The sequence below is a fragment of the Geotrypetes seraphini genome, chromosome 3 (assembly GCF_902459505.1).
Source record: "Geotrypetes seraphini chromosome 3, aGeoSer1.1, whole genome shotgun sequence".
Lineage (NCBI taxonomy): Eukaryota > Metazoa > Chordata > Amphibia > Gymnophiona > Dermophiidae > Geotrypetes > Geotrypetes seraphini.
In genome coordinates this window covers 348,418,592-348,649,812 of record NC_047086.1, presented here as the reverse complement: position 1 = coordinate 348,649,812, position 231,221 = coordinate 348,418,592, and the positions used below count along the sequence as shown (strand labels likewise).

Genomic DNA, 231,221 nt, shown 5'->3' with positions numbered 1-231,221 from the left:
CTAGGTAGGTGGGGGGGGGGGGGGGGGGGGATACAAGAGCATCATACAAAGGTCATGCAGAATTCTAAAGCACAGTTCTTCAACCGCCGGTCTGCAGAAAATTTCTGCCGGTCTGCGCAGGGCCGGCGAGATCTACGAATTAAATTTCCTGTTGGGCATTTCTTCCCCTTTCCCTTCCAGGGCCGGCGTTAAGATCAGCTATGGTACTACTACAAACGGCCGGCAAAAAGAAAGACAGAAGCCGCGGGACTTTTGCTCTTGCCTGCATCGCTATAGGCTCTGCCGATCTTGATCCCGCCCCCTTCTGAAGTGACTTCCTGTTTTTGAGGGGCAGGATTGAGACCGGCAGAGCTTGTAGCGAATAGCAATTTAGGCAAGAGGAAAGGTCCCGCGGCTTCTGTCTTTATTCTAGCCGTCTGATTTAGCGGGACCATAATTGAAGGTAGGGTAGGTTTTGCTTTGTTATTGCTGCCAAGTTTAGCAGGACCGGATTCGAAGGCAGGGCTAATAGCAATCGAGGGCTGGAAGAGTGGATCGAGGCCAGCAGCCAAGGGAGGAAATAAGAGATGCTGGATTATGAGGAGAGGAAAAAATGTAATATAGGTATTGTTGGAAGGGGTTGGTAGACCCAGGCGGGGGGATTGGTGTGACAGAAGGAAGATGGTGGATCCCCTTGGGGGGAGAATAGTTATTGGAACTAGGTGGGAATTGGAAGAATAGGGACACAAAGATAGATGCTGGACATAGAGAGATAGACATGGAAAATGCTGAACATGAAGATGCAGTATGAAGACAGAAGTCAGATATTGGACATGGGTAGAGGGAGTAGGGAGACAGAGGGGATATGCTGGACATGGTGAAGGGGGAATAGGGAGACAAGGAGAAGATGCTGAATAAGGAATGGAGGGAGTAGGGTGATGGAAGGTATCTGCTGGATTAAGATGGGGAAAAGAGGGGAGGCACTGGAATGGAAAAAGATGGTGGGTTGGCTGGATGGCTCAGCAACGGGAAGAAAAAAAACACGGGAAGATGCTGGACATGGAGGTTGTAGGGTGAAGGAAAAAAGTAGGCTTGACTGAGTAGGACTTGACGGAGTAGGTGGGAGATGCTGGACACAGGGTGGATACGGAAAGAAGAAAAAGGAGGTTCTGGATATTGGAATAATAGATAGAAGACAGGAAGGGACAGAAGTGGCAGATAGATTGAAGACCTTGGAAAGAAATTTAAGAAAAGACAGAACAAAGCAGAACAAAATGGGCAGATAATAAAGGTAGAAAAAAATAATTTTACTTCTATTTTGTCATTAGAATATATCAGATTTGAACTATATATCCTGCTAGAGACATAACTGGGGACTGCAAAGCCCAGGCAGTGCTTCTTTAGCTTCCAGCACTCCCCTAACACTATTCCTGTCATGTGTGACTGCAGTATTCTGTTAGCATGATATTTCTGTGTAGCATTCTGTAATAATTTGGCTTGTTCAGTTTTCTTGATAGTGGAGGGGATATATGTGAAGGGGAGGGGAGGGGAAACAAGGGTTTTGTTGGTCCCTGCTCTGTATATTTATATTTATAAAATGACAATTGTACAGAATATTGTTTCTTTTTATACTTTAATAAAATATGTTCAATATAAAATCATAACTGAGGCTTGTGCGGATGGGATCAGATGGTTTGCGGGGACCGAACTCGGAGACGAGGCGAAAATGTTTTTTAAAATTTCAGTCTTAGTAGTTTGCCGGTCCACAAAATAATTCTTTTATTTCCGCCGGTCCATAGGTGTAAAAAGGTTGAAGAACACTGTTCTAAAGAGTACACCTTTAAAAATATTACAAGATGGAGTCAGCCCAGAAGGCAACTACTCAATATGTATATTTTGGAAGAAAAGCAGCAGATAGGAGATATGATAGAGACAAATATCTCTATGGAATAAATGCATAGATGGCAGCACTCTTTCACTCTACATCAAAGAAAAATCTGGAACAATGGGGCATAGTATGAAGGTGAAAGGAAATATTCTTTACAGACAGGATAGCAGAAGTGGGGAATGGTCTCCAAGCAAAAGTGGTGTGGTGGAGATGGTGAAGTATCTGAATTCAAGAAAGCATAGGCCACGCACAGATCTCTAAGGGAGAGAAAACGATTGTAAAGCTTAGCTGTTGCTATCACTGTATGTTCCCTTTGCTTTAGAAGCCCAAAAGTATGACCCTGCAATTTTTAAGCATTAAGTCTTAGCTACTATATTCCAGGCCAGTCTTCAAGCTTCAACATGTTATTCATATCCATCCATAGCCATACCATCAAGGGGTCTACCCTTGCAGATTTTGGTATCATTCACAAAGAGGCAAATCTTTCCAGAAAGCTGTTCAGCAATATCTTAAACTCCAACTTGTTTCCCCCACTAGATATAGCTGTTGAAGACTGAAAAATTATTCTGGTATACATTCTGGGCCTGATTCTATAAAGGATGCCTATATTAGGTGCCACTAGGCACCCTAATTGTGGCTGCCTAGTGACAGCCAAGTTCAAGATCTTTGCAAAACCTTTTTTTAAAAATCGGTTTAATCAGTATGGTAACCATGCTAGTTTTCAGCCAATCAAAAAACAAACAAATATTAAACAATTTAAGAGTTTGGCGCCGAACTCTTAGGATGCCTAGTGACACCTAATTGGAGGCACCCTCTCACACCTACCGATGACTACCTGAAAAGTAGGCATGGTTAGGGGTAGAGAATAGGCGTGGTTGAGTTAGGCGACTGATGTAAGTGCCAGTAAATTAGGCCAGTGATGCCCAAGTCTGCTTAGGTGCAGTTAGGTATGATTTTATAAACAGCGCCAACAGTTGAGTGACAACCATGCTGAGCATCACCCATAGTGTAGGCATTACTAGGTGCCATTTATAGAATCAGACTCTTTGTGCTAGAACTTGGGATTTCTAAGAAAAATGGAAATTTCAACGTTTGGGATTTGAACATGGGATGTTTGTTACTATGTTTGAACTGATTTAGGTAGTTTGTCTGATTCATCCATCTCTTTGTTCTTTCACGTTTGCATTATTCATCTAATAAAATGAGTAGTACATTTTTATTGCTGCTTCCCCCTTTTACAGGTATACGTTTTAAATGTCAGTTTAACTCCTCTTTTACATATGCTGCTATTATTGTTTGGAATGATTTACCTAGGCAAATAAGGACAGAAATTAGTTACTGGAGATTTCATAAAATGCTTAAAAAAGTTTTATATGATAGATTGTAAAGTTAGCATTTTTATCCAAAGAATTGTAAGGATATCTTTTTATCCAAAGAACTGTATCTTCCCACAATTATTGCTTCTTTCTGATATAAATCACCTTGAACTAAATGGTATTAGAGTGGTTCAGAAATCTTGTATTAGATTAGATATTTGTCTTTGAAAAAAAGTAAAGTGTGTTTGTATTGATTTTACATTCTTTATTGAAATTAGGCCCCTTTTACAAAGCTGTGGTAGCGATGCTGCCATGGTAAATGCACCAAATCCCACAGGAACTGAATGGGCTTCGGTGCATTTACCATGGCAGCATTGCTTCATGGCTTTGTAAAGGGACCCTTAATACTTAGATTATATGTCCTCTTGAAAAATCCATTTCTATCTAAATATGGTTTCTATTTTGTTTGAAATGTATGTATGAATAGATGAGGTTCCACATTTTTTGCTTTATAAATATAAGTATGACATAATTCAATTATACTGCACTATATATTTGGATTATTTAAGCAAACTGTTACTAATAATTTTAGGCAACAGTTATTCTATGGATTGGTTTATACAAAATGCTTAGAAACTTGGAAATATTCAATGCATTTCAATAATGTTAACAGTGATATCAAGAACAAGTTATTTTATGAAGTTACCAGGATATAAATACAATACTTTACTGAATGAGTGGTAGGATACCTAAAAAGGGGTGGTGACAATCAACACTGTGAGTGAATTTAAACATGCCTGGGACACACTCTGGACAAAAGAAAAAAAAAAAAAAGAAGGGTGACGACGAGTATTTTCTCAATCAATCACTTGAAGCTTAAAAGAGCCAGAGAAGGGAAAACAAAAATTAATGGGCAGATGCAGTGGAGAAAGGACTGCATCAGGCTAGGTTACAATGCTAACAGCAATGGTTTTACTACATTGTGCTTTCATGATGATAACCAAAACAGCTCTGTGTTAATTATACTAAGTAATTGTTGCGGTCTCAACAGTAGTCATAGAATTCAAGAAGGCTGGGGTAACCAGTAGAAAGCAACCAGGCTTTACGAGGGGGTGCTGAACAGTTCTCAGCCCAACCAAGTGGAACCATGAAACTTACAAGTTATTCCACATATTCACCCCTAAGTTGAACATACTTGCCACATTGTGTCTGAAGTTTCTGTAACCCTTCCAAAAAAATACTCTGATGTCTGGTCGCTAAAATACTGCTCTGCTGCTGCAATCACTTCCGAATCACTCAAAAACTGTCGCCCTTTCAAACTCTTTTTAAGGCTGGAAACAGAAAATAGATGGAGCAAGATCTAGCGAGTAGGATGGATAGTCTATGCACTGAACCCCAACTGCGTTAAAACATCCATCATTTTTGCAGCTTCCCTCTCCTTTTTTCTTTCAATGACTCTTCTAATCGTCACAGCATTCTGTATTAGCTGTTTAGCCCCTTGGAAGATAGTCATTACAACACCTTCCTGATCCCAAAATATTGTGGCCATGACCTTTACTGATGACTTTTAGATCTTGAATTTCCTTGGAGAACCTGAGTGTCATCATTGCATGGACTATTGTTTTGTCTCAGAATCATAGTGGTATAACCATGTTTCATCAACAGTACCTAATTGTTCTAAAATGTTGGCACCAGTTTGCTGAAAATGCTGCAAATCAACTTGGAAGTGTCCACTCGACATTTCTCATTAGCATTCAAACATTTGGGCACCCAGCTGCTTGTGGATTATACACCCAACATGTTCCCTGGATATCTGTTGTGTCTCCACAATAGTTTTAGCTGATATTTGCTGATCTCCCAGGCCTTGCTGCAATCTTTGGTCTCGAAATATCCATGCTGAAAGTTTTGCACACCACTTCTTCACTGTGGAGGAGTATGATGGGCATTTGTCACTCAATGTTTGCATCATACATTCATGAATTTCCTTTGGAGTTTTCTTCTACCGGAATAGGAATTTCATGATGGCTCAGAGTTCCACACTTGAAAGTTCCATACTTTTTCATTGACATGGTTCAATCAATGATCTGAAACAATGTCAAAGCATAGCATTACGATTCTGCAAATTGGCACTTTGCAAAATAAAATAACATTTTTCAGCTACAGAGGCAAAATAACGCTCAGAATTTAGGAAGTTGGTTGGGCTGAGAAGAGGTCAGATGTTTTTAAGAACATCCTCACAAATTTTGATGGTTATGTGAATTATGACATGGAAGAATACCTACCCAGGTACTGGATTAGGTACAGGTCTCTTGTAAAAATCAAAGAGAAAGATGGCAATGACTGACACAGCATACCAGTAAAAGTGATGGATGCCAGCCAGCAGTATTAGGGAATTTCAGCATGCTTGAAAGAGGTATGGAGGGCAGTAATAAGAATAGGATGAGAAGCTGACTAAAAAACATAATAGGGATGGGAAATCTGGTATTGGCAAACACATGGAAATATATATGATCATCTATTCAAAGTGGCAGAAATCTAAACAGAAAGAAACTAAATTGAACAAGTAAATCAGTGGTTCCCAAACCTGTCCTGGGGGACCCCCAGCCAGTCAAGTTTTCAAGATATCCCTAATGTATGAGAGAGATTTGCATATAATGGAAGTGACAGGTATGCAAATCTCTTCATGCATATTCATTAGGGATATCTTGAAAACCTGACTGGCTGGGGGTCCCCCAGGACAGGTTTGGGAACCACTGAAGTAAATGAATCAACTGCTCATTATCTATTATGCTACCATATACAAATGTATAGCATTTTTGCCCCATTGCTGCCTCTTGGCTGCCAACTGTCTAGAACAATCAAAAATATTTCCACTGTAGAAGCACAATTATAATCCAATGCTCAAACTGAGTTTTGTGTGGTAAAAATGGTAATAGCTATCTTATTGCTAATATTTGTTTTTTTGTCAGGTACTTGTGACTTGGATTGGCCTCCATGAAAATGGGATACTGGGCTAGATGGACCATTGATTTGACCAAGTAAGACTATTCTTATGTTCAATAAACAGGTTCACAATGATTATCAACATCCAAAATCATATCAGAATGAAATTTAAAATTGCTGCTTACAGCTCTTTATACATTCAGACCTGACTTGATAGTATAATTGCAATTAGAATAACTAAATGCCAGATAGCGAAGAAACAGGACTATTTCACCTAAAAAGGCAAAAAAAGCACCTTTGTTTTATCTGAGGAAATACAGTAGTTAAAAGCTATTATTTTATAACCTCAACCAAGGTCTGCAGCAAAGTGTAAAGCACATATAAAATAAGAAAATATGTACATAGCTGACTACTAACACCTATGTGCAACACAAACAAAAAAATAAAGAATTCAAGTCATAATTTTCACCACTCCCATAATTATCTCACTCGTATCATGGATCATAAAGTCATTCATCACTGTGAAACTTAAAAACTGACACAATAAATCAATGATTAGACAATTTTACAGCATATTATAGCCACAGTGCAACATTCAGATATTTTGAGTCCAGAGATTATAATTTATATAATTTGCCAAAAAAGTTGGCCTTTCATTTTTATCATACTGATTTTTTTTTTTTACATATTTAAAAAGTGTACAAAATTATTCCTCTTTAATAGAGGTGGTTGTCATTTCTTTTATTTGGCACTTGCATTTTTCTGTGCACTTTTCATACTTTGTAGACCACTAGGTTTTCCAGCCAGAGCTTTCTTTAGCTTTAGGTCATCTAATTTTCTCCATAATTCTTCACGTTCTAAGTCTTTCTTTTTTTCTCTGTGGAAAGAAATCAAGTCAGGAATTGTAAAACACTATTAGCATCAAGTCTTTCATGCAAAATTCATTAAGGGGGAATTCATGAAAGGGCGCTAATTGCATTAGTAACCTTTAAAGATGCCCATTATATTCCTATGGGTGTATTTATTGGTGTGTGCTAATTTGTTTAATACCCTTTCATAGATTCCCTCCTAAATCAACTAATAAAGCATACTGCTTGATAACTAATTGGGTAAATACTAGGGCTGCAGATTTAGCGCGTTAATAATGTGAGTAATGTGCTAAATATTTAATGTCACTTAAAAAATTAATCACGATTAGACAGCATATTACCATTGAAAAACAAACAAGCTTGATGCTACCATTAGGCAAACTAGGTAGTCATTGAGAATGACAAACTGTGGGAGAGCGTGTGGAGAGGCAGGAGGAAGCATGCTTCCTGCCAGACCCAGAGGCTGCCTCCCACCAGTCAAACAAAAAGAAGTACAGGTACTTGTCGACTTATGACCTATGCGACTTGCGACGGTTTGACTTTATGACGTGTTTCCCCAGCCCATACTAACTATAGTACTGTACAGTATTTTTTTACCCCTCCCCGCGTACCTTATCCCTGGTGGTCCAGCAGTGTATCCTGCCTGAGTCCCTCCAGCCGATGTCAGCCGTCAGAAGCCAGCAGCGCACCCGGGCTGGCTCGCGCAGGAGCGGAATTTTAGAACTCCCACCCTACCCTGCTCACTGAAACACTGCCGCCAGTTCTCACGGGCAGTGCTGCGAGAACCACAAGTCCCGTGAGAACTGGTGGCAGTGTTTCAGTGAGCGGCGCAGGGTGGGAGTTCTAAAAGCAGGATCCTGCGTGTACCAGCCTGGGTGCAATGCTGGCTTCGGACAGCTGACATTGGCAGGAGGGACTCAGGCAAGATACACTGCTGGACCACCAGAGAAAAGGTACGCGGGGAGGGGTAAAAAGTAGTTAGTACAGTACTGTATTAACATAGGCCGACTTACGACCAAATCAACTTATGACCTATCAGTCGGAACCGATTGCGGTCGTAAGTCGACGACTAACTATATGCCCGGAACCCTGATAATATTCATGTCAGGTTGCTGTCTCTGCCTCCCCAGGTAGAACAACTGGGACCAATGATATGCTAGTGCTGCCTTTCCTTTTAGCTCAGGCCCCTCCAGTGACCCCAACCAGTTTGCTATCACTATGACTAGCAGGGATTCCAAAGCCACGTCAGTACAGGAGATCCAGGAGCATCTGTTTGCAGCCTTCCCAAGGTTCTTGCAACAATACCTGCACATTAAAACCTCATATATAGTACTTCCCATTTGTAATCTCATGAGATCATAAATGGGATATGCCACCCACAAGGTTTCAACATGCAAGCTGTGCTGGTAGGACATTGAGGAAGACAGAGCAGCAGGGAGTGGAGTAACAGGCTCTTGCCACTGTCTGTCAGAAGCCAATGTCATGGGTGAGTGGAATATGTGGGCATCTAAGGAGGGAGTGGAGTAGAGATTCAGTGGAAAGAGAAGAGAGGCTAAGAGGACACATGAACAGATGAAAAGGGAGTGGCAGATGCTGGGGAGAGAGAGAAGAGGCCAAGGACAGATTTCTTGGAAGGAATGACGGCAGATAGAGAAATTAAAAGGGAGACATGGGGCGAATGCTATGGGGATGTTAAGTTAATGATTTTCTTAACTGCCTTTTGTTCAAAATAGAAAGACTGTCAGGAGAGAGACAGGATACAGGGGAAGAGTGTGTGTGTGTGATGCTGTGGAGCAGGAAAAGGAACAGATCTTAGCAAAACAACAGAGGCAGATTGCTGGGTACTGGAAACGTGGATAGGGAGAGCAGTAACTCAGGTCCAGATGCACAACGCTCTAATGTCACAGCAAAAATTACCATGGCAGGAGTGATTTTTCCCCAACAGCTGATGCTCAGCACAAATAGCATGCAAATTGTATGCATGCTATTCGTGCGGAGCAGCACTAGTAAAAGAGAGAGGAACTGTGCTAGTGCCTGCTCAGAAGAGTAATTACTAGACCCAGCTCCTCCCTATCCCTCCTGCCAAATTTTTTTGCTGCTCTCCCTGTCCACTGATCAGCACCAGCAGGACTTCCAAAGCCATGGTAGCTTCGGGGCTTCCCTTGCAGTTCAGCTGTTTGGGGATTCCCCTGCCGGCTCAGTGCTGAGGCCAAAATTATTTTAGAAATGTCACATTCATTGGCTCGTAGCACATAAGTGCATTTTTCCCGTGGTCTGCAGGCATGAATGGTTACTGTAGTCAAACCTTACTGTCAGTTACTGAATTTGCTTCGTAGATACATCACTACTTAATCGAATATTTAATTGACACAGGGCGTATATCTGCGATTTTCCTGTGGTTTGTAGGAACAAACCCTGTTGTAGGTAAGCTTTGCTGACCAACTTGTATTCCTTCTTTTTACCTTATCAATAATCTAATTATGACCTTAATACATTCCAATGTCCGTTTTTATAGCTTCATCTGTAATTTTCTCATAGATGATCAATATCGTTATTAACATTTCAGCTTAGTTGTCTTAAATGTTTCGATTTGTTGGATGGGGACCTTATAGTTCTGGATCTGAGCACCAGCATCCTCAATTCATTTTTGTTTTAAATTTAACCACCACTTCTGTTTTCACTTTTTCTTTTCTAAATATGGATCCTCCTCCACAATTTTTCATAAGAACATAAGCATTGCCTCTGCTGGTCAGTCCAGGTGTCCATCGTGCCCAGCAGTCCGTTCCCGCGGCGGCCCCCAGGTTCGTGACTTGTAAATCCTTACCTAAATTCTTTATTCCCTATTCATTAGTACCTGTATAGTTACCCTCTATCTGTACCCTTCAATCCCCTTCTCCTTCAGGAAGTCATCCAATCCCTTTTTGAAGCCCAATATTGTACTCTGCCCCATCACCTCCACTGGGAGCGCATTCCAGGTGTCCACCACCCTCTGAGTGAAGAAGAACTTCCTAGCATTCATTTTGAATCCGTCTCCCTTCAATTTTTCTGAATGCCCTCTTGTTTTTGTTGGCCCTGTTAGTCTGAAGAATCTGTCCTTCTCCACCTTCTCTATGCCTTTCATGAGTCTCTATCATGTCCCCTCTAAGTCTCCGCTTCTCTAGGGTAAAGAGCCCCAGCTTCTCTAACCTTTCTCCAACCTTAATCATCCTTGTCGCTCTTCTCTGGACCCTCTCGAGTATCGCCATATCCTTCTTAAAGTAGGGCGACCAGTATTGGACACAGTACTCCAGAAGTGGGCGCACCATTGCTCGATACAGTGGTAGAATAACCTCCTTCGTTCTGGTAGTGATACCCTTTTTGATTATGCCCACATTCTGTTTGCTTTCTTTGAGGTCACTGTACATTGCGCCGCCGGCTTCATTGTTTTGTCCACCAAAACCCTCAGGTCTTTTTCTAGGCAGCCTTCCCCCAGTACCCTCCCTCCCATCGTATGGCTGTACATCTTTTTATTTCTTTTTCAGTGATATTTCTTGCATTTTGATATGGCATGCACATTTTTTTTTTAAGTCAAGGTTTATTAGAAGAAAAATTTTACATAGAACATATGATCAAACAAATGTACCAGGCTGCGGGAGCTATACATATCAGATGAAGAACAATAACAGTATAACGAAAAACAAAACAAAAACTGCAGACTATGTACAGGATGCAGGCATTGTTTATTATACCGTCAATGAAACCGCAATGAAAAAGAATCAAACAAATGCCTGTGTGAATCCGACGCTAAAAATGGATGTGCCTTGCAGTCGTGGTTTTTTTCAATACCTTATCCACCATGGATCCCTGATGATGGCATGTTATCCGAAACACGGACCGTGACAGGTCCCTTGGTTGGTAATAAGGTTGTAGTTATACTGCATTTCATTGACGGTATAATAAACAATGCCTGCAATAGTCTGCAGTTTTTGTTTTGTTTTTCGCTTTGCTGCTTGGTTCACTGCAGATTTGGTTGGATATTTTCTTGTTTGTGGTTTTGAACAATAACAGTATAACATCTTGGCCATAGAGCCAATAACAAAACAATAACAGCATGAATCAAAGTAGAGCAACATTCTGAGGGAAGTGGGGATGATAAATAAGTAAAATAAAATGGAAATAAAAGAAAAGAAAAATGGAAAATAAGGAGCAATATATCAAGAAAAGTTATCAGTTAAGTATGACTTTAAACTAAGAGTTCTACTTTTCCTGAAATTGAGAGAATCTATTAATGGATTTGGCTAGATAGGCTTCAGTTCTATATGTGAGGCAAACTAGATTCTACCACTCGGAGTGAGAAACTTTGGAGAGGTCTTTCCATGAGCTGAGGAGAATCTTTAAGGCCAGGGAGAGTAAAAGATCCAAAAGAAAAGCATCGTCAGCGGATAATATGCTCTCCTGGGCAAAGGACTTCAACAACAACATTTGATATACTAAAGAGATATTAACGTGGAATATGGAGCAAATTGTGTCTCAAACAGATTTCCAGGATTGTATTGCGGAGCAAGAAAAGAGTAAGTGTTTCAGGGAGCCTATCTCAGTTTGACAAGTCCAGCAGTTTTGAGAGAAGAAAGGATTGATCTTATGGGATTTAATAGGAGTCCATTGAGCTTTATGTAAGAGGAAGAACATACTCTGGAGAAAAGAGGCTGATCTTGAAGTATGGAAGGTGGATTTAAAGATGCGAGACCAAGCTATGTCTGAGATGGGGATTTCTAAATCATTTTCCCCAGGATTGTTGTAAAGAGGAGATTGGGGTAGGTAGTAAGGATTTAAGGAGTTTATAGAACTGTGAGGCAGTGTGACCAACAGCTAGATATTGTTTGGAAAGAGTAAGGAGAGTGGGAATGAAATTGAAGGCTTTGGGATTGAATCCTGATTTTTTGATGGAGGATCTTAGTTGTAACCAGTGATAAAACTGGGATTCGTCAAGTGAGAATTTTTCCATTAGTTCACTGAAGGTAAACCAAGAACTATCTGAATGACAAAGGGAAACTATATCCCATATGTGCTTCTTATATCAGGTTGGCCAGAGAATGGGAGATGTGTCAATCAGGAATTGGCGATTACTCCATAAGGGACAGTAAGTAGATTGTCATCAGGGGTGTTCTAGTTGCTTATCAAGATCTGAGAGGACCTTATGAGTGGTCAGTATTAATGGGTTGTGAGAGAAGCGTTTGATGTGTAAGGAACCTAAAAGTCTAAGTAAAGGAATGTATATAGGATGTTTCCAATTGCAGCCAGTTGGGCATGTCAGTGGGACTATGGTGCGATAGCCATTCAGCGCTTTGGCATAGTATAAATGCTTTGTGGTAATTATGAATGTTGGGGAAATTTACACCACCCAGATGTTTAGGGGCTTTCAATTTTGGGAGAGATATTTTATTGGGTTTGTTGTTCTAAAGAAAGTTGAGAATTAGTCGTTCTAATTGTTTATAGGTGGAACTTGGGAGAAATAATGGGAACATGTTTAATACATAGGTAATCTTAGGTACCACCATCATTTTCAAAGTGTCAAGTCTGCCCCACCAGGAAAGGTGCAGAGGAGTCCAGGAGGTCAGAATATCTTTGACCTGGGTGAGCAATTTGGCAGTTATCAATTGGGTGGATGATTTGATGTCTTTGTCAAATGGTAAAACAATATATTTTATACCTGAGGAGACCCATGTGAATGGATGGGAAGTGATGGAAAGGGGAGGCAAGATACAGTAAGGGGCATGAGCTCGGACTTAATCCCAATTAATCTTATAACCGGACATCAAGGAGAAAGAGGAAATGAGTTGAACTAGAGAGGTTAAAGAGGCTTTAGGGTCTGTTAGGTACAATAAGACATCGTTGGCATAGGCTGATATTTTGTATTCATTGTTGGCAATAGTAATGCCCTTGATGTTGGGGGATTGTCTGATGGCTGCAAGTAGGGGCTCAAGAGCTAAATTGAATAACAATGGGGACATGGGATAACCCTGTCTTGTTTCACGGTGAACTGTAAAAGGGGCAGATGTTTCAACAATGACTATCAATTTAGCTATGGGATTATTGTAAAGCAAGGAGACCATATGAATAAATGTCTCTAGGAGACCAAAGCGAGACAAGACACAAAAAAGGTATCTCCACTCTATTCGGTCAAATGCCTTCTCAGCATTGAGAGATGCAATCAGTGAAGGGTGAGTATTCGACTGGGCAGAGTGGAGTACATGACATAAGAACCTGGTGTTATCAGCTCCATATCTTCCTTTTAAAAAACCCACTTGATCCCTATGGATTAATACAGACATAATTTTTTCTAGTCTAAATACCAGAACTTTAGCAAATATTTTATACTCCAGATTCAATAGGGATATTGGATGGTAATTTTTCACCAATTGGACATCTCTGTTCGGCTTTGGAAGCACTATGATATTCGCTTCGTGAAAGCGATGAAATCTGTCTGGGTAGGTGATTAGATCTTGATAATAGAAAAGTAGGTGTGGAGTTAGGAGGAATGAGAACGATTTGTAGAATTCTGAGGGAAGATCATCTGGTCCAGGTGCCTTAGCTGGTGGTAAAGAAGAGATGGCCTTGATGATTTCAGTAGGAGATAGAGGCTGTTGTAAGGACTGCCTTTGTGATTCGGAAAGAAAAGAGAGGTCAAGGGATTGTAGAAAGTCCACGATATGAAATTCTGATGTAGAGGATTCAGATGTATATAAGGTTTCATAAAAAGCACAAAAGTCCTCCAAGATATCCTTTGTAGTGGCATGTATTGGTCCAGATGAAGATTTAATATGAGTTATTTGATGTTTGGATTGGCGACCTTTCAGGTATGTAGCTAGAAGATGGCCAGATTTGTTAGAAGATGCATAATAAGTAGCAGAACGGCGAAATATGGAGGCATTAGCAAGGGTGCTAAAGATTTCATTATATTGAAATTTAAGTCATTGTAATTTATGATAAGAAGCATGATCAAACTGATGATACAATTGGGTTTCATATAGGTGAATGTCAGACTCTAGTTGAAATAAGGTTGCCTTCTTTTAAGGCGGAAAGCAGAGTAGCTGATTGATTCACCGCGCAACCATGCCTTGTATGCCTCCCACAACATGGAGAATTCGGAAACTGAGTGGAGATTGGAGGAGAAAAAGGCTTAAGACTCTTTCATAATATGGGAGATAAAGTCCTCATCTTGAAGAAGAAAGTTGTTCATCCTCCAGAATCTGGGTTTGGAATTGTTAGTCCAATTGAGGGAGCAGGATACAGCCGAATGGTCTGAGATGGTAATGTCATGAATCTTGGTGGAGATGAGGAGGTTCACAATGTCTTTAGATCCCAAAATGTAATCAATCCTGGAAAAAGAGTGGTGTGGTGCAGAGTAAAAAGTGAAGTCCTTTGAGGTGGGATGAAAGATTCTCCAAACATCAGATCACCCATATAGCTTCATCAGATTGGAGACAGAGGTTCTGACTCTGAGCTTAGCTGGACAGGATGAAGATCTATCAATGAACAGGTCAAGGGGAAAGTTGAAGTCCCCAGCGAAAATGGTGTTCGAGGTTAGTGAAGAACTGTAAACAGTATGAAAGGCCTGGAAGAAGGAAGGGTCGTCTGCATTTGGGGCATATATGTTGAAAAGTTGCAAGGGTTTCCCTTCAATGGAACCCTCAATATAGGACCAACGACCGTCAGGATCAAATTTATGAGAGGAAAGCTGGAATTTGAGGGATTTTCTCATCAGGGTTATGATTCCATTTTTCTTGCCCAGCGCTGGGGCAGCAAAACAGTGCTGTACCCAGCCTCCAGATAGTTTTTGCGCTTCTTCTGCACTGAGGTGTGATTCTTGAATAAAGCAAATGTCTGCTCCAAGGTGTTTGAAGTAGTGAAGTATCTTCTTCCTCTTAATAGGACTGTTAATACCCTTGAGAGAGACTGGGTTTATATTAACCATATAGGTAGGAGATTATGTGGAGAGCAATATGAGGAGCTCTTGATATGTTGAAATGTGGAGAAAAATCAAAGCACACAAATAACCTCTCAAATTTGAGGAAAGGAGAATAATGAGAGAAATGCTCCATGAGGGAGGAGAAAAGTCAAAGAAAAAAAAGACAAAATGATTCATGACTGTGATATTCAGGAACAGGTAAAAAAAAAAAAAAAAAAAAGGAGACGTCACATGACTGATTGCAAGATGGCTGCTTAGCGTTTTCCTCTACTCCAGCCCGCTTTAAAAAGATCACTGTTTAGCCCTACTAAGCGACTGTTCAGGTCAGTGCTCACCCATATCACGTTCCGGAATGACTTCCAAAACAAATAAATCTGAAAGCTCCTCTCCGGTTGGTGCTTCCTCGACGCATATTGCGTCTAAGAGATCTAAGCACGAACCACCGTTGCCTGTTAAGGCCTGCTTATCCGGCTCCAAGTAGCATGGCGATTCCATTTCTAACGATCTCCAAATCTTGAGAGGCCTGATGCAAGAAAATCTAACTGCCACTGCCGATATTAAATCGGAGATAAGTAACATTATGACAGTTAAAACAGCACAATGCATGTATTGATCTTACCGAAGAACGACTCTCCGCACATGATTCTCAATACCTAGAGATTCAGCATGATCTTCGTAAAATGCCCTTGTTACAGCGTGACTTGGAGGACATCTCCAACAGAATGCAATGTAATAACGTTCGCATAATTGGGCTTCCTGAAAATACGGAGGGGAAAGATACTCTGGCATTTCTCAACAATTTCATCCCTAACATTTTGAAGCTCCAATTTACTCCCCTGCTTGAGATCGAACGAGCACATAGGGTGCCTTCTTGCTCCCCGGCCCCGTCTAAACCTCCAAGACAGATTGTCCTCAAAGTGCTGCGTTATCTACAAACCTTACAGATACTGCATGCTGCTAAGACAAATCCCTCGCTGATGGTGGATGGCAAAAAGATTTTATTCGTTCCGGATCTATCAAAATCTTCAGTGCAGAAACGTAAGGCCTTCCTAGCCATGCGGCCTCAACTCAAAACTATTGGCGCACAATATGGATTATTTTACCCAGCCAGAATGAGAATAACCTACGCAACACCATGAAAAACTTTGACGAACCACTAGAGCTTCAGAAATTCCTGGATGATAATGCGAGTGACATGACCTGAACCACCTGTTTCTTCTATCAACACACCTTTCATCTCGGGGCTACGTTTACTTAACTAACCTCCGGGGCTGGAGTGAGAGTTTGTTGAGCACATCTAGTCAGTATGCGATTCCATCTTTGGATCTTTGTTTTTTTTTTACACAGGCATACACATTTTTTGATTGCAGTTCCAGGTTTGCTTTCATTTTTAGCAGTTCTTATTCATTGATGCATTGAGTCAGTGATTTCTCCCTAGGTTCAAAGACCATAAGCTACTCAGTAGGCTTAAAAAACTTTTTAAATAGTTTCATTCACGATTGTACACATTTTTACATATGGATTTTTTTATATATGAATTTCTTTCACATGTATTCTCTATCACAATTTTAAATTATCATCATTTAGATATTGTTTTATTATCTGTTTTTATTAATGTATTTTTTAGTCATTTAGGGCCTCTTCTATCAAACTGCGCTAGCAGTTTTTAGCGCAGAGAGCCACGCTGAATGGCCAGTGCTGCTCCCGATGCTCATAGGAACTCTATGAGCATTGGGAACAGCGCGGGCCATTCAGTGTGGCTCACTGTGCTACAAACTGCTAGCGCAGTTTGATAGAAGAGGCCCTTAGTCTTACCAATTTATGTGGTTCACATAAATTGTCTTACCTTGTTTATGTGGTTCACATTTTTCTTGAATTATATATTTCTTAGTATACTTTATTTTATGCTGAATTTTTGAGTCATTGTAGTTATTGATCAACAAATTAGAATGTTTATTTTCAAACTACGCATGCTAGGGAGATAAAATTTCTTGATGAAATCAAGGACTGCTTTATGGAGCAGCTGGTTCAAGAATCGACAAGAGGCAAAGCAATTCTAGACCTAGTTCTTAGTGGAGTGCATGAATTGGTGTGGAAGGTAATGGTGCTGAGGCTGCTTGACAACAATAATTCCTGGAATAAGTTCACACAGGAAATCCAATACAACAGCATTTAACTTTAAAAAAGGAGACTATGATAACATGAGAACGGTAAATAAAAAAAAGGAGCAGCTGCGCAGATCTAAAATTTATTATCAGGCATGGATGTTATTCAGAAATACCATCCGAGAAGCTCAGACTAGTTATACTCCATATATTAAAAAAGGAGGGAAATGGCTTGGTTAACGAGAGAGGTGAAAGAAGCTATTAGAACTAAAAGAGAATCCTTCAGAAAGTGGAAGGAGGACCTGACTGAAAATAATTGTAAACAGCACAAAGAATGACAAGTCAAATGCAAGGTGCTAATAAGGAAGTTCTAAATTTTTTATAAACAATTTTATTGTAAACCATTTAGATATGTTTGATAGATGGTATATCAAGAAACTAATAAACTTGAAATTTGACCTTGAAAAGAAGATTGTGCTGGAAACAAAAACATACAGTAAAAACCTTTTTAAGTATATTAAAAGCAAAAAATCAGGAAAAGAATCAGTTGGACCACTAGATGATCGAGGGATAAAAAATGTTCTCAGGAATGTCAAGGCCATAGTGGAGAGACTAAATTATTTTCTTTGGACTTCACCAATTTGATGTGGGGCAGTTACCGGTGCCAGAAATGGTATTCAATTTTGATGAATCACAGAAACTCAAACAAATCTCTGTAACACTGGAAGAAGATGTAAAAGGTCAGTTCGACAAACTGACCCTTAGCGATCTCCTGTACTGGATGGTATACATCCCAGAGTGCTGATAGAATGGAAAAATGAACTTGCAGAGCTAATGTTAGTAATTTCTAATTTTTTATAGAAAATCAAGCATAGTAGCAGAAGACTGCAGGGTTGCCAACGGTGATGGATCCAGTATTTGCCCCTGCCTGCGACCCAGCAACTCACTTTCTCTGGTGTATGAGTGCCTCACCACATTTGCAGGAGGCAGCAGAATGCCTGCGCTGGTCTCTTTTGGCTTCCCTCTGTCACTTCCTGCCAAAGAAAACAGGAAGTGATATCAGCAAGGGTGGGACATGGTGGAGGGAAGCCTGCAGAGACATGTGCAGACAGTGAATGTGCATTCCTGCTGCTGCTGCTCATGAACGTGGTGAAGTAGATAGGGAAGGAGGTGTCGGGCCACAAACTGATCCAGGGAAGGAGAAAGGAAGCAAGGGGGGCCAGGTGGCCACCCCAGAACTGTGTTGAAGGGCCATGTCCACCCGCAGCTATACCACTGATGTGTGCATTTTATAACTCACATGTGTAATTTCACCCTTGCTCTAGCTAAACTACACCCCCAAACACGCCTACACCTAGGTTGCATAAAAATACATGTTTTCTTACCATCGTACATACATATGGTAGTTTTATATGAAGACTTTTATACATGCCCAGAGGCAAATATATGCTAAAAATACTTTATAAAATTATCCCCTAAAAGTTTTGCATTCATTAGAATTTTAAACTTTTGTGTTACTTCCTAAAGCAACTAACTATTCTACAAAAATTTTTAATACCTTCTGTATTCATTAATGTCCTTTTATATTCATTAAAGTTTGTTCTAAATAGGCATTTGAATTTTGCAAGTTTAAGAAGTAAGCCAAGATGTATACTTTTGTTTTACTTTCAAAAGCTCTGGGCTAGCAGCTGTAGTTTTAAAAATAGCTTGAGGTAGGGAAGGGAGTCAATATTTATTTTAATAGAGTATCATTTTACAGATTAACTTTTATAATAGTATGTTAAACAAAGCAAGCAATATTAAACTACATACGAGGGCTGTTCAAAAAGTATCAGACCTTTATTCATAAAAAATACTCGTATTCGGATACAACAATCTTATACTAATCGCCTTCAAAGTAGTCCCCTTGGGCTGTCACACACTTTCAACGGTTCTGCCACTGTCGGAAGCAGTGCTGGAATGCCTCTTTTGAGATTGTTCACAACTGGTCTGTCGCATTCTGCATGATGTCTTCTCTTGACTGAAATCTGGTCCCTTTCAGGGGCATTTTCAGCTTGGGGAAAATCCAGAAGTCACACGGAACCATGTCGAGAGAGTAGAGAGCCTGAAGAATCACAGGTATGTTGTGTTTGGCCAGGAAATTTAGTATCAAATGTGAAGAATGGGCAGGTGCGTTATCATGATGAAGCTGCCAATTGCCCGCTTCCCATAGGTCCGGCCGTTTGCATCTCGCAGCGTTACGAAGACAACGCAGAACCTCTTTGGTAATACCCCTTGGTTATTTGACGATGCTGCATCACCAGGGTCCTCACTTGGTCAATGTGAATCTCATTTCTGGATGTTGAAGGCCTACCAGAACGTGCTTCACTCTCCACTGATGTGCGGTCATCTCTAAAGCGGTTGTACCACACCATTGCTTCATCCCCAAATGCTTGTTGAATCTTGCGGATAGTTTCCACTTGGAAATCGCCAAGCTTCACACAAAATTTAATGCAGTAGCGTTGTTCAACTTTTTCTGTCATTTTGTCAAAAATGAAAATCGGACGGCGCTCACTTATACTTCCTCATTTATCGGTGGTCTGCCGGCAACTGACAGCTTCTGTAAGCGGGAAAAAATTCAAGCATGTGCATTAGGGTTGCCTGCATATGTGCACCAAACCACGCCTCCCTAGCTTTATTTGTTTATGCAAGAAAAACTAAGGTCTGATACTTTTTGAACAGCCCTTGTACAATTACCTGAATCTGTAGCAACTATTGGCTACTACTAAACAGAACATTATTACAATTGCAGCAAACAAGGTCAGAAAGGTCTGTCTGAAGTGTTCCTAATACTGATGTTTTAGTGCAACTTTGAAAATAGGTTTGTAAACCTTTCTATATACCTGTACAATACAGATTAATGTGAAGAAAAGATTAGGTTCTTATTTCGATCTTTCTAGTAGACATACACTATATTCCTGAACATGTGGGTAGTAACCTCTTCTTGCATGAACTCTTGTAGGGAGCTTCATTTGCATTCTTTATTGCTCTTCCTCCCTTACCTCTGGGCTGTATTTCAACCCTTCAGTTAATAACAAAGCAGACAGACAGCCCTAGAGAGGAACAAGAAGAGGGAGAGGTATGGGGACTCTCTCCGAGAAACACGTCTGTTTTGTTCATATCAAACAAGTTCAAACATTTGCAATATATAACAAGGTGAAAACCAAACAAGTCACCAACTTGAGCACAACCTGTGGGAGTGTGGGAGATTTGTATAGATACCCCTGCATACTTCAGCATGGTAGCCACTGCCTCTATTCTTGTCAAGGATGGACCGAAGAAACAAAATGTCTGAACTGTCAGGTCTTATTGAGGCAGGAAGCAGGTGAATTCACAGCTGACCGGGTGGGCTTCAGGAATTGAGTGTACGTCTGCTATCAAGGTAAGAACCTAATATTTCCTTCTAGTACGACAGACGCTCTATTTCTGAATCTGTGGGATGTAACAGAGCAGTCCTTCAAGCTTAGGGTGGGACAGGTGAGCTTGCCGCCAGAATCAAAGATCTAAATGCGGAGTCCTGTTTGGCTGTCATGTCCATTCTGGAAAACTTCGTGAACGTATGCACAGAAGATTAAGTTGTGGCTCTACATCTCTCTTCTTGGGAAACCGCAGAGGATTTTGTCCACAAGGAGGCAATGCTTCTCATGGAATGCACCCTCATAGATATAGATGGATGCTTTCTTCTGCCAATATAGGCAAAGAAATGGCCACATGGATTCACCTTGAAATCATTGCTTTTGATGCTGGCCAACCTTTATAGGCTGTTCCAGCCAGCACAAATATATGATCTATCAATCAAAATTAATTCGTAACTTCTAGATACCACAACAAGAGTCTGCGCACATCCAAGGATTTTAACACCCCATTATATTTTCTCGAATCAGAGGGTGTGAAGGCCAGCAAGAGTACTGCTGGTTGATGCGGAGACTGGAAATAATTTTTGGCAAGAAAGAGGGGACTGTGAACAAGGTCACATCTGAATCCGTAATTCTAAGAAAAGGATCTCTGCAGGACAAAGCCTGAATTTCCGACACTCTCCTGGCGGAGATGACTACTGTACCACCAAAAACACCATTTTGATGGTAAAGTCCATCAAAGAAGCTTGGTCCAGAGGCTCCTCACATGTGCCCAGAGAACCAGATTATGATTCCATGATGGAAAAGGCCATTGCACTGGAGGGTGGAGTCGTAATGCGCCCTTTAGAAATCTGGCTACATCAGGATGTGCAACAAGTGTACTTTTATTGATTCTAGGTCCAAAGTAGGAAAGCCCAGTTATTTGAACTCTCAGGGAGCCAACTGCTAGGCTCTTTTCAGCAAGACCAAATCCAAGCTTGTGTCTTCATTCCTCTGAGCGCACCAAAGTTTAGAAACACTTCCAGGTCTTTGCATACACTGCTACAGTCGACTTTTTCCTACACCTCAGAATGGTGGAGACCACTCCATCCAAGTAGCCTCTGTGTACTAGCGCTGCATGCTCAAGAGCCATGCCACAGAACCAAAGTGTTCTGGATGCTGAAGGGCAATTAGGCCCTGTGTGAGTACACGGGAATGACAGGGAAGTTTGAGACTTTGATTCTCTTGCAGATGGACCAGGTCTGCATACCACAGATGTCTTGGCCAGATCAGCATCATTAGAATCACCCTTCCCTGGTGCACCATGATCCTGCGCAGAAGTCGGTCTATCATAGGCCACGGAGGGAAGGCATAGAGAAGGCCTGCTTTTAACCAGGGTTGAACCTGGGTGCCCAGACCTTTGCTTCTTGGCTCGCACCTGACTGAAAAATTGATCTGCCTTTTTGTTGATAGCTGATACCATCAGGTCGAATATCAGTAACCCCCACTGATTCACTATGCAGATGAAGGCTTTCTGGGACAAGGACCACTGCACAGGATCCAGGGTCTTCCAACTGAGGAAATCCGCTCCTGCCACATGTGCCGCTGAGAGTACCAGAAGATGGGCCTCCGCTCATTGAAACAACCTTTGATATTCCAAGCATTAAGAGGCATTATTGGTGCCCCCTTGGTGATTGACATAGGCCAACATTGCGTTTTCCGAGAAAACTCGTATTACTTTGTTCTATAAGGTGCTTTGTTCTATAAACACCAGGCGGATGGCTCAAAATTCCAAGTAGTTATCAACCACTTCTGGGAAGAGGACCAGCATCCCTGAACTGGAAGTCCCTTGCAATGTGCACCCCAGCCGTAAAGGCTGGCATCCGTTATTAGAGATGTGGAGGGGAACCCCTCTGGTGAGAGAGAGAGAGAGAGAGAGAGAGAGAGGGGGAGGATTCAACCGCCAGACCAGACTGACGGGCTTCCACTGTCCAAGGAAGCTGTTGGTGCAGTGGATCTCTTTGTGAGAACCATCGGGAAAGAAGCACCTCTTAGAGTGGGTGCAAGTGCACCCTTGCCCAAGGGACTATGTCCATGGTCACCACCACTGACCCCAGAACCTATAAGTACTGCCATGCCATCAGAATGGGCTTGCTCTGAAACCCCCGTATCTGATATAGAAGCTTTTCCTTGTGGGTTTCCAGGAGGAATAATTTTATTTACCCCCGTCTCGAACTGGACCCCCAGTTATTCCAGGCTCTGCATCTGTTCTAAGTGGCTCTTCTAGAAGTTGACCACCCAGCCAAGCTTCTGCAGCAACTGGATCACCTGGTGAACCGCTAGTCTGCTCTGATTAGCCAATCGTCCAGTTACGGATGAATTTATATGCCTGTTCTATGTAGATGAGCTGCAACCACTACCATCATCTTGGTGCAGGTCTGTGGCACAGTGGCCAGCCCGAAGGGCAAAGCTGCAAACTGGAAGTGTTGCTCCAACACATGAAACTGCAAATATTTCCTGTGGTCTGGTAAAATAGAAATGTGAAGATAGGCTTCCATCAAATCCAGGGAGGCAAGAAATTTCCCTGGTGCCGCTAATACAATCACCGACCTTACCATCTCCATTCAGAAACATGGTATCTAGAGGGCCACATTCACCACTTTGAGGTCTCGAATCGGTCTCCAGACTTCGGAGCTTCTCTTAGGCACAGTGAAGTATATCAAGTATCTGCTGGAGCCTGAGTCTTCAACTGGTACATGCTCTATGGCTTCCAGAGCTAGCAATCTTTGTACTGTCACTTTAACATGCTAGCCACTGTTAACGATGAACTCTCTTGTCACCCATTAGGTATTCTGTTATTTTATCGTCTCCCAATTCTTTGGAATAAATCTTCTGAACTAATATTTGAGACCATAAGAAATGCCTTTCTAAAGTTCCAAAGACTACTGACTATTGGTGATATTAATCTTCATTTAGATGATAACGCCAATAAGGATGTTATCGAACTCAGTAGTTTTCTTACTTCCCTAGGTTTTCCTCCTCTCAAAACCGCTCGAACTCATGAAAAAGGCCACTCTCTCGATATCATTAATTTTCTTGATCTTACTGATCATAAAACTTTAGTTGAGGATGTTCGGTGGGAACAAGTTCCGTGGTCTGACCACTTTCTGGGTATTTCTTGTCTTCCTGTTTTTATGTCTCATCTTGGGGCTCAATCTTGTGCTCCAAAATTTATTACCTTCCAGAAGAAAATTACGAGTGAACAATTTTGGACCCAATTTCTTAAACAGTTTGCTTTCTCTCTCAGGCCTATTACCTCAGAAGTCAATTGGCACAATTGGTTAAACCTCTCTGAGTCCACTTATTGCGCACTTGCTCCTTTGTTTGTTTATTTCTCACCCATCCTTATCCAGGGCGAGTTACATATTAACATACAAATTAAAACATTTACATTTGTTGTACAAAACACTTCAAGGACACACTATAACAAATTGCATACTTACATATCAAGCAACCAGACTTACATATCAAGCACCAGACTTACATATCAAGCACCAGACTGTTTCCTACTCTCGTAAGACTCCCTGGTACCTTCCTTATCATAGAGAACTGAAACAGAAATGCTGAGCATTGGAGCGTAAATGGAAAAATTCAAGATTTCCTGCCAACAGTCATGGAGGGATAGAATTAGGTTTTATAATGCAACACTAAAAAAAGCTAGGAAAAAATTTTACAGTGATAAAATTATCAGATCCAACAATCAAAGTAGTACTTTGTTTACCATCTGGCGCTCTCTAACTTCTATCAATGACTCGTCAATATGCCCTTCTTCTCCAGTAGCAGATGACATAGCAGAATTTTTTAATGAAAAGGTTGCTACTATAAGAGACTCTTTTCCATCATCAGTTTCTTATAATTCTCTGTGTCGGGTGATACTAATCCAATTGCAATTCCAGTAGATAGAATCTGGACAGCCTTTGAGTATGTATCTGAGGCCCAGGTCTCAAATCTATATCAAATTAAGATCCTGCAAATGTGTTTTGGATTCATTCCTTTCATATTAACTCTGCCCTATCATCTGGTCTATGCAGAGATGGGTCACATTATTTTGACCCCATTACTGAAGAAAGCTGACTTAGGCCTATCATCACCGTCTAGCTATTGACCTATAGCGAATATTCCTCTACTGATTAAAATGTTAGAGTCTATTATATCTGCTCAGCTTTCATCATATTTGGAGAGATTTTCCATTCTCTTATCTTGCCAACATGGATCCGGACCTAATTTCAGTACCAAATCTCTATTGTTCTCATTAATCTCAAAGGTTCAGCAATTGCACTTGTGCAATAAGTTTGCAATTTTGCTACAATTCAATCTACTGGCGGCCTTCAATGCCATTCACCACGATATTCTGATTTATCAACTTTCTGAGATAGGTATTGATTCCATAGTCTTAGACTAGTTTTCAAAATTCCTACGATCTCGCTCATAAGAACATAAGAATTGCCGCTGCTGGGTCAAACCAGTGGTCCATCGTGCCCAGAAGTCCTCTCATGCAGTGGCCCTCTGGTCAAAGACCAGCGCCCTAACTGAGACAAGCCCTACCTGAGTACGTTCCAGTTCAGCAGGAACTTGTCTAACTTTGTCTTGAATCCCTGTTAATATGAATGGCACTATGTCACCCTCTTGGAAGCCACTATGCAGAGTCCTGCAGGGATCACCTTTGTCTCCTATCCTCTAACATCTACATGAATACTTTGAAGCTTTTCCGTTTATCTCCTGTGAAACACTATATACGTATGCAGATGATATATTTCTTCTTCTTGAGATAGACTCGAATCTCACTAACCTTGTCGGGAACATAATAGATTGTATAACGAAACTCCAGTCTTGAGCCCTTACTGTATAAATGAAGCTGAATGAGTCCAAAACAAAATTACTTTGGCTTGGTCCAAAATTAGAGCAGCTACCTTCTTCCATTCTATTGCCTTCAGGATCCTCACTGCAGATTGAATTCTCAAGTAAAGTTTTGGGTGCCATTATGTGGGATCTCTAGCCGGGTGAAGTCTGGGGGTGGGTCATTAGCGTGGGCAGACTTGATGGGCTACAGCCCTTTTCTGCCGTCATATTCTATGTTTCTATGTTTCTATATTATAGATTCAACACTTTCATTCAATGACCATCTTAATTTCCCTATCTTGGAATTCTGCAAGATCTGATATTACCAGATCTACTCAGAAATTCAAATTGTCTTTTCCTACGTCGAAAGATGTTATCTGCATCGGCAAATTAGGGAGGTCTCTACTTTTCAAAATTACTGAGTTTTGGAATAATCTTCCTCTTCAACTGCGCGATCTGGGCTCTTTCTAACTATTCCAAAAACATCTGAAAACTTGACTATTTTCAAAGTCGTAAATTCCGCTTCTCCCCTTACGATTGCAAAATCATACTGTATTTGTTCTCTTTGCTAATTTTTGTAAACCGTACCGAGCTCTATTGTTTATAGAGAAGATGCGGTATGTAAGTCTAAGGTTTAGTTTAGTTTGGCTTCCCTACCGGGAACTCCATAAAAAAGTCTAGGAGGGGATGAAAGAACTCGAGCTTGTACCCCTCCCGTATAATTAGAGAATGACATGGGGCCAAATTTTTCTCCGTCCCCACAGGAACTCTATTTCCCCGTCCACATAAGTTTTGTCGCTGTCCCGGTCCTATTTCGGTAAACTCTGTCTTAACCACAAAAGCCTCAAACACTTATGATTTTAAAGTGTTTGAGGCTTGTACAGATGAGGATGGAGCTTGCAGGAATGGGACAGGGACAGAAAACGAATTTGTGAGGACAGGACGGGAAAATGTGTTCCTGCTGTGTCCCCATGTCATTTTCTATGTATTATTTCCAGCACCCAGCAATCTATGGTGATCTCTGCCCATGCCCCCAAATAGGCTGACAACCTTCCTCCAATGTATGGAGGCTTGGCTGATGTCATGGCATCATAATTGCTTGTTGGGAGCTGTGGCAGAGCGGGATCCTGAAGACTGGGGATGCCTGGTCCCTCCAAATCTTTGTTTAGCATTCTGAAATGATCTTTGGTCTGAATGCTCCCCCAAGAATTGGTGGTAGTACCTGGAGGTTTGAAAATTACTCCGATCAGACCCTCTAGGGCAGAGGTGTCAAAGTCCCTCCTCGAGGGCCGCAATCCAGTCGGGTTTTCAGGATTTCCCCAATGAATATGCATGAGGTCTATTTGCATGCACTGCTTTCATTGTATGCTAATAGATCTCATGCATATTAATTGGGGAAATTCTGAAAATCTGACTGGATTGCGGCCCTCGAGGAAGGACTTTGACACCCCTGCTCTAGGGGCTCAAGGTCTGCTGTCTGGCAAGGATTTTGGCTTAGAGTCCTGCACACTGGCCATAAAATCATCCAGTCTTTTTCCAAAAAGTAACTGTCCCCTGAATGGCAGTTTACTCAGGGTCGTCTTAAAGGAGGAATCCCCCCATCCACTATCTGATCCATAGCTTCCTGCAGGTAAAAATGGAGTAAGCTGACATTTTGCTCACGACTCTGTAAAGATCATAAAGAGCATCAGCCATGGAGATCTTTGTCCACAATAGTGTCCAGATCATGGCACAACTTAAGAGTGACAAGCTCAAGTGACAAAATATGTCACCACGGCTGTTTTCAAACCTGAGGCTGCAGACTCAAAGAGCCTTTTGTGCACAAAATCTAATTTGTGGTCCTGGGCATTCTTCAATACCATGCCACTTTCACTGGGAAGGGAGGTTATGTTTGGTAACTTGCGCCACCATTGAATCCACCTTTGGGGGAACAAGAAGCTGGTTAAATGCAGCATCCATCGGATAGAACTTTGATATAGCTTTAGCCACCTGAAGGAGTCCCCCCAGTATCTCCCAATGATCTGTAAGCATTTTTACAATGTCTTGATGTGATGGAAAGCAAGAAGCCTCTGCCTTGGTGCTGTTTATAAATGAGCACTGCATGGCAAAGGACTGAAAAGCTTCAACTCTTGAAGAGATTATATGACCATCCCTATAAGCACTGAAGGCTTAAACAACCTGCACACATTTGGGTCCTTGCCAAGGTCTGGCGCCTACCCTCCTAGTGATGCAGCAGTATCTCCTGCTATAGAGGGCCCTGACTGGGAGAGCAAAGGTATTAAAATAGAATCATTATCATCAGATTCATCTTCTGATTGAATTTCCTCGACCTGTGCATGGCGCTGTTGCTGGGGAACTGAATTCTTGAAAGGGGGGGGGGAACCCTGGAGTTAGTAGAGCCATGATTCCAGAGAGTTCCATGCAGCCCTTGTTAATCATGTAACCCTCAAACATCATATTAATTTGGGGGGAACCTCAGCCCCTGACATCCAGACAGCCCCTGCGGAGCTGTTTAGCTCCTTTTTTGGGATTTTACAGGTGTATTTCGGCTGCATTTCGCCAGGGACACACTTGTGCTGCTCCCCAGATTAACTTTGGACTTTTTTGTCATTCCTTGGACTGAATTGGTACTAACACCCCCTGAGGAACCAAAGGGGGCTAAGCCAGCGACTCCCGCCCCCTCATGTGCTGTGCGGTATGTGGAACACAGATGCTCCTCAGACTGCCATCCACCACAAATGGGGCATGAATCTGAAGTACCTGGCCCGAGGAGTCCATCCCACCTATGTTTAAGAAAAAAAAAAAGGTGTTTTGAGGCAGATAGAGGCTTTTTAAAATTCAAATCGGGAAATCCAAGATGGAAGCTATGGCAGCAATTTTAGTTCCAATAATGGCCTGAGGGAGCTACATAGAAAAAAAAAATAAATTTTAAGGATCCTTCCAATTTGATTCATCAGGCTGTCAGCCTGTTACTCACTGTGCAATGCTTTGTGCTGGGAACTACAAGAAAGGAAGCTGTAAACAGCATACAGAGAAAAACTCTGCCTCAAAAAGCCTGGAATCTGGACTACTTGTGTCTTCTGATTGCTTCTTGAGCCTAACATACCAGCCAGAGATCTCATCCCCCACTGGAGCAAGCACATGCACACAGGGGGGGTGGGGAGGAACACAGTTGTCCCTTATTCTGGAAAAAAGTTGCCAAGGGACCATGCAGCCTGCACTCAAGCCCACTGTGGACGAACCTGGTGCGAGCTTTGCTCCTTGAGCCCCAAACTGTTAGCGAAGACTATTCAAAAAGGTACGCTGCAAAGCAGACTGCCCCTTGGAAGCAGACCCTCTACCTCAGAGTCTGAACTCTTCTGCAGCCAGAGCTGTCCCACAAAGGGGATCCTCTGAGGCACTAAAAAGCCTCGCAAATGGTTAGCAAAAAAAAAAAAAGACTGAATTTAAAATGAAAAGAAATAAGGCGGGGGCGCAGGAACATAAGATATCACTTTATGCAGATGATATCCTGTTTACGCTTTCTCAGCCGCTGGAGTCTCCGAGGGTGGTGCTGCAGGTACTGGAGAAGTATGGCCGGGTGGCAGGGTTCAAAATTAATGCCACTAAATCTGAGATCCTTAATATTTCTCTTTCTGCTGACTATTGCTGGCTTAAAAGGGGCCTTCCCGTTTCGTTGGGCTGCTAAGTCGATCTAATATCTTGGGGTTCATGTATCTTGGGAACTGGATGAGCTTTTTTGCTTGAATTATTCCCTCCTTGTTGTGGGCTATGTTTGCTGATCTTGATCGATGGGAGGGCTTACGTTTGTCGTGGGTGGGTAGGATTAATGCACTGCGAATGAATGTTCTGCCCCATTTTTTGTATCTGTTTTCCTGTTTGCCTCTCTCAGTCTCTAAACAATTTCTGCTGCAGCTACAACGTCGGGCTTTCACTTACATCTGGAATCATAAACCGCCCAGGGTTAGGAAGGAGCGTATGCATTGGGATAGGCACCATGGAGGCATGGGAGTCCCCAACTTCTTTAATTATTATTATGCTGCCCAATTACAAGTTTTGTTTCATTGGGCTTTTCCATCCCAACGCTGGGTCTCATTAGAGCAAGAGTTACAACCCACTTATCCCCTTGTGGCCTTGCCGAGGCTTCCTTTGGAGGTCATTTGGGATATTATGCAAGAGGCTCCCTATAGCATGGCTTGCACTTTACAGCTTTGGGTGCGATGGGCCTGGTTCCCGCGGCAGTGCTATTTTTATGCTATCCCTATTAGATAAGCACTGGGGGTTTTGCCTGCCAAGGACTCTGGGATATTCCGGCGCTGGGAGAAATATGGGCTCCGAGTACTGGGCCAGCTGATTCTCCAGGGGGAATTGATCCCTTTTGCAGCTTTGCAGGATGTCTATGATCTCCCAGCGGCGGGATGGGGCAGATTCTTCCTTTCTTCAGGTGTTCCGTATGGGCTCTGCTGTGGGACTTATTTCACGATTTTATAAAGCTCTCTTGTATAGCCATCCCCAGGTCAGATCGTTTGAGCATAAATGAGAGGCCCTCTTGGGGGTGTCCTTGGACTTGCAGCAGTGGGAACGCCTTTATAGTGCACCACCCCACTGGTTGAACAGGGGTACAAGATGTTATTTCAGTGGTATTACATTCCTGAGAAGCTGGACCGTTTGTATGCCCAAAGCGATGGCCGCCGTTGGCGAGGATAGGGGGGTTGGGGAATTTTGGGCACATCTGGTGGGATTGCCCTAAAGTGGTACTCTTCTGGGGGATGGTTCAACAGTTAGTATCTGAAGTATTGCACACTCCTGTAACCTTTGCACATGGACATTTTCTTAAATCAACCTGCTCAGGGGTTGGATTGTGATCCAGCTCATTTTGTGGCCTTGGTCACTGCGGCAGCCAGACTTTGTGTGGCCCAGTTTTGGAAACAGCCTGTTCTTCCTGAACAGTTGGATCTTCTCAGAGTGGATGATATCTACCTTATGTCTAAACTGCCTTAAGGACTGATACCTGTGGTTCTTTTTGTCACATTTGGCGTGCATATGGCAACAGGAGAGGCCTAGTATAAGTGCCTAGACTTGGGAATGTATAGTCATTTTTCTTGCTTATGGGTTGCTTGTCTGCTATACTGGGAATGTATATCACTCGGCCGGGGGGAGGGGGGGGTGCTGTTTTGCTGTGGGATGCTTCTTTGTTTTCACTGTTGGCATTCAGCCTGTGTATGACTTTTTGCTTTGTTCAATAAATTTATTAAAAAAAAAAAAGAAACAAGCGAAAAAAACAAGCTCCTACTGTCTTGTTAGTAGGAAGACAACTGAGGAGTTGAAGGACAGCCCAGATGTAAGGGAGGAAGAGCAAAAAAGAATGCAAATGAAGCTCTCTACAAGAGTTCTCATGAGAAGAGGTTGACTACCCATAGGTATGGGAATAGAGTGTCTGTAGAACTAGAAGTATTGTTAGCTCAAGTGATTTGTTTTTCCTCCCAGATCATGCTAGGTTGTCAACCCAGAATCGTCTTTTTGAATGTGCTTCCTTGTTGTTATTACAGCTGAGTAGAAGGTAGAATGCTGCAGCTGTTTCTGACTTGGCACTTTGCCTTTAAAAAGGTACCATATTTTTAGCTTATATTAAAGAACCAGTGAAGCGCTAAAAAAATCTACCCACTGTTCCTTCCATAGCTACAGTCATGTCCTTGTTGGAAATCACATTATCAGATTAGGTTAATACAATGTTTTAATCATTCTTGCTCCAGAGAAAGAAACCAATACACAATTGTGCATTATATTAAAAGAATCATCAGTAAAAAGGGGGGAGGGGGAACCTGCATACCGCTGTCGGTCTGCTTTGTACGAACTTGTAAGCTCATCAAAAAGCTTTCCATTCATTTCCATTAATGTTTTCAGTACATTGTACACAAGTGCAACGATAGTCCTAGAACAAGGGAAAATAATTCTTAATTATGAGATGTTAACATCTAATCAATAAATGTTGGTCTTGCCAACCACAACATACTTCAATCTCACTGCACAGATAAAGTGAAATTGCCTCTCTGTTTGAAGACAGCAGAATAAGTCAGACATACAAGTGGATCATGTCATCCAACAGTGCCAAGATGGAGTAGCTGTTTCAGAGTTCAAGCTTAGCTTAGTTCCTGTGTACTGTTACCCTTGTGCTAGAATCTCAGTTCCAAACAATATAATAAAGTTAAGGAGTGGAAGAAACACATTGGACAATATATTATCAAATAACTCTACTATTATAATACATTCTCCATCTGGTCTGCCTCAGCGGAGGCAACTTCTTATGTTCTTATAAGTACAAGGGGGCACTCGGAGAAATTGAAAGGGGATAGGTTTAAAACAAATGCTAGGAAGTACTGTTTCACCCAGAGGGTGGTGGATACATGGAACGCGCTTCCGGAGGATGTGATAAGCAGGAGCACATTACAGGGCTTCAAAGAAGGTTTGGATAGGTTCCTAGAGGACAAAGGGATTGAGGGGTACAGATAAGAATTGACGTAGGTTATAGGGATAGGAGTAGAGATAGGTTATAGAAATAGTCAAGGACCACTGCTCAGGCAATGGGCTGATGGGCCGCCGAGGGAGCGGACCACTGGGCGAGATGGACCTCTAAGAGTCTGCCTCAGCGGAGGCAACTTATGTTCTTATCAGCCGTGCTCAATTTGAAATCATGGAGGAAAAAGTCTCTGATTCCTGGTGAGCTGAAATTCCGTAATGCTCTACCAATCAACATCACATGCATAAAAAAATCCTCCATTTTTAAGTTTACCCCTACCAAATTGGGCCATCCTAACTGGTTGGTAAATCCCAGTTGCGTACTGTAAAGCTTCTTATTTAAAGATGCATATGACTGTTAATTGACCTATGGGACTTTCCTTGCTCATTTTCCACACCAAAATTGATTTTTCCATTTCCCTTTGTTATTATCCTTAATTGTTCTCTCTTTCTTTCAAATTGTATTTCTCCCCACTATCCTATTGTCTCATGTAAGTAAAGTTATGTCATTAATAGTTTGTTAACTGGACCCCTTTTAAATTTTTTACTGTAAAACGCTTAGAATTTATGATTATCGTTTTATCAAATTTTTAATAAAGTTGAAACTTCTTACCGTAACAGGTGTTATCCAGGGACAGCAGGCAGATATTCTCAGATATGGGTGATGTCAACCACGGAGCACGGATGCGGACAACTTCACAAGCAGACTTGCTTGAAGAATTTTTAGAAAGTTCACGACTGCCACACCGCGCATGCGCGAATGCCTTCCCGCCTGAGGTAGGGCGTGCGTCTCCTCAGTTCAGATAGGTAGCTAAAAAGCCAACCAGGGGAGGTGGGTGGGTTGTGAGAATATCTGCCTGCTGTCTCTGGATAACACTGTTACAGTAAGTAACTGTGCTTTATCCCAGGACAAGCAGGCAGCATATTCTCACATATGGGTGACCTCCAAGCTAACCAGAATGGGATGGTGGGAGTGTTGGCAATTCAGGAAAATAAATATTGTAAAACTGCCTGGCCAAAGTGGCCATCCCGTCTGGAAAAAGAATCCAGACAATAATGAGAGGTGAATGTATGAACCGAGGACCAAGTGGCAGCTTTGCAGGTTTCCTCAATAGGAGCAGATCTAAGGAAAGCCATGGCTCTAACTTTATGGACTGTAACTCGACCCTCTGAGCCTAGCAGAAAGAGATGCCAGCAGCCAACCAGTTGTAGATGGTGCGCTTGGAAACTGGATGTCCCAACTTATTTGGATCGAAGGAAACAAAAAGTTGAAGAGAAGATCTTTGTGCTTAGTCCTTTGTAAGTAGAAAGCCAAAGCACCCTTGCAGTCCAGAGTATGAAGAGCTGTTTCTCCAGGATGAGAATGAGGCTTTGGAAAAAACACTGGAAGAACAATGGATTGATTTAGATGAAATTCTGAAACAACTTTTGGTAAGAATTTAGGATGAGCACGGAGGACTAAATTAAACTAAAGCTTAACTTTATATACCGAGTCATCATTCTAAGAAAGCTTGACTCAGTTTACAGTAATTAAGTAAAAATAAAGAAGAAATTTAGAATGATAAATAAAAACTGGAAGGAGTAATAGCAAAATTTCAAAATAATTAATTTTCAAAGTGTTTGGCGAATAGAGTAGTTTTTAAAGATTTATGGAAAAATTGAAGTGAACTGGAGCTCCTCAAAATAAAGGGGAGATCATTCCAAAGTTAAGAAAATTTAAAGACCAAAGATTGACTGAAGATCTTGACTCCTTTGATTCCTTTTCTAGAAGGGTAAGTTTGAATTGTTGGATGCCTCTTGCAAAGGAAAATCTGTAAACATTCCATAATAAAGGAATGAGGGGAATAAAGATGCCATGTAGAATTTTGAAAGAAATAAAAGCGCATTTAAATTGAATTCTTAGATAAACCGGGAGCCAATGGAGACTCTGGAGCAAAGGGGTCAGTCACTTGGTCAAATTTGATTTTTCCAAAGATCAGTTTCACAGCAGTATTCTGAATTAATTGTAATCTTTGGAGACATATTTTTGTGATGCCGAGATAGATAGCGTTATAGTAATCAAGTCAAGATAGTATAATTGATTGTACCAAGACAGAAAAATGTCGATGATGAAAAAGATGTCTAACGTTCCTCAGCATTCGTAAACTAAAGAAGCATTTTTTGACCAAGGAATTTATTTGGTCCTTAAAGGTGAGAGAGGAATCAAAAAGGACTCCCAATATCTTAGCAGAGAACTCAATCTGCAAAGAAGACCCAGATACCAGAGCTACAATAGGAGGAAGACAGTCCAATCTTGGACTTAACCACAAAAGTTTAGTTTTAGTTGTATTACACTTCATCCAGACAGAAAGGCCCTGATTCTGAAAAGTGCTGTCCCGATTTTAGGCAGCTGTAGGCGTCGGCGATCGTATCCAAAACAGAAGAGGAAGATCTATTCCAAGGAATTGGGGGTCGATAGAAAAGGAGAATACCCAGAGGGTGTGAAGAAAATTCATCTTTAACAGATGCCAGTGTGAAAGGTGGGTCCGCTACTAAAGCTTGTAGCACATTGACTCTGCGAGCAGACATGAGAGGAATAAGGAAGATCACTTTCCAAGTGAGATATTTCAGATGAGCCATAGACATTGGTTCAAATGAAGGCTTCATCAACTGAGCAAGAACATTGAGATCCCAAACCACTGGAGGTGGTTTGACATTGAAAAGTCCTTTCATAAATCTGGAAACCACAGGATGAGCAAATAAAGGTTTCTCCTCTAGTGGCTGATGAAAAGCAGAAATTGCACTAAGATGGACTCAAATGGATGTGGATTTGAGGCCTGAGTGAGATAAATACTGCAGACAATGAGGTAGATTGAGGCTCTTTGTTATGAAGGGCGCACCAAGCAGAAAACCTAGTCCATTTCTGATGGTAACATTGCCTAGTAGTAGGCTTTCTGGAAGCCTCTAAAATGTCTGCTACAGATTGAGAGAACTGGAAATTGGCAGTTACATTGAAAGGTACCAAGCTGTCAGGTGCAGAGACTGCAGGTTGGGATGAAGCAGCGACCCTTGACTCTGTAAGCAGAGACGGAAAAACTGGTAGAAGTAATGGCTCCCTGCTGCTGAGTTGAAGTAGAAGGGAGAACCAAGGTTGTCTGGGCCACTGAGGAGCTATGAGAATCATGGTGGCATGTTCATGATTGACGAGTGTCATGAGAATGAGAGGAAATTCATACAAAAACTGGTTTGTCCATTCCAGAAGAAAAGCATCTGCCTCAAGGCGATGAGGAAAGTATATCCTGGAGTAAAATGGAGGCAGTTTGTTGTTGTGGGGAGATGCAAAGAGATCTATTTGAGGAGTTCCCCACTGAGAAAAAATCTGATGGAGAGGCGACGAATTGAGTGTCCATTCGTGAGGCTGTAGGAGAAGACTCAATTTGTCCGCCAGGAAGTTTTTCTCTACTTGAATGTAGATGGATTTCAAAGTGATGTTAAGATCTTTACTCATTTGGCAAATAAATTTTGTAAAGGACACCGAATCTGAAGAGGTATGACCTCGTTGAGGAGAAGGTGTATGAGAACCCCTCGAGGTACCTTTCACAGCAGAGAACAAAGGTGAAGCCTCTCTAGAGTATTGATACCTGATATCTGAATCCATAGGCAAAGATGAAGATGAACACCTACTTCTGGAATGAGTCGAAGAAGCATAACGTTTTTGTTTTGAAGAATCAGCTGGTGAAGAAAACCTTGTAGGAGAATAACTCGACTGACGAGAATGGTGATGCACCACAACAGATCTCCTCAACAAAGGAGTTGGTGGTCTCAAAGAGTCTCTATGCTTCGAAAAACGAGGCCTGTCTCGAGAAGAAGACCTGGCCTCGATGAATGCCTCGATAAATGATGTGGTGAAGAACTATGCCTTGAATCATGGTCACATGATCGAGTCGAATCCAGCCTCGAAGATAAATGTCGAGAAGTTCTTGTCCTGTGCCTTGAAGAAGGCAAAGCCTTATGTAAAGAGGTAGGACTAAAAGTCGGAGAGCGACGTTGAGACACTGAGGACTCGGCTCCTTGTGTAGAGGTATCTCGAGGCACTCTCAAGGACTCGACTCCTTGTAATACTGCTGAGTGCTCAGGCTGGACTGCAAGAAGCAGGGTCGAGGCAGGAGTCATTTGGCAAGCATGTTACCAAACTCCTGATGCAGAATCCCGATCCAATGTGGTTCGAACCAAGAGTCACTGGCTATCACCATGGCGGAGACTCCCCCCTCCCACGCTCTCTCTGTCTGCCGAATAAAACCCGGGCAAGGCCAAAAGAAAAAAAGAATCGCTGGCACCTAGGAGGAAAGGGGCATATCTGGTTGCAGCAGGAAAGGGCGGGGCGTCTCCCTACCCCCAAGCAACAACAAAAACTCCCAATGCCCACAGCTGTGACCCCCCCCCCCCCAAGTAAACTCCCCTGGAGCAAGGGGGGAGGGAGAGATCACTGTCCGAGGATCTAAGCAAAAGACAAAGAGAGTGAAAAAAAAAGATCCGAGACCTTTCACAAGAAGACCATTGCAGCCACGAATTTGTGCTGGGGAGCAGTTAGCGAACTTGCTTTGGTTTGAGGGAAGGGGGTGTGCTGGGGGGACAGGAAGCGATCTTGCTTTGCATTGGGGGGGAGGGGTGTGCTTGGGAGGGGGCAGGAAGCAATCTTGGTTTGGGGGAGGGGTGTGCTGCGGCAGTGCGCGATCTTGCTTTGGTTTGGGGGAGGGGGTGTGCTGGGGAGGTAGGGAGCAATCTTTGCTTTGGGGGGAGGGATGTGCTTGCATGGGGGCAGGGACCGATCTTGCTTTTATTTGGGGAGGGTTGTGCTGGGGGGCAGGGAGCAATCTTGCTTTGGTTTGGGGGGAGGGGTGCGCTTGAGTTAACCTTGTTGCCAGGAGAGAGCTATGTTGGGGGGAGACACACAGAAAGAAAGAAAGACGGGGAAGGGAGACACACAGAAAGAAAGAAAGACGGGGAAGGGAGACACACAGAAAGAAAGAAAGACGGGGAAGGGAGACGCATAGAAAGAAAGAAAGAAAGATGGGGAAGGGAGACACACAGAAAGAAAGAAAGAAAGAAAGACAGGGAAGGGAGACACACGGAAAGAAAGAAAGATGGGGAAGGGGGACACACGGAAAGAAAGAAAGATGGGGAAGGGGGGACATACAGAAAGAAAGACAGGGAAGGGAGGCATAGAAAGAAAGAAAGACAGGGAAGGAAGACACACAGAAAGACGGAGAAGGGAGACACACAGAAAGAAAGAAAGAAAGACGGGGAAGGGAGACACACAGAAAGAAAGAAAGACAGGGAAGGGAGACACACAGAAAGAAAGAAAGAAAGAAAGACAGGGAAGGGAGACACACAGAAAGAAAGAAAGAAAGACAGGGAAGGGAGACACACAGAAAGAAAGAAAGAAAGACAGGGAAGGGAGACACACAGAAAGAAAGAAAGAAAGACAGGGAAGGAAGACACACAGAAAGACGGGGAAGGGAGACACACAGATAGAAAGAAAGACGGGGAAGGGAGACACACAGAAAGAAAGAAAGACGGGGAAGGGAGACACACAGAAAGAAAGAAAGACGGGGAAGGGAGACACACAGAAAGAAAGAAAGACGGGGAAGGGAGACACACAGAAAGAAAGAAAGACGGGGAAGGGAGACACACAGAAAGAAAGAAAGAAAGACGGGGAAGGGAGACACACAGAAAGAAAGACAGGGAAGGGAGACACAGAAAGAAAGAAAGAAAGAAAGACAGGGAAGGGAGACACAGAAAGAAAGAAAGAAAGACAGGGAAGGGAGACACACAGAAAGTCGGAGAAAGGAGACACACAGAAAGACGGAGAAAGGAGACACACAGAAAGAAAGACGGGGAAGGGAGATACAGAAAGAAAAAAGAAAGATGGGGAAGGGAAACACAGAAAGAAAAAAGAAAGATGGGGAAGGGAAACACAGAAAGAAAGAAAAAAGAAAGATGGGGGAAGGGAGACACAGAAAGAAAGAAAAAAGAAAGATGGGGGAAGGGAGACACAGAAAGAAAGAAAAAAGAAAGATGGGGAAGGGAGACACAGAAAGAAAGAAAAAAGAAAGATGGGGAAGGGAGACACACAGAAAGAAAGACGGGGTAGGGAGACACACAGAAAGAAAGACGGGGAAGGGAGACACACAGAAAGAAAGAAAGACTGGGGCAGGGAGACACAGAAAGAAAGAAAGACGGGGCAGGAAGACACAGAAAGAAAGGAAGACGGGGCAGGAAAACATACAGAAAAAAGATGGGGAAGGGAGACACACAGAAAGAAAGAAAAAGAAAGACGGGGAAGGGAGACACAGAAAGAAAGAAAGAAAAAGAAAGACGGGGAAGGGAGACACACAGAAAGAAAGACGGGGAAGGGAAACACATAGAAAGAAAGAAAGAAGGGAGACACAGAAAGAAAGAAAGATAGATGGGGCAGGGAGTGTGACAAAGAAAGACAGATAGACAGGGGGGGCAGGGAGAGAGATAAAGAGAAAGAAAGAAATACATATCTATTCTAGCACCCGTTAATGTAATTGGCTTAAACACTAGTGTGGAAATAGTTCTCTTGGTTATAGGTTGGCTCAATCTGTTAGGATCAAAAGAGATGAACAGTTGAGGTGAAGTCCTATGTGGCTTAGTTCTTTTTATGTAGTAAGCCATGGCACGTTTACAGTCCAATGTATGAAGAGCTGTTTCCCCAGGATGAAAATGAGGCTTTTGAGGAGCTGAAGACTGGGACTTTTGAGGTCTCTGTTGCTTTTGTCTCTTCTGTGGTAGAAGATTTGTAGAAGACGATGGTGCCGGATACTTTCTCTTGTATGAAAAAGTAGGTTTTGAAGCAGGCTCTTAGTCTTAAACCTGTTTTGAGAAGCTGCTTCTATCCTGCCACCAAAGGAATTCTTTACTGAGACATGGGATGTTTGCTAAGTGGGCTTGAAGATTAATGTCCATGTCAGAAACATGCAGACAAGTGTGCTTCATAGCAACAAACATGGCAGATGCTCTATGAGTTCAAAAGCATCAAATGCTGTTCTTGCCATATATTTTCTTGGTTGAAGTAGACTATATGTGGTCTGCTGAAAATTGTCAAGGTGGTCTGAGGGCATATGTTATTCAAACTCAGCCAACTTCTTTACAAGATGTTTAAGAAAAAAAGAAATATAGACATAATTTAGAACTCTGTTAGCCAACATAGAATTTTGGTAAAGACGGTGACCAAATTTATCCATAGTACGACTCATGTCCTGGTGGTGCAGAAGTGTAAACTTTGGAACTGGAGGATTTTTTAAGGGTCGATTTCACAAGCAACAATTGATGTTGTAGGGGCTTGTCAAATCTGGTGATCTTGCTCAGGGTACATATTCAGTGAGCCATCTGATATAGTATTCTCCATCTTCGAGGTCTCAGCAGAGAATGCGGAAGAAAGACAGTCAAAGAAAAGAGAAGATCCACTTTAAAAGCTCTACACCAATAGTGGATGCCTTCTGGAAAATTGCAGGAGGTGATCCAACTTAGGAGGCTCTACACCCAAATTGGATCCCTCTGCTAGAGTCCTGATCATATAAGATGTAGAGTTGCTTGATGCAGAACAGCCCTGTTCATGGCATTGTTATACTGGACAAGAAGGGGATCCCACCTTACAGGCTCTATACCCATGGTGAATCTCTCAAGCAGTTCTCAGTGGTGCTTTTAATGTGAGCATGCGCAGCGGATAACAATGTGGAAAGGCAATGATCCAGTGCATTAGTATGATTAGTAGCCACAGCTGAAGTCAGGAAACTCTCAAATGAATTATGCTGGAAGCAATAATAACAGATAGAGGGGTCTTCCAGTTCATGTATGTCTAATAATTTAAAAATGTTCTTCTCCCAAATATTTTTAAATACTTTGTACAATGCTTTGTACTTTTGGATAAGCGTTTAATCAAAACTTAAATAAACTATGAAATAAAAAAAATAAATAAATAAACTTAAAAAATACAACTTTAAGTAGAATACAAAGGCAACTTAAAAAGAGCTGTAGGAGGTCCATCGTAATCCAAGGCATCAACTGCTCTGGGCTCAGTATTAGTCTAATATGACAGGTAGAGCTTTTGTACCATCTGCCTGATAAAGGAGGAGGAGATGGATTTGAATGGATTCTATATGATTCTGGAGCAGATAATGGAGGCTCACACTCAGCGTCGGTAGTGTGAAGACAGGTCAGAAGAAACATCCAGTACCTCAGGAGATTCTGGATTGAGAAGTGTCGAGAAGGACTGTTTCAATGATGGTAGCACTGGACCAATGTTGGCAATACTTACTGGTATGAAATCTCGATAGTCATTGATTGTGAATTCTAGTACTTACTCATAATTTAGGGGGCATTTAAAAACATATCTGTTTGTTAAGTACTTGGGTAACTAATTCGGTTTATTCCATTGTACATCTCATCTTTTGCAAACCACATAGAGCTTCACGGTCCTGCGGTATATAAGCTGATTGTTATGTTATTGATGCTTTGATGAAAAAACTAGAGTCGGTACCTTTGGACCTTTAGGTGCTATGTTCAGCATGGGCTGGTACTAAGGGATTTGATGTTAGCATTGGTGCCACATGCAACTTGAAAATGTCACCGATATCCTCCTTAAGAATTCCTTCAGTGGAACTCAGAAGAAGCACACCAGTACCACTGGCTCATCAGTCAGTACTGTCGATGCTGTCGAGGCTAACTCAATGCATCACATAGTCCTTCTGACACTGAACAAAGTGAAGAGATGCACCGGTACCTTATGACTTATAGTCGGTATCACATGTGCAGCAGGATGTCAAAGCGTTGATACCTGAAGAAGTAGCACGCTTCAGAATCGATAGCCTGCATCGAGAAATGACAACATCGTTGAAAGGCAAGCAGTGAGAGACTCAGTGCTGGAAATGCCCATGATACTGGGGAAGATCTCAATGTATAAAGAGGATGCACCGGTACTGGAGGCTGCTAGCAGGTACCGAAGGTGTAGCAGGTGTCGAAGCGTGGTTGCCTCAATAGGCTATGGGCTTCAGAAATGACAGCCTGCATCAAAGAACGATGGTGCCAACTAGAGGCATGCATCAAGAGACTTGATGTTAGATATGCCATGACAATAGTTGATGTCAGTGTCCAACGGTACCGACAGGAATCGATACTACATAAAGGTCCAAGTTGCTGGAAAATCCAACTCTAGGCCTAAGTTTTCATAAAAGAAAAGATTTATATAGAGAAGAAAAACAGTGGATAGTTTGTTGTTTATCTTCTGTTTTGGGTTATTTTTAGCCCTGGACTCAGAACCAGCAGGAAAGGACAATACCGAGGTGAAGTAAAACAAATGCTGAAAAGCCACTGACCCTGTCAGCAAGGGCAAAGGCTTTAAAATAGCCAAAAGGCCCGTTCTCACTGAAACTTAATTTGTTGTAAAGAAAATAAGATGAAAAGAAAGTTAACAGACAAGGAAGTAAAACTTGAAGAAAATGAAGTGGAAAGACAACTCGAGGGAACGAAGTTCAGATACGTCTTCTTCACTCCGCGGAAAATGAAAAGCTGACAGCCTTGCAGGTCAGCATCGGGTGGGAGGGCACTAACACATGTGCGGTGTGGGTGGTCTTGAAGCTTTGATGAAACTTGAAGTGGCAGTACACTTTGACACTGTCCATGCCAGGCTCCGTGGATAACATCACCCATATGTGAGAATATGCTGCCTGCTTGTCTAAGGATAACCTATTTTTAAAACCCTGGTGGTCCAGCGGTGAATTACGACAGGAGAAATCGTCCTACACTCCTGCCCTATGCAAATATGCTATTTTAAATGGATGCCGCAAGTTTTCACAGCAACCTCGCAAAACTGTGGGAACTCACAAGGTTGCTGCGAGAACTTGTAGCAGTTGTTTCAAATAGCAGCTCTGCAGGGGTGCAGGAAGATCGTTCTTGCCCTGGTTCACCACTGGACACCAGGGCATTAAAGATAGGGTTTTGGTTTTTTTAAAACATCTGGGAGGCAGGAGGGAGGTGAGATGTGTCAGAGTCAGGACAGGAGACAGGAGGGATTCCTCCTGGCCCGGCCCACCATGGCTTATGGAAGGCAAAGGGGAGGCCTGTAAGGCATCAGGGGAAGGAGAGAGCGGGGCTGGGTGCAGAGCCTGGCAGGGCAGGACAGGGAGGGAGGGGGACTTGGTACAGAGCCTGGTAGGGCAAGGAGGGAGGCTCGGTGCACAGCCTGGCAGGGCAGGACAAGGAGGGAGGGGGACTTGGTACAGAGCCTGGCAGGACAGGGAGGGAGGGGGACTTGGTATAGAGCCTGGCAGGGGAGGGAGTGAGGGAGGAAAACTGGGGGCAGAGCCTAGCAGGGCAGGGCACTTGAATATAAACCCATGGTTTATATTTGAGTCAACCTTTTTTCCTCCTTTTTGGGGAGAAAAAAAGGTTACCTTGATTTATATTCAGATCAGTTTATATTCAAGTATATATGGTGTTTTATTTAATTAGGTATTTATATACCATCTATCTAGGTTATCTAAGCAGTTTACAATCAGGTACTCAAGCATTTTCCCTATCTGCCCCGATGAGCTCACAATTTATCTAATGTACCTAGGGCAATGGAAGATTGAGTGACTTACCCAGGGTCACAAGCAACAGTGCAAAGTTTGAACCCACAACCTCAAGGTGCTGAGTATGTAGCTCTAACCACTAGGCCACTATGGTGCAATTAACATCAAGGTTTCTTGATCCTGCTTGAATTTCAGGAGAGTTTTCACTTTGAGAGGTGTTGAAAAATAAGCATACAGGTGGTCTTAGCCTACTATGGGATATGAGACAGAGCATTAACCTCTTTAGGAGGTTAGAGATTAAGTAGAAGATATAAGATGACAGATAACACAGGTCTGCAAAAAAATTTTTTTCAAGAGCTGTTTTGGTTATTCCACGTAATCTTTATGTTTTTTGGTGCGCTGAATCAGAAAATGACCTCTATTTTGTCATAGGACATCACGTTTCCTGACAATTTAGGTAACTATGTTAAATAAGGCAATACCTCAAAATAAATGGAAATAGACTTCTAAAATTAAAGTTTTATTACAATTTTTTTCATGAAAATCCTTTTTTGAACTGAAATGAGCTCACCTACACACACTAAACTCAATCCTTCTTCCCTGTGAGGCTCCTCTTGGTGCATTTAAGCTTGTGAGTAGCATCTAGAATGTCTCTCTGAAGCATCCATCATTGTAATGCTCCATTTTCCCTGGTATCTCCTTTCCATCTCTTTAATGTCTTGATGGAATCGTTCACCTTGTTCCTCACTCACAGCTCCCAAATTTTCAGGAAAGTAGTCAAGGTGATTTTACGAATTTCTTCATCAATCCCAATTTTATGTGGAGAGGTGGTGAAAGGACACTCCTGGCAACAATAAATTCCTGCTTTTCAGCCTTGATCCGAGTAACTAAGCGGCATCTTCAAGAGATTCAAGTCTCCTACCAAATCATTCATCTCCTCCCGAGAAAACAATTTTGGTCTTGTATCGTCTTCAAAGTAAGAACTTGATTCATCATCTGGTTCAGTTATGATTTCACCTTCATCGGAGCTAGGTATCTCTTCCAAGATAGCAGGGGACTTGGGTACTGGTATATCTGTGCCATGGGGGATGGGATGAATTGCTGAGTGAAGATTGGGGTATGAAATGAAATGCTTCCATTTGGAATTAAACCCTTTCACATCGCATGAACAAAAGTAACAGTTGTCACTATGGTTCTTTTGCTCTCGCCATACCATAGGAATCCCATAACGGAAAGATTTTTTCTTACCCTTGAATCAGTTTCTGAGGTCCTCAACACACCGTTTGCACACTTTATGAGGCGCCCAAATTTTATCTTGATCTCCAATTTTTAGTCCAAAGTATGAAAAGTATACTTTTTTCACAAAGTCTGTAATATTCTGCTGATGCTTCAACACTGTATATTTACCATAGATGAAACAGAAACAGTCTGGCGAATTAATACATTTTCGCAGAGCCATAATATAACGGTTGAAGAATGACGAGCTAATACGAACTGCGATAAAAAAGTGTGAACAGCCTAGAACCTAGAACCAAGAACCTGATGATGATTTGTGCACAAGTGTGGACTGCAGGAGAGAGCAGCTCTTTGTCTTTATGAGAGTCCTTTATAAGAGTCGTCACAGTGCTGGCCACGCCCCCCTGTACTGACTGGAACTGCTGCGATCTTCCCTGAGTCTCCCTCCCACTGGATTCTTCTGGAAAGATTAACCCCTTCTACCATTAAAAGCACAGACTCAGGGCTGAGGCTTATACATACAACATACTGCTGAGTATCCCAGTAGTCAGACATGTCACTCAGAGCAGCACTTGTATTCACCCCCTTTGCAGGGGGGGAGGGGCAGAGATTGTATACCTGCAAATAACAACAAAGGGCCAGAAAAGAACTAGGGAAATGAAGAAATAGAATTTTTTTCTCCTAAAACTTGCTTAGCTTATATATATATTGCTGACCATCAGATTTACAGTGCTATATTTTTTTTACCTAACTCGGACAACCCCTTTAAGGTTTTTTTTGGCATTTTATATCTTAAATGCACTTATGTGAATTAATTAATAGTAATTTGGACTTTAAATTTAGTTAAAACCCATAATATAAATAAATTGATAAATTTGAAGACAATTTTGCATTTTGTGGCAAATAATGATGTCTAGGAGGTTTTCCAATATTTTATTTGTTTTCAGCACACCAAAATACATAGAAATTAGATGAAAATAATCAAACAGCTTTTTAGTCACAGACCTGTGTAATGGTTTGCTTTTAGTTGGAAGTACAAGTTGATCAGAAAGGCCAAATGAAGCTTTTTCTTTGAGATTGTTTCATCTGTGGCTATCCTGCCTAGAGAATAATTTTAGATAGTATGTTTAGAGACAAGTAACTTGGAAGGGTGTTAGTAATGCGCCTAGCTAAGAGTAATTAGGTGATTATTTTGAGCAAAAATTAATCTCCCTGTTTGGGGGACTTAGCTGGATGAACATGGGGACAAATAATAGAGAATAGGGGTAAACAAAATATTATGAGAGAGCTTTATTCTACTTCCTCTCAGGAAATTCAATTGCATCTTAAGAAGCTTAAAGGAGGTATGCAGATGTAGGATAACTGCCCCTGTTTAGTGATTAAATACTTTGAAGGTGAGAGCTTGCAATTTCTCAGATTATGTTAAATCTACCTTACAGACAGAGGAAGTTCTGAGACTTTGGAAGCAATCAGGGTGGATAAGGCCAGTAGCAAATCAGCCTTTGTTAGTTAGAAGGGTTAGATGAAGTGGTTTATTCTCATATTTCTTGGAATATAATTTTAGATTTGACAAAGATTTCAAATGGGGTACAGTGGTGAAGCAGTGCTAGTGGCAGTTAGGAATTTGATTTTAAAAGATAAAGGGGAGGATTTTGCTATTGATACTACAAAATGTATCCTCAGTCTTTAACCTAGTTACTCATGACTTACTGAAGGTTAAGTGTGCTAAGATCATTTTAGAAGGCATAGTATTGGACTGGAACTCTTTTTCCTACAGGTGTAATATGTAGCCAAGATACAGGGTAAAATTTTATTGAGAAGATTGACAATGGAAATGCCTCAGGGCCCCTCCCCCTCTTTCACTATTGCTTTTTACCAACTTTTTTAAACACCCTGGTGGTATTATTGGGAAGTTTGGTTTAGAAGAGCACATTTATGATGATATCCAACTGATTATTCTATTGGGGAATGGAGAGGGGGCTGAAGTAAAGAGCTCAAGGCTGTATGAAGGTGTCAGATTGGTTCAGCTGGAATGCGATAGTTAACATGGTGAAAACAAAAGTTTGGAGAATGCATAAGGCTAGAGAAGCGGTCATGACTTCAGTCTGATTCTGCCCTCGAACTATTGTAGTGCTCTGTTAATGGGAAGGGGGGTTATCAGAAGGGTGCAGCTTGTCCAAAATACAGCAGCTAGGAGGACAATGGAAAAGCCTTGCAGAGAAAGAATTTCTCCATTGCTGGGGAAACTGTACTACCTGCTAGGATCAAGTTCAAAGTGCTGATGTTGACTTTCAGGATACACAGAAATAAAGCCTGTATATTGAGCAAGGAGGTTAAGAAAGTATAGGTCAAGATGACCCAGAGGTGGGAACACAGATTGAAGGGTGGATACAAGAATATCTAGATGTAAATGTGGAGTGTGGAGCTTCGTTGGAAGCGGTTTGGGAGGGGTTAAAGGCTACCCTTAGGGGCAGGTTAATAGCCCTGTCGTCGGCCCGGCAGCGTAAACGGCGGGAGGATGCGGCGGACCTGTTGATTATAATTGGTAGGTTGGAGAGTTTGCATAAGCGTTCCCCTTGGAATGTGGAATTGCGGGAGCGCTTGTTTCAGGCCCGTAGGGATCTCCGGGCTTTAGACTTGGACAGATTGCACCATAACTTACAGCTCCTCCAACAGAGATATTTTGAGTTTTCTAATAAAGCTAGTCGACTGGTTGCACATCGTCTTAAGGTGCGACAGACGCGCAACCAGATCTTTTCGCTCCGGGCGGCCTCTGGGGAAGTGTTACAGACTGAGGATGCTATCCGTGCACGTTTTGTGGAATATTATTCTCAACTCTATACCCCGGAAGTTTCAGGGCCCTCACAGGACCAGGACGCTTATTTAACTTCAGCAGAGTTGCCCCGGATTGCACAGGCTGATGTGGTGAGGTTGGACCGCCCTCTTACATTGATTGAGGCTCGTAGTGCGCTGCGCTCTATGAAGCTTGGTAAGTCACCTGGGTTGGACGGTTTTACCGTTCAGTACTACAAACGTTTTCAAGATCTGCTGCTGCCCCCTTTGTTGCGTTTTCTTAACTCTTTACAAGGGAATAGTGCCCTCCCCTACTTCATGTGCTTGGCGGGCGTGACAGTGCTGGCTAAGGAGGGGAAGGATCCCCTCCAATGTGCTTCCTACAGGCTGATATCCCTGTTGGGGGTTGATACTAAGATCTTCACGCGAATTTTGGCGGACCGATTGATGAGTTGGATCCCTTGGCTGATCCATCCAGATCAGTCGGGATTTGTGGTAGGCAGACAGGTGGGTGATAATACTCGTAGGGTCTATAACTTGTATGACCGGGCCAGGGGGAGGGGTGAGAGAAACGGTGTTTTTGTCTATCGATGCTGAGAAGGCGTTCGATAGGGTGGCTTGGCCTTTTTTATTTCAGGTCCTGGAGTCTGTGGGTCTGGGTCCACGAATGCGGGACTGGATTCGGGTCCTATATAGTGGACCTCTGAGTTGCATCAAGGTGAATGGTGGTTATTCGGAGACTTTCTCTCTGGCAAGGGGAACACGTCAGGGGTGTCCCCTTTCCCCGCTCCTTTTCGCTTTGACGGTGGAACCCCCTGGCGCAGCGTGTGCGGATGAATCCGGATATTAAAGGGGTCACGGTGCCGGGAGGGGATTTTAAGTTGGCTTTGTTTGCGGATGATATTTTGTTTACGGTGGAAGACCCTGCAACTTCCTTGCCGGCTATATTGCGGGAGTTGGATATCTATGGCGAGGTGTCGGGATTTCGGGTCAATGTTGGTAAATCGGAGCTCCTCAACATTAACTTGCCTGCTGACCGGGTTTCCTATCTCCGCGACCGGTATCCGTTTCGGTGGGTTCAGCGTTCTCTGCGATATCTCGGGGTTTATTTTGGACCGCCGGGAGTGGAGTTATATGACCTCAACTTTCCTCCGCTCTTTCGTCGCATTCGCCAAGATTTGCTTAATTGGAAAGATCTGTATTTCTCTTGGTTGGGCTTGGTGGCCATTGTGAAGATGATGATTCTGCCTCGTTTGTTGTTCTTATTCCAGGTATTGCCTCTTTGGGTGAGTAGAAAAACATTAGAAGGGGTTCAAAGGCATATCTTTAATTTTATTTGGGCTGGTCGACGGCCAAGGGTGAGTAGGAAGGTCTTATGTATGGGGAGAGGGGACGGGGGGTTGGGGGTCCCGGATGTGGTGAAATATTATCAGGCTGCTCAGCTGCGCGCCCTTTTAGAATGGCAGACGCAGACGCCGAAACCGTGGGTGGAAATTGAGCAAGGGTTAAGTGATGGGGTACCTTTGTTACATCGGCCGTGGGTGCCTGGTAGGGCGCGACTCATAGGGGGGGTATCCTCGGTAGTGACTTCTTTGAGGGTCTGGAGTCAGACCAGAGCTTGTTTATTGGGGAGTAGGCGACATTCCTGGTATACTCCGTTGAGACACAACCCTGACTTTCCACCAGGAAGGGATGGGGGAGTGTTTGCAGACTGGGAGTCACGGGGCTTAGTTTGTGTGGGACAGTTGTGGGACCCGGTTCTGGGCGGTGTTAGACCCTTTACGGAACTCAGGGGCAAGTATGGGTTTGGGATAAGGGATTTGTTCCCCTACCTGCAGGTTCTCCATTATATCAGGGCCTCGGGTCTTCTGGGAGACTTGAGGGGTGGTAAGATGCCCTTTGAGCTGCTATTGGGTCCAGTGCTTCGGAAGGGAGCTCTCTCTGCTGTATATAGGTGCCTTAATTGTCGGGGGGCTCCCCTTCCCTACATGAGGGCTTGGGAAGATGATTGTGGTTCAGCTATTCCCTGGGACACTTGGGGTGACATATGGTCGGAGATCTCCTCGGCAGGTATAGCTGCTTTGCTAATCGAGAATGGTTACAAGGTCCTCTTTCGGTGGTACTATATCCCTCAGGTTGTGGCTCGTTGGCAGGGAGGTGCGAGTGACTTATGTTGGAGGGGCTGTGGGGAAGTGGGTACATACTTTCATATGTGGTGGCAGTGTGGGCAGGTGTGTGGATTCTGGACTGAGGTTTTTGTTCGGGTGTCCCGGATCTTAGATGTCCAGATACCGGCTGATTGGCGACACGCCTTGTTGTTTTGGCATCAATTGGATTTGGCTTGGGGTGACTCTTTATTTTGTAAGTTGGCATTCATTGCTGCTAGATTGGCCATTGCCTCTCTATGGAATCAGGCGCTCCCTCCCACGTGGGCCCTGGTGGAGCAACGCTTGCTAAATTGGCAGAACCTTTATCACTTAACGGCTTTGCGTCATGGTAAATTACATGGCTATGCTCATATCTGGCGTAGTTTTCGGGCTTCTGTGGGGGTTTGTGGTAGGGGTGGCTAGGGGCTTTGGGTTTGTTTTGGAGTAGGACTGGATGGGCGATACTTGGGGGGATCCCATAACCATATTCCTTTTCACGTTTTGGTTTCTGTTTGGAATAGATTGTTTCTCAACCTTATTGAGAGATGTTGGTATTGTGCTCTGTCCCTAGGGGGGTGGGTGGGGGGGTATGGGCTGTGATTTGGTGGGTATTTTTGATTGCTCTTATTAGTCTGTGGGACTTGCACATGTTTCTGTTGTTATTTTGGAGCGAGGTATTTTGCTCTATGTATCTTTGTTCCTGCGTTTCCTGTGAAATTGTACTGTTTGGAGTGTATGCCAATAAAAGCTTTTCATTGAAAAAAAAGAAAGTATAGGTCAAACCACCATTTAAGATCTAGTCAAGATTTATTGTTTGGAATTCAAATATGTTAAGGAGGAAATGATCTGAAGCAGAATGCCATCAGTAATGGCTCTTGGTTGGCAGAATGAATTACCCAAACATATGAAGATAGAATTACCGTATTTTCACGCAGATAACGCGCACCCGTGTATAACGCGCACACGGGTATAACGCGCAGAAACCACGGTTTTATGTATAAAAACTTTTGTATACCGCGCTCACGGGTATAACGCGCATGCAGCCCGACTGTCCTTTCGCCCGCCCCGACTCTCCTCTGGCCACCCCGACTCTCCTTTCGCCCTCCCCGACTCTCCGTGCGCTGTCCCGACTCTCCGTTCACCCTTCCTGACTTTCCGTGCACTGCCCCGACTCTCCGTGCGCTGTCCCGACTCTCCGTTCACCCTCCCTGACTTTCCGTGCACTGTCCCCCCTTGAAGGTCTGCCTGTCCCCCTTGAAGGTCTGTCCCCATCCTGAAAGCCTGATGCCCCCCCCTGACGTCCGATACATCCACCCCCCCCCTGGCAGGACCACTCGCACCCCCACCCCGAAGGACCGCCGACTCCCCGACAATATCGGGCCAGAAGGGAGCCCAAACCCTCCTGGCCACGGCGAGCCCCTACCCCCACCCCGCACTACATTACGGGCAGGAGGGATCCCAGGCCCTCCTGCCCTCGACGCAAACCCCCCTCCCTCCAACGACCGCCCCCCCCAAGAACCTCCGACCGCCCCCCCAGCCGACCCGCGACCCCCCTGGCCGACCCCCACGACACCCCCACCCCCCTTCCCCGTACCTTTGGTAGTTGGCCGGACAGACGGGAGCCAAACCCGCCTGTCCGGCAGGCAGCCAACGACGGAATGAGGCCGGATTGGCCCATCCGTCCCAAAGCTCCGCCTACTGGTGGGGCCTAAGGCGCGTGGGCCAATCAGAATAGGCCCTGGAGCCTTAGGTCCCACCTGGGGGCGCGGCCTGAGGCACATGGTCGGGTTGGGCCCATGTGCCTCAGGCCGCGCCCCCAGGTGGGACCTAAGGCTCCAGGGCCTATTCTGATTGGCCCACGCGCCTTAGGCCCCACCAGTAGGCGGAGCTTTGGGACGGATGGGCCAATCCGGCCTCATTCCGTCGTTGGCTGCCTGCCGGACAGGCGGGTTTGGCTCCCGTCTGTCCGGCCAACTACCAAAGGTACGGGGAAGGGGGTGGGGGTGTCGGCCAGGGGGGTCGCGGGTCGGCTGGGGGGGCGGTCGGAGGTTCTTGGGGGGGGCGGTCGTTGGAGGGAGGGGGGTTTGCGTCGAGGGCAGGAGGGCCTGGGATCCCTCCTGCCCGTAATGTAGTGCGGGGTGGGGGTAGGGGGTCGCCGTGGCCAGGAGGGTTTGGGCTCCCTCCTGGCCCGATATTGTCGGGGAGTTGGGGAGTCGGCCGGGCAAGAGGGCTTGGGCTCCCTCTTGCTCCGATCGTGGATGCGGGTGCGGGTGGGAGCGCGTGCGAGCGGTCGTTCGGGGTGTGGGTGCGAGCGGTCCTGCTGGGGGGGGTGAATCGGGCGTCGGGCGGGGTGGGAACTATGTAGAAAAACTTTTGTATACCGCGCTCACACGTATAACGCGCGAGGGGTATGCGCGGTAGGTAAAAACGCGTATAACGCGCGCGTTATATGCGTGAAAATACGGTAGATGTTAAGATACAGTGGTACCTTGGTTTACGAGCATAATTCGTTCCAGAAGCATGCTCATAAACTAAAATACTCGTATATCAAAGCGCGTTTCCCTATAGGGGCTAAGGGAAACTCGCTCGATTCGTTCCCACCCACCCCATCCCCCGAGGCCAGCGGTGTTGCTCTACCCCCCTCAAGAACTGGCATTGCTCCCCCCACTCATGAAGGCTCCCCCCGCGTGATCCGCCATCCCCCCCGTGATTCGGCACCCTCTCCCCGCGATCCGGCACCCTCCGCACGCGTCATACCCCTTCCCTGCTGCGATCCAGCATCAAAAAGGCACCCACCCGATCACATTTCTTACCCTCCATTTGGCACCGGCACCAACGTACAGGACATGCCGGTGCCCAAAGATCTGCCTCCTTCTGCGCTGGGCCTTGAGCACCTGCGCATGCTCAAGGCCTTCGTGTTTCCGTTCTCTCTGAGAATCTCGGAGAGAACGGGAACACGAAGACCTTGAGCATGCGCAGGTGCTCAAGGCCCAGCGCAGGAGGAGGCAGATCTTCGGGCACCAGAACCAGCATGTCCTATGCGTTGGTGCCGGTGCCAAATTGGGGGTAAGAAATGTGATCGGGTGGGTATCTTTTTGATGCCAGATCGCGGCGGGGAGGGGGTGCGACGCGAGCGGAGAGTGCCGGATTGCAGGGGTGGAGGGTGCCGGATCACCGGGGGGGGGGGCGCTCGTAAATCGAGGCACGCTCGGTTTCCGAGGCACCGATTTTGCGAATGTTTTGCTTGTCTTGCAAAACACTCGCAAACCGGTGCACTTGCAAACCGAGGTACCACTGTATTTAAAAACCTGCTTAAGAACTTGGCTAGTCCCAGTTTAGAGAATGGAATTTGAAATAGGCAATGAAATTGATATGGTGGTGGACATTATAGTGAATTTATTCATGGGCTTAGCAAATTTTTATTTTTTTAAATCTTATTATAAACATTATTGTAAACCAATAAGAATTTTTTTTTTTTGCCAATGGTGATGTACATATTTTAAAATAAAGATAAAAGGCATTTTTGTTGTGTAAACCCATCTTTATGTGTTGAAAAATCTTTATAAAATTACCCCCTATGAAAACAAAGTTTTATTCCATTTTAATTATGAAAAACAAAACCAGCAATACAATTAAACATATATTGGAATACTTACGGGTTCCAGTGTTCTTTGGATATTTTATATAAACTACCAAACATAATTGGTAGAATTTTGTCAATGTTTTCCTCAATCAGGCTAAGAATATAATCATTATTCCAGAAGTATAGGGACCTTTCTGCAACCTGAAATATATGTATCAAGTTTTTAGGATCAATTCATACAGTATAAGATGCATAAGCTGCTTTTGAAATTATTTAAAATGTAACTCTACCTGAAAATGAGGACTTGAGACACATTTAGATATTTGCCTAAAAAGGGGTTCTTGAATTTTTTTAAACTGTGTTGGCTCCATTGCATCCATGATTTCTTCAGTTTCACCTAAAAACATTACCTGTGGTAAAAAAAAAGAATTCATACATATGGTAATAAAATGGTAATAAATAGACCTTTCACTATAAGATGAAAAGCAAAAGCAAAATTTAGTTGCAAATAAATCAAATTGTAGTTAGAAACATAGAAACATAGAAATTGACGGCAGAAAAGGGCCATAGCCCATCGAGTCTGCCCATACCAATGACCCACTCCCTGATTCTTACTCTCCTAGAGATCCCACATGAATATCCCATTTTCTCTTGAAATCTAACACGCTGCTGGCCTCAATCACCCGCTGAGGCAGCTCGTTCCAATGATCGACCACCCTTTCGGTGAAGAAGTACTTCCTAGCATCACCCTAGTTGAGACTGAATATGAGGTCCATCATGGGACTGAATATGAGGTCCATCATGAGTAGTGGTAAACTGTGAGGAAGAGAGCCTTTTTTAAAATTTCTATGAGCATCAGAGCAACATCAGAGCATTTAGCACCCCAGGCCAAGGTAGAAACCTCTACCGCGGCTTACTTAATTTTATACCAAAAATATGTTTGTTCTTTTGACATTAACAAATAATCCATTTTATCCTTTCCAACCCAATTGAATATTAGAAAGAAATTACATATTAGATCTTGAGAATGTCTAAGAGTAAAAATAAATGACCAGAAATGTAACAGAATGGAATCAAATGTGGTGTGAGGGGAAGAACCAGTAAAAAGATATAAAGTTCAAAAACTGTACAAGATAGGGGTTCCAGAAAGTAAACGTACTCACCTATAGCAGGTATTCTCGAAGGACAGCAGGATACTTATTCTAATGGATGAGCCCCAATGGAGTCCAAGTGTGGAGACATATCCCAATAGTCTATTTTCTAAAAGCTTTCAGAAGCAGCCTGCCATGCATGTGAGCATCTTCTTGCCTGTCATCATTGAGTGGGACCAAGTCAGTCTTCTCGTATAATAGCTGATAGAATATAAATCCAAAGAAAGGTGGACAAGCCAGTAAGAATAAGCATTCTGCTGTCCTTGGAGAACACCTACTACAGGTGAGTAACTTTGCTTTCTCTGAGAACAAGTAGGATGTGGTATTCTGACAGGTGGGAATCCCTAGTTAACAGGCTGGCCAAAAGGAAAAAAGAAATGGCCTGCAAAGACAAAGTCAGATGAAGAATATAGGAGCTACAATTAAATTTAATATATATATTTTTGTTTTGTGGGATAGTCTGGAACAGAAACAAATTGGCTGGGGGGGTAGAATTAGATTCTAGATTGCAAATAAATTCTGAAGGACAGTCTGACCAAACCAGCTGTCACACTGGGAATCTTTTTCAAAATAGTAGGGAGATGTGAATGTGTGGACAGAAGAACAAGCTGCAACTCTGAAAATCTCTTCTATGCAAGTTGACCTCAAGCAGGCTATCCACGAAGCCATAGATCAGACACTGTGAACCGCGCGACATAATGATCAAGACCCAGCCCAATACAGATATAAATAAAAGAGATGCAATCTGTTAGCCCAACTGAGAGTTTGTGTTTAGTGATGGCAGTCCCATCCTGGGCTTTAGTCCACTCCATATAGAAGGCCAATGCTCTCCTGCAATCCAAAGTGTGCAGTATGCTTTCACCATGATGCGCATGGGGATTAGGAGAGAATGTTGGCAGAACAACCGGTTGGTTAAGATGGAACTTTTATACTACCTTCAGAAGGAACTTGATGTGTGCATAGCACCATTCTGTTATAATGAAATTTTATATAAGATGGATCGGCTATTGAGGGCTATAACTCACTGACCTTGTAGACTGAAAAAACCGCCTCCAAAAATAAGACCTTACAGGTCAGCTATTTCAGATGACATTTATCAAGTGGCTCAAATGGAGCTGCCTTCAGCTGGATCAACATGATAAAATCTTATGACATTGTAGGAGGCTTCACTGAAGGCTTAATAAGGAACAAGCCTCTCATGAAATGAACAACTAAGGGTTGAGCAGAGATGGCCTTACTCTCTACACCAGGGGTGTCCAACCTTTTGGTTTCCCTGGGCCGCATTGGCCCCAAAAAATGTTTCTGGGGCCGCACACCAGCAAGACAGAGGAGGGAGCCGGCAAGACGGTAAACACCCAGGGGCAGCAGAGGAAAACACTGCATTGCCTTCGACCGGGTCCGCACAAAATACTTCATTGGGCCGCATGCGGCCCTTGGGCCACAGGTTGGACACCCCTGCTCTACACAGTGATGGTAAACTTTAATTCCACTAAGGTGAACTCTTACATATATTTTTTTTAAATATTCTTTATTCATTTTTTTATCTAACAACAAGTGCTATTTGTTGCACTTGTTATTAGATAAAAAAATGAATAAAGAATATTAAAACTTATACAATATCACTTGAGTATCTATTCTTAATAATTTCACAATTAAAAATAAAAATAAATCCCTCCCTCCTAACTCTATTCTTACACATTTAATTTTGAGATCAGACTAAGATAAAAGCAGAATGTATTCAAGCAGGTTTTGTTTATGACAGGAAAGGGGAACTAGGGCCTTGCCCTCACATCATCATAAACCTCCTCTGCTTGAAATCATAGGATCTCTTAGTAGAATCTCTCCTGGAGGCAATCGGAATTCAAGGGATATCCTTTGGCAGGTTAATAACAAACATTGCCATACTGGGACAGACTGAAGGCTCATCAATCCAGAATCCTGTTTCTAACAGAGACCAATCCAAGACACAAGTACCTGGCAAGATCCCAAAAGAATAAAAAATATTTTATGCTGGTTATCCCAGAAAAGCAGCTGTGGATTTCCCCTGCTTGTTTTAATGATGAATTATGGACTTTTATTTTAAGAACTGGGCAAATCTTTTTTAAACCCTGCTAAGATAACTGCTTTTACCACGTTCTCTAGCAATGAATTCCAGAGTTTACATATTGAGTGAAGAAATATTTTATCCAGTTTGTTTTAAATTTTCTACTTAATAGATTCATTGTGTGCCCCCCTAGTCCTTGTATTTTTGGAAAGAGTAAACAAGTGATTCAGATCCTGAAGAGATGCTGAAAGAAAATCTGCTAAGGGGAAGAAAAACTCCATTGGAATATCTTACTGATAGCATTCAAACTTGGGAAAAGGTAAAACTTGGGCTTCAGTAGGTTATTTCATTGTCCTTCTCTTTTTCTAGTTCAGTACTCTGCTTTTACAGCAAAGTCAGTTTAGGTAATAGTGTAGCTTTTAGAGTCTCCGTTAGGGTTTTTATATAAAAAGTGTTTTAGTCTAGATTAGTAGCCTAGGTTGCATTTCATAAGATTAGGGCACAGGTAGCAGTTAAGGAAAATCTGGTTTGGTGTTTAACTCCTGCCCATCCTTCCCCAGCTCCCACCCAACCTCCACAGCTCCCACCCATCCCTGACCTGATCTCTGAGTTAGAGTTCCTTGAAACAATAGGTTACAAATATAATTAGCTGGTAATTAGTTCTTAAAAAATAGTCTGAGAAATCCTTGGAGGGTAACCTATCAACTACAACATTGCAAAATAATAATAAAAATGAAACATTACCATAATCTAACATATAACTAGCAATCTTAGGGGAACTTGGAGTACATATTCCAATTCCTGTAGCAACTTAAGAAAGAAATCATCAATATTAAGAAGCAAGTAGCAGTTCAGCAGCAAAATGTCTTTTGTATTGTCACATATTTGATTATCTCTCATTTGGTGAGAGGTCTTATGTGTGAGCTCAGTGCAAAGAGCTCTTAGCACTCAGGGAATAGGTGCAATCTCTTGAGGCTAGAGTAGCAGACTTGTAGGAGCTAAGGGCGACAGAGGTACATAGAGGAGACCTACAGGGACATTGTAGAAAAGTCCCACCTTCAGTCTGGAAGCCTCTGTGCTGCCTCAGAGGAAGGAGGTCTTCTTAAAGGAGAGCATCAGCCTGATGAAGTAGGAGGCAATCCTGTAGACAGGACCTGCCAACCAGGGGATGTAATGTCCTCTTGCATTGAGGACGTGTCTTCTGTCCAGGAGGGAAGGGTTAGGACAACCATTAAAGTTGAAAATTCGATCATTAGGAATATAGATAGGTGGGCGGCTGGTGGACATGAGGATCACTTGGTCACTTGTCTGTCTGGTGCGAAGGTGGTAAAATTCACATGTCACCTAGATAAGATTTTAGACAGTGCTGGGGAAGAACCTGCTGTCTTGGTACATGTGGGTACCAATGACATAGGGAAATGTGGTAGGAGGTTCTGGAAACCAAATTTAGGCTCTTAGGTATGAAGTTAAAATCCAGTACCCAGTGGCGTACTAAGGGGGGGCGGGAGGGGCGGTCCGCCCCGGGTGCCAGCCATGAGGGGGTGTTCCCGGCCTTGCCGTTCATTCCCCCCCCCACCACCCCCGAAGGACCGCTCACCCCACTGACCTTCCTGCACCACCTGTGAAGCAGCCCACAGCAGGATCGCGACTTCAGCGATACCTGAGCTGCTTGGGCGCTGCTTCCAGCACCGCGTTCCCGCCCCTCCTCTGACGTCAGAGGAGGGGCGGGAACGCGGCGCAGGAAGCAGCGCCTAAGCAGCGCAGAGATCGCTGACGTCGGGATCCTGCTGCGGCTGCTTCATAGGTGGTGCAGGAAGGTCAGTGGGGCGAGCGGTCCTTCGGGGGGGGGGGGGGGACTGAACGGCAAGGCCGGGAGCATAGGTAGTGCTGCTTCATAGTGGTGCGGGGAGGCCAGGGGCGAGCGGTCCTTCGGGGTGGGGCGGGCGGGCAGGCAGGCAGGCTTTCAAGGAGGAGGGGGGTGACAGACAGGCAGGAAGGCCTTCAAGGGGGGACAGGCCTTCAAGGGGGGGGGGGGACAGGCAGGCCTTCAAGGGGGGGACAGGCCTTTGGGGGTGTGTGCAGACCTTCAAGGGGGAGGGACAGGCCTTCAAGGGGGGGCAGGCAGGCCTTCAATGGGGGGACAGGTCTACAAGGGGGTGGGACAGGCCTTCAAGGGGGGAACAGGCCTTGGGGGGGTGCAGGCCTTCGGGGGAGGGGTGCAGGCCTTCAAGGGGGGGACAGGTCTTCAAGGGGGGGACAGGCCTACAAGGGGTGGGACAGGCCTTCAAGGGGGGTTCAGGCCTTCGGGGGGGTGCAGACCTTCAAGGGGGTGCCGGCCTTCAAGGGGGGACAGGCCTACAAGGGGGGGGACAGGCCTACAAGGGGGGGAGGACAGGCCTTCAGGGGGGTGCAGACCTTCAAGGGGGGGGACAGGCCTTCAAGGGGGGGACAGGCAGGCAGGCCTTCAAGGGGGGGGACAGGCCTACAAGGGGGGAGGACAGGCCTTCGGGGGGGTGCAGACCTTCAAGGGGGGGGGACAGGCCTTTAAGGGGGGGACAGGCAGGCAGGCCTACAAGGGGGGGGGGACAGGCCTTCAAGGAGGTGGGACAGGCCTTCAAGGGGGGTGCAGGCCTTCAAGGGGGGACAGGCAGACCTTTAAGGGGGGACAGGCCTTTGGGAGGGACCCTGGTTTAGAAGTACACGGAGGGAAGGGAGTGTTCAAAGAGACGTGCATATGCCAAACTTTGGGGGGGAGGAAGAAATAATGGGTCTGAAAATAGAGGAGAGGGAGAGAGATGATGGACCATGGGATTTAGGGAGGGAAGGAACAGAAAGGGAGAGAAATTGGACACAAGGGATGGTGTGGAGGAGGGATAGAGATACTGGATAGGAGGGTAATTGGGAAAAGAAAGGGAGAGATGGTGGAGGAAGGAGAGATGCCGGATGAAAGGGTAGTTAAGAAAAGGTGGATCTGTGGAGGGAGATGAAAAAAAGGAAAGATACCAGACTTCCTGGGGAGGGAAGGGAAATGGAAAGGGAGGACAGAGTTGGCAGATGGATGGTTAGCATGCAGAAAGAAGAAAGAAGGAGACCCCAAGTTATCAGAAGAAAACCAGAGCCTTGGACCAACAAGATTTGAAATATAACCAGACAACAAAAGGTCCAATATCAGCAAACAATAACAAATTGCTTTTAATATTGACAGGAGTTGCCATGCAGCAAATCACACAAAATTGGAAGGATTATACCAAGCTAAATTATACATTCTGGTGGAACTCGGTGTGTCACATTTACAAAATGGAGAAAATATTGGCATTACAACAAGGAAATATAAAAAATTTTAAGAAAATATGGGATCCATTGACAAAATATTCTAAAGATCAGATATCTTAACACATTGATAATAATAATATAGGGTTAGGGAGGGAAATATAGAAATTAATATGAGAAAAAATGAAAAAACAAATAACAAGGGAAAGGGATTCAATATATATGATATGATATTGTACATACAACTATAATTATTATAAACTAAATATTATGCTATTCATTTATTGTAAGAATGAAAATTTTTTAAATAAAAATTAAAAAAAACAAAAAAAAACAAACAAAAGGTAGAAAAATTAATTTTATTTTCTGTTTTGTGATTATAATATGTCAGATTTGAAATGTGTATCCTGCCAGAGCTGGTGTTGGACTGCAAACGTGAGCTAGGATTTAACAGAGAGAGGAAAAGTCCTTTTTGTTTCTTTATTTTATTTACACCACAGCGCCAGTGTGGTTAGGAGAAGCCAAAGGGGGTGAAAAAGCTATAAAACCCACCAGGAGTTTTGAAAAAAATCACCCAACTGGGCAGGAAAATCGAATTGAAAAACCAATTCAATAAGCTGAATCGAATCGAAATTTTTTTTCCTGAATCTGGCAGCATTAGTTTGCGCTACTGTCTTAGACTTTAGGACCTGGGATTGGGGAGAGATGGCATCCTCAGTACTTTATAATGCAAGTGAAACGAGGATTTGGTCAGATTTTTGAAGGGTCTGCAGAAAAAAAATATTGTATAGGCCGGGGACATGAAACAGCAGGAAATGGGAACTTTTCTTCCTTCTATTTTTGTGAATGGAAAGGCTGAGGATGTCAGAGAGTTCAGTTAAAATATGTGCTTTATAAGAAAATATAATAATGTGTTTTATAAAGTTTATAGCATAGCTGGCCTACCCAGTGAGGTGTTTCTAGTGGTGGTGGTGGCAGCGTGTCAATGTGTTGAGAGGAAGAGGCGGTCTGGGAAATTCTGCTGAGCAAACTCCGGGCCCATTTCCACCCCCCAGTTAGTCCACTCCACTCAACTGGTTCACACACTGAGTGGGTCTTTGGGTGTTGTGTTGGGATCTCTTCCAGTGGTTTATCAGTATCTCCTTCTGGTCCAAGGAAGGAAACTTTGTTATCCTCAGCATTGACCTACAGAATATGTTTGTAACAGCGCTGCTTGTGTGGCATTAGGCTATGTAGTGATCGAAAGAAAAAAACAGACCTTTGCACATTTTTGCACTATATGGTGGGTGTATGAGGAGATTCACATTTCCTGCACAGCTAAGTCCATGTGAAGTTACCTTGTGCTGTATTTGATATCTAGCAAGGTCTCTGTTTGAAAGGAAAGATCTAAACTTAAAAATGAAGTGGCCAGAAGTTATGGTAAAAGCAGATAGTGTAGCTGGTTTTAAGAAAGATTTGGACAAATTCCTGGAGGAAAAGTCCATAATCTGTTATTAAGACATGGGGGAAGTGTCTGCTTGCCCTGGATCGGTAGCATGGAATGTTGCTACTCTTTGGGTTTTGACCAGGAATTAGTGTCCTGGATTGGCTACCATGAGAATGGGCTACTGGGCATGATGGACCATTGGTCTGACCCAGTTAGGCTATTCTTATGTTATGTTCTCATCTGTAGGGGCCTTTGTTTTCACTTCTTATTTTAATGTATTTTTTTTCTGGGAACTTATCAGTGTTTTTTATAATGGGAACAAAAATGGAAGAGAATTAATGTGTGTGGGATGAGGGGGTAACTAATTTCTTCAGCTAAATAATTCAATCCACCTCAACCAGACATAGGAGAACTCACGCACCATTCACACACCCTCCAACCAAAAACGTCAAAAGAAAAAAACTGTTCGACAACCTCCTAGCCATTCGAGCTGCAACACTCGACCCCCAACTCTACAACCAATTGACATCGACCACAGACTGCAAAACCTTCAAAAAGAAATAAAAATCCTTCTATTCAAAAAACACATAAAACCGAACTAACACAATCAGAACTGTCCCAAGCATCACCTGCAACTACTCCATATGTACTTCTGATGTCATGACAATTCAGACATAATTTATGTTATGTTATGTTTGGAATATAAGAAAATTCTCACTGCCTGTTTCTATTCTGACCATTTATTCCGTTTCATGGTCATTATAAAAAAATATTTTTTTACATGGGGGGGGGGGGGTGTCAAAAAATGATGGGCCCCGGGTGCCACATACCCTAGGTACGCCACTGCCAGTACCTCCAGGGTATCATTTTCAGAAGTGCTCCCTGTTCCATGCGCAGGTCCCAAAAGACAGGCAGGTTCGGGACAAGGTTTCTTTAAAAGATATCATAATAGGGAAGACACAGCATTCCGATAATGAGATTGCAATATAGGCCACAGTAGACCAGGTTTCCTTAAATACAGAGCAGGCTGATTTTAAAGATTGCAAATTATCTATGCCAACTGTAAAGCAAACTGTAAATTGATATGACAAACACTGTTTGAAATGTCTGTAAGCAAATGCCAGAAGCCTAAGAAACAAGATGGGAGAGTTAGAATATATTGCACTAAATGAAAAGATAGATATAATAGACATCTCTTAAATGTGAAGGAAGGAAGATAACCAATGAGACACTGTCATACAGGTTATATAGTAGTGATAGGTGTAGCGTTATATGTTAAGGAGAGCCTTGAATCGAATGGACTGAAAATACTACAGGAGTAGAAACACACCTTGGAATCTCTGTGGGTAGAAATTCCATGTGTAAGGAGGAAAAAAATAGTGATAGAGGTACTACTGTCCGCCTTGACCAGGATGAACGGACAGATGCTGAAATTTTATCAGAAATTAGGGAGGCTAACAAACTGGGTAACACAGTAATAATGGATTATTTCAACTACCCACACGCTGTACACAGAGGAAATCAGACAAAACACGCACACTATATCAACAAAGCACAGTTACTTACTATAATAGGTGTTATCCAGGGACAGCAGGCAGCTATTCTCACATATGGGTGACATCACCGACGGAGCCTCGATGCGGAAGCCTCGCAAGCAGACTTGCTTGAAAAAACTAGAAGTTTCAAGTCAGCCGCACCGCGCATGCGTGAGTGCCTTCCCGCCCAGCACAGGGCGCGTCTCCTCAGTTCAGATAGCTAGCAGAGAAGCCAACCAGGGGAGGTGGGTGGGTTGTGAGAATAGCTGCCCGCTGTCCATGGATAACACCTGTTATGGTAAGTAACTGTGCTTTATCCCAGGACAAGCAGGCAGCCTATTCTCACATATGGGTGACCTCCAAGCTAACCAGAATGGGATGGTGGGAGCGTTGGCAATTTAGGAGAATAAATTTTGCAATACTCTCTGGCCAAAATGACCATCCCGTCTGGAGAAAACATCCAGACAATAGTGAGAAGTGAAAGTATGAACCGAGGACCAAGTAGCAGCCTTGCATATTTCCTCAATTGGTGTAGATCTGAGGAGAGCTACTGAAGCTGCCATTGCTCTGACTTTATGGGCTGTGACTCTACTCTGTAGTTGTAATCCAGCCTGGGCATAGCAGAAGGAGATACAAGCAGCCATCCAGTTGGAGATGGTACGCTTAGAGAAAGGATGTCCCAACTTGTTTGGATCGAAGGAGACAAAAAGTTGAGGAGCAGTTCTGTGTGGTTTGGTGCGTTTCAAATAGAAGGCAAAGCTGATTCTCCAGGATGAGAATGAGGCTTTGGAAAGAACACTGGAAGAATAATGGATTGATTGAGATGAAATTCTGATACCACTTTAGGGAGGAATTTAGGATGAGTACGGAGAACCACCTTGTCATGATGGAAGACAGTGAAAGGTGGATCAGCAACTAAAGCTTGCAGCTCACTGACTCGTCGAGAAGTGAGGGCAATGAGAAACACACTTTCCAAGTGAGATACTTCAGATGAGCCGTAGACATTGGTTCAAATGGGGGCTTCATCAATTGAGCAAGAACAACATTAAACCACTGGAGGCGGTTTGAGAGGAAGTTTCACATTGAAAAGTCCTTTCATGAATCTGGAAACCACCGGATGAGCAGAGAGGGGTTTCCCTTCAATAGGCTAATGGAAAGCATCAATTGCACTGAGATGGACTTGAATTGATGTAGATTTGAGGCCCGAGGTAGATAAGTGCAAAAGGTAGTCCAAAAAAGAAGATAAGGAGGAATGTTGAGGTTCCTTATCATGAGAAAAACACCACGTAGAAAATCTAGTCCATTTTTTGTGATAGCATTGTCTAGTGGTAGACTTCCTAGAAGCCTCCAAAATGTCTCTTACAGGTTCAGAAAACTGAAGAGGAGTCATGTTGAGAGGCACCAAGCTGTCAGGTGTAGAGACTGCAGGTTGGGATGAAGTAGAGATCCCTGACTCTGTGTAAGCAGAGATGGAAAAACTGGTAGAAGGTATGGCTCCCTGCTGCTGAGTTGAAGTAGAAGGTAGTACCAAGGTTGTCTCGGCCACTGAGGATCAATCAGAATCATAGTGGCATGATCGTTCTTCAACTTGACAAGAGTCTTGAGAATGAGAGGGAATGGAGGGAATGCATACAGGAAGAGATTTGTACATTCCAAAAGAAAAGCATCTGCCTCGAGGCGATGAGGAGAGTATATCCTGGAGCAGAACTGAGGCAGTTTGTGGTTGTGGGGAGCTGCAAAGAGATCTATCTGAGGTGTTCCCCACTGTGAAAAAATGTGTTGAAGAGGTTAAGAATGGAGTGTCCATGCTTGAGGGTGCAAAAGATGACTCAAGTTGTCCGCCAAGCAATTTTTCGCCCCTTGGATGTAGACAGCTTTCAGGAAAGTGTTGTGGCGGATTGCCCAGTCCCAAACCTTCAGAGCTTCTTGACAAAGGGAGGAAGATCCCGTCCCTCCCTGTTTGCTGACAAAGTACATGGCGACTTGGTTGTCCGTCTGACTGAGGACTACCTGGTAATGAAGATGTTGAAAAGCTTTGAGAGCCTTGAAAATTGCTCTGAGTTCCAACAGATTGATGTGACACTGACGATCTGTACTGGTCCAGTGGCCTTGAGTACGGAGACCATCGAGATGAGCGCCCCAAGCGTAAGTTGAGGAATCTGTTGTGAGAACCTTCTGATGGGGGGCGTTTGAAACAGCAAGCCTCTGGAGAGATTGGAAGAGAGCATCCACCAACGGAGAGACAGCTTCAATGAAGGAGTGACTGTTATGTGACGAGAAAGTGGGTCGCAAATCTGCATCTACTGAGATGCAAGGGTCCACTGAGGAATTCTGAGGTGAAGTCTGGCTAAAGGAGTCACGTGTACTGTGGAGGCCATGTGACCCAGTAGTACCATCATGTGTCTCGCTGAGATGGAAGAGCGGGAAGACACTGTATGACAGAGTTGAAGGAGAGCTTCCAGATGTTGTTGCGGAAGGAATGCTCTGAGTTGGATAGTATCCAGAACAGCTCCGATGAATTGTAGAGAGGGCTGAAGTTGGGATTTGGGAAAGTTGATTTCGAATCCCAAACTTTGTAGGAACCACATAGTCCGTTGGGTCGCTACAATAACCCCCTGAGATGTTGAATCTTTGATGAGCCAGTCGTCTAGGTAAGGAAAAACCTGAAGACCATGATTCCTGAGAGCTGCTGCTACCACTACCAGGCACTTGGTGAACACTCTGGGAGAGGAAGCCAGGCCAAAGGGCAGCACTCTGTATTGATAATGCAGATTCCCAACCCGAAATCTGAGATATTGACAGGAGGCCAGATGAATGGGAATATGAGAATAGGCCTCCTTGAAATCCAGAGAGCATAACCAGTCGTTCTAATCTAGAAGGGAATAAAGGGATGCCAGGAACAACATTCAAAATTTTTCTTTGACTAAAAATTTGTTGAGAGCCCTGAGATCCAGAATGAGTCGCAGATCACCCGTATTCTACGGAACAAGGAACTAATTGGAGTAAAACCCCTTATTCTGTTGTTCCAAAGGAACTGGTTCGATGGCATGGAGACAAAGCAAAGCTTGAGCTTCCTGAAGGAGAAGGGCGATCTGGGATGGACTGGAAGGTTACTCTCTTGGAGGAAGCTCTGGTGGAACCTGAGTGAAATGAAGAGAGTATCCCTTCTCTGATGATTCACAGCACCCAGAGGTTGGATGTGATTGTCTCCCATCGGTGGTAATAATGATGGAGACAGGACAGAGACAGAATGGTGGAGGTTATGCTCTGTTTTAAACAGTCAAAAAGGCTGTGTAGCCTTAGGTGCAGCAGAAGGTTGAGATTTCTTTTGCTTCTGATTCTGCTGTTTCTTGGGAGGAGGGCGAGTATAAGCAGCTGTCCTTGGAGCAAAACGCCTCTGGTAAATAGGAGGAGGGTGTGCCGGCTTGGCAGGAGCTGGCTTTGGCTTAGGTCTGACAATAGAAGCAAAGGATTTTTCATGCTCAGACAATTTCTTGGTGGCTGCCTCAATAGATTCATGGAAGAGGTCATTGCCTGCACAAGGCATATTAGCCAAGCGGTCCTGAAGATTAGGATCCATGTCAATGGTACGAAGCCAAGCAAGGCGGCGCTTTGCTATAGAACAGGCAGCCGCTCTGGCAGACAACTCAAAGGCATCGTAAGAAGACTGAAGTAGATATAATCTGAGTTGTGATAGAGAAGCTATGACTTCTTGAAATTCAAAGTGCTTTTGAGTATCTAAATAATTGAGAAATTTAGGAAAAAGAGCAATGAGGAACTCAAAATAAGTTATAAAATGGAAATTGTAATTAAGGACTTTAGAGGACATCATGGCATTTTGATAGATGCGACGACTGAATTTGTCCATAGTTTTCCCTTCCCTTCCAGGAGGAGCGGTAGCATAAACCTTGGAAGGATGGGATCTTTTCAAAGATGACTCCACAAGTAGGGATTGGTGAGATAACTGTGAATTCTCAAATCCTTTGCAATGGAGAGTTTTTTATCTGGAGTCTAATAGGCCTGGAACAGCTGGAATTGCATAAGGAGTTTCCAGGCATCTGGTAAAAGTCTGAGTCAAAAGCTTGTGAAGAGGAAGCTTAAGTGACTCTGCTGGAGGTTGAGGAAGATGCATGATTTCGAGATACTCCTTAGAGTATTTAGAACCAGCATCCAATTGAAGGTCCCAAGTCAATAGCCATTTGACAAAGAAAAGAAGAGAAAGATAGCCTTGCCTCGAGAAGGATTCGAGGTCGTCGAGGCAGCCTGGGTCGAAGATGAAGCTTCTACAGGAAAAAAAGACATCAAAGGAATAGGAAGACTTGGACGAAGCAATCGAAACCGCTGAGTCCTCAAGGTGTGGAAGTGGAGACCTCGATCGAGGAGTCGGCGGTCTAGTAGAAGTAGGGGTAGATCGAGGCTTAGTTGAAGAAGGATGCTCTTTAGAAGAAGAACTATGCCTGGAAGTATGCCTCGAGGAAGGCCTCGATCGTCAGTGAGAATGGTGCTTGGAAGTAGATCTCAAAGATCGAGGAGACTTCGCCCCGGAGATGGAAGCAGTCGATGCCACCAAGGAATGGATAGGGCTGGAAGCTGTGGATCGAAGCTCCAGAGGCTTGATGGAGGAACCTCAATGCACTCCCAAAGACACTGCTCCTTGTATGGAGTGTGAAGATTCCTGCAGAGGCACTTTCAAAGAATCTGCTCCTTGCTTCACATGCTTAGATGTCAGACCAGACACTCGCAGAGACTCTGCTCCCTGCATACAGTGTGTAGACTCAGACTGAGGCATAGGAAGAGACTCAACTTCGCGGGAGTCTGCAGAATGCCCATGTAGGATTAGAGTAGCTAGCTTTGGTCCCATTTTGGTGAAGAACTGAACAAATTGCTGCTCTAACATGGTCTGGAAAGAAGCTGGCAAGGATGGATCCGCTTCTGAAACTGGACCACCTGCTTTGGCTGGAGGTTCTACAGAGGCAGTGGAAATGTGCTTCGACTTGGAAGTCTTACGCACCTTCAGCACCACCGGCGAACTGTCTACTGAGCTATCTGACCTGAGGATACAGGGGAAGATACAGCAGATGTTGTTGAGGAAAGAGCTGCTGCAAACGAAGAAGGTCTGATGAGGCTCGAAGTCGAAGCAGTGGATGCAGGAGGGCCCTCGGTCCAAGGTGAGACCGAGGTCGGCTTCAGCGTCGAGGAAGTGGTCGAATCCATCTCGAAGACCTTCTCCACTAAAAGTAGACGACGTTTAAGAGCTCGAGGTTGAAGAGTAGCACAGCGCTCGCACAACTTCGGGTGATGGTCTGGCCCAAGGCACTTGATGCACCTACTGTGTGGGTCCATGAGAGAAATCGCACGCTGACACTGGCTACACTTCTTGAAGCCTGTTGCTGGCCGGGACATAGGAGGAAAAACAGCTGCTGCAAGATCGAAGCCCCTGGGCTACAGCCGAGTGGCCTGCCCCGGCAGCCGAACGGAAGAAATAATTTTATTTTATTTTTTTAACTAGAAATAAAAGAAATAAAGTAAATACAGCAATTCATGAAGAAAAATAACAAATCGTAGTGAGAGAAGGCGCGAAGTAAGTAAGTTAAACGCAGAGTTAAAAACGGACTTCTCGGCTCCGCGGAAAACTGAGAACTGAGGAGACGCACCCTGTGCTGGGCGGGAAGGCACTCGCGCATGCACAGTGCGGCTGACTTGAAACTTCTAGTTTCTTCAAGCAAATCTGCTTGCGAGGCTTCTGCATCGAGGTTCCGTTGGTGACGTCGCCCATATGTGAGAATAGGCTGCCTGCTTGTCCTGAGATAATATCCAATCTTAACAGAACCAACCACCACTCTGTTGAACCCCATCGGGGAAAGTAAAACAGGAAGGCTCACCTTCAATCATAGGCTGAAAATCTCCACCAAGGGCATAAATGTACAGCATCCTAATTATCTTCAACATTTTATAAAGACAATAGTCTGAAAATCACATTCAACAAAAGCAATGCATTCATAAATAACAGTGCTGAATCTTTCCCAGGATCATATACATATATGGAATGACTATCAAAAAAGTAGTTGGTTCTTAACATCAATATTAAGTTTCTTGAAAGCATAGGGAAACACATCAGAAAGTAAGTACTAAGTCAAAAGCACAAAAATACGCGCAAATAAGTTTCCATTAACCAGTACTTATCCAATCTAATAGCGCTTCTCCTTAGTGCTGTTTCACAAATCACTCCCGACGGGGCTGCTGTTTCCCGGGTCCACCCATTATGTCAGGGGAAAAAAGACCCAAAATGCCTTCCACAATTCTTCACTGACCTTGTTCGGCACATGGGAAAGAGAAACCCAAACCATACCTTTGTGATGTATGGTTCCACATTAGGAGTCACAGCTCTGGAAAAAGATCTATGCGTCATTTTTGATGATATGTTGAAACCCTCTACTCAGTGTACAGTGGCAGCTTAGAAAGCAAATAGAATGTTAGGAATTATTAAAGGAATGGAAAACAAAAACGAGAATTATAATGCCTTTGTATTGCTCCTTTGTTTTGCTCCATGTTGAAACCATGCTTCAAATACTGTGTGCAAGTCTTGTCACCGCATCTAAAAAAAGATAGTCTGTTCTAGTTATTCATGCATTCACGATGCACGATTTCACCTCTCTGAGGTTGCATCAATTGCAACCAATATTCCCCAATCATGCTGCTGTATTCATGTATTTATAGTCCAGCGCTTAAAAAAACCAGTCAGCTTTTTCACTTTCACCTGCAAACATGCTTTGCTCCAGATAGGACCCCCAAACATCCAGAGTGAATTACAGGGAAGTGCTATTCCATACAGGAACCTAACTTTATTTTCCTAATATGATCCACTGTTCACTTTCTGCGGATTTGAGATGCAACTTGTAACATAGAAACATAGAAGATGACGGCAGAAAATGGCCATAGCCCATCAAGTCTGCCCACTCTAACAACCCCACCCCCTTAAATTTACCCCCCTAGAGATACCACATGTGTATCCCATCTACATTTTTACCCCCCTAGAGATCCCACATGTGTATCCCATTTCCTTTTAAAATCCGGCACGCTGCTGGCCTGAATCACCTGAAGTGGAAGTTCATTCCAACGATCGACCACCCTTTTGGTGAAGAAGAACTTCCTGGTGTCGCCATGAAATTTCCCACCCCTGATTTTCAGCGGCTGTCCTCTTGTGGCCGAGGGACCTTTAAAAAAGAAGATATCATCCTCCACCTCAATACGGCCGGTGATATATTTAAATGTCTCTATCATGTCTCCTCTCTCTCTATGTTCTTCGAGTGAGTATAGCTGCAATTTATTCAGCCTTTCCTCATACGGGAGGTCTTTGAGTCCCGAGACCATCCTAGTGGCCATTCTTTGAACCGATTCAACTCTCAGCACATCTTTTTGGTAATGTGGCCTCCAGAATTGTACACAATATTCCAGATGAGGCCTCACCATGGATCTGTACAACGGCATTATAACTTCGGGCTTCTGGCTGATAAAGCTTCTTCGGATACAACCAATCATTTGTCTTGCCTTTGATGAAGCATTTTCCACTTGATTGGCAGTCTTCATGTCTTCGCTAATGATCACCCCCAAATCACGTTCCGCCTTGGTCCTAACTAAGGTTTCACCATTAAGTGTGTAAGTTTTGCATGGAATCCTGCTGCCGAGGTGCATGGCCTTACATTTTCTAGCATTGAAGTTTAGCTGCCAAGTCGAGGACCAGTGTTCCAATAGAAGTAGGTCCTGCGTCATACTGTCTGGTAAAGTGTTCTCACTTACTATGTTGCATAGTTTGGCGTCATCGGCAAATAATGTGATTTTACCCTGAAGCCCCTGAGTCAGATCTCCCACAAATATGTTGAAGAGGATCGGGCCCAAGACCGAGCCCTGCGGCACTCCACTGATCACCTCTGACGTTTTTGAAGAGGCACCATTCACCACCACTCTCTGAAGTCTACCGTTTAGCCAATCACTGACCCATGTAGTTAATGTCTCTCCTAGTCCCATTGATTTCATCTTGTTCAATAGTCTGCGGTGCGGGACGCTATCAAAAGCTTTACTAAAGTCCAAGTAAACGACGTCTAGGGACTCACCTACATCCAGTTTCCTTGTTATCCAGTTAAAGAAACTAATTAGATTGGATTGGCAGGACCTGCCCTTGGTAAATCCATGTTGGCGGGGATCCCGTAGATTCTTCTCGTCCAGGATCGTATCTAATTTATGTTTAATTAGTGTTTCCATGAGTTTACTCACTATGGATGTGAGACTCACCGGTCTGTAATTCTCAGCCTCTGTCCTGCAGCCCTTTTTGTGGAGTGGGATTACATTGGCTGTTTTCCAGTCCAAGGGGACTCTTCCCGCCCTCAAGGAAAGATTGAAGAGCACAGACAACGGCTCCGCCAGGACATCACACAGCTCTCTAAGCACCCTGGGGTGTAGATTGTCCGGTCCCATGGCTTTGTTCACTTTGAGTCTTGATAGTTCGCAGTAGACGCTGCTGGATGTAAACTCGAAATTCCAGAACTGGTCTTCTGAGCTTTGCCTTGCTTGCAACTGTGGACCGGACCCTGGCGCCTCGCAGGTAAAGTCTGAGCAGAAGTATTCATTTAGTAGTTCAGCTTTATCGGAATCTGATTCTGCATAAGTCCCGTCTGCTTTCCTAAGGCATACTATCCCATTTGTGTTTCTTTTCCTATCACTGATGTACCTGAAGGATTTATCCCCTTTCTTAATGTCCTTTGCTAGATTCTCTTCTATTCGAAGCTTGGCCTCTCTTGACTGCCGTTTTGACAGCTTTGGACCTGGCCAGATAGTCTTCTTTTACTGCTCCTCTTCCTGATTGTTTGTAGGAAACAAATGCTTTTTTCTTTTTCTTAACGAGGTCCGAGATTTCTGTAGTGAACCACTGGGGTCTGTTATTCCTCCGTCGTTTGCTTACTGGTTTTATATAGCGATTTGTTGCTTCATGTAGGGTAGATTTCAGGTTTGCCCACATAGCCTCTACATTATTGGTTTCGGCATGGTCTTACAGTGCCCGACGGACGAAGTCTCCCATGCGTTTGAAGTCAGTGCCCCGAAAATTAAGGACCTTTGTTGTTGTGGTCAATCTGGTTAAACCCTTCCGAAGGTTGAACCAAACCATGTTATGGTCGCTGGAGGCCAGCGTATCACCTACCGAAACTTCCAATACGCTGTCTCCGTTGGTGAGTACCAGGTCTAGTAACGCCTGGTCCCTAGTGGGCTCCAATACCAATTGTTTGAGCCGTGCACCCTTTATGGAGGTTAACAACCTTCTGCTGCCGCTAGTTTGTGCGGTAAGTGCATTCCAATCTGCATCGGGCATATTAAAGTCCCCTAACAGTACTGTGTCCCCACGCAAGGTGATGGTTTCAATGTCTTCGATTAATTCCATATCTTTGTCTACCTGTTGTCTTGGAGGTCTGTAAATCACACCAAGATACAGGCATTTTTCGTTTCCTCTAGCCAGGTTCACCCAGAGGGATTCCCTGGTATACTTGACATCTGTGATTATGGTAGTTTTGATGTCTTCTCTAGTGTATAGAGCTACCCCTCCTCCTAACTTGCCCCCCTGTCTCGACGGAGTAAGTTGTAACCCGGTATAACCATATCCCACCCGTGTGAGTCCGTGAACCAAGTTTCGGATATCGCCACTACATCTAGGTCGGCGTTCATTATTTCCGTCTCTAAATCTAGAATTTTATTGCCCAAACTGTGTGCATTGACATACATAGCTCTCCATACCTTATGTTTGCTAAGTCCCTGTACAGAGTTTCCCGCCTGAGTTAGTGTGACCCCTGATGTATTGTTTACAGTGTGTGCACTTACCTCAGACTCAGAGTGGTGACTCACCTCCTCAGGATAGTTACTTACTGCTCCAGAGTATGAATGGATACCCTCCCCCAACTTACCTAGTTTAAAGCCCTTCGAAGTAGGCGGGCTAGTCGACGTCCTAAGATGTTCTTACCTCTTCTGGTCAGGTGGAGTCCGTCTGGTCCCTGAAGTCCCTGCAGTGCCTCTCCATGGTCCAGAAATCCAAAGTTCATCTCCCTGCACCATCCATGTAGCCACTCATTAGTCCTCTGGATACGCTCCTCCCGGGCTCTACCCTTGCCTCTTACCGGGAAGATTGATGAGAAGACCACCTGCGCTCCCAACTGCCTCAGCTTCTCATCCAGGGCTCCAAAGTCTTTGGGTATGGTCTCCGGGGTGTTCCTGGCAGTGTCATTCATCCCGACGTGGATGAGAAGCATGGGGAAGTGGTCCTGTGGTTTGAAAAGTCTATCTAGACAGGTGGTGACATCTCGGATTCTGGCCCCAGGCAGACAGCAAACCTCCCTTGATTGTATATCCGGTCTGCAGATTGGTCCCTCGGTGCCCCTTAGCATGGAGTCCCCAATGACCACCACCCTGCGTTTCTTTGGGGGGAGCTATTCAGTCGTCCCTGGGACTGGGGTCATACGTCGGACGTCTTCCTGTACCTCATCTGCAGTCCCTTCCTGTAAGATCTGGAATCTGTTCCTCAGGGCGATTTGTGGGGTCGATGTAAAACTGCCCTGTTTGAGAGAAAAAGAAGAAGATGAAGAAGAAACTGAGAAAGGGGGGGGGGGGTCTCCTGTGCTTGCCTGTGGAGGAGGTTACCAGCTGCCAGGAGTCGGCATCCCCAGCCATTTCCTGTACCCCAGTCATTGGTCTCGAAGCTGAGGGTTTGGGTGTTACGAGGATGGACTTGTCTGGTGCCTGCTCGGAGATTTGGGACAGCTCCTGGACTACGCCGTCGATGAAGGCCTCATCCTCTCTGATGCTTCTCAATCGCCTCACCTCCTCCCTTAGGCTCAGCAGTTCCTGTAATATGTCTCCTTCCAGCTGTCCCACCTCCTCTGTCTGTGTAGAGACTGTAGTGTATTGCTGGGGGGGGGGGATGGCCTCGGTCTGCACACACGCCTCTGTCCACCGTCCAGGGTCATCCTCCGTCTGTACGTAGGCCATAGCCATCCCCTGGATCCCTCCGGTGACTGGAATGCTGGTCTTGATTGCAGTCCTGGTGCTTCTTGTTCTCCCTGCCATTTCAAATTGTTATTTAGGTATGCCTGCTTGTTAGTTAGTTGAGAAGGCCTGCCTGTTAGTTAGTTTGTGAATTTGAGAGAAAAGTCTGCCTGTTTAAGAGCTTGAAAGAAAGGAAAAAAGTTTGCCTGAGAGTTTGAAAGAGAAGTCTGCTTGCTAGTTCGTTGGTTTGAGAGTTTGAGGGATTGGGGTGTCTGAGAAGGTCTGCCTGCTATGTAATTAGAGAGGATGTATAATTAGAGATATATAGTTAGAGAGGATTGCCTGCTTGTTAGTGAGTTAGAAAGGTCTGCCTGTTAGGAGGATTAAAAGATAGATGAAAAGTTTTAGATGTGTTTGAAAAAGACTGTTTCTATTGGTTGTCTGTGGTCTTGCTTACTGTTTGTTGTCTCCTGAGAGTTGTGATTCTGCTGGTGCTGCTGTGCGTGCGGTTGAGTGTTTGTCTGGGGAGTGTGGTGCTCCCTGATGCGTGTCTAGGTAACTGACTGGTGTATTGCGATTTGGAACCCTCTGTGGGGCAGCTTAGCTCCCTGGCTCCTTCTTAAGGCTCCTTCGCAAAGGCGCCCTTGCTAAGGCGAGCGCCTTTGCCGCTCGCCTTCGCCGCGCGCCAAACGGCTGCGCGCCGTTGGCTCCCCTCCTTTTAAGGGGGAGTCCGGGCACTCTGACTCGCTGGGGGTGGGCGGAGCTTCCTCTCGCCGCTACCCCGCTTTGCCTGCCTTCACCTGCTCTCTCTCCCTCGTGACCACGCTCTTACCAGCGCTTCTCCTCTCCCTCTCCGCTCTCCCGCTGGTGCCTGCTTGAGCCTGCTGCCTCCCCGACTCGGCCCGAGCAAGTTCCCTTGCGCCGCGGTTCTCCTCCTTTTAAGGGGGAGTCTGGGCGCTCTGACTCGCTGGGGGTGGGCGGAGCTTCCTCTCGCCACTGTTGAAAATAGGATACTGGGCTTGATGGGCCTTTGGTCTGTCCCAGTATGGCAATTCTTATGTTCTAAAAGTTCATAAATGCAAATGCCCAGACCTTTATGCCAAATATTAGTACTCAGCAGATATCCACATACAAAATAGTACTAATACATTATGCTGAAACCTTCTCAATTAATAGAGCTCAATGTATACCACTATCCATATAGCGGCTACAGATTTAAGAGAATTTTGTATGGACCTTCAGAATGTAACCAGGCATTTTGTACTAAAGGCTACTAAGATCTCCATTCTGAAGGTCCATACAAAATTCTCTTATATCTGTAGCCGCTATATGGATAGTGGTATACATTGAGCTCTATTAATTGAGAAGGTTTCAGCATAATGTACAGTATTTTTCACTTCATAAGATGCACTTTTTTTTCACCCAAAATTGGGTTGAAATTTCAGTGCATCTTATAAAGCGAAGGTAACTTTTTTAAACACCCCCACCCACCCCAGTATACCTTTTTAAAATGACACATTCATTGGGGGTACGCGGGCTGACTACTGACTGCCGCTGCTCCCTGCCGCAATTCAAAGAAGGGAAGGGCCAGCGTTAAGCGATTGCACGTCGCCGGCCCACAAGCCTTCTCCCCACATCAGAACTAACGTCAGTTCTGACATCGGGCAAAGGCTTGTGGGCCGGCGACGTGCAATTGCTGCATGTTGGCCCTTCCCTTCTTTGAGTTGCAGTGCAGTGGCGGCGGACCAGGGCCACAGGAAGAGGAATCGGCGGAGTTTTCTTCAACAAAAGGCAAGTGAGTGAATCGAGGATATCATACGGCTGATGTCAAGATCTGGCTGGTTTTTTCCCACTACTTCTAGGAGCTGGACTTAACTGTTCGCAGCACTTGTGGACTTGTACATGTCTTGCCTTGGGACTGCAAACTCTTGTAAAATAGTAGGCAGGTTTTAGCGCGGGGGGGGGGGGGAGAAAGGCAGTTTACAGCGCAGCAGGGAGGACGGAAAGGACAAAGGCTGGAAGGCAGTGAGGGCAAGGAGGCACGAACTCGGGACATGGGAGGGAGGGAGAACGAAGGACAAAGGCTAGAAGGTAGTGAGTGGGCACAAACTCGGGACATGGGAGGGAGGTAGGTCAAAGAACAAAAGCTGGAAGGCAGTGAGTGGAAGGGGGCACGAACTTGGGACATGGGAGGGAATAGAAAGGGACAATTCTTGGGCCTGAGTGAAGAAAGAAAGGAAGGAAGGAGACTCATGAAATCAGCAGACATCAAAAGTAGGAAAAATTATTTTATTTTCAATTTAGTGATCAAAATGTGTCAGTTTTGATCATTTATATCTGCTGTATGTATTGTGTGTATATGAAAAATGAAATAAACAGCCTGGCAGGGAAGGGGAGACAGGGTGCAGAGCCTGGTATATATTAGTACACAATGAGCTGTACAGCTGAATTCTGGAGATTGAAGGGGAGAAATATGGCAGAGCAGAAGACCTGAGAGTAGCGAGTTGCAGTAATCTAAGCACAAGGTGATGAGGGCATGGGAGGAAAGAAAGAAGGACATTCTGAATGGAAGGAGTATTAGAGGGTAGAGTTAGTGAAAGTGGGGAATAAGAGGAAGGGAAATGAGAAGTGTGGTGTGAAAGACAAGAGATAGAAAGCTGTAGGTAGACAGTAAAAAGAGGGAAATTGAAGACTATAGTAAGAATGACTGAAGAGAGGGAGAAAAATAAACTGAAGAACACTGAGAGAAAAAAAAACAATGTTAGAGATGGATGTAGTAGAGGAGAGAGAAAAATGACAAATGAACACAAAACCCTGGTATAAGAGTTAAGAGAAGACAGAAGAAAGCATAGACTGAGACCAACATGATTAGAAAAGGAGAAAAAGATTGTATTTTAAATTTTGAATAAAATACCAAAACTCGCAACAGAAAATCTTTTTTTTAATATATATTCTTTATTCATTTTTCATCTTACAACAAGTGTATCAAGAAATAACATTTGAACTTAAAAACATCACTTGATATTCTATTACAATCAACTTAAATTAATGAATTATAACTCCCTCCCTCCTGTCCTTCCCTTATCATATGCATTCTCATATATTATACAATATAATCTTTCCAAACATTTAATAAAGAATCACAACCCACCCCCCCACCCCTATCCCATCAACTGAAAATCTGATATATTATAGGGAAGAGGGTTGGGGCAGTGCAAAAAAGGATGGGGTGCAATTATAGCTTGCTATAGCCCTGACTGCACACAGCAGACAACCGCCTAGGGGAGGGGTGAAGCTAGGGGTGGACTGGGGTGGAACTCAGGGTGTGGCCATGTATCATCTTTTTTTGTCTTCACAAATATGATAACCCTACTTGTAATGGAAAGTGTGATCCCTCAAAACCCACCAAAATCCTACTATACTGGCATATAGGCGATACCTACAGCCATAAGGGAAAGGGATTGGGACTTGTACACCACCTTTTTGTAGTTACACAACCACACTCAATCAGTTTACTTCAAGCATTTCCCTGTCTGTCCTGGTGGGCTTACAATCTATCTAATGTTCCTGGGGCAGTGGAGGATTAAATGACTTGTCCAGGGTCACAGGGAGAAGCGCAGGGTTTAAAACTAAAATCTCAGGGTGCTGAGGCTGTAGCTCTAACACTATGCCACAGGGATATTGGAGTGGTAGACAGATGGGTCTAGTAGGTTTGGGGGGAGTCTTGGAGGTCTCCCCAAATAATGTAAGGGGTTATGGTGAGATATGTACCTGGGACCCCATATATGAAGTTCACTGTAGTCCTCCTTAGGGTGTCCCACTGCTCTGCTGGCATGTCTGTGTGGCCAGTCTACTAAAAATGCTGGCCTCTCCTACATCCAAATGGCTTCTTTTGTGTATTTTTCATTTGGATGTTTGTTTCTCGAAAATGGTCAAAAAAGATACACACACTAAGGGCGAACATGTCTAGAAAAGTCATTTTCAAAAAAATAAGATGGATGTTTTGCAGTTTCAAACATGATCATTTTCTCTACCCAATTTTTGGACATACCTTACAAAACGTCCAAACTCAGACTTAGATGTCATCACCTCTTTTTTTGAGATACGGTGACCAGAATTGCACACACTATTCAAGGTGCAGCTATATCACAGAGTGATACAAAGGCATTATAACATTTTCGTTTTCCATTCCTTTCCTGATAATTGCTAACATTTTATTTGCTTTCTTAGCTGCTGCCACACACTGAGATGAGGATTTCAATGTATCCTCAATGATGATACATAGATGGTGACTCGTAACATTGAATCTCGCATCACATAGCTATAGTTCAGGTTCCTCTTTCCCACATGCATCACTTTGCACTTGCTCACATTAAATGTCATCTGCCATTTCAATGCTCAGTCTCCTAATCTCACAAGATCCTCAGGCAATGGGTCTCATGAGACAGTGGCAGGTGAGAAGTGGTACACATACATGGGTAAGGCTTTCTCAAAAGTTCTGGAAAAGTACTAGAGAAATCTTCCTGTGCAGGCTCTGTTGGATGATAATCATCCATACGTAAGAATTAATCTGTCCCATTTGTCTTTGGAAAAAGCCAGTATTTAAATTTCTGTATAGATACACACTATAATTTGACGACTTTATAAACTGTAGTCATCATATAAAACATAAGCTTATTTCGATGACTTTCTGGTTTCCAAGAATTACTTGGTTTTACCTGTTAATCTTACTGTCTATTTTTAGCACGCCTACCGTCCACATGACTAATTCTACTCATAAATCATAAGACACACAAGAGTAATATATACTAGTACAATTATAAATTCTCAACTGTTAAGAGGATTTATTAAATCTCTAGGCATATCAAAAGTTGAAGGCTACAAAAGCCTGCATTAAATTATTAATTAAAAGACTTACCTCTTTCTGACTGCATGTTTTAGGCCAAAATTTGAGCAATCCTCTGACAACCTAAATCATAAAAAAAAAAAAACCAGTTCAAAAACAAAAAAGTATTTTCACAAATAAAATTCAGGAAGATCAAATATATAAGTTGGTATTTCCTACTAGCTATACAGATTATACGTACATATATACACATATATATATATGTATACATATACACACAGAAACAAATTCATACAGTTTTGGTGGTCCTATTTTTTAGCCTATTGCCTTTATAAAATTTCTGCAGAAAAGCTGCATAAATCACAGCTAAAATGGGCTAGATTCACTAAACTTACTGATCTTGTAATGATAAGTGTTCCTCAACCCAATTCACTAAACTGCTGTCCGATGAATCTCCTATCTGATCCACCCATGCAAATGAATAAATCCCCATGCAAAATAGCTAAACAATTGATTCACTAACAATTGCTTGGCTATTTTGCATCGAGTTTTACAATTGTAAATGTAAAACCCAACTGCTGTAGACCTGTTGGTAACAATTACTTACAATAACAGTTGTTATCCAGGGACAGCAGGCAGATATTCTCACATGTGGGTGATATCATCCACGGAGCCCCAATGCGGGCAGCCTCGCAAGCAGACTTGCTTGAAGAACTTTGAAAAAGTTTGCGAGTGCTGCACCGCGCATGCGCGAGTGCCTTCCCGCCTGAGTCAGGGCACGCGTCTCCTCAGCATCTCCTCAGTTCAGATAGCTAGCTAAGAAGCCAACCAGGGGAGGTGAGTGGGTTGTAAGAATATCTGCCTACTGTCCCTGGATAACAACTGTTACGGTAAGTAACTATACTTTATCCTAGGACAAACAGGCAGCATATTCTCACAAGTGGGTGACCTCCAAGCTAACCAGAAAGGGATGGTGGGAGAATTGGCAATCTAGGAGAAAAAATGTTGTAAAACAGACTGGCCAAAATGGCCGTCCCTTCTGGAGAAAGTATCCAGACAATATTGAGAGCTGAAAGTATGAACCGAGGACCAAGTGGCATCCTTGCAGATTTCCTCAAGAGGAGTAGATCTGAGGAAAGCTACAGACGCCACCATTGCTCTAACTCTGTGACCCGTGACTCGGCCCTGCAAAGGGAGACCAGCCTGAGCATACTAGAAAGAGATGCAAGCAGCCATCCAGTTGGAGATGGTTCTCTTTGAAACAGGATGCCCCAACTTATCTGGATCGAAGGAGATAAAAAGTTGAGGAACAGTTCTGTGAGGTTGAGGGCATTGCAAGTAGAAGGCCAAAGCACGTTTGCAATCCAGAGTGTGAAGCGCTATTTCTCCAGGATGAGATTGAGGTTTTGGAAAAAACACTAGTAGAACAATGGATTGATTGAGATGAAATTTTGAAACCACTTTAGGTAAGAATTTTGGTTGTGTACGGAGGACCATCTTGTCATGATGGAAAACGGTGAAAGGTGGATCAGCAATTAGAGCTTGTAACTCACTGACTCTTCAAGCGGATGTGAGGGCAATGAGAAACACCACTTTTTCAAGTGAGATATTTAAGATGATCCGAATCTATTGGTTCAAATGGAGGCTTCATCAAGTGGGTAAGAACAAGATTGAGATCCCAGACCACTGGAGGCGGTTTGAGCAGTAGATGGATATTGAAAAGTCCTTTCATAAACTTGGAAACCACAGGATGAGCAGAGAGAGGTTTCCCGTCAATAGGTTGATGGAAAGCAGCAATTGCACTGAGATGGATTCTAATAGATGTAGATTTGAGGCCAGTGAGATAAGTGCAGTAGATAATCTAAAAATGTAGACAGGGATGTAGATATCGGTTGCAAATGACGAGTAGTACACAAAGCAGAAAATCTAGTCCATTTCTGGTTGTAACACTGCCTCCTGGAAGCCTCTAGAATGTCCTATACAGATTGAGAGAACTGTAGAGAGGCAGTCAGGTGGAGAGGAACCATGCTGTTAAGTGTAGAGACTGCAGGTTGAGGGTGGAGCAGAGACCCTTGACTCTGTGTAAGGAGAGGGAAATACTGGTAGAAGTAGAGGCTCCCTGGTGCTGAGTTGAAGTAGAAGGGAGTACCACGGTTGTCTGGGCCAACGAGGAGCTATCAGAATCATGGTGGCATGCTCCGCCTTGAGTTTGACAAGAATCTTGAGAATTAGAGGGAATGGAGGGAACGCATAGAGAAACAGATTCGTCCATTCCAGAAGGAAAGCATCTGCCTCTAGTCGATAAGGAGAGTATATCCTGGAGCAGAACTAGGCAGCTTGTTGTTGTGGGGAGACGCAAAGAGATCTATCTGAGGAGTCCCCCACTGAGCAAACACTTGATGTAGAGGCGAGGAATTGAGTGTCCATTCATGCGGTTGTAGCAGACAACTCAATTTGTCCGCCAGATAGTTGTGCTCCCCTTGGATGTAGACAACTTTGAAGAAGATGTTGTGAAGAACTGCCCAATTCTAAAGCTTGAGAGCTTCCTGTCAAAGAGGGGGAGATTCTGTGCCTCCCTGCTTGTTGACATAGTACATGGCCACTTGGTTGTCTGTTCGAACAAGGACCACGTGGTCGTGCAACAGATGTTGAAAAGCCTTGAGAGCACTGAAAATCACTCTAAGTTCCAACAGATTGATGCGACAAAGACGATCCGTGTGGGACCAATGGCCTTGAATACAGAGATCGTCGTGAGGACCTTCTGATGAGGGGGGCGTGTGAAACAGCAAACCTCTGGAAAGATTGGAAGAGCGCATCCACCAGTGGAGAGACTGTGTCAACGAAGTAGGTACTGCAATGTGTTGAGAGATTGGATCGCAATCTTGTCGCCACTGAGATGCCTGGGTCCACTGATGATCTCGGAAGTGAAGTTTGACAAAAGGAGTTATGTGAACTGTGGAGGCCATGTGACCGAGCAGGACCATCATGTGTCTTGCTGAGATTGTCGTAAGAGAAGACACTTGCTGACAAAGGTGAATGAGAGCATCTTGACGTGATTGTGGCAGGAAAGCTCTGAGCTGAACAGTGTCCAGGACGGCTCCAATAAACTGTAGAGTTCGGGAGGGAGTCAACTGGGATTTTGGAAAATTGACTTTGAACCCAGACTTTGGAGAAATGTAATAGTCTGTTGGGTTGCTACAATAACCCCTTGTTGAGAGGGGGCTTTGATGAGCCAGTCATCCAGATATGGAAAAACATGGAGGCCCTGCATCTGCAGGGCTGCAGCTATCACCACCAGACACTTCGTGAAGACCCTGGGGGATGAGGCGAGTCCGAAAAGTAGAACTCGGAATTGAAGATGAAGATTCCACCTGAAATCTAAAAAATCTGTGAAAGGCTGGATGAATTGGGATACAAGTGTAAGCCACTTTGAGATCCAGAGAGCATAACCAATCCCCCTTGATCCATCAGGGGATACAGGGTTGGTAAAGAGAGCATCCAAAACTTCTCTTTGACTAGAAATTTGTTGAGGGCTCCGAGGTACAGTATAGGTCGCAGATCCCCCGCCTTCTTTGGGACTAGAAAATAACGTGACCCATTGGTTCGAGGAAACCTCCTCAACAGCTCGAAGGCAAAGAAGAGCTAGAGCTTCCTGGAGAAGGGGAAGTTGTAACGTATTGGAAGGAAACTCTCTTGGAGGAAGATCTGGTGGGTGGCACTTGAAGAAATTGAAGTGAGTATCCCTCCTGAATGATGTTGAGAACCCAGAGATCGGAGGTAATCAGCTCCCACTTATGGAAAAAGTGGTGAAGCAGACCTCCTATGGGCAGAAGAGAAGTCTGATGGATGGAGGTGGTTGGTATGCTCAGATAGATTGTTAAAAAGACTGAGCCGGCTTAGCTGTAGCAGGAGCCTGAGGTTTTTGTTCTCGCTGCTGCTGCTGCCGTCTAGGTGAAGGCCTGGAGAAAGCTGGAGTCGTTTCCTGACGGTAACGATGTGGAGGAGGCTTGTAAGGCCCAGTAGGTGGAGTCTTAGCCTTGGGGCGAACCAAGGAGGCAAAGGAGCGTTCATGTTCAGACATGTGCAAGTGACTTCCTGCCCGACATAGGCGCACGGCCCCTCAGTTAAGATAAGCCAGCTAAGAAGCCAACCCAGGAAGGTGGGTGGGTTGTGAGAATATCTGCCTGCTGTCCCTAGATAACACCTGTTATGGTAAGTAACTGTGCTTTATCCCAGGACAAGCAGACAGCATATTCTCACGGATGGGTGACCTCCAAGCTAACAGAAAGGGATGGTGGGAGAGTTGGCCTTTAGGAAAATAAATTTTGTAATACAGATTGGCTGAAGTGCCCATCCCGCCTAGAGAATGACTCCAGACAGTAGTAAGAAGTGAAGGTATGAACTGAGGACCAGGTGGCAGCTTTACAGATGTCCTCATTGGGAGTAGATTTGAGAAAAGCAACAGAAGCTGCCATAGCTCTAACTTTATGGGCTGTGACACGGCTCTCCAGTGCCAGTCCGGTCTGAGTATAGTAGAACGAGATGCAGGCAAGCCAGTTGGAAATCATTCTCTTGGAAACAGGATTCCCCAACCTGTTTGGATCAAATGAGATGAAGAGTTGGGGAGAAGTTCTGTGAGGCTTTGTGCGATCAGGTAATAAGACAAAGCTCATTTACAGTCCAAAGTATGCAAGGCTGCTTCTCCAGGAGAATGAGGCCTAGGAAAAAATACTGGTAGGACAATCGACTGATCGAGATGAAAGTCAGAGACAACTTTTGGAAGAAACTTTGGATGTGTACGCAGAACCACCTTATCATGATGGGAAACTGTGAAAGGTGGATCTGCTACTAGTGCTTGTAATTCACTGAGCCTCCTGGCAGAGGTGAGAGCAATAAGAAAGACTACTTTCCAGGTAAGAAATTTTAGATGAGCTGAAACCATTGGTTCAAATGGTGACTTCATCAGACTGGAAAGAACCACATTAAGGTCCCAGACGACAGGCAGAAGCTTGAGAGGTGGTATCACACTGAAAAGCCCTTTCATGAATTTGGAGACCAAAGGATGAGCAGTAAGAGGTTTTCACTGTACTGGTGCATGATAAGCAGTAATAGCACTGAGATGGACTCTAATGGATGTAGATTTAAGTCCAGAGTCAGACAAAGAAAGGAGATATTACAACACCAATTCCACTGCCAAGGAAGTTGGGTCATGATGATGATGAAGGCACCAGGAAGAAAACTGAGTCCACTTTTGTTGGTAACATTGCTGTGTGGCTGGTTTCCTGGAGGCATCAATAATCTGACAAACAGGCTGAGAAAGGAGAATTTGAGAAGAACTCAGTCCAAGAGAAACCAAGCTGTCAGGTGTAGAGACTGCAGGTTGGGATGTAGAAGCGATTCCTGATTCTGAGTAAGCAGAGTAGGAAATACTGGAAGAAGTATGGGCTTCCTGGAACTGAGTTGAAGAAGGGAGAACCAATGTTGCCAGGGCCACCGTAGAGCAATGAGAATCATGGTGGCTGCATCTCTCTTGAGCTTGAACAGAGTTCTCAATATGAGAGGCAGTGGAGGGAATGCATATAGAAACAGACCCATCCAATCCAGAAGAAAAGCATCCGCTGCCAGTCGGAGAGGAGAGTAAAGTCTGGAGCAAAACTGGTGATTGTGAGGAGCTGCGAATAAGTCCACCTGTGGAGTGCCCTATTGAGCAAAGACTGACTGGAGAGTTGCAGAGTCGAGAATCCATTTGTGAGGCTGAAGAATCCTGCTGAGGTTGTCTATTAGCAAATTCTTCTCTCCTTGAATGTAGACAGCCTTTAAGAATAGATTGCGAGCTGTCACCCAAGGCCAGATTTTCTGGGCCTCCTGACACAACAGGAGAGAGCCTGTGCCTCCTTGCTTGTTGATGTAGTACATTGCTACTTGATTGTCCGTGCAAAGGAGGACTTGAGGGCAGAGGATATGTTGAAAAGTCTTGAGGGCATAAAACATCACTCTGAGTTCTAGGAAATTGATGTGAAATTTCCTCTCTCTGACGGTCCAAAGACCCTGAGTCTGCAGATCATCCATATGTGCCCCCCCCCCCAGGCATAAGGAGACGCATCTGTAATGATGATCTTGTGATGAGGGGGCAAGTGAAAAAGGAGACCTCTGGAAATATTGGATGAGGTCATCCACTATTGAAGCGACTGCAGAAGAGATGATGTCACAGATATGTGCTGTGAAAGACAATCCATTGCTTGAGACCACTGGGAAGCCAGAGTCCACTGAGGAGTACGCAGATGGAGTCTTGCCAGTGGTGTGACATAGACAGTTGAAGCCATGTGGCCTAGAAGAACCATCATGTGTCTGGCAAAGATGGTTTGAAGCGAAAGCAATTGCTGACAGAGACAAATTAAAGTCTGAAGCCAATCTGGCAGAAGAAACGCTCTCATGAGAGTGGTGTCTAGAATTGCTCCAATGAACTGAAGAAGTTGAGTCATAATGAGATGTGATTTGGGGAAGTTGACTTCGAATCCCAGAATCTGAAGAAAAGAAATGGTCTGAGATATTTCTTGGACCACTTCCTGAGATGAAACAGCCTTGATCAACTAGTCGTCCAGGTAAGACTTGAAGACCGTGTGACCAGAGAGATGCAGCCACTACAATCAAACACTTTGTGAATACTCTGGGAGAAGATGCCAGGCCGAAGGGAAATACCTTGTATTGGTAATGACGATTAATTTGAAATCCGAGGTACTTCCTGGAAGCTGGATGACTCGGGATTTGTGTAGGCTTCTTTGAGATCTAGGGAGCATAGCCAGTCATTCTGACTGAGGAGAAGATAAAGCAGAGCAAATGACAACATCCTGAATTTCTCCCTGACTAGAAATTTGTTGAGAGCTCTGAGATCCAGGATGGATCTTAGTCCCCCGGTCTTCTTGGGATGGCATTCAGCAGAAGAAGGGATTGCACCTCCTGCAGAAGAAGGGAGGACTGTGCAGGGTCCAAAGCAGACTCTCTTGGAGGACTGTCTGGTGGAAGAGTCTGGAAATTGAGAGAGTAACGCTGACGAATGATATTGAGGACCCAAAGATCCGAGGTTATGAGTTCCCAACGATTTATGAACAACTGAAGACAACCTCCGATGGGCTGAGGTAAAGGTTGAGAAATGATGAGACTGACTATGCTCTGAAGAAACAGGTCAAAAAGGCTGTGAGCTTTAGGTTACACAGCCTGTTGTTTCTGCTATTGTTGACATGGTTGTTGCTGCTGCTGTTGCCTTTGTCTACAAGGCCGAGACTGAGCTGGCTGCAGATGCCTAGCAGTAAAACGACGTCGATAGGAAGACTGTTGTCTGAAAGGGCGAGCAGGTGGAGGCTTTTTCTTGTTCTTAACCAAAGTATCCCACCTGGTTTAATGAGCTGATAACTTTTGGGTGGTGGTATCTAAAGACTCCAAAAAGTTCATCATCCAAGCAAGGAGCATTGGCCAGATGATCCTGGTGGTTAACATCCAGCTCAGACACCCTTCTTAGCCGACTTACCCACTGGCTGCGACACCGAGGTGGATTCCAGCGATGTCGAGTGATGTGACGCCGACTTCAATGTGGATTCCGATGCCAGAACCGGTGCTGAATCTCCCTCCATACCGGACACAAAAAGCAAACGCTGCGAAAGTGAAAAAGTAAATTTTTTTTTTTAACTTTAAACTAAAGGAAAAAGAAAATGAAAGCTGACAAAAAAAGTCAGAAAAAAAACCACGCAAGCGGGAAGGCAGCGAAAAAATATCAATGACCGTTGACAAGTGACTTCTAAGCTCCGCGGAAACTAAGAAACCGCGCGCCTACGTCGGGCGGGAAGGCACTCGCACATGCGCATTGCGGACTATCGCGAACTTTCTAAAGTTCTTAAAGTGGTCCGTACCGGGGCTCCGTCGGTGACGACACCCATCAGTGAGAATATGCTGCCTGCTTGTCCTGGGATAACAGGTGTTAATCAGGGACAGCAGGCAAATATTCTCACATGTGGGTGACGTCATCCACGGAGTCCCAATGCGGACAGCCTCGCAAGCAGACTTACTTGCAAAACCTAGAAAGTTCGTAACTGCCGCACCGCGCATGTGCGAGTGCCTTCCCGCCCAACGTAGGGCATGCTCCTCAGCATCTCCTCAGTTCAGAAAACTAGTTAAGAATCCAACCAGGGGAAGTGGGTGGGTCGTAGCCTGCTCACCCTGGCTAACACCTGTTACGGTAAGTAACTGTCTTTTATTCCAGGACAAGCAGGCAGCATATTCTCACATGTGGGTGACCTCCAAGCTAACCAGAATGGGTTGGTGGGAGTATTGGCAATTTAGGAGAATAAATTTTGTAAAACTGCCTGGCTAAAATGGCCATCCCGTCTGGAAAAGGAATCCAGACAATAATGAGAGGTGAAAGTATGAACCGAGGACCAAGTTGCAGCTTTGCAGATTTCCTAAATAAGAGTAGATCTAAGAAAAGCTACCGATGCCGCCATGGCTCTGACTTTATGGACTGTGACTCGACTCTGTAGATGCAGTTCAGCCCGAGCATAGCAAAAAGAAATGCAAGCAGCTAACCAGTTGGAGATGATGCGCTTGGAAATCAGATGTCCCAACTTGTTTGGATCAAAGGAGACAAAAAGTTAAGGAGCAGACCTGTGTGGCTTAGTCCTTTGCAAGCAGAAAGCCAAAACACACTTACAGTCCAGAGTATGAAGAGCTGTTTCTCCAGGATGAGAATGAGGCTTTGGAAAAAAACACTGGAAGTACAATGGATTGATTGAGATGAAATTCTGAAACCAGTTTAGGTAAGAATTTAGGATGAGTATGGAGAACCACTTTGTCATGATGGAATACTGTGAAAGGTGGGTCCCCTACTAAAGCTTGTAGCTCATTGACTCTGCGAGCAGACGTGAGAGCAATGAGAAAAAACACTTTCCAAGTGAGATATCTGAGATGAGCTGAAGCCATTTGTTCAAAAGGAGGCTTCATCAATTGAGCAAGAACAACATTGAGATCCCAAACCACTGGAGGCGGTTTGAAAGGTGGTTTGACATTGAAAAGTCCTTTCATAAATCTGGAAACCATTGGATGAGCAGAGAGGGGGTTCCCTTCCATAGGCTGATGAAAAGCAGCAATTGCACTGAGATAGACTCGAATGGATGTGGATTTGAGGTCTGATTGAGATAAATGCAACAGGTAATCCAAAACTGAAGATAATGAGATAGATTGAGGCTCCTTGTGATGAATGGTGCACCAAGCAAAAAATCTACTCCATTTCTGGTTGTAACATTGCCTAGTGGTAGGCTTCCTAGAAGCTTCTAAAATGTCCTTTACAGATTGAGAAAACTGTAAAGTGGCAGTTATGTTGAGAGGTACCAAGCTGTCAGGTGCAGAGACTGGAGGTTAGGATGAAGCAGCTATCGGAAAAACTGGTAGAAGTAGTGGCTCCCTGCTGCTTCAATTTGAAGGTATGTTTTTGATTCTTATATTTATTTGCCAGAGCTCACATTCAGGCTGCCATTCCTTTTGGAGCTCATTAGCATCTTCCATTTGTATGTTATTTCAAGAATTGTAAACCGCCTTGATGGCATGATCTTGTACCAGTATATCAATTAAAAGTGGAACTTGAACCTGAGAAAGCCTTTTCTCTCCCCTTCAGAGATGCATAGCAATCCACCAGTTGCTGCTGAATTTTATGCTTCGTTCCCTTTTGGCCCTAGTGGTGGTGATCTTATACTTAGACTACTGTAAGTTTCTGTTTCATGTGCTGTCTACAAAAAAATCTCTTGCAAGCTTACTACTGATTCAAAATATAGAAGGTAAATCATTATTGGGAGCTAGAGGTGAGAGAAGGTGACCACATTGCTATTATGGTTCCCGTGGTTGCCTGATGTTTAAACTGTTGATTACTATCTACAAAATAATTGGGCTTCATCTTATCCAAACTCATATATCTTAGTTTATTACTAATTAACCTTACCGGTGCCGATGAAGGCACTTAAGATCATCCCAGGGGTGGTGGGCTGTGCTGAACTGCAGAGGTGTCATTATCATACTGTTGCGAGCTTATGTCCTCCAGAGCCAGGCATATCATATGGGATGTGTAGATACACAGATTTATCTAAAATGCAGGCTTCAGTGAATTCTTATGTACATGGTCTGTGGGCGTGTTCAACAATTCAGGGGTTTTGGTGGGAGACGGTTCTTTGAGTACTACTTTAAATACTTCAGTTTCTCTCTCAGCATCTGCCTTGTTATTCTGTCATTTTCCCTTATCTACTTTGTATCTGGCTCGGGAACAGCTGTTTCTGAGCACGTGTTATATCCTTGGGAAAAAATGTATTATGAATCATTGGCTTTCTGATCAGCCTCCTTCAATTTGGTACTGGTGGAATTGCATACTTTGTTGCGGTGGGAAGCACAGGCCGCAGCTGGTTCCCAGAAGCACTGCAAATCCTTTCTCCAAGTGTGGACTCCTTATCTGAATGTACTGCATCCAAGAGGCCGCAGTCTGATTTTGAATACTCTCTGAATTATTTTCTTGTATTTCTGGATTTTCTCCTTGGATGATTTTCTGTATCTTTGTGCGTGGGGATGGGGTAAAGGGGTAGGGGTTGGTGGGGGGATGGATGTGAAATTTTGTTCTTGCATTTCTTATCTTGTTTGACTGTTATCACTTGTTTTTGAAAATTAATAAAAAGTTTGAAACTAAAAAAAAGAAACCAAACCATCCTCCTGAAAATTTGACATCTGGTAGAGAAAAAGTTGCTCTATCCAATGCATTTTGAACCAAAGTGATTGCTGGTGTCAAAACTAAAATGCAAGGTTCAAAGATGGGTAAAATTTGTTAATATTTTTGCTGTTCTGTTTGATTTGCAATATCTTTGCAAATAAATGAAAGCAGGCCTTGAAATTTTCATAGATGAATAGTAATCAATAGTTGAGCAGGTGTACCAAGCAAGAAGTCACCACTTAAATTTGTTACAATCTATGGCACCCCAAAGATGAAGCCAAAAATTAGCGAATTGAGTTTTTGGCCAATTTTGCCATTGAGGCATCAGAAGAGCATTTAACCTAGACTTAAAACTCTAAAAGTGTATTAAGTACACAAAGTTGCATCAGTAGACTAAATTTCAGGTTGATGTTAGCAATACTCTGTGTACAGGAGGCCTTTGAAGTTGCCCATTTGTTTCGTACGACACGCACAAAAATTTTATAGCCTCTACTTAGGCACCTTTTACTACATGAATTTCAGGTTTTAGGGGCTGAAACTTTGCATGGCTTACTGCCATAAGTTAGGGTACCTACATGCCAAGTTTTATTAAAACTGACTTGTACTGGATAAGTATGAGGCCTTCCGCTTGTCTGATTCGGGTCAGCGGCAGTTTATGAGACGGGTGGGGGTCTTGGGGAAGAAAGTAATTCTATCTGTTTGGATTGGGGAACCTTCTCCATCCTTTTGGGACTGGAGGAATCGTTTGCATGCTCTGCTGCTGCTGGAGTGTAAAGATGCGTCTTATAGCTTACGACGAAGGCGACTCTTTCTTCGGATCTGGGATTCTTACCTTTTTTCATTATCACCACGGGCTAGAAGTGACATTCTAAATTCCTTGTGACTTTTTCTGAGACCTGGGCTTGTGTTCCATCCTTGAGGGGCGCCAGGTATACTTCTTTCTCTTTCTTTCTTCTTCTTCTTTACTCTCTTCCTTCTTTCTTTCTGTGTTGGTGTTCCTCATTGTCTTGGGCAGTGGGCTATCTGAGTCCAAGCCTACTGCACTCACTTTTTCTCGTTTCAGACCAGGGGGTTTGGGGAGGGGGGGTGGTGTGGGTGGGATTGTTGGATCTCCTATTTTGTTTCTGCTGTTTCTTCTGTTACTGTGGTTCTGACCTATTGGTCTGTTCTGTGTTATTTGATAATAATAAAAATCGATTCAACATAAAACTGACTTGTATATTTGACATGGACTGACTCACTAAAGTTTTCCACATTACTAGAATTCATAATTTTTTTAAATGGCTTAATAACTGCTCTCTTTAGTAGGCTTTCTCAAAGGATGTATTAATCAGAACCACAGCTCTGGAACAGTCTCCCTTCCCCTCTCCGCAATTTGAGCCCCCTTCTACCATTCCGTAAGCATCTGAAGACCTGGCTCTTCTCCAGAACGTAACCCCGTCCCGCTCCTGGCACTCTCACACCAACCTCTCTTCTCTCATACTTATATAATTCCACTGGAGTTCCGTTCCTTCCCTAACCATGTAAACCGTGTCGAGCTCCATCTGCGGAGATGATGCGGTATATAAACCCAAGATTTAGATTAGATTAGATTAGATTAGAAGGGGCTATATCCAATTTCAATGCCTTCAAAATTGAAATAGAACAAGAATTGAGAAGATTACTAGAATTAAACATAGAAACATGATGGCAAACATAAAGGTCAAATGGCCCATCAGCAGCATCCATTATCTTCTCCTCTCCCTACAAGATCCCACCTGCATGTCCTAAGCTTTCTTGAATTCAGACACTGTTCAAGGTTTCAATAGCTTTTATAATATCTTGTGAATTGACAAGAACAAACTCAGTCCAAATTTAATTAGTTTCAGCAGCTTTTAGCTCAATACTATTTTCACTCGACCTGACTAAAGTCTCAGCCTTTTGTTGAAAATAACAGGCAAATTGTTGATAAGGAAAACACATACTATCTATATATTTTTCATGTAGTTTCTGCACAAAATTATTGAAAGTAGAGCACAACTAATTTCATGCAAAGAAAATCTGCAAAATAAATCTACTTACTGGTTCTGTTAATGTTGCATCTTTCTCCAAAAACTGTACAACACAATAGGCCAGCTGAAATAGTGAGATCAAAATTTTTATATTATTTCTATTATAGCACTGGCAAATAAAGTATTTCACACACTCCATTTAAGTTTGTAAGATTTCTATTTCATTTCTGAAGTGAAATAAAAGTTGAAAACTCTTAGGGCTCCTTTCACAAAGGTGCGCTAGCATTTTTAGCGCATGAACCGGATTAGTGCGCGCTATAGCGCATGCTACCCGAAAAACTACCGCCTGCTCAAGAGGAGGCGGTAGCGGCTAGCGCGCGCTAAAACCGCTAGCGCACCTTTGTAAAAGGAGCCCTTAGTTACTTCCATCATGTCTCGATAGACCCCAGGGATCCAACAGTTCAGTCTTTAAACATATATCTGTGTTTTTTGTGTAAATGCAAAGTTATTTATAACATGTGTTCTCCATAAACAGCAGGATAAAATCAGACACACAAGGGTGATATCTCATGATGCTTTCAGAGCACAGAATAATTTTTTTTTTTTTTAAATTCTTTATTCATTTTTAAACTTTCATCAAGTGTACAAAAATTCATAATAAACACAATTAATCTGAGCACTTGAACATCTTATCATTATAATCTATAAGTAGAAATGTAACCCTCTCCCCACCATCCCTCAAAGCCCATTATTCATTATAAGATCATATACTTGAAACCCTCTCCCCACCCAATACTAAATGGTGTATAATTAATAGAAAAATGGCATCTAATCATGAGCACAGAATAATTAGAAAAAATTTGAGTACGTGCACCCCAACTTCCCAACTTTCTGTAAGGGAAAGTGGAGCAGATTTATTTTTCTGTTTAGAGAACTTGTGTTACAGGTAAGTAACTTTGCTTTCTCTGTTGCTAAACAGAATGAATAAGCAACACAAATGGATTCTCCCCCTTATAGAAAACACATTTTCCTACCTGTAAAATATGTTTTCCTTAGATAGGATTGATCAGGCACACAAGTGGCACTATCCAGTGGAATTAGGACACACAGATCTTCCTAAGGTTAGAACTAAGGGCAGAGTTCAGAGCATATGTAACCCTTTCATGTGCAGTGGTCTCATTTCCTCAGGTTAGTTCTAAAGCTCAAAACCTTTAAGCAACTCTTGGAATGATAGGAGAGAGTGTGTGCCTGATCAAATTGGCTGTCCATGGAAAACTTCTGTTACAGGTAAGCAAAAATGAAAAGCAGAAATGAGTCCTCTGCACGTGTATACAGGATCTTTAAGGGAGAAGAAGGGCTAGTAGACGGCAGACTAGATGGGCCATATGGTCTTTATCTGCCTTCATTTTTCTGTTTCTATGGCTCCCAAGATTACAGCTGTGGTTTGTTTGTTTTTTTCCAAATTGTTCCATATTTAGAAGCAGTCCTCATTAAAAAAATGTAAGAGTTGCTACAATACACAGTGGGACTGGCCAACACTGCTTGACCAAAGGCATTATCCTTTACTTTGGCTTGGTGCAAGCTGTTGTGTGAAGTGAACATATGAAGTAAGAAGCATGTCATTGCTTTACAGATCGTATCTAACCAGATATATTGTAGGAGAAACTATTGTAACTGCAGGAGCTCTAATTTGGTGGGGCTCTAATTTGGTGAGACTTTAACATTGAAAGGAGTACCCATGGATGTAGAATACTAGTTAACTTAGAATTCTTTTGGCAACTTGAATCTGCTTGCCAAGTCTTTTGGGGTGAAATGAGCCATAAAACTGCATAGACTTCCTGATTACCGTATATACTCAAATATAAGTCAATCCAAATATAAGTTGAGACCCCCATTTTCCCCCCAAAAAGGAAGAAAAATGGTTGACTCGAATATAAGACAGGGGCTTAATATTCAAGTGCCCTGTCAGGCTCTGCACCCAGCCCGCTTCCCTCCCTGCCCTGTCAGGCTCTATACCCAGCCTCTCCTCACTCCCGGCCAGGCTTTGCACCCAGACCCATCTCCCTCCCTCCCTCCCAATGCCTTGCAGGACTCCACTGGGCCTGCCGCGGGATTTGGTGGGCCGGGATATGAGGGATCACCCGATTCCCATCCAAGGTGAATCCAGAACCACCATCACCACCCCGTCTTGTTGGCAGCCTCGTGGTGAGTGGGACAGGAAGAATCCCTTCTGCCTCCTGTGCCTGCCAAAATTGACAACCATACCTCCCTCCCACCTCCTCCATGTACCTTTTGGGTCCCTGGTAGCCAGCCGGTGCACGGAGCAAGAGCAATCTTCTTGCCCTCCTGCTCCATTTGAGGCCACTGGCTGATTGGCTGCTGCAAGCAGCAGACAAACAGGAGGGCAGCAAGATCGCTCCATGAGAACTCACAGCAGCCAATCAGCCAGCGAATGGAGCAGGAGGGCAGGAAGATTGTTTCTGCTCTATGCACCGGCTGGCTACCAGGAACCTGAAAGGAACTTGAGGAAGATAGGAGGGAGGTGTGGGTGTCAATTTCGACAGGCATAGGAGGCAGAACGGATTCCTCCTGTCCACTGTGAGGCTGCTGAGGAGTCGGGCTGTGCGCGGGGGAGGCGGGGTATTTTGGATTAGGCTGGGACAGGAGAAGGGAGGATCCCTCATGTCCCAGCCCACCGCTGGACCACCAGGTCTTGTGGCAGGCCCTTTGGAGGCCTGTAATAGGTCCTGGAGGGGGGAGGATAGGCGATGGCCTGAATATAAGCTAAGAGTCCCATTTTTGAGCTATTTTTTGGCCCAAAAATCTCAGCTTATATTCAAGTATGTATGGTAACAGTTCATTTAAGATTAGACTCTTGGGTCTTCACTCCCAGTCCTCAAGGACCACTAAATGGTCGGGTTTTCAAGAGATCCCTGAAGAATATGCATGAGAGAAATTTATATGCCTACTACCCTCCACTGTGTGCAAACCCATCTCATGCATATTCATAAAGATTTCTTGAAAACCTGACCTGTTTATTGGCTTTTAAGAAGTAATGAAAACTGCAGGACTCTCTTCTGCATGCTCTTATCAGGTTTTCGACAGAATGTACATAAGAAATGCCGCTGCTGGGTCAGACCAGTGGTCCATCCTGCCCAGCAGTCCGCTCACGCGGCGGCCCTCAGGTCAAAGACCAGTGCTCTAAATGAATCCAGCCTCACCTGCGTACGTTCCAGATTAGCAGGAACTTGTCCAACTTTGTCTTGAAACCCTGGAGGGTGTTTTCCCCTATAACAGACTCCGGAAGAACGTTCCAGCTTTCCACCACTCTCTGGGTGAAGAAGAATTTCCTTACATTTGTACGGAATCTATCCCCTCAATGCAATCAAGACTTCTCTTGCTACTCCCTAATCAGTCTATACTAAATATCAATAAACAATGATCGGCCCACTCAACTCTAGTGACTTATTTTAGGAAGGTTAAACCATTTTATGCTATGGAAGAGCCTATGGCAAGACAAGAAACACTAATAAGTTTAATCCACAAACATCATGATGGCTCCAAAAGGGTAGGTTGGAACAAATGGGAAGACTGGGCAGACAAATGCTCCTTTTCTGCCAACATGTTTTAAGGGCTCTGTTTCTAGTACTAATTTCTTTTCTTTATTAACATTTCAATTTTACAATCACTTCAAAACATCCATGACAATGAAATTACAGTAACATTACAAAAGGAAATTTTTAAAAGATCAGGAAAACATCCTTTCCAAACAGATCGCAATACATCGGAAATAAGATCCAAAATGCATAGAAATAAACTTTAAGGAAAAACAAATTTACTTCCCTGGAAGCTTCCCCCAGATCATGTTCTTAGCCTGCTCCAGTAACTCCCATTGGAAGGTTATACAGTTACCCTAATCTCTTCTTTAGCCAAAAGAAAATCCAATTGCTGTTTTGGGTCAAAAAAAGATAAAAGTTATACCCTCAAATACTACTACACATATACAGGAAAATTTCAATACAAAATTGGCTCCCAAAGCGATCACTCTTGGTCTATAAGCCAAGAATGACTGGAATCAGGAAATATCCGAATGATTGATCCCATAAACTGCTGATTAATGTTGTGGAAATATAAATGTAGAACATTATTGTGATCCAGTTCCAGAGCAAATATTACAATTAGAATCAGTCTCAGCATTTCAAGAGATGATTCTAGAAAATCAGTTAAGTTTACCATCACATCAGTTCTTCCCGAGGTCCCTGCCCATTTCCAAAAACATAATGAGCCTTCACAATTGGTGGAAGGGCCTCCTTCAGTATTTTAAGGACCTCTTTTAAATAGCATCTCACCAAGTCCACTGCTGATATTAAAGGGGACTTGGGAAAATTCAAACATCTCAAGTTATTCTCCAGATATTCAATCTTTTGCCGAGTTGAAATTTTATCTTTCACCATAGCTACTCCCAGGTTCTTAACCACCTCCACTTTCTGTTCCACAGTTGTTACTTTCTCCGATTGCTGCACAAAGTTCTGGGACTGAGAAGCCATTTGTTCTGAAAAATTTTTCATTTCACCTTCCATTTTATCTACTCTTCCCAAAAAAAGAAGAGTTTAAGTCCTGTATAGCCTCCCAAAGGCTGGTTTAACTTTCACACCTGCAGAACTCTCAGAAGGGTCTTTCCACCCACAAGCCCCACTCACAGTTTCAGCTGGATACAAAGTCTGTGGAGTAGATACCCTCACTGCCAATCCTCGCTGTGGGGGAAAGAAATATATTGGGGAGAGGTTTTCAGACAACCCTAAAGACATTTTAGTTCCCTCCATACTTTCATGCTTCTCTCCTTCGAAAAGTCTCCTTCTGGGTTACAGGGGTGCCGTTCTGTTCTCGGGACTCAACAAGATCCTGTTTTCGCTAGCACAGCTAACATGTACGCATTGCATGTGCAATGCTTGAGCAGAAGAAACATCCAACATGGGGTCAGTCAGTCTTCTATGATCCTCTATGGTGACTTGCTTCATTGGTGGTACCTGGATAACCACCGGGACTTGAATGTTTGCCGTTCCCTTTCTTTTCCCCATTTCCCCAGGAAGAGATTGGAGCGTTCAACACCATGGAGATTCAGAAAAACTGACTTTGCAGCTTCTCAGCATGACGCCATCTTGAATCATCAACTGCCTCTCCTTCCAGCACTATTTTCAAGTGAAATTTAGATAAACTTGACAAATGATGTCTCAGGAATTATATTCTGCCAACTAGTGACATAACAGTGGTAAGGAAGAGGTTGAATGAGAGGGATCAGTAAATCCCAGAGCAGGTTGTGAACTACTGAGACAATGCGCAGATTCCATTTTATTATATCTAATATCAGAAGGTTTTACACTTGAGCATAAAGCTGACATTTCATGAGATTGCACTGCCTCAGTTTTCAACCCATCAGAGGAAAAGGAACCGTTCTCATCTCAGGTTGTTCTAATTCTCCTGTATCTGAACTTATTTACTGCAATTGGAAAAATAGGAAGGTGAAGATCTTTAAGAGAAGAAATGGATGGATGGATAGATTGATTCCAGCTGTGAACAAACCTAGATGTACTTGAAAAGCACCTGCAAGACCTCTGCACAGTGTTAGAAATTACTAAACACAGAAAATGGCTGAAAATGAAACTCAAGGCAAAAAGCTTGAGAGCTCCTGCAATGTGACTTCCAGTCCCTTTTCCAATGCTGCACTCTTGTGTGCCGCTGGATAAGTCACTGAGTTTCACTGCTGGTCTGAATAATTCATTAATATATTGACAATAGAAACACAGTTTTGCAGAGCTCCTTTTTCTTTCCCAATGCCATGCAGCAAGGTCCCGCGATGAATGTGGCTGCCGGCTCCGCTCCGGAACAAGCAAGCGACGCATTATTTTCTCATTAATATGGAATATTAATATGGAAACAAGTTAGTACCTCAAGTAGAATCTTGGGATAAGTTGATAGAACTACTTAGATATGTGTGAACAAGTGGTAGGTTGCTTGTGCCTGGACTTCACTCAATCTTAGTAAAGATAAAATGATTACTAGGAAAAGCACCTTCCGTGTCAGGTACAAAGGAAGTTAAAACAAGATTAAGGACAACACATGGAACAGGGAGCTCCTGTAGTGGTAGTATGACATTTAAAGTCTTTTTATGAAACATTAAATGTGACAGTGAGAAATTAGAAGACTATAATTTGAACTATTATAAGCAGAGAAAAAACACCAAGATGCTTGCTGATCAGAGAGGCCTAGAGCCTAAGGTGAAATAAATGATATATGCAATTGACTACGGTAGAACACATAGTAGATTGTAATCATTCAACAAGCAGCATTGAAAAAAAATTCTTTTGAAAGCATATGTATGCTTATTGGATGTTTGGGGTTGTTTTTTTTAACAGCCATCAGAAAGTCTTGGACAGGCAGAATCTAGATGCTATTCAATTTTCAGGGAGTAAGGGCTAGAGAGTACAGACTCAGATGAGGAAAATGACCTCTGTGATATATGAGGTGTGATTAAAAAATACCGTGAATGCTGCTGACGAGCACCATCCAACGGAAAGGCAGGGATCTTCAATACAGGAAGCAGTGCATCAAACCTTAGTAAAAGTGTGTGACAAGTTTCAACTTGTTTGGTGCAATCAGTTGGTTGTGAGCTATGGCCGAGAGAAAGTGTGTTTTAAAATGTGTATCACAAGCAACATGGAATTTTGTTTCAAATTGCAAAAAAGTGCTAAAGAAACACACAAAATGTTAAAATTAGTTTATGGTGATGTTGCAGCGATCATGAAGAAGGATTACAAGTGGTTTGAGTGATTTCATAATGGTTGTGAATCAGTTGAAGACGAGGAAAGATCAAGACGTCCTTCAACATCAAAACTGATCTACAGCTGCACATCTGCAAACAAATGACATTTAAGGCCACAGTGTTCTAAAATAAACACTACTGGACTTAAGTACAAATTAAAAAATAATGGTGATAATTCTGAACCTTGAGGAAAACCATAGGTAAGAGTTGTGACCTCTGATTTTTGCCCATTTCAAAAAACATGTTACATTCTATCTGCCAAGTAATGCAAAAGGGAATGACTGAATCCACCTAATGACTTCTTTAAACATACTTGAACTAGTCTTTGAAACAAGTCATCGTTTATAATATCAAATGCTGCCATTAAATCATTAAAATAAAATGCAACACCTCTCTTCCTTTGCTTAGGGTACTTTTCTGTGATTGACAAGGGAGACCATGATCATCTCTGTACTATGATTTTTCTGAAAACTTGATTGTCTAATGCTAAAAGTATCTGAAGTGTCAATCTAATCCAATAGTTGAATATAAAATTTGTCAACAAGTTTGCTCCACTCTGCAAATATCCTCTAGAGCACAGTTCTTCAACCGCCGGTCCGCAGGAAATTTTTGCAGATCCGCACAGGGCCGGCAAGATTGACTCACTTCAACTTCCTGCCGGTCCGCGCAGGGCCGGCAAGATCAACATCTGAAGCCTGCGCTGGGCCGGAGAGATCTTGGGGAGCCTCTGACAGTGGCTTTCTCCCCTCTCTGCAGCTCTCCTTTACTTACCAGCACAGCGATTCACGAAGGCAGCCTCGGGGCTTTTGCTGAGTCGCGGCTGCCTCTGATGATGCAACTTCCTCTTTCCTCAGAGGCGGCACGACCCAACAAAGGACCCGAGGCTGCCTTCGTGAATCGCTGCGCTGGTAAGTAAGAAGAGCTGCTGGGAGGGGAGAAAACCACTATCAGAGTCTGGGAAGCTGCTGGGCAGAGGAAAAAGGGACAGCTGCTACTGGAGAGGGAGAAGGAGAGATGCTTCTGGGAGGGGAGGAGGGAAAGGAATCTGGGAAGCTGCTGGGCAAGGAAAAAGGGACAGCTGTTACTGGAGAGGGAAAAGGAGAGATGCTTCTGGGAAGGGAGGAGGGAAAGGAATCTGGGAAGCTGCTGGGCAAGGAAAATAAGGGACAGCTGCTACTGGAGAGGGAGAAGGAGAGATGCTTCTGGGAGGGGAGGAGGGAAATGAATCTGGGAAGCTGCTGGGCAAGGAAATAAGGGACAGCTGCTACTGGAGAGGGAGAAGGAGAGATGCTGCTGGGAGGGGAGAAGGGAAATGAATCTGGGAAGCTGATGGGCAAGGGAAAAAAGGGACAGCTGCTACTGGAAAGGGAGAAGGAGAGATGCTTCTGGGAGGGGAGGAGGGAAAGGAATCTGGGAAGCTGCTGGGCAAGGAAAAAAAGGGACAACTGCTACTGGAGAGAGAGAAGGAGAGATGCTTCTGGGAGGGGAGGAGGGAAAGGAATCTGGGAAGCTGCTGGGCAAGGAAAAAAGGGACAGCTGCTACTGGAGAGGGAGAAGGAGAAATGCTGCTGGGAGGGGAGGAAGGGAAGAGAGTTACTGCTGGACAGGAGGAGGAGGGAAGGGAGAATGAAAAAAGGAAGGGAACAGCTGGCAGAGAGATTAGAGGAGGGGAAGGGGAGTCACAGGCATGAGAAAGTAGAGAGATTGATGATAGGAAGGGGTCAGCAGAAAAATAAGCAGAGAGGGACAACAATGATAGATCTGGTGTAGGAGAGATAAAAATGAAGAGAGCAGTGAAGCTGGAATGAATAATGTAAGTTTCAAGTTTATTAGGATTTTATATACCGCCTATCAAGGTTATCTAAGCGGTTTTTACAATCAGGTACTCAAGCATTTTCCTTCTCTGTCCCGGTGGGCTCACAATCTAAAAAGGAGAGAGGGGGCACAAGCTGGATGGAAAGGGGAGAGGGGCATAGAAAGAAGACAGATACCATATGGAAGGGGGAGAGGACAGACAGTGGATGGAAGGGGCAGATGCTGGATTGAAGAGACAGAGAGGGCAGACGATGGAAGGAAGAGACTGAAAAAAAAGATTGAAAGCAGAAACCAGAGACAACAAAAGGTAGAAAAAAATAATTTTATTTCTATTTTGTGATTAGAATATATCAGATTTGGGGGGGGGGAGCACGTGATGCCACGTACCTGAGTGGACGTGCCTCCATACAGCTCCGGGGCATGCCGACTTAAATCTTCCTTTTGCGCGCCACACTCGCTTCGGATCGCGGTGCCCTGCGGACCAGCATCTACCCATTGGTGCCCGGAGTGTGTAGAGTGTTCTCCGGGGGAGTTTGGAGCACGGAATGACTGCAAGGGCGCAGCGAGACACTCGCGGGAAGGTGAGGCCGACAGATTCCAAAATGGCGGACGGTCACGAGGTCCCCATGTTCACGATTCAAGAAGCGGCCATACAGGAACTCACTAAGTCCCTAACTCTTGTTATGGAGGACAAGCTAGCAAAAATTCAAACTTTTATGGAGGACTATAGGGAGACATTGGAAACGCATGCGGGCCGGCTGCAGAGGGTGGAGGACCGGGTGGCTCAGCAAGAGGACCGTGCAGCTAACTTTGAGGAGCGCCTGAGGGTCCTGGAAACTGCGAAAACCACCTGCCTGGACAAACTGGAGGATCACGAAAACCGGAACCGTAGAAACAACTTGCGGTTCATAGGGCTTCCCTCCACTATCCGGGAAGTCGACCTCCGGACCTGCCTTGAATCATGGCTGCCGGGACTGTTGGACCTCGGCGAGACGGGGGAGCGGGTATTGATTGAACGCGCCCACCGTGTGGGTCCCCAGCGTGAGGGTGAGCATCGACCTTGGCCTGTCCTTGCCCGCTTCCTTAATTTCGCCATGAAGGAATGTGTTTTGGCCTGTTTTCGGCGGGGGGCTGGCTTCACCTATGAGGGGCAAAAAATATTGGTCTTTCAAGACTTTTTCCCCCAGGTGTCCTCACGTCGTTGAGCCATGGCACCTCATTGCAACACTCTATACCAAAGAAAAATAAGGGTGTCCCTGCTTTATCCTGCGAGAGCTCGGGTCTCTTACAACAATAAGATCCACTACTTTGAGACACCGCGAGATCTGGAGCGTTTCATACAGGACCTACCGGCGCCTCCGCGTGCGGAACCTGAGATGGCCTAAAACACTGCCACCATGTGAGGCTACTGCACTATTTCCAGCAAGTGCCACTTAATATTCCTCTTCAACAAACCACTTATTATTCCTCTTCAACAATCATCATACATCTTTGCTATTCAGTGACACCGAAGGCGCTGGTATGGGCTCACTAGTGTTTGCCGGCGACCGCGAGCCCTCAGACGGGATCGGCCTGCCTCTCTTTTGGAGCGACTTACACCCTGCACTATCTTCACCTCTGGAACACCCATCTAGGGTGAGGGGAACGGATGGCACACTAACTACAGATGACGGAGGGATTCTTTATAAGGAACCCGAAGTGCCCTTTTCTTCTCTCTCCATATCCTTTCTTGTGATTAGAAGCTCTCGAGGGCCGGGTGCGTTGTCGAGGGCGAGCGAGCGGAGTCTGCCGTGCCCAACCCGCTTATTGCGGCACGCTCCCATGTTGGGGACTTTGCATGCTGCAGGAGCATCTGCGAACCCAGTGCTCAACGCTTCGTTCCTGTTGAACTTTCGGTGCCCTCTGGAGGAGCAGCACGTTCATTCAGAGGGAGTGACGACTCGGAGGAATTCTCCCATTTTCTTGGGAGACCATGCTTGCTGCGCTGCTCTTCTTTGAACGACCAGGGGCGATGGCTTGCAGGCGCCCATCTGCCCCTCTTCACACTGCGGAGGCCCTCTCGCTGCAGCGTACTATCCTAATTCTCTGGGTCTCTCTGTACAGTGTTTGGACGCTGCACTGCTGGGTGCTTGGAGGGTTCAGGGGGGCCGCTTGAACCCCTGAAATCATGGACCCTTCCTAGGTTGATACTACTTTTTGGGGTCCCTGTGCTCCCCCGGTTCCCGGCGGGTGCTCACAGTGCTTTTCCTATGTTTTTGTTGTTATCCTTTGTGGGCATGCCCCGGAGCTGTTTCACCATTTTCTGTATTTCCTGGTAGTAGCATGGTATTCCATGCTGGGGTCAGGGGGAGGGAAGAACTGGGGAGGGGGGACTGGGTGAGTATGTCTGGGGGAGTGTATGTGTGTCTGGATCGGGTTTGTGAGTGGGGTAAGTCTGACGGATGTTTGGCTGCATGTTTGGTTTTTGCTACGATGAGTCACTATTCTAACCTGAGCAAGTTACCTAGGAATTCTAGGAGTGAGTGGAGGCATTGGCTGGGACGGCCTCTACTGCTTGTTTTATGGTCATTTACTGTATACTATATGCATATCTGTTTGTTTTATGGCACAATTGCATGTTAAATCACTGAATGTAGATGGGATCCATTCGCCCATCAAGCGTACAAAAATTCTAGCGTATCTCAAACGAGAATACACGGACATAGCATTCTTACAGGAGACCCTTTGAGCTCTGGGGAACATGGGAAACTCCATAGGGGCTGGGTGGAACAGGTACACTCGGCTTCATTTACACACCGGAAATGTGAAGTGGCTATTCTCATCCATAAGAACATTCCCTTTCACATGCATAGCCAAATTGATGACCCCAATGGGAGGTTTCTCATACTAGTAGGTGAATTATGGGGCAAACCTCTAATTTTGTGCAATATTTACGCCCCTAACACTTACTCTCATGCTTTCTTTACATCAGTAGTGGGTCATTTGGCACCACTTATGCCTCAACCGGTTATCATGGGGGGCGATTTTAATTTTGTTGCCAATCCACAGTGGGATCGTCGGCCGACTAAGCCTGTTCCAAAGGGCCATTTCTCTAAGGGAGTACACTTCCTTATTAAGGAGCTGGGATTGCTGGATTCTTGGCGCACGCTACACCCCACTGAACATGATTTCTCTTTCTACTCTCACCCTCACTCGTCTCACTCGCGCATTGACTACTTTCTACTCTCAGCCTCTCTATTTCCGAACTTATCGGCCGCGAACCTCTTACCACCTCTTGTATCTGACCATGCTCTGCTCAGCATTGACTTACATTTCGGGTCTCAGACCGCGAGGCGCATCTGGCGGATGTCCCCATTCCTTTACAAGGATGCGGAGTTCCGAAAATTCTTTCAAAAAAGGTGGGAGGAGTTCCATAAAACTAATTCAGGCTTAGTAACAGGCTTAGTAACAGATGTGGACCCCGTTGTCTACTGGGAGGCGGCCAAAGCGGTCATGCGTGGTCACATACTGGCTTACACGGTGTCCCTGAATAAAAAGCGGGATGGGGAACTTTTGGCTCTGTCGCGGGATCTTGCTAGCTTTCGCTCCCTTCATATTTCTCGTCTGGACGATGTCTCCAAACAGGCCATGTGTGACGTCAAGACAAAAATTAACCTCCTTTTGGATCAAAGGGCCAATCGTAATATATACTGTTACAAATACAAACTTTACCGCTGGGGGGATAAAACGGGGAGACTGCTAGCTAACTTGGTGCGTCCACATAAAACGCGTCACACCATTACTTCTATTAAAGATAAACGAGGCGTCACGCATGTTACTCACTCAGCTATTACAGAACAATTCGTGCGGTTCTACACTGACCTCTACGCCGCACAACCTTATGACCAAACTGCTAGTGATCGTTTCTTTCAGGGCCTCTGTCTTCCCACCTTGACGGACACCCAATGCCAGGCCCTTAATGGTCCTATTTTAGGGGAAGAACTACAGGTCGCTATTAAAAAGCTCAAGCTGGCCAAGACTCCGGGCCCGGATGGCTTCGGCCCCGAATTCTATAAGCTGTTGGATCCCCAGGCGCTAGCTTCTTTACAACAATACTTTATGGGACTCCGTAGTGTTACTCCTCCCGGAGACTCACATAACAGGGCGCACGTTATTATACTCTCTAAGCCCGGGCGCCCACTTGATGCTTTGGGGTCTTACCGCCCCATCTCTCTTCTTAACCAGGATGTAAAACTTTTGGCTAGCATCTTGGCGTCGCGTCTCAATAAATTCTTACCCCTACTCATCCACGAAGACCAAGTCGGCTTTGTGCCTGGCAGGCACGCGTCCATGAATCTCCTATGGGTTCTCGCAGTGTTACAACACCCTCGAGCCACCTCCGACAAGGCGCTTATCACAAGCCTAGATGTGGAAAAAGCGTTCGATATGGTCTCTTGGCCCCACCTTTTTAGGACACTTGGCCAATTTGGGATTCAGGGGAACTTTATTGCTTGGCTGAAGGCTCTGTACCATCATCCTACCTCCCAACTTTTGGTGAATGGTGAACTCTCTGGCCCATTCCCTCTGGGACGGGGCACGCGACAGGGCTGCCCGCTCTCACCCCTCCTCTTCCTTATCTCGCTCGAACCTTTAGCGGCTCGTATTCGCCAGAACGTAGAACTGGAGGGTCTAAGGGTGGGCTCCAATGAATTTCGCATTAGTATGTTCGCGGATGACATGCTCTTATATGTTAATAATGCTGACCGGACTATGCCCGCCCTGATGTCCCTTATTCGAGCATATGGCGTCTTTTCGGGTTTGAAAATTAATTTTGAGAAAACGGAGGCTCTTCTGTTAGGGGGCTCGCAGACGGAACCATGGTGTAGAAATCTTGGCGTAGGTATTGCCCCGGGAAAGCTGAAGTATTTAGGAATCATGCTTTATAGAGACCCGCACAAGCTGTACGAGGCTAATATATCTGCTACCATTGGACGGATCAAAACTCTTTGTCTTAAATGGCAATCGCTGCCTCTTTCACTCTTGGGGCGTGTGGCCCTGGTTAAAATGGTGATGTTCCCGAAATTGCTCTACCCACTACAAACTATACCCATCTGGATTACTCGTGCAGACGAGCGCGTCTATCAGTCCATCATTTGCTCCTTTTGTGTGGAAGGGGAGGAGGGCACGTATTAATTCACTTAAATTAACCCAGAGTCGAGATCGGGGGGGCCTGGGCTTGCCCTCCCTACGTATCTATAATGTCGCCACGCTCCTTCGTTGGATTCACGAACTGGTTTCCTCGCTCCGCTACTCCCCTGATTCTTTACTAGAGGAATGCTGCCTACCCTGGTCTTTCTCCTCTTTTCTCCATGGGGCGGGGGGAGGGGGTGCGCAGTCCCGCTCAACTATTTTACCTTTCCTTCTCCCTTTTAGACGAGCGTGGCGTTGGTGGCGTAGTCTTCAGAATAGGTTGCCTGCTGTATCCCCGTTTCTCTCTCTTCTAAGGAATCCTGACTTTGCCTCCGGAGTGGGGGGTCTGGCGGGTCTGAGAGATCGCACCGCCCGCACTACGACTATGGGGGATGTTTTGGCTTTAGGTGGGGGGGAATTCCCCTCTTTTGCACAAATGCGGCTAGCATGGCGCTACCCCCTGCACACATGTACACTTATCTGCAAATTCACCACTATTTTCACTCCTGGGTACGCCAGCATGGGGATAACTGGAGATGCGGCCCTTTGGACTTAGTCTTTCTTGCTACCCCTACTGCATCTAACAAGATTTCCACATGGTATAAGGCGGGTAGAGATCATTTAGGAGAGGGATGCCTTCGGGTTTTGGGGGGTGAGTGGTACACAGAGCTAGGCGTGCAGGTAACTATAGATGACCTTAAGCCCCTGTTTCAAACTCTATACTTATATGTGAAGGCCGCGGGCCTGCAGGAAACACAATACAAAATCTTACATCGGTATTATATCACTAGAGCTAGGGGCTATCACATGGGCTTATGGAGCGATGATACATGCACCAATTGCACATCCCACAAGGGTGACTATGTCCATTCATTTTTCACTTGCCCCAAACTGCACTTCTGGAGCCAGGTACAGCTCTACTTGGCGAATGTCTTGCAACGTACCGTGCCCTGGAACCCCCCCCTGCCCTACTCTTGGGAGATGTCACGGATTTTACCCAACAGGGACTGGATTTTCCAGCTCACAAATTCATCCTCCACGCGCTCCTGGTAGGCAAACAGCTCATCTTGAAGTATTGGGCTTCTGAGGAGGTCCCGATCTATTGCATGTGGGCAGCACGGATGCAACTCCAAGCACGGTTTGAATTGGACACTTTTGCGTCCCGACCCCAGCCCCATTGGAAATTATATTGCTCACTTTGGAGGAAATCTCTAGATCTGTTAGCTTAGCCACTCCGTAGAACAAGCTCCTGCAGTGTATGTGCACGGCCCCCCTGAATCTGTAAATCTGTATATCATACATCTGTATATTATATATCTGTATATCGTAACTCCGTATATCATAACTCTATATTGTCCTGTTTCCATCATGTACTCTTCTCTCTGTTCCGGTGCTGCAGGTCCCCAGTTTGAGTATTTGCATGTGTTAATATTGCACACTTGAGTACCATTCCTTTCTTGCTCAGATGACTCATGTCCAATACATAGACGTAATATATGTGTGAGTCTGTTGGAATGTTTGAGGTGTGTGTTTGGAGGTTCGAATGATTCTGATTAGGGTATGCATGTTGTGTGGTTGTGGTGGATCGTTTGGGGATCCTTGTTGTTGTTGCAGTTCTTTCTAATTAGAAATTTTAGGCGAGAGTTGCTGGACAGTTCACTGTTATCTCTTATTGCTACTTATATGATCTTTATTGGGGCAAAGGGCCTCTGTTTCATACCGCATTGCCTATCTACGCTTTTGTATTTGTTTACTGCTTATGATTCTGCACCCTCATGTTAGGTTTGTTAGGGGGTGCGCACTGTTCTGTAGATTTATGGCTCAGTGCCCCATGTACATTGTTCTGTTTCTTTATATTTGCAATGCCCTTTCTCTGTATCGTTGTTGCCAGTGACTGTCCTTGCGTTTCTTGTCTTAATAAACATGATATTATAAAAAAAAAGAATATATCAGATTTGAAATATATATCCTGCTAGAGCTGGTGTTAGACATAACTGGGGACTGCAAAACCCAGGCAGTGCTTCTTTAGCTTCCAGCTGGCTTAGGGCGCTCTCTGACCAGGGGGCAGTTGCCCTAGTTGCACTCCCCTAAAACTATTGCTGTCATGTGTGACTGCAGTATTCTGTTAGCATGATATTTCTGTGTAGCATTCTGTAATAATTTGGCTTGTTCAGTTTTCTTGATAGTAGAGGGGATATATGTGAAGGGGAGGGGAGACAGGGGTTTTGTTGATCCTGCTCTGAATTATTTGTATTTATAAAATGACAATTGTACAGAATATTTTTTCTTTTTATACTTTAATAAAATACATTCAATATAAAATCTTAACTGAGGCTTGTGTGGATAGGATCAGATGATTTGTGGGGACCGAGCTCGCGGAGATGGGGCGGAAACGGGGTTTTAAAATTTTAGTCCTAGTACCGTATTTTCTTGCATATAACGCGCGCGTTATACGTGGTTTTTACGTACCGCGCATACCCTTGCACATTATACACGTGAGCGCGTTGTACAAAATTTTTTTTTACATAGTCCCCCCCCCCCGACGTCCGATTCACACCCCCCCCCCGCAGGACCGCTCGCACCCCCACCCCGAAGGACCACTCGCACACACCTACACCCCCACCCCGAAGGACCGCTCGCACGCACTCACACCCGCACCCCCACCCTGAAGGACCGCTCGCACCCCCACAGCCTCCCGACCCCCCCATCATGTAGAAGCTCCTACCGGTGTCCTGCTGCTTCCTCTTGGCGGTCCCGACACCCAACACGATCGAGGCAAGAGTGAGCTCAAGCCCTCTTGCCCCAGCCAACCGCGGCACCCCCGACACGATCGGGGCAAGAGTGAGCTCAAGCCCTCTTGCCCCAGCCAACCGCGGCACCCCCGACACGATCGGGGCAAGAGGGAGCTCAAGCCCTCTTGCCTCCCTCCCCCGACTCCCCGACACGATCGGGGCAAAAGGGAGCCCAAGCCCTCTTGCCCCGCCGACTCCCCAACTCCCCAACAATATAGGGCCAGGAGGGAGCCCAAGTCCTCCTGGCCCTGGCGACCCCTCCCCCCCGCTAGTTGTTCGGGCCAGGAGGGAGCCCAAGTTCTCCTGGCCCTGGCGACCCCCCCCCCCCCCGCTAGTTGTTCGGGCCAGGAGGGAGCCCAAACCCTCCTGGCCACGGCGACCCCCTACCCCCACCCCCCACTACATTACGGGCAGGAGGGATCCCAGGCCCTCCTGCCCTCGACGCAAACTCCTCTCCCCCCAACGACTGCCCCCTCAAGAACCTCCGACCGCCCCCCCCAACCGACCCGCGACCCCCTTGGCCGACCCCCACGACACCCCCACCCCCCTTCCCCTTACCTTTGTGTAGTTGGCCGGACAGACGGGAGTCAAACTCGCCTGTCCGGCAGGCAGCCAACGACGAATGAGGCCGGATTGGCCCATCCGTCCCAAAGCTCCGCCTACCCGAACATGTGCCCAAGGCCCCGCCCCCAGGAGGGACCTAAGGCTCCCGGGCCTATTCTGATTGGCACAGGCGCCTTAGGCCCCACCAGTAGGCGGAGCTTTGGGACGGATGGGCCAATCCAGCCTCATTCCGTCGTTGGCTGCCTGCCGGACAGGTGGGTTTGGCTCCCGTCTGTCCGGCCAACTACACAAAGGTACGGGGAAGGGGGGTGGGGGTGTCGTGGGGGTCGGCCAGGGGGGTCGCGGGTCGGCTGGGGGGGCGGTCGGAGGTTCTTGGGGGGGGCGGTCGTTGGGGGGAGGGGGGTTTGCGTCGAGGGCAGGAGGGCCTGGGATCCCTCCTGCCCGTAATGTAGTGCGGGGTGGGGGTAGGAGGTCGCCGTGGCCAGGAGGGTTTGGGCTCCCTCCTGGCCCGAACAACTAGCAGGGGGGGGGGTCGCCAGGGCCAGGAGGACTTGGGCTCCCTCCTGGCCCTATATTGTTGGGGAGTTGGGGAGTCGGCGGGGCAAGAGGGCTTGGGTTCCCTTTTGCCCCGATCGTGACGGGGAGTGGGGGGGGGCAAGAGGGCTTGAGCTCCCTCTTGCCCCGATCGTGTCGGGGGTGCCGCGGTTGGCTGGGGCAAGAGGGCTTGAGCTCCCTCTTGCCCCGATCGTGACGGGGAGTCGGGACCGCCAAGAGGAAGCAGCAGGACACCGGTAGGAGCTTCTACATGATGGGGGGGTTGGGAGGCTGTGGGGGTGGGAGCGGTCCTTCATGGCGGGGGTGCAGGTGGGAGTGCGTGCGAGCGGTCCTTCTGGGTGGGGGTGCGGATGCGTGCGAGCGGTCCTTCGGAGTGGGGGTGCGAGCGGTCCTGCGGGGGGGTTGAATCGGACGTCGGGGGGGGGGGCATCAGGCTTTCGGGGGGGGGACAGGACTTCAAGGGGGAGAGGAGAGTCGGGGCGAGCGAAAGGAGAGTCGGGGTGGCCAGAGGAGAGTCGGGGCGGGCGAAAGGAGAGTCGGGCAGCATGCGCGGTATACGGGTGTGCGCGGTATATAAAAATTTCTGTACATAAATTTGTGTTTTTTGCGTGCTATACCCATGTGCGCGTTTTACACGGGTGCGCGTTATCTACGTGAAAATACGGTAGTTTGCCGGTCCACAAAATAATTCTTTTTTTTCTGCCGGTCCACGGGTTTAAAAAGGTTGAAGAACACTGCTCTAGAGCAGTGTTCTTCAACCTTTTTACACCTATGGACCGGCGGAAATAAAAGAATTATTTTGTGGACTGGCAAACTACTAAGACTGAAATTTTAAAAAAACATTTTCACCCCGTCTCCGCAAGTTCGGTCCCTGCAAACCATCTGATCCCATCCGCACAAGCCTCAGTTATGATTTTATATTGAACATATTTTATTAAAGTATAAAAAGAAACAATATTCTGTACAATTGTCATTTTATAAATACAAATATATAGAGCAAGGAGCAACAAAACCCCTGTTTCCCTTCCCCTCCTCTTCACATATATCCCCTCCACTATCAAGAAAACTGAACAAGCCAAATTATTACAGAATGCAACACAGAAATATCATGCTAACAGAATACTGCAGTCACACATGACAGGAATAGTGTTAGGGGAGTGCTGGAAGCTGAAGAAGCACTGCCTGGGCTTTGCAGTCCCCAGTTATGTCTCTAGCAGGATATATAGTTCAAATCTGATATATTCTAATGACAAAATAGAAATAAAATTATTTTTTTCTAACTTTATTATCTGCCCATTTTGTTCTGCTTTCTTCTGTCTTTTCTTAAATTTCTTTCCAAGGTCTTCAATCTATCTGCCACTTCTGTCCCTTCCTGTCTTCTACCTATTATTCCAATATCCAGAACCTCCTTTTTCTTCTTACTGCATCCACCCTGTGTCCAGCATCTCCCACCTACTCCGTCAAGTCCTACTCAGTCAAGTCTGCTTTTTTCCTTCACCCTACAACCTCCATGTCCAGCATCTTCCTGTGTTCTTTTTTTCTTCCTGTTGCTGAGCCATCCGGCCAACCCACCATCTTTCCTCATCCCAGTGCCTCCCCTCTTTTCCCCATCTTAATCCAGCAGATACCTTCCATCACCCTACTCCCTCCATTCCTTATTCAGCATCTTCTCCTTGTCTCCCTATTCCCCCTTCACCATGTCCAGCATATCCCCTCTGTCTCCCTACTCCCTCTACCCATGTCCAACATCTGACTTCCGTCCTCATGTTCAGCATTTTCCATGTCTCTCTGCCCCCTGCAAGGTCCAGCATCTATCTTTGTGTCCCTATTCTTCCAATTCCCACCTAGTTCCAATAACTATCCTCCCCCAAGGGGATCCACTATCTTCCTTCTGTCACACCAATCCCCCCTCCTGGATCTACCATCCCCTTCCAACAACACCTATATCACATTTTTCCCTCTCCTCATAATCCAGCATCTCTTATTTCCTTCCTTGGCTGCTGGCCCCGATCCACTCTTCCAGCACTCGATTGCTATTAGCTCTGCCTTCGACCCCGGTCCTGCTAAACTTGGCAGCAAAAACAAAGACAAACCCTACCCAATCTTCAATTATGGTCCCGCTAAATCAGACAGCTAGAATGAAGACAGAAGCCGTGGGACCTTTCCTCTTGCCTGAATTGCTATTCGCTACAAGCTCTGCCTGTCTCAATCCTGCCCCTCAAACACAGGAAGTCACTTCAGAAGGGGGCGGGATCAAGATCGGCAGAGCCTATAGCGATGCAGGCAAGAGCAAAAGTCCCGCGGCTTCTGTCTTTCTTTTTGCCGGCCGTTTGTAGCAGTACCGCAGCTGATCGTAACGCCGGCCCTGGAAGGGAAAGGGGAACAGATGCCCGACAGGAAATTTAATTTGTAGATCTCGCCGGCCCTGCGTGGACCGACAGAAATTTTCTGCGGACCGGAGGTTGAAGAACTGTGCTCTAAAGTCACCACAGGGCCTCCACCCAGGAGTTAGCTTGAGCTCTTATCGCATGAGTCCACAGATCCACCAAAACTACCGTATTTTCACGCATATAACGCGCACACGGGTATAGCGCACAGGAACAAGGAATTTATGTAAGAAAATTTTGGTATAGTGCACCCACGCGTATACCGCGCATGTTGCTTGCTGCCCCGACTCTCCTCTCGCCGCCCTGCCCTTGAAGTCCTGTCCCCCCCCTTGAAGGCCCGCCCCACCCTGAAAGCCTGATGCCCCACCCCAAAGGACCGCTGGCCCCCCACTCTGAAGGACCGTTCGCACCTCCCCCCGACGTCCGATTCATCCCCCAGCCCCCCCCCCCGCACCGTTTGCGATGGAGAAGCAGCCTACCGTGGGTTTGCGATGCCAGTGAGCCCTGCTGCTTCCTCTGCCGGTAGTCCCGCCCCTTCTCTGAGCCCTGCGCTGCTTCCTCTGCTGAGGTCCCGCCCTTTCTCTGACATCAGAGAAGGGGCGGGACCGCGGCAGAGGAAGCAGCGCAGGGCTCAGAGAAGGGGCGGGACCGCCGGCAGAGGAAGCAGCAGGGCTCACTGGCATCACGAACCTACGGTAGGCTGCTTCTCCACCGCAAACGGTGCGGGGGGGGGGCTGGGGGATGAATCGGGGGGAGGGGGGAACCAGCAATGTAAAAAATTGTAAAACGCGCTCATGCATATAACGCGCATGGTTATGCTCGGTTTGTAAAATCATGTATAACGCGCGCGTTATATGCGTGAAAATACGGTACTGTCCAGTTAAGAATATATGCTGCCTCTATTGCCCCCTTAATCCAACATACTAGAGATGATTTAGAGGCAGCTCCCACTTCCCCGAACAGCCCATAAACAACAGAGAAAGCTGACTGGACTTGCAGAAGGCACTAGTCACCACCAAGTAATGCAAAAGAATACCACTGCTGATAAATCCAATGCAAGGAATTATCACCCAATTTCACAATTTCCATTTATCACAAAACTCACAGAACAACTTGTGCCTCTCCAACTTACTTCTTTCCTTGATAAGACCAATTATCTTCATCCTTGTCAGATAGGCTTTAAGGATCATTTTTCTTTCTTTTTTTTTAATCTTTATTGAATTTTCAGTTCTTTCAAAAGTGCAATATAACATACTTGTCAAAAAGCTAAGAATTAAGCACTTATAAACAATCAGAAACAGTTCATCAACCCTTAAGAAATAAAACCACCATCCCTTCTCTTCCCTCCAGAAAAATCATAAATCAGAAGATCATTTAAACATATACCTCCCCCATTTTTCAGGATCATTTTTCAGCTGAACAAACCATACTAGCTCTTGCAAACGTTATTTACTCTACCCTCAATGGTGGCAGAGATGTGCTTCTTATCTCTCGATCTTAGCACATGTTTGATCTCATAAATCATGATATTCTTTGCCACCTAGAAGAAACAAGTATAGTTGGAACAGCTCTCCTCTGGTTTAAAGCTTACCTTCATGGTAGAACTTTCAAAATGCTTCTTCATCTGTCTATAACCTCACATGTGGTGTCTCCCAGGGTTCCATCTTGGTGAAAGTACGCGGCACCATTCAGGCCAAAAAGCAGAACTGAAAACTGGTTATGATTTTCCAGACACGTAACTTGAAGGAATTTCCAGTGTGCCTGATAAATGGGAATATGTAAGTAAGTGTAAGTTCCAGAAAGGCAAGAACTCTCCTGGAGCCACCATTGCTATGATAGACCATACTGTCTCCATGCAAAAGCGCAGGACCTTGAACACTGCATTGACATGCGTAAGATCCAGGACTGGTCACCAATCGTCTAAGTTTTTCTTTGGCACGATAAAGTATACAGAGTACCTGCCTGGGCCCGAGTCTTATGACAGCACCGGTTCTATGACCTGAATATCCAACAAACTTTGTACAGTGGCTTGCCTTGTCCAGGCACCCCATGGGAGAGTCCACAAACCAATCTGTCAGAGGATGGGCAAATTCCAGCTTGTAGCTGGACCAAATAATGTCCAAAACCCACTGATCAGACGAGATGCGCACCTAGGCTTACAGGAATGCTGAGAGTTTGCCCCTGATATATAGAGAGGCCTACCTTGGCTTGTCCTCATTATGCCTTTTTGGCAGAGGGAGCTGAATGGGAGGTGAAAGGCTGATTACGCCTGAAGCCAGAGAACCTCTGCCTGTAGCCCTGGAAAAATCTCTGAGACATGGAGCTTGAATATGGGCGAGAACACCTGGAACCATGAAAATTAGAGCATCCCGAACCTCTAGAAGTTCTGGGTCTGATGTCAGGCAGTCTTAGGGCAACAGTCCACTACAGAATCCATGAGATTGTCTAAGCCTTTGCCAAATAATAATTGCCCTTTAAAGGGAAGCCTAAAAAGAGTAGCCGTAGAGGTGGAATCACCAGCCCACTATCTAATTCAGAGCATTCTGCGAGCAGAAATCAAATACGTCGACATCTTACTCAGGACTTGCATAAGATCATACAGGGCATCAGCAACATAATCTACTCCAGCCAAAAGAAGCTGAAGAAGGGACTCTAAAGCTTCACTCTCCAGAGTACAAAGCCTGGACAAGCAAGTGCATGTGAGAAAGGACGCTGCTGAAGCAGCTTTGACTCCCAAAGCTGCTGCCTCAAAGAGTCTCCTGAAAACCACATCCACACAGTGATCCTGCATGTCTTTGAGCACCACACTACTCTCTGGGAAGGGAGGTGCTCTTAGTCACCTATGCAACCAAATAATTTACTTTAGGCTGACCAAGAAGCTGTTGGCACTCCTGCTGCATTAAGTACAAATGGGACATAGTCCTCGTCACCTTGAGAGCATCTTCCGAAGAATCCCATTGCTCCGAGATCAGAATGCTCATATCCAGATGCCAGGGAAAAGTGGAGGATTAAGCTCGTACTCCACAAAGGAGAGAGGAAGAGGTAGAAGGAGCCGGCTGATGACTAAATTTAACTCCTGCAGAGTCTCTGATATCAGATCAGGTAAAGCAGCAGACTTAAATAAACGCAGAACCATGGAATCGTCCCCATGATCTACAGCCAGAGAAAGATCCGAAGATCCGGCATATTGCCCTGCTACAATTGGTAAGCGTGTGGCTTTACTGATACTTTGACAAGATGATTTAACAAGTTGGTTACAAAAGTATTGTTAGTGAAACCTCTGAGGCACAGTATTCATTTATGTATTCATTAGAAGCTATGACAGTAAGATTTTTTATTGTTCTATGGTTTCAGCTCCCCTCGACTCTGAAGAAAATTTCACTTGAAACATGCATGTCGGGAGAGGTGATTTTGATGAGATTTAAAAGAAAAAAACAAAATTTGAAGCTAGGTAATTCAAATTGATTTTTATATTAGTAGTTGTACAATTAAAAAACTTTAGATACAAAGATGAAAGGATAAAAAAAAAGATGAAGAAATGAATTTATAGACAATTTCAATAAAAGTTGGACTGATGAAGATTTCAGCAGTTTGAAGTATTCAGTGCCCATCTGCATTCTGAAGGTCCATTCAAAAATTTCTTACACATGTAGCTGCTATATGTTAAGTAGTTTACATGTAGCTGTATGACAAATGCAATAAGAGTGCAGTATGTAAATCAGTACTTTCTATGGGAAGATACATTATTCAGTACTAATTAAGGGGCATAGTACTATAGTAGTAGCTGCCACAGGAAGAGAATCCCTAGAAAACAAGGGGTCCACAAGCTGATCATCAGCATTGCCCATTTCAGGGTCAGCTAACTCAGGAATAGTGGCTGACAGAGAAGAGAGCGTGTCTAAAGAGGCAAAACTGCTGAGAGACAAATCAGAGGCAGAGCAGAACTGCACAAAAGCACAGCTATCCTGAAAGGAATTCCACAAGAATTTCATAAATCCTGAGAAGGCCTCCTTTAGATGACTTGATCTTGCGTTTCTTGGGCTGTGGGGTGCCCGCGTCCATTTGTGAGAAACTTTCAGAGAAATGGCCACCTCAACAGGCTGGCTGCCCATTTAGTCACCGGCTTAGACAGGGGAAAGGTTAAGTATGGTGCTGCTGCCTCCCCCGGATGTGCCACATGGCACAAGATCACTCTGGAGGCACTAAATTTGCGCAATCCTGGCAGATTTGAAGCAGAAGAGCCCAAGGACACAATCCCAACAAGATTTGAGGCAAAAAATGTAGTTTCGGAAGTGCAGGGAGCAAATTGAAAAAAAGATCACTAAAAATCCAAGATGATCACCGATATGAACTTTGTGCCAAAATCTCAATATTTTTTACCTGAAGCAAAATACAAAAATGGCAACTTTAGGAATTTTCAGGTGGGGGAACACAGCGGGACATGCAAAATCCACCTCACAAGCCTTATTCACTGTGATCTGTGCTGGAAATGTTCTGCAGCCTGCCTCAGCTCTCTTACAGTAGCTGGAATCAGAGAATCACTGCCTCATACTTGGAATACCTCTTTGACACTGATCTTTGGGCTGCCAGCCTGACACAGTATCTGACTATCTTCACCCCCACAGACCAATGGACTTGCAAAGGGAAAGGGCAGAGGTGAAAACGCAGCCAGTGATCTGCAGGACATCGCTGAGCCTCCAAAGGATGCCTAACAGTGTGCGCTCGAACCCCTGCTAACTAAGTGGTGAGTAAAAGCGGGGATGGCCCCGAGTTCCAAAGAAACAAATGCACGCTGGCTAACAGGTACCACCAGGGATTGGCCTGTCAGCTGCAGACCTGAGTCTGTGTATTCTCTGTGCAGGCAGAGCTAAAGAAACGCTGTGAGCACAAAGAAAACCTCAAAAAGGGACAAAAATACACTGAAGAAAATAAGAAAAGGCTCACATGCAGAAGGGAAAAACTACAGGTGGCAGTAGAGCTCTCAGTGAAGTACAGGAGGGTCAGAGAAAAAATCTGGAATGGATTCCTTCTGTAGATGGCTCACGGCCATTGGGAGATAACCCATATGTCTAGAATGTCTCACCTATTGCACTGGAAAGCTGTTTAGCAACTGCATGCATTGCTCAAGCATCCAGTAAGGAAAGTGCAGCAAAAGCTTAGAGCAACCCTATCCATATGGCCACTGGGTGGCACCAGGGCCATGGTAGCATCACAGTATATATGTATTTCCAGATTTCTCTAGGACCATACAAATGAGTCACAAAGTCTATTTGATCATTACATCTACAAGTTTTGGACTTGGGGGCTACTTATTTTCTTCAGTTTTCAAATAAATGCTGTGTGCAATATGAGGGAAACAGTTTTGTGTTAAACTCTGATCATTTGAAGAGTGTTGTGGATAGAAAGATGCCTACTCCTACGGTAGTTTGGTGGTTATTTCCTATTGCTGTTCCTGATTACTTGTAAGTTTGTCTGAGTTTTTGTTCATTGAAGCCTCTAATAAATTCTCTGATTGTTTTTCCCTCATTTTCAAGGCTCCTCTGGGTCCTGTTTTCCTTTTGTTCCTCCCCCACATTTTTCTCTTTTCTTTTTTGGTGGTGCTTTCAGTATGTACTGATTGTTTATTTTTTCTAAAGATAATTAGTATTGTTTTCTTTTGTGATTTTCATACAGTACACCTGTTATTGAGCGAAGTAAACTTGCTAAATCTCAAGAAAAGATTTCTACTGTAGGATTTTCTAAACTTTTTTCAGAAAAGCTCCACACTAGCATGTTAAATATCATCTATCTATATAGCTCAATTATCCCGATGTCTACAAAGAATACGAGGTTACATTATCAATGTGGGTTAGCATCAAAATGTGGTTTTACTGTTGGTCCAGTTATTGGTAATTAGGTCCCTCCTGTGCTAAAACAGCACAAGTTAGTGGCAAAATAACTCCTTTTAATGGTATCCCACATTGATAACTTTGTGTCTAAACATTCTGTATGTAGATCGTGGAATGATTAAAAATAAAGATGTAAAAAATGCATAACACATCTAAATATAATACATGGTTACATGAATCTAGAAAAAAAAACTAACATTACAATCAAGTCTAATGTGTAACAACTTAAGGAAACTTACCTGTGCATGAAACAAAGCTAAGCCTTTCGAAGTATGCATGGGTATCAAGATCTTCATAAGAAATTGCTTATGTTCTGCTTTCAATGGTAGTGCAAATCCATTGATAATACTGCAAAATTCCATAAAAACAGAAATTTTTCTTTTTTTTTTTTCTAAATAAAATGACATCTTGTAGAAAGCAGATACACCTTCTCTATGTTGTGAATAGTTATGGCATGATGAAATATCTTGCATTGAATAAATATTTAAAATGCTAGTTCACTAAAAAAAAAAAAATCAACTAACTTACAATTTTCTCTCAAATCCTATAAGCATAAAGCAAGTTCTAACATTATACAAAGTCAGGGCAGGTATATAACCAATAGGCAAAACAAAATACTCATCCACTAGGCATACAATAGGCATAAAAAAGGTCATACTGAGATAAAGGGCATGCAAATTCACATTTTTAAATAAGGGGGAAAGCCTCAGAACCCATCCATGCCCTCAGAGATCAAGTAGTGGGATGTTATGGGTGCAAACATTTCATTGACAAAAAACCCCCCAAAACCCCTCAACTAATACTAAATATAATATTTTAAAGTAAGAAGCTAAACTGTTTATATGTGCAGGACATCAGACACACCAATCAATGTGTCCTGCAATTCACACTAGTTCTTGGAAAAGACCCCTGCCATTGACAAAGGTAAAAAGCCAGGGACATTTTTTTTGTTGAGAACTAACCCTGAAAAAAAAAAAAAAAGACTAAACTCATCTACCAGTTCCAATACCTTATGAACGATCTTTAGGGGTTGGTCAATGTTAATAAAGTGTCATCAGCAAAGGCTAGTACTCTCAATTGTGTATTTCCTTCCCCTAAATCTTCAGTCTCATCATCTCTTAAAATGATTCTAAGTAAAATGACTACATATCAGTCAAACTTCTGCCTTATGTCCCAAACAGACCCCTCCACTTCCAGGATGAAGCGCATCTTCAAATACCACTGGTTGGGGCGTCTAACTAGAAAGTGCCAGATGAAAGTCATATTCTCACTTCTTGCAAAAGGACTGGAATCAGCTACCTCCTAACATCAAATTCCTTAATGGACTTTTGAACTTAGGAAAGCAATAAAAACCTACCTCTTCACCTGACTCTTCAGGACAAACTAGCATTCAAACTGTCACTCCCAAACAATTGTATTCTTAATAATGTTCAACTCCCTGTGCATGCTTCAGGCTTCATGCATCTCCCTGCGCATGCTTCAGGCTCCAAGTGTCTGCTAATCCAGAACAATTGGACTATATGCATCTCTCGATACCCTACTGCCTTAGTCTTCTGTTCTCTGTTAATTGTTGTGTCTTGTTTGCTGTAATCCGTTCTGGGCTCCTTGGGGAGGATGGGATATAAACTGAATTAAATAAATAAATAAGGGTTTTAAATATAATAAAAACAGTAAGGGGGATGGGGCAACCTTGACACATACCCCAACTGATTGGAAAAGATTTGGTTCTAAGGCTATTACCCAGAATTGAAGCAACAGGGTTAGCATATAATAGTTAAAACCTTTAATAAATATTGCCAATTAAACTGGTCAAATGCCTTGGCCGCATCCACCCCCACTAATAAACCTGGTGTGGAACTAATGTGTGCTCTAGCCTTGGCAGTTAACACTCTGCGTACTTTAAGCACCAGTGCTGGCTTTTACTAAACCACGTTAGAGCTTTATACCATGGGCTGGCAAGGTAAATGCTCCAATATTTATAGGAAATGAATGAACGTTGCAGCATTTACCTCAGTAAAAATCTCTACTGTGGTTTAGTAAAAGGAGCCCCAAATGGTGAGAAAGTCAGTTGATCTATTTTTCCCATAGAATGGAAAAGTCTCTGGTGAGCTTACTACTGCTACTATTAATTATTTCTAGAGCGCTACCAGACATACGCAGCCTGTAGAGCCCATGTGACATAGAAGAACCATCATGTGTCTCGCTGAGAGTGAAATGAGGGAAGACACTTTGTGACAAAGTTGAATAAGAGCATCCTGATGTTGTTGAGGAAGGAATGCTCTGAGTTGTACAGTATCCAGTACTGGTCCGATGAACTGTAGAGTCTGAGAGGGCTGTAGTTGGGATTTTGGAAAGTTGATTTCAAACTGTAGGGGTGTTTCCTTATTTGCACCTGAAGGTTAAGCCTCTCTGACATCATCAAGCCTGAACCATTATTTGCAAGAAATCTTTCCAGCCTGAACCTAGCAAGAAGAGAAAGAAGAACACATCTTTGCTGTTTCTTACTGATGCATTCTGGGTATGTACCAGAATGGTATTCTAGTCAAGGATATCCATCTATGCCTTCATGCTGAGACTGTGTGAATCTTGGGGGAGTTACACTCCTATGCTGTGCTTATCTCGCGCCTGTGTCTCCTAGCCTGTATGAGACTTTACACAGAAAGGCTATTCATCTAAGTTCTGTTTTTGGATTGGTCCGAGGAAGTCATCTGACAAGATCCAAGTGAAAAGGTGCTAATTATAATTAGTCTGTGTTTTAGGTGTGGGTGAACTCACATCTCATCACAGGTGTTAGGCACGCATCTCTTTCATAATAATTAAGACCTAAACAGTTACCTCGTGTGACTCTCTGCCTGAGAGAGAGAGTGAATCGGACTTTAAACAGAACTGAATTCCATCACCTCAAGGAAACTCTTGCTGCCAATAAATTACAGCTTTACCAGTGGCTGACAAACACTTGTTCCTGTAACCAAAGGATTTCTATATCGGCTAAGCTGAAGAGACGTCTTCCATTTCACCTGATTCCAAGGCCTAACTGGATGGTGAGGATACAAACTTATTATCTTATCAGCTGGGGTTAGATAAGTGCATCCGATTGTGATATAGGATAAGGCTTGTAAAGCTACTTTTGGTGATAACTGTAATAGTTTGCTGCTAATAAGGAATAATTATTATTTATAAAGAATTGTTTAGTGTGTGTAAGAAGTAATTTTACTTAGTCATCTAGCAAGTGTGTGTGATAATTATGTAGAATTTCATATATGTAATCGGATATTTTGTGAACAATATTTAGATATTGCTGCTGGCTTGTGAATTATATTTTTCTATTTTCATAATAAAAGTATTTCTCATTAGCTTTGGTCTTGTGTCGTGTAAATAGGCAAAGAGAGTTGAACCTGGATGAGATTATGGTCTTCCCTAGAAACTAACAGGCACGTATTTGTTTATGTACCTGATTAGAACATAAGAACATAAGAAATGCCTTCTCTGGGTCAGACCTAGGTCCATCTAGTCCGGTGATCCGCACACGCGGAGGCCCATTTAGGTACTCCTTTATGGAGACCCGGTTTTCCCGTAACCCTCAATATGATTAGCAAGAAGGAAGCAAAGGACTTCTCATGTTCAGATAGACGCTTGGTAGCTGCCTCAATAGAGTTGTCAAAAAAGTCATTGCCCTGACATGGGATGTTAGCAAGTCGATCCTGCAGATTCGGATCCATGTCCATGGTACAAAGCCAAGCAAGGTGACGCATGGCCACAGAAAATTAGTGGACCGTAAATCTTTCTACAGAACCCCAAGCTTTGGAGGAACCAAGTAGTCCGTTGGGTCACTACAATAACCCCCTGAGATGTTGAATCTTTGATGAGCCAATCATCCAGAAACAGGAAAACCTGAAGACCATGGGTTCACAGAGCTGCTGCTACCACCACGAGGCACTTGGTGAAGACTCTGGGAGATGAAGCCAGGCCGAAGGAGATGATTTCCCACCCAAAATCTGAGAAACTTGTGAGAGGCTGGATGAATGGGAATGTGGGTATAAGCCTCTTTGAGATCCAGAGAGCATAATCAATTGTTTTATTCTAGAAGGGGATACAAGGATGCCAGAGACAGCATCCAAAATTTCTCTCTAACAAGAAATTTGTTGAGTGCTCTGAGATCCAAAATAGGTTGCAGTTCGCCCGTCTTCTTCGGAACTAGGAAGTAACGGGAGTAATACCCTCTGCTCTGCTGTTCCAGAAGAACTTCTTCGATGGCACGGAGATGAAGCAGAGCTTGAGCTTCCTGAAGAAGAAGGGCGGTCTGGGATGGATTGGAAGGATACTCTCTTGGAGGCAGATCTGGAGGAATCTGGATGAAATGAAGAGAGTAACCGTCCCTGATGATAGAGAGAACTGAGAGGTCGAATGTAATGAGTTCCCATCGGTGGTAATAAAGATGGAGACGGCCCCCTATGGGAAGAGGAGAGGACAGAGGCAGAACAATTGAAGTTATGCTCTGTGTTAGATGGTCAAAAAGACTGAGAGGCCTTGGGTGCAGAAGGAGTCTGAGGTTTTTGTTGCCATTGTTGCTGCTGTTGTTGTTTCTTAGGAGGCGTCCTTGAATAAGGAGCCGCCTCCTGAGGAAAACACCTCTGGTAGGATGGAATAAGTCTATAGCCATTGGTCGTGGAAGGCTTTGGCTTTGGTCTAATTATGGAAGCAAAGGACTTCTCATGTTCAGATAGACGCTTGGTAGCTGCCTCAATAGAGTTGTCAAAAAAGTCATTGCCCTGACATAGGATGTTAGCAAGTCGATCCTGCAGATTCGGATCCATGTCCATGGTACAAAGCCAAGCAAGGTGACGCATGGCCACAGAAAAAGCAGTGACCCTAGAGGACAGTTCAAATGTATCATATGCAGATTGAACGAGATGCATGTGAAGTTGATCCAGAGTGTTGTGCAGTTCTTGAAACTCTGGAAGTCGATGTTGTGGAAGATATTTGAAAAAATCAGGCATGGTGTTGACCAATGCTTGAGATAAGATGTTTTTTTTTTTTGGTTTTTTTTTTAATTTTATTTATTCATTTTTAAATTCTTACAAGTGAATTAAACATATTATAATCCATTATCATATGACACTTGTATTTACAAACAAATCTTCTTATAATATAGAATAAACCCCCCCCCTTTTGTCAAAATTCCTTGTGAAGATAAAATTGTAGTTCAAAACTCGGGTTGTCATAATTGAATTTTGATACAGTCGTCGGCCAAACTTGTCCATAGTACTGCCCTCTCTTCCAGGCAGGACGGTGGCGTAAACCTTGGCAGGATTGGTTCTTTTTAAGGAAGATTCCACAAGAAGAGGCTGATGGGATAATTGAGACATCTCAAATCCTTGCAGTGGACCATCCGATATCGAGATTCCAACTTTGTTGGCACAGCAGGAACAGAATATGGTGTCTCAAGATTTCTTTTGAAAGTTTGAGAAAGAATGCCATTTATGGGTAATTTGAGAGATTCCCTAGGAGGATGAGGCATTCCCAGTTTTTCCAGATACTCCTTAGAGTATTTTGATCAGATTCTAAAGATATGTTAAGATCTTTACTCATTTTACATAGAAACTTGGTAAAGGATATCGGGTCTGAAGTAGAGAATGACACGGGGAAAAAAATCTGTCCCCGTGACTGCCCCGTCACCGGACCACCATCCATTTCACCGCCCTGTCCACTTCACCGCCCCGTCCACTTCACCGCCCCGTCCCCGCCATCCCATTCCCGTCATCACCTTCACCGCCCCGTCCCCAACCCTGCCGTCCCCTTCACCGCCCCATCCCCGTCTTCGCAGCATCCACCCTTCCCTCTTGCCACCTCAATGCCCTTCGGTACCCCTCACGCGGTCCGTGCATCTCCCTCCCTCCCCCTTACCTTCGCAGCACGGTTTGAGTACCTTGTTGAAAGCCGCCGGAGTGTTCGTGCAGTCACGTGCGTATGTGGGCGGAAGCTTCTCCTCTGACTCTCTCTTCTCCATTTCCCAGTGTCTTCTCCCTACTCTCTCTTCCCTATTTCCCAGCGTCTTCTCCCCATTCTCTCTTCCCCATTTCCCAGCATCTTCTCCCTACTCTCTCTTCCCCATTTCCCAGCGTCTTCTCCCCACTCTCTCTTCCCCATTTCCCAGCGTCTTCTCCCCTCTCTTTCTTCCCCATTTCCCTTCAGGCTGCTTCAGCATCTTCTCCTCTCCATCCCTAGCACCCTTCATGCGGTCCAGCAGCTCCCTCCAACCGGCCAGCCATGCATCTCCCTCCCATTCTTCCCCTTACCTTATCTTTGTGGTGATTTCAAGTTGTAATGAAGCTGGAGCCTTGAAGTCGCGTCGCACTGGTTGCTGGAAAAGTCTCCTCCGATGCTACCGGAAACAGAAAGTTGCGTCAGAGGAGACTTTTCCAGCAGCCACATGCAACACGTCTTCAAGGCTCCAGCTGCAATACAACGCGAAATCACCACGAAGAGAAGGTAAGGGAAAGGGAGGGAGATAAACAGACGGCCGGCGGGAGAGAAGGGGATGACGGACCCCACGCTCGTTCACCGCACGTGCTCACTCCTTTAACTGCGGAGACAAGACCATTCACCGCTCCACAGGGCGGTGAATGGCCTTGTCCCCGTACTCGCGGTGACCTTTTTTTGTCACCGTTTCAGCGGGTTACCCGCGGCTAGCTGTGGGTAACAACCACCGTGTCATTCTCTAGTCTGAAGAGGAATGACCTTGTTGAGAAGGTGATCGAGAACCCCTCGAAGTACCTCTCATAGCAGAGAACGAAGGTGAAGCCTCCTTGGAGTATTGATACCCGATATTTGAGTCCAGAGGCAAAGATGACCCACTTCTGGAATGTGAAGAGAACCTCGCAGGAGAAGAACTCAACTGATGAGAATAATGAGGTTCCACAACAGGTCTCCTCGACGAAGGAGTCTGTAGTCTCAAAGAGCCTTGATGTTTGGAGAAACGAGACCTGTCTCGAGAAGAAGACCTGGGCTTCGATGGAGAAGGTTGTTTCGAATTACGGACTCGTGATTGCCTCAAAGATGAATGTTGAGGCGTCCTTGACCTGTGCCTCAAAAAGGGCAACGCCTTATGTGAAGAGGTAAGGCTGGAAGTTGGAGGATGAGACACCAAAATGATTCAGCTCCTTGTAACGAGGTATCTCGAGGCACTCTCAAGGACTTGACTCCTTGAATAGAGTGTGTAGATTCATCTGGAGCCACTCTTAAGGACTCGACTCCTTGGATAGAGAGATCAGGTTGAGCTCGAGGCACTGCCAAGGACTTGACACCTTGTAATACTGTTGAGTGCTCAGGCTGGACTGCAAGAAGCAGAGTCGAGGCAGGAGTAAATTGGGCAAGCATGTTATCGAACTCCTGATGCAGAAGAGTTGCCAACATATTCTGCAAAACCGCCACTGAGACCATTGAATCTGGTACATTTGGTGTGGCTATAGTCTCCGAGGAAGACAACCTTGAAGAAGAAAGAGGTCTCAATTTAGAGACTCATTTCTTAGGAAGCTTCAAAACTACCGGTTCTAAAGGTGGCATGTCCAGAGGAGTTGGCTTAGGTATGTTACCTGAGGGAGACAGTGAAGATAACAGTACCTCAGGAGAAGATTTAGCTGATTTCCCCGAAGACAAGGATTCTCAAACGAGGAAGGTTTGAGGAAGGTTTGATTAAGGTCGAGGTCGAGGTGAAAGGCGGTAGACCATAGAAGACTTCACTGGATTCGGGGTCGAGGTCGGGGCTGGAATTGGGGTCAGGGCCTTAGGTAAAGGCCTATCCATACCGCTGAATATTTTTTCTACCTGAACTGGATGACGTTTAAGTGCTCGAGTTTGAAGTAGCACAGCAGGCACATGACTCCGGATGATGGTCAGGTCCTAAACACTATGGGTCAGTGAGGGAGATCGTGTGCTGGCACCGGCTACATTTCTTGAAGCCTGTAACCAGCCGGGACATAGAATGAAAAACAGCCGCGGCTAAATTGAAGCCCGCAGGCTGAGGCCATAGGGTATGCCCCGCCGTTACACAGAGAAAATAACAAATTTATATATATATATATTTTTTTTTTTTTTGTAAAAATGAAACACGCAATAAACACAGCAACCCTGTTATGAAAAAACACAAGCTGCGGTGAGAGAAGGCACGAGTAGAACTAAGTCTAGTGCAGAGCGTCGAAACGAGGACTTCTTGGCTCCACGGAAAACTGAGAACTGAGGAGATGCGGTGTGGCAGTCACAAACTTTCTAAAGTTTTACAAGCAAGTCTGCTTGCGAGGCTGTCCACATTGGGGCTCCGTGGATGACGTCACTCACATGTGAGAATATTTGCCTGCTTGTCCTGGGATAATGAGTCTATAGAAAACTATGGATTTAATCAAATCTTTCTGACTAGTGATTTAAATCAATTTGATTTAAATCAAATCCACCCTGAAGGGAACACTCGAGGACTTACCTTCCTAGTATCTCAAGTAATTCTGCAACACCATTAAAATGCTCTGTTTCATATATAAACCTGTTGGAAAATAAAAGTAAGTGTGACCAGGAAGAACGTGTACACCAAATATGTTATCTGTTCTAAAGCAATCTTTATTACATTTCAATTCATAGACCACCTGTTTCCTTTCAGATATAAAAAAATAAATTTTAGATGAAGTATGACAAAGAAAAGCATTGTTACTTATCTTTAACAGGCGTTATCTATGGACAGGAAAATGATGAGGCACAAGTAGGCAACATTGGGACATAACAGCTTTCCCAGAACTTTTTAGTCTAAACTTCTGCATTATGTATTGTCCTTCCCATAAGCAGAGATCTCGTCAACTCTTTTATTTCAAAATTCAAGAATTAAATCATGCAATGGCCTCATGCAATAGCAATGGTTTCATGCAATAGCAATGGTTTCGTGAGACTACAGCAAGAACTCACGGCAGCCATTTCTGTTGATGGCTCTGCACGGGGCAGGAGCATAGGAAGATCGCTCCTGCCCCGCTTCACCACTAAGCCACAAGGTACAGTGTGGAGAGGTCTGGGAGGCGGGGGGTGGATCAGGTCCCCAGTTCCTTTCAGGCTGCTTCAGCGTCTTCTCCTCTCCATCCCCCCACCCCTTACACCCTTTGCATGGTCCAGCAGCTCCCTCCCTCCCGCCGGCCAGCCTTGCATCTCCCTCCCTCTTAGAAACTCACAAATAAGCAAAGTCACGAGTTCTAAACCCGTGAATTTGGAGGGAGGAGTGTACTTCATTAAATTTTCAAGTTGAAATCAAATTTGTCTTCCTACTCTCTTCTGCAAGGTATATTTTAACTACAGGTATATTTTACAATTTGCACTTATACATTTTACCCAAATTCTTTTACTAAGGAATAGCATTACAGCAAATATGATACCAAGATAAAGAAGAAACAGAAAGTACAGTTTAAAAAAATTAAAACAAAAGTTATTGCTTTACCTGAGGAAAATGTTATTAATCTGTTTTCTGATAAAAGCTCGCAGTCCAAGAAATTTCCCATAAATTCGATGAAGGACAGTCTTCAGAAATTCACGCTCTCTAGGATCTTCACTATCAAAAAGATCTAATAGCTACATTAAAACAAATAGTTTAGAAACAGCATCAAAACTATATTTTGGTTTCTGAATTCCTGTACATTCCTTTCACTTTCTATTTTACATATTTGGTGAGGCTAGAAAGCACAGTTACTTACCGTAACAAGTGTTATCCAGGGATAGCAGGCAGATATTCTCACACATGGGTGATGTCACCGACGGAGCCCCAGTACAGATACATCAAAAGTGCATCGCCACTTTAAGACTTTCAGAAAGTTCGCAATAGCCCACACCGCGCATGCACGAGTGGCTTCCCGCCCGACGTAGGCACGTGGTCCCTCAGTTCAGATAGGCCAGCTAAGAAGCCAACCAGGGGATGTGGGTGGGTTATGAGAATATCTGCCTGCTGTCCCTGGATAACACCTGCTATGGTAAGTAACTGTGCTTTATCTCAGGACAAGCATATTCTCACACATGGGTGACCTCCAAGTTAACCAGAATGGGATGGTGGGAGTGCTGGCCTTCAAGAAAATAAATTTTGTAATATTGACTGGCCAAAGTGCCCAACTCGTCTGGAGAAAGTCTGTAGACCAGGGCTGCCCAAGTCAAGTCCTCGTGATCTACTGGCATGCCAGGTTTTCAGGATATCCACAATGAACATGCATGAAAGAGATTTGCATACCAAGAAGGCAGTACAGGCAAATCTCTCTCATGCATATTCATTGTGGATATCCTGAAAACCTGGCCTGCCAGTAGATCGAGGGCTGGACTTGGGCAGCCCTGCTCTAGACAATAATGAGAGGTGAATGTATGAATCGAGGACCAGGTGGCCTCTTTGCAGATCTCCTTAATAGGAGTAGATCTGAGGAAAGCTACAGAAGCCGCCATCGCTCGAACCATGTGGGCTGTGTCACGACTCTTCAGTTGCAGTCCAGCCTGAGAATAACAGAACGATATACAGGCAGCCAACCAGTTGGAAATCATTCTCTTTGAAACAGGATGTCCCAACTTGTTAGGATTGAAAGAGATGAAAAGTTGAGGAGATGTTCTATGTAGTTTTGTTCTGTCGATATAGTAGGCCAAAGCGCATTTACAGTCCAGTGTGTGAAGATCTGTTTCTCCTGAATAAGAATGAGGCTTGGGAAAAAAAACTGGAAGCACAATTGACTGATTGAGATGGAATTCAGTGATAACTTTTAGAAGAAATTTAGGATGTGTGCGAAGAATCACTTTATCATGGTGAAAAACTGTGAAAGGTGGATCTGCCACTAACACTTGCAGCTCACTGTCTCTCCTTGCTGAAATGAGCAATATGAGAAAAACAACTTTCAAAGGAAGAAACTTGAGATGAGTTTTGGCCATTGGTTCAAATGGAGGCTTCATCAACCTGGAAACAACCACATTAAGGTCCCAGACAACTGGAAGAGGTTTGAGAGGTGGTTTTACACTGAAAAGCCTCTTCAAGAATCTGGAGACCCAAGGATGAGCAGTGAGAGGTTTACTCTCGACTGGAAGATGGAAAGCTGTAATAACACTGAGATGGACTCTAATAAATGTTGATTTAAGTCCAGAGCTAGACAGATGAAGTAGATAATCCAATACAAGTTCAACTGACAAAGAAGTTTGATCATGATGATGAAGAAGACACCAAGAAGAAAATCAAGTCCACTTTTGGTGATAACATTGCTGAGTGGCTGGCTTCTTGGAGGCGTCTATGATACTGCGGACAGGCTGAGGAAGATGTAATTCAGATGGATTCAGCCCAAGAGAAACCAAGCTGTCAGGTGTAATGAATGCAGGTTGGGATGTAGAAGAGATCCCTGATTCTATGTGAACAAAATAGGAAAAATTGGTAGTGGTATGGGCTCCCTGGTGCTGAGTTGAAGCAGAAGGGAGAACCAATATTGCCTGGGCCACTGAGGAGCAATGAGAATCATGGTGGCTGACTCCTGCTTGAGTTTCAAAAGAGTTTTCAAAAGGAGAAGAATGGGAGGAAACACATACAGAAACATTTGCGTCCAATCCAGTAGAAACGCATCGGCTTCCAGACGGTGTGAAGAATAAAGTCTGGAGCAGAACTGGGGCAACTTGTGATTGTGGGGAACTGCAAACAAATCCACTTGCAGAGTGCCCTATTGCGCAAAGATGGGATGGAGAGCTGCAGAGCTGATTGTCCATTCGTGAGGCTGAAGAATTCTGCTGTGGTTGTCTGCCAAGGAATTCTGCTCCCCCTGAATGTAAACTGCCTTCAAGAAAATGTTGCGGGCAGTCACCCAAAGCCAGATTTTCTGGGCCTCCTGACACAACAGGAGAGATCCCATGCCTCCTTGCTTGTTTATGTAGTACATTACTACTTGTTTGTCCGTGCGAAGGAGAAGGACTTGAGGGCTCAAGAGATAGTGAAAAGCCTTGAGTGCATAATACATCACTCTGAGCTCGAGTAAATTGATGTGAAATTTGCACTCTGTGGCGGACCAATGACCCCGAGTTTGAAGGCCATCCAGATGTACCCCCAAGGGGAAAAGGGGATGCGTTGGTCATTATCACCTTACGAGAGAAGGTAAGTGGAAAAGAAGACCTCTGGAAAGATTGGAGAAGGTCATCCACCAGTGAAACAACTGTAGAAGAGATGAGGTTACAGAAATATGCTGTGAGAGACGATCTTGAGACCACTGTGAAATGAGGGCCCACTGAGGGGTGCGAAGATGCAGCCTGGCAAGTGGTGTAACATGAACTGTGGAGGTCATGTGGCCGAGGAAAACCATCATGCACCTCGCTGAGATTGTATTGATGTGAAATAGCTGCTGACACAGGTGAAGAAGGGTGATTTGACCATCTGGAGGGAGAAATGCCCTCATCACCGTGGTGTTGAGAATGGCCCCAATGAACTGGAGGCGTTGAATTGAAAGCAGGTTCGATTTGGGGAAATTGATCTCGAAGCCCAAGGCTTGAAGAAATGTGATGATGTGGGTCATCACCAGAGCAAAAGCTTGAGACAAAGGAGCCTTGATCAACCAATTGTCTAGATAAGGAAATACTTGAAGTCTGTGGGATCTCAAAGCTGCCACAACCACGAGGCACTTCGTGAAGACACTTGGAGGTGACGCCAGACCAAAAACGGAAGTACCTTATACAGGTAATGACGATGATTTACTTGAAAGCTATTTTCAGGAAGCCAGGTGAACTGGTATATGAGTATAGGCTTCCTTGAGATCAAGAGAGCATAGCCAGTCGTTATGAGCCAAGAGGGGATAGAGAGTGGCTAGAGAGAGCAGGCAAAATTTTTCTTTGACCAGAAACTTATTGAGGGCTCTGAGATCCAGAATTGTACGAAGTCCTCCTGTCTTTTTTGGAACTAAGAAATAGCAAGAGTAAAATCCCTGATGTTGCTGGTTCACAGGAACCTCCTCCATGGCATTGAGGAGAAGTAGGGATTGAACCTCCTGAAGAAGGAGAGGACTGCTGATGGTTGGAAGCATTCTCTCTTGGAAGATGATCTGGAGGGAGGGTTGTGAAGTGTAGACAGTAACCCTCCCGAATGATGGTCAATACCCAGAGATCGGAGGTGATGAGTCCCCAGCGATGGATGTAGTACTGAAGCCGACCTCCAATTGGCTGAGGAAGATCTTTTAGCAGTGGACCTGTGGTTATGCACTGAAGGAACACGTCAAAAAGACTGTGATGATTTAGGCTGAGCAGTCAGCTGAGTCTTTGGCTGACGTGCTTTTTGTTTCTGTTTTCTAGGTGGAGAACGAGTAGGGGCAGAAACCTTGACAGAAAACCTGCACTAATACGAGGAAGCAGGATTAAAAGGTGTAGGAGTAGTTGGTTTCTTCTTTGATTTGACCAAAGAGTCCCAGCAGGATTCGTGGGTAGAGAGCTTCTGCATGGAGGTATCTGTAGAAGGTCCAAAAAGTTCATCTCCAAGACATGGGGTGTTAGCAAGGAGATCTTGATGATTAATATCCATATCTGAAACCCGCAACCATGCTAGACGTCGCATGGATACAGACATGGCTGCCGCTCTAGAAGTAAGCTCGAAAGTATCATATGTGGATCAAACCATATACTTCACAATTGGAGGACAAAGGAGACAAGCTGCTGGAATTCCTTCTCCTTGCGGGCAGGAATATATTTTTGGTAAGCAGAAAACTGCTTAACAAGATGTTTAAGGTAGCAGGAGAAATAAAAATTGCAGTTTCTTGACCTATTAGCAAGCATGGAATTTTGGTGTAGCCTCCTACCAAACTTAATAATGGTTTTTCCCTCTCTACCAGGAGGAACAAAAGCGTACATATTAGCTGAAGGAAGACTTCTTTAAAGTAGACTCTACAACTAGGGATTCATGAGGAAGCTGTGGTTTATCAAATCCCGGTAAAGCCACAACTTTATAGAGAGACTCCAGTTTCTTTGGTGCCACTGGAATAGAAAGAGGAGTCTCAGGATTTTTATAAAAAGTCTCATTCAAGATGCCATGTAAGGGTAACTTTAGCATCTCCCTGGGAGGCTGATCACAGTCCAAGGTTTCTAAAAATTCCTTGCTGTACTTAAGAGTCAGCCTCTAATGGAATAGAGAGATCCTTTCCCGTTCGATGGATTTTACACCACATCGGAGAAGCATCAGACTGGACTTGCACTGGAGCAGTTGGTGTCAACAATGGAAGAAATTGTGTCAGTACCAACATTTGAAAATGCTCTCGAAGCAAGGCATCAATTTTTTGCTTCAAGGAAAGCTTCAGTACCGTAGGCTTTTTTGCCAAAGACTTTTTAGGCAGTACCACAGGTGCAGCACAGTCCGGTGAGGAAGATGCCAATGTAGAGGCACTCACCGAGAATGGGACCATGCGCTTAAGGAACTTCTGCGAGGTCGGCATGACTTGACTCAATGCAGCTTTGACCTGCGTCACAGAGGGGTAGGGGAAGGCTTCTTAGCCGGCTTACCTAAAGGGATGATATAGTGAGAAACCGGAGTCAGTACCGATGCCTCTACCGAGGTCGATGTTTTCGGTGTCGGTTTAGATGATGTTGAGGCAGTCGGTGTCGATGTCTGCTCCCTTTCCATGACACCGAAGAGCTTTTGCTGCTATAAGAGATGATTCCTGATGGTTCTCTTCTGCAAGGTAGAGCAGCGTTTACAATTCTCGAAACGGTGCTCGGGCCCCAGACACTGCAGGCACCAGGAGTGTGGGTAGTAACCAAAATGGGCAGAGCACAGCGACCGCACTTTTTAAATCCCGTCAGCAGGCGTGACATGGACAGGAACACCACCTCAGCCAAATTGAACTCGATGGCTGAGGAGGCGAAAAGGCCCCGCCGAGCCAAAACTCACAGACAGAGAAAATAAGAAAAAAATACTCTTTTTTTAACTAAGGGAAAAAAAGAGAAAGAAACTAAGAAAAAAAATTACTGAAGAGTCAGTAAACCACGAGAGCGGGAAAGCTGAAAAAAAATCAACAGCCGTTGACTCGTGACTTCTTAGCTCCGCAGAAACTAAGAAACTGAGGGACAGCACGCCTACGTCGGGCGGGAAGGCACCCACGCATGCACGGTGTGGGCTATCATGAACTTTCTGAAAGTCTTAAAATGGTGATGCACATTTGAACTGTCCATACCGAGGCTCTGTCGGTGACATCACCCATATGCTGCCTGTTGTCCTGGGATAAATAATGCTACTTTTAATAAGTGTTTTCTGTACACAGCAAGACTGATGAGGCACACAAGTGAGTAAAGCACAGTTACTTACCGTAACAGTTGTTATCCAGGAACAGCAGGCAGCTATTCTCACATATGGGTGACGTCACCGACGGAGCCTGGATGCGGAAGCCTCGCAAGCAGACTTGCTTGAAGAAACTAGAAGTTTTGAGTCAGTCGCACTGCGCTTGCGTGAGTGCCTTCCCGCCCAGCACAGGGCACGTATCCTCAGTTCAGAGGTGGGTGGGTTGTGAGAATAGCTGCCTGCTGTCCCTGGATAACACCTGTTACGGTAAGTAACTGTGCTTTATCCCAGGACAAGCAGGCAGCTTATTCTCACATATGGGTGACCTCCAAGCTAACCAGAATGGGATGGTAGGACCATTGGCAATTTAGGAGAATAAATTTTGTAATACTCTCTGGCCAAAATGGCCATCCCGTCTGGAGAAAACATCCAGACAATAGTGAGAAGTGAAAGTATGAACTGAGGACCAAGTAGCAGCCTTGCATATTTCCTCAATTGGTGTAGATCTGAGGAAAGCTACTGAAGCTGCCATTGCTCTGACTTTATGGGCTGTGACTCTACTCTGTAGTTGTAATCCAGCCTGGGCATAGCAGAAGGAGATACAAGCAGCCATCCAGTTGGAGATGGTACGCTTAGAGAAAGGATGTCCCAACTTGTTTGGATCGAAGGAGATAAAAAGTTGAGGAGCAGTTCTGTGTGGTTTGGTGCGTTCCAAATAGAAGGCCAAAGCACGTTTACAGTCCAGAGTATGAAGAGCTGATTCTCCAAGATGAGAATGAGGCTTAGGAAAAAACACTGGAAGAACAATGGATTGGTTGAGATGAAACTCTGACACCACTTTAGGGAGGAATTTAGGATGAGTACGGAGAACCATCTTGTCATGATGGAACACAGTGAAAGGTGGATCAGCAACTAAAGCTTGCAGCTCACTAACTCTTCAAGCAGAAGCGAGGGCAATGAGAAACACAACTTTCCAAGTGAGATATTTCAGATGAGCCGTAGACATTGGTTCAAATGGAGGCTTCATCAATTGAGTAAGAACAACACTGAGGTCCCAAACCACTGGAGGCGGTTTCAGAGGAGGTTTGACATTGAAAAGTCCTTTCATGAATCTGAAAACCACCGGATGAGCAGAAGAGAGGTTTCCCTTTAATAGGCTGATGGAAAGCCGCAATTGCACTGAGATGGACTCGGATCGATGTAGATTTGAGACCAGAAGTGTATAAGTGCAAAAGGTAATCTAAAACAGAAGATAAGGAGGAATATTGATGCTCCTTATCGTGAGAAAAACACCACGTAGAAAATCTAGTCCATTTTTGGCGAAAGCATTGTCTAGTGGTAGGCTTCCTAGAAGCCCCTAAAATGTCTCTTATAGGTTGAGAAAACTGAAGAGGAGTTATGTTGAGAGGTACCAAGCTGTCAGGTGTAGAGACTGCAGGTTGGGATGAAGCAGAGATCCCTGACTCTGTGTAAGCAGAGATGGAAAAACTGGTAGAAGATATGGCTCCCTGATGCTGAGTTGAAGTAGAAGGGAGTACCAAGGTTGTCTCGGCCACCGAGAAGCAATCAGAATCTTTTGATGAGGACCTTCTGATGGGGGGCGTTTGAAACAGCAAGCCTCTGGAAAGATTGGAAGAGAGCATCCACCAACGGAGAGACTGTCTCAATGAAGGAGTGACTGTTATATGTCAAGAAAGTGGGTCGCAAACCTGTGTCCACTGAGATGCCAGGGTCCACTGAGGAATTCTGAGGTGAAGTCTGGCAAAAGGAGTCACATGTACTGTGGAGGTCATATGATCCAGTAGTACCATCATGTGTCTTGCTGAGATGGAGGAGCAGGAAGACACTGTATGACAGAACTGAAGGAGAGCTTCCAGACGTTGTTGCGGAAGGAATGCTCTGAGTTAGAGAATGTCCAGAACAGCTCCGATGAATTGTAGATTCTGAGAGTATAGAAGTTGTGATTTGGGAAAGTTGATTTCGAATCCCAAACTTTGTAGGAACCACGTAGTCCGTTGGGTCGCTACAATAACCCCCTGAGATGTTGAATCTTTGATGAGCCAGTCGTCTAGGTAGGGAAAAACATGAAGACCATAGTTCCTTAGAATTGCTGAACACTGAGAGAGGAAGCCAGGCCAAAAGGCAGCACTCTGTATTGATAATGCAGATTCCCCACCCGAAATCTGAGATATTGACGGGAGGCTGGATGAATGGGAATATGAGTGTATACCTCCTTGAGATCTAGAGAGCATAACCAGTCGGTTCTGATCTAGAAGGGGATAAAGGGATGCCAGGGACAATATTCAAAATTTTTCTTTGACTAAAAATTTGTTGAAAGCCCTGAGATCCAGAATGGGTCGCAGATCGCCCATCTTCTTCGGAACAAAGAAGTAACGGGAGTAAAACCCCCAGTTTTGCTGTTCCAAAGGAACTGGTTCGATGGCATGGAGACAAAGCAGAGCTTGAGCTTCCTGAAGGAGAAGGGCGGTCTGGGATGGACTGGAAGGATACTCTCTTGGAGGAAGCTCTGGAGGAACCTGAGTGAAATGAAGAGAGTATCCTTCCCTGATGATGGACAGCACCCAGAGGTCGGATGTGATTGTCTCCCATCGATGGTAAAAATGATGGAGACAACTTCCAATAGGGGGAAGATAGGACAGAGGCAAAACAGTGGAGGTTATGCTCTGTTTTAAACAATCAAAAAGGCTGTGTAGCCTTAGGTGCAGCAGAAAGTTGAGATTTCTGTTGTTTCTGATTCTGCTGTTTCTTGGGAGGAGGGCGAGTTTAAGGAGCCGCTCTTGGAGCAAAACGCTTCTGGTAAAAAGGAGGAGGACGTGCAGGCTTGGCAGGAGCTGGCTTGGGCTTTGGCCTTACAATAGAAGCAAAGGATTTCTCATGCTCAGACAATTTCTTGGTGGCTGCCTCAATAGATTCATCAAAGAGGTCACTGCTTGCACAAGGAATATTAGCCAAGCGGTCCTGAAGATTAGGATCCATGTCAATGTTATGAAGCCAGGCTAGGCGGCGCATTGCTACAGAACAAGCAGTCGCCCTGGCAGACAACTCAAAGGCATCGTAAGAAGACTGAAGTAGATGTAATCTGAGTTGTGACAGAGTAGCTATGACTTCTTGAAATTCGAAGTGCTTTTGTGTATCTAAATAACAGAAATTTAGGTAGGAGATCAATGAGGAACTTGAAATAAGTGACAAAATGGAAATTGTAATTGAGGACTTTAGAGGACATCATGGCATTTTGGTAAATACGACGTCCAAACTTGTCCATAGTTTTCCCTTCCCTTCCAGGAGGAACGGTAGCATAAACCTTGGAAGGATGGGATCTTCTCAAGGAGGATTCCACTAGTAAGGATTGGTGAGACAACTGCGAATTCTCAAATCCTTTGCAATGTAGAGTTTTATACCTGGAGTTCAATTTGCCTGGAACAGCAGGAATGGCAGAAGGATTCTCCAGGCATCGTGTAAAAGTCTAAGACAAAAGCTTGTGAAGAGGAAGATTAAGTGCCTCTGCAGGATGTTGAGGAAGATGCATGACTTCGAGATACTCCTTAGAGTATTTAGAACCAGCATCCAATTGAAGATCCAGGTCAAGAGCCATCTGATGAAGAAAAGAAGAGAAAGATAGCTGATCCGCCAATGCCTTGCCTCGAGAAGGACTCAAGGTCGTCGAGGCAGCCTGGGTTGAAGATGAAGCTTCGGCAGGAAAATAGGCATCAAAAGAAAAGGGAGACTTGGACGAAGCAATCAATACTGCTGAGTCCTCAAGGCTTGGAAGTGGGGGCCTCGATCGAGGAGTCAGTGGTCTAGTAGAGCTGGAAGGCGTAGATCGAGGCTTTGTTGAAGAAGGAATTTCTTTGGAAGAAGAGCTATGCCTGGAAGTATGCCTCGAGGAAGGCCTCGATCATCGGTGAGAGTGGTGCTTGGAAGCAGATCTCGAAGATCGAGGAGACTTCGCCCCAGAGATGGAAGCAGTCGATGCCACCAAGGAATGGATAGGGCTCAAAGCTGTAGATCGAAGCTCAAGAGGCTTGATGGAGGAACCTCTAGGCACTCCCAAAGACTCTGCTCCTTGTATGGAGTGTGAGGATTCCTGTCAAGGCATTTGCAAAGAATCTGCTCCTTGCTTTACGTGCATAGATGCCAGACCAGACACTCGCAGAGACTCTGCTCCCTGCATAGAGTGTGTAGTTTCAGTCTGAGGCATAGGAAGAGGCTCGACCTTGCGGGAGTCTGCAGAATGCCCAGGCTGGATTAAAGTAACAAGCTTTGGTCCCATATTAGTTAGGAACTTTTAACTTCAGGAAGGGTAACTACGAAGCAATGAGGGGAATGGTAAAGAAGAAACTTAGGAACACTTCCCAAAAATGGCAGACGGTAGAACATGCCTGGTCCTTTTTCAAGGACACGGTGAGCGAGGCGCAAAATCTATATATCCCCAGATTCAGAAAAGGGTGCAACAAGAGTCGAATAAAAGACCCGGCGTGGATAACTAAAATAGTGAAGGAAGCGATAAGCAATAAGAAAAATTCATTCAGAAAATGGAAAAGGGACAAAACTGAGGAAAACTGGAGAGAGCACAGGAAGTATCAAAAAGAATGTCACCGTGTGGTTCGAAAAGCCAAAAGAGAGTATGAAGAGAGACTAGCCAGGGAAGCACGAAATTTCAAACCGTTCTTTAGATATGTTAAAGGGAAACAGCCGGCTAGGGAGGAGGTGGGACCACTGGATGATGGAGACAGGAAGGGAGCGGTGAAGGAAGAGAAAGAGGTCGCAGAAAGACTTAACATGTTCTTTTCATCTGTATTCACAAACGAAGACACAACCAACATACCGGAACCTGAGCAATTCTTCAATGGAAATCAAGCACAAAAGTTAACATCCATAGAAGTGAGCCTTGATGATGTGCGCAGACAGATAGAAAAACTAAAAACTGACAAATCCCCGGGTCCGGATGGAATCCATCCAAGGGTGCTGAAGGAACTAAAGGAGGAAATAGCGGAACTTCTACAGCAAATTTGCAACCTATCTCTGAAAACAGGTGTGATTCCGGAGGATTGGAAGATAGCCAACGTTACGCCCATCTTTAAAAAGGGATCAAGAGGAGACCCGGGAAACTACAGACCGGTGAGTCTGACCTCTGTTCCGGGGAAAATGGCGGAAGCACTAATAAAAGAAAAAATTGATGAACATTTTGAAAAACACGAACTTCTGATAACCAGCCAACATGGTTTCTGCAGGGGGAGATCGTGTCTGACCAACTTATTGCACTTCTTCGAGGGAATTAACAAACAGATGGACAAAGGAGACCCTATAGACATCATATACCTAGATTTCCAGAAAGCCTTTGACAAGGTGCCTCATGAACGTCTACTCCGGAAACTGAAGAACCATGGGGTGGACGGAGACGTGCATAGATGGATCAGAAACTGGTTAGCGGGTAGGAAACAGAGGGTAGGGGTGAAGGGACACTACTCAGACTGGAGGAAGGTCACGAGTGGTGTTCCGCAGGGCTCAGTGCTCGGGCCGCTGCTATTTAATATATTCATAAATGATCTAGAAACAGGAACAAAGAGTGAGATAATAAAATTTGCGGACGACACCAAACTATTTAGTGGAGCTCGGACAAAGGAGGACTGTGAAAAATTGCAAAGGGACTTGGACAAATTGGGAGAATGGGCAGAGAGATGGCAGATGAAGTTCAATGTTGAGAAATGTAAAGTATTGCATGTGGGAATCAGAAACCCGAGGCACAGCTATACGATGGGAGGGATGTTATTGAATGAGAGTACCCAAGAAAGGGACTTGGGGGTAATGGTGGACATGACAATGAAGCCGACGGCACAGTGCGCAGCGGCCGCCAAGAGAGTGAATAAAATGCTGGGGATAATCAAGAAGGGTATTACAACAAGAACGAAAGAAGTTATCCTGCCGCTGTACCGGGCAATGGTGCGTCCGCATCTTGAGTACTGCGTCCAGTATTGGTCACCATACCTTAAGAAGGATATGGTGTTACTCGAGAGAGTTCAGAGGAGAGCGACACGACTGATTAAGGGGATGGAAAGCCTTTCATATGCTGAGAGATTGGAGAAACTGGGTCTCTTTTCCCTGGAGAAGAGAAGACTTAGAGGGGATATGATAGAGACTTACAAGATCATGAAGGGCATAGAGAGAGTAGAGAGGGACAGATTCTTCAAACTTTCAGAACAAAAAAAAACAAGAGGGCATTCGGAAAAGTTGAAAGGGGACAGATTCAAAACGAATGCTAGGAAGTTCTTCTTTACCCAACGTGTGGTGGACACCTGGAATGCGCTTCCAGAGGACGTTATAGGGCAGCGAACGGTACTGGGGTTTAAGAAAGGATTGGACAATTTCCTGCTGGAAAAGGGGATAGAGGGGTATAGATAAAAGATTACTGCACAGGTCCTGGACCTGATGGGCCGCCGCGTGAGTGGACTGCTGGGCGCGATGGACCTCAGGTCTGACCCAGCGGAGGCATTTCTTATGTTCTTATGTTCTAACTGAATAAATTGTTTCTAACATGATCTGGAAAGAAGCCGGCAAGGATGGATCCGCGTCTGAAACCGGACCACCTGCTTTGGCTGGAGGTTCCACAGAGGCAGTGGAAATGTGCTTTGACTTGGAAGTCTTAGGCACCTTAAGCACCACCGCTGGAACTTTTTGCTGAGCTATCTAACCTGAGGATACAGGGGAAGATACAACAGGTGTCTTCGAAGAAAGAACTGCTGCAAACAAAGAAGGTCTGATGAGGCTCAAGGTCGAAGCAGTGGAGCCCTCGGTCGAAGGTGAGACCGAGGCCGGATTCGAAGTCGAGGAAGTGGTCGAAGAATCCATCCCAAAGAGCTTCTCCACTAAAATTCGACGACGTTTAAGGGCTCAAGGTTGAAGAATAGCACAGCGCTCGCACGACTTCGGTTGATGGTCCGGCCCAAGGCACTTGCACCAACGGTGTGGGTCTGTGAGAGAAATCACATGCTGGCACTGGCTACACTTCTTGAAGACCGTTGCTGGCCGGGACATAGGAGGAAAAAACAGCCGCCACAAAGTTGAAGCCCCTGCACTGCGGCCAAGCGGCCTGCCTCAGCAGTCGAACGGAAGAAATAAATTTTTTTTTTTTAAACTAGAAATAAAAGAATACAGCGATTCGTGAAGAAAAAGAACACAAACCGCGATGAGAGAAGGCACGAAGAAAGAAGTTAAACGCAGAGTCAAAGACGGACTTCTCGGCTCCAAGGAAAACTGAGAACTGAGGAGACGCGCCCTGCGCTGGGCAGGAAGGCACTCGCGCATGTGCGGTGCGGCTGACTCAGAACTTCTAATTTCTTCAAGCAAGTCTGCTTGTGAGGTTTCCGCATCCGGGCTCCATTGATGATGTCACCCATATGTGAGAATAGCTGCCTGCTTGTCCTGGGATAATGCCAGATGGTATCAGGATGGAACTGCTCTTCAATAACTCAGAACCTAAAGTAATGTATTAAGCATGCATGGCCCTTCCCATGAGCAACAGTTTCTCCACCTCCTCAGTTGGTTTCAAAGCTCTGTAAAAGCAGCTCATGGGGAGATGGGTGCCATTATCAATCCTGATTGTCTAAAGAAAATATCTGCTACAGGTGAGCAATGTTGCTTTTCCATCGACAAGAAGGACTGAGTTAGACATAGAAGAAGGCATCTCCCAAGCTTAGGGTTACTCAGTTTGATATTGTCTTACTTTTAAAGTCAGTTGTTAACTCACAACTGACAAACTAGCCAGCATCATCTAACCAAAGGCACTGTCCTGTGCTTAGGCTTGAATCAAACAATATGCAATAAAAGTATGAAGAGAGGACCAAGTAGTTGCTTTGCAGATGGTATTCAGCAAAGCAGTCACTATAGCTCTTGGAGCTCAGAGGAGCATCTGCTTGTTCATAGCATAATTATATACATGAAGCCAATCAGTTTCCTAAAGTCCTTTTTGCAATTGGATTGGAAGAGACTTTTTTTTTTTTTTTTTTTTAAAGATTCAGTTATTTTCAAGCAACAAATGAAAGCCCATTTATAATCCAGAGTATAAAAAGGTTTTCATATGAGGATTTGAATGAGGATTCATACAGAAGGTTGGAAGCACTATTTCCTCATTTAGGTGAAAATATGTCACACTTTAGGTAAAGTTGTGATGACAGAAACATAAGAAATGAAGGCAGGTAAAGACTATATGGCCTATTCATTCTGTCCATTCAGAACATCTACTCTAAGGCTCCATCTAACATTGGCAATAGTATCTCTGGTTCCTCGCCCTTTTCTAAAACCAGCCTGAACTTCAGGTAATTCTTGCTCCACATACGATTGTAATCTTTGTTGTATTATTTTCAACAATATTTTGCTGGCATTTAGAATTAATGCAATTGTTTTATAGTTGTTAGTCTTTGGTGTCACCTTTCTTTATACTGTTAGGTATATAAAATATCTAGTCAGTTGACTATGTTTTTGTCTCCCAAATCTGTTGACACAGTCAAGTGAGCCATAATAGCACCTTCCAAGCCTTTAATTAATTCAATTGGAATACCACTGATATGAGGGGCATTCAATAAACTACCCGAGTATGAAAGAAAGTAGCAAGAGTATTGAAACAAGTCTGTGCATGTTGTGACATGTCTCAAGCTTATTCATGCACAGCTGTGGCTCAGTGCAAGTCTAACATTTCAAGAGACAGGATGTCAGGAGAGTCCTCGTGCAAATCAAATAAGAAACTGCTAGATTTCTCACAAAAGAAGGGAAAAAGCAAAAGAATATCCATGAATGTATGACAGCAGTTTATAGTGAGTCTACCCCATCACCCTACAAAGTAAAATTTTAGAGTAAGCAGTTAAAGTGGGGTAGAGATTCCATTGAAGATTACCCTCACTATGTATGACCTATGGAAGCAACTTCCACAGAAATGTGCAAGAAAGTTGAGAATTTAATTTTGCAGACAAATTAAGGTTTCCCAAATAGCTGAAAAAATGGGCATCTTGGCAGGTACAGTTTGGAATATAATTAATGAAAATTTGGGCACGTCCAAGGTTAGTGCAAAATGGGTTCCAAGAATGCTGACATCATGCCAGAAGGCCATAAGGATCCAGTGCTGTCAGGATAACTTGGAGATGCTCCGTGAAGATCAAGTGAATTTTTTTAATCGTTTGGTGACTGGAGATGAGACTTGGATCTATCACAGAGATCCTGAGTCCAAAATGGAGTCAACGCAGTGGAAGCACAAGTCATCCCTCATCTCAAAAATTTTCAAGACAGAAAAATCTGCAGGCAAAGTCATGGCAACTGTCTTCTGGGATGATGAAGGACTTTTGCTTCTGGAGTTCATGCCAAACAAGACAACCTTAACTAGGGAGAGTTTACACCAGCACAATGATCGCTTTGCAGGACTCAATCAAGGAGAAAAGATCAGGAAAACTCACAACAGGCGTGCTGCTTCTTCACGACAATGTACTGGTGCACATGTCACAACAATCACAGGCAGCCATCATAGAATGTGGGTTTCAGCAGTTGAACCATCTTCCCTACAGTCCTGACCTGGCTCCCTCAGATTATTTCCTGTTCCGAGTTTTGAAGAAATCTCTCTGTAGACAATGGTTTTCAAGTGATAAAGACACCAAGGAAGATGTGATGTCCTGGTTTGAAGGTCAAACAGAAGAATTATTTTCAAAGGGGTTAAAGTTATTTCAGGAAAAGTGGATGAAGTATCTATCAGGGGACTACATTGAAAAATAAAAATTTATTGAAAACTTTTCTTTCATACAGAGATAAATTATTGAAAGTCCACAAACATATAGGAGAGCAAGGACATATTTTAAGAAACAATAGGAAAATAGGAAAAAAGCTGCTGACATTACTCCATTGAGATATTGGCGGACGTAGTTGCTAGTCCTAAAGCTGCAGTTGCATTTTCACCTTCCTTGGAGCAATCAAACGCTATGGTTTATACAAAATATACTTAACTGAGCGGTATTTAATTATTCAGTCTTTCTCTGTAATCAGAAAATAAATACTTGCAATAAAATCCACTTTTCCATGGTAGAACGGGCTGTACCACATTGGCTTGCAAATGGGAAGAATTATTTGGTAAGCAATTCTTAATGCTAAGAATAACTTTGATGTTATCAGTGGGCAATTGGAAGCAATGGATCAATTGCAGATTGTAAACTCTCCAGTAGAAGGCTGACCGAATTTTGATTTTGGAGCTGAACTGAATTCAAACTTGTTTCGGTATCAGTCAAAAAGCTAGTGCATTTTCAGCTGAAACAAAAATTTTTTGCTATGTCCCACTCCCTCCTTTCTGGACCCATCCAAGCCTACTTTACCAGCAGAAAAAAGCTCTTCCAGAGATGCAAAATTATGTCCACGCATAGATTGTTTCAACTTTGGAAAAAGGTCGAAGTTTGGTGGACTTATGTCTGGACTGTAGGGCGCATGAGGTAACACCTCCCAGCCTTATTTGTGTATTTTTCAATGACAACAAGCATTGTCATGAAAAATGAGTGGCCCATCCAAGACCAACTGAGGTCGGGTTTTGTGCATTTTTCTGCACATTTTTTGCAAAAACACATGATAATACACTGTTGTGACACTTCTTCTGTAATGTGTGTAATGATGATGCCTTCATGATCATAAGCAAAAATCATCATTTGTTTGACTTTTGATTGAGCTCATCAAAATTTTGTTGGCTGTGGGGAAGTTGGAGCTCTCCACTCGTCATTGAAAAACTACACAAATACGGCTGGAGGTGTTACCTCATGCTCCCTACAGTCCAGACATGAGTCCACCAGACTTCGACCTTTTTCCAAAGTTGAAACAACCCATGCATGGACATCATTTTGCATCTCTGGTACCCGAGCCATACTGAACAAAAACGGTGTCTTGGATGGAATAATGAAGTTTCCCGGATGTTGGGACTCGGTCACTGCAAAGCAGGGAGACTATACTGAAGGATTGTAAAGAAATACTTGAAAAAAAAAAATAAAACATGTAAATTAAAAAAAAATAGTGTGCATTATTTATGAAATGACCCTCATATAATTGAAGTCATCTAATTTCTTGGTCCTCCCTTACTTGGAATTTTAGTAAAGCCATGTACTGAGAGCAAGCACATTTTACAAAATTAAGAAAAAATCCCATCTCTTCTTGTTTTCATGTTACATATGATATATTGGGTTGTTTTTTTTTAAAGCAAGATGTATCTTGCATATGTACTTAAAAAAACCCAAACAAACCTAGGAACTGGACTCAGAGCTCCTCCACATAATTTGTATAGCATTGCTTCATGCTGCTGAGAGAGCCCCAGTCACGAAAAATGTCATCTGCTTACCTGCTGTACAAACTTCTGGTCAATATATCGTTTTGCAATACTGGGTTGAAAATCTTGGCTCTCCAAAAATCTCAGGAAAAATTCATAAACTAACTGCAAGAAAGCAAGACCACACAAAATTAAATACCACATCTTCTCAATGCTTTGATAACATTGCCCATAAAACAAAACTGACCTGTAATAGCTATTCTTTGAAGAAAGCAGCTCAACACATACACATTTGACAATATTAACCTGATGGCATCAGCATATTTTCCAAAGTTTTCCAGAAAATTCTTAGAGTGCCTGCTGGACACGTTTGGTAGGTAGCGAGCTCACACATTGTGCTTCAGTTCTTTAGTTAACCTAATGGATTCAACTCTAGAAGGTGAGGAGGAAGAAGATTCATGACTATGAAGATTTCACCAAACACCTGTTACAGGTAAGTAAAATTGAAGGCAAACAGTCTATCATAGTCACAAATATGGGACAATGTTCCCTCTAAGCTGCATGGCCATGCACATTTTAGCAGGAGGTTACTTACACAGCCAGGGAGTTGGGACCAGCACTCCTCCGGTGCAAGTTTTCCATCTTGTGTTCAAAGCAGCAGCAGCAAACTGGCTGCCAGCCCATCCTCCCCAATGTCACTTTTTCAGGGCAAAGCCAGCAGCCACAGATGTGTATGGGAAAGTTCGTTTCAATTTGCCGCTGCTGCTTTCCAGTGGAAGTGAAGTGGGTGGGAGAGAGAGGGGCAGATGCTGGTGAATGTGGGATGGGAGAGAGGGGGCAGGCACTGGTGGATATGGGTTGGGTGGGATAGAGAGGTGGCAGACACTGGTGGAAAAGAGGTGGGGGAGAGAGGAGGGTAGAACACTGGTGTAAGTGGGGTGGGAGGAAAGAGAGGGGGCAGAGGCTGGTAGAAATGGTTTGGGATCGGGAGAGAGAGGGGGTAGATTTTGTATAGAAGTAGGAACACAGAGTCTAGATAGAGCAGAATCTTAAGCGCTTGACCTCCTTCTGAATCTCCTGCCCCTGAATTGGTCTGTTCAAGGCTGAACATTGAGCCTCCGTGAATTTTGGCATGGCCGCATCATCTAAATAGTCAGTTATATCCAGACCATGAAAAGGGTGTGGGCTGGAGTAGAAAACCAAAAAGTGACAGTAGTAGGTGTCCGCTATTTCTGTAGATCGAGTCTGTGGAGTACCATGGGCACCTTTCAACTGATATATCTATACCTATTACCCTGCCAATTTTTTTGTTAGTGTAGCAAGCATTCGCCCCGTCTTATTCCCATAATGATAGTATTTAAATTTACAGTAGAATAACAATTTCTTTGTGCGATCATGAAAACACATTAAGAGCCACCTGGGTTGCTTATAATTCTTCATGTAATTGAGGAGTTGGGCTTTTTATGTATCGGGCCTTCAAAGTAACATACTGCTTCTCTAGAAGAATTCCATTCAATATTCTTTTTTCAACAGAGGCTATTATGTCCTCTCTAAGTACTGTCTTCACAGTCTCCCAAAATAATCCTGAGTCAGATAGTTTTATATTTTTTTTAATGCATTTTTACAATTTTCATATGAAATACTGGGATTTTTTTTCAGCATTTGTGCATTGCTTTCACCTAGTTTGAATCCTAGAAAAGTGGTTCACAAATACTAATTGTTCTTAGTATTTGATAGTTTCATAGGTAACTTTTTCTGTCATTGTCAGAAAAACTGGCAACACAAATGCAAAGAAAACTGTACTTAAGACATGCCTGCTCATCCCCAAATATATATATAAGTACAGTTTATATATACCATGATTGAAGGATTATTCATTGTCATAAAGTATTTGTAATGCCCAGAAGCAACTGAACACTTCCTGGAAAACTCTGGAAACCATATATGTTGGTGCCATCAGGATAACTACCGTGAACTGCTCGTCTTCAGAAAATCTGTGTAGTAGGCAATATGTATGACAGTCCTAACATCAGTTAAAACCAAATTATAAAAATATATAAAATGAACAAGAGTGAGGAATACTAGTTACCTATGAGGTGAGTTTTTAATTGCCTTCTAAAATGAAGATAGGAGTGAGACGTAGAGAACAATTACCTAAAATTCGTATGGGTAGCAGCTTGAAAAGAGAGCAAACACTCATGATATTTTTTAAATTTACAGCTGTTAGGGAGGCGTGGCTTGGCAGCACACAAGATGGCAGTATAATCGTGGAGCTCCTTAAACCCAGGTGACTCGCTGTGAATATAAATAGTACGTCGCGGTTTTTTCGAAGCTAAAATATTGTTAAAGTATTGGGCAGTATGGCGGCTACACGGCAGGCGAAAATGGATACTGCCTTCGTGGTGGGGGGATCCGCTAAGAGGATGAAACAAGCCCCGTGCACGCCGAAGGTTCCTCTCCCTGCTGAAACCATTGATGTGTTAGACAGGAGTGAAATGATGGCTGAATTTCAGAGCCTGAGACAAATGCTTCTGGATAATGCAGGCAGGATCGCTGAAGTGAAAGAGGAGGTAGTAAATATTAACAAGCAGATGAAGATTGCCAGTCAGAGAATGTTGACACTGGAAAACAAAGTGGAGCAGTTGGAAATCACTGTGCTGCAATGTAAAGCTGACAGTAAGGATATTAAAGACTTAAAGAAGCAACTTGAAGATTATGAGAATCATGGAAGAAGGAAGAATGTGAAAATTATTGGTTTGGCTGAGAATTTGGAAGGGGGAAATGCTGTGCAGTTCCTGGAAAACCTTTTACCAAAGTTACTGCAGTTAAATTCAAAACATCCCCTGGAGATAGAACGTGCACACAGAATTCCATACAAACCGTCAGCTAGCCAAGTGAAGCCAAGGCCTTTAATATTCAAGGTCTTAAGATTCCAGCAGGCTTTAGAGATTTTGAATTTGGCTAAAGCTGACAGAAATTTAAACTATAAAGGTTCAATGTTGCTATTCTTGCCAGATTTTGCATAGCATACTGCAGACATAAGAAAACAGTTTCTTCAGCTGAGACCACATTTGAAAGAAAAGGGTCTCAAATATGGACTGTATTTTCCTGCAAGAATGAGGGTATCAAATGGAAATAAGTCCCTGTACTTTGATGAACCGGAAAAGTTAAAAGATTTCTTGGCAAGTACTAAGCCAGTGTCTTTTTAAATGCAATCACTTCCTATGAAGATAAGAAATGAAGATTGTGAGAGAACAGAAGATTGCGAAGAAAAGAAGAATGAAAAGGAAAAAGGGATGAAAGTGAAAGATTGAGATGCACTTAATGATTTTTTGTTTGGTTCAAAATGTAATGATATTTCTGTTCTGATTTATTAATTTTCAAAAAGTACAGTATATGTTACATGCATCAGTTTTGTTTTATTGCTAAATATAAATTGCTGATGATATTTTGATGAAATTGAATATAATAATTTTTCACAGTAGTGGTGGTTTATGGATATCTTAATTAAATGAGAAGATAGTTTACTATGTCTGATTAAATTGATGGCAGTATTAGAGAAAAGAAGTTAATATTGTTGCATTCTGGGTTGGTCATGGATAATCTTTATAGATTACTCATGAAATATTGGAAATTTCAATTATTTAATAGTAACATATTGATTGAGGAATTTTTATAATAAAGTTGATTAAATATAATTCTGTCTAAAGGGTATTAGAAGGATCAATTGATATCATATGAAATGGTAATCTAGCTATAATGAAATAATTTATAATTAAATCTATATGAAGATTTCTTTAGGATAATAGGTAAGAATGCATTATTACAAAAGATACTTCTAATGATTACTTGTCTCATAATGTATTATGAACATATTGTTATGTATTTTTTTGGGGAGAAGAAAATGTGATTAAATGTTGCCTGGGGGGGTATTGTGGTTACCAATTCCATGTGTGTTCAAAGGCTAGCAATTTCTGTGGGTGGAAGGGGAGGGATAAAGGGGGGGGGTTATTTACTATTAGGGATAAGAAGGTAGGGAAGGATGGGGATGTAAGAAATCAATTTCATATGTCACTAGATATTATATGTGTATTGGTGTCTAATTATTTCAAATTGAATAATTTTAATTATCATTGTTGGTATTTGCATATGAAAGATGGAGATTAAAATCTTTTCTTTAAACGTCAATGGCCTTAATCACCAGGTTAACAAAAAAAAAAGTTAGCTTTCCTAAAAAAGCAAAACGCTAATTTATACTTTATTCAAGAGACGCACCTGTCCATACTAGAATCTAGGAAATTGGAAGAGGGTTGGGTTTATAAAAGTTTTTTTGCTCCAGCAACTGGGAAAAAAGCTGGGGTTGCTATATTAGTTAATAGAAAATGTACAGCCAATTTTCAAATGATTGATTCGGACCCTTTAGGTAGGTGGGTATATGTCAAAATGAGCATGGGAAATACTACCCTTGATTTGTTCAATACTATGCCCCAAATATGAATCAAACAGAATTCTTTAGAAATTTACAACAATTATTACTCCCACTGGCTACTTCTAATTTAATAGTGGCTGGAGATTTCAATGCTGTTATGATCCAATAATTGATAAAAAACCAAGTAAAATTATGAAATCATTAGGATTGGATAATTTGGTACAATCTTGTAATTTAATTGATATATGGCGTATTCTTCATTTTAATGATCAGGAATTTTCCTTTTGTTCACAGGTCCATAAGTCTTTTTCAAGAATAGATTATATTTTTGTTTCAAATCAAATAGTCCAGAATGTAACAAAAGCCATCATAGATCCTATCATTTTGTCTGATCATGGTGGTGTTTGGATTGAGTTACTATCTGATGAACAAAATGGTTGTAAACCTATTTGGAGATTTGATAATACTTTGATTGCAGATTCAAAGTTCCTTGACGAATTTAAATTGAAAATGATTGAATTTTTTCAAATTAATGCCTCTGATGATGTTAGTGTAGAAACGATATGGGATGCATTTAAAGCTACCATGAGAGGTACTATTTCATATTCGGCATATATTAGAAAACAATTTTATGATTTGGAGAAAGAAATTGGATATTTGGAAAATAAATTAGTTGATAGATGGGAGCAAAATTCCCTACAAGCTTAATTAAAAGCAAAAGCTAAATATAATGAGTTGTCTTCTAGATTTGTAAGGAAGGTTTGTTTTCTCAGCAAACTCAGTATTATGGAAACTCAAATAAGGCGGGAAGATTACTGGCAAATTATTTTAAGGCAAAGAAAAGAAAAACAAAAATTATTGCAATAAAAGATGAAAAAGGAGAAATGCATACTAAAATTGAATATATTTTAAAACAATTTTTAAAGTTTTATAAAGATCTGTATTCTTCTGAGCCTTATGAGGATAGGGTAAAAGATGGTTTAGAATTTTTGATTTTAATTGATGGATCAAAGGTTCCTGAACATATAAAAAGAAGTTTAGAAGATCCTATATCTCTAAAAGAATTAGAAACAGCGTTGAAGTCTCTTAGAGTTGGATCCACTCCAGGTGGTGATGGTTTTACAGTAGAGTTCTATAAATCATTTCAAAATACCCTTTTACCATATTTACTAAATTTATATCAATATCAACTGACTAAAGGTTGTATTAAAGGTACTATGGCAGAGTCGTTAACAATTGTTTTACCAAAGCCAAACAGAGATCCTACTTTGGTTTCAAACTACAGGCCTATCTCGTTAATAAATGTAGATGGAAAACTTTTTGCTAAGATATTGGCTTCAAGATTGGCTAAAGCTCTCCCTTTTATTATTGATGTGCACCAAACAGGATTTGTTGCGAAGAGACATTCTTCTAATAATATTAGATTGGCTTTTCATACTATAAATTTAACAAAAAATATGAATGATTCAGCTTTCTTAGTTTCTTTGGATGTGGAGAAAGTCTTTGATCGAGTTGAATGGACTTTTATGTATCAGGCATTAGAGTGGTTTGGTATAGGTTCTGGTTTTATTCAAATGATTCAGATGCTGTATAGCTCTCTTGGTGCAAGATTATACATGGAACCAACAAGAGGAGAAGCCACTCTTGACCTAATCCTCAATGGGCTAGGGGGACCCACAAAGGAGGTGGTAGTACTAGCACCACTAGGAAACAGCGATCACAACATGATCCAGTGCAAGCTAGAAATAGGAACACCAAAAGTGAGGAGAACCACAACGACAGCACTCAATTACAGAAAAGGGAACTATGAGGCCATGAGGAAAATGGTGGGAAAGAAACTCAGCAGCAGCGCAGGGAAGATGGCGACCGTAGAAAAAGCTTGGTCCCTACTCAAGAACACGGTGCACAAAGCACAGAACTTGTACGTCCCCAGGTTTAGGAAAGGGTGCAAAAAGAACCAAACAAAAAACCCGGTGAGGATCACAAATGCAGTGAAAAAGGCGATAAGCGACAAAAAAGAATCGTTCAGAATATGGAAAAAGGACCAAATCAAGGACAACCAGGATGAACACAAAAGGCACCAAAAGGAGTGTCACCGAGTGATAAGGAAAGCAAAAAGAGAATATGAGGAGAGACTGGCAAAGAAAGCAGGTAACTTCAAACCATTCTTCAAGTATGTGAAGGGGAGACAACCAGTCAGGGAGGAAGTGGGACCCTTGGATGATGGAGACAGGAAGGGAGTGGTGAAAGAGGAAACAGAGATAGCTGACAGGTTAAACAAGGTCTTCTCGTCTGTCTTCACGAAAGAGGACACATCCAATATTCCAGAACCCGAGGAGATCTTACATGGAGACCGGGATGGGAAGCTGGACAAACTAGAGATAAGCCGGGAGGACGTCCTCCGTTAGATAGACAGACTAAAGAGCGACAAATCACCAGGTCCGGACGGCATCCACCCAAGGATACTAAAAGAGCTGAGAAACGAAATAGCAGAAACATTTCGTCAAATATGTAACCTTTCCTTAGAAACAGGGGAGATCCCAGAGGAATGGAAAATAGCAAATGTCACACCCATCTTCAAGAAAGGGTCAAGGGGTGACCCGGGAAACTACAGGCCGGTGAGTTTGACCTCGGTCCCGGGAAAGATGATGGAAGCACTGATTAAGGACACCATCTGCGATCACATAGAAATCAATGGGCAGCTGAAGGCAAGCCAGCACGGCTTCTGCAAGGGAAGGTCATGCCTCACAAACTTACTGTACTTCTTTGAGGGAATAAACAGCCATATGGATAAAGGGGAATCCATAGACATCATTTACCGACTTTCAAAGAGCCTTCGACAAGGTACCCCACGAACTGCTGCTAAAAAAGCTGTGGAACCATGGGGTACAAGGGGATATCCACCGATGGATCAAACACTGGCTGGCAGGAAGGAAACAAAGAGTTGGAGTAAAGGGCCATTACTCAGAATGGCGATGGGTCACAAGTGGAGTCCCACAGGGGTCGGTTCTGGGACCACTCCTGTTCAATATATTTATAAATGACTTGGAGACAGGGACGAACTGTGAGGTTATTAAATTTGCGGACGACACCAAACTCTACAGCAAGGTTAGAACGAAGGAAGACTGTGAAGACCTGCAAAGGGACTTGACGAGATTGGAAGACTGGGCAAGGAAATGGCAAATGAGTTTTAACACTGAGAAATGCAAAGTCATACATGTAGGGAAAAAGAACCCGATGTTCAACTATAAAATGGGGGGATCATTGCTGGGGGTGAGCAACCTTGAAAGAGACCTGGGGGTGATGGTGGACACAACACTGAACGCAAAACACAGGGGAAACAAGTCCACAAGGAACAGAATAGTATTTATATTTTTAAACCTTTATACGTAATTTGCTGTTTCTTTATATATGTTTTTATTATTATATATTTTGTTATCATATTTATTATATGTTTCTATATGTGTTCATATGTTTTTATACATGATTTGTAGACTCCTGACGCAGGCCTTAGGGCCGAAACATGTACATGTCGGGTCAAGTATTTTTGGAAGAATAAAGGATTACCAGATTAACCAGATGAGTTAAAAGACACTTTTATTTGTGCACCTTTCCTTATTGGACAATTCCACTTTTTTCCACTATTCTGGACACAACACTGAAAGCATCAGCACAGTGTGCGACAGCCTCAAGGAAAGCAAATAGAATGTTGGGTATCATCAAAAAGGGTATCACGACCAGGACGAAGGAAGTCATTTTGCCGTTGTATCGGGCAATGGTGCGCCCACATCTGGAGTACTGTGTCCAGTATTGGTCGCCGTACCTCAAAAAGGACATGGCGGTACTTGAGGGAGTCCAGAGAAGAGCGACAAAACTGATAAAGGGTATAGAAAACTTCTCATACGCTGACAGATTGGAAATGCTGGGGCTATTCTCCCTGGAAAAACGGAGACTTAGAGGAGACATGATAGAAACCTTCAAAATCATGAAGGGCATAGAGAAGGTGGACAGGGACAGATTCTTCAGGCTGTGGGGAGCCACAAGTACAAGGGGGCACTCGGAGAAATTGAAAAAGGACAGGTTTAGAACAAATGCTAGGAAGTTCTTTTTCACTCAGAGGGTAGTGGACACATGGAACGCGCTCCCGGAGGCTGTGATAGGCCAGAGCACGCTACAGGGGTTCAAGGAGGGTCTAGATAGGTTCCTGAAAGAAAAGGGGATTGAGGGGTACAGAGAGAAGTGGAGGTAGGTTACAGAAATAGTCAGAAACCACTTCACAGGTCGTGGACTTGATGGGCCGCCGCTGGAGCGGACCGCTGGGCACGATGGACCTCTGGTAATTTATCAGATCGGTTTAACTTGCAAAGGGGGGTTAGACAGGGTTGTCCTTTGTCTCCTTTGCTTTTTGATGCTGCTTTAGAACCCTTGTTATTAGCCATTAATCAGGCAAAGGGGATACAAGGTATTCCTTATTCGAATTGGGAATATAAACTCTCTGCTTATATGGATGATATACTGCTTTATTTGAGAAACCCAGAAACTACCATTCCATGCCTACTTGAATTGATAGAGAAATTTGGAAAGTTTTCAGGATATAAGATCAATTGGAGTAAATCTGACGTTCTTCCGCTTAATGTCCATTGTACCAAAGGATTATTGAATCATTCTCATTTGTTTGGAAAGAAGATGGATTAAAATACTTAGGTATTACTATTAAAAACACAATAGAGGACAAAGTGAAGGAGAATGAAAAACTTTTATTAAGAAAAATAACAGAGATGTGTGAGCAATGGAATCCTTTACATCTTTCTTGGTGGGGGAGAGTTCAAACTATTAAAATGATGATATTGCCTGTGGTTTGTTAAAAAAAAACCATACATAGTAACATAGTAGATGACGGCAGATAAAGACCCGAATGGTCCATCCAGTCTGCCCAACCTGATTCAATTTACATTTTTTTTTTTTTTTTCTTCTTAGCTATTTCTGGGCGAGAATCCACAAACTTCAAATCGTTCTTCAGATATGTGAAGGGGAAGCAACCGGCAAGGGAAGAAGTGGGGCCATTGGATGATGGAGACAAAAAAGGAGTGGTAAAAGAGGAAAAAGAGATAGCAGACAGGTTAAATAAGTTCTTCACGTCAGTCTTCACGAGGGAGGATACATCCAATATTCCGGAACCGGAGGACATCGTAAATGGGGATCGGGATGAAAAGCTGGTCCAACTAGAGGTAAGCCAAGAGGATGTCCTCAGGCAGATAGACAGACTAAAGAGCGACAAATCGCCAGGTCCGGACGGCATTCACCCAAGGGTACTCAAGGAACTAAGGAACGTAATAGCAGAGCCACTTCGCCAAATATGTAACCTATCCTTAAAAACTGGAGAGATCCCGGAGGATTGGAAAATTGCAAATGTCACACCCATCTTCAAGAAGGGTTCAAGGGGGGACCCAGGGAACTACAGGCCGGTGAGCTTGACCTCGGTCCCGGGAAAAATGATGGAAGCACTGATTAAGGACAGTATCTGTGAACACATAGAAAACAATGGACAGCTAAAGTCGAGCCAGCACGGCTTCTGCAAGGGTAGGTCATGCCTCACAAACTTATTGTACTTCTTTGAGGGGGTAAACAGACAGGTGGATAAAGGGGAATCCATTGACATCATTTACCTTGACTTTCAAAAAGCCTTTGACAAGGTACCGCACGAAAGACTGCTTAAAAAGCTGTGGAGACACGGGGTGCAAGGGGAAGTCCACCGATGGATCAAAAACTGGCTGGCAGACAGGAAACAGAGGGTTGGAGTGAAGGGCCATTACTCAGACTGGCATGGGGTCACGAGCGGAGTTCCGCAGGGGTCGGTGCTGGGACCGCTCCTGTTCAATATATTTATTAATGACCTGGAGGCGGGAACAAATTGCGAAGTTATTAAATTTGCGGATGACACCAAACTCTACCGCAGGGTTGAAACCATGGAAGACTGCGAAGATCTGCAAAGGGACCTAACGACGCTAGAAGAATGGGCCAAAAAATGGCAAATGAACTTTAATGTAGGGAAATGCAAGGTCATGCATGTAGGGAAAAAGAACCCGATGTTCAGCTACAAAATGGGAGGATCACTGCTAGGGGTAAGTAACCTTGAAAGAGACCTGGGAGTGATGGTGGACAAGTCTTTAAAGGCGTCGGCACAGTGCGCCACAGCCTCAAGAAAAGCAAACAAAATGTTGGGTATCATTAAGAAGGGTATCACGACCAGGACAAAGGAGGTCATCCTGCCACTGTATCGTGCAATGGTGCGACCGCATCTGGAGTACTGTGTCCAATATTGGTCGCCGTACCTCAAAAAGGACATGGCGGTACTTGAGGGAGTCCAGAGAAGAGCAACTAAACTGATAAGAGGTATGGAAAACCTCTCATATACTGACAGACTGAAAAAGCTGGGGCTGTTCTTCCTGGAAAAGCGGAGACTTAGAGGAGACATGATAGAAACCTTCAAGATCCTGAAGGGTATAGAAAAAGTAGACAGGGACAGATTTTGAGATTACGGGGAACCACAAGTACAAGGGGGCACTCGGAAAAATTAAAAGGAGACAGGTTTAAAACAAATGCCAGAAAGTTCTTTTTCACCCAGAGGGTGGTGGACACATGGAACGCGCTTCCGGAGGCTGTGATAGGCCGGAGCACGTTACAAGGCTTCAAAGAAGGTTTGGATAGGTTCCTAGAGGATAAAGGAATTGAAGGGTACAGATAAGAGTAGCGGTAGGTTATAGGGATAGTCTGGGACCATTGCTCAGGCAATGGGCCTGATGGGCCGCCGCGGGAGCGGACCGCTGGGCGAGATGGACCTCTGGTCTGCCTCAGCGGAGGCAACTTCTTATGTTCTTATGTTCTTTACCCGGTACTGTGCTTGGGTTCCAACTGCCGAAATCTCTGTTAAGACTTACTCCAGCCCATCTACACCCTCCCAGCCATTGAAGCCCTCCCCTGCCCATCCTCCTCCAAACGGCCATACATAGACGCAGACCGTACAAGTCTGCCCAGTAACTGGCCTAGTTCAATCTTTAATATTATTTTCTGATTCTAAATCTTCTGTGTTCATCCCACGCTTCTTTGAACTCAGTCACAGTTTTACTCTCCACCACCTCTCTCGGGAGCGCATTCCAGGCATCCACCACCCTCTCCGTAAAGTAGAATTTCCTAACATTGCCCCTGAATCTACCACCCCTCAACCTCAAATTATGTCCTCTGGTTTTACCATTTTCCTTTCTCTGGAAAAGATTTTGTTCTACGTTAATACCCTTTAAGTATTTGAACGTCTGAATCATATCTCCCCTGTCTCTCCTTTCCTCTAGGGTATACATATTCAGGGCTTCCAGTCTCTCCTCATACGTCTTCTGGCGCAAGCCTCCTATCATTTTCGTCGCCCTCCTCTGGACCGCCTCAAGTCTTCTTACGTCTTTCGCCAGATACGGTCTCCAAAACTGAACACAATACTCCAAGTGGGGCCTCACCAATGACCTGTACAGGGGCATCAACACCTTCTTCCTTCTACTGACTACGCCTCTCTTTATACAGCCCAGAATCCTTCTGGCAGCAGCCACTGCCTTGTCACACTGTTTTTTCGCCTTTAGATCTTCGGACACTATCACCCCAAGGTCCCTCTCCCCGTCCGTGCATATCAGCTTCTCTAAAATTTGTTTGGCTGGGTAAAAGGCCTAGAATTGCTTTAGTATCTCTACAAAAGTCAACTGTGGAGGGTGGGGTAAATTTTCCAAATGTTTATAGGTATCATCAAGCTTATATTTTATGTCAGGGTATGTATTGGGTCCTCCCAGAGCTCATGGAAAATGTCCCAGATTGGCTGTATTTAGAATGGCGACTCATGTTTCCTTTGCATCTTTCTCAACTTATTGAGCAACCAACCGCTACATAAAATCAATAAGTAAATGGCGACGAAACAATAGACCACAGTGGTTCTCTGCGGAGATCTCGGACCTCATAAAAAAGAAGAAAAGAGCGTTCATCTTCTACAAACAATCAGGGAAGCAAGAACCCAAGGAAGACTATCTGGCCAAGTCTAAAGCGGTCAAAATAGCAGTCAGAGAGGCCAAACTACGAATGGAGGCGAATCTAGCGAAGAACTTCAAGAAGGGCGATAAATCCTTCTTCAGGTATATTAGTGACAGAAAAAGGAACACAGATGGGATAGTACGCCTTGGAAAACCCGACGGGAGCTATGTAGAATCGGACTCCGATAAAGCCAAACTATTAAATGAAAGTGTCACAGAGGTCTCGGTGGGCGACACATTGGCCTCCAGTGACCACAACATGGTATGGTTCAATATCAGGAAAGGTTTCACTAAATCTACTACACTAACCAAAGTCCTCAAATTCAAGGACACAAATTTCAAAGAAATGGGAGGCTTCGTTCACCAGGCGCTACAAAGCCAAGAAGAAACCGATAACGTGGAAGACATGTGGTCGACTTTGAAAGCAACCATACAAGAAGCAACAAACCGCTATGTAAAATCAGTAAGTAAACGGCGAAGGAACAATAAGCCACAGTGGTTTACTGTGGAGATCTCAGACCTGATCAAGGAGAAGAAAAAAAGCATTCATCTCTTACAAACAATCAGGGAAGCAGGACTCTAGAGCAGACTACCTGGCCAAATCAAAAGCCGTCAAAACAGCAGTCAGGGAGGCTAAATTCCTCATGGAGGAGTCTCTAGCAAAGAACATCCAGAAGGGAGATAAATCCTTCTTCAGGTATATCAGTGATAGAAGAAAAAACTCAGGCGGGATTGTACGTCTTAGGAAACCAGACGGAGACTATGTGGAAAAGGATTCGGAAAAAGCCCAACTATTAAATGAATACTTCTGCTCAGTCTTCACCCGAGAAGCGCCAGGGCTCGGCCCTCAGCTACAGACAAGGGTTGGCTCAGTTGACCCGTTTAGTAACTTTGAGTTTACGCCCAGCAGTGTCTACGGTGAGCTGTCAAAGCTCAAGGTTAACAAAGCAATGGGGCCGGACAACCTGCACCCCAGGGTGCTTAGGGAGCTGAGTGATGTCTTGGCGGAGCCACTGTCCGCGCTCTTCAACCTCTCCCTTAGTACAGGCAGCGTCCCGTTGGACTGGAGGACGGCTAACGTCATTCCACTCCACAAGAAAGGCTCAAAGATGGAGACAGCAAACTACAGACCAGTGAGTCTAACATCGATAGTGAGCAAACTAATGGAAACTCTAATCAAACACCAATTAGATAAGATCCTGGATGAGGAGAATCTACGGGATCCCCGACAACATGGATTTACTAAGGGGAGATCCTGCCAATCCAACCTGATCAGCTTCTTTGACTGGGTAACGGGGAAGCTGGATATAGGGGAGTCCCTGGACATCGTGTACCTGGACTTTAGCAAAGCATTCGATAGCGTACCACACCGCAGGTTACTGAGCAAGATGAGTTCTATAGGATTAGGTAACACATTGACGAAATGGGTTGGGAGCTGGCTTGGAGGTAGGCTCCAAAGGGTGGTGGTGAACGGCACCCCCTCCGAAATGACGGAGGTGATTAGTGGAGTACCACAGGGCTCAGTCTTGGGCCCAATCCTATTCAACATCTTTATAAGAGACTTGGCAGAAGGGCTTCGAGGTAAAATAACATTATTCGCCGATGACGCCAAACTGAGTAATGTAGTGGGCAAATGCACAACAGACGAAGATTCAGTGCCCGACAACATGATGCACGACCTACTCCTACTGGAGCGATGGTCTAGGACATGGCAACTCAACTTCAATGCCAAAAAATGCAAAGTTATGCACCTGGGCAGCCAGAATCCATGCAAGTCTTATACCCTTAATGGCGAGATCCTAGCAAAAACGGTAGCAGAACGAGACTTGGGGGTAATCGTCAGTGAGGACATGAAGTCTGCCAATCAAGTGGAGCAGGCTTCGTCCAAGGCAAGACAAATCATGGGCTGCATACGAAGGGGTTTCGTCAGTCGTAAGGCGGAAGTCATTATGCCATTGTATAGATCCATGGTGAGGCCCCACCTGGAATACTGTGTGCAATTCTGGAGGCCGCATTATCGCAAGGATGTGCTGAGACTGGAGTCGGTGCAAAGAATGGCCACCCGGATGGTCTCGGGACTCAAGGATCTACCATACGAAAAACGGCTTGACAAATTACAGCTATACTCGCTCGAGGAGCGCAGATAGAGGGGGGACATGATCGAGACGTTCAAGTATCTTACGGGCCGCATCGAGGCGGAGGAAGATATCTTCTTTTTCAAGGGTCCCACGACAACAAGAGGGCATCCGTTGAAAATCAGGGGCGGGAAACTACGAGGTGACACCAGGAAATTCTTTTTCACTGAAAGAGTGGTTGATCGCTGGAATAGTCTTCCACTACAGGTGATTGAGGCCAGCAGCGTGCCTGATTTTAAAGCCAAATGGGATCGGCACATGGGATCTATTCACAGGGCAAAGGTAGGGGAGGGACATTAAGGTGGGCAGACTAGATGGGCCGTGGGCCCTTATCTGCCGTCTATTTCTATGTTTCTATGTTTCTATGAATACTTCTGCTCTATCTTCACTTGCGAGGCGCCGGGATCCGGCCCTCAGCTGCAGACAAGGGAAAGCTCAGAAGACCTATTTCAAAATTTCGAGTTTACACCCAGCATTGTCTACTCTGAGCTATCGAGACTCAAGGTGAACAAAGCTATGGGACCAGACAAACTACCCCCCAGTGTGCTCAGGGAGTTGAGTGACGTTCTGGCGGAACCATTATCCGCACTCTTCACTCTTTCCCTAAGTACAGGAAAGGTCCCGTTGGACTGGAAAACGGCCAACGTCATTCCACTCCACAAAAAGGGAAGCAGGACGGAGGCTGCAAATTATAGACCGGTAAATCTCACATCAATAGTGAGTAAAGTTATGGAAACACTAATCAAACGCCAATTAGATACGATCCTGAATGAGGAGAATCTACGAGATCCCCATCAACATGGTTTTACGAAGGGAAGGTCCTGCCAATCGAATCTGATCGACTTCTTTAACTGGGTAACAAAAAAGCTGGATATAGGAGAGTCCCTGGACGTCGTGTACCTAGGCTTCAGCAAAGTGTTTGATAGCGTCTCGCACTGCAGGTTATTGAGCAAGATGGGTTCGATGGGATTGGGTGAAACATTAACTGCATGGGTTAGGGACTGGCTTACAGGAAGACTTCAGAGGGTGGTGGTGAACGTTACCTCCTCCAATACGACGGAGGTGATCAGCGGAGTACCGCAGGGCTCGGTCTAAGGCCCGATCCTCTTTAACATCTTCGTAAGAGACTTGGCTGAGGTACTTTGAGGTAAAATTACATTATTCGCCGATGACGCCAAACTATGCAACATAGTAGGCAAAAGCACAACAGACAAAAGCACAATGCCCGTCAATAGCTCAGTGCCCGACAGAATGATGCAGGACCTACTCCTGCTGGAACATTGGTCAGAGACTTGGCAACTAAGTTTCAATGCCAAAAAAATGCAAGGTCATGCACCTTGGCGGGAAAAATCCATGCAGGACCTACACCCTGAATGGTGAGATCCTAGCAAGGACCGTGGCAGAACGCGACTTGGGGGTGATCATTAGCGAAGACATGAAGTCTGCCATCAAGTGGAGAAAGCTTCCTCCAGGGCCAGACAAATCATGGGCTGTATCCGTAGAAGTTTCGTCAGCCATAAGACCGAGGTGATAATGCCGCTGTACAGATCCATGGTAAGACCCCATCTGGAATACTGTGTACAATTCTGGAGACCACATTACCAAAAGGATGTACTAAGAGTTGAGTCAGTTCAGCGTATGGCAAACAGGATGGTCGCAGGACTCAAGGACCTTCCGTATGGGGAATGGCTGGGCAAGTTACAGCTATACTCACTTGAGGAACGCAGAGAGAGAGAAGACATGATCGAGACGTTCAAATATGTCACGGGCCATATCAAAGCAGAAGAAGATCTCTTTTTTCTTAAAGGACCCACGGCAACCAGAGGGCATCTGTTGAGAATCAGGGGAGGGAAATTCCATGGCGACACCAGAAAATATTTCTTCACCGAAAGGGTGGTTAATTGCTGGAATAATCTTCCGCAACAGGTAATTGAGGCCAGCAGCGTGCCAGACTTTAAGAAAAGATGGGATTGGCATTTGGGATCACTTCATGGGCGTAGTTAGGGGATGGGTCATTAGTGTGGGCAGACTGGATGAGCCGTGGCCCTTTTCTGCCGTCATTTTTCTATGTTTCTATTAGTATAAAAATGCTTAGAAAGTATAAAGAAAAAATAATTTTGATAGATACCTGGAAAACTTTACGTTATGTTAGCAATTTATCACCTAATCCAATTTCTAAATCATTCCATTTGGCTAAACTCCAAGATTAAAATTGGCGGATTTCAAATCGTCTAGAAGCATTGGATTATTGCAGGTAAACAAACTTTGAATGATGTTATTTCAAATGGTACACTGCTTAGTTTTTCACAGTTGCAACATAAATATGGTTTAAATAAGTCACAAAGTTTTAAATGGTTGCAACTGAAGCAGGCTATTCAGGAGGGGTTCCCTGGATGGAAAAATCTTGATAATCAGTATAGTTTGGAATTCCTTTGCTTTCAGGCAGATTTCTTGGGACATCAAGCCGCACAGTGGTATAAATTGTTATATGGCTATTTGAATAAAAAACAAAAAAATGGTCTTAGAGACATTTGGAGCATTGAGATCAAGCACCAAATTTCTGCATCTCAATGGCCACATATTTGGTCTTGGAGAATGAGATGTACAGTGTCTGCATCTATGAGACAAACTTGGTTCTTTTTGTTGCATAGAGCTTTTTGGACCCCAGTTCATTTACAAAAGTTAGATAGCTCTAAGTCTAATAGATGTTGGCACTGTAATCTGGAAGCAGGGACTTTAGATCATTTATTTTTTTCTGTCCTTGTATCAATGCCTTTTGGAAATCAATTTGGTCCCAAATTAATTCTCTATTAGAAAACCATGTAGCCCTATCCTATGATACAGTTTTATTTGGTACTTCTATGAGATTGAGAAGCCAAATTTCAGTGAATAATAATAAATTGCTATTAATAATGACAAAAGTTGCCATTCAGCATATTACTAGAAACTGGAAAGATTATACCAGACTCAATTACACCTTTTGGTGGAACTCACTATGCCATATATATAAAATGGAAAGAATAATTACTTTACAAAAGGGGAATTATAATAATTTTAAGAAGATTTGGGGCCATTGATAGCATTTTGTAATGATTAGACACCTTCTTACATAACAGAACATAGTTAGAAGGGAGGGAGGGTATTTAGAGTTATAATTTTTCCTATTTTTGTTTATAATATATGTAATATTGAATGAATTTAATACTATTGTTGGAAGGGATGGGAGGAGGAGGGGTTTTTATTTATATATTTATGCTGATGTTTGATTAGATTTTCAAGTGATTTGTATGATCTAATTGATATTTTATTGTACACTTGATGTAAGAAATGAAAATGAATAAAGATTTGGAAAAAAAAAAAAAAATTTACAGCTGTTAGCTGGTGGAAAGGCGATAAAAGCATGAGTTTTTCTGGGGTTCCACTGAGATGGGAAAACAAATAGGTCAATCAAATACTGTGGAGCTTGACCGATAGAAACTTTGTAATAAAAGCAGCTCAGTTTGAAAATAACACGCGCTTCTACAGGGAGCCAGTGTAAATTTTGATACAAAGGGTGACATGATCAAACTTCTTCTGATTACTCGTATGTTTGATTGCTGTATTCTGAATAATACGTAATCTTAAGATGTTTTTCTTAATACCCGCAAGATATACAACATTACAATAATCAAGCTGGCTCAGGACCAAAGACTGAACCGGGGGACCTGAATGCCGAAGCTTGATTTTTCATTGTTAAATTTTGATTCAGAGTAATATCTAATTTTTTAATAGTGGAATGGAATGTATATTCAATGGGGCATTTACAGTTATAGATGGATCATAAAATAGCTGTCGAAGAGAGGCAAAAAATAATTTTATCTTATCAGAATTCAACTTCAATTTAAATTCTGAGATCCAAGCCTCGATTGCATCAAAGATAGCCTTGATTATATGAGTTATTTTGCTCACCGATGTTTTGCATGGAAATATGATGGTAATATCATCAGCATTACTGAACAATTTTACTACAAATTTACACAATCTTGGTTCAAGAGAAGCGTTGAAAAGCGTTGGAGATAGAGGTGAACCCTGAGGAACTCAACAAGGGTTTTTCCATGGTGCTGAGTTAACATTGTTGATTAACTTGATACTCTATGTTTTAAAATTGAAGTGAGGTTTGGACTGCAGTAGGCTTAAAGATATCCAGAGAATAGCAGCATTCAAACACATGGTGGCTATGTTTGCCCATACAAATAGCAGGGATATAGTTTTACAGATAAAGTTACACAAATGATTTTTCTACATATTGTTACCAATTTGACTTTAACAAACCAATCAAACAAACAGAATGTCTGCAACTGGACAGAATTTTATAAGACCAGACAAATATAAGGTTATGTGTCTGGCTCTTAGAAACATAGAAACATAGAAATAGACGGCAGATAAGGGCCACGGCCCATCTAGTCTGCCCACCCCAATGACCCTCCCCTACCTTTCTCTGTGAATAGATCCCACATGTCTATCCCATTTGGCCTTAAAATCAGGCACGCTGCTGGCCTCAATAACCTGAAGTGGAAGACTATTCCAGCGATCAACCACCCTTTCAGTGAAAAAGAATTTCCTGGTGTCCCCGTGCAGTTTCCCGCCCCTGATTTTCCACGGATGCCCCCTTGTTGCCGCGAGACCCTTGAAAAATAAGATGCGGGACCCTTGAAAAATAAGATGCGGCCCGTGAGATACTTGAATGTCTCGATCATGTCACCCCTCTCTCTGCGTTCCTCGAGTGAGTACAGCTGCAACTTATCCAGCCGTTCCTCGTATGGGAGTTCCTTGAGTCCCGAGACCATCCGGGTGGCCATTCTCTGGACCGACTCCAGTCTCAGCACATCCTTACGGTAATGCGGCCTTCAGAATTGCACACAGTATTCCACGTGGGGCCTCACCATGGATCTATACAATGGCATAATGACTTCAGGCTTACGGCTGACGAAACTCCTGCGTATGCAACCTATGATTTGCCTTGCCTTGGATGAAGCTTGCTCCACTTTATTGGCAGTCTTCATGTTCTCACTGATGATCACCCCTAAGTCTCGTTCTGCTTCAGTTCTTGTTAGTATCTCGCCATTAAGGGTGTAAGTCTTGCATGGATTTTTCTGCCCAGGTGCATGACTTTGCATTTTTTGGCATTGAAGCTGAGTTGCCAGGACCTAGACCAGCGCTCCAGTAGGAGTAGGTCGTGCATCATGTTGTCGGACATTGAATTTATGTCTGTTGTGCTTTTGCCCACTACATTGCTTAGTTTGGTGTCATCGGCGAATAATTATTTTACCTCGCAGCCCTTCTGCCAAGTCTCTTATAAAGATATTGAATAGGATCGGGCCCAGGACCGAGTCCTGCGGCATTCCACTGATTACCTCTGTCATTTCGGAGGGGGTGCCGTTCACCACTACCCTCTGAAGCCTACCTCCAAGCCAGTTCCCAACCCATTTTGTCAATGTGTCGCCCAATCCTATAGAACTCATCTTGCTCAGCAACCTGCGGTGTGGTACGCTATCGAATGCTTTACTGAAGTCCAGGAATACGATGTCCAGGGACTCCCAAACATCCAGCTTCCTCGTCACCCAGTCAAAGAAGCTGATCAGGTTGGATTGGCAGCATCTCCCCTTAGTAAATCCATGTTGACGGGGATCCAATAGATTCTCCTCGTTCAGGATCGTATCCAATTGGTGTTTGATTAGAGTTTCCATTAGTTTGCACACTATTGATGTGAGACTCACCGGTCTGTAGTTTGCTGTCTCCATCTTGGAGCCTTTCTTGTGGAGTGGAATGACGTTAGCCATCTTCCAGTCCAATGGGACGTTACCCGTACTAAGGGAGAGATTGAAGAGCGCGGATAGCGGTTTCGCCAAGACATCACACAACTCCCTGAGCACCCTGGGGTGTAGGTTGTCAGGCCCCATTGCCTTGTTAACCTTAAGCTTTGACAGCTCGCAGTAGACACCGCTGGGTGTAAACTCAAAATTACTAAACGGGTCATCTGCTTCAACCCTTGTCTGTAGCTGAGGGCCGAGTCCTGGCGCCTCGTGGGTGAAGACTGAGCAGAAGTATTCATTTAACAGTTGGGCTTTTTCCGAGTCCGCTTCTACATAGTCTCCAGCTGGTTTCCTAAGACGTACTATCCTGCCTGAGTTCTTATTTCTGTCACTAATATACCTGAAGAAGGATTTATCTCCTTTCCGGATGTTCTTCGCTAGAGACTCCTCCATGCGGAATTTGGCCTCCCTAACTGCTGTTTTGACGGCTTTTGACTTGGCTCTTCGTTTATGTAATCCATTGTCGCTTTAACAAAGCATCCCAAGCCGCATTTGGAGTCATGACCTGGGCAGGCCCTCTACAGAATATCATCGGCCCATGCCACCAGAGGGATATCATATGAATTTTGTGAACATGCAAATGGTGCTACAGTCATAGAAAGATTGATAAGCATTATCCTAAACTATAGATAAATCAGCTTTACTCAGTCAAATAGCTTAAGATAGATTTATCTGGTCACAGAGAAACAAAGAATCAGATGGAACCATTTTCTTTTTCAATGGTTACTTTTCAAAATACATGCCACTAATGTAAATGAAATATAAATCATCTCATTAGTTTCTAACTGCAGTTATATACCTGTATGTGAGGCCAGGAAGTCTCCAGTGTTGGTTCATCCTCTTCTGGATCAAAATCTGGATTATCGCTTGGTGGAAGAGTTCGGAAAATATTGGAACAAATCTGTGCAAGAAAAAAAAAAAGCTTTTTAAACCAAAACTAAAAGATAATCTAGATCACAGTATCTTAGAACAGACTCCATATCCTTGTGCATTGTTTACATTTTATTATCTAAAATATGCAACCTAAAATTTATTAAAATAGAAGTTTGTTCAATTGATCTATACAACATACTCCACAGTGTCAATGTGAAAGAAAAATTATAGGAGGGGGAAGTGATGTCACAGTCCAAGCTGGACGTGTAACATTGAAGCCCTGCGGGGCTCGGCCAACAAACGCGATATTAGCAATTTTCGCAACTTTTGGGCTGCGCAGATATCATTTATGTATATGTAAAGGAAGCAGGCACTTGAAGCAATGAAAAAAGGAACGCAACACCGAACTGATCTAACGAAATTTGTGTTTAAGTCGGCGGCCTCTCCTATTGCTCCAGCGGGCAAGATGGTGATGGGCCACGTTACTCTGGCGGAAAAGGCAACTACGGCACAGCAGGTAACCCAGGAGCCAGATGCAGATCCTATGCTAGGATTTCGAGCACTTTTAGTACAAATAAAAACTGACTTGAAAGCAGTGTGCGAGGGAGGGGGGCGTCGTGATGTCAAAGCTCAAGATGGCTGCCTAGATCTTGAGCTCTGCAGGACCCGGCGTTCTTTTTGAGAAAAATCACGTTATTGGCTTGTGGCCATCTTTCAGAGCGCTTTGAAAGAGCAGCCCACTTGTGTGGTATGCCGGGCGGTTTGCCTGCTTGTCGGGATTTGGCGAGTTTTGCGTATCATGCTTCTTCCTCCCGGCCCTGTGGCAGAAACAGCACTTGGCGAGCTCCGGAAGCAATTACCTCAGTGCCGCTGGAGGGGTCAGATTCTTTAGCGGCTTTCCATCAGCTTTTAGTGGACATTAAATCGGATCTACAGGCAGTTCAATGTGAAATCAAGGAGCTTGGAGACAGGCTGGTTTGGAGTCGCCCGCACCGCGCATGCGCAAGTGCGTTCCCGCCCAGTGCACAGGGCACATCTCCTCAGTTCAGATAGCTAGCAGAGAAGCCAAACAGGGGAGGTGGGTGGGTTGTGAGAATAGCTGCCTGCTGTCCCTGGATAACACCTGTTACGGTAAGTAACTGTGCTTTATCCCAGTACAAGCAGGCAGGTATTCTCACGTATGGGTGACCTCCAAGCTAACCAGAAGAGAATGGTGGGAGTGTTGGCAATTTAGGAGAATAAATTTTGTAATACTGTTTGGCCAAACTGTCCATCCCGTCTGGAGAAAACATCCAGACAATAATGAGAAGTGAAGGTATGAATCAAGGACAAGTAGCAGCCTTGCAAATTTCCTCAATAGGTGTCGATCTGAGGAAAGCTACAGAAGCTGCCATTGCTCTGACTATATGGGCTGTAACTTTACTGTAAAGTGGTAATCCAGCCTGGGCAAAGCAGAAAGAGATACAAGCCGCCATCCAGTTAGAGATGGTGCGTTTAGAAATTGGATATCCCAACTTATTTGGATCGAAAGAGACAAAAAGTTGAGGAGCAGTTCTGTGTGGTTTGGTGCGTTCCAAGTAGAAGGCCAAAGCACGTTTACAATCCAGAGTATGAAGAGCTGATTCTCTAGGGTGAGAGTGAGGCTTTGGAAAAAACACTGGAAGGATGATAGATTGGTTGAGATGAAATTCTAAGACCACTTTAGGTAGGAATTTCGGATGAGTACGTGTCATGATGGAACACAGTGAATGGTGGATCAGTAACTAAAGCTTGTAGCTCACTGACTCGTCGAGCAGAAGTGAGGGCAATGAGAAACACCATTTTCCAAGTGAGATACTTCAGATGAGCCTTATCAATTAGTTCAAATGGAGGCTTCATGAGTTGAGAAAGGACCACATTGAGGTCCCAAACACAGGAGGTGGTTTGAGAGGTTTAACATTGAAAAGTCCTTTCATGAATCTGGAAAACACCGGATGAGCAGAGAGGGGTTTCCCTTCAATAGGCTGATGAAAAGCCGCAATTGCACTGAGATGGACTCATATGGATGTAGACATGAGGCTAGAGTTGGATAGGTGCAAAAGATAATCTAAAACAGATGATAAGGAGGAATGTTGAGGCTCCTTATGATGAGAAAAACACCAGGTAGAAAATCTAGTCCATTTTTGGTGATAGCATTGTCAAGTGGTAAGCTTTCTAGAAGCTTCTAAAATGTCTCTTACAGATCGAGAAAACTGAAGGTGTTATGTTGAGAGGTACCAGGCTGTCAGGTGCAGAGATTGCAGGTTGGGATGAAGCAGAGATCCTTGACTCTGTGTACGCAGAGAAGGAAAAACTGGTAGAAGGTATGGCTCCCTGCTGCTGAGTTGAAGTAGAAAGGAGTACCATGATTGTCTCGGCCACCGAAGAGCGATTAGAATCATAGTGACATGATCGTTCTTCAATTTGACTAGAGTCTTGAGAATGAGAGGGAATGAAGGAAATGCGTAGAGGAACAGATTCGTCCATTCCAGAAGAAAAGCATCTGCCTCGAGGCAGTGAGGAGAGTATATCCTGGAGCAGAACTGAGGCAGTCTGTAGTTGTGGGGAGCTGCAAAGAGGTCTATTTGAGGTGTTCCCCACTGTGAGAAAATGTGATGAAGAGACGAGGAATAGAGAGTCCATTCGTGAGGTTGCAGGAGACGACTCAAGTTGTCCGCCAAGCAATTCTGAGCCCCTTGAATGTAGACAGCTTTGAGGAAGGTGTTGTGACGGATCACCCAGTCCCAAACCTCCAGAGCTTCTTGACAAAGGGAGGCAGATTCTGTCCCTCCCTGTTTATTGACATAATACATGGTGACTTGGTTGTCCGTGCGGACGAGGACTACTGTGTCGTGAAGGAGATGTTAAAAAGCATGGAGAGCTTTGAGGATCGCTCTGAGTTCCAACTGATTGATATGACACTGACGATCCATACTGGTCCAGAGGCCTTGAGTACGGAGACCATCGAGATGAGCGCCCCAAGCGTAGGTTAACGAGCCTGTCATGAGGACCTTCTTATGAGGGGGCATTTGAAAAAGCAAGCCTCTGGAAAGATTGGAAGAGAGCATCCAGCAACGGAGAGACTTTTTCAAAGAAGGAGTGACTGTAATGCGTCGAGAAAGTGGGTCGCAAACCTGTGTCCACTGAGATGCCAGGCTCCATTGAGGAATTCTGAGGTGAAGTCTGGCAAAAGGAGTCATGTGTACTGTGGAGGCCATGTGACCCAGAAGCACCATCATGTGCCTCGCTGAGATGGAAGAGCAGGAAGACACAGTGTGACAGAGTTGAAGAAGAGCTGCCAGGCGTTGTTGTGGAAGGAATGCTCTGAGTTGGACAGTGTCCAGAACAGCCCCAATGAACTGTAGATTCTGAGAGGGCTGAAGTTGAGATTTGGGAAAGTTGATTTCGAATCCCAAACTTTGTAGGAACCAGGTAGTCCGTTGGGTCGCTACAATAACCCCTTGAGATGTGGAATCTTTGAGGAGCCAGTCGTCGAGGTAGGGAAATACCTGAAGACCATGATTCCATAGAGCTGCTGCTACCACTACGAGGCACTTGGTGAATACTCTGGGAGATGAGGCCAGGCCGAAGGGTAGAACTCTGTATTGGTAGTGCAGATTCCCCACCCGAAATCTGAGGTATTGACGGGAGGCCGGAATATGAGTGTAGGCCTCCTTGAGATCCAGAGAGCATAACCAGTCGTTCTGCTCGAGAAGGGATGCCAGGGACAACATGCAAAATTTTTCCTTGACTAAAAATTTGTTGAGAGCCCTGAGATCCAGAATGGGTCGCAGATCGCCTGTCTTCTTCAGAACAAGGAAGTAACGGGAGTAAAACCCCCTGTTCTGCTGTTCCAAAGGAACTGGTTCGATGGCATGGAGACAAAGCAGAGCTTGAGCTTCCTGAAGAAGAAGGGTGGATTGGAAGGATACTCTCTTGGAGGAAGCTCTGGTGGAACCTGAGTGAAATGAAGAGAGTATCCTTCTCTGATGATGGTAAGTACCCAGTGGTCTGATGTAATTAAGGTCCATCTGTTCTAAAAATGATGGAGACGACCTCCTATAGGGGGAAAGGGAGACAGAGACAGAACGGTGGAGGTTATGCTCTGTTTTAAACAGTCAAAAAGGCTGAGAAGCCTTAGGTGCAGCAGAAGGATGTGATTTCTGTTGCTTCTGAGGTGGCTGCTTTTTCAGAGGAGGGTGAGTATAAGGAGCTGGCTTTGGAGCAAAACGCCTTTGATAGATAACAGCCGGACGTGCAGGCTTGGCAGGTGTTGGCTTCGGTTTAGGTCTGACAATTGAAGCAAATGACTTTTCATGGTCAGATAATTTTTTAGTGGCTGCCTCGATGGACTCGTCAAAAAGGTCATTGCCTTGAAAAGGGATGTTAGCCAGGCGGTCTTGAAGGTTAGGGTCCGTGTCAATGGTACGAAGCCATGCAAGACGACGCATAGCCACAGAGCAAGCATCCGCTCGGGCAGATAACTCAAAGGCATCGTAAGATGATTGCAGGAGATGGAGACGCAACTGAGAAAAAGAAGCAATGACTTCTTGAAACTCAAAATGCATATGATTATCCATGTAAGTCAAAAATTTCGGCAGTAGGGAAAGAAGAAATTCAAAATAAGTAATGAAATAAAAATTATAATTAAGGACTTTAGATTAAGGACTGCCTGCCTTATAATTAAGGACTGCCTGATGTAGACTGGAACACATTCTCAGCAACAACTTGTAGTAGCAGGAGGATATTAACATCCATGAAGGGAGTACAGCTCAAACAAATGGTACTAGAGCCCACTAGGGCCCAGGCCATCCTGGACCTGGTACTTACGAACGAGGAAAGCGTCACGGAAGTCTCGGTGGGAGAAACGCTGGCAACCAGTGACCATAACATGGTATGGTTCAACCTTAGAAAGGGCTTCCCTAGATCACAAACAAAAACGAAGGTACTCAATTTCCGGGGCACTGACTTCGCAAGCATGGGTGATTTCGTCCATCAGACGCTACAGGCTCAAGAAACAACGGATGATGTGGAAGCTATGTGGTCAACACTGCAAAGGACACTACACGAAGCAACTATCCGCTACATAAAATCGGTAAATAAACAACAAAGAAAGAAGAAACCCTGTTGGTTCACTGATGACGTCTCACACCTAGTCAAGGACAAGAAAAAAGCATTTCTTTCATACAAACGCACCGGGGAGAAAGAAGCTAACATTGAATACAAGACAAGGTCTGCAGCAGTCAAAACAGCAGTCAGGGAGGCCAAACTTCGAGTGGAAGAAACTCTAACAAAGAGCATTAAGAAAGGGGACAAATCCTTCTTCAGGTATATTAGTGACAGGCAGAAGAACACAAACGGGATAGTACGCCTTAGAACAGCAGATGGGATTTATGTGGAAACAGATTCCGAAAAAGCCAAACTACTGAACGATTACTTCTGCTCAGTCTTTACCTGCGAGGCACCTGGACACGGGCCACAGCTGGAAGCAAAGCCAAGCAAGGAAGACCCATTTCAGAATTTTGGGTTCTCACCAGCTGATGTTTACAGCGAATGTCAAGACTCAAGGTGAGCAAAGCCATGGGACCAGACAAATTGCACTCACGAGTGCTCAGGGAGCTGTGCGATGTCCTGGCGGAACCGTTAACCATGCTCTTCAATCTCTCCCTAAGTACGGGGAGAGTCCCCCTGGACTGGAAAACAGCTAACGTCGTTCCTCTGCACAAAAAGGGTTGCAGAGCGGAGGCTGCAAATTACAGACCAGTGAGTCTCACATCAATAGTGTGTAAACTCATGGAAACACTACTTAAATGTAAATTAGACACGATTTTGGATGAGGGGAATCTAAGGGATCCTAGTCAACATGGATTCACTAGGGGTAGGTCATGCCAATCCAATCTTATCAGCTTCTTTGATTGGGTATCAGGAAAGCTAGACTCGGGAGAGTCTCTGGACATAGTATACTTGGATTTCAGTAAGGCTTTCGACAGCGTCCCACACCGTAGACTATTAAACAAGATGAAATCGATGGGGTTAGGTGAGACACTAATTGCATGGGTCAATGATTGGCTGAGTGGAAGACGTCAGAGGGTGGTGGTCAACGGCACCCTCTCTGTGACATCGGAGGTGACCAGCGGAGTGCCACAGGGCTCGGTCCTGGGTCCACTCTTTTTTAACATATTCATAAGGGACTTGACCCAAGGGCTTCAGGGTAAAGTAACTCTATTCGCTGATGACGCCAAACTATGTAATATAGTAAGTGAAAGCAATCTGCAGGATAGTATGACGCAGGATCTGCTTACGTTGGAAAACTGGTTCTCGACGTGGCAGCTGGGCTTCAACGCTAAGAAATGTAAGGTTATGCATCTCGGTAGCAGAAATCCATGCAAACCTTACACCTTAAATGGAGAAACACTAGCTAGGACTTCAGAAGAAAGAGACTTGGGAGTAATCATCAGTGCAGACATGAAGGCCGCCAAACAAGTAGAGAAGGCCTCATCCAAAGCAAGGCAACTTATGGGATGTATCAATAGAAGCTTCGTTAGCCGCAAATCAGAAGTCATAATGCCACTGTACAGAACCATGGTGAGACCTCATCTGGAGTACTGTGTGCAATTCTGGAGGCCACATTACCGTAAAGACGTGCTTAGAGTTGAGTCGGTTCAGCGGATGGCCACTAGGATGATCTCGGGGCTCAAGGGTCTCTTGTACGAAGAAAGACTAAACAAATTGCAGCTCTACACTCTAGAGGAGCGCAGGGAGAGGGGGGACATGATTGAGGCATTTAAATACATCACGGGACGTGTCGAGGTGGAAGAAGACATCTTCTTTCTCAAGGGACCCTCGGTCACAAGGGGGCATCCGTTCAAACTCAGAGGAGGGAAATTCGATAGTGACATAAGGAAGTATTTCTTCACAGAAAGGGTTGTAGATCACTGGAACAAGCTTCCAGAGAAGGTGATCAAGGCCACCAGCGTTATTGACTTTAAGAATAAATGGGATGCCCTAGTAGGATCCTTACGAGGGTCGAGTTAAGGAACTAGGTCATTAGTACTCAGACTTAATGGGGTGGGTCAGTAGAGTGGGCAGACTTGATGGGCTATAGCCCTTTTCTGCCGTCATCTTTCTATGTTTCTATGACATCAAAGCATTCTGGTAGATGCGACGTCCAAATTTGTCCATAGTTTTCCCCTCCCTACCAGGGGGGACTGTAGCATAGACCTTGGAAGGATGGGATCTTTTCAAGGAAGATTCAACTAGTAGGGATTGATGAGATAACTGTGAGTTGTCAAATCCCTTGTGATGCACCGTTTTATACCTCGAGTCCAATTTCCCAGGAACTGCTGGTATAGAAAATGGAGTTTCCATGCATCGAGTAAAAGTCTGGTCCAAAAGCTTGTGAAGTGGAAGCTTGAGACTCTCTGCCGGAGGCTGAGGGAGACGCATGACTTCAAGATATTCCTTAGAATATTTGGAGCCAGTATCCAATTTAACATCCAAATCTACAGCCATCTGTCATAGGAAAGATGAAAAAGACAGCTGATCCGGTGAGGCCTTGTCTCGAGAAGGACTCGAGGACGTCAAGGCAGCATGTGTCGAAGAAGAAGCTTCGGCATGGAAAAAAGTCTCGTAAGAACCTGGTGACTTGGTTGAAACAATCGAGGCCGAGATATCCTCAAGATCCGGCATCAGAGACCTGGAACGAAGAGTCGGTGGTCTGGTCGAGGTCGGAGTAGATCGAGGCTTCGAGGAAGATGGAATATCCTGCGAGGAACGATGCCGTGAAGAATGCCTCGATGAAGGTCTCGAACGATGGCGAGAACTGTGTCTAGAACCAGGATCGAGGAGATTTTGCCTCGGAGACGGAAGCAGCCGATGCCAATGTATGAATAGGTCTAGAGGCTGTAAATCGAAGCTCCAGAGGCTTGGAGGAGGAACCACGATGCACTCGCAAAGACTCTGCTCCTTGCTGAGAGTGTGAGGAATCCTGTCGATGCACTCGCAAAGAATCTACTCCTTGCCTTTCGTGCTTAGGTTGCAGACCAGACACTCGCAGAGACTCTGCTCCCTGCAAAGAGTGTGGCTCCAACCGGGGCATAGGAGGCGGCTCGACCTCGCAGAGGATTGCTGGATGCCCAGGCAGGATAATAGGAAACAGTTTAGGACCCATAATGGTAAGGTACTGAAGAAACTGCTTCTTTAAAATGGTCTGGAAAGAAGCCGGCAAGGTGGCAACCTCGTCTGAAACCGGTCCACCTGCCTTGGCTGGAGGTTCCTTCGAGGTAGTGCGAGTGTGCTTCAACTTAGGAGTCTTAGACACTTTAATCACCACCGGCGGAACCAACTGCTGAGCTATCTGACCTGAGGAAACAGGGGAAGATACAGCAGATGATGTCGAAGCAAGAGCCGCTGCAAATGAGGAAGGCTTGATGAGGCTCGAGGTAGAAGCAGGAGGCGCGGAAGGAGGTTCGATGGAAGTCGAAGCCGGAGACGCCTTCGAAGTCGAGGGATCAGTCAAAGACTCCATCTCGAAGAGCTTGTCTACTTGAATGCAACGACGCTTAAAAGCATGAGGTCGAAGTGTTTGGCAAGGCAGGCACGATGTGGGATGATGTTTAGGCCCCAGACACTTGAGGCAGCGTCTATGAGGGTCCGTGAGAGAGATCGCGCGCCGACACTTGCTACACTTCTTAAAGCCTGTAGCAGGCCAGGACATAGGCCTAAAAACAGCCGCTGCAAGGTCGAAGCTCGTGGGCTGCGGCCGAGCGGCCCGGAGAACGGACGGAAGACAAAAAAAAATGTATTTTTTTTTTTAACTAGATAAATACAAATAAAATAAAATAAAACAGCGATTCGTGAATAAAGAACACCAACCGCGGTCGAGAGAAGGCAAAAGTGAACTAAGTTGAACGCAGAGAGTCAAAGACGGACTTCTCGGCTCCGCAGAAAACTAAGAACTGAGGAGACACGCCCTGTGCACTGGGCGGGAAGGCACTCGTGCATGCGCGGTGCGGGCGATTCGAAACTTCTAGTTTCTTCAAGCAAGGCTGCTTGTGAGGCGTCCGCATCAGGGCTCCGTCGGATGACGTCATCCATACGTGAGAATACCTGCATGCTTGTCCTGGGATAAATTATAATTAAGCCGGCTCCAATTCTTCCAATTGCTTGTAATTTGTTGTATGGCGACTCCTGTCATTATCAATAAAAGTCTGTTGTTCTTAGATGATATTTGGCTTTTAGCTCTCATTGACATGCCAAATAGCACAGTATCATAATATTGAGTTATGGCTGTTGAGTTTTTGATTGTTAGCATTGTTTTTGCTTGTCAGTATGCAATGTTATTGTTTCAGGGGGATTTTTGTATTGTACTGAATTCAAAATTTAAAGAAAAAAAAAAGCAATGCACTCGGAGTTAACGGCCCTGGCCAATGACTTTAGTGGAGAGATCACTGAATTGGGAAAAAGACTAGTGGAACATGAATCACTATTGGATGAGAATCATGAGGCAATTTCTAGCCTGAAAAACTCCTTACAGGCCAGTAAGACAACTGATCTCTATCTACTTGATAAAACTGAGGATTTGGAAAACAGGTCCCTGTATTTTCATGGCCTGCCAGAGAATCAGGAATATCACAATTGCGAAACTATGATTCAGAATCTAGTAAGTGACTTATCTGATTCCACACATGCATTAAACATGGATAAAGTGTGCATTGAGAGGGCTCACTGTACTCTGGGTCAAGCCCGGGCCAATGCACCAGATGACACAGTGGCGAACTTTATGGATTATAAATTAAAGGAAACTATTCTTTTGGTGGAGCGCTCTAAGGCACCATTTACTTGGGATACTTATTCCATTGAAATATACCAAGATCTAGCTACAACCACACTACAGAGATAGCAAGAGTTGCGACCCTACACTCTCTATTTGGCAGATAAAGGAATAAAATATAAATTGCAATATCCCTTTGCACTCAGCTTCTACTTGGAGAGAAAATGACATACAGTGCGCTCAATGTAAGAAGCAGCGAAGGAACGCTCAATAAAGGACTGGAGGCAACTCTACTCCACCGGAAGGCCTTCTTCAACCTCACTCCAAGTGGCAGCAATCCACTAAGGGAAAGGGCCGTCTCATTAGAAATGCATTGGCAGCTCCAGTAGGATCAGTACAACAATCAGGAAATGGCTGATTATCCCGAAATGTTTTATAGTGCTACTGATTTGGCATATCAAACTGATCCAAGTTACTGTGACTGTAATATTCTGGATGTTGCTCCCAGGGCATGTGATACTTGCATTTGGGAAAGACTTATGAATGATTTTCTATTACATTAGTTTATTAAAAGAGCTCAGGCCAAGCCCTGCGGATCTTACTGCCCCCGGTTGGGTTTGGTTCCCCACAATTGTAATATGACGGAGTTCTGTCATAGATTTATTGGGGTGCTTTCCCCCTGTAGGCAATTTCATTTTCTTGTAATGTTTCTGTGGGAACAGATATTGTGTGGGTGGGAGGGAGGGGGATGGGGAAGGGAGTTGGGATTGGGTTTTTTTAAGGGGGGAGTTATTTACCATTTTGCCCAAGAGAGCTTGTACGCCAGCCCAGATATAGGTCTTTGGAAAGCTTCTGTTCAATTTGTCCTCAGGTGACTGACATACATTTTGGCCCTGGGTTCTGTAAACTGCATCCTGATTGTAGGCAACTATAGGCGTCCTACAGCTATCTAACCAGCCAATCGAGAAGCACGTTTTTTAAAAAAATGCTACCCCAGGCAAACCGCCTATATTGAAGGCACCTCTGGAAGCCTAGGGAGGCCTGCAAAACCGCCTAAAGCTCGCCTAAGGCTATGCCTAGCCTTAGGCGAACCTAGGCGGCCGTATGTGTCTCCCTAGGCCAGTGGGAGACACGTACAATGTAGGCTACCAAAATAATGGCCTATATTTTAAGTAGATGCGGCCGCAACACTTATCGCAGCAAGGGATCACCCTGCTTTGATAAGTATAGCGGCCGCAATTGCGGCCGCCAATTCTTCCCCCCCTGCACGATTGTGGCAGAAGGGAGTCCAACCCCTCCTGCCCGAAGATCAGACCAAATCCCCCCCACCCTGAACATTGCGGCAGGAGGGAGCCCAACCCCTCCTGCCCGAAGATCTGACCTAACCCCCCCCTTGAACATTGCAGCAGGAGGGAGCCCAACTCCTCCTGCCTGATGACCTCTCCCTCCACATAGATCATGGCAGGAGGGAGCCCAACCCTGCCCAAAGGAGGGGCCTTAGGCGCCTGGGCCAATCAGGCCTTAAGCTCCTGTGGGATGGGCCGGAGAGGGGCGGGCCCGCCTCATTTGGACAGAAGCCGACCGGCTGGCCAGCATTCAAGGTGAGCCCGTAGGGGGGTTCTGTTGAAGGGGTCCGAGGAGGGAGGAGTTTCATTGGGAGGAGTTCAGCAGCAGGAATTGTGCAACCTCCTGCCGGCGATCTTCGGGCTAGGGGTGGGCAGTCATCGGACAGGATGGGTTGGGCTCCCTCTTGCCATGATCTACATGAGGGGGTAGGCGGTCATCGTGGTTGGGCTCCCTCCTGCTGCGATCTTCGTGAAGGGTGGGCGGTCTTCGGGCAGTATCAGTATCAGTCCGATGGGGACCCGTTTCGCTGCTGACAAGTGCCTTCCTCAAGGTTTACGAATTCGGGAAAGATAAAGGCAAACAAAGAATATATCATAGATCTTACATTAAGAAGCAAGTTTTATCACGTTTCATATAGTTCAAATTAAAAGGCTGTACTCACGTTCAGCATAGAATTCTCATGCATTGTTACACAAAGGTGTAGTTAAAAAATGGCGCTTATAACAGCATGAACGCTGACACATGCGCAATGAGACAAACTGACGTATTTGTATCTCATTGATGTAAAAACACCCTAACAAGTTTGTCAGCAAGTTTTTCTTTCTGTTAATGAAAAAACTCAACAAAAAACTCTAAATGAAAACTGACTAGTCCAAAGTTGTGTTCAATCCATGTGGATACATAGTTTTTAAGAGGTAGATCCATCTTAACTCCTTCTGTTTCAAACATTTTATTCTATCACCACCCCTTAAATTCATTAATTGCTATTTATTGAAAAATTTTCATAAAAAAGATAAAAAGAAAAAAAAGTTTATTTAAAAAATTCTCTCTGAGTAGTAATAATTTATTAGATGTGACAAAGTAAGTCACTTTAATATATGAAGGTTTTGGATCGATGAAAGATGCTACAATTCCTAATTGGATAATATTACTATGATCCTTGGAGTGGCAATTCTGAGATTCTTTACTTTATTTAGTTACCCAATTTTCCCAGAATTAACCTTGAGTGTGTTTAGTCACCAACGCCACCAAAGAATCTACCCTGGGCTGACCCAAAAGCTACAGATACTCCTTTGCCACAGAATACAAGTGGGACATAGCTTTAGCAATTTTCAAAGAACCCTCCAGAGAGTCAAACTGCTCTGAGACCAGAATATTCATATCAGGGTGCCATGGAGAGGTAGCTGACTGCAAGTGCACACCACATAGGCAGGAAGAAGTGGACAGAGCCGGCTGAATAACTATATTCAATTCCATAAAGACTCAGAAATAAGGTCCGGTAGAGCTGCAAACTTAAATAAGTGCAGGACAGTAGAATCATCCACAGGATCCAAGACTCCAGAGGGATCTGCTGATCCAGCCCCTGATCACCCACTCTGAGAAGCGCTGTCCCTGCAAACAAGGAATCAGTAAGGGAAACATTAGCTTCCAGGTCCCCTAGATCAGGATCAGGTAGTGCAAAAGCCGCAGCAGACTGAGGTGAGGATGCGCCAAAGGCAAAACGCCACTAAGAGACACCATGGTCCTGTCTTAAATGTGAAGAAAGGGATGCATCTTATAAACACTATAGGGCTCACAAAACTTTAAAACATCTAAAAACTTGCCTAAATCAGCACGTTAACATCCTAATAGACAGGATGTCCAAGTGCCGATAATCAAACCAACTTTCTGGACGTGTAGCGGGACTTCTTATGCCTCTGAATGCTGCTGTGCACCCAGAGCTGAAAGGGGCATATATGGGGGGGGGGGGGTGTCAGACCTAGACTTAGATGTCCTGCAGGGATAATCAAATTTTTTACTAGACATACTGGACGAAACTTAGACGTTGTGAAAACAGGTACAAGTGCCAAAAAGGTATCCAAACTGACCAGATAATCACTGCAGAGACAAAGTAAAGACCCCCACACACTCTCCCGTGTTCAATGACTCCCCCTCACACCCCCACAAAGATCAAAATAAAAAAGTACATACCTGTCTCCAGAACATCAGCACCTTGTATAGAAAAGCCTAGTAGAGCTGCACACAGATGTCTTAAATAGCCTGGGTGGTGAGCTAGTGAACCATAGGGAGGAGTAACAAGTCCCAAAAGCCACTCTAACCACTATATTTATGGTGGAACATGTGAGCCCATCAAAACCCTACTCTACTGCCATATAGGTGCCACCTGCAGCCATAAGGTCTGGGTTGTAGACAGGTAGGTATAGTGGGTTTTAGGGGGCTCGCCATAACCTATAAGGGAGTTCTGGTGAGATGTTTATGTGGCACTCTTTATGTGAAGGTCACAGCAGTGCCCTGTAAGGTGCCCCACTGCTGTTGCCATGTCTGGGTGGTCAGTCCATTACAAGATTGGCCCCTCCCATGTCCAAAATTGGCCCTTCCCACATCCCCCACGATTGGGGACTTGGATGAAATTTTGGTCAAAAATGTGGTATTAATATAGATGTCCTGGCGATCTGGGCGACCAATGGCCTGGACATCCAGACAGACGATTTAAAAAAACAAACAAACCAACAATGTATTCTAGACGTATGATGATTTGCCTTTTGAAAATGGGCATTTTCCCTCTGCCGACTTTGGGCGTCTAGCACCATATGTTCAAATCGGACTTAGACTTATGTTTTGATTATGCCCCTCCACATATGGGACTGTTTATATATACAGCGCTTTTGAACAGTAGTGTGGTCTTATTTGAATATGTTGTATAATGAACATTGGACACCCACTCACTCAATTTATTTGTTGGATGACACCTCGGAAATACAAGATGGTACCAGAAACATTGGCCTTTTTCTACGCAAATCAGATTATCTCGGAGAGAGCGAGACCAGAAGGCTTTGAGCATGCGCAAATGCTCAAAGCCTAGTCCAGCCCGGCGCAGGAAGAAGGAGGATCTCTACTGCACCGCACCGCCCAGCCCAAACCAACCCAAATCAACGAGGGAGGATCTTCGGGCACTAGAACTGGCACATCCTGTGCATTGGTGCTGGTGCCGGTGCCCAATCGGGTAAGACATGTTTTGCGGTGCTGGGGGGGATATAGGATCGTGGGGGAGGGGGGGTGACGCGAGTGGGAGGGGGGAGAATGCCGGTTCGTAGGGGGATGCCGGATCGGATTGAAAAAAAAAGTTGTAAAACGCGGGTAAGCAAGCGGGGGGGAGGATGCCGGTTTATAGGAGGGATGCCGGATCGGATTGAAAAAAAAAAGTTGTAAAACGCGGGTAAGCGAGTGGGGGGGAGGATGCCGGGTTATAGGCGGGAGGAGGTTTTAGCATGCGCGGTATACGCATGTGCGCGCTATATTAAACTTTTTTTACATAGATTTGAGTTCCCCTTGCGCTATACCCGTGTGCGCGTTTTACATGGGTGCGCGTTATCTACGTGAAAATACGGTAGTCTGGGGTTGTTGTCAATAGGTTGGAGACTTGGTTGTCTATCTTCGCTGCCTGAGTGGCCAGTAGTGGGATGCGTGGAATGTTAAAGGAGAAAACTGAATAAAGATATTTTGATGGATGAGCTTGTCATGCTTGTTGACTATTGCTTGTATTTGATCATTTTTGCATTTCTGCTGTTGAGTTTGTACTTTGTATTGTTGTGACTTTTTCATTGTCAATAAAAATATGTTTAAAAAAAAAAAGATATTTACAAATAAAACATTTTACTAAGAAATACCTGAATTCAAAGCTTGGAGAAAGATGTCCTTGAAGAATAAAACCTTTTAACATGAATAGCTTACATACCATATTTACTATGTCTGAATAGGTTGTTTCAACAATGACACCACGACGTGTTGACACATAGTCAATCAATTCATTTAGTGTTGCTCTTTTAATTTCTTTGCTCTTCAAGTCTGAAACAGAGTCGAAAAAATCAAACACTGTACAACACTGCTGCAGCTTCTGACAAAAAAGTTCCTGCTGTTCATTTGAAGATGCATCTATAAAGAGAAGTTAATAAAACTTAAAATTAGATTCAACACATGTTTGAGAATACTTTTGAGTAATACATTAATAATACATGAGCATTAGAATCTAAAACAATGTTTTAAAAAGGTGATAAAGAGAAGACATATCTATAAATAACAACACATATCCATTCTATGTGAAGTCTGTAGATAGCCCGATACCTGCGGGCTGCTGGGAACACGGAGGCATCCAGAGAGGAGAAGAGCGTTGGAGCACTGCTCCGTCTCTCCCCAATCCAACAGGAGACCTCTGCCTTTGAAAAATCAGCGATTCCTGAGGCACACAGCCATTTCTCAGCCCCCTCACCGATACCTGCGGGCCACTGGGAACACGGAAGCATCCAGAGAGAAGAGCGTGGGAGCACTGCTCCGTCTCTCCCCGATCCAACAGGGAAAACTTTTCCAATTGTTAAGTATTATCGTAAATTCATTCAACTGTAAAGTATAATTACTAGCTCTCAAAAAAAAAAATAAATATATATATACAGTATATATAATAGGCAAAAGCAAACAAAAAATTGTGTTAAATACTTATTGAATCTTATAATTTGTTAAATGCTTGCTGTTTCTTAATATTTGATAACTGTTGTTGATTCTTAAATAATCTGTTAATTGCCTATTGTATCTAAAAGTCTATGCTAATTTGAGCACTGAATCAATAGCCGGATTATCTTCACTCCCCTTCCACTAGATCAATTACAGAATTTTTCCAATTTAGAAATGCTCTACTAGTTTTTCTAATATCGTTTGTGCCAATACCTAGTACGTCATTATCTAGCCGCTCCTCTATCTTTAACCTACTCTCACATGCCCCAAATAGGCCCATCTAGCCCACAGGTCCCCCAACTCTCATCATGAAGCCGCCTTCTTGGCTCTTTCTTCTCCTACTCTGCTCTTCTCTCAAACTCTCCCCCTGTCTGACACCCCCTTCCCCCAACCTCCTTGACCCTGCAAATGCCCGCAGTACCTGCCCTGGCCTCAGAATTCCCATGCTGTTATGCTCCAAACACCACACATCCTATAAAAACCCTCGTAAAGTCAACCACGCCTCTCTAAAACCTGTCCCCGCTTCCACTCTCTCCGACCCTGCCTCTGATTCTCTCACCCCAGTCCCGACACTTTATTGCAATGCCAGATCCGCTTGTAAAAAGATTCAAATCTTGAAAGACCTACTCGAGGATTCAGACCCCGGATTCCTATTCATCACAGAATCCTGGATCACAAAAGATGACCAATTTACTCAAAACGAACTTTGCTCCCATGGCTACCAAGGCCTCTTCTCTCCCAGAACTAACCAAAAAGGAGATGGCCTGGCTCTCCTTTTCAAATCATTCTTCAATGTCCAGCTCCTTGAAAAGGGCAGCCTCTCCTCACTAGAATACATGCTAGCCTCAGTTAACGATGAATACCATTCTCATCCACTGGGTATCCTGCTCCTTTACCACCCACCTACCCCATGGAACAATTCCTCCAAACTCGTCTTTGAAACCATAACAAATGCCTTCCTCAAATTTCAAAGATTACTGATCATCGGAGACATCAATCTCCACCTTGACGATGTCACCAGCAAGGACGCATCCAAATTTAATAGTTTCCTCTCCTCTTTAGGCTTTCCCCCTCCCACTCTCTCCCCTACCCACGAAAAAGGCCACACACTAGACCTCATCAGTTTTCTGGATCTCACTACTCACAAAACCTCAACCACTGACATTCACTGGGAAATCGTCCCCTGGCCGACCACTTCCTAGGGGCTTACTGCCTCCCAATCTTCATGTCACATTTTGAGCCCCCATCCCGCACCTAAATTCTATTACCTTCCGCAAAAAAATCTCGAGCAATCTGTTCTGGACCAATTTTCTTGACAAATTCTCCCCCATCCCTAAACCTGCAGAACCAGAAACAAACTGGCAATACTGGGTCACCCTCTCCGAGTCCACCTTCCATTCCCTCGCCCCTCTCTCCACTAAAACCATCTCCTATTCCCGCAAGGCCCCTTGGTACCTCCCATACCACAGAGAACTGAAACAAAAATGCCGAGCTCTGGAACGAAAATGGAAAAAAATCTAAATCCCCTACAGACAGACACTCCTGGAGGGTCAATATTAAATTCTACAATACTGTTCTAAAAAAGCAAAGAAAAACTTCTACGGTGAAAAAATCTCCAAATCCAACAACCAGAGTAGCACATTATTTAACATCTGGCGTTCCTTAACCTCCAAAAATGCCTCCATCCTCCCCTCCTCCCCCCAGCCGAGTCTCTGGCAAAATTCTTCAGTGATAAGGTCTCCACCTTGAGGCGCTCCTTCCCTCCTGCAATCTCCTACAAATCTCTGATTCCAATCGACCCCCAACCCTATCCTTACAGACTCCTACCCTATCCCAGCTGACAGATCCTGGTCTTCCTTCGAACTTGTCTCTGAATCTCTGGTCCATAATCTCTGCCTCAAACTGAAATCCTGCAATTGTACCTTAGATCCATTCCCCGCCTATCTTTACGAGAACACTCTCCCTCAGGCCATCTCATCTCTTACCATTCTCATAAACTCCGCCCTCCATTCGGGCCTATTCTCCCCAGAAATGGGCCATATCTCCTTAACCCCACTATTGAAAAAACCTGATCTAGACCCCTCTACACCATCCAGCTACCGTCCAATAGCAAACATTCCTCTCCTTACCAAGATGCTAGAATCCATCATATCCACTCAACTATCTTCCTACCTTGAAAAATTCACCATTCTGCTACCCTAACAATACGGCTTCCGTCCCAACTTCAGCACCGAATCCCTTCTGACCTCCTTAATCTCAAAAGTTCAACATCTCCATTCTCGCAACAAGTTTGCCGTCCTTCTTCAATTCAACCTCTCTGCAGCTTTTGATGTCGTCCATCATGATATCCTACTTTACCAACTCACCGAGATAGGCATTAACTCCACAGTCCTTGACTGGTTCTCGAAGTTCTTACGCTCCCACTCCTACACAGTCAACATGAAGGGCATTTCTTCCTCCCCCTGGAACCCGATCTGTGGAGTCCCACAAGGCTCACCTCTCTCCTATCCTTTTCAACATTTATATGTCCTCCCTCAAACTCCTCCATCTCTCCCCCCTTGAAATACTTTACACTTACGCAGATGACATCTTTGTCCTCCTTGAGACCGACTGGAACCTCACCAACCTCTCTGCGAACATATCCTCATGTATATCGAACCTTCAATCCTGGGCCCACTGTGCAAATGAAACTGAACAAATCCAAAACAAAACTTCTCTGGCTCGGCCCAAAATTGGACCAACTGCCCACCTCCCTCCCTCTGTCCTCTGGCCCCACTCTGCATCTTGAATACTCAAGTAAAATTCTGGGAGTCATCACTGACTCTACACTTTCCTTCAATGATCACCTCAACTCCCTAATAAAAAATGTTTCTTTAGTCTTCACATGCTGAGGAAAGTGAGAACCTGTTTACATCAAAAATACTTTGCCGTCCTTGTTCAATCCACCATCCTTTCCAGACTGGACTATCACTACTCTATCTACCTAAGCCTAACAAAGAAAAACCTTCAAAGACTCCAGCGAATTCAGAATGCCGCTGCTAAGCTTATCTTCGCAAAAAGCAAATTCGACCACGTCTCACCGCTTTTGTCCAAGCTCCACTGGCTTCCGATAATCTCCAGAATCCACTTCAAATGTGCCTGCTTTACTTTCAAGATCCTATACGGCATCCTCCCCCCCCCCCCTTTATTCCTCTTTCTTGGAACTCCTCTCACCCCAATTCCACCAGATCCAAAACTGAAACCTTCCTTTCCCTCTCTAAAAGGCGCCTCCCTTGTAGGAAAACTAAGTTCCTCCCTCACTTTTAGAATCACTGAGCTCTGGAATAACCTTACCTCCCCTCTTAGGAATCTGAGCTCCCTCCAACTTTTCCTTAAACATCTGAAAACCTGGTTATTCTCAAAAATGTAATTCTTCCTCCCTCTCTGTTTACTCTAGTCCTCTAAATTTCCTCTTCATCTTTCCCTCCACTGGAGTTCCTTTCCACTCTAATTCTTGTTAACCGTGTCGAGCTCTGCGAATGTTAAGATGATGCGGTATACAAACCTAAGGTTTAGTTTAGTTTAGCCTAATTTACATATTCTTTAGCTGCTCCTCCTCTCACTCTGGGCTGTGCTAGATTTTCTCAGTCTGTATCAAAGCAGTGAGTCAGCCCTAGAGTGGGTACAAAAAGAGAGATAGGGGATGCAGGGATAACACAAGTCTGTTCTGCCCAACAGAAACAGAATTAAATTAAAACATTTTTTAACGCATAATGAGGTGAAGTGAAACTTGTGTGCAACCTGCATCAGCAATTTAAGTTACTCAATTTTTAAATTTTACACTACTGTAATAAATTCTTCTCTTCACTGATCATAAGAGACAGTGGAAGTAAACAAGACATTTGACCCTCCAAACATGTCTGGGACAGAAAGCAGGTTAGCAAACTGACAGGGCAGGCACCAAGTCTGATATTCCTGTTTATAAGAAAGAAGAACCTAATCTTCCATTCTAGTGCAACAGGAATATCAGTCTTGACCAATGGGACATACCAAAGCAATCCCCAGTGCCTAGGGAAGGACAAGTGAACCTGCTGCCAGTACCACAGAACCAAACTCTGCATTCCTTCTGGCTGCCATAAAACTTGGTAAAAGTATGGCGGCAAGACCATGTGGCTGTCCTACAAATTTCTTCAGGTGAGGCAGCTCTAGCTTCAGCTCAGGACAACGCAACCCCTCTGGTGAAGTGAGCCTTTACTCCCAATATAGGCCAAAGAAATTGCCAGTTGAATTCATCTTGAAATGGTCAATTTGATGCCAACCATCCCCATCGTGCTGCACTGAGGAGCACAAAAAGATGATCCGGCAGGTGAAACTTGTTCGTCATCTTTAAATAATGAAGAACTCTTCAGATGTCCAGGCATTTCATGATCTTGTCTTCTTTCTTTGCCCCGGAGGACAAAAAGGCCGGGAAACACGCTACCTCAGTGTTCTCCCCAGAAATTTTTTCCAGCCAGGTGACATGAAAAAGTAGCTGGGTGGGGCAGGACTGGGAAATTTGGTGGTGGGGAAAATTAAATGTGTACTATTTTTGTTTGTTAATTATTATTAGTTATTTTCCAATGCTCAATATGACTTCCTTTTTTAAGTTTTGACACTTGTGCCAGAATATTTTTATTAAATTTAAGAAGTATCCAATTCTAGAAGTGAATAATTAGATATTTGTCCTCTTTCAAATGGTATAGAGCAGCATCTCTCAAACTTTTTTAACTCCGGCACACTAAACGGAGCAAATGTTTTTCATGGCTGGAAAAAATTTCTGGGGAGAACACTGTTGCTGTTAAGTTTTCAAGGACCAATCATGTCAAAGAATGATGCTTATCTGGGCAGTTGTATAATAAAAAGAATGGATAAGATAAACATGAGAAGTGAAATTGTCATGAATCAGAGGGGATACATACCCTGTAGGTCCTAAAATCAGGCTTGTGGATTAGATATAAACAAACTATGAGGGCAGTGGCATACCTAGCATATATAGATTACTATGATGTCCTATAGTATAGCGTAAGGACAGTCAAGGCTATATTCCAATTAAAAATGAAGGAAAAAGCCTCAGAACAGGCCCTCTCACCACCACCGAAGCGGATTGTAAAGGTGGTCAAGCGATAACCTCATTGGCAAAAAACCTTCAATGTATATTGGACACTTAAGCCTCAAACTGTGCTTCACTCGAAATTTAAAAGACTAATGGAAGAAAAAATTCCACTTATCTTCTGCTGATCGGCACACCAACGAAGGCCAGCGTTTCACCGATAGGCTACATCAGGGTGTGTCCCGACCGATCAGGCTTCTCTCAAAAGGGATGCCGAAGCCTGATCGGCTTATCTTGAAAACATAAGCCGTTAGTAGCTCAAAGACAAGCCAACCGGGTAGATGAAAAGTGAAATCTGGGAAAGATCTAAATTACTGTTCAAATGAGCTACTATTAAAACCAAAGAATAAAACCGCAGCACTGGGGAAAGTCAAAAAGAGGGAGTAAAATGGACTTACCAAAAAGGTTTCTGCGCTGATGAGATAAACTCGTAAGCAGAATAAATGTGAACACGCGACAGTGGGGCTATGATATTTGATCTGCTGAAAGAGGCGCCAAAAAAGTGTCAGCACTGATAGGGGGAGGGGCATTGGGCTGTCAAAAAAGGCTGCTTTAATAAATAATTGAAAATACTGGTAAAAAACTAAATAAAAAACCAAAACCATGATAAAATGCCGAACCTGACCGCAAGTGGTAGTGAAAGTAGCATAAAGGTACCCGTAGTACTTTTAGTGCCAGAGCTGCTTAGATTAAAGAACCATGCTGTAAATGAGGAGAAAAAATAAATAATAAAAGAATGAGGTGATAAGATGCAAAGTGCTGGCTGTGTTAACCACAGCTGATGGCCCCTCACTGCACCACTTGATAAAACTAAGGAGGGATGTTGTAGAGAAGTGCTGCTGGGTCCTGCCTTTGCGGAAACAGAAAGTAGGCAGGACCCGGCAGCAAGAGCAGCAAATTGTAAGCTTCCCCCCCTCCCCCCCCGTCGCTGCCCTATCTCTTGCCTTAATCTGTAGTGAATTGAACCCATGCTCCAGGGCTCTAACGGTAACACTATGCGTGCCAGCTTCCCTTTTCTTCACTCCCCCAACCTCAGGACGTAACTTCCGGTTTCGGAGGAGAATAAGGGAAGCCGGCATGCACAGTGTTACTGTTAGAGCCCTGGAACATGGGTTCAAGTCGCTTGCTTTGCTTTAAAAAAAAAGAAAAGTCAGGCTGCGGCAGGAGACGAATATTGAACTTCTGGCGGCTCTTTAGGCTGTGCCAACTCAGCCCGGGGAATCCCCAAGCTGGTGAAAGGATTTTTTTTAAAAATATTTGAGCAGCAGCGGCAGCAACAGGATTTGCGAACGAGATGACAGCCGGGAGAACACTGTACCTGGTTTACTACCTTCGGTAAGAAGGAAGGTACTGTTCGAAGTGAGACACCAGTCTCTGAAATCTTGCAATTCCGATACCCTTCTGGAAGAAATTACATCCACTAAAAACACAGTCTTGACTGTTAAGTCCAAGAGCAAGACCTCCTCCAAGGGCTCATATTTTGTATTTTTTAGTGAACAGACGTGTGTCTCTACCACAACAGGCTGCTGGTCATCCCATGGAAAATTTTACATTGATGTGGGTGCCCACTGGATCGATAGAAAGGAAGTCTGCTTATCTGGCCTTAAAACTGAAAGGCTCCTAGACATTTGTCATTCTTGCATCAGTTCCAGACAAAAAATTGTTAGAACTACAGGCAATGATTCTAACTTTGAGAAAGCCTTTGTTGTAATTGGACAGTACGACAATGATAAAGATGAAGTTACAAATAATGAATTTGACATCACTACCTCTAATTACATTACATTACATTAGTATTTATGGATCGCTAATATGCCCCAGAAGGAGTTCAATACGATTTGTTTAATGAAGTTGTCCTGCATGTGTTATCTACTATATGCTTTTGCTGGCCTTTTTGAAACGGCATGTATCAAATATTAATTAAATTGTTAACAAAGGTTATATATGATAAATGTTTCTATTCTTTTCCAGTTTTATAAAAAAAATTCCATATTATATATTGCATAATGTGTGCTAAAGGCAAGTGGCTAGTCTGTGATTTCTAGCTTTATGTCCTTATGTTTTATACAGTGTACTTATGTTGTTTATATGACATCTACACTACATTTAGGGCTCCTTTTACAAAGGTGCGTTAGGGCCTTAACGTGCAGAATAGCACGCGCTAGCTGCTACCGCCTCCTTTTAAGCAGGCGGTAATTTTTCCAAGCGCGCACACTAATCCGGTGCGTGCGCTAAAAACACTAGCGCACCTTTGCAAAAGGAGCCCTTAGTTTTATGTCCTTATCTTTTATACATATATTTTCACTGTGCAGTTTATATGACCTTAGCACAATTTCTTTTGGTAGAATAATCTTAATAGTCTTAATATTTTAATGGGCTAATTATATTTTTTAACATATTTTTGATATTTTAATGGGCTAATTATGGTTCTTTTACTTTTTAACATATTTTTAACATATAGTCTACTCCCTGGTATCATCCTCTCTATATCCTAATAAGCAACAAGTTTTCCAAATAATCAACTTAATCCATATTATCTTCCACTATAACCTTCTACTTAACATCTTATGAAAATCAGATAAGCTTTTATGCTATGTAACCAGAATTAATCTTTGATATTTTGTATCTATGTCTTTATCTATTCTATCTGCTTTATCTAATAATTATTTTTCTTGGTCACTTTAGCTAGATTGTGAGCCTTCGGGACAGTTAGGGAATTTCTAGGTACCTTTTTTCATTTATTTCAATTTTTATTGCATATTTATGGTATCTATACTGTAAACCGCTTTGAACCTCACGGTATAGCGGTATACAAGAAATAAAATTATTATTATAAGGAGCCCAAGGTAGTGCTCATAGGATGAGATTAAGATTCCAGAACAGAAAGGGCCGGCGCACAGGGGGCAAAGACGCAATGCTTCCTTTAAAATTCTGGACAATCTGGATAAGAAGCCAATGTTCATTGTTTGGTATGCCCTCTAAAGCAGGAAAGACTGGCTGTAGTGAGGTGTGGGTTGTTGATTACTGGCTAGGCTCTCTAGAATGAAGTCAAAAAGATGGTTGAGATTTCTATTGAAAATGCAAGGGATGGAAAGGCCACAAATAATCAGGATGAGAGCAGGAGTCCAAAATGAAGTCACTTTATTGAAGGGACGCCATTCTGAAACTGGGCGAGGTCAGCACACTGATTTCTAAGCCCCTGTGAAAGAATGCTGAATCATTCCCTCTCTCCCCCTTACCTGTCACAAATTAACCCTTATCTTATTTAAGCAGTCCTTATTTGGAATAGGACATCAGCTGACAGGCATTAAATACGTGCAAAGACTCGGGTTTGGTCTACGTGTTATTAAGGTATTGTCTAACTGCTGAGTTGAGAGTGACACGATGTAAATGCATGTGACTGTATCCACCAGTCATTAGACATGTAATCGAGGGAGTTACTATGATGTCATTAGCATAGAAGCATAATAAAAGGAGCTCGGAGCTTGCCAGGGCAACGCCTCCCCCTGACTCTTATCCTGCGTGTGTGTGTTTGCTTTGTTCCATCCCTACACTTTATTAAAAACACTATGAAAAATGAAGCAGCAAAATCCAGATGAATGCTCTTTTTAACATTTTTATAAATGATATTGCTGAAGGGTCGTCAGGTAAGATTTGCCTCTTTGCGAATGATACCAAAATCTGCAAATAGAGTAGACACACCGGATGGTGTGAATAACATGAAAAAAAGACCTGGTGAAGCTTGAAAAATGGTCTGAAATTTGGCAGCTAAAATTTAATGCTAAGAAATGCAAGGTCATGCATTTGAGCTGCAAAAACCAGAGGGAATGGTTCAAGGGTGAAGAACTTTTGTGCATGACAGAAGAGCGGGTCTTGGGTGTGATTGTATGTGATGATCTTAAGGTGGCCAAACAGGTTGAAAAGGTGAAGGTGAAAGCTAGAAGGATGCTAGGTTGCATAGGGAGAGGTATGGCCAGTAGGAAAAAGGAGGTATTGTTGCCCCTGTATAAGAGTTCAGTGAGACCTCATTTAGAATATTATGTACAACAGTGTTCTTCAACCTTTTTACACCTATGGACCGGTGGAAATAAAATAATTATTTCGTGGACCGGCAAACTAATAGGACTGAAATTTTTTAAAACCCCATTGCCGCCCTGTCCTCTCAAGCTCGGTCCCATTAACCATCTGATCCCATCCGCACAAGCCTCAAATAGTTATGATTTTATATTGAACATATTTTATTAAAGTATAAAAAGAAACAATATTCTGTACAATTGTCATTTTATAAATATAAATAATACAGGGCAAGGATCAACAAAACCCCCATCTCCTCTCCCTTTCACATATATCCCCTCAACTATCAAGAAAACCGAATAAGCCAAATTATTACAGAATGCTACACAAATATCATGCTAACAGAATACCGCAGTCACACATGGCAGGAATGGTGTTAGGGGGAGTGCAACTAGGGCAACTGCCTACTGGTCAGAGAGAGCCCTAAGCCAGCTGGAAGCTAAAGACGCACTGCCTGGGCTTTGCACTCCCCAGTTATGTCTAACATCAGCTCTAGCAGGATACATATTTTAAATCTGATATATTCTAATCACAAGATAGAAATAAAATTATTTTTTCTACCTTTTGTCCTCTTTGGTTTCTGCTTCAATCGTCTTTTCACTCTCTTCCATCCAGCGTCTTCCCTCTGTCTCTTCAATCCAGCATCTGCCTCTTCCATCCACTGTCTGCCCTCTACCCCTCCCCCTCCCATATAGTATCTACGTTCTTTCTATGCCCCTCTCTCCTACACCAGATCTAGCATCTTTGTCCCTCTTTCCTTATTTTTCATCTGACCCCCCTTCCCAGCATCAATCTCTCTCTACCTTGTCATTCCTCTGTCTCTCCCCTTTCCCTCATCTGATCTCTTCATTCCATCCTGACTCCTTCCCCTCCTCTAATCTCCCTGCCAGCTGTTTCCTTCCAATGTTCCAGCAGTACCTTCTCCCTTTCTTCCTCCCCTTATCCAACAGTAACTCTCTTCCCTTTCCCTTCCCCTTCTCCCCTGTCAGCAGTAGCCCCTTCCCCTCCCTTGTCCAGGAGTACCCCTTCTCCCTTTCCTCCTCCCCTTATCCAACAGTAATTCTTGTCCCTTCCCTTTCCCTTCTCCCCTGTCAGCAGTAGCCCCTTCCCCTCCCTTGTCCAGGAGTACCCCTTCTCCCTTTCCTCCTCCCCTTATCCAACAGTAATTCTTGTCCCTTCCCTTTCCCTTCTCCCCTGTCAGCAGTAGCCCCTTCCCCTCCCTTGTCCAGGAGCACCCCTACTCCCTTCCCTCTCCAGCAAATGTTTCCTCTTTGTAGGTTAGCAGGCAGCTCTGTGTGCTTTTAACTTCGGCACACAGCTGCCCCTAGGCAGTATTTTAGCGCGGTTTCATGAGGCAGCCTCGGGGCCTTTGGTAGGCCGGCCCGCTTCGATGATGCGATGTGGGCCGGCCTACCAAAGGCCCTGAGGCTGCCTCATGAAACCGCGCTAAAATACTGCCTAGGGGCAGCTGTGTGCCAAAGTTAAAAGCACACAGACCTGCCGCTGCTTTTCTGGGGGTTAGGAGAAGTCGGTGGTGGCAGGCAGGAGTGCCGGCATAGCGACGGCAACAGGAAGTTGCACGTCAGCTGACGCCGGCACCTTTTGCTGCGGCGGGGTCCTGCGGACTGGCAAGATTTTTTTGCGGACCGGCACCGGTACGCGGACCGGCGGTTGAAGAACTGTGATGTACAATTCTGGAGGCCGCAACTACAACAAGATATAAAAAGGATGGAGTCAGTCCAGAGGAAGGCTACTAAAATGGTGTGTGGTCTTCATCATAAGGCGTATTGGGACAGACTTAAAGATCTCAATCTGTATACTTTGGAGGAAAAGCGGGAGAGGGGAGATATGATAGAGACGTTTAAATACCTACGTAATATAAATGTGCATGAGTCAAGTCTCTTTCATTTGAAAGGAAACTGCAATGCGAGGGCATAGGATGAAGTTAAGAGGTGATAGGCTCCGGAGTAATCTGAGGAAATACTTTTTTACGGAAAGGGTGGTAGATGCTTGGAACAGTCTCCCGAAAGAGGTGGTGGAAACAGAGACTGTGTCTGAATACAAGAGGGACTGTGATAGGCACGTGGGATCTCTAAGAGAAAGAGATAATGGTTACTGTGGATGGGCAGACTAGATGGGCCATTTGGCCTTTAACTGCCGTCATGTTTCTATGATGTACTATGGACCCAATATGAACCGTGTTTAAGCAGCAGGAGACTAGTGCACTATTGTGCATATCAACCTGGTTTTAATCCAAAATTTCTACAATTTTATATGATGCAACATAACATAAGAACATAAGAATTGCCGCTGCTGGGTCAGACTAGAGGTCCATTACGCCCAGCAGTTCACTCACGCGGCGGCCCTTAGGTCAAAGACCAGTGCTCTAACTGAGATTAGCCTTACGTGCGTACATTCTGGTTCAGCAGGAACTTGTCTAACTTTGTCTTGAATCCCTGGAGGGTGTTTCCCCCTATAACAGCTTCCGGAAGAGCATTCCAGTTTTCTAGCACTCTCTGGGTGAAGAAGAACTTCCTTCCTTTTGTACGGAATCTATCCCCTTTTAACTTTAGAGAGTATTCTCTCTACCTTGAAGAGGGTGAACAACTTGTCTTTATCTACTAAGTCAATTCCCTTCATTATCTTGAATGTTTCGATCATGTCCCCTCTCAGTCTCCTATTTTCAATGGAGAAGAGGCCCAGTTTCTCTAATCTCTCATTGTATGGCAACTCCTCGAGCACCCTTAACCATTTTAGTCGCTCTTCTCTGGACCCTTTCGAGTAATACTGTGTCCTTCTTCATGTACGGCGACAAGGGCTGGACGCAGTATTCCAGGTGAGGGCGTACCATGGCCCGGTACAGCAGCATGATAACCTTCTGCAATCTGTTTGTGATCCCCTTCTTAATCATTCCTAGCATTCTGTTTGCCCTTTTCGCCACCACCGCAAATTGCGCAGACGGCTTCATTGACTTGTCGACCAATACTCCCAAGTCTCTTTCCTTGAAGGTCTCTCCAAGTACTGTACCAGACATCCTGTATTCGTGTATAAGACTTTTGTTACCAACATACATCACCTTACACTTATCAACGTTAAACCTCATTTGCCATGTCGCAGCCCATATCTCGATAGTGTTTAGGTCACGTTGCAGATCTTCGCAATCCTCCAGCATCTTCACTACTATGAATAACTTCGTATCGTCTGCAAATTTAATCACCTCGCTCGTCGTGCCAATTTCCATGTCGTTTATAAATATGTTGAAGAGCACGAGTCCAAGCACCGAACCCTAAGGCACTCCACTAGTGACACTTTTCCAGTCTGAGTATTGTTCATTTACCCCCACTCTCTGTTTCCTATCCGCCAGCCAGTTTTTAATCCACATGAGTATTTCACCCTTGATTCCATGACTCGTAATTCTTCGAAGTAGCTGTTCATGTGGAACCTTATCGAACGCCTTCTGAAAATCCAGATATACAGTGTCGACCGGGTCACCCTTGTCTTTTTGCCTGTTTACTCCCTCGAAGAAGTGCAGTAAGTTCGTCAAGCAAGATCTTCCTTTGCTGAAGCCATGCTGGCTGGTCCTCATCAGATTGTGTCCGTCAAGGTGATCAATGATGTGATCTTTTATCAGTGACTCTACCATCTTTCCCGGTACCAAGGTCAGACTCACCAGTCTGTAGTTTCCCAGATCTCCCCTCGAACCTTTCTTGAAGATCGGCGTAACATTCGCCACTTTCCAGTCTTCCGGAATCCTTCCTGATTTGATCGACAGATTGGCTATTGGTTGAAGCAGTTTAGCTATAGCCTCTTTCAGTTCCTTGATTATCCTCGGATGGATGCCATCCAGTCCCGGGGATTTATCATTTTTAAGCCTATCAATCTGCCTGCATACCTCTTCTAGACCGACCGTCAAACCTGTCAGTTTCACGTCTTCATTTCCTGCGTATAGCCTGTCGGCTTCCGATATGTTGTGTATATCCTCTTCGGTAAATACAGATGCAAAAAATGTGTTCAGTTTGTTGGCCATCGCTTTGTCCTCCTTTAGCACTCCCTTTATTCCACGGTCAACCAACAGCCCCACCGTTTCCTTTGCGGGTTGTTTTCCCTTAATATATCGAAAGAAAGGCTTTAAGTTTTTTGCCTCCTTGGCTATTTTTTCCTCATAGTCTCTTTTGGCCCCTCTTACCATCTTATGGCGCCTGTTTTGATATTGCTTGTGCTTTTTCCAGTTTTTGTCCATTTTTGACCTTTTCCATTCCTTAAACGAAGTCTTCTCGTCTCTGATCGCTTCCTTCACTGCTACAGTGAGCCACGCCGGTTCCTTGTTCTTTTTCCTCTTGGATCCCTTGTTGATAAGCGGTATATATAGATTTTGCGCCTCGGTGACTGTGTCCTTAAAAAGGGACCATGCTTGCTCTAACTTTTTTACAGTGCTTATCCTCTTCTTAATCATCTTCCCCACCATGAGACTCATCCCTTCTTAATTCCCTTTTTGGAAGTTCAGTGCCATGGCTGTCGTTCTGGATCGATGTTTTGCCCCTGTGTTCAAGTTGAAGCGGATCATATTGTGCTCACTGCTTCCCAGCTTCTACGCCTTGTGCCGATCCTCGTAGTCCATTTAGAATTAAGTCCAGAATTGCATTTCCTCTCGTATTTTCCTTGACAAGTTGTTCCAGGAAACAATCGTCTACAGCATCCAGGAACTTAGTCTCCTTACTGCAGCCAGAGGTGCCTAGGTTCCAGTCTATCCCCAGATAATTGACGTCACCCAAGATAACTGCGTTGCCTCCCTTGCAGTTGCATTTAATCTCGGTCATTTCTCCATCAATTTCTTCGGACTGCCCTGGGGGTCGGTAGTAGATGCCGATCTTTGTTTCCGTTCTATTTGTTCCAGGAATTTTGGCCCATAGACACTCTACCTTATTTTTCGTTTCTGGCGTGTTCTCTCCGGTACTCAATTCCCTCTTTGACGTATAGGGCAATACCTCCACCTTTTTGACCTACTCTATCTCTGCGGTATAGCTTGTATCCCGGTAGCACAGTGTCCCAGACGTTTTCCTCATTCCACCATGTTTCTGTGATGCTGATGATGTCAAGGTTATCTTTTTGTGCCATAGCTTCCAATTCCCCCATCTTATTCCTTAGGCTCCTTGCATTCGTGTACATACACTTGAGTTTGCTGCCTGTTACTTTCTTGCATTTCTTTCCCTCTTGTGTCCCTTTCGATCCATCAGGATTTATGTCTTGCCTATGATCTGGTGAGTCTTCCCCGCTATCTTCCTGCACGGTATCCTCTGGGTATACTGGTTCCCGAACCATCGACTCTTGGTCGAGTGTCGGCTTTCCCTTTCTTCCTAGTTTAAAAACTTCTCAATTTCTCTCTTGATGTTGCTTGCAAGTAACCTCGTTCCGTCTCTGCTGAGGTGGAGTTCATCCTTCCTGAATAGCTTGCTCTTCCCCCAGAACGTCGTTCGGTTGCGCACAAAGTGGTATCCTTCTTCCTCACACCAGCACCTCTTCATGCGTTGACTGCTTGCAGCTCCGTCTGCCTCTTCTCGTCGGCCCTTGGTACCGGCAGGATCTCCGAGAATACTACCCTCGGCATTCTGGTCTTCAGCTTCCCTCCTAGCATCCGGAACTGGTCCTTCAGTCCTTCCCTGCTGTAGTTCCTGTTGCTCATGTTGTTTGTCCCCACGTGGACCACCACCGACGTATCTTCCTCTACCACGCTGTCGATGATCCTGTCGATGCGACTCACTATATCTTCTACCCTGGCTCTCGGTAGGCAGATCACCAGCCGATCCTGTCTTCCTCCCGCTATGTGGCTGTCGACTTGTCTTGATGATGAACGTATAGGTTGCCAAAACACGATCCATGTTGGGTCCTTAGAGCATCCATTCATCTGGATTTTGCTGTTTCATATTTCATACAGTGTTTTTAATAAAAAGTGGCTTCATTTTGGACTCCTGCTCTCATCCTGATTATTTGTGGCTTTTCCACCCATTGAATTTTTGATTTGACTTTTGTGATTTGCTATCCCTTTGTTTTTCTGGTGAGATTTCTGTTGAGTCTGAGTTTGTGATTTTTGAAGTCTCTGTTGCCTTGAATTTATAAGCCTCTTTACAGCTGGGAAGAGGTCACATAAAGTATTTGTTTGTAGTAGGGCCATGAGCAAGGACTAATGCTAGGTTGGCAGACCATTGCAAGCATCTCCACATAATCCAGATCACATCAAAGGATGATGAACTGAACTTCCAACTTTATTCTTCTCAACAGGTAAATGAGACAACTCTCAGAACTAACTTAATTGTAGCACTTTTAACCAGTTGATTGAACAATATAAGTAATTAAAACTGGAAAACTTTAAGGATTAAGAAGAGAGAACCTCAGAACTGATTAAGCATTTCTAATTGGATCATTAATATAAGGAACAACTGGCCTGGTCAAGCCTACAGATTACTACTCAAGGAGATATTGGAACTTTAATTGACTCATCATCAAGTTAAGTGAGCTTCATTGGGCCTGAATGGCTTCAAAACTTAACATTATTAGTAACCTTGAAGATTGATTGATGGACTCTACTTTAAAGCTTTAGATCAGGGGTGCCCACACTTTTTGGGCTTGCGAGCTACTTTTAAAATGACCAAGTCAAAATGATCTACCAACAATAAAATTTAAAAAAACACAAAGCATACTGTACGCACATAAAATGTTAATTATCATTTATATTTGGGGGGTTTTCAAAGAGATCAAGACAGATGACTTTATGCAATGTCACTTCAGTAACAACTATACAAAAATAGACAAATATATCCCCTCCCTTTTTACTACACCGCTATAGTGGTTTAGTAAAAGGGGTCCATAGTGCAAAATATAGACACAAGATATAAATTCTCAAAATGGCCACATTTTGATCACTAAATTGAAAACAAAATCATTTTTCCTACCTTTGTTGTCTGGTCATTATTCAAATCTTGTTGGTCCCTGGCTCTGGTTGTCTTCTGATAACTTGCTTGCCAGGGTCTCCTTCTTTCTTCTTTCTCCGTGCTAGCCATCCATCTTCTATCTCTATCCTCCCCTTCCGTTTCCCTTCCCTCCCCTGGAAGTCTTGCATCTTTCCTCTTTTCGTCTCCATCCACAGATCTACCTTTTCTCAACTACCCTTTCATCCAGCATCTCTCCCTCTTTCCCCACCACCCCAGGGTCCACCATCTCTCCCTTTCTTTTCCCAACTACCCTCCTATCCAGTATCTCTATTCCCTCCTCCACACCATCCCTTGTGTCCAACTTGTCTCCCTTTCTGTTCCTTCCCTCCCTAAATCCCATTGTCCACCATCTCTCTCCCACTCTTCTGTTTTTAGACCCATTATTTCTTCCCCCAAAGTCCGGCATAGGCATATCTCTTTGAACCCCCTTCCCTCTCTCCCTCCCTTCTACACCAGGGCCCTCTTCCCCCGAAGGCCTTCAGCCCACCCCCCCGAAGGTCTGCACCCCCCAAAGGCCTGCACATTCCCCCCGAAGGCCTGCCTGTCCCCCCTGAAGGTCTGTAGCCCCCCCCCCTGAAGGCCTGCTCCCTGTCCTCCCACATCCATTTATCTAATTCCTGCAAGGAGCAGCCTGCAGATAGGATCGCTGGTACTTTAGCAATCCTTGTAGGTTGCCATAGGCCTCAGGAGCTGTCTTCCCTCTGCCCCGATCCTGCCTCTGACTCAGAGGAGGGGCGGGACTGTGGCAGAGAGAAGACAAGCTGACTTCCCAACTGACCCTCCCCCCTCACCCTCTAAAGCAGGAGTGGCAGCCAGCCAGCAAAAGGCAGTGCTGCCGATCCTGCTTTAGGGGAAGAGGGAGGAGGGTCAATCACAGAACTGGGAGGCAGATTTTTTTTTTGGGGGGGGGGGTTAAAATTGTATCGATTCACCCAATGTGAATCGATTCGAATCGGGCAGCACTAAGAAGTCCTCGGCTCTTACCTCAACAGGCTGCTTTCACTTGTAGTGCACTACTGACCTTCACCCTGCCCTGCCAGCACTCTGGCCGGCGTTCTTCAAGAGACGGGCCAATCAGGAGGGGAAAAAAAAGAAGGGAACCCGGCTCTGCGATTGACTGGGGTTGCCTGAGCGATCGACTGGTCGATTGCAATCGACGTATTGGGCAACCCTGCTTTAGATAGTACCTGTAGCTTTTCCCAGCCTATGATTTTGTTATTGTAGATTTAAATGTAGATGAAATAAATTTTGTTAGTTTTTAGGATATGAATTTAATTAAAGAAATCAATAAATTAAATATTTAATTAATTTTATGTTATGGTATTCTTGGAATAGCATTTTAATGAATTGAATATTAGTAATTGACTATATTTACCTTACTTTGTATAGTTATGTTTAACCCATAGTATAATAACAAAGTGGAATTGACCCAATCAGAATGATTGCACACCAAAGAAGTGTCCTTCAACTCATCTGATAAATTCAAATGCCTTTATTCTTCCAAATTCTTATAAATTCATCCAATGACTCTATGACCCGACATGTATATGTTTCGGCCTAACCGGCCTGCCTCAAGAGTCTTGCGAGTCTTCAATGAACATATAAAGATATGCACACCCTCTACATACGGCTGCTAAGCTGAAATGCTGTTTAAGATGTCCGTGAAACTGATTCACTTGAAAAATCTTGGGAGCCATTGAGAGATTTTTCAATTGAATCAATTTCACGGACATCTTAAACATCATTTCAGTTCTATCTTTTGAGTGAGAGACTTTTCAACTTTACAGCTGGGTCTCCTGAAGCAGATAACGAAACGAGGCCGCGTTGGGACCCTACAGGACTTTTTCCTGATAAGATAAGTGAGATTGTAACAATGCTCCAGTGACACATGTTTCAAACAAAGGTTCAAAACAAGAAAAGAAACGTTTTATGAACTTAAATTTTGAAAAATAGATATAAACCAGCGTTTACCATTTCTCAGAGAGTGATTTATCAAATATGCAATGACTGGATGGTAAACTCTTGTCCCAAGAGGGGGTTGTCTCTCTCTTCAGAGTTTCACTTCTCTGAGCGTACTTCAAAGTAATTTCACTCTCTTGTAATTGGTGTTCATTATCGTCAGTTTGTTTCCATCGTATGTAGAGGGTGTGCATATCTTTATATGTTCATGAAGACTCGCAAGACTCCTGAGGCAGGCTGGTTAGGCCGAAACATGTACATGTCGGGTCATAGAGTCATTGGATGAATTTATAAGAATTTGGAAGGATAAAGGCATTTGAATTTATCAGATGAGTTGAAGGACACTTCTTTGGTGCGCACCATTCTGATTGGGTCAACTCTACTTTGTTATTGTACTTTTGTGGTTTTGTTTCCCCTGTTCTTTTCTAACCCATAGTATAGACACAATCAGACTTGCTAGCATCAGTCGACAAGTGGTGTGCCAGTATGCTGAAGCTACATACCCCTTACTTTTACAAGGCAGCCCTGCCGACAACCACAAGGACAGGAAAACAGCCGTGTCCCCTGAAGCGGTCAAAGATTCACTTGGTAGAAAGCTCTGAAATATAGTAACCTCTGGTGGAAACTGGTCCATTGACTGTGTTAACAGAAATAAGCAAACCAGCAAACAGAGCACCACAATGCATCTATTTGAGAGACACGACACCGCAGCCCCTAGCACCTTAACTTAAACCAAATGGTGTCCTGGTTAAACTACCCCACTCTAGGACAACTGGCCATTTGCTGCCATCATTCCAAACTGCAAACATTACAGCTGAAAGAAAGCGGCCCAATCAAGGCCAGACCAGGCAATAATCTTCACATTAGATCCGCCTTATAGCAGGTCCCTGCCCATACTATGATACATAAAGTACCATAAAAAGTCAGCTGCAGTTCACAGCCCAACAACCAAAAAGAAGTTGAGTGCATCAGTAAAAGGGCAGAATATGCAGTAGGCCAGGCATACATCAAAAAATATCCCCAGCCACCTGTGAAAACACACACAGAGACTCTGAAACGGCACCTGACCTCCACAGGAGAAAGGAAAAATATTGCCCTGGTTTCCAAAACAGTGAAGAAAAATAAAATCAAAAAACAAACTTCCATCTTGGTAGAAAATATAGGGAGGGAAGAAACATGGTAAGCACTCCCCACCGAGGAAGAAAATCACCTAGATGACAAGAAAACTATGCAGCTTGGTCAGGGCACAAAGGTACATCCGCCGCTGAAGCGTGCTGAAAACTGACTCCTGACTCGGTGACCGTCGGCTCCCTAGAGCTCCCGATTACTGTACATCGAGTACACCTAGAAAAGTGAACTGCCATAGCAACCCAGCAGGAACACTACATTTGAAAGTGCATGAACACCTCAGTGAACAGCTAACAATATGCGCTCCATGTAGCCATTGCAGGCAAAACTGAAATGGCTGCAAATGCCAGAGGTAAAAATCAGCCTCAGCTCACCCGTGCTGGAAAAGCCCAAATACCTCTCCCGCCAGAGCCCTCTATAGAGGAGCGAAGATAGCCTAGCTTCCCGCACGAATTACAACGGAGCTAGGCCAAAATACTCAACCGAGCTCTTGTCAGCTCCTTCAGGTGCCCAAAACAATAACCGCACCGAAAACCTGACAATGCGCAAGGGAGAAAATAAACACTCACCCGCAATCAGTAATGAAGGGAAATCAAAGGAGCACGAACACATGCTGTTAGAATTAAGGGAGCTTAAGCTCTTGAGGATGAAAACCACTGTTGAAAATCGGTACTCCTCAACTGTGCCTTTTTTTTTTTTTTTTTAATAACATGGGAAAGAAGAAGTAAATAATGCACAACAGCAGATAGGGAAAGGGACCTGCAGTAAACAGGTGTATCCCAGAAGAGGGTGAGGAAGGGACCTGGGGGGGCCCAGGTGTATGTAACCCCTAAAGCTGGCACCGCTCAGCCAAACACCTCTCATTTTGAAATATCCAGGCCTGGACCGAAATCCACAAGCAGAAGTCAGCAACTGTGAGAAACACATTCATCAGCCTGCTGGAGATAGAGAATACTGGTTGGCCAGGAGGCTGTGCATCCAATAAGGCTGAAGAAAACTCTGTTCTCTCTATCTCCACCTGATGGTTGATGGACATAATCCCACTAGTCTCTGGATTCATCTGCTGTTGATGAGTCAATCTTTCTCAGGCTATGTAATAAATCTCAAAAGCACCACCACAACCATATGCCTAGTGCTGTCCAATAGAGCGGTATAAACATTTTAAATTAATTAATTTAAACAGCTTTATAAATTCATGCTAGATCATTTTTAGGGCCAGGCCCAGTGGCTCAGTGAAGATACTGCACTTTTCCATGAATAAAAACCAAGTTCAAGTCAACTCCTAGGAGGTAGAGTTCAAAGCCCCTAGGCCTCGGCTATTTCTCAAAGATAATAACTACTGACCAGAAATAAGGTACATGTGGGAGTAACATAGTAAATGATAGCAGATAAAGACCTGAATGGTCCATCCAGTCTGCCCATAAGTTATACCCATTAAAAAAGACATAACTAGATTAGCTTGTCTATTCTTCTGGGCTGTAAACTGTAAAGTCTGGTATTGTCCTATGTTACAAAAGCTAAAGTTGCCGTCCACGCTCACTCCAGTCTATCCAACCTATTCAAACAAAACAAACTTGCATCTCCCTCCTGAACCTAATCCTGTATAGGAGGCCCCTTCTCAACCTAAACACCCTGCCTAAAATTAAAAGATTCCTCTAGTACCCTCTCCAGTCACCTACAATGTTTCCCTGGTAGTCTAGTGGCTCCCCCCCCCCCACACATACACATCCATATCACCCTAAAAATTAAATTCCTGGTGTCTAGAAAGCCCACATGCTCCTTCTGCCTGTGCCACCACTTTTCAAGATGGTGAAGGAGGCAGGAACGAGTGGACATTACTTTTGCCTCTCCTAAGTATGGTGGGGTGGGCTCAGGTGGGCTAGGGATGGGCCACTAGACACCAGGGATTTAATTTTTGAGGTGAAGTGGGCCACTAGCCTAGCAGAGGCATCTTTAAACTATTGGGGGAAGGGGAGGTTGATGCCAGGGTGTATTGCTATCTATCCTGCAGTAAAAGTGGGAAGCTTTCTGCACCAGCTTCCATGTTCACCAAGTTCCAGAAGGAAACAAAAGATAGCAGGGAAACTCCTAGGCAATTATGAATAAAATCTCACATAACATAACATGGTAACATAGTAAATGACGGCATAGTAAATGAGGGCGTAGAGAGGGACAGATTCTTCAAATTTTCAGAACATAAAAAAACAAGAGGGCATTCGGAAAAGTTGAAAGGGGACAGATTCAAAATGAATGCTAGGAAGTTCTTCTTTACCCAACGTGTGGTGGACACCTGGAATGCGCTTCCAGAGGACGTTATAGGGCAGCGAACGGTACTGGGGTTTAAGAAAGGATTGGACAATTTCCTGCTGGAAAAGGGGATAGAGGGGTATAGATAAAAGATTACTGCACAGGTCCTGGACCTGATGGGCCGCCGCGTGAGCGGACTGCTGGGCGCGATGGACCTCAGGTCTGACCCAGCGGAGGCATTTCTTATGTTCTTATAAAAATTTATTTATATACCACAAAACCTTATAGTTCTATGCAGTTAACAGAATAAAAGAATACTGAATAATCACAGTGAAATACAAAACAGCAAACTTCCAAACCATAAACCAATAAAATCCGGTTCTAGAAGCCCAAAAATGGAGGGTCCTACGCAGTGTTCCCGCTAAGCTGCGCTGGCGTGCGCTGGCGCACAAAATATTACATCGCAGCGCACAAGTTTCTCGTCACAGCGCACACACGCGTCGCAAAGGTAAGGGGAGGCTGGGGGAGGAATCGGACGTCGGGGTGGGGGTGCGAGGGTTCACGGTCCTCTGTTCTCCCTAGAGTGCGGCTCGTCTAGAGCAGTGGTGCCCAACCTGCTTCCCTTCCCTTCTCACTGCTGCCATCGGGGATCAGGCCGACACCGTGTCTTTGATCTCCCTGCTTCTCTTCCCTGCTGGGCTGACCAACTCTCGTGGCGGCCCGACGTCAATTCTGACGTCAAGAGGACGTTCTGGCTAGCCAATCGCTGCCTGGCTGCCCGGAACGTCCTTTCCGACGTTAGAATTGACGTCGGGCGGCGAGAGTTGATAGGCCCTGTGCAGAAGAGAAGCAGGGAGATTTCGGCCTGTTCCCGATTGCGGCAGCAGCAGCCTATTCCGTGGCGGTGGTGGCATGGGGGAGGTAGGAAGGAAGAAAGAAAGAAAGAAGGTGGGGTGGGGGGGACAGGGAGCCAGAAAAAAAAGCAAAAAATGGGGCACGGAGGAAGGAAGGAAGAAAGAAAGAAGGGGGGGGGACAGGGAACCAGAAACAAAGCAAAAAAATGGGGCATAGAATCAGAGAAAGACAGACAGAGAAAGAAAGAAAAAGTTGGGGGAGGGAATGAGGTCTGGAGGAGAGGAAGCATACAGGAGGCTGAAAGAAGGGAAGAAATATTGGATGCACAGTCAGAAGAATAAAGTGCAACCAGATGAAATTACCAAACAAAGGTAGGAAAATGATTTTATTTTTAATTTAGTGATCAAAATGTGTCTGAATTTATATATGCTGTCTATATTTTGCACTATGGCCCCCTTTTACTAAATTGCAATAGTGTTTTTTAGCGCAGGGAGCCTATGAGCGTCGAGAGCAGCGCTGGGCATTTAGCACAGTTCCCTGCGCTAAAAACTGCTATTGTGGTTTAATAAAAAGGATGGGGGGTATATTTGTCTATTTTTGTATGGTTGTTACTGAGGTGACAATGCATAGAGTCATCTGCCTTGACTTCTTTGAAAAAAACCCAGAATAGGAATGATAATTAACATTTTCTCAGCATATAGTGTGCTTTGTGTTTTTTAATTTTATTTTTGGTAGATCATTTTGACTTGGTCATTTTAAAGTAGCTCGCAAGCCCAAAAAGTTTGGGCATTTCTGAGCTAGAGCGTTGAAACTGTGTATTTCTATTTTATCCCCCCTTTTACAAAACTGTGGAGCGTTTTTTAGCGCCAGCCGTGGTGGTACCAGCTCTGATGCTCAGAATTCTATGAGCGTCAGGGCTGTTACCACCGTGGCTAAAATCCACAGTACAGTTTTGTAAAAGGGGGAGGGGTTAGTTTGTGATGACATATTCCATACTAGGCGAAGGTGTTTTCTGTGTTCTGTGTGTTTGAAAGACATGGTTTTCATTAGCAGTTCCAATACTCTGGATCCTTTCACTATTTTGGTTGTATACAAATGATTGTAGATATGGATTTTTTCTACACCAAATGTTTTTACTCTGATTCTATGTGTTTGAACTGCTTTCTGTATATTTCTCATAATATTCAATAAAATTATTGAACTAAAAAAAAAAAAGACATGGTTTTCTGTTAGGATTGACAATGTAGGATTGATCTGTGCTGGTCTGGCTTGTTTAGTTTTACAATGGGTGTATTGATGTACTGCTCACTGCAATATGTAAGATGCTGCCTTTTCCTAGGTACTCATGTGTGACGTGTGGTTTGTTACTAAAAATCATGTTTTTCTTACAGATGGGGGGGGGGTGCCAAAAAATGATGGGCCCCGGATGTTACATATGCTAGGTACGCCACTGTATGTAAAGATACCAGAAAGCTGGCGTAGCAAAAACTTCTAAGTTTTGAGTATTTAACCCTCCCACAATCTCACGGGCACTCGTTTCAAGTTTATTGAGATTTTGATTTAAACGCAATATCAAATATTTTCAATGCGTATAACAAAAATAAATTTGGGGAAATAAATAAAACCATCCTATCATTCCAAAATTTAATAAAAAGTGGAAGGAACAAACTTAAGTGAATAACTAATGACAATGTTGCAAGCATGTCAACTAGGAATACTTAAAAATTTTAACTTTTGTAATTAATAAGATTTAAAAAGATAAAGAGTAATTACATTTGCATAATTTGTTTGTTAATACAGCAGTGTATTACCTGAACAAATGATTTGGAACAATGAAGGTTAATTAACCTGATATGACATAAAATAACTCATCTCCAGTGCTGAGTCCAACATGAATTCCCTGTGCGCATCACTGATGATTTCATCAGTAATACGGCACACGGAAGGCCCAGGAAGAGAGAAGGCCGCAAAGCAACCTGTTTAGAATGATGCTGTCCCGACGCTGCTCTGGAGGGAGGTATGTAGGGTTACGGTCGGCAGGGTTTGGATGGGAGGGAAGGATAGAAGGTCGGTGGGGGTTCAGCTGCACGGCAGTTGCTCAAGGGTTCTGCTGCACAAAGGATGGGAGGGAGGGAGGGAAGGATAGAAGCTGGGCAAGGGTTCTGTTGCACAGGGGGATGGGAGGGATGGAGGGATAGAAAGATGATGCAGAGGGAAGGCATAAGGGGATGGATGAGAGGAGAGGAAAGATGCTGCACATGTGGGGGAGAGAAAGGAAAGAGGAAGAATTGGTGTGAAGGAGAGGAAGGGAGAGATGATCATGTACATTTGTTTTGTACAATAAGCTTTACGTTTTCATGCTTTGCTACTTTTTAAAGACTACAACCTTTTATGTTATGATGTTTACATTTAATTTATATTAGTTCACACAAACACTCCATCCATCTGCTCTTGGTCCGGCCCCTCTGTCAAATTTAAGAACCCATTGTGGACCACGAGTCAAAAAGTTTGCCCACCCCTGGTATAAGCCCTCAGATAAGTAAATCACTGAATTTCTCTACATGGATGGGAAAAGGGGGCAATGTCTGGAAAGCAGTATATACTAATGCTCGAAGTATAGGAAACAAGATTCTGAATCTAGAAGCTGTGATGGAAGAAGAGGAGTTGGATATAGTGGTGATCACAGAAACCATGACTGGGATATAGTTATACTGGGCTATAATCTGTTCAGGAAAGATAGGGTAGGAAGAAAGGAGAAGGAGTAGCATTACGGTAAATGTTAAAGATCATATTAAAGCCACACAATTGCAGGATATGCAGGGCAAGGAAGAGGCACTGTGGATCAATTTAGAAAGAGGGAATGGTGAATATATTGGTGCAATATATTGGTGCAATATATAGGCTTCCTTCACAGGCAGAGATTTACTAGTAGACATTCAGAATATATCTAAAAAAGAGGAAGTCTTGCTAATAGGTGACTTTAGCATGCTGGATGTTTATTGGGGTATCCCTATTGCAGGGTCTTCTAGAAGTAGGGAGACTCTGGATTCTCTTCAAGGAGAACTGTTCCAGCAGTTGGTAATGAACCCACACAGGATGGGGTCATACTGGACTTAATGCTTACAAATGGGAATGTGTTTCTGATGTTACAGTGGGTGATCATCTGGCATCCAGTGATCGCTGCATGGTATGGTTTAATATTAAGATGGGTATAGAGAGGGCTCATTCAAAAGCAAAGGTTCTATACTTTTAAAAAACTAACTTTGTTTGGATGGAGGTTTACATCAAGGAATTATTGTCTAGATGGGAAAGTCTGGAAGGAGTGGAAATGGAGTGGGCAAAACTGAAAGGAGTGATTGTAAGGGCGACAAACCTTTTTGTTAAGCAAGTAAGTAAAAGTAAGAGGAAAAGAAAGCCACTTTGGTTCTCAAAAATAGTAGCTGAGAAGGTAAGGGATAAGAGGCTAGCTTTCATAAACTACAAAAGATTGTAGAAAGAGGAAGACAGGCAAAAATATCTGGAAAAGTTAAGAGAGGCTGATCATGTAGTCAGGAAAGCAAGATGCAAATGGAAGAAAAAATAGCTGACACGATAACGGGGAGACAAGACATTTTTTAGATATATTAGTGATAGGAAGAAGTACAAAAGTGGTATTGTGAGACTCAAAGGTGAAGGGGAGGAATATGTAGAAGCTGATAAAGAAAAGGCTTAATTGCTTAACTAATATTTCTGTTCTGTTTCACGGCTGATGTGCCGGAAGCGGGACTGCAGAAGACAAACGTGAATAGGGATGGAGGAGTAATAGACCTTGATCAATTTTCAGAGGGTTGTGTTTGCGAGGAGCTAGCTAAAATAAAGGTAGACAAAGTGAAGGGGTCAGATGGTGTACATCCTAGGGTGCTGAAGGAACTTAGAGAAGTTCTGGTAGCTCCACTGTCTGACCTTTTCAATGAGTCTTTAGAGTCGGGAGTGGTACCGGAGGACTAGAGAAGGGTACATGGTCCCTCTCCACAAAAGTGGAAGTAAGGAAGAAGTAGGGAATTAAAGGCCAGTAAGTTTGACTTCTGTGGTAAGCAAATTAATGGAAACACTTTTAAAACAGAGAATGGTCAAGTTTGTGGAATCCTATGGATTACAGGACCAGAGGAAACATGGATTCACTAGAGGTAGGTCTTGTCAGACAAATCTGATCAATTTCTTTGACTGGGTTACTAGAAAATAGTATAGAGGATGTGCGCTAGATGTGGTGTATTTAGATTTTAGCAAAGCCTTTGACAGTGTTCCACAGATGTCTAATAAATAAACTGAGTGCCCTCGGGATGGGTCCCAAAATGACAGGCTGGGTAAAGAACTGGTTGAGTGAAAGGTGACAGAGGGTTGTGATTGATAGAGATCGCTCTGAAGAAAGGGATGCTACCAGTGGTGTGCCTCAAGGTTCTGTTCTTGGGCCTGTTCTTTTTAACATTTTTATAAACGATATTGCTGAAGGGTTGTTGGGTAAGATTTGCCTCTTTGTGGATGATCTGCAATAGATACACCGGATGGTGTGAATAACATGGAGAAAGACCTGGCGGAGCTTGAAGAATGGTCTGAAATTTGGCAGCTACAATTTAATGCTAAGAAATGCAAGGTCATGCATTTGGGCTGCAAAAACCAGAAGGACTGGTACAGTTTAAAGGGTGAAGAACTTATGTGCATAACAGAAGAGCGGGACTTGGGTGTGATTGTAAGTGATGATCTTAAAGTGGACAAACAGGTTGAAAAGGTGAAGGTGAAAGCTAGAAGGATGCTAAGTTGCATAGGGAGAGGTATGGCCAGTAAGAAAAAGGAGGTATTGATGCCCCTGTATAAGACTTTAGTGAGACCTCATTTAGAATATTGTTTACAATTCTGGAGGCCGCACCTTCAAAAAGATATAAAAAGGATGGAGTCGGTCCATTGGAAGGCTACTAAAATGGTGTGTGGTCTTCATCATAAGGCGTAGTGGGACAGACTTAAAGATCTCAATCTGTATACTTTGGAGGAAAGGTGAAAGAGGGGGGAGATATGATAAGAGATGTTTAAATACCTACATAATGTAAACGTGCATGGGTCGAATCTCTTTCATTTGAAAAGAAACTCTGCAATGCGAGGGCATAGGATGAAGTTAAGAAGTGATAGGCTCCAGGGTAATCTAAGTAAATACTTTTTTACATGGTAGATGCATGGAACAGTCTTTCAGAAGAGGTGGTGGAGACAGAGACTGTGTCTGAATTCAAAAGGGCCTGGGATAGGCATGTGGGATCTCTCAGAGAGAGAAAGAGATAATGGTTACTGTGGATGGGCAGACTAGATGGGCCATTTGGCTTATATCTGCCATCATGTTTCTAGGCTCTGCTTAAATCTTCCAGTCTGTGCTTTAAGTGGAGCCTGTGAGAGAACATTCATTCCTCAGTTTCAATGGCAGTAATATTTTCTCATTATCATGCCCAGAGATCCATGGAATTAGTAAAGGTCAGGCTGCAGAGATATAATGCCATTGTTATATAACTATTTTGAATCCACATTTTGTCTTCTGATATTTTAACATCAAATTTGGACAACCAAGGAAAGCATGTCTGCAGAAACACGTTGGGTCCTGTGTCACTTAAGCATTTGTGGATTATCATTAGCAAATTTGTTATTATGGAAACAAACCAATAAATCATTATTAAGAACATCTTCCTCCACAGTTCTCTTTTGTTTTTGATCCTGGGGTCACAACCACAAAAAGATTGGGAAGCACAGAACGAAATACCTCAGATTATGGCAATATAACTTAAGCCAGATTCAATGCAAAGCAGTCTAGTAATATGAAATCTTGGTTTCTAAGGCAGCTTCAATGACAGAAAGGGAAAGGGGGATGTGATTTGATATACTTTCTGTAGTTACAATCAAAGCAGTTTACATATACTGTACTTACTCTTTTTTAGTAGCTGGGGCCATAGGAGCCAACTTTTCAAAATGATTGGGGGGGGGGGGGGGTGCTAAACTCAAAACAAATTGTTGCTCACTGGAAACAGTGAAGGAGTTTGCTCAACATTGAGGGTGCTCAAACACCCACAGAGCTCACTCCTGTGCCTAGGGTAATGGAGGGTTAAGTGACTTGTCCACAGTCACAAGGAGGTGCAATGGGAATCGAGACCCAAGCACCAATTAAGCTACTCCTCCAGTCATCACCTACAACTTGGATGTCTGCAATTAAGTGCTTACAAACAAGTGAACTAACACAACAAGCACAATTATTATCATTAGCTATGCATTGGAATCCTGTATTGGCTGCAACAGATCTAAACCAGTACTGACGAAGAGCAGAGCCCCCAGAACGAATGAGATAAGCCGGAATGATTTTTGACATACCCACCGCCCACACAATGACAAAAAAACAAACAAACCACACAACCCAGCATCAGTTTGGAGATGGTGTTAAGGGTGTGTACTCCAAACACAAACAGCTGGCATTATATTGCAAGAAGAGCTTCGAGAGTCAACGAAAGTGAGGGAGGAGGAATAGCCCGGTGCAGGTGGATTACTATACACAGTAATATTTTTTTTTTTTGGGGGGGGGGGGGGGGGGCGGTGTTACCTTTCAGCTGCGGCAAGGGCATGAGGTCCACTACGTTTTCCTGGCTCCGGAACTGCGAGGAGTTCAGCGAGCGCCTCTCTCTCTGCGCCTTGCGAATCGATTTCCGGGTAAAACCATCCACTTTCTCCGCTGCCGAGACGGCCGACATCTCTTCTCCAGGGTCATATAATTATCCACATGAAAGGAGGAGGGCAAAAGCCCCTGAGGAAACTCACAGTTATAATAAAAAATAATCCGATCCGTGTTTAAAACCAAGCAGGACGGTGGCGAAAGAAGAAGGAAAGTTTGAGGCTCGGCTTCAGAGGACCGAAAATAAAAGCAAAGTAAGCATTTCTGCTGGGGGGGGGGGATTTCTCAGAGACCTGTACAGCACTCTTAAAGAGTCTTTCAACCGAACAGTACAGCAGAGAGGACTTGCGAACACCTCGTGAGAGGAGAATTTTTAAAAAATAAAATAAAACAGCAACTCTCAGGCCGCTCTTCAAATTTTGTTTTCAACTTTTTTTTTCTTTTAATTTTATAATAATTATTTCATACCCGAAGACAAAAAAACACACACACACCACAATAAAAGGACATGAAAAAAAAAATGCGGACACGATGACGCTCACATTACCAAAAACTTCAAGGCACCGCGAAATTGAAGGGACAAAGTAAACTTACGTAACAAAAACCCTCCCCCCGCAAGGGCGCGCGCGTCTAGTTTGCATTTACGAAACGTATTTTTAAAAAACACAGACGGAAATGAAAGGGAGCAGCGTTCCAAAGAAAGTTCGTTAGCTGCTGCTGTGATCGCGGGGCGTCTACTACAGGGGACTCGTCGAGTTCCTCGACCGCCCTACGCGTCCTCCTCGCTCTGAGTTATGACGGTATCACACAAAACGTCAAGCTTTTCGCGTCCTGCTAGTCTTCCCGCTCCGGCCCTCGCAGAAACGCGAGCCGGTAGGGCAGCGTTATAGTCCTTGGTTTGTTTAAGATACTTTGACGCTCTCCTCGATGAAATGTAATAATAAAAGAAAGTAGCGCTATCTCTCAAATTGAGAAAAGATTCATTTTATTATTATTTTTTAGAAACTTGTAGCTGTCAAAAGCCTGGTGTTGAGCGCGACTGATTGACTCAACCGGCAACCAATCAAATGGCATGCAACAGAATCATTTTTTTTAAAAACCCCACCTCACCACAGCTCTAGGAAGCCTAAAGTGAGCGAAAGGGAACAGACGTAAAAGGAGAAAGAAGCTTGAGGCAGGGTGGGAGGACCGATATTCTTGACGTCAGAATAACTAAGATTAACCTAGAAAAGAGAGAGAGAAAAGGAACAAACAAGCCAATCAGAGGACGGGAAGATTGGCTGCTGAGTTCTGTCCCATCAAGTGAAATTCTGATAAGATTCTCTAAAACGTGACAAACCAATCAGCAGTAGTCTAATTACCTAGTAAGGTATGATCTATAGTTATAGGTGCATGAGAAGTGTGGCCTTTGCAGGAACAGGTTGATTTAACGTGGTTTGTAGTGAACTGGGGTGTTTTTTGTTTTGAAATGAACAACCATTAGGGTTGAACATAAGCAATGCCTCTGCTGGGTCAGACCTGAGGTCCATCGTGCCCAGCAGTCCGCTCATGCGGCAGCCCAACAGGTCCAGGACCTGTGCAGTAATCCTCTAACTATATCCCTCTATCTGGGTTGGATTTAGATAGTTTTCTTTGGTGTTGATGATCTCGTGCTCAGCTTACATATTTTTTAGTTCTTACTCCTTTTTCTGTTTCATTCTGTTGAGAGGAAGGGCACTCTAAAATTGAAAGGGGAAAGATTCCGTACGAACGTAAGGAAGTTCTTCACTCAGAGAGTAGTAGAAAACTGGAACGCTCTTCCGGAGTCTGTCATAGGGGAAAACACCCTCCAGGGATTCAAGACAAAGTTAGACAAGTTCCTGCTAAACCAGAACGTACGCAGGTAGGGCTGGTCTCAGGGCACTGGTCTTTGACCAAAGGGCCGCCACATGAGCAGACTGCTGGACATGATGGACCACTAGTCTGACCCAACAGCGTCAATTCTTATGAATCTAAAAAGTAATTAAGGCCTGCTTTTATCAAGCTGTGCTATTGGTTTTTAGCACAGGCGGGCGCGGCAAATGCTCCAACACTTGTAGAATTCCTATGCATGTCGAACTCGGTTGGATCTGTTATGGTTGTGCTACGGTTTTGTAAAAAAAAAAAAAAAAAAAAAGGGAGGGGGGAAGATCAGGGCCGCCATCAGAAATTTCTGGGCCCCTTACTGAGCAATCCTATTGGGCCCCCACGCACCCCTTCCCCCCCCCCCGACGCCCCCCCCATTCTTCCATGGGCTGAATACACACATACTTTTCTGCTAATGCTTCACCTAAGCCAGTCCCGTAAAATCTTCTCACGTCCACTGGGTGATTTGGCATAGAGGAGATATTCATAAAAAGAACGTCCGTCAAGATCTTTACTCATAGACTGTGCCATTTGCTTTAAATCATCTTCCATCATTAATCCAAATTGCCCAATTCTTTCTCTGTCTGTCCTGAATGGCATCTGGCCACATTGCTGGATCCTTCCAGTCAACAAATTTATGAGCAGGCGCGGAGAACGCATTTTTAAACAAATGTAGTTTATCCTTGTATTCCTTATGTAATTTTAATCATCTATGGATATGTTTGTATGTTTATTGTTCAAATGGTTTTATTTATTTCCCCAAATTTATTTTTGTTATACGCATTGAAAATATTTGATATTGCGTTTAAATCAAAATCTCAATAAACTTGAAACGAGTGCCCGTGAGATTGTGGGAGGGTTAAATACTCAAAACTTAGAAGCAGTGGCGTACCAAGGGGGGGGGCGGTGCGCCCCGGGTGCCAGCCCTAAGGGGGTGTTCCCGGCCTTGCCGTTCAGTCCCCCGCCACCCCCGAAGGACCGCTCGCCCCACTGACCTTCCTGCACCACCTGTGAAGCAGCCCGCAGCAGGATCGCGAAGTCAGCGTCAGCGATCCCTGCGCTGCTTCCTGCGCCGCGATCCCGCCCCTTCTCTGACGTCAGAGGAGGGGCGGGACCGTGGCGCAGGAAGCAGCGCAGGGATCGCTGACGCTGACTTCGCGATCCTGCTGCGGCTGCTTCATAGGTGGTGCGGGGAGGCCAGGGGGGCGAGCGGTCCTTCGGGGTGGGTCGGGGCATCAGGCCTTCAGGGTGGGGCGGGCGGGCAGGCAAGCAGGCTTTCAAGGGGGAGGGGGTGACAGGCAGGCAGGCAGGCCTTCAAGGGGGGACAGGCCTTCGGGGGGGGGTGCAGGCCTTCAAGGGGGGCAGACAGGCCTTCAGTGGGGGTGTAGGCCTTCGGGGGGGGGTGTAGGCCTTTGGGGGGGTGCAGACCTTCAAGGGGGTGCAGGCCTTCAAGGGGGGGAACAGGCCTTCAAGGGGGGAAAGGCAGGCAGGCCTTCAAGGGGGGGGACAGGCCTACAAGGGGGTGTGACAGGCCTTCAAGGGGGGGTGCAGGCCTTCAAGGGGGAGACAGGCCTTCAAGGGGGGGAAAGGCAGGCAGGCAGGCCTTAAAGGGGGGACAAGCCTACAAGGGGGGGGACAGGCCTACAAGGGGGTGGGACAGGCCTTCGGGGGGGGTGCAGGCCTTCAAGGGGGTGCAGGCCTTCAGGGGGGGTGCAGGCCTTCGGGGGGGTGTAGGCCTTTGGGGGGGGTGCAGACCTTCAAGGGGGTGCAGGCCTTCAAGGGGGGGAACAGGCCTTCAAGGGGGGAAAGGCAGGCAGGCCTTCAAGGGGGGGACAGGCCTACAAGGGGGGGACAGGCCTACAAGGGGGTGGGACAGGCCTTCAAGGGGGGGTGCAGGCCTTCAAGGGGGAGACAGGCCTTCAAGGGGGGGAAAGGCAGGCAGGCAGGCCTTAAAGGGGGGACAGGCCTACAAGGGGGGGACAGGCCTACAAGGGGGTGGGACAGGCCTTCAAGGGGGGGACAGGCCTTCGGGGGGGGTGCAGACCTTCAAGGGAGTGCAGGCCTTCGGGGGGGGGTGCAGGCCTTCAAGGGGGTGCAGGCCTTCAAGGGGGGGAAAGGCAGGCAGGCAGGCCTTCAAGGGGGGTGCAGGCCTTCGGGGGGGGGTGCAGACCTTCAAGGGAGTGCAGGCCTTCTAGGGGGGGTGCAGGCCTTCAAGGGGGTGCAGGCCTTCAAGGGGGGACAGGCCTTCAAGGGGGGAAAGGCAGGCAGGCAGGCCTTCAAGGGGGGACAGGTCTACAAGGGGGGGGAGAAGCTACAAGGGGGTGGGACAGGCCTTCAAGTGGGGGACAGGCCTTCAAGTGGGGGACAGGCCTTCGGGGGGGTGCAGGCCTTCAAGGGGGGGACAGGCAGGCAGGCCTTCAAGGGGGGGACAGGCCTACAAGGGGATGGGACAGGCCTTCAAGGGGGGACAGGCAGACCTTTAAGGGGGGACAGGCCTTTGGGGGGGGACCATGATTTAGAAGTACACGGAGGGAAGGGGGTGTTCAAAGAGACGTGCATATGCCAAACTTTGGGGGGGGGAAGAAATAATGGGTCTGAAAATAGAGTAGAGGGAGAGAGATGATGGACCATGGGATTTAGGGAGGGAAGGAACAGAAAGGGAGAGAAATTGGACACAAGGGATGGTGTGGAGGAGGGATAGAGATACTGGATAGGAGGGTAATTAGGAAAAGAAAGGGAGAGATGGTGGACTCTGGGATGGTGGGGAAGGAGGGAGAGATGCCGGATGAAAGGGTATTTAAGAAAAGGTGGATCTGTGGAGGGAGATAAAAAAAGGAAAGATACCAGTCTTCCTGGGAAGGGAAGGGAAATGGAAAGGGAGGACAGAGTTGGCAGATGGATGGTTAGCATGCAGAAAGAAGGAGACCCTGGCAAGCAAGTTATCAGAAGAAAACCAGAGCCTTGGACCAACAAGATTTGAAATATAACCAGACAACAAAAGGTAGAAAAATTAATTTTATTTTCTGTTTTGAGATTATAATATGTCAGATTTGAAATGTGTATCCTGCCAGAGCTGGTGTTGGACTGCAAACGTGAGCTAGGATTTAACAGAGAGAGGAAAAGTCCTTTTTGTTTCTTTATTTTATTTACACCACAGCGCCAGTGTGGTTAGGAGAAGCCAAAGGGGGTGAAAAAGCTATAAAACCCACCAGGAGTTTTGAAAAAAATCACCCAACTGGGCAGGAAAATCGAATTGAAAAACCAATTCAATAGGGCTGAATCGAATCAAAATTTTTTTTTCCTGTATCTGGCAGCATTAGTTTGCGCTACTGTCTTAGACTTTAGGACCTGGGATTGGGGAGAGATGGCATCCTCAGTACTTTATAATGCAAGTGAAACGAGGATTTGGTCAGACTTTTAAAGGGTCTGCAGAAAAAAAATATTGTATAGGCCGGGGACATGAGACAGCAGGAAATGGGAACTTTTCTTCCTTCTATTTTTGTGAATGGAAAGGCTGAGGATGTCAGAGAGTTCAGTTAAAATATGTGCTTTATAAGAAAATATAATAATGTGTTTTATAAAGTTTATAGCATAGCTGGCCTACCCAGTGAGGTATTTCTAGTGGTGATGGTGGCAGCGTGTCAATGTGTTGAGAGGAAGAGGTGGTCTGGGAAATTCTGCTGAGCAAACTCCGGGCCCATTTCCACCCCCCAGTTAGTCCACTCCACTCAACTGGTTCACACACTGAGTGGGTCTTTGGGTGTTGTTTTGGGATCTCTTCCAGTGGTTTATCTCCTTCTGGTCCAAGGAAGGAAACTTTGTTATCCTTAGCATTGACCTACAGAATATGTTTGTAACAGCGCTGCTTGTGTGGCATTAGGCTATGTAGTGATCGAAAGAAAAAAACAGACCTTTGCACATTTTTGCACTATATGGTGGGTGTATGAGGAGATTCACATTTCCTGCACAGCTAAGTCCATGTAAAGTTACCTTGTGCTGTATTTGACATCTAGCAAGATCTCTGTTTGAAAGGAAAGATCTAAACTTAAAAATGAAGTGGCCAGAAGTTATGGTAAAAGCAGATAGTGTAGCTGGTTTTAAGAAAGATTTGGACAAATTCCTTGAGGAAAAGTCCATAATCTGTTAAGACATGGGGGAAGTGTCTGCTTGCCCTGGATCGGTAGCATGGAATGTTGCTACTCTTTGGGTTTTGACCAGGTATTAGTGTCCTGGATTGGCTACCATGAGAATGGGCTACTGGGCATGATGGACCATTGGTCTGACCCAGTTAGGCTATTCTTATGTTATGTTCTCATCTGTAGGGGCCTTTGTTTTCACTTCTTATTTTAATGTATTTTTTTTCTGGGAACTTATCAGTGTTTTTTATAATGGGAACAAAAATGGAAGAGAATTAATGTGTGTGGGATGAGGGGGTAACTAATTTCTTCAGCTAAATAATTCAATCCACTTCAAACAGACATAGGAGAACTCACGCACCATTCACACACCCTCCAACCAAAAACGTCAAAAGAAAAATACTGTTCGACAACCTCCTAGCCATTCGAGCTGCAACACTCGACCCCCAACTCTACAACCAATTGACATCGACCACAGACTGCAAAACCTTCAAAAAGAAATAAAAACCCTTCTATTCAAAAAACACATAAAACCGAACTAACACAATCAGAACTGTCCCAAGCATCACCTGCAACTACTCCATATGTACTTCTGATGTCATGACAATTCAGACATAATTTATGTTATGTTATGTTTGGAATATAAGAAAATTTTCACTGCCTGTTTCTATTCTGACCATTTATTGTTTCATGGTCATTACAAAAAATATTTTTTTACATGGGGGGGGGGGGTGTCAAAAAATGATGGGCCCCGGGTGCCACATACCCTAGGTACGCCACTGCTTAGAAGAATAACAATTTACTTAAAGTTTTTGCTACGCCAGCTTTCTGGTATCTTTACATACAGTGGCGTACGTAGCATATGTAACACCCGGGACCCATCATTTTTTGGCACCCCACCCCATCTGTAAGAAAAACATGATTTTTAGTAACAAACCACACGTCACACATGAGTACCTAGGAAAAGGCAGCATCTTACATATTGCAGTGAGCAGTACATCAATACACCCATTGTAAAACTAACAAGCCAGACCAGCACAGATCAATCCTACACCGTCAATCCTAACAGAAAACCATGTCTTTCGAACACACAGAACACAGAAAACACCTTCGCCTAGTATGGAATATGTCATCACAAACTAACCCCTCACTCTTTTACAAAACTGTAGTGTGGATTTTAGCCACAGTGATAACAGCCCTGACGCTCATAGAATTCTGAGCATCAGAGCTGCTACCACCACGGCTGGCGCTAAAAAATGCTCCACAGTTTTGTAAAAGGGGGGATAAAATAGAAATACACAGTTTCAACGCTCTAGCTCAGAGGTGCCCAAACTTTTTGAGCTTGTGAGCTACTTTAAAATGACCAAGTCAAAATGATCTACCAACAATAAAATTAAAAACCACAAAGCACACTATATGCTGAGAAAATGTTAATTATCATTCCTATTCTGGGTTTTTTTCAAAGAGGTCAAGGCAGATGACTCTATGCATTGTCACCTCAGTAACAACCATACAAAAATAGACAAATATACCCTCCATCCTTTTTATTAAACCACAATAGCAGTTTTTAGCGCAGGGAGCTGTGCTGAATGCCCAGCACTGCTCTTGATGCTCATAGGCTCCCTGCGCTAAAAAACACTATTGTGATTTAGTAAAAGGGGACCATATTGTAAAATATAGATAGCAGATATAAATTCAGAACTGTGCATAGTAAGTGAAGGGAAGTTTTCATCTCTGGGAATTTACCCAATTAACTATTAAGTTATTTGGGCAAATTCCTTTGAAAACTGTGGTAATACTGCCTCCACTTTGCTAAATTTAAAATAAAATCATTTTTCCTACCTTGTCTGGTGATTTCTGGTTGCACTTTCTTCTTCTGACTGTGCATCCAATCTTTCTTCCCTTCTATCAGCCTGTATGCTTTCTCTCCTCCACACCTCATTCCCTCCCCCAACTTTTTCTTCCTCTCTTCATGCCCCCTTTCTTTTTTCTGTTTCTCTTCTTTCCTTTTGTTTCCCTGCCTGCCCCCTTTCTTTCTTTCTCCCTGCCGTTCCCCAAGCCACTGCCATTGCCGCTGCCATCAGGGAACAGGACCTACTAATGGATAACAGGCCCCAAAGTCGACGCCGACGCATGCTCTCCCTGCTTCGGGCCGATCAGTCTTCCTCTCCCCGACATCAATTCTGCCGTCGGAGAGGAAGTTCCGCCCAGCCAGGCAGCGATTGGCTGGCCCGAACTTCCTCTCCGACTGCAGAATTGAAGTCGGGGAGAGGAAGACTGATTGGCCCGATAGATTAGATCGCCAAGACAAAGTGAGTCCTGGGTGATCGACTCACTTTGCCTTGGCGAGCTACTGGCACCCCTGCCTTAGAACACTGCCTAGGACCCTGGGGGAGCCCGGGCCCCCTGTCAGCTCCGGGCCCCTGAATGCAGGATTGGTAGTACTGCCCTGATGGCGGCCCTGGGGAAGATAGCTATAAAACCAAATAAAAATTATAGCTGTAAAATAAAGGGATAAATAATGCTGAAGGGGATTTGGTCAGAGGATTTCTACTATAAAAAGGCTCATTTTAAAACAATGACATTTACCCCCCCCCCCCCTCTTTTACTAATGCGTAGCACGGGTTTTAGCACTGGCAGCGGCAGTAATTGCTCCGACACTTACAGGAATTCTATGAGCGCCGGAGCAGTTACTGCTGCTGCCAGCGCTAAAACCCGCGCTACGCATTAGTAAAAGAGGGGGTTAATTCTGATCAAGTAGGCTTTAAAGTATTTGTTGACCAGTAGGATGGATAGCCTTTCAACCTGCCCCACCATAGAAGCTGGTGTTAAAATGTAATCAATACGAGAGAAGCTAAAGTGAACCTACGAGTGAAAAGTGTAGTCTGCATCCCCCAGGTGATAGGTGTGCCAGGCATTGACAAGATCCAATTTGCGCTTGAGAAAGTTGACCCCTTTATAATCATGCCCTGCTCGCAGTGGTCTCGGCAGTTTACAGTCAATGCTAGGGTTACTAACCATGTTAAAGTCTTCTGCCAAAATAATCTGGTAATTGGGGAAAGTCCAAATAGTTTCCGATAGCTTCGAAAAAAAGGAGTGAGAATACATATTTGGGGCATATATAGTGCACAAGAGGGTATTGTGGCCTTGCAATACCCCAGCAAGGAGCACATACCGGCCCTCCGGGTCTGATATTTTGTGGGCTTCGAAAGCCAGGACCTTATAAATCAGGATGGCTACACCCCATTGGCGTGAGTTATATGAGGTGTAGGCTAGCTCCCCCACTCAGTCCCTCTGGAGTTTCCTATGCTTCGCTGCTGTGAGATGAGTTTCCTACAGAAAAGCAACCTGGGCACGTTCCCTTTTTAAGTAGGAGAGGACGTTAGTCCTTTTTACCGGGGAGTTTATGCCTGCAACAATCAGAGTGAGAAATACAGTACAAGATCAGCCAGGGTCTAGTTGTATGAGAGCACCAAATGACAAGAAAGAAAGCACCATGAGACCCCCAAGCTAGGCCCCATGAGGCAACAATACTGCAAAGGGTGAACAACCCACCATAGAGGAAGCCCACTCAAAAACAGCCTGCCCCCACCCCGCACAACATACACTCACTCCATCTGCCAGCCATAACCCGCTTCCCAACCTCTACATCTCACCCCTCAGCCAGACCCAAAGACACATTAGCCTCCCCCAGTTCCCCACCCACCCCAAAAACCACCAGATAAAAAACATTCCCCATAGACCCAGCCTCCCTCTCCCCTACAGATCACAGAGAAAAAGTTTGTTATGTAGTAGTTAAATGGCAAAATGCGATGTGCCCAATACTTGTTATGATAGTGGGAGCAAAAGTCCAGCATGGCAAGAACAAGGGCTCACTAGAAAGCCCCCGCCTCCACTCCCTGCAGAGGCCCCAAAATCTAACAAGGCCTTCCAGATGGCAGCTGTCGCTGTATAGAAAAAGCCAACCGCAATAGGAAGAAGCAGTCAGGTCTCAGGTCCAAAACGAAACAGGCTCCACAAGATGAGTCAAAGTGCCCATTCTCCCGTACCCAACCAGGCATCTACAAAGCTGCCAACATGGGTTGAGTTTGTTGTGGGCACCCTGCAGCTCAGCCAAAAATGTCTTAAGCTCATCCAAAGTGTCACATAGCCGTGGGCCTGAGGAATTTGGACATGCACCTTGGACGGGAACAGGACTGTAAAGCAAAGTCCCCTGTTGCGCAACTCCGTGCAGTAAGGGACCAGTGCCCTCCAGTTGGAAGCAATGTCGGGGGAATAGTCATTAAACAGCATAAGCTTGGCCCCATCTCGCTCCAGATATCCTGCTTTGCAATATAGAGCAAGAATCCTGTCCTTGAAGGCCGCATTTAAAAAGCAAGCAATGACAGGTTGTGGCCTGGGGTCCCCCTGGCGTATATTGCCGACTCTGTGAACACGCTCCACCACAGCATATGCGCCTCCCAGTTCCAGGCCCACCTTCTCCAGCAGCCACTGCTCCACTATGGCCCACAGCTCAGTATCGCAGATTGTTGTGGGCAGGCCAATAATGTGCATATTGTTTCTGCGCCCTCTACTGGTTTTCTAGGTGTGCAGTAAGGGTGGTGCATTGAGCCTCGAGGGCCTGGACATGGGAAGCCTGGTCCTCCTGCTCCGACAACCTGTCTCCAGCTGAGAGATCTGTGAGCCCTATCTCTCAACGCAATCTTTGATTTCATCCACCAAAGCTTGAAATTTGCCAAACTTGTCATCAATAAGAGCTGAGAGGTGCTTGTTGAGCTCTCGAAATGTGTCTTCACGTAGCATTACCGTCGTGTGGGCAGAAGTTCCCTTGGTTGCCATCTTGGGCGAGAGCATGGTTTGTCAAAATTTAGTCAGCTGCGGAGCCTTAGATGACATATCCCAGCCCCGCCGTTGCTATGCACCAATTAAATATGCACTGTCACTGAAGAAGCACCGGGCACTAGAAAAAAATCATAGATTCACGGCTGCATAGTGACAAAAAAAGAAGTTTAAAGAGGGGGGAGATACAGAGCTCAGGCAGCGAGCCACCGTTCAGCTATGCGTCATCATGTGACCCCCCCTCCATAAAGACTGTGTCTGAACTCTGAATTCAAGATGGCATGGGATTGGCACGTGGGATATCTTAGAGGAAGAGATAATTGTTACTGTGGATGGGCAGACTGGATGGGCCATTTGGCCTTTATCTGCCGTCATGTTTCTATGATGTACAGTACTATGGACCCAATATGAAACCTCTGGTCCACCATGCTGCGGGCAAAATCCCCTGTTAGCTGCTCGTCACTACCCTGGCAATCATCTTTAATACTTGCCGGGGTAAGAGGAAATTCTCCAGCATTTGCTGCACCAATACCAGGGGGGATGGAGCCGGGTCGGACGGAATCGAACACGGCTTTCCTTTCCGCTTAACCATGCTGTTTTCATTGGTGGTATCAGAACGTCCTCTCACAGACCTGTCACCGCCACCATCTTCTTGACCTAATTTTTGGAAGAATTTTTTTGTATTCCTTTTTATATAAGAGCAGAAAATAATTACATGATATTTAGAAGATTATTAAAAACATCTATTTAAGAACATTTTAGATTATTTGTTACAGAGAAATTATTTATATTATGATTAACTGGGTTTGTTCCTTTTTTTTCTTTGTGATCTGCTTTGAACTCATAATGTAATATTATGCCCAAGTACTGTATATAAAGACAGCTCATTAGTGCTCTCAATGGAATTGTGCAGCCAGTATTCTCTATCTCCAACAGATGGGTAGCAGCTCCTGTGCAGCTCTATGACTGTTCCTGTGATGGTCTCTTTTCCTTCCTGGAAGGTATACAGGAGTTGGAGTTGAGTTGCTGAAAAGTCTAGGGTTCAAACCTGGTGGTTTAGGTCCTTCCCCCTCTCCCTCACAACTGTCCCTTGTGCTAAATCGCTTCCCTATTCCCTAAAAAAAAAAAAAAAAACCCAAAAAGGGTGAAACATTAAGGAATTTCTGGAAGTACAGTGAGCACTTTTAACTTGGGAAGGTGTGTTATTTGTGCCTCGGGACTTAACAACCAGCAGATCCACTTCTCTGTATGACTTTAATTATTTAAGTGTAGAAGCCGAAGAACAATGTCTGGCTAATGCATAATATGGTTTTCATCTTCAGGCAGCCAAGTGTAGTTTATGTATGACCCGGTACCAGGTTCTAGTTCGAGGCAGGCTGAGTAAACGAACTCTTCAGTTCAGGTGTGCTTTCCCACAGCAGCATCTACGAATCACAATGTTGCAGTTGCATGTGAAATGTAAGTATTCTGTAGGACTTAGCATGTAAGTGCTGGGCACACCCCTGGCCCGCCCAAGGCCCCTTACAGTTACCACTAAAAGATATCTGACCTAAAGTTATGCATGTAACTGTAAATTATGTCAATCAGCACCACTTTTATTCCATTTATAGTCAAGAATTGGTAGTTAGTGTCTAATTGTCTAAATGTTGGGTATCATTAAGAAAGGTATCACGACCAGGACGAAGGAAGTCATCCTGCCACTGTATCGTGCAATGGTGCACCCGCACCTGGAGTACTGTGTCCAGTACTGGTCGCCATACCTCAAGAAGGATATGGCGGTACTTGAGACAGTCCAGAGAAGAGCAACTAAGCTAATAAAGGGTATGGGGGACCTCTCATATACTGACAGACTAAAAAAGCTAGGGCTTTTCTCCCTGGAAAAGCGGCGACTTAGAGGAGACATGATAGAAACCTTCAAGATCATGAAGGGCATAGAAAAAGTGGACAGGGACAGATTTTTCAAATTATGGGGAACCACAAGTACAAGGGGGCACTCAGAGAAATTGAAAGGGGAAAGGTTTAGAACAAACGCCAGGAAGTTCTTTTTCACCCAGAGGGTGGTGGATACATGGAACGTGCTACCGGAGGATGTGATAAGCAGAAGCACGCTACAGGGCTTCAAAGAAGGTCTGGACAGGTACCTGGAGGACAAAGGGATTGAGGGGTACAGATAGGAGTAGAGGTAGGTTATAGGGATAGGATTAGAGGTAATTTATAAAATTAGTCAGAGACCACTGTTCAGGCAATAGGCCTGATGGGCCGCCGCGGGAACGGACCGCTGGGCAAGATGGACCTCTGGTCTGCCTCAGCGGAGGCAACTTCTTATGTTCTTATGTTCTTAATTTATCAATTAAGTTATACATGTTTGTGTACTAAGTGCAAAGATGTGTGCACAAAATTAGAAAATGAAGGAACTACCGTATTTTCACGCATATAACGCGCGCGTTATACGCGTTTTTACCTACCGCGCATACCCCTCGCGCGTTATATGCGTGAGCGCGGTATACAAAAGTTTTTAAACATAGTTCCCACCCCGCCCGACGCCCGATTCACCCCCCCAGCAGGACCGCTCGCACCCCCACCCCGAACGACCGCTCGCACGCGCTCCCACCCGCACCCGCATCCACGATCGGAGCAAGAGGGAGCCCAAGCCCTCTTGCCCGGCCGACTCCCCGACGTCCGCTACATCCCCCCCCCCGGCAGGACCACTCGCACCCCCACCCCGAACGACCGCTCGCACGCGCTCCCACCCGCACCCGCATCCACGATCGGAGCAAGAGGGAGCCCAAGCCCTCTTGCCCGGCCGACTCCCCGACGTCCGATACATCCCCCCCCGGCAGGACCACTCGCACCCCCACCCCGAAGGACCGCCGACTTCCCGACAATATCGGGCCAGAAGGGAGCCCAAACCCTCCTGGCCACGGCGACCCCCTAACCCCACCCCGCACTACATTACGGGCAGGAGGGATCCCAGGCCCTCCTGCCCTCGACGCAAACCCCCCTCCCCCCCCAACGACCGCCCCCCCCAAGAACCTCCGACCGCCCCCCCAGCCGACCCGCGACCCCCCTGGCTGACCCCCACGACCCCCCCACCCCCCTTCCCCGTACCTTTGGTAGTTGGCCGGACAGACGGGAGCCAAACCCGCCTGTCCGGCAGGCAGCCAACGAAGGAATGAGGCCGGATTGGCCCATCCGTCCTAAAGCTCCGCCTACTGGTGGGGCCTAAGGCGCGTGGGCCAATCAGAATAGGCCCTGGAGCCTTAGGTCCCACCTGGGGGCGCGGCCTGAGGCACATGGGCCCAACCCGACCATGTGCCTCAGGCCGCGCCCCCAGGTGGGACCTAAGGCTCCAGGGCCTATTCTGATTGGCCCACGCGCCTTAGGCCCCACAAGTAGGCGGAGCTTTAGGACGGATGGGCCAATCCGGCCTCATTCCTTCGTTGGCTGCCTGCCGGACAGGCGGGTTTGGCTCCCGTCTGTCCGGCCAACTACCAAAGGTACGGGGAAGGGGGGTGGGGAGGTCGTGGGGGTCGGCCAGGGGGGTCGCGGGTCGGCTGGGGGGGCGGTCGGAGGTTCTTGGGGGGGTCGGTCGTTGGGGGGGAGGGGGGTTTGCGTCGAGGGCAGGAGGGCCTGGGATCCCTCCTGCCCGTAATGTAGTGCGGGGTGGGGTTAGGGGGTCGCCGTGGCCAGGAGGGTTTGGGCTCCCTTCTGGCCCAACTACACAAAGGTACGGGGAAGGCGGGTGGGGGTGTCGTGGGGGTCGGCCAGGGGGGTCGCGGGTCGGCTGGGGGACGGGCGGAGGTTCTTGGGGGGGGCGGTCGTTGGGGGTAGGGGGTTTGCGTCGAGGGCAGGAGGGCCTGGGATCCCTCCTGCCCGTAATGTAGTGCGGGGTGGGGTTAGGGGGTCGCCGTGGCCAGGAGGGTTTGGGCTCCCTCCTGGCCCGATATTGTTGGGGAGTCGGCGGTCCGTCGGGGTGGGGGTGCGAGTGGTCCTGCCGGGGGGGGATGTATCGGACGTCGGAGGGGGGCATCAGGCTTTCAGGATGGGGACAGACCTTCAAGGGGGGACAGGACTTCAAGGGGGGACAGTGCACGGAAAGTCAGGGGGGGGTGAACGGAGAGTCGGGACAGCGCACGGAAAGTCAGGGCAGTGCACGGAAGTCAGGGGGGGTGAACGGAGAGTCGGGACAGCGCACGGAAAGTCAGGGCAGTGCACGGAAGTCAGGGGGGTGAACGGAGAGTCGGGACAGCGCACGGAAAGTCAGGGCAGTGCACGGAAGGCAGGGGGGGTGAACGGAGAGTCAGGGCGGGCGAAAGGAGCGTCGGGCATCATGCGCGGTATACCCGTGAGCGCGGTATACAAAAGTTTTTGTGCATATCATCGTGATTTCTGCGCGTTTTACACGGGTGCGCGTTATTTGCGTGAAAATACGGTAATGCCTCACATATACAGGAACTGGTTTAGTTATACTATTAAACAATGATAATGGTGGTTTCACTGGGTGGTTAAAAGTAGCAGGGGGTTTCTTTATTGCTTAGAAGGTCCTTGGAGCTGCATCTTGTAGTATTTTGAGAGTCAGCCAGTTTAAAACTTCCAGATAGGGGCACTGAAGATACTAACAACATTTAGTTTCTTCTGTTTCTATGTAATTCAAAATGACAAGGAAAATGATGTACAAATTAATTTAAAATATTATGAAGAAAATAGATCTTGCCTATGCATATCTCTTTTCCAGATGCTCTTAATTTCAGTCCATCTGGCTAATGTATACTATACAGTATATAGTCTAAGTCAGAGGTCCACAACCCAGCCTGGTTTTCAGGATTTTCACAATGGTTATGTATGCTTCCATTGCATGTTTGCATGCAATGGAAGCAGTGAATGCAAACAGATCTCATATATAAGGGGAAAGGTTTAGGACAAATGCTAGGAAGTTCTTTTTTACCCAGAGGGTGGTGGACACATGGAACGTGCTTCCGAAGGAAGTGATAGGCCAGAACTCGGTACAGGGGTTCAAGGAAGGTTTGGATAGGTTCCTGGAGGATAAGGGGATAGAGGGGTACAGATAGAACTTGAGATAGGTTATTGAAGTGGTCAGAAACCACTTCACAGGTCGCGGACCTGATGGGCCACCGCGGGAGCGGACCGCTGGGCGAGATGGACCTCTGGTCTGACCCAGTGGAGGCAACTTCTTATGTTCTTATATAATAAGTTCAAAGGAACCCTTCAAACTCTCAATTTTTAACTTTCTCCTGCCTTGAACTTTGACCTTCAAATATCTTACATTTTCTTCCCCCTCCGCCTCTGCCTTCCTTGTTATGTTTCTTTCCTTAAAACATTGTGTGGTTCACCCTTTTCCCAACGTTCCAGTATGTCTGTTGTTGTCCTTGTCATTTTGTCTGTTTTTTTATGACTACACGTATTCCCCCTTATTTTAATTGTACATCGCTTAGAATTCATGATAAGCGATTAAAACAATTTTTAATAAACTTGAAACTTGATTGTGGAATCTGGTCTAGGGTATTATCATTCATTGCAAGTGTCAGAAGCCACCATCCACTTGGACTCGGCTCTTAGAATACATTTTGCCCCCTACCTTCTCCAATAAACATGCTCCTATGGCTACCTCTTTAATAGCTGTTATTTTTCTGCCTGTACCATGCAGTTTGAAATGAGTGAGCCACATGCTGCCCAGCCTCCTGTGCTATTCTTGTGACACTTGGAGAACAGTGTGGGAGTTCAGGCACCATGCCATGTTTTCTTTTATTTGTATTTTTTATTTGAAATTAGCTCTTACCTTTTCAGTAGTAATTCAGGGTGAGTTAAATTCGGCACAATGGGTATTTTCTTGTCCCTGGGAAGGCTTATAAGCTAAGTTTGTATCTGAGGCCATGAAGGATGAAAAGATTTTCCAAAAGCCACAAGGAACATCAGCAGGATTTGAACTCTGACGTCCCTGGTTCTCAGCAAACTATTCAAACCATTAGATTGCTCCTCCACTTAGACTCACTGATAGCCATGTGGTGCTTCCAACAAGCCTCTATAGAAGATATGGGGGTGAGGGACTAGGTTTAAGGGTCAGATCTGGTAGGAAGTGAAGCTGGCTAGTATGGGGTTGGAGGAGAGTTTATTTGGGGGGGAAGGGATGTGGAGGATGGAGACAGTCTTAGGGAAAGTGTGGGGGGAATAGTTTTTATGATGTGAGATGCTCTGAATGAGCCTAGTCACCTGGGACAACCACACCCTTGGAAGGAAACCCCACTGGCTAGCTCTCATTTGGAGAGGGATCCCCTTCTTGCCCATGGTCCTGGCTAAGTTATCCACATCTCCCTCTCCTAGGTTCGGATTCAGCTGACACCGGATTACATTTAACAACCTCAATCAGTGATGGCTTTACTGGATTACAGTATTTGCCTTTTACTCTTGTTGAGAACATTTCTGTACCATTTACTAGTCCATCAAGTTACTTCTCCTTCCATTACTCTATACATACTCATATCAGATGGTATATCTGAGTTCATTAAGTGGTACTGCACCATTTATTCTTTATTTAGAGACTAACTCTCCCTCCATCCCTTTCAGTTAAGCTAGGGAGTCTTATCAGTGAGAATATGTTGCCTGCTTGTCCAGGGACAGAAGGCAGATATTCTCACAACCTACCCACTTCCCCTAGTTGGCTTCTTCACTTGGGCATAGAACTGATTACCTCACGAGCCAGCGTCGGGCAGGAAGGCACTCGTGCATGCGTGGTATGGGCAGTCTTGAAGCTTTGCTAAAAGCTTAAAGTGGCAGTACACTTTAACAGTGTCCATACTGGGCTCCATGGATGACATCATCCATCTGTGAGAATATCTACCTGCTGTCCCTGGATACAGGTAAGTAATTACTTTATAGCCTATGGGGAATATCAGGGAATCTGAATTTGATAATTTTTGAGGGTTTCTAGGACCAGATTCAGGTTCCCTACCTCCTAAAACCCCTTCCCTGAATTTTCTGAAGTTCAGGATACCTCCTCCAGGCCACTTTTGGCATGAGATTGCTGCCATAGTGGCCTTCTTGGACTTTCCTGATTTTATTTTAAAAGCCTCTATCTGCCTCAAAACTCCTCTATTTTGATTACAATTGACAGGAATGGACTCCACTTGCTGTTCTACCCCTATATCATGCCAGCTTGGTGCTGGATGTTCAGCAAAGGAGTATCTGTGTGCCGTGGGGCACAGGAAGGAGGGACAAGAACCATGTGCTCAGCCTCTAAGATCTCTAGGGCTGCGGAACCACAGGAAGCCTAGGTTTGGGGCAAAAATTCCCTTCTGGAGCCTTTAAACAGTGAAGTCACCAAATGCAGGCACATGGAAGCTATGGAGCCCAAGAAAGGCTTGTCTGTCCCTTCAGAGATTCTCGGGATCTTCAGTAGAGGGTTTTACTCTGGACTGGGAAGACTGGATGTCAGACTCCATGTCGTTAATATCCCAGACTTCACTCCTGGATGATTCAGATTCTCTTATAAGGAACAGTAGTAGTCAAGAGGCAGTTATTTTCTCTTGACCAGGGGGAAGACCCCTCATTACGTTGGCTTTTTAAATCGACAGCAATGTTGCATTTTATCACAAACTCCCTGAGGGCGTTGAAACTGGAATCCTTGCAGTGCATGGTCATGAGTGGCACTAATTGTCAGACCATGTTTTTTTCCCACAATTCCAAGCATCACTTCGTTAGTCATGGATCAGTGGTAGACCCTAGGGGATGCCTTACAGGTAGCTAATACTATGTCTAGGTTTTACCCCATGACTCTTGAATTTCAGCAGCTTTTTGTTCAGCTGAAAGTGGATTCCATGGTTGTTCAGGTTACCAAACGTACCTCCTTACCTGTTGTGTGCAGTTTTGTAGTTTAAAAGTGTTATTGTACTAATGGTGAGAAAACCATGGTGCTGATTAATGCCAATTAGCACTAAATTACTGGCTCTAATTGGCCTATTAGTCAATTTAGTTGGACACACATCTTGGATCAGCACCCAATTTTGGACACTATATATAGAATCTGGGTTTGATGAGGTGGAGTTCCTGTTACCGACCAGTGGAGGGAACCTGAGCAGTAGAAAGGAGCTAATTTGCATAACAACCTGCAAAGGCTGCTGGGAGCTGTCCAGTCACCCTGAGGGAACGGTGATGCTTAAAAGGACACTTTCAGAGCAAAGAGCTGGGAAATTCAGAAGCACCTTCAGAGCCAAGTGACTCTTGAGGGAAGACATGCTGACCTTTGGCTTAATCCTCAGTAAGCCTGTTAGACTGGTGTTGATGTGAGAGACCAGGGGAATGACAGTAGAGTTCTTGCAGAGAGTGAATACCTGAGGAGTCGGAAGAAGTCCTCAATGAGACCAGGGGAGTTAGTGTCAGGAGGAGTCCTCACGAAAAGAGCAGCCAATAAAAGTGAAGTATTCTGCTGGTGCCTATGCAAGGATTGGTAGCTGTCTGGCTTATTCTGTTTTTCCAGCAGGAAGTATATTGATATTCTAGGGTGCTGACTCTTAAAGCTAAGGCTGTTGCTATTTGAGTCCTGGATATTAGTACTTCTTTATGTATTATGATAGGTTTTCTATATAGGTCTGGAACAAATGTTTTATGTGATTCTCTCTCCCTTCCTCTGGGTTCTTGTTACCTGGGACCTACAACCTATTCTGACCTAGCTATGCCACTGCTGCAAAATATCTATCAGGATATTGAAGAATTATTTCCACTTTCAGAAACAGTTGAAGACTTATTTTCTAAATTTGTGATTAGAATGTAATTTTGGTCTTATTTTGGATTGTAGTTTTGTAATGTGTTTTTACTGTTACATCCTCAAAATGCTATTAAATGTCTGTGATCTACATACAACTATAGAAGGGATGGTGAATATAAGTACTGTGAAGTCATAACAAGGGATTAGAACTGAACACAAACAAGATGAAGATCATGAACACGGAAAATGATGAAGATTTTGAGCTTGAAGGCGATAGAATATAAGTTGTAAAGGATTTCAATCTCCTGGGCTCTTTTGTAAACAAAGAAGCAACTAGCAGGGAGGAAATACTCTGCAGAATAGCATTTGGTTGCTCTTCAATGAAGGCTCTCGACAAAGTATTCAAAGGCAAGGAGGTAACACTCCAGACGAAGATCAGACTTGTTCACGTACTCATTTTCTCAGTGATTAGTTATGGATGCAAAAGCTGGACACTGTGGAAACAAGACAGAAAGAAGATTGATTCATTTGAGCTTTGGTGCTGGAGAAGGATTTTAGGTGTGCCGTGGACTACCAGAAGAATGAACAAATCGATTCTGGATGAGATCAAACTGGCTATGTCACTCGAAGCCCAAATGATGAAGTTACGACTTTCTTATTTTGGTCACACCACACACCATCAGAAGAGAGAGAGATCGCTGGAGAAGGACATCATGTTTGGAAAAATTGAAGGAACCAGGCGAAGAGGGTGACCTGCAATCAGATGGCTGGACACGTTTAAAACAACCATGGGAATGACGCTGGAGGACCTTTCTGGACTAGCACAAATCCGATTTCTTTTTAGATCCGTAATTCATCAAGTCGCTAGGACTCGAGCATGAGTTTTTAACATCTAACAATAAAATAAATATTTGTTGTAACATAACTAGTAAATAGCTCTATTGTTCCTCATCTGTACGCAGGTTTCATCACTGGAAAATTTAAGCCCATTGTCTGCACTTCCTCTGCTTTCTAGAGCCCACACACTAGTACTGTCATAAAGAGAGGAAAAGTCAAAGGTTTCTTGACAGAGTTGTCTGATATAGAAAGAAAACAGGATACTAGTAAAGCAATTACAGTACTGGTAATTATAGCTCTACAAACACCTAGCACAAAGACACAGAGAAAACAAAAGTTTGGGAAGTCTGCATGTGTATAACATGGTAAATTTATTCACATTCAGGCATTTGAAGTTTTACAGACCTCAAGGAACTTCATTATGGACAAATGCAATGTGATATATATAGGGAAAAGCAACTCTAACTAGAGCCACACAATTGAAGGTTTCATATAAGAAATCACCACAGGTGGGAATAGTGGGTTTTGGAAGGCTCACCATACATTATGAGCGGGTTATGTGAAGTTCACAGCAATGCCCTCTAAGGTGCCCCACGGCTCTGCTGGCAAGTCTTTGTGACCAGCGTAGTACAAATGGAGGCCCCTCCTATATCTATATGACTTGAGTTTGGATGTTTTCAACTTGGATGTTTTTATGGTTGAAATTGGCCAAAAAAGTTAGGCGTCCTAAGGCTGGATATCCTGTCGGCCAAGATGTCTAAATAGGCAATGTGGGTTTTTTTTAACTTTTATTTCTCATTTTTTCAATCAAAAATATAAAAACAACAATAAAAATGCAAAGAAAGTCCCCTCTTACAACATCCAATATACTTGAGATAGTTCACAACAAACATTACAGTGAAAGAACCCCCCACCCAAAACAAAGGAATCCCTACCCCCCCCCGTCTCACCCCTCCACCCTAATCCAGATCTCACAGTACAAATTATCATAACATATTGATATATAAAACCAATGTAACATCAAACATCACTGGCTCTACAAGATATGAACTGGTCCCATGTTTTATGAAAGGCTACAATCCTACCATTTTTATATGCAGTTAGTTTAGACATCAAGCAAAGATAATCCAATTTTCTCAAACCAGATCCACGGAGGGGATCAAAGCTCATTTCCAGTGCCGTGTCAACACTAATTTGGCTGCCACAAAGAAAAATGTAGCAAATTTATGCAATCGTTGAGGTATCCCCGGGGGTCGAACATGTAAAAGGCAAGTATCAAGAGTGTGTGGCTAGCCTATACCCAAAATATCTCCCAAGGTTTGTAACAACTGAGTCCAAAACGGGGCCAACAAGGGACAAGTCTACCAAATATGAATAAAAGTACCTCGTTGGCCACATTTCCTCCAGCATAAGTAAGAAGAACTCAGAATATTTTAGAGAGGCGGACTGGAGTCATTAAATAGGCAATGTTAAAAAAAAAAATGATGGATGTCTAGCAGTTTCAAAAATGGATGGTTTTGGCATCCAAATTTTGGATGCACTTTTTCAAGATATCTAAATCAGACTTAGATGCACTATTGAAAATGGCCCTCCTTATGACTAGAGGTGCTTTGTGCATCCTTATACATTCCTTAGTAATTTCTACCTTGGCCTATTGTAATTCTGTTTTTCAAGGTGCTCGTGAGAACATGCAAAGAATCCAATTGGTACAAAATACCGCTCTGAAGTTGTGACCCTTCTTCTTTAGTCATCACATTGTTATGCTAATCAAGTTACGGGTTCAATT

The 231,221-nt window shown here is 44.5% G+C and overlaps 1 protein-coding gene across 3 annotated transcripts; it reads right to left on the bottom strand.

Moving 5' to 3' along the window:
- Positions 1-6,353: 6,353 nt before the first annotated feature.
- Positions 6,354-210,185, bottom strand: PPP2R5A (protein phosphatase 2 regulatory subunit B'alpha). Of its 3 annotated transcripts, XR_004538831.1 has the most exons (14): positions 208,952-209,099; positions 179,201-179,397; positions 164,035-164,136; positions 142,829-142,921; positions 125,650-125,780; positions 124,657-124,716; positions 116,423-116,531; positions 90,264-90,317; positions 77,540-77,590; positions 52,464-52,583; positions 52,247-52,374; positions 31,152-31,253; positions 17,996-18,082; positions 6,901-7,003 (listed from the first exon to the last, which is right to left on the bottom strand). XR_004538831.1 is itself a non-coding variant. In XM_033938422.1 (13 exons), the coding sequence occupies exons 1-13, from the start codon at positions 209,097-209,099 to the stop codon at positions 6,868-6,870; spliced, it is 1,431 nt and encodes a 476-aa protein (XP_033794313.1). In that variant the 3' UTR covers positions 6,354-6,867. The 3 variants fall into 3 exon arrangements, 2 of the variants coding, with proteins under 2 accessions (XP_033794313.1, XP_033794314.1); XM_033938422.1 differs by lacking the exon at positions 17,996-18,082 and having other exon boundaries at positions 6,354-7,003; XM_033938423.1 differs by lacking the exons at positions 17,996-18,082; positions 31,152-31,253 and having other exon boundaries at positions 6,354-7,003; positions 208,952-210,185.
- Between the last annotated feature and the right edge of the window lie 21,036 nt (positions 210,186-231,221).

Excerpts from the sequence above, each read along its gene's own strand:
- PPP2R5A (XM_033938422.1), bottom strand. The coding sequence starts at position 209,099 with ATGTCGGCCGTCTCGGCAGCGGAGAAAGTGGATGGTTTTACCCGGAAA. Across the intron at positions 52,584-77,539 it reads AAACATGCAGTCAGAAAGAG|GTAATGTTTTTAGGTGAAAC; the intron begins GTAAGTCTTTTA and ends TTTTTACCACAG. Across the intron at positions 31,254-52,246 it reads TCCAAAGAACACTGGAACCC|GACTATCGTTGCACTTGTGT; the intron begins GTAAGTATTCCA and ends CCCTTGTTCTAG.